Raw genomic sequence first — 227,836 nt, forward strand, 5'->3', positions numbered from 1 at the left:
TTTCCTTCCTTGCTTCTTTTCTTTCTTTTTGGGCTGGGATGTCACTCAACAAGGCCCTGAGTTCAAAGCCCAAAACTGCCAAAAAGTAACAATAAATAAATAAATAAAAGAACCAGCAATGGTCCAGGCAGTGTCTAGCTTTATGCCACAGCTGGCCTGGACACGGTCTCCTTTGTGCTTCCCCATGTAGCTGGGGATGATAGCCACACACCATAGTGCTCAGCCATTGCTAGAGATGGGGTCTCATAAACTTCCCCCCAAACCCCAGGCTGGCCTTGAAGCTCAATCTTCCCGACCTCCACCTCCCGAGTAGCTGGGATTACAGGAGTGAGCTACTGAGCTCGCCTCGATGCTGGTTCTTTCAGCTTGAACAGATCAGTGGCGGTGAAGTCACGTTCCCTACGCCATTGAGCACTAATTTTAAAATTATAGACCTTGGTTGGAGGGAAAAGCTAGGAGAGCCTAGGAGAGGTGAGGGGACCAGCCCTCATGGCCTCCACAGGACAAGGGTTGGAAATGGCGGCCACACTCACTTTCAGCACATCAAGAGATGAAAGTAGCCTGAGCCAGGTGCCGGCGGCTCACGCTTGTAATCCCAGCTACTTGGGAGGCTGAGATCAGGAGAATCATGGTTTGAGGCCAGCTCAGGCAAATAGTTCACAAGACCCCATCTCCAAAATAACCAGAGCGAAAGGAGGTGTGGCTCAAGTTACCGAGCATCTGCTTTGCTAGTGCAGAGCCCTGAGTTCAAACCTCAGTCCCACCAAATAAAAGAAAAAAGAAAAAAAAAGCAGCCTGCTCTGTAGTGACCACCTATCCCTTGAGGACACTGGGATTCCCTGGGGGACCCAACGGGTGGGACAGGGCTCTACCCACCCACCAGGCTCAGAGGGCCACCAGAGAGCAAGTCTTTTTTTCTTTCTTTCTTTCTTTTTTTGTGCCTGCTAGGCAGGTGCTCTACCACTTGGGCCACACCCCAGGCCTTTTTGCCTTAGTTATTGTTCAAATAGAGTCTTGTGCCTCAGTCAGCCTGGACCTCAGTCCTCTTATTTCCCCTGCCGTGTAGCTGGGACGGCAGGCACAAGTCATCACACACCCAGCTTTTATTGGTTGAGATGGGGTCTCGCCATTTGCCAGGACGGTTCTTGAGCCTTGATCCTCCTGATCGCCTCTGCCCAAATAGCAGGGATTACAGGCATGAGTCACCAAGCCCAGTCAGGGGCAAGTCTGTATTATGAACTCAGGATTTGTATTTAAATTGACTCCCTTTGCATCATTTTGTAGGATGTAAATATGATATGATTTTATATCAGTGTCTTTGAGGGAAAGGCAAGTCCTTACCTGTAAACAGATAGCCACAAATGTAAGGAAGAGTATCCACAATGTCCCTGTCCACTGGGAGCCACCCCACAGGAAAGAACACTCTGCATCATTAAGCACCTGACCTCTAAACCCAGCCTCCTAGGATTCAACCGACCCCCCACTGACCCCCAGGTGAGCAGGACTCTATTTTCTGTGCCTTTAGCACCTGGTCTGGGGAGACATGAGAACACCCACCTTCAGCAAGAGCTCGGAGTTAATCCTAACAGTGCTTGGTGCAGAGTACACACTACACCTGCCAGCAATGAATGGACTTCTGGGAAAACTCCTACACAGTCGTCAGAACCCAGGGCAGCCGTCCTCTCCCTGTCGTCTCAGAGACAGATAAGCGCTCTCTCCTTGCTGCTACCTCTGCACCTTGAACCAAGCTCGCTCCTCGTGGCGTCCGTGTCATCCTTCCTGGAGGGGCCACGGTCATCTGCAGACCCGGCTGGCAGGCGTCCCCCACTCGGGTTGAGGCAGAAGACAGGTTCGGATGCCTGCAGAGACACTGCCTGTGTTTTAATCACATCTCCAGTTCTCAGTCCACGCGCAAGTCACAGCCTGTGGACACGGTCCAGCTTCCCTTAGAGTCGGACATCACCCCCAGGAATCCCACCCCATCCAATAGCTGGGCCTCCCTCCCACGCCCCATCTGAGCAATCTGCGCACTTCCTCTTTCTTTTATGCGGTCACATACCACCTAATGATGCTCCAGTGCTCCCGCTGATGACAGACCCAGCCATCTATGGTCCCATAGGATGACAGTGCAACTGAAAATTCCTGCCTTGATACACAGGCAGTAACCTCTACATCTGTTCATTGTGTCTCTTTTTTCTGGTTTTTTTGTTTTTTTTTTTGGTGGCACTGGGATTTGAACTCAGGGCCTCGGCTTTCAAGCGCTCTACCACTTAAGCCACTCCACCACCCCTTGTTTGAGATGGCTTTGTTTTGTTTTGTTGAGATAAGGTCTTGCGAACTATTTGCCTGGGTTGTCTTCTAACTGCAGTCCTCCTGCATCAGCCTCCCAAGTGCTGGGATTACAGGCTTGAGCCACCACACCCGGTTTGCTGTGTCTCTTGATGTACCAAGAGGCCACAGTGGGTGGCCGTGTAAGTTCACGCTCTGCCATTCAGACAATGATGAAATCACCGATGACACATTTCTCAGAACCTGTGCCCACCATTGAACGGTGTGTGACTACTTCCAATGCCTCCTGACACAGCCCTGAGGGACGGACTCCGCTGCTTTGCACCGTTGCAGACGGCTTGCGTCTGGGACACCTTGATTTCCCCACGACTTTTATATCTCCAGGACTTGTTCACCAGGATGTCATGAACTTGTCCAGCTCCCAGGCCACACTTCCTGCCTGTTGTCCCCAACCGGTGGCTTAGTGTGGAAGTGGGCGGGCCACACTTGCTAGTCCGTTCCATGACTGTGAGATGTGGCTCGAGGACTCCCTGACGGCTGCCTGGGCCTGTCTATCGTTTTTTTTATTTGAGAACCCATTTATAAGATTTTTTTTTCTTTTTTATTAGCATACTATCGTTGTACTGGGGGTCCATGGTGACATTTACCAAAGTTCCTACAATATATCATAGCTGAATTCCCCCTCCATCATTCTCCTTTATCCCCACCCCCCATTCCTGGAACAGTTTCAACAGGTCTCATTTTTCCATTTTCATTCATGAGTGCATAATATTCCACCATATTCACCCTCCCACACCCTTTCCTTATATCCTCCCCTCCCACTGGTGCCAACCCCCACACAGGACCTGCTTTACCTTCCTGTCCTCTGTTTTTGAGAAAAAGACATTTTAGTCTATGATAGCTACACAGGAGTTTCCTTGTGGCATTTCCATGTATATATATTAGAACCCAAATTGGTTCATCCCCTCTATTTTTCTCCTTTCTACCTCAGTCCCCTTCTTATGGTGATTTCAACAGGTTTAAAAATTCCATATTCATTCTTGTATAGAAAGTCCATCAACCACATTCACCTCCTTAGCTTCCTCCGTTTTCCCTCCCTCTCTCATGTGTGGCGTCCCCTTAGTGTGACCTGTTTTCATGACATTGCTGGATTTCTATTGGGCCTGTATTCCACATAGGAGAGAACACATGCGCCCTGACTTTTGAGTCTGGCTGACTTCGCTGAACACCGTATCTTCCATTTTCCTTCAAACCACCTGCTTTCCTTCTTCCTCACGAGCCTGTCTTGGAATTCTGAGGCGTTCTCGCCATCCTCCTTCCTCCATGCTTGGCAGTGCCTTGGGCCCCTCCCAGATCAAACACCCTACAGGTCCTCCTCATCTTGGTGACACCGTCTCAATGGACCCAAGCCAACACAATGCCTTTGAACTCTTTTCATTCTCCATGCGTGGCATGACTGTCACCACCCGTGTTCACTCCCCCTCAATGGCCATTTAGACTGTCTGGGAGTTTGGGGATCTCCAGTGACACAGACGCATGTGACAGTTCTGAGTCCCAGGGGACACACAGCTTCCCCTGTGCTCTGCACCACGGTGTGTGTGTGAACAGCCCTGTGATGACCCCAGGGGCCTCAGCCTCGTACTTCTCCCCGCTGCTTCATGAAGCCTGGGAACCACATGTTCTTCTCTCTCCTAGCGGGTAATGAATGCAGGGGGCCCTTGACTGCCCATCAGGTAGCTCCCCTGAGCGAGGCCATGCTGGGAGCTGTCCTGTGGACAGGTCTGGAACCAGCCAAGGACTTAGAAGGACTTCAGCCAACAGCCAGGAAGGAGCAGTACTGCTCACAGTCTCCAGAGCGAGCTTGGGAGAGCTGGCCCTGGCTGCCCCCTGACCACAGCCTCGCTGGGAACATGGAGTCAGAGACACCAGCTACGCCAGGCCCAGATGCCTGGGTGGCAGAAACTCCCAGATAGTACCCAGGTGGGCTTCAAGCCACCAAGCTTTGGGTGAGCCGTCATGCAAAAATAGGTGACTGGTACATATCCAAATGCATCGGGAAACCCCTGTCCAATCTGCCCCCCGATCCTCGAAGTTGGATTCTGGGCTCTTGCCTGTGGCCGTCCACCCCAGGCTCACAGGATGCAGGGCCCAGGACTGTCACCAAGGTGAGCACGTCAACTCCACAATGCCTGCACACTGGTCCATTCCTTCTTTTATTCTTCACACACAGACACCAGGCACCCTCTCAGAGACTGGTGACATAGCAAGAGTCAGGATCAGAACACTAGGCTTGAGGACTAACAGGGAATGACATTGGCCTGCAGGTCCCTCGGAGGGAGATAAGCGATCAGAGACAATAAACCCAGGCACCTCAGGCAGCCTGGCAGGGGGATCCACCAAGGCACCCCAGACCTGGCCTTCAAGGTGGGAAGAGATAAGGGGTCCACCTCCCCTGTTCCACCAGCCTTGGCTCTGGAGCAGGGAGGGCTGGGTGGAGGCAGCGGGCGCTGGCCTCTGGTTCCAGGGTTGGGTCCTCCTTCAGCCAGTGCTAGGCTGGTGCCACTGTGGGCTCCATAAACCACCCACAGAGCCTCGCCCTCCTCCCGGGACACGCACAAACCCCCAAGCTGGCCACGATAGGCAGTGATATCCACCATGGGTGAGAACAGCCTACAGGGACTGGGAGCTGAGTCCTGTGGCAGGATTCGTGATGAATCTGTCCCCTCAGTCACTCTTATGGGGACATTTGAGGCAAGGGTAGAAGGAGTGAGGGAAGTGAGAACCAGACAGTGGCCTCTAAGTTACACTTAGACAGCAACACTCGGCACCGTATGGGGAAAGGGTGGGATCCAAGTCTGCATGAGGACGTTTTTAATTTTAAACAGAAACAGACATACTTAGTGACTCCATGACTTAATGTCTGGTCAAGAGGAGCTTCCTGGATAGAAAAGCTAACCCATGCTCATTGCCACAAAAACAAAGACTGACTACCCAACCACGAGTGCCATTGTTTTGCCACTTTTTAAGAAAAAAAAAAATTACCGCAGTAAACTATCCTGCATAACATAAAATTTACCACCTCAAGCGTACAGCTCAGTAGCCGTACGAAAAGTCACACTGTCAAGCAACCATCGCCACCATTGTTCTCCAGAATTTTTGTCATCCTCCCTAACTTCTGTTAAACAAAACTTTCATTCCTCCTCCCCCGGTCCCTCCCCGGCTCCCACCGCTCCGTTGTCTCTGTGAATTTGATCCTTAGGGTGCTTCATGTAACCCTGTGGCCCCCGTCCTTTTGTGACTGGCCACATGGTGTTTTGTTCTGGTGGCAAGTCTCCACCGCTTGAGTCACCGCACCAGGTCACAATGCTTTTGTAAATACCCATGAACACTGCAGAACCTTCATGGCGACGAGAATAATAATAAGTAAATAATAACAGCAAGACCTGGGAGCAGAAGGGGTCTGTCTGAGGCGGGATCAGCGCCGGGGAGGACAGGGTTTGTGGTGAAGGACAAGGACAAGAGTGCGTTGTGCGTGCTTTAGCGGACACGCTTGTGTACAACATGTGAACCTTATGTAGGGCAATGAAACCCCCCAAAGGCGGTTTGGAGAAGGGGGTTCGGGCGACATCGCAGAGGGGTGATCTCACGCCGTCCACGCCTGTGGACGTACCTCAGTGAAACCCCCCTGTACTGCGGAAGTTTGCTCATAGAAAACACACACGAACGGTTATTCTCGGAAACAGAATCACGACCAGCGCTCCTGTGGCTTTTGCACGTGGCAGGGTATCAATGTGCTTCAATTGTCACTTGAGGATCTGCACCTCATGCTCAGCGCCTGCCTGGCACTCCATCCTGCAGGACGGCCATCTATCTAAGCCATCCCTGCTGGCTGGTTTGAGTGACCTGAAGGGGGCCGTTCAGCTTCCCGATCAGGTCTTTAGGGTGGATGCCTGCAGGCACAGTTTCTAGACAAAGGATGAACTTTGAATTTTATTTTTTAATTTTTTTGGCAGTACTGGGGTTTGAACTCAGGGCCTCACACTTGCTAGGCAGGTGCTCTACCAATTAGCCACTCCACCAGCCCTTTTTGTGATAGGTTTATTTGAGATAGGGTCTCAAACTATTTATCTGGGTGGGGTTTGAACCACGATCCTCCTGATCTCTGCCTCCTGAGTAGCTTGGGATTACAGGCGTGAACCACCAGTGCCTAACTAGGTTCCTTTTCTTTAAACCTATGAATGTGTAATTGTGCTAGATACTGGGTATTTTGTATTCTTCTACTTTGTTTTGACACTTTTAAGTTATAAAGTTTGATTCCTTTCTTCTTTGATACTTTGTTACATGGGGTGAACAGGTCTGGGGTATGTAGGTGGGAGAGGTTGGGGACCCTCGGGGCCATGCTGAGGTGAGATGGTGAGATGGGGAGGGAAGAAGAAGAAGGCAGAAGAAGAAGAAGACAGAAGACGAAAGGAAAGAAGAATGAGAAGAAGAAGAAAGAAGCAGAAGACAGAATGAGAAGAAGAAGAACTCTCCTCCTCCTCCTCCTCCTCCTCCTCCTCCTTCCTCATCTCCTGCCTCCTCCTCCTCCATCTCCCCCTCCTCCTCCTCCTCCTCCTCCATCTCCTCCTCCTCCTCCTCCAGCTCCTCCTCCTCCTCCATCTCCTCCTCCTCCTCCTCCTCCTCCTCCTCCTCCTCCTCCTCCTCCTCCATCTCCTCCTCCTCCATCTCCTCCTCCTCCTCCTCCTCTTCCATCTCCTCCTCCTCCTCCATCTCCTCCTCCTCCATCTCCTCCTCCTCCATCTCCTCCTCCTCCTCCTCCTCCTCCATCTCCTCCTCCTCCATCTCCTCCTCCTCCTCCTCCATCTCCTCCTCCTCCTCCTCCTCTTCCATCTCCTCCTCCTCCTCCATCTCCTCCTCCTCCATCTCCTCCTCCTCCATCTCCTCCTCCTCCTCCTCCTCCTCCTCCTCCTCCATCTCCTCCTCCTCCTCCTCCTCTTCCATCTCCTCCTCCTCCTCCATCTCCTCCTCCTCCATCTCCTCCTCCTCCTCCTCCTCTTCCATCTCCTCCTCCTCCTTCTCCTCCTCCTCCATCTCCTCCTCCTCCTCCTCTTCCATCTCCTCCTCCTCCTTCTCCTCCTCCTCCTCCTCCATCTCCTCCTCCTCCATCTCCTCCTCCTCCTCCTCCTCTTCCATCTCCTCCTCCTCCTTCTCCTCCTCCTCCATCTCCTCCTCCTCCTCCTCTTCCATCTCCTCCTCCTCCTTCTCCTCCTCCTCCATCTCCTCCTCCTCCTCTTCCATCTCCTCCTCCTCCTCCTCCATCTCCTCCTCCTCCATCTCCTCCTCCTCCTCTTCCATCTCTTCCTCCTCCTCTATCTCCTCCTCCATCTCCTCCATCTCTTCCTCCTCCTCCATCTCCTCCTCCTGCATCTCCTCCTCCTGCATCTCCTCCTCCTCCATCTCCTCCTCCTCCATCTCCTCCTCCTCCATCTCCTCCTCCTGCATCTCTTCCTCCTCCTCCTGCATCTCCTCCTCCTCCATCTCTTCCTCCTCCTCCATTTCCTCCTCCTGCATCTCCTCCTCCTCCATCTCCTCCTCCTGCATCTCCATCTCCTCCTCCTCCATCTCCTCCTCCTCCTCCTCCATCTCTTCCTCCTCCTCCATCTCCTCCTCCTCCTCCATCTCCATCTCCTCCTCCTCCTCCATCTCCTCCTCCTCCCTCTCCATCTCCTCCTGCTGCATCTCCTCCTCTGCCTTCTCCCTCCTCCATCTCCTCCTTCTTGTCTCCTTCGCCCTCTCTCTCCCTCTCTCTTCCTTTCTTTTTTCAGTGCAAGCACTTTACCACTGAGTCACATGCACAGCAAAAGGATCACCCACTTTTTTAAACTATAATTTGGAGTGTAATTTTTGGAGTGTTTCACTGAAACATGACAAATATTGCACATTCCTGGACAAACATGAGATGCAGCACATTTGTCTGTCTTTAAATGTTTATGAAGCAATAGTGACAATATTCAGATTTAAAAACTAACTAAATCTGGCCGGGCACCCGTAGCTCACACCTGTCATCCTGGCTACTTGGGAGGCTGAGATCAGGAGGGTCACAGCCCAAGGCCAGCCCAGGGGAATAGTTCATGAGACCTCATCTCCAAATTAACCAGAGAAAATGGACTGGAGGTGCAGCTCAAGTGGTAGGTAGAGCGCATGTTTTCCTTCAAATCCAGTCCCACCAAGAAAAAAAAAGTAACCAAATGTGAATTCAAAGCAAGAAAGTGAGACATCAATAGAGATTTCTCCACCATGTTTAAGTGACTTGTTATAAAACTTTTCATTAGAATTCAGTAAAAGAGAGAAACAAAATTCAAACTGAACCTGTGAAGAGGCTCATACGGTTGGCCACCCAGTGAAGGGGACCTGGGTGCAGCTCGGTGGGATACACTCGCCAAACACAGTGCAAGGCCTGGGTCCTGTCCCCCGAAATGGGAAAGAGGGAGGGAGGAAGAAAACTTAAGAAATTAATCTTAAAGATATACTTTACTTAGGCAAATATATGCAAAATAGCATCATTTCAGAGTGGAATCGATATTTTCAAAATTACTGATATAATATTGCTGTATTTTTATTTTCATTTGAAGTCCTCCCAAAATGTGTATTTTCTCCTCATGACTTCCAGTGTTCAAAGCCACATGTGGCCAGGGGTGGCCATAGGGACAGCACAGATGTAGACTTTTTCGTGGTGTGTCCATGTGTGTGTACACAAAGAGGAAATGCTTGTTTCTTTATAATTTAGGGACTATTTTGCTCTCAGTGTTTGGGAGGACATAGACATAGACACCCACAGGCAGATACAAACAGGAAGAATTAGACATGGGATTAAAACCCGGCTGCGGCTGAGAAAGCCAGGATGGTGACCTGGGGCCCTTCCTGGCTCCCAGTGTGTCCCACAGACAGGACCTGGGGGCTGCCCACACCGCGGGGCCAGCTGTGTGGGCTCGCTTGCACCCTGTCCTGGTCACTGGTCGGCAGCACAAAAGGAAAAAGTCCTTGGACAGAGTCCAGTAGAGAAGCAGGGAGGGGACACGGCTGGGCGACAGGCTGGCAGCGCTCCTGGGGCTGCTACCCCTCCACAGGCCCTCGTCTAGTTGTGCAGGAAGCGAGGACAGTGGAACAAACAAACCCAGCAGTGAGACCATCCCCAGCCTGGCAGGGGCACCTGTGGTGAAGTGGCTGAGCAGTGGCTTCAAATCCAGCATCCAACAGGAGGGGCAAGAAGTGTCAGAGAAACTGAGCTTATTTCAGAAAGCCAGGTGAGACTTGCTGTGGGGTCAGGCGTGCTCTCCCTGTGTGTCTATGAGAGACCATCTCCGCCATCAAAACTGTTCTCCTAACTTTCTTCAGATAAGCATGATACACATTCAAGCCGGGCACCCGTGGCTCACGCCTGTAATCCCAGCTGCTCAGGAGGCAGCGATCAGGAGGATATCGACTCAAAGCAGCCCAGGGAAATAGTTCTTGAGACCCTATCTCAAAATAATCCATCACGAAAAGGGCTGGTGGAGTGGCTCTAGTGGTAGAATGCCAGCCTACCAAGCCTGAGGCTCTGAGTTCAAACCCCAGTACTGCCAAAAAGAAAAATAACAAGATTTTGTTAAAAAAAAAAAAATACAAGTACAAATAAGCCAGGTAAAAAAATCAGTCAGAATTCTATTCTGAATACACATTCTGAAGAGTTCAGTGTGTTTTTCTTCATGTATGTGCATATTTAGCTACAGATGCATAAACCCACACGTACATGCAAATCTCACACGTTATTTACTATGTCAAAAACACGAGCAAGTTTTTCAAAAAATAATGAAGACATTACTAGGCTGTTTTTCCATCGCTTAAACAAAATGCCTGAAGCTGGTTGTTCATACGGCCCAGAGGTTTACTTAGCTCTCAGTTTTGGAAGCTGAAGGTTCAAGGCCGGGTGCCGCATTGGTTCAGCCTCTGGTGAGGACTGCAGGGCAGAGGACAGCCAGCTCCTTATAAAATGCCATTGTCACAGATGAACTCGCCCCTCGAGGCCGGTAGCCATCACCTCCAACAATCCAGTCACCTTCCACCAGCCCACACCTCTTTAAGGTCCTGCCACCTCCACACCGCCACACTGGGACCAAGCTTCCGGGACACGAGCCCCTGGGAGAGACACTGACACCAGGTCCCAGCCATAGCAAGCACCATGTCTGACCTCCACCTTGGAGGGACATGGCTCAGTGGTGAGCACCTGCCTAGCAAGCACAGGTCCCGAGTTCAGTGCCGCCAAAAACAAACAACCAAAAACAAACAAAAAGCAATAAAGAAAGAAAAGCGTGGTAAGCAACCACTGAAACTGGGCACCAGTGGCTCACGCCTGTAATCCTAGCCATTTGGGAGGCTGAGATGGGGAGGAGCGAGGTTGGACACCAGCCTGGACAAGATTAGATTTTGAGACCCCATCTCCAAAATAACCACAGCAAAACGGACTGGAGGCGTGGCTCAAGTGGTAGAGCACCTGCTTTGCAATCGTGAAGCCCTGAGTTCAAATCCCAGCCCCACCAAAAAAAGAAAAAAGAAAGAAGCCATTGAACAGCTCTCTCCAGTCCCGAAGGTACCGGTCACCCCAGTTTAGTCCTCAGCTTCGTGTCAGTCCCTTGAGACTTTATTTGTGCTATGCAATCCTAAACAACGACTTCTTCTGCATATTTTGAACAATTTGTCACTCGCTTACTGCGTGCTTCCTTCTGCAAGTCTCTCGTTCTAGTCACTAGGCTTGGGGTGAGGTGTGTCCCCTGGGGTGAGGTGTGTCCCTCTGGACAAATGGAATCTGTCACGTGACTGCACCACACTCATCACCTGTGCTCCTGGGAGGTCTGGGATTTTGCTATTGCAGAGGGCGGGCTGCAAATAAAATGCTCTTTGTGTGCTTGGGTACAAGAAGGGGAGGGGACGGTCCCCGTGTGGCAGCCTCACCCCACAGGAGCCCTCTGCAGCAGTGCGGAGGACGCACACTTCCACCAGAGGGCGCTAGATCACCAGCGCCCGGTGGGACAGCCTGGGTCCCCCTCCTACGCTTCCCAGTGTGCAGTGGCGTGGTCCCTGTGCCCCCGGCTGGCACTGCTCCCAGTACTGGTGAGGTCGCCACATTTGCATCTGTTTATCGGCCAGAGTTTCTTGAATGGCCTTTTCCTACTTTTTGCATAATTTAATGGTTTGTTTAGGAAATTCGTCCCCACTGAGGGACAAGGACATTTTCTTGCAAATATTTTTAAAACGTGACTTGAGCCAAGGTACACAACAACCGATGACTGCATAGAGAAAACACACACATGCACACACACAAAGCGGAATACGACTCGGCCGTGAAGAAAAACGCAAGTGAACGGGATGCTCTCCCTCGCTTGGGACCCCAGCCCCACGAGGGCGACGCGGTGGGCTGCGAACAGGGGTCCTAAGGCTGAGGAGGCAGCACTGCCCCGGTGAGGACAGACTCACCACGGTCCGCTCCAGCCCTTCCCTTCCCTTGCAGAAATGGAGGACTGGTGGTCAGCTCGAGGAAACTGAAGAGACCAGAACGAACTTTGCACAACCAGCACCGCCCAGCTCTGCCGGACTCGGGAAGGAGGGAAAGGAAGAGAGAATGACAGAGTGACATCGTAAAGCATCGCCTCTGTGCAGGTGGAGGACACAAGGATGTGTACTGAAAGCTGCTGAAAATGGGGGTGGGAGGGAAGGGGGAAGGGAGAGCAATGGAAGGGGTTGAAGGGACCAAGGTAAAGTATATCCTATACCCACAGTGGGGATGCATCGAGAAACCCCTTGAACATCAACTTAAATATTAATAATGAAAGACAGGACTGTGAAATAGGAACAGGGTGGGGTTCTTGTGGAAGGGTGAGTGGAGGAGAGGAAGGGAACATGGTGGATGGGCTTCATATGCTAATACAAAACAGAACAAAGAAACCTCGTGCAGTTGCTTTAAGTGGGGCAGGGAGCGGGTGGAGGGCAGATGGAGGGGGCGACCCAGCAGTAGTAAGCCTGATCGGAACTGTCACAATGAATCCCTCTGTGTAACAAATGTGTCCCAGTGAAAAATAAAACCACAGTACAAAGCCACGGTTATCAAGACAGTGTGGTGTGGAGATCGATGGACAGGACTGAGAACCTACAAATCGGCCCCCATATTCACAGGCCTTTGGGTTTCCCCATGGAGCCAAGACCCCTGGTGAGAGAATGGTCTTTTTAACACTGATGGTGCCACAACTGGATATCCGTACACAAAAGAACACAGTTGAGCCGAGTGCAGTGGCTGATGCCTGTAATCCCTGCTACTCAGGACGCAGACCATGATTCAAGTCCAGCTGGGGCAAAAAGGTAGCAAGACCCCATCTCAATCAACAAGCTGGGCATGGTGGGGTGTGCCTGTGTTCTGAGCTATGTGGAGCCAGTAGGTAGGAGGATTGTGGTTTGAGGCTGGCCCCAGGCAAAAACAGAAAAAAAAAAAAAAGGCTGGGAGGCGTGGCCTGAGTGTTAGAGCGCCTGCCTGGGAAGTGTGAGGTCCTGAGTTCAAACCCAGCACCATGGGAGGAAGGAAGGAAGGAGACACAGCTCAAACCCCGGGCGAGACACCACTTTCTGCTCCCTAGGATGCCGTGTTTCCGGTGGAGAGAGTAAAGCAGAGCACCCTCCCCGCTGTGGGTGGGCTGTATCCAATCAGTTGAAGGCCAGGCTAGAACAGAAAGCCTGAGTAACGGGAAACTTCAGCATAAATGCTTGAATTGGGACATTGGTGACCATTTTCCTGCCTTGACTTGACCTGAAAATTAATCTTTTTTGGGATTTCAATTTGCCGGCTTCCTGACACAACGTGAGACTTGAGACTTCTCAGCCCCCAAAATGAGGTGAGCCAATTCTTACCGATTCTCTCTCTCTCTCTTTTTTTTTCCTGTGGTACTGGGGCTTGAACTCAGGGCCTTCACCTTGAGTCACTCCACCAGCCCTTTTGTGTGATGGGTTTTTTTGAAATAGGGTCTCTCAAGCTACTTGCCCGAGCTGGCTTCAAACCTCGATCCTCCTGATCTCTGCCTCCTGGGTAGCTGGGATTACAGGCGTGAGCCACTGGTGCTGGCCTCTGTCTCTCTGTCTCCCTCTCTCTCTATCTCTCGCCCTCTGTTTCTGTCTCTGTCTGTCTGTCTGTCCCCCATCTGAAGTGACTGATTCTGATTAATTTGACATTTACACAGACGCGACGAGACGTCAGGGAAGGGGACCCAGCTGGCACGTGAAACTCCGTGTCTCCTTGACCTGCTTGTAACAAGCTCGTGCCCGAAGCAGTTTCATGGTGGATCCCCACTTGCAGGGTCATGTGTCACCCCCGACATCTTTGGGGTGACACATGACCCATCTTTGGGGTCAAATCCGGGATGGCGGCCAGACGGTGGAGCCCTGGTCCAGTTTGTGCAAGGCCCTGTTTCCGTCCCAGCAGGGAGGGAAGCCGGCACCAGTGGCTCACTCCTGTAATCCCAGCTACTCAGGAGGCAGAGATCAGGAGGACCGTGGTTCGAAGCCAGCCTGGGCAGGAGGAGGAGGGACTGAGGGAGGGATGGCTGTCCTTAAATTCACCATTCTTCTCCTTTCTCAGCCTCCCCAGTGCTGGGATTACAGGTGTGCACCCCGAGTCCAACCTTCTTTGCATTCTCAAGAATTCTTGAGCTGGGTGCTAGGGGCCACAGCTGTAATCCTAGCCGCTTGAGAGGTTGAGATTGAGAGGATCAGGATTTAAGGCCAGCCCAAGTAAAAAGTTCACAAGACCCCATCTTCAAAATAACCTGCTTTGCAAGTGTAAAGCCCTGAGTTCAAACCCCAGCCCACCAAAAAAAAAAAAAAGAAAGAAAGAAAAAAATTTTTGAAAATTCCAAGTTCACATTTGTTTATTCAGCTAAAATTGAGAAAAATTATATTTCCTAATTCATTTTAAGACAACAATAAACCCATTACTCGTCACACAAATTGCACTTTTATGAAATCATCTGCAAATGAAACTTAACGACAAGAATGGCACTGCTTTTGCAGGGCTGTTTCCCGCCGCCCTGACAGACGGTAACCGAATGATCCCATCTGCTCTTTGCACCCCGTCTGTGGTGACAGTCATTTTGGTTGAAGCGGACGCAGAAATTCTGTGAAGTCAAGACGCAGGCTGCTGTGGAGGAAGCTGGTCAGCTGTCCTGTAATAGGACACTGTGTCCCAAAGCGGAGACACAGTGGGCGAAGGGGGAAAGTGAGAGGAAATGAGAAAAGCCCATTCCCGCAAAGGACACAGCGAGTGCAAAGGCCCTGGGGCAGGTGTGTAGACGACACTTTTAAGGAACAAAGGAGAGGCAGGATTCACACTGGCCACTTCCTCTGGCCCAGTGTGGTGACGTCCAAGTCGTCCACTGCGCACACAGCCCCCGACTCACAAATGCTTTTTTGTCTACAACTGAGTTTGAAACCGGAGTTTTGGATCCCAGGCCCAAACTCCTGGGATTCCACATGCAGGTCCGTCCACCCGCCCCTAAACACCAAATAACGAGACGTGGTGGAGGCAGAGGAAGGAGGTTTGTTACAGGGCTGGGGACATCCGTGGGAAGAGGCAGAGCGGGCACTCAGCCATCTGCAGCCATCTTTGGGGTCCAGACATGAGCTGTAGGTTTAAGTAGACAAAGAACTGGGGACGGGGACAAAGATATGCACAGTCCCAGGCACAGGTGAGGTCTGGCTGACCACTATCTCAGCCCAAGGGTCCCCAGCGGGGTTCCAGAGAAGATGTCATCGCTGTCATCCCTTGAGGGGAGCCATCTGGTTCCCGTGAGACGATCGCTCCTGCTCCAGGTGCAGCCTCATCATTGAGGTCATGGTCCTCATTTGGAGGAGTCTGTCCTGCACGTTCCACTGTTCCCTATGGGGAGTTTCCGTCCCTTGTCATAAGGTCTTATCGGTTCTGTCCTTTCTGGAATCCAAGGTGTTTGTAAAGTGACTGCAGAGAGGACGGCTCAGAGCAAAGACAGACGCAAAATGGAGGCAGGGAGGCCAGGCTTCTCCTGCTCTTAGTTAATTTGGGGCCCCAGAAGGAGTCAGCGCCGCTGGGCAAAAGCGGCTTGAGCTCCTTCCACAGGTTCTCTGGGTCCCGGACTTGCCGCCGGCAAAGCCTCCCTTCGGCTCCAAACTCCAAACCGACCTCAAGTGCGTGGGGCCCGGGGAGGGCTGGGCTGGAAGCCGGTGGCCCCACCATCAGCGCAGGGCCGAGGAGCTCAGGACTGCAAAGCTCAGATGGCGCTGCAGGTCCTCCGCGCACGACGGCCAAAGCAACCCAGTGAAAAGCAAAACGGGAGACTGAGGCAGGAGGAGCGCTGTTTGCGCAGCAGGGGGTCTGACGGCAGTGGCTGAAGTCATTTGTCCCATGGTGGAAACTGTCCCTGGGACTCGGAACTTCGATCTTTTCCCCAGCTCTCTCTGAGCTGGGCAGCAGCGTTGTTTTGGGGTGCTCTGATTTGCTTTCATGTCCCATCTTGGGTAACAAAAGACCTGGCAGTCTGTCCTGTGACACTTCTCAGTCTCAGCGAGGTAGTCAGTCAATTCCAGGAGTCAGTCAACACTTGCTGTAGCATAGGCCCCGGGTGAGGCCATCGGGCCCAGCCCTCGGCTGGCGTGTGTGGGCCAGGCCAAGATGGGACTCCACACAGGTTAGGATATTACGGGTCACTTTTTTTGATGGGGGGGAGCTTTGAACTCCGATCCTACACCTTGAGCCATTCCACCAACCCTGTTTTGTGAAGGGTTTTTTCGAGACAGGGTCTGCAGAACTATTTGTCCTGGCTGGCTTTGAACCGAGGTCCTCCTGATCTCTCCTGAGTAGCTGGGATTGCAGGTGGGAGCCACCAGCGTCCACCTTTATTCTCAACTCAAGATGCTTTAAGCTGAGGATGGGTTTGGGTCGAAACCTCACTTTCGAGGTGGAGGATCCTTGGGAACATGTCGGGGATTATAAGAGCGCTCAAGCTGCTTTTGCTGAGCAGCACTGACTCCTCACTTGGGCCCAAAATTAACTAAGAGCAGGAGAAGCCTGGCCTCCCTGCCTCCATTTTGCATCTGTCTTTGCTCTGAGCCGTCATTCTCTCTGCAGTCACCTTGGATTCCAGACACAGAACTGATAACATCTTCGTGACATGGGACAAACTACCACCAACAGCAGAGCCTCCTCAGGATGGACCACCTGCCAGGTGACAATGACTCTGGATTACAACTCCAGACCTCTCAGAAAAAGGACTGAGACAATGACCAACCAGACCTCACCTGTGACTGGGACTGTTTAACAAGTGTGCCTGTGTCCCTGTCCCCAGTTCTCTGCCTACTTAAATCCACAGCTCATGTCTGTACCCTGAAGATGGCTGAAGATGGCTGAGTGCCCGCTCTGCCTCTTCCCACGGTGTGTCCTGAGCCTCCTTTCCCTGCCTTCTCCATGCCTCTTGATTTGGTGTTTCGGGGCAGGTGGCCGGACCTGCCATATGGAATCTCAGGAGTTTGACCCTTGGATCCAAAACTTGGGTTTCAAGAGGGAGGGGAATGAAGGAGAATGGTGGGGAGGTGAATTCAGGAATGACATTTGATACATTGTAAGAACCCCCACCCAGCACAACAATAAAGGAAAAAAAAAAGAGGGGGTTAAAAAATCAGATTAAAAAAACCAACTTCAGCTTGATTTCCGGGGCTCCCTGGGCCTGTCCTGTTGGGCTTGGCCTGTGTGAATCCTGGGAAGTTTTTAAAGCTCCTGAGCCCCAGCCAGCCCTTGGGGTTCACCCCTAGCTGCGCCCTGACCTGAGCTCGGTCAGATCCTCTGTCCAGGGGGTGGTCACATCCGGCAGCCACACGGGGGACTCGAACCCGTGGCCCGCGGGGCACCCTTGACTTGACCCCCTGTCTCCGGTCTGCACGGCGGCGGCTCGTGCGACAGGACAGAGAGAAGTCGCCCCTGGAAGGCCTGGCTAGACTCGGCCCCGTGGGACCCACCCCGATGGCCGCTTCGGGGCGACCCCACGCCATGGAAAACTGCGGAGACTTCGGCGGTGACTGCGCAGTGACATGCCAGGCCAGCCCCGCCCCGGCAGGGACCGAGCTAAAATGACCTCTTAGGCTCCCTCACACCCCTAAAGTGACCGGTAGTTGCGGCTGTGTACAGACCAACATGAAGAAAAACGCAAAAGGGCAACGACAGCACTACTGCTCGGCTGAGGCACCGCTGGGATTCGAACCCAGGATCTCCTGTTTACTAGACAGGCGCTTTAACCAACTAAGCCACGGCGCCGCCCGCGTACGTGGCCTGCGAAACTCTTCCCCATCTCTAGTTAGTGCATGATGCAAACGCATGCGCGGAGCTACTCCTGTGCTTAGCAGCTAGTGCATGCGCAGTGTGGGATTTCGACTGTGCGCCGGAAGCTCGAGGGCGGGACGCAAAGACAGGAAGTCTGCTGGCACGTGATGGGCGGGGCCTGGCTTCTCCGTCACAATAGCGACTACGTCTTCCGCTAATACTGGAGCGGTTGTTCGCACAGGAAGTGACGTAGGGAGGCGCGCCGTCCGTCGGTCGTCTGGCTGCTGGGGGTACGGGCTTGGGGGAAGGAGGGGCGCGTCTGTCTGCCCAGGGGGAGAGTCAGGGGCGCCAGGTGGAGGGAGGTGTCCGTGCCGGCGTAGGACCAGGCCGTTCCCACCCGGGGTTCCCCCACTTTGCACCCCACACACACCAGGGTTCCCATACTGGCACGACAGCCACTGCGCCCCGGCGCTGCTGAGGCCTGGCCCACCGTTACTCCAGCGGGAGACCCTGCAGAAGCCAGGTCCGTGCAAAAGCAAATGCATGATTTGTGGTCGCTCCGCAGGGACACCGAGGTCACGTGTGCAGCCCAGCCGGCCTTTACGTGCACCTGTGGGGTCTCCAGGTGTGCTGAGGCCTCGGCCCCAGCTGGGAAGGCCAGGGGCAGCTTTGACGTGCATTGTGCATGAGTGGATCATGCTGAGCTGCTGCCCCCAGCATGGGATGGCGCCCAGCATGGGACCTGCACCTGCACGATCCCCAGGTGCAGCTGTGAGTGCTGCGCACGGCCCATCAGTCAACACTGCGTCAGTCAGTGCTGCAATCGGGTCTCTAAAATGATCCGCAAAGATGACGGGAGCCGCCCCAGGTGGGACAGGAGGCCCTGCGTGTTTCCCTCTCTGGATGGATGTTCTGTTGTGTGGCGCGCTGCGGAATCGGGAGGACACCTGGCTGCACACCCGCATGGGTCTTCAGGGAATTGGGTTGGGTGAAGGGACACCCTGTGATGGAAATGCCACCACCCACTTGTCAGCAGACCTTGCTCTGCTCTGACAGGTGGCCACCCAGGAGCACTAGCAGTGTTAGGGTTAGGGTTAGGGTTTGTGTTGCCGTAACAAAGTCCTTGCGGCTGGGTACTTTATCAAGGAAGGAGGTTTATTATGCTCATAGATCTGGACGCAGGGGAATTCAAGACCAGGTGGCCACATGCTATCTTAACAGGCAGGGTGCACATGTGAGAACAGCCAGCAGCAGGTAGGGAAGAAACCAAACGCCTAGGGTGGTCTTACCTTATAAGTCTGCTAACCCACTCCCAAGAGAAGGGTGGCCCCCCCATGACTTCCTCTTGCACCACGCCACCTCTCAGTGTTACACAGGGGACCAAGTTTCCAGTCCATGAACCTGGGGGACAAGCCATAGCCAAGCCATCCTTGCGCCCAGGGGAACCCCAGGCTTCTTCATAGTCATTTGGCAGACCTGTCCTTAGAAAGTGCCAGTGGCAGCCCAGGTCCTCCTCGGGCAACTCCACCGACATGGGGTGAGCAGCCAGACGCACAGCTTAAACACCTAGCAAAACGCCCGTTTTCCAGAGGAATCTGGCTTTATTCTTCATGAAAGCTAAAACTAAGCATTCACCCCGTGGGAGAGGGGCTGAGACAGCGGCACTGCGCACAGAGCCCAGCCACGGTCCAACAGGCCGTCTCACTGCAGAAGGGTCCCTGCGGGGCCCGGCGGCCATCATGCGTCCTTGCTCTCCTCTCCCGAGGACGAGGCCTCTGCCTGTTGGTTGCGCTCATCCGTCCTGCAGAACACGCATTTGGTGACTTCAGAAGGGTCATCGCCTTCATGGATGGAGAAAGGCCTGTCACATCCTTTGCACTGGTGTGAAATATCGTCATACAGCAGGTCAGAAGGATCAGATGTGAGGGTGCAGCTCCCCCTGCAGCTACCTTGGCTGGGCCCCCCTGCGCCTCTAGCCCTCCTCTGCCCGGAGCTCATGGCGGGCCCCCAACACGAGAATGAGCACGGGCTTTGCTCCCTGTCCCCTCAGACCTAAGCAGGTACTGAAGGCCGTTGTGAGGGCTGCCACTTGGTGGCAGGGAGGTCAGGAATTGATGTCCAGCCCTGTGCAGGGCAGAACCGTGCGACTGAGGAGATATGGTGGCCTCATCTAAGTCTCTCGCTCTCTTCTCTCTTTTACAAGAAGGTGATCAGATCTTTTGGCCACCTACCTCTGAGTTTCCCACCGTCCACCCCAGAGCAGCAACGCTCACAAAGGAGGCAGCTCCTGGGCCTGCCCTTTGGCAGGCAGAGGACACGGTGTGAGGACTAACAAGGTCAAGAAGGCCGGGAGGACCAGCTGGCCATGAAGCCAAGGTCCATGTGGGTCCCACCGTCCCCTCCCTGTTCTGCAGCACTGCCTAAGTTTTTGCTCCGGAAGTAGTGGCTCCCAGCCAGCCCCTCTGAGAGCTTGGTGGCCTCTGCGGCTGGCCATGCCACATGAGCCTGGAGAAATGGGCTCCTGAGCCGAAACGGCGCGGGTCCAAGCCAGGGGTGTGCGGCTGGGTGTCAGAGTCAGCCACACCTGCCACTGCTGCCTCGACCTCGTCTCCTCCACACCTCGCTCACTCCACTCCTCAGGCACCAGCAAGCTCACCTGCCTCGCCCTGCACCTGCTGTTCCTTCCCCTGGTAGGAAGTTCACCTGAGCACTGCACAGCTCCCCCTTACCTCACCGTGCCACCTCCATGACACCTATCCTGACTCACCTTGAAACTGCCATAGGGGCTGGAGTGCAGCTCAGCAGTGAGCGCCTGCCTGGCACGCACAAAGCCCTGCGATCCCTCCCAATCACCCTAAATAAATAATAAAGACCACCCCAGCACTGCCCTTTCTCTTTCCTCTGGTTTTTCTCCCAATTACTGCTCACCACGTGACTTACTACATGCTTTTTGGTTTTAATTTTGCAGTACTGGGGTTTGAACTCAGGGCCTACACCTTGAGCCGCTCCACCAGCCCTATTCGGTGGGTGTTTTTGAGACAGCGTTTCTTGAACCATTTGCCTGGGCTGGCTTCGAACCGTGATCCTCCTGATCTGTGCCTCCTGAGTAGCTGGGATTACAGGCATGAGCCACTGGTGCCAGGCTACATGCTTTTGTTTTTCTTTTCTTTTTCTTTCTTGGCAGCACTAGGGTTTGAACTCAGGACCTCACAACTTGCTAGGCAGGTGCTCTTACTGCTTGAGCCACTCCACCAGCCCAGTACGTAATGTTTCTTGCACCCTTATACCTTGCTCGTAAGGTGTCAGAATTTCATGGTGTTAGTTCACGGTTCTAAGGATAACTTAGAGGGGATTAATGAAAGTCTTCACTGGGCTTGGTGAAGACCAACCTGTTTGACCTTGAAGCCCCTGGCCTTCTTGTTCTCCTTTACCAAGGGAATTTGGTCAATTTCCTCAATGTTCCAGAGTCTCATGGTCTTGTCCTGAAGCAGGTTAAAAACAGTAAACCAAGTCACGAATGAGGCAGTGGTACAGCCTCACAGTGCGCGGTCAGACGACCAAGAGAACTGTGCTGCCTAGCCACAGAACGACACGGAGGAACCTCGAGTGCATGCTGTCGAGCAAGGGAAGCCCATCCGAAAAGGCTGCAGACAGTGCCATTCCACCTAGATGATGTTCTGGAAAAGGAAAACTAGAGACACAGTAAAAAGTCAGCCAAGTGCTGTGGCTCACGCCTGTAATCCCAGCTACTCAGGAGGCAGAGATCACAAGGGTCGCGGTTCGAAGCCAGCCCTGGCAAATAGTTCAAGAGACCCTATCTCGAAAACCAAATGGGACAGGGTGGTGCATGCCAATAATCCCAGCATCAAGGAGGCAGAGGTAGGAGGATCCAGAGCTCCAGACCAGGGCTGAGAGAGTGCCTCAAGTGGCAAAGCGCCTGCCTAGGAAGTGTGAGGTCCTGAGTTCAAGCCTCAGTACTGCCAAGAAAACCCTAAAACCTGCACCCATAGTAAGCGTATAAGTGTACTCATGCTTTTGTGGACAGGATGGTCAGTGTGGTGTCCGTCACACACGGGCTGACACGAGGGATGGGTGTGACACTGGCTTGGTAAGAGCAGAGAGGGTGTCCCAAAGGCTGCAGGTGGCTCTCAGGACTACTACCAGAATGGAAACAGAAGACCTTCCTGTGTGATGACCAGAAAGAAACATGTCCTTGGTTTTTTAAAAATTGTGATAAAAAGTATATCATGTAATTATCACTATTTTTTTTGTGCGGTACAGGGGTTTGAACTCAGGGTCTGCACTTTGAGCCACTCCACCAGCCCTGTTTTGTGATGGGTTTTTTGAGATGGGGTCTCATGAACTATTTCCCTGCACTGCCTTCGAACCTCGATCCTCCTGATCTCTGCCTCCTGAGTAGCTGGGATCACAGGTGTGAGCCACTGGCACCCAGCTTGTTTTTTGTTTTTTGGGGGGAAAGTGTCTCCCTATATAGCCCAGGCTGGTCTTGACCTCAGAATTCTTCTGCCTCAGCCTCCCCAGTGCGGGGATTACAGGCCTGCACCAACACGCCCAGCCCAGTGTTTTTAAAAAAGTTTAACATAAGTAGAATCTGTCTAATTAGTCCTACTGATCTATGTATTTCCATAACGCTACAAAATTTAGATAGACAATCTCAAGAGCTTCCTCAAGCTCCCATTCCTCCTGACCTAACCGAAGTGGGGGCGACTGGAGATGGAGAAAGGACAAAAGATAGAAACAAAGCTGGGGCCAGGTGTGCTGGGCTCGGATGGAGACGCACAGCAGCCTCCTTGCTTCTTTTCTCTGTTGACTGCTCTTTCGTTTGCTTCTTTTCTTCTCTATTCTTTAAGGCCTTACTTCCTTACTATTCCTTAAAACCTCGTTTCTTTTCTATTCTTTAAAGTCTCTTTCCTCAGACTCGCTCTGTCCCGTGTTCTCTTAGCTTTTCTAAAGCCTGTGTATAAAGTTCTCGTGCAGAAAGCTCGGGTGGAGTCACAGCAGCCAGCAGCGTCAGCGTCGGTGGCAGCCTCACCAGCAGCCCACAGCCAGCCAATCAGAATCCCAATCCTCCATCAATCCTTCAGTCAACATCCCCCGTCCTCCTCCAGCAAGTCTTTTATACCCAGTGGTAAACAAGGAGGTGGAGAAGCAGCTCTCCAGGAGGGGAGTGACATTGTGACAAGAGAAACCTGCGTTCCTGCTTCTTTCTCTGAAGGTAAACGACTTAGGAAAAGCAGTTGTGCTGCATTCTGCCTCTCGCTCTCTTCTGTGGCTGGGGCTGTGCCAGACTCAGCCTGCAGATCACTGAGCACAACCGTGCTTACGTCAGGTTCTCTAGGCTTCTTCTACTCTGCGCCCCACAGTACAACAATGCTGGGGATTGAACCCCAGGCCTCGTGCATAGTAAGCAAGTGCTCTGCCACTGAGCTACACCCCAGTCCCAACAGAGGACAGGAAGAAATATTATAAACTATTCCGATATTTTAGACATACTTATTTAAATGGCCTGCCGTAAACTATTTCCGATTGCCACTGTTGGCGAGTCTTGTTGTGGGGGTGTTTAAATTAACAGGATCCATGTGAAAGAAAGGAGAAAAATAGAGGGGATGGACCAATTCGGGTTGTAATACATATATACATGGAAATGTCACAAGGAACTCCTGTGTGGCTATCTTAAACAAATAAAAATGCCTTTTTTTCAAAAATGGAGACCAGGAAGGTAAAACAGGCCCTGTCTGGGGGTTGGCACCAGTGGGAAATGGGAGGATATAAGGAAAGTGCATAGGAAGGTGAATATGGTGGAATATTATGCACTCATGAATGAAAATGGAAAAATGAGACCTGCTGAAACTATTCCAGGAATGGGGATAAAGGAGAATGGTGGAGGGGTGAATTCAACTATGATACATTGCAAGAACTTCTGTAAATGTCACAATGCTCCCCCAGTACAGTATAATGATAATGTTTTTAAATAGCCTTCATGTAACAGAAAAGGAAAAACTACAGAATAACATATAATGTCAAATAAAGTCATTTTTTCTGTTTTTATATCAAAGCAATAACATGCAAGTGTATCATTTTTGTCACGTGTCATATCGTGGTGTCAGTCTGGTTCACCTGTACCACAGGCCGGTCTCTAAAATGCTGCTAATGTTACAAAGAGTCCCCCCAGAGTCTCTAGACCTGGGTGGGAGGCAGGCCAGGCCCCGACTTCTCTGACCCTCCCATGTGGAGGAGAGCCTAGCTATTACGCACCAACAGAACGGGAATCCCAAGATGCACTGGTGCAGACAGAGGGACACCCACCTGGACCTCTGATCTCTAATGTGCACCCCGAGCTGGCACCTGCCCCCAAGCTGTCTGCAGGGCCTCACACTTCCTAGCAGGCGCTCTCCCACTTGAGCCACGCCGCCAGCCCTGTTTTGTGTTGGGTGTTTTTGAGATGGGGTCTCAGGAACTTTTGCCCAGCTGGCTTCAAACCTCAATCCTCCTGATTGCCTCCTGAGTAGCTGGGATTACAGGCGTGAGCCACTGGCACCCAGGAATTGTTTTCTTTTTCTTTTTCTTTTTTGAGAAAAGGTCTTACTCTGTAGCCCAGGCTTGAACTTGCTATGTAGCCTAGGCTGACCTTGAACTCACCATCCTCCTACCTCAGTCTCCTGAGTTGCTAGGATTACAGGTGTGAGCCACTGGCACCCAGCAATTATTTTCTTTTTATTCTTTGAAGAAAGGTCTTGCTATGTGGCCCAAGCAGGTTTGAACTCACCCTCGTCATACCTCAGTCTCCTGATTTGCTAAGATTACAGGCATGCACTTTGATGCTCACCCTGTCTAGGAATTTTATACCTGGGAACCACACTTCTGCTGTCACCCCTTGACAAACGCAATAGACATGGGAAGTCACTCCAAGCCTGGCCACTTTTACCTTGGAAGCAGACAGGATCCATTTCTTGTTGTTGCTGATAGCAACGTCAGTCACCCAGTCATCATGACCCTGAAGGAAAATCAAATCTTAGCAAGGACCTGGAGACGATGCCTTTATAAAAACACCACCGCAGGGAGCACGGTCAGGAACGCAGTGGTGCTTACTAATTCCATGCTGATTTTGTCAACACTGGGTTAAAATACAAATTCAAGAGCCAGGTGGATCGCGTACACAGTACAGACATTATATGCTTTTTAAAAATAATACTTTGGGGGCTGGCAGAGTGGCTCAGGTGGTAGAGCGCCTGCCTAGTAAGTGTGAGGCCCTGAGTTCAAAGCCCAGTGCCACCAAAAGAAAAAAATAATACTCTGGGGTTTAGGAGGATGGAAGGAAATAGAGATCCCTTTCTCATGAGGTCCCAGGTTTTCTTTTGCACTCTGTTCTAGAAAAGGCCACTCAGGGCCCACCAGGGGATGGTGGCTTTTGTACCTTCAGGGATAGCTTCCGGTAGCCTTCTCCGACGTCCCAGATAGCCACCGTCTTGTCGAGGCCTCCAGAAATGAGAAGAGAGCCTGGGAGACAAAGTGAAAGAGTCGCCATGCTGGGGTCAGCCTCCTGGCCAGGCGGGTCCTCTGGTGTGGCCGCAGCAGGGTCAGTTGCCGTGCATTTGATCGGCTCGATCGTGGCTCACTCTGACTGTGCTGAAACCCCTTCCTGGGTGTCCAGTGACCCCAGCAATTGTCACCGAGTCTTGTCCCTCACCGTGGTTACGTTCCACAGTGTTACTGCAGCCACCCAAGCACTGCCGCTAGGAAGAGGAGGGTGAGGTTCGTGCAAACCCCTGGTCGCATTTTCACCACTTGGTCAGTGAACGTGACCTTGCTTTACCGGTGTTTTCTATCCAAAGACACCTGATTTAACGTGTACGGCTGATGGGCTGGCATTGACTGTACACCCAGGATTTTCTCCGTGAGACACACCACAGCGCTCTTATTCTTAGTGCTAAACGCTACTTCAGCACGGGGCTGGGGGAACATTTTAAGCAGCAAAGTTACCAATAAAAAGCACAAAAAAGTGACACTATCTAGATCATCACAGGACCTTAGCTGGGTGTGGTGATTCATGCCTAGAATCCCAGCTACTAGGAGGCACAGGTAAGAGGATCACAGTCCGAGGCTAGCCCTGGGCAAAGACTCAAGACCCTATCTGAAAATAGCTAAATCAAAAAGGGCTGGAGTACAGCCTAAGTGGTTGAGCTTCTGCCTGGCAGGCACAAGGCCCTGAGTTCAAACTCCAGTAGCACCCCCCAAAAAAAGTAAGGGGCAGTGAGGGGGACTGAGACAAGAAGGCAGAGCATCACCTTGTTCACACTCAGCCAGGCACGTGCACATATGCTTTGCACACATCTGCGAGTGGCCTCCAAAGGGCCGTGAGTACTGACGCTAGGGTTAGAAATAAGTTCTAGAAACAGGTGCATTTGCAGTAATCATGACGGACGGCCTGTGACCTTGATCCCAGTAAAGCCAAGGCAGGACGTCTGACTTAGACACGGGACACCTCTGCTGGGGCCGGTTGTTCAGAAACACCTCAGCAGTTCTGAAGTCAGGCCCTGTGTACCGCCTGGGCCACCCCCGCCCCTAGACACACAGGACAAGCCTCACCTCACTAGCACCTATGGGGTTGGGGGAACACATGTGGCTTCTGGATATCTGGGACTGCCCCTTCCCGCCTCATCCATGACAGCTTCCTGTCACTGTCCCCCTGCACGTCCTTACCCGTCACCTGACAACAGCCCCCAGTTTCCTAGGGGAAAACACCCCTGTCCTTCCCTCCATCCCTCTGGTTCAGACAGCACTGGCCCCAGTGTCTAGCGTGTCTAGCTCTACGGGTGGACAAGTCATCTGGGCCTGGCCAATCAGAGGCCTTCATCCCCTGCAAAATGATTGGCTCAGAAGTGGGCCTGTAGCCCAAGCTGAGCCAATGGGAGTCTTCCCTGGGATTTATGCCAGCGTGATCAGACAAAGGGTCTCTGCTCTTCCAGGATGGCCAGAGCCAGTTGGCCTGGACCTGCCAGCAGCCATCTTTGCCTCCTAGAGGGGAAGGACCAACACAAGAGAAAAGTGTGAGAGGCAGGGAAGGGCTGGGTCCCTGGCTGCCTTTGAGTCTCTGGTTCCAGCCATGCCTGACGTCACAGCTGCTGCTGCCCTTTTCCATGACAGAGTTACTTTCTTTTGTTGCTTAGGCCACGTGGAGCTGATCTTCGGCCATTTGTAAATAATTTGTGCCTGAGAAGTTCCCTCTTGGATTTTTCATCCCCATGGATTAAACCAAAACAAAACCAAAACCGATCCCACTGCTGGAATCCCGACAAACACCTCTCCATCTGTGTCAGGAAGCAGATTGGAACAGATGGCGAGGACTCCGCCCAGCAAACAGAGTCCTTCTCGCGTACTCACTGTCCCTGGAGACGTGGCAGGTGCTCACGGAGCCCGCGTGGCCCTGCACCAGAGTCACACAGGCTCCGCGGTTGCGGAGCTCCCCCGAGTGGATGTTCCATATTTTCAAGGTTTTATCCCAGGAGCTGGTACAGAGGAAGTGGCCGCTGAAGGTAAAACAGCAGTTTGAGATTGCATTGGCGTGTGCCCTGAAACACAGATGGGCGGACGCATCAGCCCTGGGTGGCTCTGGGAGGACCCAAGAGCCCACCTAGAGGGCAGGGGTACAGAGGGACACCATTCCTTTGACCACTGCCTGCCACGGCCCAGGTGTGCACTGCTCACACCGTGCCACGCCAGCTCTGGATTTATCAGCCAGCATGCTGATTTGAGCACTTTGTTCTTTGTGCTGGAGCTTTTCTTTTTGCAATACTGGGATTTAAACTCAGGGCCTTCACCTTGAGCCACTCCACCAGCCTCTGTTTTGTGTTGGGTTTTTTCGAGATAGGGTCTTGTGAACTATTTGCCTGCGCTGGCCTTGAACCACGATCCTCCTGATCGCTGCTTCCTGAGCAGCTGGGATTATAAAACATCCTTTCATACCTTCTAACCTTGGTGCTGAGATGCCTGTTTTACAATGTCATAGAATTAAATTACACAGTTTTGAAATTTAAAAAAGAAAGTCTCTTGTTCAGAAATCCCAAAGAGGCTGATGTGGTGGCACAAATCTCTAATTAGGAGGTGTAGGGCTGAGGCTGGCCCGGGCATAAATGCCAGACCCTATCTGGAAAATAACTAAAGCAGCTGGGCACTGGTGCTCACGCCTGTAATCCCCGCTACTCAGGAGGCAGAGATCAGAAGGATCTCATTTCCAGCCCAGTCCAGGCAAATAGTGCACAAGATCCTAGCTCGAAAAAACTTAACACAAAATGGGCTGGTGGAGTGGCTCAGGTGGTAAGAATACCTGTCTAGCAAGCGTGAGCTCCTGGGTTCAAACCCCAGTGCTGCCAATAAATGAGATAAACCAACAAAGGAAAAAGTGGTTCAAGTGGTTGAGGGTCTGTGGTTGAGGGTCTGCATAGCCAACAGAAGGGCCTGAGTTCAAATCCCAGTACCACCAAGCATTTTTAAAATCATAAGAATTTAAAGATGTCAACAGCAGGGCATGAAATCACACGAGGGCCTCTGTGAGTGTGGCCCCTGTCTGACCTCTGAGGTCACACACCGTGACGCCAGCCCTGTCCTGTGACTCTGAGACTCCTCATCTCTGTGTCTCTTTGCTAAAAGCCACATTTCTAAAGATCACAAATTTAAGGTAAATGAAAATGACCAATAGACATTTTTCTTTCCCGTCACAGTGCACAGTTGGGTGACTGAACAAAGTGGACACTCGCCTTCAGGTGGTGCTCTGTCCCCTCTGCTGCCCTCACCCACTCTTCCCTGCGTGGCACTCTAAGTAACAAGGCACACGCTGGTGATCCACCGTGCGGCCAGCACTGTGCACGGGACCCCCCTCCTGGGTCATCCTGCAGAGGCTCCAGGTTACCCAGGACGGAAGGCAGGCCCTCGAACACCTGGCCAGACCGCCATGGAGCTGGTCCAGGTAGGAGCTTCTGAGCAGAGTGGGCAGGGCAACAGGTGCAGGCACAGTCTGCCACCCCAACTCCAAACCCTGCTGCAGTGACGGCCTCTGGCCCGGCCACCTGCAAGGTAAGCCTCGCAGCCGTACATTGTCAGGTCTTTCCATTCGTTTTCGTCCTTTCTTTCTTTATTTTGTAGGTACTGGAGTTTGAACTCAGGGCCTACACCGTGAGCCACTCCACCAGCCCTTTTTTGTGAAGGGTTTTTTCTGAGATAGGGTCTCGTGAACTATTGCCCTGGGCTGGCTTTGAACCGTGATCCTCCTGATCTCTGCCTCCTGAGTAGCTGGGATTACAGGCGTGAGCCACCATAACACAGCAGGTCTTCCCGTTCTGGAGGAGATGCTGAAGTCGACATTTTTCCGGGTGTTCGGCACAATGGTGTCCAGTGTTGGCTCACGTGGGAACAAATGCATCTGAGACCCAGCCCTGCCCAGGGCGCGGGCCACAGTGGGTGGCTTCTCCCTGGCCTGCCTGTCCCCAGCCTCACTGCAGCAACCATGACCGCACTGGACGCCTCCACGTAGACTCTGGTTTGCACAGGGAATGGCGAGGGTGTGAAGGGAGACCTTGCCCACCTCCCCGCTGCAGGCTGCTGCCCGCCACCCAGGACGCTCCTCACTTCTTGATGCTGAGCAGAGTGGCCTGCGATGTGACATCCCAGATCTTGATACTTCCGTCCAAAGAGACTGAAGCCACCTTCTGGCTGTCGGGGTCAAAGGAGCAAGCCATGATGGATTTCCTGTGATGATCTGCACACAGATAGGGGACGGTGACTCCGAGAGCCCCACAGGAACGCACACGACTCCCCCAGCCAGGGGCATCGTGGAGATGTAATGTGATTTGTGATCACTGCACAAACATTTCCTGAGGGCCCACTGGGTGTCAGACTTTGGTGGACTCAGCTCACCTATTCCTTACCCCCAAAAAACACGTGCAAAGCTCCGCATCACGCCTGTAATCCCAGCTACTCAGGAGGCAGTGATCAGGAGGATCGCGGTTCAAAGCCGGTCTGGGCAAATAGTTGGAGAGAATCTCTCGAAAACACTCATCATAAAAAAAAAAAAAAAAAGGGCTGGTGGAGTGGTGGAGTGAGTCCAGGTGTAGGCCTGGAGTTCAAACCCCAGTATCAAAAAAACAAAAAACGAGAGAGAGAGAGAGAGAGAGAGAGAGAAATGTGAGCTATGGGGCGTCACATGTTGAAAGACCTGAGGGTGGACACACAACACAGAGTTCAGGAAGCCCTCCAGCAATGCATGGTTAACAGTAAATACCAATAAACACCTTGCCAGCTGCCAGTGGCTCTCACCTGTTATTCCATGTACTTGGAGGGTGGAGGTTCGAGTCCAGCCTGGGCAAAGAGTTTTTACAAGACCCTATCTTGAAAAACACCCTTCACAAAAAAGGGCTGGAGGTGTGGCTCAAGCGGTAGAGCACCTGCTTTGCAAGTGTGAAGCCCTGAGTTCAAACCCCAGTCCCATCAGAAAAAAAAGATAAATACCTTTGGGCTGGGGGTGGAGCTCAGAGCAGATGGACTGGTTGCCTGGTGCGCCTGAGGGGCTGAGTTCATCCCCGTTGCCCAATCCCCCAAGTAGTAATAGGAGTTACTTCTTGGGAGAAGACTAGACAGGAATAGCCACCGTCTACATTTTCCTTGACATACTGAATTTTTTTCTTTTTACAATTATGACATCTTTCTAAATTCTTTATTTTGAGATAACTGCAAACTTGCACACAAATACATTGAATAACTCTGAGAAATCCTGCAGGTCCTCCAGTGTCCCCGCCTCCTCCCCATGGTTACATCTGGCCTCATGACAGCACAGTGTCACAACCAGGACACTGACATAACATATGGTGACTATTCTTTTGCTCTTTTCAAGATGCAGGTAGAAATGTGACGAAGGCTGAGCCTCCACTCAATAAAAGCTTCGGCCTTCAGTGTCCACGACAAGTTGCAGCAGAACACTATCTCAGTTGGTGGAGTGACTCAAGGGGAGAGTGTCTGCCTAGCAAGCCTGAAGCCCTGGGTTCAAAGCCCAGTGCCACCAAAAAAAAAAAAAAAAGGAGAGGAAGAACATTTCTTCATTTGCTACAAGCACAAGACCGAAGGGAACAGCATTAACCAAAGAGGAACAGCCTTGGATTAACTCTTTGCTTTTCTCCATCAGGGTCTCAGCTCTCATGCGATTCTTACCGTGGCAGTTTCACACCACAGAGCAACTGAAAGCCCCTCCCAGTGAGGTGACACCCATGGGGGCCACCGCACGGCAGCTAGAGCGAGCAGGGAGCCCAGGCAACCTCACCTTTGACGCGGATCACAGACCTGACGTCTTTTGAGTCCATTATGCAGAGTGCACGATCCAGATCCAGGGCTAAAGCCACATATTTGCCGTCGGGGGAGAACTTGCAGGACACGATAAAAGTATTGTGCCTGACCTTCCACTGAAAGGGGGCGACAGACAAGGAGAAGTTTGTTTTCTCTGGCCTGCCGGCTACAGTGATGCAAAGGCGCCATCAAACATGGTGGCTCTGAGCCATGCATGTCCACAAACTTTGAAGGGGCTAGCCGTGTGAAGAGGGACCTGACGCGTCAAGTTAGTTTAATTTAATGAATTAAATTAAGCAAGGCAATGAATTGCCCTGTGTCCAGGACAGAGGACCACAGACAGTAAGATCGCCTAGAAAAGAGGCAGGAAGCTTGTATCAAGGGCTAACTTCATATCTGTGCAGTCAGGGAAACAAGTGTTGACTGAATGACTGCCCTGCTCATGGCACCACAGACAAGACACAAAAGCCCCTCAGTCCCCTGGGCACAAGAAGGGGACAATGCACTGCTCAACAATCTAGGAAAACAGACTCTTTCTGGATGTCACAAATGACGGTGCTGCTACTGTGACAGCTTTAAAATCTGTCCTCTTTCCAACAGGTACAGCCTCATGGATCTCCCCTGAATGTGGATGGACTTGGTGACTCACTCCTAAAATTATAAGATGGCAGAAGGGACTAGATTATAAAAGAAATCATAGAGCCAGGTGCCATGGCTCACGCCTGTAATCCCAGCTCCTCAGGATGAAATATAGACAAGGGGAGGGGGAGAGAAAGAAACATTTCCTGTTCCCCACACAGGAACTAGGAGCAAAGACTCTAAAACTTTATTATATTATTATTTTTTTTTTTTGGCAGCACTGGGGTTTGAACTCAGGGCCCCTCACTTGCTACCACTTGAGCCACTCCACCAGCCCTGGTGTGTGTTGGGTTTTTTCAAGATGGAGTCTCTGGAACTATTTCCCTGGGCTGGCTTTGAACTGCAATCCTCCAGTAGAGGTGGGGCGGGGGGTCGGGCTCAGGAAGTAAGTGCATAATGACACTATGTTTATTAATTAAACAGCCTTGCTTGCGCTCAAAGCAAACGTATGGGAAAAAAGACACCAAGTTGTCAACTTTAACCTCCGATTGGAGGGTCTCACTCTGTCGGCCCGGCCGGCCTCACCTCGCAATCCTCCTACCTCCGCTTCCAGAGTGCCAGGAGTGCAGGCTGGCACTCAGAACGGTTGGTGTTTAAGGAAAGGAAACGAGAAGAAACGAGGATGTGACAAGAGTCACGTGCCCTGCGGGGAAGTGGGCAGGGTGGGCACCGGAGGGCAGTTGGAGGCTCCTGAGTGGGGTAGAGGCTGCCGGGTGTGGCACACGAGAGGGAGGAACCCCAGACTGTCCGGATGGGAGGACAGTGGCCCCATGCAAGACAGGCAGAGAACAGACTGGGAGAGGCCCAAAGCCCTGGCCCTTTGGCCACACGGCTTTTGTCTGGTGGCCTCAGCTCTACTTCCTGACTAATTCACTCCAAACGGCCCACAGGGGAGCCCGGGATGCTATGCCCAGCCTCCCCCCAGCTTCTTCCTGTCCATCCAACCCTCCCTCCGTCTTTCCAGCAGAAGAAGCTTCCCTCACCAGAGCCGTGCTCTAAAGTACTCAGTGCCCAGTACTGCAGGGTGCTGTGTGGGCTGCAGCTTGGTCCCTGGGGACACTTTCTTTTCCTGGAAGACGGGAGCTTTTGTCATCTTCCCCAACCCAGGGTCCAGCCCAAAGCTGCCAGACCCAGTCAGGACACCGGGGCAGGGCACACCTACCAGCAGCTTGCCAGTCTCAACGTCCCAAGCCCTCACTGACTTGTCATAGGATGAAGCAACAATTCTGGAAATGAAATGACACACACTGGGTCTTAATGACAGAGACAAGTAGGCCTGCCATTCCTGTGAGGACTCTTTCTTCTTTTTTATACTTTTGGGTCAAGATGGCAAATAATATTCTTTTATTTCAAGATAAATAAAAGAATATTATCTATAAATAAATAAAAGAATATTCTTTTATTTCAAGATGCCTCATAAGCCCCACTGGAAACTGCTGGGATCCCTCTAAAAACAAAGAGCCTGAGCCAGGCGCCGGTGGCTCACGCCTGTAATCCCAGCTACTCAGGAGGCAGAGATCAGGAGGATCGTGGTTCAAAGCCAGCCCCAGGAAAATGGTTCGTTAGACCCTATCTCGAAAATCCCTTCACAAAAAAGAGTTGGTGGAGTGGCTCAAGGTGGAGGCCCTGAGTTCAAACCTCAGTACCACAAAAAAAAAAAAAAAAACCACCTGTCACTGTCATGTCTGTCCACTGGCCTCCCTGCTGACCCTCGCTTTTCCTGACCACTGTATAAAAAGAGGACCCGTCACCTTCTGCTGTCGGCCGTGACACTGCACTCTAAAACAGGAGCGCTGGGCCGTTGCTGGAAATCTCGAATCACAGATCCATCCAGAGCATCCTCAAGTCAGTGGAGAGAGAGGAGAGAGAGCGGTCACCGCCGTGTTTGCCCAGGTCACTAGCAGCCCCCTGTCCTTCAGCTCTCACGCGCTCCAAAGAGCAAAAGCGCTTTCCAGCACCAGACCCCCGCAGGACTCAGGGAACACCCCGCACACGCGGTTCCAGGCGCCAGGCCGGCCTGGCCGCCTTGAGAGCAGACAGATAATTTCCTCCCTCTGTGCTGGCCAAGGAGACTACAGAATCTAGCAATATCTCTCAAGATCTTTTCTAAAAACTCACACCCTTTCACTCAACAATTCTAGTTCAAGGGGTCCCCTCCTAAGAAAATAAACAGGATTTGTGGCCAAAGACTTATGTATTAAAAAAAAAAACAGTCCACCTGCCCAGCACTCAGGAGAGTGAAGCAGAAGGATCAGGAGTTTGAGGCCAGCCTAAGCCACACAGGGAGACCCTGTCTCAAAAAACCAAGGGCTGGGGAGATAGCTTGATGGTTGAGGGCTTGCTTAGCATGCACAAGGCCCTGGGGCCCATCCCCAGCAAAAACAAACAAAAAAATTAAAAGACTATACGTGATACGTGTAAAAATACGGACAAAAAGAAGGGGGCCAGTGGCTCACGCCTGTAATCCCAGCTATTCAGGAGGCAGAGATCAGGAGGATCAAGGTTCAAAGCCATTCGGGGGGGAAAAATGGTTTATGAGACACTATCTTGAAAATACCCATCACAAAAACAGGGCTGGTGGAGTGGCTCAAGTGGTAGAGCGCCTGCCTGGCAAGCGTGAGGCCCTGAGTTCAAACCCCAGTGCCACCAAAAAAAACAAACAAACAAAAACAGCACGTGATGAGAACAAAGCAACATATCAAAGCAAAAGTGTGTCTAAGGGGCAGAGATCAAGCAGTTTTAGTAAGAAATGTGCCCACAGCTTATCAGGACAAACAGAGGAAAGTCCCTTTTTCACAAACGTTATTGCTAGCTGGGTGCTGGTGGCTCACGCCTGTAATCCTTGCTACTGAAGAGGCTGAGATTAGAAGGATTGCAGTTTGAGGCCAGCCCAGGCAAACAGTTCTTGAGACCCTAACTCCAAAGTAACCAGAGCAAGAATGGCTCAAGCAGTAGAGCACTTGCTTCGCAAACACAAAGGCCGGAGTTCAAACCCCAATTCCTCCAAAAAAAAAAAAAAAAGGTACTGGTAAGAAAATGACCCCACTAGAAAGATTTTGCATCTCTACGTCAAGCCAGGGTGAAGCAGCCCCTCCACAGGCTCAGGTGTTGAAGGCTGGTGCTCGCTGATCACTGAGAAGTGACTGGACTACCAGGGCTGCGATCCCCTCAGTGGATTCATCCACTTGAAGGATTCACAACTGCACAGGCTGGGAACTGTAGAAGGTGGGGCCTGACTGGAGGAAGCTGCTGGGGACGGGCCTTTGAAGGGTGTATCCCTGTCCCCGTCTTCCTGCCTGCCATGAGGTGAGCAGCTCTGCTTCTCTGCCACGATGCTCTGCCTCACCTCAGGTCCTAGGCAATGGCTCCTTCAAAACCAGGAGCCAAAATAAACCTTTCCTCCCTTAGGTTTTTTTTTTTTTTTTGCAGTACTTGGACTTGAACTCAGGGCCTACACCTTAATCCACTCCACCCGCCCATTTTTGTGATGGGCTTTGTCAAGATAGGGTCTCTCAAAGGATTTGCCCAGGCTGGCTTCAAACCATAGTCCTCCTGATCTCTGCCTCCCGAGTAGCTGGGATTACAGGAGTGAGCCACTGACGCCCAGCTTCGGTTGTTTGTCATAGTGATGAAAGGCTGAGTAACACAGCGAGGATGTGGACACTGCTCAGCCTGACAACACCCCCAATATGGAAGGACCACTTTGCATTAGGAACCCAGGGCCTTCTGGGAGCAAAAGGACACTGTGCCAGGGGTCCCCCAGACCACCCTCAGCTGTGGAGCTCTTTGTAGTCATAGTCACAGCTGGGCCAAAGCTAAACCAGCAAAGGGAAAGAGGATGGCAGTGAAGTCCAGAAGAGGCCAGGCATGGAGGCTGGGCACAGGAGGCCAGGCACAGGTGTTTGGGAGTCTTATAGAGGTACTTAATTCCTCGGTAACAAATGGCAACCACACAGATGAAGTGCTGTCAGTCAGTAATATGTGCCTGGGCCTAGAAGCCCACAGGTTTGGGGAGGAGCACTGGGGGAGCCCTGTGCCTAACCGCACCCACATTTCAGGCTTCCAGAAGGAAAGTAGTTTGCACAAACACGAGGTGGGGTGAGCCACCCTGATCTCTCAGGGGATGCCTCATAGAATGGTCGGATGCTGTTTATGGGCCCAGTTCCCAGATGCACACCAAGGGCCGCCCTACTAACAGCTTCACTAAAGCCAGCAGCCCCAGACCTGCTATGTGAAGGGTTCTCTGACAGACCGGCCCCTCAGCCCGCCCCACAAGACAGGACACAGTGGGGTCACATTCAGGTAATCCCAGAAGACCCTCCTCAAAGCCCAGGGCAACTCACCAGGGGAGGACATGTCTAGGCTGGGGGCCTGGGCTGAAGCTTGGGAAGAAAGGGTGGTTCTAGTCTGCCACCAGTGGCTCATGCCTGTAATCCCAGCTACTTGAAATGCTGAGATCAAGGCCAGCCCAGAAAAATAGTTCTCAAGACCCCATCTCCAAAATAACCAGAGCAAAATGGACTGGAGGTGTGGCTTAAGCAGTAGAGCACCTGCTTTGCAAGTGTGAAGTCCTGAGTTCAAACTCCAGTGCCACCAAAAAAAGAAGAATGAATGGGTGGTTCTGACAGCCTGGTACCCAGCCGGCCTGGCTGGTGTGTTGCTCTAAGGAAATGTGTCTAACTCTGAACTAGGAAAGTGATTACCTTGGGGCCTGGGACTGAGGCCCATGGAGCCTGGGCAGGGCCCCAGGCCAGCTAAGGGCAGCACCACAGTGGACCAGTGTCCATGGGGCTGGGCAGCCTCGGCATTCAACAGTGATACCACATGGTCACAAAAGGAACAGCAGCTGTGGACAGAGCAGCCAGCTCTCTGCACTGGGCATTTGGAAGGAGCACCCACCTGTGGCCTCGGACAATATGAAGGGGGGACACTGATCAGTTTTGAATGAATGAGGAGGAAAGGGGCCCTAATAGTTAGAAAAACCTCCTATAAGGAGAAGAGCATTAGAGCAAAGAGAGGGGACTCCTGGGGGGGAGGCAGTCACTGTGGGTGCCAAGGCAGGAAGCCCAAAGGGGAACTGCCAATTTTGGAACTAGAGGTGAAGAAGTGTTGGGCCAGGCTCAGTGGTGCCTGCCTGTAATCCCAGCTACACAAGAGGCAGAGACTGGAGGACTGTGGTTCGAGGCTGGCCTGGGCAAAAGCAAGATCCTATCTGAAAAATAAACTAAAGTGAAAAGGGCTGGACAGTGGCTCCAGTGGTAGAGCACCTGCTTAGCAAGCATGAGGCCCTGAGTTCAAACCCCAAAAAGACGTGAGCAAGGCTCGGTGGGTGGGGCAGGTCTGCCTGGAGGAGGAGGCAGAGGCAAGGTCGGGGTGAGGGTGTGGACACTGAGACACATTTCCTGGGACAGGAAGAGTGGTAGCTCAGGGGAGGAAGAGAGCTTCAGAGGTAGAACTGACAGCCCTGTGGGTAAAGTGTGGGACAGGCATGGAACCAGGGCACGGAGCTGCCACGGGGAACCCGGGAGATTTCAGTGGATGGTCCCTAGTTTGGGGACAACAACCAAAGGGGAAAAGGCAGATATCCGTTTCTGGAGACGACAGCCCTTCAGCCCAAACAGCAAGCCCATGAGTCCTGCTGACTCACAGGTGAGAAGGAAGGAAGAATCCGAGGATGGTGACCTGCACAGTTACCACCCTGTCCTCTGGTCACAGGGGCAGAGAGCCCCTGAACCAGGGTTTCCAGGTCACCCCAGAGGGTTAGAAAAAGAATTAAAGGTTCCCCAGAGAAAGTGGCAGCCTTACCAACCAGGCCATCATGGGCTCTGGGACAGGGGCTGTGGGTTGGGGAACCCAGAGCCCTGGGACAGGGGAGGGGTCACAGGGGCTGCAGCAGAGGGAGGGAGTGGGCACTGCTGGGGTCTGGGCTGGGCAGCCCAAGCACACAGATGGTTCTGTGAGGCTGGAGAGGATCAGGATGCCCAGAAGGTGGCATAACCACCGGAGCCACACAGCTGGCAGGTCCTGCGCATGGGGTATGACCAACAGGGACAGCCTACAAACCCTCCTGCCCAGTCAGCATGGCCTTGGCCCCCAGATGACTGAAGATATCCTTGAGGGCATCTGTAGGGTCAGGGGATGGACTCAGTTATCTACACCAGAACCAGGAACCAGCCCTGACTCTTTCCACCCCATCCCCTTCCTGCCTCTGAAGCCAGAGGCCAGTGAAACTCAGAACTGACTGTCCTACCCAGCCACCTTCTGCCTGTCCCCACCTCCCCAACTGCCACTGCCATCCCCCAGCCCTGCTCCTCCCGCAGCCAGCGTCAGCTGGCCACATCCACAAGGCTCTGGACAGGTTCTGGTGGCTACCTGCCTGCAACCCTGTGCCTTCTTCCCCTAGTGTACTGATCCACACTCAGTACACCAGCCCCAGACAAATGACAGCTCAGCCAAGTGTGGTGGTGCACAGCTGAAATCCCAGCACTTGGGAGGTGGAGATAGGAGGATTGTGAGTTCAAAGCCAGCCTGGGCTATATAGTAAGTCTCGTAGTAAGTCTCTTCCTATGTAAACCAGCCTGCATAGAAAGTCATCTCAGAAAAGAAAGAGGGGAGGTGAGGTGAGGTGAGGCAGGGCGAGGAGAGAGCCCAGGTAGGATCCAGCCACACCAGGACCAACCTCTCCAAAGCCTGGGGCTGTCGGTCTTTTGGTCTCCGTCCCCTCCCCGCACTGCATCCAGACCCACAGACTGGCTGCTGGCCCACTGACCTCTCTCTGACGGCCTGACACTTCGGGGTGGGCGCCTCTGTCTTGGCTTTGTTCAGAGGCTTTTACAAACCTTTGGCCTCGGTACCGGGGAGCTGGCCACAGGAGGTGCCCAAGCTTGTGAGACATTTTAGCCCCAGGAGACGCCCACACAGCCACCTACCCACAGCTTCACAGTGCAGTCATAGGAACCGCTGAGGAGCTTGGTATCGTCCACGCAGAAGTGACAGGAGCTCACGGCCTGCTCGTGCCCATGCAGGGTTTTAAATGGGATCTGAAAAATAAAAGAGAAAGAAAAAAACACGTCTCACAATGATACAGGATACAAGAGTGTTGTGAAAAAGTCACTTGCAGCCGGGCACCGGTGGCTCATGCCTGGGAGGTACTTGGGAGGCTGAGATCAGGAGGACTGCAATTGGAGGCCAGCCTGAGTGAATAGGTCATGAGATCCTATCTCCAAAATAACCAGAGCAAAATGGACGGGTCAAGCAGTAGCGCTCTTGCTTTGTAAGTGTAAAGTCCTAAGATCAAACCCCAGCTCCACCAAGATGACAACAATAATAATAATGATAAATTGTATTTCTGAACACTTGCCATGAGTGATCTGAAAAAAAAATAGTAAAAACATTCCATTTTCAAAAACACGCAGGAATGAACTAAAGAAAGAACAGGTACAACTTGCATTTTGGAAATCATAAAACCCTGTTGAAAGATCTAAATAAATGGGAAGATAGCCCATGTTCATAGACAGGCAGGGGTAGTATTGTTAAAATGACAATACTCTCGGAGAGGTTCTATAGATTCAACACCAGCTCATCAGGTTCCAAGCTGAGTTCTCTGTAGGAACTCACAAGCTGACCCTAAAGCTTATAGGAAGATTGACAAGAACCCAAACAGCCATGAACAACCTTTAAAAAGAACAAAGGCAGAGGACTCACACTTCTTGACTTTGAAACTTATGACCAAGCAATTAATCAAAATTAATCAAGACGGTATACCAGCATGAAGCTAGAACAAGAAGCCAGTGAAATACAGTTGAGACTCCAGAAAGAAACATTCAAATTTGCTGGGCGCTGGTGGCGCACGCCTGTAATCCCAGCTACTCAGGAGGCTGAGATCAGGAGGATCCAGGTTTGAAGCCAGCCTGGACAAATCGTTTGTGAGACCCTATCTTGAAAAACTTATCAAAAAAAAAAAGGGGGTGGGGAGCTGGCAGAGTGGCTCAAGTAGTAAGGTTCCTGCCTAGCAAGAGTAAGGTCCTGAGTTCAAATCCCAGTACTGCCAAAAAAAAAAAAAGAAATACTCATGTTTATGTCGACTGTGGTTCATGAGATGTCAAGGCAATTATGTAGGGAGACAATAGCCTTTTTAGCAGATTGTTCTAGCTATCCACATGCCACACCCATCACATATAAAAATGAACTCAGAATAGACCTAAGGCTTCAACGTAGGCATGAAAACCATGTCATTCTGAGAGGGAAACACACATGTAAATTCAAAGCATGCCATCAAGAAGTGAAAAGAGAACGGGAAAACATTTTGTGCATCAGGTATCCAACAAGGGCCTGTGTGTAGAGTGAAGAACCCTTACATCTCAACACTGAACAGACAAGCAAGCCAGGCGCGGGTGGCTCACGCCTGTAACCCATGCGGGCAGAGATCCCATGTCACGGCATTAGGGTGGCTGTGATAAACGCCCACAAGGCTGATGGGAATGCAAAATTGTGCAGCCACTTTGGAAAAGTAATTCAGCACTTCTTCCAAAAGGTAAACATGTAAATTAAAATGTAGCCCACTAATTTCACACCCATGTGAAAAAGTTAAAATGTGTACCCCAAATCTTGTGCATACATACAGAATATTCATGGCAAGAAAACAACACAGGAGTCCATCACCCGTTGAATGACTAAGTAAAATGTGGCATAGACCATACAATGGAATGTTATTTGACAACAAAATAAGAAGTCAGTGGCTCACGCCTGTAATCTTAGCTACTGAGGAAGCAGAGATCAGGAGGATCACAGTTCGAAGCCAGCACTGGGCAAAATAGACACCATCTCGAAAATACCAATACCAATACCAATAATAATAATAATAATAATAATAATAAAAGGGCTGGTGGAGTGACTGTTGCGGTAGAGCACCTGCCTAGAAAGCACAAAGCCCTGGGTTTAAACCCTAGTACTACAAAATAAATTAATTTAAAAAAACAAAGAGTAAAGTACTGATACATAGTATCACGTGGATAAAGTTTAAAAACACTGTGGCAAGGGAAAGAAGCCAGTTAAAAAAGACCGCGCATCACTGGCCTTTGACAGGTACAGAACCAGCATTCTACTGAGGCAGAAAGTAGTCTGGTGGCCACCTAGAGTTGGGGACATGGGCTTATGGGGAGATAGGAGACTGCTAAGTGGAGTGTCTTTTTGGGGTGATGGCTGCATCAGTCTGGGAATCCTTAAAGACCGCTGACTCCTCCGTGTTGTGCACCAGAATCAGCTGCTATGTGAAAAAACGTCTCCATAGAGCTCAGAAGCAGAGGGAGCAAGCTTGCCAACGCCCTGCTGCCCAGGGCCACATGTCCTGGGGTGGGGTGCACGTGCCAGCTGGGGAAGCACTGGGGGTCGTGAACGAGGAGAGGAGGGGTTCAGGCTGGTTTCCCGCGGCGAGGGGTGCAGGTGCAGGGAGGGGTAACCAGGTGGCGCGCGGGGCGGGGGCTGCGGCCGTGACAGGTGCAGCGCCTGCGGCCAGCGCGCGGCCCCAAAGCCAAGGGCGCCCCAAGAACCGCGTGCGCCCTCCCCTGCCCTCCCCTGCCCTCCTGGGCGGTTCCGACCTTGGAGAGTTGCTGATGGTCGCCCCAGAACGTCTTCTGCGACGTGGTGTCCTGCTCCGCCCATGGCTGAGGGACTTCATCCAAGGCCAGGGGGTCGTAGGCGGCCAGCAGCTGGTCCCGGCGGATCTCGGGGAGAAATAGCTTGAAGCGGCCCAAAGCCCTCACCAGGGTGGCCCAGGGCACCTTGCGGGGCCGGTACGAGCTCCCAGAGACGGTCGGGCCCTTCCTGGACTCGCCCGAGACCCTCCTGGAGCCGGACAGGAGAGAGCCCGACCTGCCCGTGCTGGCCCAGTTGCTGGAGATGGACGAAGTCTTCCTGGACTGCGCCGAGGACTTCCTGCTGCTTGGCGGTGAGGCCATCTCGGAGCCCGACCTGCTGGTGGCCACACACACCTGGCGGGGAACGGTGGCCCCGCGAGCCCCTCCACGCCCCGCGCCCGGACCCCGTGCCGCCATGGTGGGCCACCCCGCCGCCTCTGCGCCAGCCCAACCCGGCCTGGTGATCACGCCTGCAGTCCCAGCACTCTGTCGCTGAGGCAGGGGATCGCGAGTTCCAGGCCAGCCTGGGAAACACAGTAGAACCTGTCTAGAGGAAGGTGTCCGGTGCTAAACCAGCGACCCCACCCTTGTGTTCTCCTTTTGGGTCTTCCTGGCTCTCTGTCACAGGGCAATTCCTGTGGGTTCCTTGCCTGTGTAGCTGCGCCTGGCCAACCCACTTCATGTATTGACAGAGAAATGGTCAACTTATTTATTGCATGGCCTCCACATGAAATGCCATGCAGCTGTTTAAGGTCAGGTCACATCTGATTGTCACAATGCTGATGAAAGACACAGCAAAACACACTAACAAACGCCGGATGGGATTGTTCAAAAATGCTGAGGCCTGTCATGTTTAGGTGGTGAAACCAGAAGGGATTTTCTTCCTGCTTTCTCCTGCTAAAACTGTTTCTCTCTAGGGTTTTTTTTGTTTTTGTTTTGGGGTTTTTTTTTTTTTGCAGTACTGGGGTTTGAACTCAGGGCCTACACCTTGAGCCACTCCACCAGCTCTTTTTTGGGATGGGTTTTTTTGAGATAGGGTCTCACAAACTATTTGCCTGGGCTGGCTTTGAACCATGATCCTCCTGATCTCTGCCTCCTGAGTAGCTGGGATTACAGGCGAGAGCCACCAGTGACCAGCTTAGTTTTTCTGTTTTTTTTTTAAATGTGGTGGTGGTACTGGGGAACTTTCCAGTTTCTTTCACAGGGTAAAAACCTCTGCACTTGCTACTTGCTTCCTTTGCTCCCCGCTGGGTGCTGGGGACAGAGCCCGGGGCTGACACAGACTGGGCAAGCGCTCACCGCTGAGGGGCACCCAGCCCCACACTTGCTCTCTGGGGAGGCATGAGATGCCTCGAGCAGGGGCCCAGAGTCAGGAGGCCTGGGCAGTGAGTGCACATTCTCCCACTTGGTCTCGATGTCCATGTCAGATGCCTTAGTGACACCCACCCTTGGGGTACGAGGCCCAGCCAGGGCACCCTGCTTGCTGTGCTCCTGGCCACCACCAGCAACCCAGAACGGGAGGGAGATCAGCCGTCCACACCCACGTCCTTCATTGCCCTCTCTGGACACAGAGCTCTTTACAGCAAAACCAGAGGAAAGCCTTCACCTTTCATTTCGTTTTAAATTGTCCTGGAAATTAACAAATCAAGTGGAAAAATAGAAAAACGCCTCTTTAATTAAGCCGTTCAGTCTGAATTTTCCTCTCTGACACCAACTGGAGTTAAAAATAGAAGTCAATTTCTGCAACCTTTCAAGGCAGCCTTTGAAATGCCAAGGTTTTAAAAATTATTTTACAGCAGGAATTTACATATAAATACAATCTGTACAATGCACTCAGCAATCAGTGGGCATCCATCACAGGGAGATGTGACGGGGGACAGGCCAGCGCAGAGTTCAATTACTGCCTTCTTAGTGGGAGACGCTTCAGCCTGGAAAAGAAAGCAGAACAGATGAGGTGAGTTAGATAGGAACTGAAAAGCCAAATGGCTGGGAACAGCCTGAGTCGCAGTGCGCCAAACGCAGGGGACGACCACCCGCCATGAAGCCAGGTCTAATCCTGACCTCAAAAACAGCCACATTCTGAATTAGGGTCTCTTCACTCACTGCACGACCTCTGACAACGAACTGAAACGTGTTTTTGCATGGCGCTTGTGTGTGGTTTTGCTTAACTTATGCACAAAGGCTTACAGACAGTGCAAAAAATAAATCCTCTTCAGCAACCCCGAACTCATTGTATACTATGAGTTCTGACACATACAAGAAGAAATATGGTGAGGAAAGAAAAAGGAAAACCAAAAACATGTTCACTCCAGAAAAGCTCAGGGTTGTGAGGTGACGGCCACTGTGCCCAGAGCAGAGCTGGGTCACACTGGTCCTGGGTTCGTGCTCCCCACAGAAAGCCGAATGTGTGACAATAGAATAGACAGACAGCGGTTATTTGCAGGGAGAAAGGGAAAAGCAAGATGGAACCAGCTCCTGCTGCCTAGGTGACAAGAGGAGTCACCTAAGCCAGCATAGGAGAGCCCCATCAACCACACAAGGGATTCCTTTAGGGCTGGGGCATGGCTCAGTGGTAGAGCACTTGCCTGCATGTGTGAGGCCCTGGGTTCCATCCCCAGCACCACAAAACAAAACAACTAAAGAAAACATGAGGCTGGCAGAGTGGCTCAAGCAGTAAGAGCGCCTGCATAGCAAGTGTGAGGCCCTGAGTTCAAACCCCAGTGCCAAAAAAAAAAAAAGAAAGAAAGAAAACATGATTCCTTTCAATGAAATTAAGAACTGGCAAGAGTAGCCAACAGTGATGGAGCCAGGGGAGCGGTCATCTCGGGGAGAGGGAGGTTGAGGGGGAAGCACAGGACTTTAGAGCCAGGGCCACCTTGACTGGTGCTCACTCATGGCGGTGCTCAGGCAGTGGACTGTGCACACTCTTGCATGTGTGTGCAATCAAAGCTCACCAAACCGTATGGTTCCATGTCTGTGGTCTTCCAGAACATATGTCCATAGTAAGTACAGACATAGCTCACACTGAGTGACAGGGACAAGTGAGGTCTCCTGGAGACAGGGGTGGGGACAGACTGCAAGTCCAACCAGAACACAGCCATGAAAGGAAGTGTCAGGGATGCAGAAGACAGACACGGCTGGGCAATGCACACAGGTGGGGTGAGGTGCAGTGGCTGTGATGAGGGCCCTCCAGGCTCCTCGGGGACGGCCAAGGAGGCTGAGGAAGTGTAGCTCCGGCAACCACCACGCACCACACCCCAACCCTCCCTCCCCCGCCAGGTCTTCCGCAGACAATGTGTGGTGCGAATCCCAGCCTTTTCCTGGGAAGCATCCCCAAGGTCCATGTGGTACAGGCTTGGTCCCCAGCTTGTAGCGCAATTGGTGGAAACTTCAGGAGGTGGGGTGCAGAGGGAGGGTCTTTAGGTCATGGGGTGTGTCCTCAGAGGGGATGGCAGAGCCCAGCCCCGTCTTCTTGCTGTCTTTTCACCTCCTGGTCACGAGGTGAGCAGTTTTGCTCCACCTATGCTCCTGCCATGACGTACTGCCTCCCCACAGGCCCAAGACGACAGGGCCAACTGATCATGCACTGGAACCCCAAAACTGTGAGCTAAGCAAGCCTCTTCTCTTTCTAAGTCAGTTGCCTCGCAGCTGTTACAGTGGTGGGCGCTGACCCCACAGCTCACATGAGCTTCACAGAGGGCGGAGGGAGACACTCGTTGCCCTCTAGGTAGTAAAGTGTGAAGTGCCACCCTGCGCCCTGGTGTCCTGCCCACCCTCTTGGTGGGCACTGAGGGGCCTCCCTGCGTGGCCCATGTGCAGGTGCAAGCTGTCCCTCAGGAGGTGGCCAACACTGACCGAGTGGTGACATGAGGTGTGGGAACGTTGTATGGTCTGGACAGTGACATAACCCCTGTGCCTGGCTGTCCCCATGTGTGGGGGGACAGGCTTAGACCTCACAGGTGGTGCCAGGATGAAGTGCGCTCGCACCGCGGGCGCCTCCCACCCGCCTCTGCTCACACGGGAGGCGGAGGAGGAAAGGGACAAGAGTTGCACAGTATCTTCAGGAGTAAGGGATTAATTAGAAATGCTCCTGCCCTTGGGATTTTAGAACTGTGCATTCTAAAGAAATGAAAAGGTCTCTCCAGAGGGCAATGCCGTAAGGATACAGTAATCAGAACAGGTGGACAGAAAATACAAAATGCTTAAGAAGTCATACTAGAGCATCCATAGGCCCAGGGATTCAGAACAGGACTGAATTACACTGCCTTAATGAGATATGACACCGGGTGGGGCACAGAGGCCCAGGCTCACCCCTGATGTTCCCCTCCATCCTGGGCTGCAGCTGGGCCACCCATCCCGGTTCCAGGTGACCAGGTGGCCCATACACCTGCTCTGGCCCATGATCTGTGAGAGGAAGTGATGATGGAGAGCTGCAAGCAGGCCCATAGCAGCTTTCAGTGCCGTCATCCAACCCTGCCCTCTCCTATGGAGACCGCGTGCTCAGTGGGAGCAGACGGGGATCCACAGCAACTTCCTCCATGGTGGCTCGTGGTGCTGAGCCACCACACGTGGGGTTCTTTTCAACTGCAGCTCACTGGGCTGGTGGCTCAAGAGGTACAGTGCCTGCCTAGCAAGCACAAGGCCCTGAATTCAAGTCCCACACACACACACACAAAAAGTAAAAAATTCAGTTGCAGCTAGCATACTCACTCTGACAGCACACGGGCTCAGAAAAGAAGAATGAAGAAAGGTAGATGGAGAAAAGAAGTAAGCTAGATGCTTTCCTTACTCTGTTCACACAAACAACAAAGAGAAGTTCCAAAAAGATTAAAACAAAACTATACAAGTATTAAGGTGGCATCAGGCACGGTGGCACACTCGGGAAGCCAAGCCAAGGCAGGAGGATGAGATCCAGGCCAGCCAGGGCTACAGAGTGAGACTCTGTCAATAAAAAAAAAAAAAAAAAAGAAGGAAGAGAAGAGGGGAGGGAGGAGGGGAGGGAGGAGGGGAGGGAGGAGGGGAGGGAGGAGGGGAGGGAGGAGGGGAGGGAGGAGGGGAGGGAGGAGGGGAGGGAGGAGGGGAGGGAGGAGGGGAGGCACTCTGGCAGTACTTACTCATCACAAATGTTTCTACCCCTACAAATGTACGCCATGGGATTACATTTATAACAGGAGTGTGCAGGGAAAATCGTGCGTAAGGGCATGTGTGTATGTGTGTGGTTGCACAAGTCTTGAAGGTTATGGCAAAACAAGGGCAGAGGTTACTGTGGGAGAGTGAGGTGGGGGAATTGGTCAAGGCCCCTTAAAGCTCATCTGTATGGTCTGAATTTTCGTCAGAATAATATATTCACAAATTATTTGTGGAATGAACTATTACAATTTTTTAAGGGCTTGTTAATATACAAATTTCTCATTATCATGTTTACAAATGCACCAAGTACCCATCTAGCTTTGAAAATCTTCATGGGCCAGGCACCAGTGACTCACGCCTGTAATCCTAGCAACTTGGGAGACTTAGATCAGAAGGATCAAGGTTTGAGGCCAGCCTAGGCAAATAGTTCAAGAAACGCTATCTCCAAAATAACCAGAGCAAAATGGACTGGAGGTGTATACAGCTCAAGCGGTAGAGCACCTGCTTTGCAAACAGAAAGCCCTGAGTTCAAACCCCGGTTCTATCAAAAAAAAAAAAAAAAAAAAAAGTCTCCATGGCCTACCGTTTCAGCAGCTCCTGGGGTGACAGGTCTGAGGGACCCTCCTCATCACTCTGGCTGTCACTGCTGTCAGTGCCCTCAGAACTGCTACTTTTCTCTGACTTCTTAATTTTTTGCTTGCTTTTGTGTTTGTGCTTCTTGTGTTTCTTTTTCTGGAAAAACAAGAGTGGTCACAAGTGGAAACAAGCAGGCGTCTTCCTTCCTTCCCATCTTGGCACAATGAAAAGCTAACTTGGCACTGGGAGGTAGGTCAATGGCAAAGTGGTTGCCTAGCATGCAGGAGGAGCTGGACTCCATTCCCAGCACAGGGGGTGCTGGCTGAGACTACCCCAGACACGCATTTGGTTGCTGGTGTTACCCAAAAACAAAATGAAAAATCTTTTAAAAATTAAGATAAAATGAAACAAAATCAAAGCCCTCCATTAGAGTGAGCTCTGGCTGCGCACTTCCCCCATACACCCTGACAGGGCTGAACCTCTGCCACAGCCACAGACAGGACCTGCTTGACACTCAGCCCCCACAGCAGTGAACCTGAGTGCAGCTGGGAGCAGCTCAAAGAGCAGCAGGCAAAAGAGACAAACAGCAGCACTGGTTAGGACACAGGGACTCCTTCTCAAACCTGTCTGCGCTGCACTGGCGTTTTCCATGCATGGGAACCGGAACCTTAGTCACCTTCTACCCAGGAGCCCTGTCCTGTGGTCACCGACACAGAGCCATTTCTAATCTGTTCTACTCTCTGGGTGCCTAACAGTAACAGCGACAAGGTTAGAAGTCTTAGGGACTTGGGCAGTTAGCTGAGAGGTGCCGGCAGAGCCTGCCACTGCTCCTGTGTTTCCTTGACATCACAGGGTGAGTCATCTACTGAAACCTCATTGTGACGGCAGGGCTGTGGTGCAGCTCAGAGATAGCGCTCTTGCCTAGCAAGACTCTAGGTTTCATCTCCAGTACCACAAAAAAGTACTCAAGAAGTGTTCAAAATAATACCTCCATTTAATATGGAACAATCAATGCATACTGGTTTTTGTTTTTGGCTGCACTGAGGTTTGAACTCAGGGCCTCATGTTTGCTAGGCAGCTGCTCTTACGACTTGAGCCACTCCACCAGCCTCAATGCATACTATTTGGTTATTTAATACTCAATCTTCACGCTCCCTGAAAAGCCTCTTTCCTTCTTTTTAATCTTCACCATTTTTTCCCCACTGTGCAACCCGCTTCAGTGCCAGCAGCTGATGGCAGAGGCCAGGCAGTGGTTCGGAGCCAGTCTGCTGTGGCACGGTCACTGTGAGAGGCCCAGGGGGACAGGCCTGCCATAAATCCAGACACATGCATGCATAATTACTTCTTAAAGTACAGCTCAACAAATCAACATGCGCTGCTCTGAAGGAAAAACAAAGCTTCTGAGAAACGAGCATTGGCCATGAATGCCCCACCTTAGCAGGGAGCACCTCTCCTCCACTGGCTTCACCAGTCACCCCAGGGGCTCATTTGCACCCCAGAAGCAGCATCAGACCCACCAGCCGACACCCCTCCAAGCACGCACCTTCTCTTTCTTCCGTCTGTGCTCCTTCTGGGTCTTGTGTTTGTCTTTGTTCTTTTTATGTCTCTCCTTCGGAGGGGTCTGGAGCCTCTGCCGAGCATCTGAAATGCAAATGTGATACACATGGGGCCTCCAGGGAGGACAAAGCCTGACTGTAGAACAAGTCATGCCCACGACAGCTGGGAGCATGTTAGAGCACCAGCTCCTGGCAGACAGCTCAGTACGACATGCTTCAGCACCCGCTTCAGACGTTAGGAGGAAGCTGCCAGAGGCCTCAGTGTAAGCACACGCAGCCCCACACGCTGTGCCGTCGCCAATCGGCCCGTGACGTCAGGTGAAGATGGATCAGAGCAGAAGCCCGCGAGCCCGCTGACACTAACTCCAGCTCAGACACAGGCCAGATCTCAGCTTTGGGGCCGCTCCTCTGTAAAATGGGGTGACAAGGAATCCGACTTGGGCAGGGACAGGGGGAGGAGGGCGGGGACCAGCCACAGGCCACTGCCTGGTGGAGGGGCTCAAGTGGTAGAGTACCTGCCTAGCAAGTGCAAGGCCCTGAGTTCAAACCCCAGTGCCGCAAACACAAAAGTCAGTTCTTCATGTCACTCTCTCTTTACAAAGCACATGTGCAAGAAGTTGTCTTGAAAGTGAAAATACTAAAAAACTGCCATCAAAACAACAGAATGAGCTGGGTGCCAATGGCTAACACCTGTAATCCTAGCTACTGGGAAAAGGCTGATGTTGGCAAGATTGAAGGTTGAGATCAGCCTGGGCAAATAGTTCTCTAGACCCCATCTCCAAAATAACCAGAGCACAATGGACTAGAGGTGTGGCTCAAGTGGCACAGTGCCTACATCGAAAGCATGAAGCTCTGAGTTCAAATCCCAGTCCCACCAAAAGAAAAAAAAAAAAAAAGGAATAGATTTGAGATGTCTCCAGAGTGTGGACAGTTTCCAAACACAACTAACACGTGCTTAAAATGTCTAGTATTCTAAAAATTTCAGAATTTGACCTTCCCAAACTTTTTTGTTTTGTTTTGGTGGTACTGGGACTTGAACTCAGGGCCTCATGCTTTCTAGGCAGACACTCTACCACTTGAGCCACTCTGCCAACCCTGGTTTTGTTTTGTTTTGTTTTAAGCAAGGAGCAACCGAATGATAAACACTTTTTCTCTAGTTTTTGTGGTGCTGGGGATCAAACCCAGGCCCTTCCACATGGAGGCAAGCTTTCTACCACGAACTACATCCTCAGCCTCCAGAGACTTTTACTTTCAATGCTAGCTTTTGAAAAGCCATTTTCCCTAAATGACCTGTCTACTAAACTGTTGCTATCAGGGGTACTGAGCTGAGAACCAGGAAAGGGACATAACTTGCTTAGTGATCAAGTACTGACACCAGATTTAAACTAAAAACCTCAACAGCCAAAGCAAATGCGAAATACTGCATTTGCTTTGACTCGCTGCAATCTTTCTGAGCGTTACACTTTGTGTGTGTGTGTGTGGTGGAGTTTGAACTCAGGGCCTACACCTTGAGCCACTCCACCAGCCCTTTTTTGTGATGGGTTTTTTGAGATAGCGTCTTGAGATCTAAATGCCTGGACTGGCTTTGAACCAAGATCCTCTTGACATCTGCCTCCTTAGTAGCTGGGATTACAGGTGTGAGCCACTAGCACCCAGCTAAGCTTCATACGTCTTTTCTCTGCTTTTCATCATGTCTTTGAAAGCTAGGTTAGTAACCAAACCAATATTTACATGGGTGCAATGGGATGATACGGTATTCTGTAGCTGAGCCATGTTATCAGATATTTTGTTAAGTCAGCCTTCAAAGAGATGATAAAAACTCGTCTAAATATTGTGACAGGAGATGTCAACAGAAGATGGCACTGCTCAGAGTGGCCATCAGACACTGGGGGCAGGGCAGGCTGTACGTACTTCTGAAAGAACAGTGGCCAAAGTTTAGAAGAGCCTCACACTACTCTTCTCGCTCAGTTCCCCTCCCATCTTCGTATGCCAGATTCGTACTTCTTAAGTGACAATTTTTTTTTTTTAAAGACAGGGTCTCACTCTGTAGCCCAGGCTGGCCTCAGACTCAGGATCCTCCTGCCTCCTCAGCCTCCCGAGTGCTGGGATTACAGGTGTGCGACAAAGTTTAAGATGCTAGGGTCCTACCACACACACCCAAAAGCTGGAAAGGAGAAAAAGCTGTAAAGCAGCAGCTGTTACTCAGGTATTAGGTAGAGGCAATGAGCTTCAAAATCAAACTGAGACCAGAGCAACCAGAAATAAGCCTGCAGGTGTGGGGGCCACAGGCTGGGTGTGAGGGCAGGCGTCACAGCGCAGTGAGAGCTGTCACATCTCAGCAGAGACACAAGCTGGAGCCAGCAGGTGAACTGAGGCGCTCTGGACTCACTGGGGCAGAAGACAGGTGGCAGCCGAGGGCCGAACTCTTCTCGTTCATCGATCTGCATCTTTTGTATCGGGAAGGGCAGTGGGGCGAGTTCACTGTGCTCCAGCTTGCTAGCTGAAAGACATGAGGGCGTTCACTTCATTCACTTGCCAAGATCAGAGTGTGTAACATTCAATCAATGTCTTTTGTCACTCAGGGGCTTGTCTTCTCTTTGCTCAAGTAGCTCCTCCAGGGCCGAGCACACACGAGGGAACATGGCAAGTCCACCTCTGTGCCATGGGCACCGTGACTGGGAAGTCAGCCACAGCCAAGCGCACGCAGGGCTGCCACACAGGCACACACCCCACATTGGCCAGCTGAGAACAAACAGAGATGAAGACCATGGTCTTCTGGGCACCCTACACACACCCGAAAAAACCGGGATGGTTACTTCACTAGGCTCTGGCAACTCACACACAATCCCAGCCGCTTGGGATGCAGAGACCAGGAGGGTCTTGGTTCAAAACCAGACCCTGCAAATTGAAACCCCATCTCCAAAATAACCAGAGCAGGGCTGGAGGTGTGCGCCAAGCAGTAGAGCACCTTCTTTGCAAGTGCAAAGCCCTAAGTTCAAACCCCATGACACCAAAATAATAATAATAGTAAATCAGGAAGCTATCAGGGAGCAGGCATGGTGGTGCACACCTGTAATCCCAGCTGCCACAAGACTGAGGCAGGGGGGTTGTGAGCTCCAGGCTGCCCTGGGCTACATGGGAAACCCCATCTCAAAAAACAAAACAAAACAAACAACCCCAACAACAAAAATAAATAAATAAATTATCAATGAGGGAAAAAGTGAAAATAAATCATGTTCACATTAATAATCACATTATTTAAACAAATTACCACATTTTCAAATAAAAAGATAAAAACAAAACTATGCAAAGAGTTCACAGAGGTTACTTCTAGAAAATGAGATTACAATGGACTTAAGCTTTCTGCTTTTCTATACTTTTAAAATTCAAGAATATATGACCTTGTTATAAAAAAAAACTAACAGAAAGAAAGGGTGATAATTGCAATCACCTAAAAATACATAAGAATTTATATTTCTACATAACTTTTTGATTAAAGACCCTCAAAACTATACCCAGTTCAGCACAGACTGAGAGCAGGCAGCCCACTCTAAGACACAGGAGAAATTCTGTCCACCAGCCAAGCGTCTGGAAGTCTCTGACCCCGCAGGAGCAGGCAGCCTGTCCTGTGTCTGCAGTTTCTGGTGGGAAGGAGAACATCAGGCCAGGCTGCTGAGCAGCGTGGCACCCGCGGGGATGAGCGCATACCCCCTTACCAAGGACAGCCTGTGACCACTGATGCCCACCTGCCGGGACAGCCCCTGGTGCTTCATACCCAGTGCCTTCCCACAATCCTGGCACCTCCTCCCTGCCAGCCTGAGCAAAAGCCCTCGCTCTCTCTCTCTTTTCTTTTGCGTGCACACACGCAAAGCTTTCTACGTCTATGTGATATCACACTCACTGGTTGCTAACCACCCTGATCTTAGGATCTGAGATGGAAGACTGCACCATCACCTTTCCTTTCACCCTCCAGCCCAACGTACTACCTGCCACAGCTGAGGCTCCCCCCGTGTCCGTCTCTTGGACACTTTTGAGCTCGGCCTCCTCGGCGCCCTCCTGGTCATCCTCACTGTCACCCGGCTCTTCCTCGGAGGATGAGGACTTTTCCTCTGAGGAGCTGGCAAAGATGGCTTTGAACAAGTCCATGGCTGGGCGGCCTCCTTCCTCTACCGTCTGCGAGCCCTCGGCTCTGTCTACAGCCTGTATCGACAGTGAGGTAAGAGTCAAGAGCGGACAAGGCACCCGAGGCTCTAGAACACACACACACACACACACACACGCTGAAATTCACACCTCTGTACACAGCCTCACACTGCCTAACCAAGCTGTGACTCCCACGCAGCATTTGTTTTGGGGGATTTCTCTAGAATGTTCGGATAAGGCAGGAGCTGCTTAGTGACTGGTCACTAGTCAGAACAGCAGAGGACCCAGGACAGTGAAGTAGAGCACCATGCCTCTGCCTTATCTTCAAAAGCCTGTCTCTCCAAGCCTTCAGGGCCAGCATTAAAAGTAATGAAGAGAGCTGGGTGTGTGGTGCGCACCTGTAATCCTATACTTGGAAGGCTAAGGCAGGAGGACTCAAGTTCAAGGTCAGTCTAGGCTAGTGACAGCCCATCTAAAACAACAACAAAGTAACAGAGACTGCCTGCAGGAAGTACTGAAGAAAAACCTTTGGGGCCTCACAGGGTGGAAGCCAGGAACACATGAATAAAATGGTCATAGATTCCCTCTGCAATTACACATTATCCTTCTTAAAGTTAGCCCGGGTGGTGGACAGTCAGACTGACAAAGGAAAGAGGCAGTAAGTCTGCACAAACCCAACTCAGTACACAGGGAGTGCAAGGAGCGAAGGTATGAAGACAGGGCCACTGCTGTCCATCAGCTTATCACCAGCAGGGAACGCATGGCCAACCTAAGTGTAAGCAGCGGTGACAAACAGGAGAGCTCCAGGATCTGCTCCAGGACCTGTCAGCCTTCCCTGCTACCTCTGAAGAGCCCAGGTCAGAAATGATGAGAGATGTCAGAGACGCCCTAGTGGGTGTGCAAGGCTGGGCCTGGACTCTGCTACCCAGCTTTTCTCAGTCTTGACCAGTGACCAATTTGGGCTACACAGTGACACCCTGTCTCAAAAAAACAAAAAACAAGCTGGGGATCGGTGGCTCACACCTGTAATCCTAGCTACTCAGGAGGATCACAGTTCGAAGCCAGCCCAGGTAAATAATTCTGGAGACCCTATCTCAAAAAAACCCATCACACAAAAGGCCTGATGGAGTAGCTCAAGGTGTAGGCCCTGAGTTCAAACCCCAGTACTGCCAAAACAACCAACCAACCAAAAACCCAAGGAACAAAAAGAAGTAAAAAGATGGAAAAATATATACTAGACAAACCTAACCAATGCAAAAGAACATTACCAGGGATAGAGCGTGTCGATGCGTAATGATTCACCAAAAAGATATAAGCACCCTGAGCGTGTACCCACCTAACAAGACAGCGTGAAGGTACGTGAAGCAAAAGCCACTTTGGAAGACACTTGGGCAATGTCTTACAGCTCGGTACACTCGGATGTGACCCAGAAACACCACTGCAGCTATTCACTCTAGAGAAATGAACACTAACCCTGCACCTGCACATCCATTCCCAGCAGTCTCACTGGTGAGGGCCAAAGGCTAGAGAGAACCCACACGTCCTCACTGGGTGAACGGTCAGTAAACTCTAGGCCATGGTGCCCGGGTTCAATCACCAGCACTGCAGAGATAAAGAATACGCCACGGTGGTACACCCATACGATGTGACACTGTTCAGCAAAAGTGAGGAGTGACACACAGGCACACACATGCACACATGCACACACACACAATACTGATGGTTCTCAGAGGCAGCAGCTGAGCGAAAACACTCGTCTCAAGGCTGTGTATGTACACAGCCTGATTCCTTTATAGGATGTTCTGGAAGGAGTAAAACACAGAGACAGACACATCAAAGGCTGACAGGCTGGGGTGGGAGGCTGGCACGGGGACAGCCCGAGGGGGTTTTCGGAGGTCAGGATCATCGGCAGCCTGACTGCCAGTGGCTCAGTGAATCTGAACATGTTGAAACTCTCTGAACTACACAGTGAAAAGTCAGTTTTGATGCTTGAGGCTATTATTAGAAACTAAACCGATGTTTATTAGGTTTAATTTTTAACTATTAGAGCAATAACTTAAAAAATGGATATGTTTGGTATTTCCTCCACACAAAAAGGATACTTATTATTTGGAGAATTATATTTCCAATATGTGCACAATGAATTTTGCCTCAAGGATCAATGCTAAGTGAAAGCACTCTAGGCAGAGTGACAGGAATAATGATAGAATCGTTGGGCTGTGGAACAGGCATCAGCCAACTACAGCCCAACCTACCTGCTGCCTGTCTCTGTAAATAAAGTTTTATTGGCACATGGCATCTATGCTCATCTATGTTCTTGCCTATGCTTCCCTTCCCACTGGGCAGCACGACTGAGTAGCTGTGATGGGGACTGTACAGCCCACAAAGCCTAAAGAACTTACACCCTGCCCAGCACAGAGGCTTGCTGAGCCCTGCTATCCTGCACTCAAGTGGTGAGGACCTAAGAAATGGCCAAGGCCACGGTCTACCTGCGATGACAGCCTGGAAGTCCCAAATACCTTGTCTGAAGGCGGCTCCAGCGCACGCTCCTCCTCTTTGCTTACTTGGGGACTGGCCTCTTGCTTAGGTGGACCCACTTTTGATCTAGCCAGACTTAAAAACTCGCTAATGGAATCTTCTTTCTTTTCTGGCTTAGATGTGTCCCATCGGGATGGTTTCCTGGATTCTGGAAGGTGAGAATGGACATAACAGTGTGTGTTCTTCACCTGCTCAGAGCATCAGCGCATCTTCGATGGGCCAGGCACCGGGCAAAGCTGGGGACGTGGCACGAGCAGACAGAGCCTCCCCAGGGGGTACATATCAGGACCCTTACACCCTGAACCGATCTGTGGCTCCCAGCAACTCTGAACTGAGGGAGGAGAGTCTGTGCCATGTGTATCTTCAGGACTGCACTGCCCTCTGCTTCCCAACAGATGAAGGGCTGAGACCCTGGTCAGCCCTACTCACTGTTGGATCCATGGTTCTGTGGCACTTTCTCACTCGGTGCTGGAGTTGTAGGCAAGGAGGTTGGCTCTGGGAGTGTCAGGAAGTTGAAGACTGAGTATTTGTCACGTTTCACTCTTGGTAAGCCAACTAAAGTTGAACTAGAGGTTGAAAAGAAAACAAGACATTTTTTGTTTTTGAGACAGGGTCTCACAATGTAGCCCAGGCTGGTCTCAAACTCACCATCCTCTTGCCTCAGTTCCCAAGTGCTAGAATTACGGGCATGTGTCACCATAAAAGACATTTTTTGGGGGGAGGAGGGACTGGGGTTTGAACTCAGGTCTTCACACTTGCAAAGCAGGCACCCTACTACTTGAGCCACACCTCCAGTTCATTTTGCTCTGGTTATTTTGGAGATGGGAGTCTTGAGAACTATTTGCCTGGACTGGTTTCGAACTGTGATCCTCCTGATCTCAGCCTTCCAAGTAGCCAGGATTACAGGTGTGAGCCACTGGTGCCCAGCAAAAGACACACCTTTAAGAACAACTGCTAGGATGAAATCTACTTCCTATAAAGCCTCCCATCACATTCTCCACCCACTCTCCCACCTGACTAAAGGGTCCCCTAGGGGTTCCCACTTCTCAAAGAAGTTCAGGAATTTAGAATGGCTGAGTAGGGAGCCCAGGAGTCTTTTCTTATCAGTGTAAGGGCTAGCACTTAATTTTGAAAGGCAGCTATGCTTACCACTATACCACAGTGCTCGTTTTGACAACACAGACACTAAAATTGGAATGATACAGAGATAACCACCAATACCACATGAGAGCTTAATTTCTTTATTTGTTTGGTGCTACTGAGGTTTGAATTCAGGGCCTCACACTTGCTAGGCAGGTGCTCTACCATTTGAGCCATTCCACCAGCCCTGTTTTGGGTTGGGTATTTTTGAGATAGGGTTCTCAAACGAATTGCCCAGGGCTGTCTTCCAACCACCAAAACTATCCTCCCAATCTCTGCATCCTAAGTAGCTAGGATCACAGGCGTGAGCCACTTATACCCAGCTAGAACTTAATTTTGAATCTAGATTTCTACCAAGGAAAAGTTCCATCACTAAAAAACACACCTAGACTTTCTGACAAAGTCTGATTCAACAGTATGAGATTTCTTACAGTCAAATAAGAGAGTGTTAAAAAAAAATTGGGGGTGGGGGGCAGTACTGGGGTTTGAACTCAGTGCCCCATGCTTTCTAGGCAGGCGCTCTACCACTTGAGCTACACCCCAAGTTCAGTGTTGAACTTTTATAAGAGAATTTAAAAACATAGGTAACTGGGCTGGAGGTGTAGTTTGGTGGTAGAAAGTGTGCCTAACATGTACGGGGCCCTGCCTTCCATCCCCAGCATCTCAAAAAGAAGAAAAAACACAGTAACATTTTAAATGTAAATTGTATGAGCACTGTTAAAAAGATGGCAAACAAAGGCATTTTTTGTAACTGGACATGTCTGAGTCTGATCTTTATTTATGGAATAAAATTGACTATCTGGGTATCTGTTTAGCAATTAGTTACTAGAAGCTAAAGTAAACCTGCAAAATTTGCAACTCCAAAGCGTTTCAAGTGAGTTCATGCAGGAAAAGGGACTCCAGAAGGGCGTGTAAGGGAATCTGCTCCATACTGACGCACCACGGGCTTGCACACTTACTCTGGGTAGGGGTCGGGGACATTGAACCTCTTACACAGCAGCTTGTCTGGGTGCCACTCGAACGTGTCTCGGGTGAGCTTCCCAAACATCTTCATCTTCACCGCGGACTGCTTGTCAGTGAGGTCATTCTGGAAAGAGACGCGCACTTTCGCCAAGTGGTCATGCAATGAACCTGACCACTCTTCCGTTTAAATGTCACTCCCTGGGGCCTCCCCCAAGAATAAATAAGTACATTAAAAATAATAAAAATGGCAAGCAATGGTCTGGAATTGCAAGAGCTCATGCTGTCATTTTTTGCTTACGTGCCTTGGGAGCTGACACGTCAAACTGTGTCCTGCTCTACTACGCCCTGTGTATTTTGATCTTTTCACTGAGGGGCTTAGAATACTTAGTTGTACATGTCTTCATTTTAATATTCCCCCAGAGGCTTGGGCATGCAGCCCAGTGGTTAGGGAAAGCACACAACAAGTGCCAGGCCCTGCGTTCAATTCTCAACACAGCAGAAGAGAAAGGAAAGTAAAATTCACCAGGCAGGAACATGGTGGCAACAGACCTCTTGGTCCCGAGGGACTTGCACTTGACCCGAATCGTCATCCTCTTTGGCATGGGTGAACCTGGAGGACAAGGTTGAGTGCGAAGACACATACAGCTGGGCGGCCCGAGCAAACTCTTCCCGCTCACGGCCTCGCTCCCACTCGGTCATGCTGGAATCCAGGCAACGTTCCAGAGCATCTGAGGGACGGAGACAAGACACTGTCACTCCAGGCTTAAACAAGAACAGGTGGTGGGCGCCAGTGTCGCCCCTGAATTTCAGCGCAGCAGCGCACACCCGTACCCTTGCTTTCATGGATGTGCAGCGTGCTGGCGGTACTTCCCGGTCAATAGGGCCCTCTCCTTCAATTGTGACTCTTTTATCAAACTCCGCCTGCCATGCAGGGCACAGAAAGCATTTGGAAGGCTCGTGAAAGCATTAACCAAGGCCAAACCTTCAGAAGCAAGGAGCCCGACTTCATTCCCAGGTGTCTGTAAGTTTATCCCAACTAGCCGGGCACCAGTGGCTCACGCCTGTAATCCCAGCTACTCAGGAGACAGAGATCAGGAGGATCCAGGTTCAAAGCCAGCCCTGGGTGAACAGTTCCCAAGACCCTATCTTGAAAAACCCATCACAAAAATAGGGCTCATGTAGTAGCTCAAGGTGTAGGCCCTGAGTTCAAACCCCAATACCACCAAAAAATTTTTTTGAAAAAAGTTTATCCCTAATACATTCCTCTGTCTGGGCAGACAAACATTCCCTAAACCATTCTTTAATTTCACAGTGAAATATTAGGGGGCTTGCATTCTTAGTAGACAGTGAAGGCCCAGGAAACAGACTTCACATTCCCCAAAGATCTGTTTGTGAAAAACAACCCCTCTAATTTGATAACTTCTCACAAGAGCACTGTATAACAGCCACTGCTCTCCTCATTCTTGATGTAGTAACGTCATAAGTCAGTCGTTTGTTTGCCCAAAGATGGTTCAACAGCTAGCTATCCATCCATCCTTCCTTCCTTCTACCCATCTTCCTATTTATTTTGAGTCGGGGTCTCGCTAATTAGCCTAAATTGGCCTCAAACTCTTGATCTTCCTGCCTCTTCCTCCTGAGTGCTGGGATTACAGGTGTGCACCACCACCCAGCTTGTTCTTGCTTTCTAAGCAAAAACACTGGCAAAACAGGATACTTCAAGTTCACATGGGAATGGTAAGAAAAGAGAGAGAACCCCACCCTGCCCAGGCCTAGCACCCACCTTTCTGACCCTTCCTCATATGTACTAAGAACTCTTCATATCGCTTTTGCTTTTCTGGATCTTTAGCAAAAGGTTTGAAGTTGCTGGCTCTTGGCGTGGCTGTTCCACCACCCAAGTTCATGTGCCAAGAGCAGCGTCGAGGGTCCGGGGCGGAGGGCTGGGCCCTGCTATCTGCGGCGTTCTGGGCCAGACTCCTGGCTTTGAGCTGAGCTGCTTTCAGATCAGTTGCTTGCTTCATTTCTTTGATTCTCTCTCTATCTTTCTGGGACAGAAACTCTAGCACTGAAGTAGCTGAGCCTAAATTAAAACAGTAATAAGAAGAGATGAAGAAAAAGTCATAAGCTCTCTCTGTGAATACACAGTCAATGCTACAAATTTACATAACCACAGATTAAGGTTTATTGTTTAGTGTTTCATCAATATTCATCTATACCTGTGAAGTACACAGTAAAAGAATAATCAGAGTCCTATTTTATAGATGACAAAAATGGAGATTAATAAGTAGATGATTATGGGCTTGTCTAGTATGCAAGGCCCTGGGTTCAATCCCCAGCACTGAAAAAAGAAGAAAAAAAAAAAAGCCAACAATACTTGGACCTCTGTAGGGCAGAGAGTGGTTCTAGGATGAGAAAACTGATAACCCAGGCTGTGCTGGCCACAGCTACCAGCATAGGCCCTGGTTCAAATACTCACTTAGCACCAACCCAGCACCAGGCACTGGCCCAGGGGCTGGGGGACGATGCCAGTGAGGTCCCTTCACTCACTGGTGAGGGGAGTGGGCAGGAGAAGAAGCCAGAGATCAACATCAGGGGTGTTGTAAAAAAAAAAAAAACAGTGAGTGAGGTGGTTGAGGGTGACTTAGGCAGGTCACTACCTGCCAGGTGGTAATGGGGAGTGGGGAGAGCCAGCTTACAGGTGGGCAGGCAAGGCCCGGAGGCTGTCTCTAAAGAGACAGTACCTCAGCCATGTCCTAAGTAAAAAGCCAGGAGCCTGACTTAACAAAAATATGCAGGAAGAATAAGGGCAGAGGACACCACAAATGCACAGGCCCTGTGGGGCTCCATGGCTGGAGATTCAAGGGCAGAAGGGGGAACATAAAGCTGGGTTGCAGGGGAGGTTAAGGGAAAGGGGTGAAAGAAAGGCAGCCAAGGCTGGATCGCACTGGGCTTTGTGGGGTGTCTGGATGGTTCCCTCCTTGCTGAGGCCATATTGCTCATCAGGAGAACAGACAGCAGAGGGGAGGAGGGAAAGAAGGAGACAAGAAGGGAGGCTGCTGCCACAAGCCAGGTGAGAGAAGGGGGCCAGACATGGAGATGCAGAGACGTGGACAGAGTCCCCATGCATGGGGGGGTGAGGAGGCAGAGCTGAAGAGGTTCTGCTGAGGAGGGAGGGCGAGCAAGGGGCCGAGCACCAGGATCACCACTCGGCCTGAGCAGTGGCCACTGAAAGGAATGCAGAGTTCTGCTTTGGCTCCCAGGGAAATGTGGCAGAGCACGCGCCCTGGAAGCCCCTGGCCACCTCTGTCAGTGGGTGTTGGCAGCGCGATACGGAGACTCCCCCATCATGTTCCACATTTCCAGATGCACACGCTCCTCTTAGACTTTCGGGAGTGGCACAGCCATTTCCCCAGGCTGTGCAGACCAGGCAGAGACATCACACCCCTGGTGCTCACAGTCCTTCATCAGCGTTAAATGCCTGAAAACAGCCAAGCAAAGGCTAGTGCTGTGATTTCAGCACACAACCAACCCAAACCAAAGATGGCAAGATGGGTCTTAAAAGCACAGGCTGTGTGCACTGTGACATCACCACCAACAACACACACTATCCTGCAGCTTGGGAGCACGGAACCCCAGTGGGAAAGCCACCACTCTCCACTTTGACTGTGACACGGCAAGTCCGTCTGAATGCAAAGGTTACAGTCTCCTCCACAGCACATACCTTGGACAGGCGTCTCTCCCAGCAACTCCCCCCGCTTGGAGGCATTCAGTTGGTGCCTACTGTGTGTGCCTGCATCCTCTTCTGCCTTTCCAGCTGACTCTGATAACACCTGCAGTAAGCGGGAGTTCTCAGAGGTCGCGGCTACCACAGGTCTGAAGTAATGCACTGGCCGGTAGTCTCTTGGCAACTCAGGGGGTGGGTAAATCTTAACAGAACAGAACAAAACTCAGAAGATACAGGCTGCAAGATAGTATTAGATTTAATCAGGAAAGCCCATCTCCTATGAGCGATGTTAGCACCACCCCTCCCCAGGCTGACAGATGCTCAGCAGGCCTAGCCAGGTGTCCAACCAGCATCCACTCCAGCCTGAGGGTCACCAGACCTCACTGCTCCAACAGTCACACATTACCCACTTCTACCCAGAAATGCTAATATGCATGCCTTAAGATGTGATTACAACAAGCTGTGTGCCGGTGGCCCACGCCTGTAATCCAGGCACCTGGCTGTATGTCTATTTTAATGGAAATAACCTCTCCCCTAAAGTGTGAATTTAAATGACTAGCAAACATGATTTTGAACACATGGATACTGATCAACATTTCTAGTGCAGAATGTCTTTTTCTTTCCTACTTTTTAAAAATAAAGATCCCTCTCTGTAGCCCAGGCTGGCCTCAACCTTGCAATCCTCCTGCCTCAGCCTCCCCAGAGCTGGGATAATAGGTGTGTACCACCATGCTAGGCTCAGAGTGGTTTTCTGGACAACTGCTAGTAACTAGGCCATTGCTTTTTGAAAACAGAATTTCCTTATCTTTTCAATTAATATAAAAACTCAGATTATGTAGCAGCAAATATTTTAAGACCAAACCAGTAAAAAAGAATTTTTTTCATATAAAGGTTTTCTTACTTTCTTAGAAGAGAGAGGTTTAGAAGCCAAGGAAAATCCATCCAAAATTTTGCCAATGTATCGAAGGTCTCTCTCCGGTTCTACGAAATGATGTCATCAATTAATTCCAGAAATGGAGACAATTAGAGTAAGGCAGAAGACGTGAGCATCTTGCCTCCAAGAACACAAACAGCATGTCACAGTAATGTCACACAAAGGCGCAGGAAGGGGAACACAGAACAGCAGGTGAAGCCCTCACACCTCTGTTGACAGTGGCTGGGCCCAGCCGGAACCGCCAGGCCTGATTAGCTGTTGAGACAGGAGGCCACTGCTCCCAAGACAAGTGCCTCTGTACCACCTTCAGAAGAAGACCCCGGTCCTGAGCCTAAGGGTGCCTGTGGAGCAGGTCTCAAGAAGAGCCATCAGGGGAGAAGTGTGGCAAAAATAACAAATAACTGTGAGAGACCCTTCCCAAACTCCATGAAGAACACCAATGTCCTTAGCGACCATCCAAATAAGCACAGAAGGGATCAGGTCAGCCTATAATCTAGCCAGGGCAAGGGAAATCCTGACAGCAGATAAAGACCACTAACAGGAAACTGAATGCGCAACGCTCTCTACAGGGAGCAGGGGACTGTGCTCTGGTCGTGGAGGCCCTCCCATGGACAGAGGTCCTCTGACTCTCAAGGATTTCTTAGAGTGGTAATGGCCAAAGTCAATGGACTCAACTGCACGTTCTGTTTCAAAGCGCCTCCTATAGAAGCCCTAGCGCTCTAGCCAGGGACTCAGTCCTGCAGCCCCCAACAGGCCACGCCCCTGACGGCCCCGCCCACGCCAGGCTCCTCCCCACGGAGCTGATGAGCACAGGTTCTGGCCGTGATAATGCAGCAGCACCACCTAACTACTCTCCCCACAAGATCACTTTGCACTTTAACTCGGTTGAAACTTTTCTGCCAGTGCCTACAAGTTCTTAGGATTCTAGGATTAAATTTTGTATTCTTTTAAACCCAAAAGTTTCACTTTTCTGAATTTATTCTAAGGAATTTTTTTAGGTGGATACCAGTGGCTCATGCCTGTAATCCCAGCCACTCAGGAGCAGAGATCAGGAGGATTGGGGTTCGAAGTCAGCCGGGGCAAATAGTTCACCAGACCCTATCTCAAAAAAACCCTTCACAAAAAAGAGCTGGTGGAGGGGCTCAAGGTGGAGGCACTGAGTTCAAGCTACAGCACCACACACACAAAAAAGAATTCTCTTTTCTTTTTGAGAAGAGGGTCTCCCTGTGTTGCTCAGGCTGGTCTTGAACTCCTGAGCTCAAGGGATCCTCCTGCCTTGGCCTCGCCACTGCTGGGATTATAGCCGTGCTCTACCATGCCCAGCTGTCTTCTGAAGAATTTTGAAGAAATAGCAAATGTGCATCAAGATACAGTCATAAGGGTATTCATTATACACTATCAAACACTGAAAAAGAAGTCATTAATTTAAAAATTAATAGTGGAGACTCAGGGCTGGTGGAGTGGCTCAAGTGGGAAAGCCTAGCAAGTGTGAGGCCTTGAGTTCAAACCCCAGGGCTACCAAAAAAATAAAATTAAAAAAAAAAATAGTGGAGAATGAAGAGCCCACACAGTCAAAACCATGGATGCTGTGGCCCTGGCTGTGGGAGACAAGGAGGCTCCAGAGCTCGGGTGGGGCAGGGGACACAAAGGTCGCTCTGAGGCAGGTTAAGTATGCATGCTATCACTAACTATTATGCAGCTGACATACTGATATTAATGTAGTTGATTGATGTACACTGATTATTGACGGGACATAATCAAGAACTCGTAAACACTACTAGAGACACAGAGCCTATCAAGCCCATCTCGCTGGGCCCTGGCACTTGGTCCTCCCATTGGTGAGAGCCTCTGGCATTTATTACCTTTCTGACTCTTGTACTGCCGGGGCGCTGTCCAGCCGTACAGCCCATCGCCAGGCTCCTCATCCTTCAGAACAGTGTCGTACTTGGACAGGGTTTCTGTGGCATAGATGTCATCATCTTCCTCTTCCAGGGCACCTACCCCAAAAGCCTGCAGAAGACAAAGTTCAGACTGAGCCAGGTTCAGATAGAGCCACTGTAAGGATGCAAGTGAGCGGACGACACCAGCGCGTCAGGACCACCAGGAGAGAAGCAAGTGGGAGCCCCGGGTTAGCACAGCTCCTCGGCTCTTGGAAAGCAAGGACCAGAAGTCAATGCCTCACCGCCAGTGAGGGAATCAATTTGCCCAGGGAAATCTGGGAATTGGTTTGAGAGAACAAGCAATTAATAAAAAGCTGTGCTTCTGGGTACTGCCATCCATGGTCCTGCAGGGTGGCCATGGCACCACAGCCTGCGTCCTGCAGCCACGAGGCCACCTTCAGTTGCCGCTCCAACGTGGACCTCAGCACCTAGGATTTTCTACCTCAGCAGCCCAGGCTACAAATTAAGCATCCTAGGAAGTCACTGGACGTGTGTGTGTGTGTGTGTGTGTGTGTGTGTGTGACAGTTTATGGAGTTAGAAAAACAGCAGGGTAAATCCCAGAGCTGGGAGGGGTCCCAAGAGAGTGCTCCTATCACTGGATTTTTATATTAGAGTTCTTAGAATGATGCTACTCTAAAACTTAGGTTTTCCTACTATGAAAATTTCGCTCTATTTCTTGGCTTACAAGGAAAAAAATGACATCCCCAAAGACAAAAATGCAAGAGTAGTAAAGGTACTCTCCAAAACAGCTACACTTTTTTATTTATTTTCTTATTTTTGGCAGTACTGAGGTTTGAACTCAGGGCTTTGTGCTTGCTAGGCAGACACTCTACCATTTGAGCCACTCCACCAGCCCTGTTTCATGAAGAGCTTTTTGACAGTCTTATGAACTATTTGCCTGGGCTGGCTTTGAACCACCATCCTCCTGCTCTCTGCCTCCTGAGTGGCTGGGATTACAGGCGTGAGGCACAGGTGCCACACAATTGGGACACTGAAGATAATGAGACCCAGAGTGACACAATGGTAATTCAGGCCCTTGGGATCTGGTTTCATTGCAATTGCCGCTCCTGATGTGCTCAGTGCTGGGGATTTGAAGAACTGGGAGTCAAACTTGTGAAGAAACCCAGTGATAAATGGAAGAAGGCCTGGCATTTACTCCAGATTGTGACAGCTGCTGGGCTGAAACTCTGAGTCCTGACAAAACGGTGGTCATAACTTAGCGAGCGGTACGAGATGTCAGTGAAGGTAAAGGAAGGAAAGAAGCAATGTGACTCTGTTCAGATGCCAGGAGCATCAGGGAATGACGATCACTGGCCCAGTCCAAATGACTTGTAAGTCCACTTCTCTTTCCTGCTTCACCTGGCTTTTCCCCCACCTAACTGCTCAGTCATTCTGGTATTACAGCGCCTTATCTTCTGGCCTTGAATGTTTCACAACTCTGCTTTCAGGTAATAATTACCGCAGTTCCCTTCAGAGGCTGATTTGTTGCCTTTGATCTCCCAAATGTTACCTTCTCTTCAATTCCAGTTTTGTGTCATTTTTTCTAAAATATTCAACTTTTTTGGTGAGTGTTACCTTCTGGGGTTCCAATTCCTCGGAAATAATACTTCACAATGAAAAGTAAAGAACACTGAACAAAATGAAACTTCTTATGTGCTTCAAATAGTATGAAGTGTTTATTTACAAAGGAAAAGGTACACTGGAGAGCAATTCAGAATCATGCTGACAAGGATGCTGATAGAAAAATGCATTACTTTTTCATTTACAAAAAATACTTTCAGCCAGGTGTGGTGGCTCACACCCGCAATCCTAGCTACTCAGGAGCCAGAGACAGGATCAAGGTTTGAAACCAGCCCAGGCAAATAGTTCATGAGACCCTAACTCAAAAAAACCCACCACAAAAAAAGGGCTGGCAGCGTGACTCAAGGTAAAGGTCTTGAGTTCAAGCCCCAGCACCACACCAAAAAAAAAAAAAATAATAATAATAATAATACTTTCAGCCATGTGCTGATGGCTCATGGCTGTAATCCCAGCTACTCAGGAGGCAGAGATCAGGAGGATCCTGGTTCTAAGCCAATCCAGGCAAATAGTTCAAGAGACCCTATCTGAAAAAACCCATCACAAAAGAAAGGTCTGGGGGAGTGGCTTAAGTGGTAGAGCACCTGCCTAGCAACCATGAGGCCACCAAAGATAAATAAATAAATAAATAAAAATACTTTCAAAATTCAAGGTTTAACCTCATTTATTTGGGAACGGGGAGGTGGAAGGGAGTGATATTTGCTAGGTTCCAAGACCCTTTGTATCACCTCCTACCCGTATTCCCCCATGAGAAAGGAAGCAGGCGGATGTGGCAAATCACTTTAATGAACTGAAGGAAGTAGGAGAGGTCAAGTCCTCAGCTCTGGTTACTGTTACCCTTGCACTTGCACCTGACACCACCTCCTGCACCAGTGTCCCGTCACTGAGTCTGTGCACGGTGCTCTGGACTTGGGCCTGAACCCACGGTGAGGCTGCCCTGGGACACCGGCTCCTCCTGCCTACGCGACGCTCGCATTACTCAGGAGAGGCCTCCCCACCTGCGGTCCCCACCGCCTGGCATCCTCCGTGATAAATTTCAGTGCGTGACAATGTGGCTGGATACTGGAAGTCAGCTCAGTGTCTTCCTGCTGTGACTGATACTTCATGCATTTCTAAGACTCACAGGGATTCTGACAACCTCTTAAGGCCTAGAGGATAAAAACATCCAGTCTGCGGCTGAGCTGCATTTACATTTTCTGTACTCCAGAGGAAACCTTTGGATAGGCCCCACCAACAGTTCTTACACTGCTAGAAGCACTGACATTTCCCCTTTGGATGAAATGGATTTATGTGTACAACTTATGGACTGAACTCGAATTTTAAATAATACTTAAAAAATAAATTAAATAAAAGCATGCCATCTTTCAAAACTAAAAAGCAATCTCCCAAATAAAGATATCCAGTGTGGGGCTTGGAGGTGTGCCTCAAGTGGTAGAATACCTGTGTAACAAGCAGGAGGCCCTGAGTTTAAACCCAAGTACCGCCAAAGGAAAAAAGAAAAAAAAAAAAAAAGAGCAACATAATTTAAAAAAATAAAAAACTTCCCCGTGTGTTCCCAAGTGGGAACACAGCACTAGGAAATGACCTTGGAAGTGGTGAAACTTGGACCTGAACTTGGAGCGACAGATGGCGATCACACCTCCCAAAGCAAAGGGAAGAATGGTTTGGGCTTGGTCCCCACAGGTCAGAAAGCGGCCATGGGAACACACGAACTCCACCAAGCTCATTATTAAAATCAGGATGGTGTTTTTACAAGTCTCCAGGAGTGATCCCACAGAAAGTATAACCACGTCAAAGTCTTCCTATATTCAGTGAATAATGGGCACCTAGTATGGGGCAGACCTAACACGCAAAGTGCACTTGTCAGGTTCGTGGCTCACACCTGTAATCCTAGCTAGCCAGAAAGCAGAGATCAAGAGGATCAAGGTTCGAAGACAGACCAGGCAAACAGTTCACAAGAACCTATCTTGAAAATACACAAAAAAGGGCTGGTGCAATGGCTCAAATGGTAGAGAGCCTACCTAATAAGTGTGAGATCCTGAGTTCAAACTCCAATATCACAAAAAAAACATACGCTTATTTGTCAGTGGTCCCAACTTTACAAAACAGAAGCACTTTTACCTGGCCTGAAATTCCCAACTTCCTTCCTTTATTCAGTCCAACGTCTTCAAGAAGATTGCCGGCACCATGGGCGACTCCACCAAAAAGATTAAAGTGTTCCCTCGAGGTCCCGAACAGTGCTTGGTGGGGGTCCAGACCCTGGTAAGCCAGTCCGTGCACGTTATCTTTGGGTGTAAAATCCACAGGCGTGACGTCTTTAGGTGCAAAGGTCACATTATCAGGCAAGTAGTCATCGTCTTCATCCTGTTTCCGATGTGTAAAGTGGGATTAAGGTGAGTGACATATGACACACTCTTAAAATACCGTGATTAATCCCAAACACAATTACCCAGCTTGCCCTGACGCGGCTACCGATATCTGATGACATCCCAAGGAGACCAACGCAAACAGGTTCTGTTTGAGAGTATGAACAGGGCTGGGGTGTCGCCCAGTGGCAGAGCACTTACTTAGCATGCACGAGGCCCTGGGTTCAGTCCCCAGCACCACATATCCATATAGACATGGGATCTAGGGTGCTGGCACATTGCTGAGCAGGTTGTCTGGTGTAAGTTTTAGGGTATGGATATTTCACAGCAATGAGATCAGATTTCTAAAACTGATCATGACCCTAAAATTTCATGATCAACACACAACGGGTCCTACTGAAGTGATACCTCAGATCCTTCAGAGCCTCCAGGAGGCAATGCACAGCCATAGATTTTCACTCCAGGATCTATAAAAGAGGTGTCAAAGGCATTAGTCACGAGTGACTGGACTCGCTGACACTCTGCAGAGGCACATGGCCACACCTGTAAAGGTGCTGCTGTTCTAGGGTCAGCAGTGGGTCACCAGGGGATTGCTGTACCCAGCCCTGCTCCACCCACGCTGGCAAGGCTCCAGAAACGATTCTAAGCAGAATGTAACCATTGTATTCAGTGAGTAACCTCTGCTGCCCCAGTGCCACAGAGAACTCAGAGGAAGTCACACTGCCCTCCATGAGTTCAGGAGAAAGGACAATAAATAATAACACTAAACTGTGATGCAATTTTGACACAGTCACAAAACCTGAACAAACACGCATGGCTAGTGGGAGTGTGGTGTAGTCACTGCACGTTACCAAAAAAAAGAAAAAAAAAGCCTTAAAATACACATCACTTGACCCAGCAACTCTGCCTGTAGGAACACATAGCCATCAAAAGAATTGCTGTAGCCAGGCATGGTGGGGCACTCCTGTAATCCCAGGACTTGGGAGGCTGAGGCAGGAGGATCCTGAGCTTAAGACCGGCCTGGGCTACACAGCAAGCTGCAAGTCAGCCTAGACTACACAGTAAGGCAATGTTCTTAAAAACCAAAGAAACAGCATGCTGTGAACTAATGACATCAGTAGACACACCAGGGGGACTGACTAGCAAGTGTGAGGCCCTGAGTTCAAGTCCCATTACCGCAAAAAAAAAAAAAAAAAGAAAGAAACTGACATACCAGGTTTCTGCCGGCGTGGCCTTCTCTTCACCCGAGGACCAACTCCTTGCCCTTCCTTCCAGCCCATTTTTCTTAGCAATTCAAAGCCCACAGACAACCTAGGACACGAAGGCATTGAAACTGATATTTCCAACATCAGCAACAGCAGGAAACCAGCCATTTCTGAGCTCCAGCCCAGCTCCTGTGCCTGCCTTGCCTGTGCTCATCCTCTTCCATGTTATAGCACCGTGACCCTACAGGGGTCTGGGCTTCAGGCACTACTGAGCTGAACGGTCTCAGACGTGCGCTCCCCCAGGCCCTGGGAATGGGTACCTAGGAACTCTGACTACTGCCTGTCAAACATGGGGCGAGGGAAACCAGGAAGGTCTGAGGCCAGAGCTCATGAGCCCAGGAACAAAATAAGGAGGCAAGAAGAAAGGGTAGAATGAGGTGGACAGGGGAGGGCCCACAAGACCTGTGAGGGAGGTGGGAGGGGAGTCATCCACTTCCTAATAGCCCTTCAGGCTCTGGGAACCCCAGCAGCTGGCCAATGGTTGGGGTACTAGAGCCCCCTATGCAGCAATAATGCATGACCCATTAGGCAAGATCCCCTCTTTTTTTTGACAGTACTGGAGTTTGAACTCAGGGCTTTGTATTTGCTAGGCAGGTGCTCTACCACTTGTGCCACTCCACCACCCCAGAAAACCCTCTCTTAACTCTATCCAGTTTACCAAGGCTTCACTTAGCCTGCAACCAAACTACCCTTAAGTGAGATGTCATGATGCTACAGGCAGAGCACTGATGCCAAGAGCAGAACAGGGGAGAATTCTTCTCACTTTGCTGGCGTTATAAAGTCATCGAGCAGAGTAGCTCCAGGAATAGGGGCCGTCGCAGCCACCAACTGCCGGGCCTTTTCTCGTATTCTGTCCTTGGTTTTGGAAGCAAAGTCATCTGTGGTAACAATCGCTTTGGGTGCTATCCCAAATTCACTGAGATCCTTCCAAAAAAACAAACAAACAAGATTACATTATTTGGAGAGTGATTAAGTATGATACACACATAGCTTTATTTCTTAAAAATAAATAAATAAATAAAACCATAAAACTACAAAATTTAGCTCAAGATCAGCAGAGTGACAGACTTCACAGATGGACCTGCACACCTCATCTTCATCCTGACATACAGTGACGGCTGTGACCGAGGACACAGCTTCAAGTGGCCGCTCAGTGAAGCCACAACAGCCTCTAACCAATCAAGGACAGGAAGCCAGGGCCTAGTTCTTCTGGACAGTATTTCAGAGGTGAGTGTGAAGAGGACAAAGCTTAGACTCACAGCCAGTGGGCACTTGTGAGTGCCACGTGCCAGGCCACAAGTCAGGTCCAGGGTTGGGGCAGGGTGAGCAGACAGGGGTTCACCTCTTAGCGAAGCCAGTCACTTTGGTGTCATCCCCTTTGCCAGGGTCTGCTCTAGGAGTGGGTATGTAAAACAACTTGCTCAAGCAACACCGCCTCTGATACACTGTAGGACTTATGTGAAAGGGGTTTTTGCTCTCAGAAAAAGAAACCAAGAGAAAGTTCTCCTTCTACTGGATAATGTCACACTGGATGTGCCAGCTGGAACAACTGCAACCATCTTGCAACTTCAAGGAGAGGTGGTATAAGGACAAGGTGACATGTAGAAGACAAATGACAAGTGAGCATCCGAGACCCTGCTGCATCTAGAGTTCTGCTCCAAAACAGAGATCTGTTTCCTAACAGATTACACTGCTCCAAAAAAAAAAAAAAAAGAAGCCAGGCATGGTGGTACAGGCCTATAATCCCAGCAGTCAGAGTTCAAGGCCATGCAGGGCTGCATAATCAGATCCCATCTTTTAAAATAGGAGGGCTAGTGCAGAGGCTCAAGTGGTAGAGTACCTGCTTAGCAAGCATAAAACCCTGAGTTCAAACTCCAGTACCACCTTAAAAAAAAAAAAAAAAAAAAAAGGACAACACAAAGTCAACTAGCCGGGCAGTTGTGGCTCACGCCTGTAATCCCAGATACTCAGGAGGCAGAGATCAGGAGGATCAAGGTTTGAAGCCAGCCCAGGCAAATAGGTAAATAGGGTAGGAACTGACTTCAAACCTCAGCAATGAAAAAAAAAAATACCCATCACAAAAAGGTCTGGTTCAAGGTGTAGGCCCTGAGTTCAAGCCCCAGTACCACCAAAAAAAAAAAAAAAAAATAGGAAAGAGGCCTCTCTTTCAACTTCCCTACAGCCCACAGCAAGCGCTAATCTTCCTCACGGATGAGTCCTGCCTGGGTTTCAAGGTTTACTTTCCCTCCAGCAGCTCCCTGTCCCGTCAAGTGCAGGCTCCACTCACAGAACTGTACTTTGGGGACACCTGGGGCTTTCAAGTCAATCTTCCCTTGTGCTCCTGACCCTACAAGTACTCTGATGAGGGGGAATCCATCCACTCATGGACACCTGAAAGAAAAAGCCTCAGAAACGAAAGGCAATCCCACGCCGGCTTTCCGTGCTACAAGCACCACACAGCCCCACCACCTGTCACTGGAGTTTCACACACCCACCTCCTCATCCATGAAATCCTCAGGACCAAGAACAGATTTGTCTGCCCTGCTCTGTCGTGAAGACACAAAGGTGGAGGGTGTCCATCCTAGAAAGAAAAGAGTTCAAAACTTTACAGTCCTGGAGAACATTTGGGTTTATAACTAAATAATTAAAGTAATGAGTAGGGAGTTGAGGCTCCCAGTAACACAGACTCTTGGCTACCGCTCATCATGGTGCAGATCCAGTCATGATTGCTCCACCCAGACTTCTCATCAGTCCCTACAGCCCGTCATCACAACTTAGCAGATATGCCAAGGTTCCCGTAGGAACTTGGAACCAAGACAAATAAACTACCTTGAAAGTTAAATTGTGAAAGATGCCAAGCATGGCTGTGCCCACCTGTAATCCCAGCTACTCAGGACGTTAAGGCAGGAGGGTCACCTGAGCCCTGGAGTTTAAGGCCAGCCTAGGCAACACATCTATCTCGACAGACAAACAACAAGCAAACCATGAAAGAACACAAATAGACGTAAGCAGAAAGCAGCAAGGTTGTCCTTTGAGCATGGTGGTGCACACCTGTAACTCCACCACTCAGGAGGCCAATGCAGGAGGACAGAAAGTTTGAGACCAACCTGGGCTACATGAGGACACTATCTCAAAATAAAAAACAGAAACAGGGCTGGCAGAGTGCTCAAGCAGTAAGAGCTCCTGCCTGCCTACCAAGTGTGAGGCTCTGAGTTCAAACCCCAGTGTCATTAAAAAAAAAAAATCGTAACAATAACAAAAAAATCAAGAAATAAAGGCAGGACCAATATGAGGCCAGCTACCTGCACTCACATATGAACACATCCGCCTGTGATCCCAACCACCTGGGAGGCTGAGATCAGTTCAAGCCCAGCCTGGGCAAATAGTTCACAGACCCCACCTCCAAACTAAACAGAGCAAAATGGACTGGAGGTGTGACTCAAGCAGCGGAGTGCCTGCTTGGGGTGCAAAGCCCTGAATTCAAACTCCAGTCCCACTAAGGAGAAATAGGAAAAAAGAAACATGGGCTGTGTGTAGCTCAGTGGTAGGGTGCCTGCTGAGCATGCAGGAGGATCTGGGTTCAAACCCAGCACCAAAACAAGACAGAAAAGAAACCCACAAATATTTCTGTGAACAACATGGAATCTGTTGTCCTGCGTAATGTGACAATTTAATTGTTTTTTCTCAAGAGCAGTCAGGCCACAGTCCCCAGTGTCAGGAGAGAGCAGCTGTTGGCTCCCCAGGCAGCTCTGACTCTAGCTGGCTCCTTAACCTCTCTCACCCTTGGTGGCTTCATCTGCAGAACACCTGTGACACCTGTCCTCCTCGCTCCCTAAGTTGTGTGGGGCAGTCAGTGATTAGCTGAATGAATCTGTGGGAGGGCACTTTGTGCATGACAAGGCACAATATGAAATGGAAGTCAGTGTCATGGATTCATCACCTGGTTAGAATGTATCCATTGTTTTTACAAACTTTTCTTGCAAGAAAACTTTCCCCCACAGGTTGCAATCAATGAACAATGTTTACATTAACTCTGGAAACATTTCAAGCTTCAAAGGACACAAAAAGACCACAGCACATTAGTAAGTTTTTTTAAAAAGCTGGGAGGGGTGAATCTTACCATGGCTCAGTCACTTGCTTTAGGAGTCTAACAGCTGTCAGTGGGAAAGTCCTACCTTCTTTTGAGCCGACGGTATTGAAGTACCCAGCAGAGAAACCGCCACTGAAGGCTCCATGGAATCGCTTATATCTGCCTTTTTCATCTCTGACGGTTTGATCCTGAAGAGGAATGGGTTTCTTTGGCCTTTCACCTGAAAAAAAAAAAATGTTTTCAAATGAAAAAGAGAGAGGGGGATAAGAAGTTAGAAAGAGTTTAGAGAAAATGTTATGCCTTTATCATCATAAACTGTTCCCGTCTTGTAACTTCAGTTCTACCAATTTAAATTAAGCTGCTATTTCTAGACTTTACTGGTTGAAATAGTTTATGAAACAATATATTTTACCAAGCTTATGTTAGAAAAACGTTGTAGCAAAAATGTCCTAGTTTTCTCACTAAATTCCATTACAAAAAAGCAAAAGAAAGGGCTTGGCTGAGTGGCTCAAGTGGTAGAGCTCCTGCCTAGCAAGCGTGAGGACCCAAGTTCAAACCCCAGTCCCACCACCACCAACAAAAAAAAGCAAAAGGGAACAAAACAATACTGGGGAGAAGGTTCACATACGTGGGAATGGAGTCTTTGGAAGAGAGGGAGTCAGGGTGCTGCATTGGCCCTGGAAAGCAGTGACTTATGATTTTTTTTGGGGGGGTCCGGGGGAGCACTAGAATTTGAATTCAGGACCTGTGCCCATGCTATGCATGTGCTCTACCACTAAGCTACAACTCCAGCCCTGAGAACACTTCTGGGCATCTTGTAGACAGCATCCCCACATCCAGAATGGTCCCATTGGGACCCATTTTCTAAACCTTAAGAGCTTCCTTAACTTCTGTCACACTCCATACTTGGTGTTCTTTAAACTTAGTCCTTTTCCTACCTTGTTGAAAAGGGCGGGTTGTTACATCACTCTTTCAGTTTAGCCAAAAACTCTGAGGTTTGCCAGTGCTTGTGGCTCACACCTGTAATCCTGGCTACTCAGAGATCAGGAGGATCACGGTTCAAAGCCAGCCTGGAAAAATAGTTCTTGAGACCCTATCTCAAAAATACTCAACACAAAAAAAAGGGCTGGTGGAGTGGCTCAAGTACTAGAATGCCTACCTAGCAAGTGTGAGGCCCTGAGTTCAAACCCCAGTACTGCAAAAAAAAAGAAAATCTGAGGCTTAAAGTTTCAGGTATGGCACAAAATTCCTGCCTAATTTTATCAATTCCAATTCAAATTTCTGAATTTATTTAGAGTGAAAAAAGCAAGCTCATTTCAATGGTTCAGAACAGAAAGCAGTTTCAGCAGTTAATTACCAGCATCAGGCTGAGGGTCACAGTGCTCTGTACTTTAAGGATAACTCCCTTTACTGGATTAAGCTGGACTTCGCTCAACTTAATCTCACTGTGCTTCAGTTTCCTCATTTATAACATTAATAGTAATAGCTATTGGAGTCATCATGCAAATTAAATAATGCCCGTTAAGTGCTTAGCAAGAAGAGACACAGGTCAGGCATGGTTGTGCACACCTGTAATTCCAGCCACTCCAGAGGTGGAGATAGGAGGATCACAGTTCTAGGCCAGACTGGGCAAAGTTAGAGAGACCATATCTCAAGAAAACAAGCCTAGCATGATGACTCACACCTGTGATCCTAGTCCTTGGGAGGCAGAGACAGGAGGACCCATCTGAGGCTGGACTGGGCAAAAGTGTGAGGCCTTATCAAAACAAATGAAAGGGGCTGGAGTAAAGCATCTGTCTAGCATGGGGTTCTATCCCCAGTACCGAAAAAAAAAAAAAAAACTAAAGCAAGCTAGGGGCGTGGTTCAAGTGGTATAGCATTTACCTAGAGAGTTCAATCCCCAATAATACCAAAAACAAAACAGGGGGCACAAAGAATAGTGCTAGCAGAGGCCTGTGAGAGGCTCAAGTAGTAAACAGCCTGCCTAGCAAGTCCAAGGCCCTGAGTTCAAACTCCAGTATAAACCAAGCCAGGTGCTACTTGGGAGGCTGAGATCAGGAGATAACGGTTCAAAGCCAGCCTGGGCAAATAGTTCATGGGACTCCAGCTCCAAAATAACCAGAGCAAACATGGACTAGAGGTGTGGTACATCTGCTTTGCAAGTGCAAAGCCCTGGGGTAGGGGCAGGGGGGAGAAATAACCCAAGCCTTGCATGCACATATGAATAATAAAACAATAAAAAAAAAAGATTTCAGTACCCCCAGTACAACAATAATATGATAATAAAATTATAAATAAATAAATAATAAAAAATAAATAAAAATATGTATTTATGAGAGATGTGAAAAAAAAAAGTGCAAAGCCCTAAGTTCAAACCCTAGTCCCACCAGAAAACAAAACAAAAAAATCCAGTACAAAAAAAAAAAGTCAACTGGTGGAGTGGCTCAAGTGGTACAGCACCTCCAAGGCCCTGAGTTCAAATCCCAGTACTACCCAAAAAAAAAAAACAGTACTAGCTGCTGTGAACACACTTTTGGATGTGTTCAAAAGTCCAAATACACCTGCGACCTCAATAATTAAGCCAGCTCCTGACACAAAGTAAAAGAGCATCCCACTTCCAAGTCCTAACTACAAGGACTGAAGTCTTTAGGTCATTCCTGGAATGTGACCCACAGCAGGGCACTCAAGAGCTATTTCTGAAGACCAGGAGATCAAGTTCAAGTCCTCCCACTCTACTACTTGTTATTTTTGTGATCCTGGGAAAACTTCTCTCTCTAAGGCTAAACCTCCAGAGCTGTAAGATTAGGGTAAAAAGGGAGCCCATCTATGTACGGTAGTAACGATAATTAAATGCCACTGTAGACAGTTCAGCATGGTGGCTGGCTGTAGCAACACTCAGTTAACACCACCCACAATGTCTTTTTTACTTTAAAGAACTGAATTGCTGCCGGCACCAGTGGCTTACACCTGTAATCCTAGCTACTTGGGAGGCAGAGATCAGGAGGATCATAGTTTGAGGCCAGCCAGGACAACAAAAGCAAGATCATACCTCAAAAATACCCAACACACACACACACAAAGTTTGGCAGAGTGACTAAAGCAGTAGAGCACCTGTCTAGCAAGTGTGAGCCCCCAAGTTCAAACCCCAGTGCAGCAAATAAGAGAACTGAGTTACAACCTGGGTTCTCTAACCCTGATTTCCACCATTTCTTAGAAATGCAGTACCCACTCCTGAGTGCCTGCAGGCCTGCTGGCTGAGGCAGAGTTCTCGAGTGTCCGTTGTGCGATGTCTCTGTAGGCCGGACGACGTGCAGCAGCATCGCTGGCCTAGATGCTGTAGGAGTGTTCCCCACCCCCATCCCTGCACTTCTCCCACACATCTGATAACCAAAGATGTCAGCAGACACTGTCCATTATCCACACAGAGGCTAGAGTGAGAGCAGGCTGGCCCTGCCAGTGCCCCAGAGCTGGAAGGAGATACAAGGCCTGCAGACAACTGTGGGAAGGTGGCAGTGACAACGAGGGTCAACCAGTGTGGCCAGCCAGGCCCTTGGGGCTCCCCAGGAGAGGCGCCATTTCAACCACAGGGCTGGGAAAACTCCAGGGAGGAGGAGACCATTCTAGCCAGTAATTACTGCCGCTAATAATAATTCCTATCTTATCAGGGTATGATAGGTAAGATTGCATATCATACCCTGCCCAGGACACTTATTAAGCACCTGCCCTGAGGTCCACATTTAATAAGCGCAAAGATGAACCGCATCTCAACTCCATCTCCAGGCCAGGTGTGGCACCCACTTGGACTGCCCTGGAGCCCTGGGTCTAGACCCTGGTACAGCAGGAGGCCTGCATGGAAGGCCCATGCTTCTGACAATGTGAAGGACCACAACTCAGACACCCCCAGGAAGGAGTAGAACTTCCATAGCTGTGGATAAAGACTGACTTCCAACAGACACGTTAACTCCCATCAGCAAGCAGGGTATAAAAAAGCAGTGCAGGCCTGGAGGTGTAGCTCAGTGGTACAGCACGTGCGTAACATGCACCAGACCCTGGATTCGGATTCAGTCCCCAACACCGCCAACCAAGAAGCAATTCCAGGTGCACTGAGAAAGTAGCACAGGTGTTGGATGGGAGTGGGGAAAGTGGAAGGTGGGACCGGAAGGTGGGCAGTGCTGAGGTCTCTGCGAGGCTCTGTGCCTGATGGAAGCCATGGTGGTTTCAAGTGTAAGAGTCACAGTGTCAGGGAGGAGAGTGGCCCTAAAAGTAATGTGTACAGGGTGAGATGCAGGTGCAAATTCTAGAACCAAGCACAGGTGTCTAGAAAAGACTAGGTAGGTAAGTACTGGGGCCTCTTCCTTCCCATCACTGTCAGTCACTGAGCTCCAATAAGCCCTTCTGTAGGAGCTTAGGTAAGGTTTAATTAAGGTAGAGAAGTGTCTCCTCTGCCAGTGTTGTCTACCCTGTCACTAAAACTCCAAAGCAGGAGTAAAGGTAATTATTGATCAAGTATGTTATCCTGGAAACTGTAGTCAGAGTGAATGTAAACTCTGAAGTGCTTAGAAAAAAATGAAGCAAGATTTGGGGGCTTAGATCCCTGGAAAGGAAGGCCCTATATTCAATCCAGGACAAAAATAAATGGAAGGAAGGAAGGAAGGAGAGAAGGGAAAGGGGGGAGGGGAGAGGGAGAGAGGAAGGAAAGAAGGAAGGAAGGAAGGGAGGAGGGAAGGAAGGAAGGAAGGGAAGGAGGGAAGGAATAAGGAAGGGAGGAAGGGAAAGAGGGAAAGAAGGAGGAAGGGAGGGAGAGAAGGAAGGGAGGAGGGAAGCAGGGAAGGAAGGGAGGAGGGAAGGAAGGGAGGAGGGAAGGAAGGGAGGAGGGAAGGAAGGAGGGAGGGAGGAAGGGAGGAAGGGAGGAAGGGAGGAAGGAAGTCAATGAATCAATCGTCAAAAACCTCAAGCTTGTCATGGTGCCACATGCCTTTAATCCCAGCCATGGTGAGGCAGGAGGATGCTCAATTCAACGCCAGCCTGGGCTATACAGCAAACCCTGTCTTGAATATTTAAAAAAAAAAATCCTAATACTGAGCAGTTAAAAGATGTTTCTAGGCCAGAAGAAATAAATAAATAAATGAAAGTCTACAAATGAAATGTCTTTTCCTCCCTTCAAAAAGAAAGGTTAGAGTCAGGTGTGGTGGTGTATACCTGTAATCTCAGCTACTTGGAAGACACAGGCAGGAGGCTGGTGAGTTCAGGGCCAGCCTGAGTGAACAGTTTATGAGATCCCCATCTCAACCAATAACTGGGCATGGTGGCATGCACAAGTCATCATAAAATAGGAGGCCCATGGTCCAGGCTGGCCTGCAAGGAGACAGACTCTTATCTCCACAATGACCAGAGCAAAAAGGGTGACAGAGTGGCTCAAGTGGTAGAGCGCCTGCCTAGCAAGCATGAGGCCCTGAGTTCAAGCCCCAGTACTGCCCTCCCCACTGCCAAAAAAAAAACAAAGAAAGAAAGAAACACACACACACAACACCAAACTAAAGGGTTGGGAGTGTGACAAAGTGGTAGAGCGCCTGCCTAGCATACATGAGGCCATGGGTTCAATTGGGCGAGGGAGTGTTAGACCAGGATGCTTTATTTCAGACTTTTTTGTGTACCATCAAAACAGGAAGAATTAGAAAAATATCGGTCAAGTAGTTGATGACTTGATAACATACCACTTCACAAGGAAACAACTGTGAGAGCAGAAACAGAGACAACATAAAGAGACACTTGACATGGGTGTAGTGACCTATTCATGCAAGTGGAATGAATTTTAACCAGTCTCCACAGGATCCCTCTCACCTCCTCAGCTTATATAGGGCATTTCCTGCCCACACCACATATTTCAGCACCATCAAACCTTGGCATTTTTTTTTAAATACCAGCACAGGGTTTATTGTTCAGACAGGAGCCCTGTGGAGGGGCTCCTGCAAACCTTGGCATTTTTATCTCTAGTAGATTTAACTCAAATTAAGGATCTTTACTAAACTCTTTGAGCTCATAGGGTGATATGCTTGCCAATAAAACTAACATGATCTTAGCCATCCTAAAGGAATGATCTAGAATGAGATCATATCAGCAATAGCTCTGTCCTACCCACAGTCTGGGCCACCTGGAGAAGAGCTCTGACAATCCTGGGGCGGAAGGAACTTTCAAATGAGTTTATTGCAGCACTGGGGATGGTGAAACAAAAGTCTTTAAATCATGTAAGGAGCACCTGGGAATAAAAGGAGTGTCAGTGGAAAGAGCCCAAAAGTACAACCAACCTGGCAGGAAGTAGTCAGGGAGGGAAGAGGGAAGAAATTCTTACCCACAGGAGGTAAGCAAACCACTTCTGGCCCAAGGACTCCCCCATGCTTCTGTCTTTCCCATCAACCCTTGTCAAACACCCAAAACATACTTTGCTGGACAAATCAAGTCATTAAGTGGAACGAGAACGCTTTTGCCCATCTTGCCTTTGCTCCCACATTCCACCAGCAAGTCTGGTCAGCTCTGCTTTCTAAGTAGACCCTATTTTGGGGCTGGCGGTAGAGCGCCTGCTTAGCAAGCATAAGGCCCTGAGTCCAAATCCCAGGACTACCAAAAAAGAAATACAAGTATACCCCACCCAGACCAGTCCTTACCACCACAGCTAACTCTCCAAGCCATCATCCTCTGACCAGTTTTTGGCTAATCTCCCAAGCAGACCATACTCAAAACTGAAGCGAGAGAAATACTAAAAATACACATCTGCTGGGTGCTGGTAGCTTGCACCTGTAATCCTAGCTACTTTGGAGGTTGAGATCAGGAGGATAAAGGTTCTAGGCCAGACCTGAGCAAATAGTTATCAAGATCCCCAACTCCAAAATAACCAGAGCAAAATGGACTGGAAGTGTGGCTCAAGAGGTAGAGCGCCTACTTTTCAAGAGTGAAGCCCTGAGTTCAAACCCCAGTCCCCTGCTGACAGAATGGCTCAAGCAGTAAGAGTGCCTGCCTAGCAGGTGTGAGGCCCTGAGTTCAAACCCCAGTGCTGCCAAAAAAAAAAAAAAAAAAGAAACCCCAGTCCCACCAAAAAAAAAAATATATATATATACATTTATCATAAATGTAGATACATATACCCCTCCCGTGTAACACACCCTCCCCCAATGACTCTGCTATTCTTAGTATGAGATCCATTCTCCAGCCAGGCATGGTGGTTCACCTCTGTAATCCCAGATCTCGGCAGGCTGAGGCAGGAGGATCGCTAGTTCGAAGCCAGCCTGGCTACTTAGCCAGATCCTTTCTAAAAAAAAAAAAAAAAAAAAATCCAACCCTGCCTGCCCTCTGACGTCGATCTTCCCACAGCTGCCTTCGTCCTCGATTTCAGCACAATGCCTGACCATTCCCCCTCAACCCGGGCCATCTGGGCACCTCCCATCCCTCGGGGTTGCTGTCCCCCAGAACCTGAGCGCCGGGACAGCGCAGGGCGCGCCTCCCTTGTGGTGCTCCAGCGCCAGCCCCAACTTGTGCGTTCGCGCCCAGAATCATGGACCTCCGAGATGATTTCTCCAGAAATCCTCACCTTCTTCCAGAGGCTCCAGGCCCGTCCCATAGCTGACCAAGTCCTCTTCGCTGTCACTGCCCAACGCCGCCATCCCGCTCGCTTCCGGGCCCCTCCCCCTCGCTACGGCGGCCAACGTGGGCCAAAACCTTCGCGCGTTCGCGTCCTCGGGCCGAAAGCCTTCGTTCATTTCCGTCCTCGGGCCAACATTCTTCGTGCGTTCCCTTCAGCGGGCCGAAAGTCTTCGTGCGGTCTCGTCCGCGGGCCGAAAGCCTTCGTTCATTTCCGTCATCGGGCCAACATTCTTCGTGCGTTCCTTTCAGCGGGCCGAAAGCCTTCGTGCGTTCCAGTCCGCGGGTCGAAAGCCTTCGTGCGTTCCAGTCCACGGGTCGAAAGTCTTCGTGCGGTCTCGTCCGCGGGCCGAAAGCCTTCGTGCGTTCCTATCTGCGGGCCGAAAGGAGGCTGCAGGGCTAAGCCGGCGGGCTTGGCCACCCAGAGCAGCGCTGTTTAGTCTGGTCCGGTGGAAGGCGGACCCAGGCAGGAGTTGCCTTGGGGGATTTGGCAGCCTCAACGTCCCGTCCGAACTCTGAGATATGCCTGTCTATCAGGAGGACACGCCTAGAGGGAACTGGAGGTCACCCTACTGTCCCTGTTCTGTTCAGCCCCACCCCACCCTCCAAGAAAGTATCTGTGCTCCCAGGTCCCTCCCCGACACGCACTGTGTTTATCACTCCTGTATTTGCAGAAGTGGAGCCCCCTTCCAGAGTTCTGGAGGGATTCACAGTCCCTGGGAACCTTATGCAGGGAGCTGGGGACAACATTCGATGTGAGAGAGAGAGAGGATGCGCTCCTCTCCGCTCCCACCCCCCACCCCGCCCCAGGAACAACTGACCCATCCTGACTCATCTCCCCACCTTCTTCAGGTCTCTGCTCAGAGGTCACTTTATCAGTGAAAGCCCTCTCTGACCTACTTATAAAGCAATCCTGCCCGGCGCCATGGCTCACACCTGCAATCCGAGCAACTCAGGAGGCAGAGACCAGGGGGATTGTGGTTGAAAGCCAACCTGGGCAAATAGTTCTCCAGATCTATCTCCAAAAAAAAAAAATCACAAAAAAGGGCTGGTGGAGTGACTCAAGGTGAAGGCCCTGAGTTCAAACCCCAGCACTGCAAAAAAAAAAAAAAAAAATCCACCAATCCTGCCACACATAGTGGCATACACCTGAAATCCTAGCACCCAGAAGGCTCTTTGAGGTGTGGGTGTTGGGGGAGGCAGGGATCATGGACAATTAAGCAGTGAAACCCAGTCTCAAAAAAAAAAAAAAATTAAAAGCAGTCTCTTGGACTGGAGTTTGAAGCCCAGTGGTCAGATCTTGCCTAGTTTGCAGAAGGCCGTGGAGGCGAGGGGGTGGTATTGAGGCTTGAACTCAGGGCTCAGGTCTTCGTGCTTGCGAGGCCAGCACTGTACCACTTGAGCCACACCTCCAGCCCCCTCATTCTGTATTTTTTAAAGCAGTCTCCCTTCGACCTTTGGTGACCATCATTCTAAGGCCGGCTTCTGTCTACAGCCATACCAGCCTGAATGCATCTAAGGTCAACATTGTTTTTGTTTTGTGGTATTGAGGTTTGAACTCAGGGCCTTCACCTTGAGCCATCCCACCAGCTGTTTTTTGTGATGGGTATTTTCAAGATAGGGTCTCTTTCTCTCTCTCTCTCTCTCTCTCTCTCTCTCTCTCTCTCTCTTTCCTTTTTCTTTCTTTCTCTCTCTCTTTTTTTTTTTCTTTGTTTAGGGTCTTTCAAACTATTTGATTGGGCTGGCTTGGAACTGTGGTCCTCCTTATCTCTGTCTGCTGAGTAGCTAGGATTACTGGCCAGTGATATCAACCTTTTTTTTCTTCTTTTATCAATTGTTTTTTGCAGATCAACTTTTTTTTCAAAATTTTTATCTTTTTTTTTAATTGTTGTAGTGGGGGTACATTGTGACATTTACAAAAGTGGCTACAATGTATCATAGTTGAATTCAACCACTCCATCATTCCACTTTCTCCTCCCTCCCCCCCATTCCTGGGAAATCCTGGGAACTATTTTATACTCCACATATGAGTGAGCTCATGTGGCCCTTGGCTTTCTGTGCCTGGCTAATTTCACGTAACATAATAATCTCTAGGTTTATCTGCGTTCTTCCAAATGGCAAGACTTCATTCTTATAGCTCAGTGGTACCTCATTGTGCATTCATACTGGCGTTCTTTATCCATTCATTAGTTAATGGACAATTGGGTGGTTTCCATTTCTTGTGACTAGTGCTGTGATGAAGATAGGGTGTAAACCGGTGCTGGTGTCTCACGCCTGTAATCCCAGCTCAGGAGGCAGAGATCAGGAGGATTTCAGTTCAAAGCCAGCCCAGCAAATAGTCCTTGAGACCCTATCTTGAAAAAACACTTCAGAAAAAAAGGACTGGTGAAGTGGCTCAAGCTGTAGGTCCTGAGTTCAAACCCCAGTAACAACACACAAAAAAAAGAAGAAGATGGGGTGCAGATGGCTTTTCAACACACCAATTTCATTTCCTTTGGATATATACTCAGTGGTGAGATTACTAGATCAAATGGTAGTTATTAATGGGTTTTTTCTCTTTTAAGACAGGGACTCCCGATATAGCTGAGGCTGGCCTGGAACTTGCAATCCTTCTACTCAGTCTCCCAAGGGCTGGGATTACAATGCAACACCAAACCTGGCTTTTTTTTTTTTTTTTGGCTATACGGGAGTTTGAACTCAGGGCCTCACACTTGCTAGACAGGTGCTCTATCACTCGAGTCACTCCACCAGCCCTGTTTTTAAATTTTTTGAGGGATCTCTACACTGTGCTCCATAACCGCTGTACTAATTTACATTCCCACCAACAGCGCGAGGGTTCCCTTCTCCCCACATCCTCAGGCCAACTCTCATCTTTACTCTTTTTGATAACAGCCATTCGAATAGGTGCGAGGTGATATTGCACTGTGGTTTCGGATTGCACTTATCTGATAATTGGTGACGCTGGGCATTTTCTTCAGGTACTGGTTGGCTGTTCTATGTCTTCTTTGGAAAACTGTCTATTTAAGTCTCTTGTCCCTGTTTTGTTTGAGACAAAGTCTCACTGTGTAGCCTCAAACTTTCCATCCTCCTACCTCCACCTCCGGAGGGCTGGGATTACAGGTGTGTGCCACCGTGTTCAGTTTCTTGCTTATTTTTCACTTAGGTTTTGTGTGATTTTGCTATGAGATTTTGGAGTTTCTTGTATGTTTGGAGTTCCTGGATATTAACCCCTTGTCAGATGTATAATAGCTTACTCATATTTTCTCCCGTCTGGTGGTTTCTTCTTTACTCTGTTACTTCCCTTACTGTGCAGCAGCTATTTAGTTTGGTGTAATCCCATTTGTCTAGTTTTGCTTTTGTTTCTTGTGCTTTTAAAGTCTTGTAAAAAAGAAAATCTTTGCCCATCCCAATGTCCTGAAGCTCTAAATAAATATAAATAAAGAATGAATAAGCAAACTGGTTAAATTAGTCCTGGGGAGCTGGGGCTGTATCTCAGTGGTGGAGTATTTGCCTAGCATATGCTTGGCCTGGGTTCCATCCACAGAACCATGTAAAACAAACAAACAAATAAACAGGATTTTTTTTTTTGGCAGGGTGGGGGTGGGGGAAGCCCAGCCTTTGAAACATGTCCCAAAGCTGGATGTCATGGTACGCCCTACATTCACAGCTTCTCGGGAGGGTGAAGAAGGGGGATTGCTTGAGCCCAGGAGTTGGAGGCCAGCCTGGGCAGCACAGTTACCAGTCTCAAAAATAAACAAATTAACTAGTTAAATAAAACCATGGCTCCAAAATTGTTTGACAAGTCTGGGCTCTCTGCCCTTCCCCTTGAATCTTGGCTCTGCCACTCCTTGTCCAAAAGAACCCAGGAACTGTGAGGAGAGAACGTTTTCCATATGAAAGCCTTGAGAAAACTGTGATTTCTACTTTGGGTTTCTTCACATGCTCAGTGTGGAGCCCAACCTCCACGCTGTGAGGAAGCCCAGGCCACAGGAGATGAGGCCGTGAGAAACCAGGACCTTGCACATGCTAGACAAGCACCCTGCACTGAGCTACACAGCCAGCCCCACTCGATTGCAGCTGTGGAAATCACCGATTTTAAGGGTCACTAGCTAAGCAATATATTATCAGTCTCTCCCTAGCTTTGCTACAGAAAGCCCCTCTGACTTTGGGGGTGTGGTGGAGATTGTAGCCTAAGGTTTTGCAGGAACTTGGAAACAGTCCTTGTCTGGTTCAAACTAGGTGAAGTCACTGACCCTCTCCCCAGGCCAGTGAAAGTGTCCAAGAGTAGCCTTTCAACAGGAATGGGCCAAAGCTTTAAGGGCAGGTCACACTAACACTATTTCTTGAACGCCCTTCCTCTGAAGAGCCAAGGAGTTTGATTATGCACGCTCAGAACATCAATTACTTTTTTTTCTTTTCCTCCCCCTACTTTCAATCAATCACCTTTCTCCACACTTTAGGCCACCCTGCTTCTTTCTCCCATAAATCTTTTCCTACAGGAGGCAAATCTGACTGACTCTCTTGTCTCCACCTTTAACCACCTCATGAATAAACCCTTTATTTTTTGCAAAACTTGTCACGTTGGTGATTGGCCAAAGGAGCCTGGTTTGGTAACAGAGAGGCCTTGTATGCCAGCTCATGACCCAGTTGAGGTCCCAGTTCATGATTAGCATAACAATAGCCAGATATGTGAGTAGAAAAGATTTCAAAGTGACTCCAGTTCCAGCCACCATGTGAGCAGCTGTAGAGAGATTCCCCAGCAAGACCATCCCCAGTTCTGTCACTTCCTTGGAACCATGAGAGACAAGAATAAAATGGTTGTTGTAGTTTTAAGCCATTAAGATTTGCGGTAATTCGTTGATAGTAATAAGTAGGTGTGATAACCTACAAAATATGGCTGAGCCTGATGGGTTAGGTTTGTAATCCCAGCACTCAGGAGGCTGAAACAGGAGGGCAGAAGCCAGCCTGGGCTACATAGCAAAACTCTATCTCAAAACAACAACAAAATACTTTTATGAAGCATTAAAAAAAAAAATGCTGATGGCCGGGCACCAGTGGTGCATGCCTGTAATCCCAGCTACTCATGAGTCAGAGATCAGGAGGATTGAGGTTTGAAGCCAGCCTGGACAAAGAGTTCACAAGACCCTATCTTGAAAAAACCATCAAAAAATAGGGCTGGTGGAGTGGCTCAAGCTGAGTTCAAGCCCCAGTACTGGAAAAAAAAAAAAAAAAAAAAAAAAGCTGATAGGGAAAAAATATAAAGAAAACCTAAATAAATAAATAAAAAGCCAACAAGCAAAAATACTGATGAGGAATGAACTCCCAAAGATGTTGATAAATGAGCAAAACAGACAGGCAGAACACACAAGACTCCCCACTTCGTTAAAGGGAAACACAGTAGCCAAGTTTATTGTGTCTGTTACGTCCACAATACAGACACACTACAGGTACACTCCGTCGCCACGAAGCCCCCGCTAATCAAAGGAAATCAGGGTGGGGGGGTGCATTCACAGCATCATACCATTTGAAGTTTTGTATGTTTTGTTTTTTGTGGTACTGGGGATTAAACTCAAGTGCTCTACCACTTGAGCCACACTTTCAGCTCTGAATTTTTGTTTTTAACTACATTCATAGTATGCTTTCCAAAACCTTTTTTTTTTTTTGAGGTAATAGAATTTGAACTCAAGGCTTCATGCTTGCTAGGCAGGCATTGTACTGCTTGAGCCACTCCACCAGCCAAAACATTTTTTTGTAGCAGCTTCATTTTCATTTTAAAGGATTTTTGTACACTTTAGAACTTTTCCTTTAATGTATCAAAGGGAAGACATTTTTCTGCCAGGCATGGTGGCACAAAGCCATAATCCTACTGAGGCACGAGGATCATGAGTTCAAGAACAGCCTGGGTTATAGAGCAAGATGCTATCTCAAAAATAAATAAAAATTAATTAAGTAAAATAAAAGAGGAAGGTGAAGAGGCCAGAGGACACATACACATGTTCTCTGCCTCTTGTGCTGTGATGGTCTGTGCCAGCTAGAGACTGATAGCAAGAAGCCATCACCGGATACAGTCCCCTCAACCTTGAACCAGAACTCTGAACCAAGATAAACCTCTTTCTTGTAATTTATCCTGGATGCGATATTGTGCTATTAGCAACAGAAAAGGTGACTAACACACTTCTGTTTTCACAGGATTGGGGGATTATAGGGAGGTGCTCCACAGCTGAGCTACACCCCCAACCTTACACCTTCCTCTCTTGTTCAGACATTCAAGAAGGTGAAACCCCAGGACCTTATCAGAGAACTGCAGATAAGCTGAGCTGAATCACTAGGGCAGGGAGATTTCTTCTTCAGGGTCCACACATCACTGCTGGCAGGAGGGTGGCATGCAAAGAAGCCCTCCCTGTGCTTTGGCATTGATGTCACTTGTTTGGTTTTGGTGATACTGTGAGTTGAACGAAGATGCTGCATTACTTGAGCTGCTCTGCCTGCCCAATGTACTTTTTTTCAATTGTGAAAAAAAAAATAAAGAGCACAAATTATGAGCACAAGTGGGTTCTGTCCATTTTCACAACAAGCAGATCAAGAAACAGGAAATTTCGGGCCAGGCATGGTGACACACACCTATAATCGCAGGTAATTGGGAGATAGAGATGGGGAGGATGGAGGTTCGAGGAGAGTCTGGGCAAAAAGTTTGTAAGACACCTCCACCCTCACCTCAACCAATATTTTGGAATGGTAGTGCTTGCCTGTGACCTCAGCTACTCAGGAAGCTCAAACAAAAGAATCAAGCTCTAGGATGGTGAGGGCAAAAACTTGAGACCCTATTTGAAAAATAATTAAAGCATAAAAGGGCTTGAGGTGCAACTCAAGCAGTAGAATACTTGCCCAGCAAGCACAAGACCCTGACTTCAAACACCAGTACTGCAAAAAAAGCAAATATCATAGGGCCAGGCATAGTCCATAACTACAGTCCCAGCACTCAGGAAGGTGAAACATGAGGACTGCAAGTTCAAAGCCAGTCTGTGCTATAAAAAGTCACACACACACCCCCAGCCCCAGAAATCTCTCATGTAACTTCCATGTCAGTTTTCACATCAACCGTCAGCAGCATTAATCTGAACTTTGTCGGTGGCCCCGTGTCAATCAGGATTTTATCACAGAAGCACAACCAATAGTGTTACCAGTGGAAGGTCTCAGAAGACCCCGTGAGAGAAGATCTCAGGTCTCTGGCATTCTGAAGGAAAAACCAAATGGAGCCACACAGATTACAGCAGCAAAGTTTTACTGAAAAGCAGAAAGTAGATTCCCCAAGAAACAGGGGGAGCAGGCTTCAGCGAGGCGGCTTAGGAGCAGCACCTGTACCTCCAAAGCACAGGTGCATTGGGTTGGACAGGTATTTATTTATACACTGTGGGGGTGGGGAGGGGAGGAGTTGGGCGGTCCTTAGGAGTGGCGCTTGGTGATTGACAGCACACATGAATTCACTCTTGTTAATTCTTGAGACGCAGTCCCTATTCATTAGGCTATAATTAGGGGCCCTTGTGCAACTATCCCAGTTGGGTCCAGATGAAAATGCTATTTCAGAAGGGGCGTCTTGGGGCTAGACCCCCTCTCCACCTTGAAATGATCTGAGAGGAGGCTACATGTTCACAGTGACCTGGTTTGGGTGCTTTCCTTATTACTAGGCTCCTTGATAGAAGGATGGGTGGATAGATAGATAGATGGATAGATAGATAGATAGATGGATGCAGAAAGAGGTAGAAAGATATAGATGACAGACAGACATGTAGATAGCTAGCTAGATAGCTAGCTAGATGATAGATAGATAGATTCTCTCCCTCCCCCAAGAAACTGGCTTCCATTATTGTGAGGACTGGCATGTCCAACTCCATAGAACAGACAACACCCTAGACACCCTCAGGAAGGGGCTGCACTACCTAATTAATTAATGGATTAATTAATTTCAAGGTGCTAGGGACCAAACCCTTGCACGTAATAGGTAAGTATGCCACTGAGCCACACCTCCAGCCCACAGGCAGAATTTAAACAGGATAGAAAGAAAACTTCCCAAGTGCCAGACCAGATCCACAATCCCAGAGTGGATTACCTGGTCTGTTTTGTACTTAAAAAAAAAAAATTTGGCAGCATTTGTGTTTAAAACTCAGGGCCTCATACTTGCTAGGCAGGGGCTCTTACTCCTCCAGCCCTTTTTTTTGTGTCGGGTTTTTTTGAGGTAGGGTCTCGAGAACTATTTGCCTGGGCTGGCTGCATTGTACTTTATATGAAATGTAATCAGGCAGTTTTGTGTGTCTGGCTCCCTTTTTGTGAGATTCCTTCTTGGTGTTTGGATGTGTTCATAGTAAAGCACTTCATTTTCATTGTGTGGGCGTACCATAACCTACACATCTGTTCTCCAGTGGTCTGACGTGTAGGCAGCTTCTAGTTCACAGTGATTTTGAATACTGCATCTAGAACATCCCTGTATATGTTTTACGGTGAATAGAGAAATGCCTTCCCATCGGGTATCTATCTAGAGTTGGAATTTCTAGGTCATCAGGTGTACAGTTTTTACTAGAAGATGACAAACAGGCCCATGGCACAGGGCCTCCCTTGATTCAATCTCATCACTTTATCCTGTTTGGGGATGGGGGGATAGAACAAGTGTATGTAGGTGTGTTGATTCTATGCAGTCTCAAGAGTGATGCTCAGCCTGGACAGATTCACACAGAGAGGGCTTTTTTTTCTTCTTTTTGACAGTACTGGAGTTTGAACTTAGGGGCTCATGCCTGCTGACCGCACCTGAGGACTCTGCCGGCCCTTTTTTGTGTTGAATATTTTTGAGATAGGGTCTCTTGAATTTTTTGCCTGGGCTGGCTTCAAACTGTGATCCCCCTGATCTCTGCCTCCTGAGTAGTTAGGATTACAGGTGTGAGCCACTGGTACCTGGCCATAGAGGTCCTTTACCTCTGAAGACACTTGGAAGATAGTCTTAGGGTGGGTGGTATGGTTGTGTATTTTTAACAGTGAACTTTCTTTTCTTACTCTTTCTCCTTTTTTTGTGTGTGTGTGTGGGCAATGCTGGGGATCATATCCAGGGTTTCATGTATACTAGGCAAGTGCTCTACCTTCTGAGCTACACACTTCACCCTTACTCTTTTTTTGGGGGGGGGTACTGGGATTTGAACTCAGGGCTTACACCTAGCTCTTTTTTTGTGAAGGGTTTTTCGAGATAGGGTTTCATGAACTATTTGCCCAGGCTGACTGAACCACGATCCTCCTGATCTCTGCTTCCTGAGTAGCTAGGATTATAGGCGTGAGCCACCAGTGCCTGACACTTTTTATTTTTATTTTTTTTAACAGAAGACGCAAATAGACAATGATGTCAGGCCAGAGTAAATAATCGTCTGGTTTTCATTACATTGACCTTTACGTCTCTCCCCATAGGGCAAAGTACCACTGGTTTTAAATAAAATTTGTTTAAACAAAGCGAGTAATTTTAAAGAGGACTATTAAATCAACAGTAGTATAAGTGACATGTCTGTGTGACAAACTGTAAAGGACATTTGAGCTTTAAGGTGGCAGGTAACTGGAAAACAATGAAAGTTATAGGGAAGGGACCAGTCACTGGTCACTAACTGGGAATGTGCCCTTGGCCACTTCCTTCCTTGGGCCTAGGTCTTTTCACCTGCCAAATAAAGACCTTTAGCCCTTTTCTTTGCAAAAGCCTCTTCAGAATGAAACTTAATATCTATATACCTCATCTGGTCAGAGTTGAGTTTCTATTATTGGTAAGTTTATCACACGTTAGTCACCACACCAGAAGTCTTGAGTCAAACTGGCTTGAACTCAGGGCCTTCACTTTGAGCCACTCCACCAGCTCTATTTTTGTGAAGGGTTTCTTGAGATAGGGTGGTACAGAACTATTTCCCCTGTCTGGCTTTGAACCATGATCCTCCTCATCTCTGCCTCCTGAGTAGCTAGGATTACAGGCATGAGCCACCTGCATCCAGAAAAGTGGCCTTTTTTTTTTTTTTAACCCCCAGCCCTGGGCTAGCACATTTCTAGGGCAATGGATTAAGTAGAAGGTGACAGAAGTGTCCTGAAATTGACTTTGATACTGTTTCTGACCCTAAAAGGAAAGTTTTTGTATCAGCCAATTTCCCAAACACCTGTCCTGGAGCTGAGCTGTTAAGACTACACAGGTTCTTTCTTTCCTTTTTTTCTTTCTTTCTAGGACTCTGGAGTCTTCCATCCTTCTTCCCTCACTCTCTCTTCCCTGTTTTTCTTTTGACAGGGTCTGTGAAAGTATCCCAGGTTGGCTTGGAACTTGGGATCCTCCTACCTCAGCCACTTGAGTTCTAGGTTTTACAGGTGTGCTCCACCCATCATGTCCAGAGTCTTACAACTAAAAAGCCCTTTCCTTTTCTCCTGACGTTTCACCACTCGGCAGGAAAGAGAAGGATTTTAAATATATTTTAAAAAATTTTTATTTTATTCATATGTGGATTTTAAATATTTTTTAACATTTACTTGTTTGTTGCCACTGTTCAAAGTTCTCCAGCACTTAATACACTTAAAAAAAATGAAAAACACTTAGAAAGGCACGGTAACGCTTGGCTTATTTTGGAAGCAGACTGTGTTTTACTAGCGGCTTCTGAGACCAAAATGCAACTGCGCAAAGGTGGTCCTCCAATGAGGGAGAAGGAGGTAGTGACTGCAGAACAGGTGGCGGGGAGTGGAGTGGCCTTGAGTCCTGGGGGGCTCCGGCTGCAGGATCGCAGCACCCTGTTCTGCGTGGCGTTCGCCCAGAGCCCATATATTCAGCAGTTGGGGGGTGGCTAGGAGACTGGTACCAACCCCAACCCCAGGGCACCCCTACATTTTCTCCTAATCTTAGCACGTCCCTACCCCACCACTGAGGTTTTTAACATACACTTTTGTCGCAATAGCCTCGACCAACCCGAAAGAGAATCTTGGGGTCCCATTTTGCAGTCGAGAAAACTGAGGTTTGGCGTGGTATCTGGCAAACGTCCTCAAGGACTTTGGGACATTAAAACCTCTCCCGAGGCTCCTTCGGCAGGCGGTCCCCCTCTTTCAGCGACCTCAGCGTCGCCAACTGATCCGCCTAATCTTTGCTCGATGATCGACGGGCTCCGCCTCCTAAGCACCCCGGGGTCGGCCATCCAGGGCGCTCTGTGGCACAGGTCCCGACCAAGATCCCCAACCTGGTTCCTTCTCGCGGGAGGCTTTTCCTGACTTTCCGGCCGGGGACCAGTGGCTTCAGGACTGCTCCGTGTTCCCCTGGTCGTCTGCTCTCCAGGAACAGGAGATGGCGACTTTACTGGCATTTACTCCCGGGGCTCCAGGGAAAGAAAGGGGCGAGTCCCCAAGCCTGGGGGTGGGGGAACCCCTGCCCGGTTCCTTGCGCCACCGTGGCGACCCCAACGACGCTTAGATTAGGCTCCCGAGGCTAGGAGCCGGGGAGCGACGCGCGCAGGGGCCCCCAGTCTCCAGATTGCACACGCGGGCTTGGGGGCGCAGGCTGGGACCCTGCGGACTCCGCCGGGGGGCGTGGCCGAGGCAGGCGTGGTCTGTGTAATCAGGGGGCGTGGTTCCAGGCTCGGGGGCGGGGCCAGCGCCTTCTGGAGCGCTGGGCAGCCACGGCGCCACAGTCCGTCCTCCGCGCCCGCGCCGCCAGCATGACCGACGCGCTGCTGCCCGCGGCCCCGCAGCCGCTGGAGAAGGAAGGCGACGACTACTTTCGGAAGGTTGGGCTTCTCTGGGAGGGTGGTGAGGTTTGAACTGCGAGCTCCGGACCTTCCCAGCCCCAGGTTGCGGAGGGGGCTGCGGGAGCGCGCGGCCGGGGTCGGCCAGGCCCGGAGGGGGAGGGGAAAGGGGGAGGGGGCGCTCGGGTCCGGGGCGGGCCCGGCGGAGGGGACGGAAGCGGAGGGCGCAGCGCTGTCCCCCCGAGCGCGGAGCAGGTGCCAGTCGGGTTGCGGAGAGCCAGTGCAGCGCATGGGGCCGTCCTCCCCGCGCGCAGGTGTGACCTGGGGACCCTGGAGGGGGGGAGGAGGTCTGCAGGGGGTGCTCTGGGTCGCCCTGCTGGCCATCCCGCATGGCCTCCCCACCCCCCTTGGGCAGGCATAGGACCTGTTCCAGGCCCCACCTCTCGGCATGGTGCGACCCGAGCGCGCGGCCAGGGCGCTGGGGAGAGAAGACCATCCCAGGCCAGTTGTTGTCCTTCCTTTGCTTCCAAAATGTATTCATTGTCCGCCTCCTGGGACAGAGGAGGAAGCGGCTGGTGGAAGGGGACCTCGGGCATCGCCCCCTAGGTTGTCCCTAGTCCTGGGCCGGAGCGCGGCTGTCTCGCCCCTTCTCACCGTATGGCGAAGCGGATTTATCTGTAACTGGTTGTTGGAGGGGCCAGTGCGCCTCCCCCCACCCCAACCTCGGCGAGGGGGCACTTTCGTATTCACCTGCTGCTGACTCCAACCTCGGAGTAACAGGCCCTCAAAAGCGACCCCAGCCCGACTCCGCACCCACTGAGCGCTGGAATTGCCAGCAGGTGACAAAGCCTGGGTGACCAAGACGCTTTGGAGTTGGAAGTCACGGTGGGGGAGGTCAATGCCTTCTTCCCTGAGGGTCCCTGGTTGGCCAGGGGTCACCGGGTGGATTGAGAGATTGTGGTTAATATTGGTATAACAGATGTGAATGAAGGCACAGTGCGTAATTACCAATAGGGAAGTGAAACTCCTCTAACAGGGCAATCAATTCTTAATTGTTCACAGCTTAGCCATCCAGGTCATAAATGACGGCATCCTCCTCCCCCCCCCCATGTGACCCTGACTACTTTGGGCTTTTGCTCTTTGGTGATGGCAGGATAGGAGGGAAATAGGCAAACAGGTGGAGACAGAGTGGGAAATTTTCTTTTTCGTTAAGTTGCTTTTAGCATTTTTTTTTTTTAAAGAAGTTTTGTTGAAGTATATTTAAGTTCAAAGATGTCATCATGGAATTACAGGATACAACTTCTAATTATGTGTGGCGTTTGGGACAGAGGATCACAGGCCATAGAATTGTAGAAACAGGCTTGGTCTGAGAAACCCTAGATGTCCGAGGGCCCCAGGGCCCAACTGCCACCCCCACAAAATTGCTTTGTGGCTTCCAGCAAGTTGCTGCTTCTTTCAGGGACTTCAGCTCCTCACTGGATGGCTTGTCCCTGGAACAGGTGGCTTTGTAGATCTATGGCAGCATCTGGGGGTAAAGGATGAGTGGTGGTCCTAAGCCTTCTAGAACTAGTTTCTTTCTGGAGCCCTCTGGGAGCCTTCCAGGGCTGTGAGTCCCAGGGTAGGATGGCAAAGGAGCAGAGAAAAGCTGCATGGCTTGGTATTTTTTTTGATACAGTTTCTCTGGTGGTGGATGGGTGCAAAATACGATGAATCACTACCTCACAATTAGAAGCATGTATTTTGAAAATGAGACCTTGGAACAATCGCTGTGCTTTATGAGTTAAGTCATCCAGTCCTCTTGGTATTTTTTTTTTTTTTTTTTTTTTTGCATCAAGAAGATAAAAGCTGAATCTTTCCTGATCTGTGATCTGAGCCAATTTAACCCAAGACAAATGATCACTGAGTGAAAGGCGACATTTATACAGGTGAAAGAGGGAGGGAACAGCCTCTGCAAAGGTCTGGGATTGTGGGAACACTCTGAGCTGTGGAGGTACGTGGGAAGGAGGCAGTTCAAGGTCACAATCCTATGGAACCAGGGAACTTTGGTAGTCTTTGGAAGTATTTACGACAGGCCCAGGCCTGTGAGATTTGTATCAGAGAAAGACCATTCTGACAGCTGAGTGGTCAGTGGGGTAGGGGTGGTGGAGAGGCTGCTTCAGAGCCAGGCAGGGGGCTGTAGGGAGGATAGCTGACTGTGATCACCACCTTTGGTGACTTCAGTCAGTTCAAAGTGTTGTGTCAGCCACCACCACCCATCTTTCTTACTGGCTTACACCCCAAACTCAGACCAGGGGTTCAGACTGAAGGCAGGGCCCCTGTGAGGAGGTTGGAATGATGGAGCCCTGGCAAAGGCGGTACAGCAGGGATGGGTAGAACGGTCGGGTTGAAGATGGTGGGGAATCCAAAGTGTGTGTGCGAGGGATCGGGACAGACGGATTTTCTCTGTGGAGGGAGCAGTGTGGGAGGCAGGTGGCAGACTGAGTGAAGTGACCTGGGGGAACTGAGAAGGGAGACACTGTGTGTGTGCGTGCGCGTGCTTTTTGAGACAGGGTGTTACTATGTAGCTCAGGCTGGTCTTGAATTTACTACCATTCTGCCTCAGGCCCCCAAGTGTGCTTGTATGTATATATTAAATTTGTCTATTTATCTATCTATATAATATGTATGTATACAATGTACATAATTGCAGTCCTGGGTTTGAACTCAGGGCTTCATGCTGGCACTTTACCACTTCAGCCACTCCGACAGTCCTTTTTTATGTTGGGTCTTTTTGAGATAGGGTCTCATGAACTCTTTGCACAGGCTGGCTTCAAACCTTAATCCTCCTGATCTCTGCCTCCCAAGTAGCTAGGATTACAGGTGTGAGCCACCAGTGCCAGACTTTTTTCCCCTGAGATTTAGTTATTTATTTATTTTCTTCTCCAGTTTGAATGCAGGGACTCCTGCATGCCTAGGAAACACTCCACCACTGAGCTCCACCCCCAGCTCCACACACTTGTTTTAGAATGAGGAAGCATAGAGCCTTTTTGTGGTTTGGTTTGTTTTTGTGGTGCTGGGGATGGATCCCAAGGCCTCCTGCCTGATAAGCAAGTGCTCTACAGTCTTCTAGAGCTTTTTTTTTTTTTAAAGGTGAAAGTGAAGAAATTGTGGGAAGGGGATTCTGAGAGTAGGCTCAGCAGTCAGTCAGGAGGAGACACTGCATACCAAGCAGCTGCTGTAGGTGTGGGGAGTGGGAGGACTGAGCCAACCAGGGGCAGGGAATGGGGACCCCAGGACTGACAGTGCAGTCAGGACATCACCCAGGTGCCTCCATGTCAGGCCAGGCTCTCTGCTCCTGTCCTTGGCCCTCTAGGGTTTTGCACATACTATAGGGTCGAATTCATTTCTACTGAAGGTGGAGCACTTTCATACCTTCCCTCCCCTTCCTTTTTTCTTTTTTGTGTAACGGTGCTGGAGTTTGAGCTCAGGGCCTTATGCTTGCTAGGCAGGTGCTCTACCACTTGAGCCACTCCACCAAAGAGCATTAACAGAAGGAAGCTCTGTGCCTGACTGCATCCACTGCTGGGGCACATTGGACCCTGACTTGTTTTCCTCCTCCTTCCCTGGGTGCTGGTGATTGAACCCAGTAACTTGGGCATGCTAGGCAATCTTTCTACCACTGAACTACAGCTGTAGCCTCTGACCCTGCTGTTTAGGGGGAGCCTCATCCTGGGGTTGCCAAGCAGGGCTGGGAGGTGACACTTTGTCCAACTAGCTCAGGCTGAACTTGAAAAGTTCACAGAGTGAGAAGTGGGGGCAGCTCCACAGGTGTTCGGCATCAGCTGTGTTTTGAGTGACTTGCACACAAAATGAAACGTAACTGCCCAACTATTCCTCACGGCAGTGGCCTTGGACCCTCAGTGTCCAAGGTAGTAGGAGTCCCTTTCCAAATTAGGATGGTCTTGGGGTAATATAGGACTTAGCTGGATAGAGCTGGAGGGCATGTTAGCCCCAGGTCAGACCCCCCCCCACCCCCAGTACAAACCCTGTTTTCTTGACTGGGCTGGCAACTTGGGAGGTGTCTGACATAAGAAAACTTTCTGGTTTGTTACAATATCATGTCTTTCTCTTTTCCCTGATTTCTCACTGTACTTTTGTCTTTCTCACTAAGTTGTTGTGTTTTATGAAGTACATTTCCATATGATGTGCATAGATTCCTTTCTCTAAAGGAGAGTCCATTGCAGCTCTAGTCTTGGAAGAAGGTGTGTTCTGAGCAGCAGTTAAATTGAAAGTCATAGAAGTTTCTCAGAGGCTGTGTTCTGATAGTAGGTCCCCTTCTCTGGGGGACCCCCTGGAGCTGTAGTCCTAAAACCCCCAGGAAAACCTGTTGTTGGCCTTGAGAAAACCAGCTGGGGAAAAAAAAAAAACCTAGAGAAAGCTTCCCTAGCACTGCTGAAGGGCCCTGAACAGAAGGTTGTCTTTGCACTCTGGGAAGAAACTTGTCAGTACAAAGTACAGTATTGTCACTGTTATCTCTGCCTGATCATCCTCAGGGAATAGGAATGTCCCAAAATGAATTTAGCTCCTTTGTTTTTACTCGAGCTGGGGAAGATGTTTGTTGTTCACAGAAACCCCGCAGGCTGGGAAGGGCCTGAAGGTTCACTGTGTCCTGGTTTATGGCCCCTGTTTACTCAGGGTTCCCTGGAGGCCCCAGCAGAGAAGGAAGGAGGAGAAATTTTTTCTTTTTTAAACCCAGACTCTCCTCTCTGTGCCATTCTTCTTGGGGGTCTAATTTCATGTTAGACGCTTGTGGCATTGTCCCTGTGGCTATTTGGACAGGTGCCCTTAGAGGCACAGTCCTTTCACAGGAGGGGAGGAATGGCAATCCTGTTCCCCACCCCTGATATCCCACCGTGGTCTAAGCCAGGTCAGACCTGGGCTGGCCACATATGGTCTTAATGAGGGTCCAGTGACACTAGGGCACACCGATAGCCCTGCAGGCCTGCTGACCTGCCCCATGCTTGGGATCCCAGCCAAGAGGAGTCCCCTGGCAGAAACAGAATTTTCAGGGTGACTCAGGAGAGCCAGTGTGATGAGCTGTCACACTGAAAATGTCCCTTGTTTCCTGGGGCTATTTGGACAGTTTCCAAGACACTAGCTGATGCTGCTGGGCACTGGCTTTACAGCCCATGCTCACTTCCTGCTTTGGCTCAGGCACTCCCCGCTCCAGACACAAAGGCTGCATTGGAGTTGGTCACAAAGCACAGACGGATCTGCAGGTGCACCTCAGCCAGAGGGGCCTGGGTGTCAGGCAGAGCGGGTAGCTGGGTGCCGCCTGGGAGCAAGGTCTCCCTACAGCAGCATCGGGGACACAGAGAGTGTCTCTGCCTTTCCAGGGAGGCCCACGGACTTCCCTGTGGCCACGGGTCTTTGGAGAAAGCCCAGGTTTCAGTTTGCTGGTAAGAAGACAAAGGGGCAGGTGGTCAAAGCAGCTCGGAAGTAGCTTATTTTTCTTCAGTATTGTTTGCATTGCGCAGGTAACACGAGCTGTCATAGAAAGGTAACCACAGAAGTGTATAGGCTCACATTCATGTTCAAATACCAGTCCCACCTCGTCACACACAGAAGCACTTTCTAGGTAGAGACTGTTAGTGTGGTGTGATGTTCAGTCTGTCGGACTAAGCAGGTCCGAGGTGGAGTTTGAAAATATCTTTCTGTTGTTTGTTTTTGGTGGGAGTGGGGTTTGAACTCAGCTTCATACTTTTAGGCACTCTACCAATTGAGTCACTTCCCCAGTACTTTTTTGTGTTGGTTATTTTTGAGATAGGGTCTAGAAAACCATTTGCCCGAGGCTGGCTTTGAACTTCGATCCTCTTGATTTCTGCATCCTGAGTAGCTGGGATTACAGGTGTGAGCCACCAGCGGCCCAGGCTGGAAATGTGTTCGAATGGTGGAAATTCTCATGACTTCAGAGGTAGTGGGAGGTACAGTGAAAGCTCCGTCATTTGGCATGGTGAAAAATTCCTGCGATTGTCACATAGAACTTCTTGTCATACTGACTTCTAGAACTTGCAGAAGGGAGTTAGAGATTAGGGTTGAGTACAGCTTTGTGTCTTTCTCACCCTCACTCCCATGGGAAAAGATTGGGGTGCTGGAGGGAGGCCCCTGGGCCTGCGTTGCCAGCTGTGACGCCCAGCGGAGATCTTGGAAGGGCAGGAGGCTTATTTACAATACCAAGTTCATGCTTTTAGCTTTTTAGTTCTGGATGTGGAAAAGCTGGATTCTCTCCATCACCCTGCCCCCGGATCTGCAGTGTGGGAGAAGTTAAATGGACTGTGTGTGTGGATTGCAGAGCACGGTGTGCTATTTCTGTGCTTTTTGGTGGACAACTCAGCGTGGCTCATAAACAAACAGTTCTGTTTTCCAGAGTTTGGTGGTTGAGAAAGGGATTATATAACCAGGAAGGAACGAGACAGGAGAGAAGATGTCTGTTTTTTGGTTTGTTTGTTTGTTTTAAGTACTGGGGTTTGAATTTAGGACCTCACGCTTGCTAGGCAACCACTGTATCACTTGAGCCACACCAACAGCCCTTGCTGAGAAGCAACTAAAAAACACCTGCCAGGCTGGGCATGGTGGTGCAGGCCTGTAATCCCAGCACTTGGGAGACTGAGGCAGGAGTTTGAGGCCAGCCAAGGCTACGTAATAAGACCGTGTCTCAAAAAAATAAATAAACTAATAAATAAACTAAGCTGGGCACTGGCGGCTCAGGCCTGCAATCCTAGCTACTCAGGAGGCAGAGATCAGGAGGATCGAGGTTCAAAGCCAGCCTGGGCAAATAGTTCCTTGAGACCCTATCTTGAAAAACCCTTCACAAAAAAGGGCTGGTGGAGTGGCTCAAGGTGTAGGCCCTGAGTTCAAGCCCCAGTACCACAAAAAATTAGTACACAAAATAAAATAAAAACAAGGTGGGGACCAGGATTGCAGTTTGAGGCCAGCCTGGGGAAATAGTGTGATGCTGTCTCAAAAACAAACCAGGCGTGGTGGATACATCCTATAATCCCAGTTTGCCCAGGCAAAGTTAGTATGAGACCCTTTCTGAAAATAACGTGTAACAAAAGGATTAAGGGTATAGTTCAAGTGGTAGAGCTCCTGCCTAGCAGGAGCAAGGCCCTGAGTTGAGTTCAGTCCCTAACGCTGAAAAACAAGAAGCCAGGTACTGGTGGCTCACACCTGTAACCTAGTTACTTGGGAGGCTGAGATTGGGAGGATCACAGTTCAAGACCAGCCTAGGCAAGTAGTTCGCTAGACCTCGTCTCCAAAATAACCATAGTAAAATGGACTGGCGGTGTGGTTCACATGGTAGAGCACCTGCAAATCACCTGTCCTGAAAAAAATGAAAGGCAGGAGGGAAAAATAAATCTTTTCCATTGGGTGAGTGGCAATGGTGAAAAATTTCTGTGATTCATACCTTCTGTGTGACAATAGAAGGGGGGAAGGCACAAGGAAAGAGGGAATGAGAGTGAATTATGATAAGATGTATTTTGTATCCACATAGAAAACAGAAGAGTGAAACTGTTGAAATTGTTCTAAGGAGGGGAAGAAGGAGATCAATGGAGAGGGTGCCTTTAAGAAATATTTTAAACACTTACGTAAATATAACAATGTATCCCCTGTATAACGGCAGTGCTAATAAAGGCATTTTAAAAAATTCACCTGTCCCGCAGGACTGTGTGAGGGTCACTGTCAGCCCTGCCTGTCACCTGATGCTCAGTTTTACTCTTGACTTCTACATCCCAAACTTGAACTTTGCCCAAATTTGCTGGAAGCACATCTGCGTGTGTGGGCTTTATCTTTGGCCACGTGGTTCCCAAGGCAGAAGGGAGGCAGGTGCCAGGCACTACAGAGTGGGCACCAGTGGGGCAGGAAAGACTTTGCCACCCCTGAGACTGCCTTCCGGGCGCCGGGTCAGTGTCAGTCTCTGAGGGAGTCTTCTAGGTTTTTCTAAGTTAAGCATCTCGGATTGTGCGGAACTGCTCTCTCAGATCTTTGTTTTATAGGTGAACAATCTGGTCAGCCTCTAGCACGTTGAGTGTGCACCGACATAAAAAGATCTTCCAGTGCCTGGCTCTGTGGCTCACGCCTGTAATACCAGCTACTTCGGAGGCTGAGATCAGGAGGATCGTGGTTCAAGGCCAGCCTGGGCAAATAGTTCATGAGGCCCTATCTCAAAAAAACCCAACAAAAACAGGGCTGGCGGAGTGGCTCAAGTGGTAGAGCACCCCCCCCCCAAAAAAAAAAAAAAAAGCTTTCACTCTCTGTTAGATTGTTCTAGTTAGGACTTTTCAGTTACAGGTGCCAGACTGCCAACAAGAAATGCCTCAGGCAGATAACACTGCATGGTGCACCCTTCCTCTCTCCCTTCCTCCCCTCTCTTTGTCTTTCTTTTCATCTTTCTTATCTTTCTGCCTTGGCTTGGCTTTCCCACCCTCTCTGCCTCCCGCCTCCACTCCCCACTCCTCTCTCTCGAACTCGAGCTAACTAGGCAAGTGTTCTACCGCTTGAGCTATACCTCTAACATTAAAAAAAAAAAATTTTTTTTTGAAGCAGGCTCTCGCTTTGTAGCCCAGATTGGCCTAGAACTTACCATGCACCTTCCTCAGCCCCTCAAGTGCTGGGGTGTCGGGTGTACACCACTGAACCTGCTACCCTACGGTGGAATTCTACCAAGCTATAGAAAAGGAGCAAACCACTGACGAATGCAATAACACAGATAAAACTCAAAACAGCGTATCGAGGAAAATAAGCCGGACGCAAAAGAATACACAGTCTGCTGCTGTTTATGTAGCTTTAGAGGCGGGAACTCGCCTCCCTAGGTGATGGAGGTGTTCTGTATTTAGACGAGAGGGGTGGTTCTACAGGTGGATGTGATTGTCCAAATGCATCCAACCATGTACTTAAGAGCTGTGTCTTTATTTTGTGTACGTTAAACTGCAAAAAAAAAAAAAACAGCTTAGGCAAGGAAGGGAGTGAATTTGCTCCCATAACTAAGAAGTCCAGAGGCATGACTTCAGGTCTGGCTTGATCAAGGACTGAAATGCAGTCATTAAAGCCGCTGCTTCTGGTTGTTTGCCCCTGGTTCGGTTCCCGTTTCTGGGGAGATTCTCCCCTACTGGTGGCAACATGGCTGCAGCTGTCCATCTCACACCCTCCTAGGTCGAAGGCCAGTGAGGGTGGCCTCCTCTTCCCTTTTCTTTTTTCTTTTGAGACAGGTCTTGCTATGGGTTGTCCTGGTACTTGCTATGTAGCCAAACTTGCCATCCTTCTGCCTCAGTCTCCTGAGTGCTGGGATTACAGGTGTGTCCCACCACACCCAGCTTCTTGATGAGCTCTGACTGAGCCTGATTATCTATCTCTTGTGCTCATATCATAGCCAGAGACCTGATTTTCCAGCTGGCCAGGCATGAGCCAGGTGCCCTTCCTCTTGGACAGGGAATGAGAGGACAGGGATTTACCACTTCTGACCACGATGCGCTTTGAGGTGGGGCAGCAGGCATGGTCGCTGTTCCCCAAAGGATGTTGGCAGCCTTCTGCCAGAAAGCACAGGAGAGGTGCCTGGTGTGGCCTCCATGCTCCTCTCAGAACCTCGGAAGGGAATGAGGGCTGAATCCCATCCCAGTCTCTACTGCCTCCTTCCATGGTCTCCTGTTGCTCACTCCTTGCCTCAAAACTGGGGATCCAGGGTTCTGGGCCGGCGTCCACAGTGGTACCACCCCTGGGAGGTGCCACAAAGCTTGCCGTGACATTGAGGGCTCACTCAGTACTTGCCTTGTTAGCTGTCTGACCCTCCTTTCACGGTTCCCGACTAAACACCCTAACCTAATCCTGACAAGGGAACCGAACAGACCCACTGTGGGAGAAAGACTCAATCCATTGTAAGATGTTGTCAGTGGTGACCCTGAGGCCCAATAGGTCGGCTTGGTGGCTGACCCTGGTTCCTGGGCCAAGCTGGTGTGACAGAAACTGCCCTGGTCCTTGGAGTGGCTCTGTGTTGTGTCATGTCGTGAGGTGCATGAGCTGGACTGGAAGCCAGTTGTTCAGGACTGGGGTCTCGCTGTTAGACAAGACAGGGAGGAGAAAGGTGTGGGTTCCCTCAGGAAAGGAACCCCCCTTCCTGCAGGGACTGCTGGGCGGCTCTCAGCCCAAGGGTGCCCACATTCACCTGTCCTGGAAGTTTCTAAGCAGCCCGGTGGGTGTTTCTGTCACACCCAGCAAGTCCCATCTGTCAGTTAGCTGTAATGGGGTTTTGGATCCAGCATCCAGCGACTCCCAGATCTAATCCTCAGCATTCCTGGGCCTTATCTGGAAACTTGACCCCAGGGCTGTGGGCTGTGTAAGGGCGTGGGGATTCCAGAAGTTGGTAAAGTTCTTATCTGTGTGCTGGGAAGGTACATAAAGAAGTTAGAGATTAAAGTTCCTCTGGAAAACAGACCACAGCCCCTGCAAGCTGTGAAATTCTGCCTCAGATTGAACCAGCCCTTGCTGGCAGTTGTCAGAAGGGGAGAGAAAGAAGAATGGCAGTTATTTTAGCCTTTTAACATTAAATTAGCTTAATACTGGAGACATTTTTATCTTATATCTGAAAAATGACAGTTTTCCAATTTTAAGTTTAAATCAGGGATATTTGGTTAAGTGAGTCAACCCTGTAATCCTAGCTACTCAGGAGGCAGAGATCAGGAGGATCCCAGTTCAAAGCCAGCCCAGGCCAAAAGTTTATGAGACTATCTTGAAAATACCCAATGGAAAAAGGGCTGGCAGAGTAGCTCAAGTGGTAAGAGAGCCTGTCTAGCAAGTAGGAGGCCCTGAGTTCAAACCTTACTACCACGGGAAAAAAAAAAAAGAAGTTAAAAGTGGTGACTTTATTTTTATTTTGCTAGTACTGGGGGTTGAACTCAGGGCTTTGTGCTTGCTACACAGGCACTCTTAAAACTGCTAACTTTAAGAGCCACTCCAACTTAGATTCTGAATATTCATGCAAGTTGATCTTGGAGAAAATGTCCTTCTGAGACAGCAAACCAGGTGGGGGCTGCGTAGGAAGATACGTAGTGGTGACTTTGTGGGAAGCAACAAGGAGAAGGGGTTTCTGTTTGTTTTCTGTGGTTTTGATGTTTGAGACAGGGTCTTGCTGTGTAGCCCAGGCTGGCCTTGAACTCACCATCCTCCTGCTGGGACTACGCCTGACTCAGCATGAGAACAACTCATTTCTGGCCTATTCTTCCAAAGACCACTGCCTCAGGGACCCCTGAGAAGGTCGGGCTGGGGACAAGGCACTTCTTCCTGCCATGGGCGAGGCTGGGGCTGGGGTGGGAGGCCAGGTGTGTGAGAGTGACAGGAAGGGCAGTCATGGCTTACTGCCTGCCAGACCAGGCCCCTCCCAGGGAGCCGGCCCAGCGGGCAGGGCCTCCAGAAAGGCTTGGCCCGGGAATGTGGTCCTTACATCCCAGCAGCTTCCGCCTGTGGTGGTGGGGCACTGAGATGACCAGTGCCATCAGCCTTAAAGCAAACTCGATGGTGAAAAACTTGACAGTATGAAATTCTGTAACGCCAGCATTCCTCGGAAATAATGGGTAGCGAGCACAAGCAGACAATTCAGACAGTTCGCCGAACAAGAAATCCAAGTGATGGTGTGGAACTGTTTGCCTTCACTAACAGCCATGGAAGTTGGAGCAGTGGGGTATCTTTTTTTGCAAAGGTTAAAAATAGTACATTTGGCTGAGTGTGGTGGCTCACACCCGTAGTCCTAGCTACTTGACATCTGGAGGATTGAGATTCAAGGCCAGCCCGGTCAAAATAACCAAAAATAACCAGGGCAAAATGAACAGGAGATGTGGCTTAAGTGGTGGAGCACCTGTGTTGCAAGCGCCAAGCCCTGAGTTCAAACCCCCCCCCAAAATGCAAAAAGGGCTGGCAGAGTGGTGGCTCAAGTGGTAAAGCACCCACCTGAGTGCAAATCCCCAGGACTGCCAATACTGCCAAAAAAAAATTACTTTTGGGCTCAGCAAATAAAAAAATACCCAGTTTAAAATAGGCAAAGGATCAAATCAGTAATTTCTCCAAAGAAGATCTACAATTGTTCATAAACCCATGAAAAAGCTTTTACCATTTTACCACTTGTTTGACCAGATTCCACAGTCGGGGGCCAGGAGACTGACGTGGGGCAGAATTCTTACCGGCTTAGTCAGGGTCCCAGGTCCCCAGCCAAAGCCTCTGAAATGCAGGCAGCGCAGAGGGATTTCTGTGTGTGCTGGGGATGGAGTCCAGGCCTCACGCACTCTCAGCAAGTGTTTGTCACTCAGCTGCCTCCCCAGCCCGGGCTCCTGGAAAGACACTCACCCACCAGGAGGTGCCGCACTCACTAGGGTAAGGAAAGTGCAGCTCCGCGGTGCACCTTGGCCTAGCACCTTGAGCCACTCCGCCAGCCCTTTTTTGTGTTGGGATTTTTTGAGATAGGGTCTCTCAAAACTATTTATTTGCCTGGGCTGGCTTTGAACTGCAGTCTTCCTGATCTCTGCCTCCTGAGTGGCTAGGATTGCAGGCGTGAGCCACGGTGTCCAGCTCCTCATTTACTGTCAACGGGAATATAAAATAGTTGCAGTGGCTCTAGAAAGTGGCCTGATGGATCCTCAAATGATTAAGCCTAGAATTAACCCCACAACCCAGTCAATTTAAGCCAAGAAGAGAGAAAGACATAGAACCACGTAAGACCTCATATACAAACAAGCAGCCCTTTTCATGGCAGCAAAAAGGAAAGTAAAAACACCCCAAATTCCATCAACTGATAAGAAGATAAACAAATGTAGTATATCTATGTGATTAAATAGTTTTCGGGGACGAGAAGGAATGAAGCAGTGGTACATGCTATAACACGAATGAACCTTGAAAACAGTGTTCTAGCCAGGTGTGGCAGAACGCGCCTTTAATCCCAGCATGTCTGGGTGCTGTGATAGGAAGGTGGTGAGTTCCAGGCCAGCCTAGGCAATGTGGTGAGACCCTGTCTCAAAAACAAAACAAAAACCCCAAAGAGAACTGTGTTCTTTATGAAAAAAAAAAACACGAAAGTCCACACATTGTAAGATTGTCTGATTACATTTTGAAGGGGGAGGCAGTACTGGGGCTTTTTTTTTGTGGTACTGGGGTTTGAACTCAGGACGTCACCTTGAGCCACTCCACCAGCCCTTTCTTGTGATGGGGTTTTTTGAGATAGGGTCTTGTGAACTATTTGCCTGGGCTGGCTTCGAACCGCGATCAGAAAGTAGCTGGGATTACGGACATGAGCCACCAGCACCTGGCAGCTCTGGGGTTTGAACTCAGGACCTCCGACTTGCTGGGCGGGTGCTCTACCGCTCGCCCCACCTCCGTTCTGTGATTGCGTTTGTGTGAACGTCCAGAACGAGCAGAAGTGTGCACAGTAGTTTGGGGTGAGTGGCGGGGGCAGATGCCCGCTTGCTTTCTGGGGAGATGAAGATGCTCACATAGCTCTGTGCGTGCACTAGAAACCACTGACCCGCGTACCTTATGTACTTGGGGATGGAATCCACGGCTTTGGACAAGGTAAGCACCGGTCCTGCCGCTGACCTGTGCCTCCTGCTCCTCATTGCATACATGGGTGGATTTAAAAAATAAACTGCCTTTTGTTTATTTAAACTCCACCATGTGACGTAGTGGGATTTGTATGGGTAGTAGAGTAGTTACTATGGTGAAGTCAGTCAACAAACCTGTCATTTCACTGTTTTGTTGGCTTGAGCAACTGATTCTCATTCAGTAGAAATCCCAATAGAGTACAGTTTTATTACCTGTTGTCTGTCCTGTTTTCCTTCTCTTCCCTTCCCTTCATTTCCCCCTTCCCCCTCCCTTCTCCTTCCTCTTCCCCCCTTTCTTTTCCCTTCCTTTCCTGACAGGGTCTTGCTTTGAAGCCCAAGCTGGCTTCAAACTCCAGATCCCTCTGCCTCAGCCTGCCCAGTGCTGGGATTACAGGTGTGTACCACCACACCTCTTTTTTTTTCTTTTATTCTTATGTGCATACAATGTTTGGGTCATTTCTCCCCCCCATCCCCCCACCCCCTCCCTTCCCCCCCCCCTCGCTACCCAGCAGAAACTATTTTGCCCTTATCTCTAATTTTGTTGTAGAGAGAGTATAAGCAATAATAGGAAGGAACAAGGGTTTTTGCTGGTTGAGATAAGGATAGCTATACAGGGAGTTGACTCACATTGATTTCCTGTGCGTGTGTGTTACCTTCTAGGTTAATTCTTTTTGATCTCACCTTTTCTCTAGTTCCTGGTCCCCTTTTCCTATTGGCCTCAGTTGCTTTAAGGTATCTGCTTTAGTTTCTCTGCATTAAGGGCAACAAATGCTAGCTAGTTTTTTAGGTGTCTTACCTATCCTCACCCCTCCCTTGTGTGCTCTCGCTTTTATCATGTGCTCAAAGTCCAATCCCATTGTTGTGTTTGCCCTTGATCTAATGTCCACATATGAGGGAGAACATACGATTTTTGGTTTTTTGAGCCAGGCTAACCTCACTCAGAATGATGTTCTCCAATTCCATCCATTTACCAGCGAATGATAACATTTCGTTCTTCTTCATGGCTGCATAAAATTCCATTGTGTATAGATACCACATTTTCTTAACCCATTCGTCAGTGCTGGGGCATCTTGGCTGTTTCCATAACTTGGCTATTGTGAATAGTGCCGCAATAAACATGGATGTGCAGGTGCCTCTGGAGTAACCTGCGTCACAGTCTTTTGGGTCTATCCCCAAGAGTGGTATTGCTGGATCAAATGGTAGGTCGATGTCCAGCTTTTTAAGTAGCCTCCAAATTTTTTTCCAGAGTGGTTGTACTAGTTTACACTCCCACCAACAGTGTAAGAGGGTTCCTTTTCCCCCGCATCCTCACCAACACCTGTTGTTAGTGACCACCACACCTCTTATGCATGGTTTTCATGTTACCTCTCTAGATTTGTTTCTGAGATTCTACATGTGATTGAGATGCTGCAATGTTTTTCTCTCTGGCTTATCTCACTCAGCATGAGGTCCTCCAGGTTATCCACGTGACAAGTGACAAGTGTCAGGATCTTCGTATTAAGATCTGATAACGTTCTATTGGATGTGTTACTTATGACCTGGTGTCTTCGTACTGCAAGGGTGGGCTTTACGGAGTGTGACTGTGTTTCCACAGAGCTGTAATTAAAAAGGCAAAGTAGCTTTTGCCTTATGGTGAAGGAGAGCAGCCACACATAGTGCGCGTGCCTTTCTTTCCTGGAGGCTGAGGGAGCAGGTTTGAAATGGTAACTAAAGACCCCTGTTTATAAATGAGCACCAAATTAATAACATAATAGCAGAGCAAACAATGTAACTGTCCAACATATGTAAAGAAAAGCCCAGTACTAAAAAAAGAAAAGACAAGGTAATATACAATCTCAAAATCCCAGTTTTAGGGCTGGGAGCAGAGGTTAGTGGTAGATCACACACCTAGTTCACCAGCCCCTGGGTTTTTCATCCCCAGCGCTGAAAAAAAAAAAATTTTTTTTTTAAATCCTGTTTGTATTTTGATTTGTTTTTGGTAGAACTGGGGTTTGAACTCAGGACTTTGCACTTGCAAAAACAAGTGCTCTACCACTTGAGCCACGCCTCCAGTCCATTTTGCTCTGGTTATTTTGGAGATGGGAGGTCTCTTGAACTATTTCTGGGGGCTGACCTCAAACCTCAATCCTCCCGATCTCAGCCTCCCAAGTGGCTGGGATTACAGGTTGAGCCACTGGCACCTGACATTTTTTGTTTGCTTTGTGTTTTGAGACAGTGTCTCACTGTGTAGCCAGGCTGGCCTCAAACTCAAGATCTTCTGCCTCCGTCTCCCAAGTGCCAGGGTCACAGGAGTATACGCCATGCCTGGCCCCTTAATTCTGTTCTTCAGGAACACTGTGTAATAAAGGAAGATTTCATGACAGCATGAAGTGAACCGTATGTGCATTTTGGCAGCACAGGGTTCACCCGAGGCTGCCCGCCCGGACTGTGCCTGAACTGCTGGTGGAGACTGGGGTTTACGATGAGCACTGCTTTCCTGCTGGGAGCCTGTTTTTTTCCCACCCCCCTTCCTTTCTTTTGCTGTACTGGGTTTGAACTCAGGGCCTAGGGCTTCCAGGCAGTTGCTCAGCCCCTTGAACCACACCCCCAGCTCCCCTTGCTCTAGGTTGTCAGGTAAGATCTCTTTTGTCCAGGCCAGCCTTGGACTACCATCCTCCTAACTTTGCCTCCAGAGTAGCTGGAATTACAGGTGTGTGATACCATGCCTAGTTTGTTTCTTTTTGTTGTTGTTGTTGTTGTTTTGTTTTTATTGAGGGTCTCACCTCCTACCCTGCTTTGGTCCCTAACTGACCCTCCTCCTGCCTCAACCTCTTGACTGCTGGCATTACAGGCAAATATACCACTGTGCTTGACCGAGTCTGGAATTTTGGTACGATCTAGGCAGAGGGGGCCTTTGTGGTGAGCTCCAAACTCACTAATGAGTTATCTTGGGTGGAGATTTTGCACAGTTACTGCATTTTTGACACTGGGAAAGGTGGGCTCGGGGTGTGACCGCCGCGGGTGGGAGAGCACAGGAAGGAAGCCAGCTGTGATTCCCCTGGACTCTCTTTCCTCTGATGACCCAGCTGTGTGTCCTTATTAAGCCACCATGATAAGGCATAGCCTTATGTCCCAACCTGAGAGTGGCCTTGGGGACTCCCAACACAGCCCCAGGTGTGGAAAACAACGGCATGCACACAAAATAGCCTGGAAGGAAAGAGACCAGTCCACTGTGGCTGTTTTGGAGCTGTGTTATCAGTGACTTTCATCCTCTTGATACTTTTTCATTTCCTCCCTCCCTCCCTCCCTCTCTCTCTCTCTCTGTATGAATACATATTTATATATGTATGTATATACACACACACACACAGAGACTGGGTGGGACTGGGGATTTGAACTCAGGGCTTCACACTTGCAAAGCACGCGCTCTACCACTTGAGCCACACCTCCAGTCCATTTTGCTCTGGTTATTTTTGGAATAAGGATCTCACAAACTGTTGGCCTGTATTGTCCTCAAACTGCGATCCTCCTGATCTCTGCCTCTCAAGTAGCTGGGATTATGAGCATGAGTCACCAGAACCTGGCTCATTTTCTATGTTGAGTTGACTTTTTAATTTTCCAAAAAGCTTACTTTTCCGTTAAACGCTTTTTATTAGTCATTGTCATCATTTTTAGAGTGGCTGACATCTGATAGGACGTCTCGTTTTTTTCCTTTAGGGCTGTAACCCCCTGGCACAAACTGGCCGGAGCAAACTGCAGAACCAAAGGGCCGCGTTGAACCAGCAGATCCTGAAGGCAGTGCGAATGCGGACAGGAGCCGAGAACCTTCTGAAGTAGGTGTCACTGTCACTGCCTCCTGGGAGTTTCGGCTCCCCTGAGGCCTGGCTCTTGGTTTCACCTTCGCCATCCTTCCTCATTTCTGGTACCTGGAGAAGAAATGAGGAGCTTGGCTGTGTTAAAGACAAATTTGTTTCCCCCTCTGTGTGCGTATTTGGGGAGGAGTATGGCAGGTGTGGGACATCAGCCATCTTGAGTGAAAGTCCAATTAGTGACTCAGCGTTTGTTTTCCCTACTGTCTGTGGGTTTTGTCTGCTGCCGAGCACTGTGCCTGGTGTAGAGTCACTGCCTGGAAAAGTCCACGTTATGTTCAAGGACAAGAGGGCAGAAGAGGGCATTTCTAGTGTCAGTGTGCACTCTTCTATCGAGCCAAGCGTGGTGGTTCATACCTGTAATCCCAGCTACTCGGAGGCCAAGGTGGGAGGATCGCTGGAGCCCAGGAGTCCAAGGCCAGCCTGGGTTGTGGCACAGAACTCCGAAGCCTTACCTGGGTGTAGGCAGCTGTAAATCCTCCCTGTGCCCTTAAATCAACAACGGGCAGGTGCCAGCTTCCTGTTGTTTCCTGAGAGCGTGCTTCTTCTTCAGCGTTGACCCCTTGCCACCTTTTACACAGGTGGTCAGATGGGCAGCATTCCTGCTGCCCAGGTAAGCGAGACAGGTGCTTTCTGGAGTCAGGACAAAGCAACACACTGAGAGCCAAGTGGCCTCTAGTCCACTCTGATCCCTTGTCCTGCAGGTTAGGAAATTCTGGAGCACTTGTGGGGCTGGAATCCGAAAACCTGGCCGGGAAGGGACTCACTCTGCCTGCTTGAAACAGTGGTTCCCCTGACCGTTACTCAGGACTTCTGTGAATGTGCGATTGGCACCTCTGTGTGCACCACTCCCCTGAGCACTCAGCAAAGACAGGAGGGCTCCTCCCTCCCTCCCTCCCTCCCTCCCTCCCTCCCTCCCTCCCTCCCTCCCTCTCTCCTTCCTCCTTCCTTTCTTCCTTTCTTCCTTTCTTCCTTTCTTCCTTTCTTCCTTTCTTCCTTTCTTTCCTCCACTTGGGGTAGAACCCAGGGCCTTGTGCATTCCAGGCAAGTGCTCTCCCTCTTGAGCCATGCTCCTAGCCCTTTTGTTTGCATTTTGTTTTTGAGATAGGGTCTTGTTAACTTTGCCTGGGCTGACCTCACTCCTGAGTAGCTGGGATTACTGTTGAGCACCACCACACCCAGTCGTTCCTCCCTCCCCTCCCCTCTCCTCTGCTTCCTTTCCCAGTGCAAAGATAGAATCCAGGGTCTCGTGAGTACTAGGCAAGTGCTCTGTCACTGAGCTACACCCTAGCCCCAGGAGAGTTTCTGAATTGGTCTGAAAGATCTGCGATATTAAGTAGGAGAAAGCAAGGTACAGAGTCAGCCTTCCCCATGTGTGTGTGTGTGTGTGTGTGTTTAAATTTTTTTCCAGACCAAGTCTTCTTGCGTAGCTCAGGCCGGCCTTGCAGTCATGCCTCAGCCTAGGATTAAAGGGGTGTGTGCTACATGCCTACCTGGACCTGTGTTTCATATCTGCACAAAAAGACAAAGCAACTGTCAGTACCTGGGCTGGAGTGGAGGGAGCTCTGCCTTTTCCTTTCCTCCTTGCTCTCTGCAGAGCCTGAGAGCGTTTTCCAGGTGCAGGAAGAGAAGCATCAGCACTGCCTCTTGCTCAGGAGCTACAGTGCTGTGTCCTGAGGCTTCGCTCCTCCCACAATAGAGGGGACGGTGTCTGGAAACCTCCCCTCTCCTTGTGGAGCCAAGGGGGCTGTCAGGACTGGGAAGACGTCCTAACCTGTTACCTGTAAATGTCTCATGGTGCCTTTGGCCCAGAACACCTGGAAACTGTCAGCTCTCCACAGCACAGCTAAGAGAGGCCGAGGCTGGTGTGTCTGGAGGCTGACACTTTGACAGGCCAGTTCTGTGGCCACACTGGGTTTACCTGTTCAGGTAGTGACAGGTAGGTTTGAGGTTCTGGGGACAAGGCTGCATACAGTGCAGATGAGGCCCTGACTCATGGCACCTCCTCTCTTATTGAGGGGAGCCTTTTTATTTATTTATTTATTTATTTATTTATTTATTTATTTATTTATTTATTTATTTATTGGGTGTGCTTGGGTTTGAACTCAGGGCCTACACCTTGAGCCACTCCATCAGCCCTTTTTCGTGAAGGGTTTATTTGAGATATGGTCTCGGAACTGTTTGCCTCGGGCTGGCTTCAAACCTCAATCCTCTTGATCTCTGCCCCCTGAGTAGCTTAGATTACAGGCATGAAGCCCTGAGCTCAAGCCCCAGTGCTACCAAAAAAGAAAAAAAAAAAAAAAAAAAAAAAAGGACACCACATTCAGTTTGAGCTGGTGGAATGGCTTAAGTGGTAGAGCACCTGCCTAAGCAAGCATGAGGCATGAGTTCAAATCCCAGTGCCAGCAAAAAAAAAAAAAAAAAGTATTATTTTGGCTGAGCTGAGGATCCTTGAACCCAGTCCTGTGTACACTGACCCAAACCCTGCCACAAAGGGGAAATTTGATTGCACCAGTGAACAAGTCAGATAACGGCAGGAAGTGATCTTTTTCTAGAGCAGGATGAAATGGAACTGTGACAGGTTGATCCACGTGGCACAGCCTCAGAGACCCGGGCTGCCTGGGAGGCTTCTTTTGTTATGCACTTGTCAGACAAGAATCAGGGCAGTTCTGTCTGTCTTGCTGTGTTAAGGACACCAGCAATATCTGTCAAGTTAGCCATGGTTTAACAGGCAGGTGGGGGTGGGGCAGATTTGGGCAGTGACCTACAGGTTCACTCTGGAGAGTCTCATGAGGAAACCCTGAGGTATTTATTAATCTGACTTAACTGACAACCACCAGTCTCCCAAAACAAATAGGGAGTTACGCCAGGCCTAGCACTAGTGTCCCAGTTAGGATTCTGTGGCTGACACCAAAGGCAAGGGGAAGTTTCTGTCTTATCTGGCACCAGGCTGTTCTTCTCTGTTCTGATTCCCACGGCCACCCCTAGATGAGGGTAGAGTGGCTGGGATGGGGGCAAGGGGACAATGGGGAAAATGTCCCCAGAAATACAGGATTGGAAGTGAGAGCCCCAGCCCACAGGTAGGGGACACTGCAGCTGGGCAGGTGCTGTGAGCAGCCAGGGTTCGTGCCCTTTGAGGTCTCCTTCTTTGATCCACATCAGCCAAGAGCTGTGTGCCTCCTGGGCTGTGGTTAGAAAGACAGCAGGTACTTGAAAGGGTCCTTTTAAATGGAGTGTGTGTGTGTTGAGATGGGGTCTCACTGTATAGCCCAGGCTGATTTCAAAGTCAGGATCCTCCTGTCTCGGCCTCCCAAGTGGCGGGATTATAGGTGTGTGCCACGGTACCTGATCGACATACTTGAGAATTACAACTAACTAGTTCTTTGATGAAGGACAGGTTGTTTAGCCTCTCTGGTACTGGTAGTTGTACTAGATCAGGACCATCTCACAGTGAGGCTAATGAGGTCAGGGGCACATGGGAGCGAGTGAATGGGGCTGGGATCTGTGTTGTGAGACAATAGGGAGTGGTAGGGACTGTGGGGAAGTGCACAGTGTGTGTCCTCATGGAGGGCAGAGCCAGGGTTGCCAGAGCTTCTCATATTTTCTTCCCTTTGGAGAAACTGGTGGTCTCTCTTCTCTTCTCCCCTCCCCTCTCTTCTCCTCCCCTCTCTTCTCCTCCCCTCTCTTCTCCCCTCTCTTCTCCTCCCCTCTCTTCTCTTCCCCTCTCTTCTCCTCCCCTCTCTTTTCCTCCCCTCTCTTCTCCTTCTTTTGACAGAATCTCACATGTACATCCCGTAATCTGACCCCAAACTCACCATCCTCCTGCCTCAGCCTCCTTAGAGCTGGGGTTACAGGCAAACACCACCATGCCTACCTTTTTTTTTTCTTTCTTTCTTTTTAAATCTTCTGACTTTTGAATTTTAAATATTGTCAACCAGTTCAAGGAGGAAAAAGGTAACACCCTGAAAGCCAAATGAACAAGTTGCATAGGCCTCCAGTCCAGTTTGTGACCTCTTCACCAGAGGGTCACGAAATTCTAGGCCAGGAGTAATCAGCTACTTGTGGTTACGGCTCACTCGTGTCGTCAGGTCAGAGGGGCTCGTGGGTCTGTGTGTGGACCTCTTTGCCCTTTGGGATTGGCGTCGGCCTTTGTACACTGAGAACGGGGCCCAGAGCAGATGTCCAGCCAGGCAAGGGCATGGGGCAGTCCCTGTGCCATCCTTCCCAGCAGAATGGGATGCTGAGACAGAGTGAAGACGGCGGCCAGACTGCTCCAGTACGGCCCCAGAAGCAGGTGCAAGTCACTGCATTGAAGCAGTACCTGTTCCCAGAGTGACAATTTCACTAAATGACTTGGGAGAAAAAAATCAGACTAAAACAAACAGGGCCACATGGATGGAACGTAAAGTTGACATGTACCTTTGCGGTGGACTTCCTTGCTGTGACAAGGACGTGAAGGACCAGTGGGAGGGAAGAGGGATTTATTCTGGCTTTCGGTTTCAGAGGTTTCTGTCCATGGTCACCTGCTTCCGGCGTCTCTGGGCCTGTGGTCGGAACGTGTGTGTCATGGTGGTCAGGAAGCAGGGAGAGCCAGTGATGGAGAAGAAAGGGTAAAGGACGAATGCATCCTTCACAGGCACACCCCGGTGACCTCCTTCCTTCAGCCAGGCCCCACCTCCTGACGTTTCCATTCCCTCTCAGTGGTGTCCTCCAGTTGCGAGTCATCAGCGGGTCGATGCGTTCTTGAAGCCCGAGCCCTCGGGTCCAGTCACTTCCCAAAGCCCCACCTCGGAACCCTGCTCGGGTTGGACCAAGCCTTCCATGCACGAGCGTTCTGGGGGTCGGTTCACATCCAACTCTGAACAATCTTTAAGACCAAACAGATGCTACGGGAATTGTGGCAGAGAATTGGGGAGAGAGTCCATTGTCACCTAGGGGCCTCGGAGGGAGAGCACGGACGTGGTCAGTAATTGCAGGAAATGGTTGAATGTGGACTTCCTTCTCCTGTTCCTGCTGTGACTTGCTCACTCTTGGAGCGAGTGGACACCTCGTTCCTCATTCTTGTAGTGTGTGCTCGCCCGTCACGAGAACTCAAGGGAGTGCGCCTTCCCCTGTGGGCTCAGGCCAGAGAGGCCACGGAAATCCATTGGGAGGCTGTCGAGAATCCATCATGAGAGGCCGGGTCCTGGTCAGCTTCACGTCTTTCGGCTGTAACGTAACTGTCAGCCCACACAGCTCAGAGGAGCTGCACACCCATCTGCAAAAGGCCACATGCCTCTGAAAGGTCCACGAAAGCCACCTTTTTTTTTTTTGGTGGTGATCGTGGCACTGGACTTTGAACTCAGGGTCTCAGACTTGCTGGAAGGTGCTCTACCACTCGAGCCACCCCACCAGTCTGGAAGCCACTGTTTTTATCCAGAAAGGCAGCCTGGGTACAGGCGTTGGTGTGGACAGAACCAGAGCTCTGGCCTTACTCCCGGATGTGGGCCAGCTGGTTCTGGTTTTGTCCACTGCCCGGAGACAGTGGGGCACACCTACCTTCTTGAATTGGTGCACCTTGTTCAGGAAACCTCTTTCATCTACGAATCAGGGGAAAATCTTTACCTGTTCTAGACACACAGCTCAAACCCTAGGGTTGATCTCTGAGTCGTCTTTGCACCCAAAGGTCAACATGGCAGACACCCACCCCGAGACCCTGCCTGGCTGCCATCATTTTTTCAGAGTGACTCACACAAAGAGATCCACGTGATTGGTTGCAAGTCTTAGGTGGGAAATTGTCAGCAAGCCAGGAGAGGAGACGCAGCAAATTAATATCCATATACAAGGGTGGCATTCTCCATTCTTGGCTGGGGTCTTGGGTCCCTGTAGTCTGTTTCTCTTGGGTGCAGTGTTGCTGCTGAGAATCAGAGACAGCTACCTCGGGGAGCAGGGTTCAGTTCACCATTTCTTCCAGGAAGTGAAATTTGTTGAGCCCCCTTGGTGTAGAAGGGACCAGGTGCCGGCTTTCAGGAGAAATACACAGAAGTTGGCAGAAGGCTTGTCCTCAGGGAGTCTTAGCTGTTTTCTGGCCTCCTTCCAAAATAGGTTTGAGTCACATTTACATACCTGCACAACAGGTCAGAGTAAAGCAGGGGTGGGGTGAGGACGTGAGGACAGGAAGAAGAATGAGAGACTTAGCTGGCGGTAAGGGCAGTACCTGCCACAGGTTCCTGTGTATTCTGTTAGATGTGAGCCAGGTTTGCCTCTGAGCGTCCCAGCAGGCATATGAAGAGGGGAATGGTGGATGATATTGGGGTTTGAACTCAGGACTTCATACTTGCAAGGCAGGCTCTCTACCCCTTGAGGCATACCTTCAGCCCTCTTTGCTCTGGTTATTCTGGAGATGGGGTCTCACTCTTTGCCCATGTTGGCTTGGACTGTGGTCCTCCTATTTTAAGCTTCTGTTGTCACTGAGATGACAGGTGCCTGTCACCATTCCAGTTCCAGGTGTTGGTTGAGGTGGGGTCTCGAGAACTCCCTGCCCAGGGCTGACTTTGAACCACAATCCTCCTAGCTATTTGGGATCTCAGCCTCCCAAATAGCTAGTGAGCCATGGGTACCTGGCTGGGACATGTTTTGTACCCATTAGCTATATGCCTGATAACTGAAGCCTGAGAAAGTTTTCTTCCCTGGATCCTTGTGAATAATAACTGCTAAGAAATCATTGTTCTCAGCAACACCTTTGTAATGAAGGTTTTGCAAGCTACAGATTGTGACCCATGGTGTGTAATAAAATCAATTCGGTGGGTTGCTGCGATATATTAAAAAATAAGTATTTGGACGTGGTGCTGGTAATCCTGTAATCCTAGCTACTCTGGAGGCAGAGATCAGGAGAATCATGGTTCTAGGTCAGCTGGGGCAAAAGAGTGTGAGACCCCATCTGAACAGAAAAGGCTGGGTGTGGTGGTGCATGCCTGTCATCCCAGCTACTGTAGGGAGCATAAATAGGGGGATTGCAGTCCAGGGCAGCCTGGGCAAAAAGTGAGCATCCTCCCCCCACCCCAGTCTCCAAAATAACCAGAGCAAAGAGGTCTAAAAGCATGTCATAAGCGGGAGAACACTTCTACTAAAATGAGGGAGATTTGTTATCTCGACCACACAGCGTAAATGTGGAATAGCTCTGCATTTAGCCTCTCAGCAAGGCTTCATGGCTTTCAGTGTTTAAGTCTTGCACTTTGTTTGTCATGTTTTCTTCGGAATATTTCACTATTACTTTTTTTTTTGGTGGGTCTGGGCTTTGAACTCAGGGCTTCACACTTGCAAAGCAGGTGCTCTACACTTGAGCCACACCTCCAGCCCATTTTGCTCTGGTTATTTTCGAGATAGGGTCTTGAGATCTATTTGCTTGGGCTGGCCTGGAACCATGATCCTCCCAATCTCAGCCTCCCAAGTAGCTGGGATTACAGGTGTGAGCCACTGGTGCCCGGCTCTTTTATTCTTTTTGATGCTTGTAAATGGAGTAATTTTCTCCATTTCGTTTTAGTAGATAGAAATGGAATTGATATTTGTACGTAGACTGTACCCTGTGACCTTGCTGAATTTGTTATTTCTAGCATTTGTTTTGTAGCTGCTTTGAAGTTTTCTACAGATGAGGCCATCTGTGAGAAAAGACTGGTTTGTTTCTTCCTTCTAGCCTGGATGCCTTTGGTTTCTTTTGATTTTTTTTTTTTTTTTGAGGTACTAGGGTTTGAACTCAGGACCTATATCTTGAGCCACTCCACCAGCCTTTCTTTGTGATGGGTTTTTTTGAGATAGGGTCTCAAGAACCGTTTGCTTGGGCTGACTTTGAACCGGAATCCTCTGATCTCCACGTAGCTGGGATTTATTTACAGGTGTTTATTGCCACTGGCTTGAACCTCCAGTGCACTGTTGACCAGAAGTAGTAAAACACCTCTCATCTCAGCGACAGCCGGAAGCTTAAAATGTAAGGATCACAGTCCAGGCCGGTGGGCAGAAAGTGAGACCCCCCATCTCAAAAGAGAAGAGCTGGGTTTGGTGGTGTGCTTCCTGCAAATTCAGGAAGCTTGAAATACAAGGCTTGTGATCCAAGCTGGCCTGGCTACAAAGCGAGATCCTGTCTCTAAAATAAGCTAGAGACATAGCTCAAGAGGTAGAGCATGCAGCTGGGCACGGTGGCTTCCGCCCATAATCCTGGGCTACTTGGGAGGCTGAGATTGGGAGGATCATGATACAAGGCCAGCTTGGGCAAATAGTTCATGGGACCCCATCTCCAAAATAGCCAGAGCAAAATGGAATGGAGGAGTGGCTCAAGTGGTAGAGCACCTGCTTTGCAAGTGTGAAGCCCTGAGTTCAAACCCAGTACCATCAAAAAAAGAGGGGGGAAAAAAGTGGTAGAGCACCTGTCCCGTAAATTCAAAGCCCTAAGTTCAAATCCCAGTACTGCCAAGTGGCTGGTGGGTAGAGACGTAGCAGAAGACTGGTTTGGGAGATGTAGCTCAGGGGTAGAAGCAGTTGCCTGACAGGTGCAAGGCCCTGGGTTCATCCCAGCTCTGCCAAAAACATAAAAGATAGTGAGAGTGGCCATCTTTCATTTTTGACGTTAGCTGTCAGCTTCTGTGGATGTCCTTTGTCAGGTTTTGTAATTCTCCTTTATTCCTAGGTTTTTTTTTTTTTTTTGAGATTGTGCTTGTTGCTGTAATTTTGAGATGGGGTCTCTATATAGCCCAGCTGGCCTTGAAGTCACAATCCACCTGCCTCAGCCTCCTGAGGGCTGGGATTATAGATATGCATCACCATACCCAGCTTAGTGTGGATAACTTGTATTTTGAATTTGTGTTGGATTCTGTCATGTGCTTTTTTGTGTATCCGTTGGGATTGACACTGGATCTCTGGTCCCAGGCTCATGTCTGGGCAAAGTCAGTGACTAAAGACACAGGACCAGGAGTCAAGAGTAAAGCAAGCGCAAAGTTTATTGAAAGGAAGGCAGAGCTCCCGCACGGGAGGGCCTTGGGACGCTCAGGCGCAGCACAGCTGGAGTCTAGGAGTGCCACAGGGCTCTGCCTGGCTTGGGTCCAGCTGTTACACCTTGAAACTACATTTGTGATTGGTTGACCTCTGAGTCAACTCTTCATTGATCCTGGCCACCTGTCTGTCCCCATCCTTATCGAACAGAACACTCCAGGAAAGGTTGGTCAGCCATTCTGGCCTTGGGGTCCACATCTTGCAGCTGAATTTTGTCATTTTGGTGAGAGGCCTGTTACTTCTCTGAGCAGTCACCTCTGTCATTGCTTCCCTTACAAGGTGACATGTGTTTCTGTGCTTTGTTTTATTAAATTTCTTGATTTCAGATGCTAAAGCAGCCTCGGAGTCCTGGAATAAGTCTGTCTTGACCATGGCATGTAATCGTCTTTGCGTGCTGCTGGCTGGGGTGGTTAATATTTGCCAGGTTTTTGCAGATCTGCTCGTGAAGGACTTTGATCTGCTGTCTTGTTTTCTTGTCGTAACCTTCTCTGGTTTGGGATCAGGTTATACTCGCTTACAGGATGAGTTGGGAACCATCACCTCTCCCTCCGTTTTCTCATCCTTTTCCCCTCCCCGCCCCTCTCTTTGGTGGTGTGAGTCCTGGGGATTGAACTCAGATCCCTGTGCTTACTAGGCCATGTCCCCAGCCACTTTTTTTTAAGGGGATAATTTGTTTTAGGGGTGGGACACACTAGAGTTGGAGCTCAGGACTTCACACGTGCAAAGGAGGTGATCCACCACTTGAGCCACTCATTCCTCCCGTCCATTTTGCTCTGGTTATTTTTGGAGATGTCGGGGGCGGGGGAGGGGGGGTTCCTCTAATTCTTTGCTGGGCTGGCTTTGAACTGCAGTCTTCCTGATCCCAGCCTCTGAAGTAGCTAGGATTACAGGTGTGAGTCACCGGTACCCAGCCTGGTTTTGCTTTCAAGATGGGATCCCACTGTGTTGCCAAGGCTGGTTTAGGGAGTTCCTGGGTTCATGCCATCCTCCTGCCTTAGCCTCCAGGTGACTGGGACTACAGGTGTGACCACTATGCCTGGGTTGAACAGATAATTTATGGCCTTTTCAGGGGTGGCTGGCGGCAGTCTGCTCTTTGTCTTCTCGAGGGTCATTCATTGCAGGATTGCTTAGGGTTCATGTCTGGCAGCTTGCAGTGTTGCTAGCCACGGCCCAGGTCCGCTTGTCAGCATGTGTCCCGGGGTTTCTGAGACAGCTGTGAGATCACCACAGGCGCTCATCTCCCCATGGCTGCCTGAGCCTCCTGTAGGGATGGGGCTTGGGTCTCTCACTGGCAGCTGGAATGCCCCGCTAAGGCACACCTGTCTCCCTCCTTTCCTTGCACAGAGTAGCCACGAACCAGAAGGTGCGAGAACAGGTGCGCCTGGAGCTGAGCTTCGTGAACTCTGATCTGCAGATGCTGAAGGAGGAGCTGGAGGGGCTCAACATCTCGGTGGGCGTGTACCAGGGCGCAGAGTGAGTGGACCGTGCATGTCCTATGCTCTCCGACCCGAGAGCTGCCCACTGCCTGGACACCGTGCTGGGAGGGGGCTTGTGCACCAGAGGCCTGGCAGCCCCAACCATGGGCAGTGAGCGAGTGAAGGGGTGTGGGGTGGAGCCAGGTGCTGGGGTTAAAGGGATAGACCTGCGGGGTTTGTAGGGAAATCACTGGTCTGTTGGAGACACAGGCATTTGTCTGGGTTCCCTTGGAACGTGGTTTAACGGCAGAGCTGTGGGTCTGCGTCCAGGCAGGACAGTGGCATCTCTCATCTGGGCTGGACTGGTGGCTTTGCTGTGAGGGTGCCCTGGACACCACCACATGGGGCCTGAGTTGCCCTTCCTTCCCTCTCAGCCTCTTGTCAAGCACTGGGCCTGGCTTTGGGTCTTTCTGTAGGTAGAACACACAAGAGCACATCCACCATCAGGGAACGTCTGACTTCCCCGAGGACATGGTGCAGGGAGACACCTCAGAAGTAAACCCCATAAAATGCCTGACTCAGAAGCATGCCTTCTGGGGGTGTTTGTAGGAGGTGGGAGATGGAGTTATGGCCTTCAGAAAAGCTCAGCGAGTCCCCTGGCCAAGGTGAGCCAAGAGGAAGTGACAGAGAAGCTCCAGGGAAGGGCTTGTTTGTCCTGTAGAGAAGGGAGACTTCTCAAAAGTGGCTGAGCCTGGGGAAGAAAACAGCAGGCAGAAAACAGTTCCCTGGATTAGCAGAAGGAAGTCCTTCGGGAGCCTTGAGAGTCATCTTGGAATGTGCGTTTCCTGACCCCAGCCCTCTGTGTGGCATCTGGAGGACACAAGCCCTCTGACTCTCCCTTTGTATTGCCTGTGTCCTGCTGGCTCACCTGTGATTTCCTGTGTCCCGCTGGCTTACCTGTGTCACCCTGTACATGGCTGACTACCTGTGGCTTCCTATGCCTGTCTGGCTCACCTTTGTCACCCTATGCCCGGCTCACTTACCTGTGGCTTCCTGTGCCCAGCTGGCTTACCTGTGTCGCCCTGTGTCTGGGTGCCTCCCTATGCTTGACTGGCTCACGTGTGGCTCCCTGTTTGTCTAGCTTAGTTGGGTCACCCTGCGCCTAGCCGGCTCACCTGTGGCTTCTAGGGCAGTTTCAAGAACCCAGTTAGAGCAACAGCAAATGGCAGTTGGTCCTAGGCATACTCTGGTGTTAAGTTCCTGTGTTTTGCCCCAAAGGTCAAGTTCCTGGAGGGAGCAAGACAGGGCCAAGTTTGGCTGTTGACACTCACATTTGCTGAGTTAAACAGCGGGGTGCCTGTGTGGCTGCTTCCCACACAGTTCTGCATTTAGACCCCATAGGATCACTGTGGCCTTAGGGTGGCCTCAGCCCATCCCCTGTCACTGGAAAGAGAGGCAAGCAGATTCCACGCCACACCTGGCGTCTACCCCCGCCCCTTACTTTTTTACTTTCTGTGCTGTGCTGGGTTTTAAACTGAGAGCTTCACACCCATGCTACAGATTCATAAACAGTTCTGGAGGCAGGCGGAGAAGAGGTGATCCCATTACACACAGGAGAAGACTCACAGCCAGCCACGTTAGTGCCAGGGCCCTGGCGTCTAGTCCTCAGGACACCACTTGTTGCTTGGACAGTCATGGGGAGAGCAGGCCTGGCCGCCAGTTCTGCACGGGTTGAGGGCAGGAGGGCATATGGCCCAGAAGAGCGAGGCCTGGACGGTCCCCATCTTCTACCAGGTCCAGCCTTCCTGGGGGTGGGCTTGGGGAAGCCACATAGCTGGGTTGGGTCTCGCTTGCTTTGAGCACCACTGTGCCACAGTGCAGTTTCAGCGTACAGCCATTGTCCACTCCCACTGCCCAGCATTCCTGGCCTCCTCTCTGGGCTGGGCTGAGCAGCCCACGAGGTCTCCTGTTACAGGTCAGGTTCTGAATCTCTGCTTCACTTCCTGCTGGCCCCGCCCTAGGAATGAATGTAGGCTCTGGGGCACGGCTAAAGCCAGCCGTGTGGCGTGACCTAGTGGCCCTCGTGGGACACTGTGGTGGCTAGAGTCTGGGAGCTAGGTCCATTTAGGTGTCAGATGGGGCCCCTGCCTGCAAGGCATTCCCTGTACAGATAATGGGACAACTGGTGTGACATGCCCTACAGGTGGAAGCCCCGGGTTTCCAGTGTAGGAGGTGATGGAGGACTGCTTGGAGGAGGAGGAGAGGATGTGAGGGTTGGGGATGGGAGAGGGCCCCAGTGGAGCAGAGTGTACTCAGGAAGGGAAGTAGGTCTGGCGGACGTGGGTTCTCAGCACGGGTGCTGGAATTGGGGTTGACTTTGGAGGGTTGAATCAGTGCGGGATCGTGGGGACCTGTGTGTTGGACTGTTGTGTCCAGCAGTCTTGGGTACCCGTTTTAGAGCAGAAGGAAAGATGTGACCAGAACTGTCTTTATGGATCATGAGCAGTCAGCTGGGTGTGGGCTGGACTGGCCAGGGGTGGGGTGGGGGGACCCCTGCGCTGGGCCTGGGCACAGACTGAGGGGGGTCTGGTGTCCAGCCTGGGTCAGGTGTTCATGTACCTTGCTGTGCTCCTTGCAGGGAGGCATTCACCATCCCCCTCATTCCTCTTGGCCTGAAGGAAACCAAAGATGTGGACTTCTCTGTTGTCTTCAAGGTAAATCTGTAAGCAGTGGGCCCTGGGCCTCATTAAAAGGGGAGTAAGTTGTGTGTTCCTGGGGGCCTCAGGCCAATGGCCAAGTGTCAGTTGACGTCTGCAGGGTGGCCCTGAGCCCTCCCTCGGCAGCTGCACTGAGACCTCACACATTCCTTCCTCTCAGGCCCGGCACTTATCCTTGCTGACTTTTCTTTTGTTACAGGGTCTCCCTGTGTAGCCTAGGCTGGTGTGGAACCCGGATCCTCCTGCCTCACCTCCCAAATGCTGGGATTTCAAGTGTGCACCACCATACACAGCTAGTTTCGTTTCGTTTCTTCTTTCTTTTTCGTGGCACTGGGGTTTGAACTCAAGGTCTACACCTTGAGCCACTCCATCAGCCTTTTTTTAATGATGGGTTTTTCGAGATAGGGTCTCATGAACTATTTGCCTGGGCTGGCTTTGAACTGTGATCCTCCTGATCTCTGCCTCCTGAGTAGTTAGGATTACAGGTGTGAGCCACCGGTGCTGGCTTAGATAAGTTTCCTTAAAATTTAGTTAGTGCATTTTTAAGGAGGAACTTAGGAATTTCATGGCATCTGGAAGAATTCAAATAGGTCATGTGCTGAATTGCACATTAAAGCAAGTGAAAAAAAATCCCACATCATGGACTTGGCCACTTTCTGTCTAGCTGAGGTTTCCAACCATGTCATTTTAGCCTAAAAGGGGTGCTTATGGCTGTCAGTCATCCAGAAATGAGAACGTTTGGGGGACTTTCTATTTTCTCCCTTCCATATTTCTACTTGAGGGAAATAGGTCCCACAGCGGGGGCCTGGTGGACTTGATCAGGGCAGCTCCGTTTCACATCTGACGGATGCGTCCATGGGATGTTCAAGCTCAGGAAATCTCCACGATGAGGTTTTGTTCTGTCATCCTAGCTACTCAGGAGGCAGAGATCAGGGGGATCGCGGTTCAAAGCCAGCTCCAGGTAAATAGTTGGTAAGACCCTATCTTGGAAAAACCCTTCACAAAAAAGGGTAAGTCCTGAGTTCAAGCCCTAGTACTGCAAAAAAATAAAGAAGAGGGACCTTAAATTTTTGGTCGTGCTTGGGGTACAAACATGATGTTTGTTGATCGCAAACATCACCACTTTTAAGTCATGAAACAAATCTTTTGACAGCGTCGTAAGACAGTAGAAAAGTTCTGAGCCTTTCATGGTGGTGCACGTCTGCAGTCCCAGCTTCTTGGGAGGGGGGACTGAAGCAAGAGGATTGCTTGATTACTGGAGTTCCAAACTAGTCTGGGTTGCCTATCCAAACCTGTTTTAAAACAAAAGATACAAAGATCTGAGCAGTGGTGTACTGCTGAAATCCCATCTACTTTGGAGGTTGAGATTGGGAGGATCACAGTTTCAGGCCAGCCCAGGTAAAAAGTTAGCAAGACCCTGTCTCAATAAACAAGGCAGATATGGTGGTCAGTGACTGTGATTCCAGCTCCTGGAAGGGTAGATAGGAAGATGGAAGTCTGAGGCTTGCCCTGGGCAAAAATTCTAGATCTTCCAAAACATAAGCAATAAGGGAGAAGGGAAGGAGGGGGGGAAGGGAAACAGAGAGAATAAAATCGGTGCAAAAATGGCCAAAGTACAAAATTTTAATATTACTGAAAAATTGAGGATGTGTCTGCATTTCCCTGGGCCCAGCAAGACTTCGCGTTGGGATCTGCTTGCATCGGAGGTGCGCGTGAGAGTATTTTTAATAGTAAAACCTGCAAACAGCTTTCCCGTCTTAACAAGCGGGACTTGAGAAAGTCTTGGGCTGTATTGGTGGGCACACAGCAGGGTGCTGAACGCATGAATTGTGCACCTGTCACTTTGCAGGAGTGTAGAGCCGCTGAAAGTCACATTCAAGGACGTTTTATGGCACGTGAAAACGCTTGATTCGTTGCCAGGTGTAAAAAGGCCAGGTTTATAGGTTCAGCATAAACTCGCCCGTGTGAGACCCGTGCCTTTTGTGTTTGTGCGAGGTGTCTGTGCACTGAACACACAGCAGGAAAGTGTGTAAAATTACAGCTCTCAGAGAGGCTGAGGCAGGACTTCTGTAGCCCAAGGGCAGCCTACACGGCACACTAAGACACTGTCTGAAAAAAGAAAGGGAGGGAGGGAGGGAGGAGAGAAGAGGGAGAGAAGGAAGGGAAGGGACGGGAAGAAAGTAAAAAGGAAAGAAGGAGAAAAAAAGGAAGGAAGGAAGGAAGAGGGAGAGAGGGAGGGAGGGCAGGGAAGGAAGGAATAAAAGGAAGAAAGAAAAGAGAAAGAAAGATGCGCACAGCTTCTTGGGAAAACATAATTGAACAGTCAGTCTATCTTGTCACCTTCCCTGGAGCCGGCATTAGAGAGGACCACTCTCCAGGCCCCTTACACTGCTCTCCTTTCCCCCCAATTCTGTCTCAGCAGCCCCACTCTGAACATTCGAAATACTTCACATTCCATGACCTTTTGAGCGCTGACATGACCCGACAAGTGAAAAATTCCACGCCGTGGAACTTCTATGCTCAAAATCACGAGGACATGCCGCGTCCGATCAGCCTCGGGCTGTGTGCACGGGGGACACAGGAAACACACTTGATGTTCGTGTTTAGACTTGGCTCCCACCCCAAGACATCTCATTGCCTATGCACAGGTGTCGCAAAACCTGAAAAAGTCTGAAGCCGGAGACAGGCATGGCCCACGCCTTTGCGCTCAGGGATGTCACTCAAGCTGTGTTCTGTGCGTTGCGCCCGTTACCAGGGCCTGTCTCCTCTAGTGAGAACATGGCCGCACGGGGCCTGCCACAAAGCAAGTGTCCATCAGTTTGAATCAGGACAGGTGTCAAGCACTGGGTTGTTGTGTGCCCAGCTAGGGCGTCTCACCTGGATGTTTCATTCATGCCAGAGCTGCGTTCACAGAGGTCCCCGTCACAGATCTGAGGGTGGCATCATTGCCACATCTTCAGACTCTGGTTTCTTTTGCCCAGAAAGTCTTGGGTCAAGTTCTGAGAGCAACCCAGAGGTCAAAGGTCTGAGCCTTTCAGTAGCTGTGGTTTTAATATAGAGCTCACTGAAGCGCATCACAGAATTTTTTTTTTTTTTTTTTGAGGTACTGGGGTTTGAACTCAGGGCCTTGAGCCACTCCGCCAGCCCTTTTTTGTGATGGGATTTTTCCTAGATAGGGTCTCGAGAACTGTTTGCCTGCACTGGCTTTGAACCGTGATCCTCCTGATCTCTACCTCCTGAGTAGCTAGGATTACAGGTGTGAGCCACTAATGCCTGGCACAAAGACAGTTTTAAATACGGAATAACTTCAACTTTTTCCTAAACAGCAAACACACCATCCAAAAATCTACAGAAGACTGATGGAGTGGCTCAAGTAATAGCCACTGAGTTCAAACCCCAGTACCACCCAACAAATAAAAAAAAAAAAAAACACATAAAAACACAGATAAACAAAGTTAAGAAAATAAATACCCCTCCTCAGAAATCACTGCTGTGTACAGTCTCATAAATTTTTCTCTATCCTACAGGCACATTTGACATACAGCTATTGTATAGATTTATGATTTTCAATCTTTTTTTTTTTTTTTTTGCCAGTACCAGGGTTTGAACTAGCAGTCCTTTAGCTTGCTAGGCAGGTGCTCTACCACTTGAACCACGCCCCCAGTCCTTTCTGCTTTAGCTATTTTTCCAGTAGGGTCTGGTATTTTATGTCCCCCACCTGCCTGAATCACAGTCCTCCTAGTTACACTTCCTATGTAGTTGGGATGACAGGTGTGTGCCACCACGCTCAGCTTTTATTGAGTGAAATGGGAGTCATATGAGCTTTTTGCCTGGGCTGGCCTCAAACCTCAATGCTTCTGATCCTGCCTCCTGAGTGGCTGGGATTATAGACGTATACCACTATGGTTTGTTTTTTTTTTTTTTTTTCAGCTGCATCCCCAGCCCCTGAATCATTTTATTTTTCTTCTAGGATTTTATCCTGGAGCATTACAGTGAAGACAGCTATTTATACGAAGATGAAATTGCAGATCTCATGGATCTCAGGCAGGTGAGTCGTGTGCATGGGACACCAGGATTGCAGCAGTCATTTGGTCATCAGGACCTCCTGTGACTCACACTGAGGATGACTGGAGGAGACGGCAAGGGTCTGTCGAGAGTCACCTGTTCCTCGTGCATCACAAGAAAACATAGAACCTACTGCTGTCAGACAGGAGGCTGGATCCCAAGGTTCCTGACTTCATCTCAGGCCCTGTGCACACCTCCTGGGGTCCATGGTGTGGGCAGTGGGGGCCACAGGTCACAGAAGTAGTAAGAAGCACCTGTTGCTGTACATGCACAGGCCGAGGGCTGCATCCTCCTCACCCGCTCACACCTCTGCCTTTCTTTCTCCTAGGCTTGCAGGACGCCCAGCCGGGATGAGGCCGGTGTGGAGCTGCTGATAACCTACTTCATCCAGCTGGGCTTCGTGGAGAGCAGGTTCTTCCCCCCGACCCGCCAGATGGGGCTCTTGTTTACCTGGTAGGTGCCGTTCCAGGTCCTCAACACTTGTCACCCGAGCCTGGGCTGAGCCGCAACTCCTTCTGCTGTTCCATTTATACGGCAGCCTCCAGGAGGTGGGGGTCCCACTCTGGTGTTTATTTGTGATCTCACAGGAAGGCACTATAGACTGTGGCTTTTTTTATTTTTCAGTTGTGGTGGGACTGGGGTTTGAACTCAGAGTCTACACCTTGAGCCACACTGCAAGCCCTTTTTTGTGATGGGTGTTTTCAAAATATGGTCTCAGCGACTGTTTACCTGGGGCTGGCTTCAAACTGCCGTCCTGATCTCTGCCTCCTGAGTAGCTAGGATGACAGTATGTGTCCTGCATGCTCTGACCGCTTGGGTCTCAGAAAAAGTCAGCCAAGGAGAAGAGACTTTTCCTTCCTCCCTCCCTCCCTCCTCTCTCCCTCTCTCCTTTCCTCTTCTTCCCTTTCTTGGGTCATTTTGGAATCACCGGGGCTCTGAAGAGGAACTACAGAGAAGCAGAAATGTTTTATGGCAGCCAGGGCTGTGGGATTTGAGTGGAATTGGGTTTTGTCCCAATGCCAAGGCCGACAGGCATAAATAGATTTTAAAAACTGAAGCAGAACATTTGATTCTTTTCCAGATTGAATTTGCAAAGATTGGTATAGTTTCTGTAGCCCAGCCTGGCCTCGAAATCAGGATCCTCCTGACTCACCCTCAAGTACTACAGTTACAGGCATGGTCACCACACCTAGCTCTTTATCACCACGATCAGACCTGTCATCTTGCTTGAACGCTAATTCCTCTTTTTTTTTTTTTTCTTTTTGGCGATACTGGGGTTTGGACTCAGGGCCTCAAGCTTGCTAGGCAGGCGCTCTGCTAGTCCTTTTTTGTTTTGGGTATTTTCCGAGATAGTGTCCCGAGAATTATTTGCCCAGGCTGGCTTTGAACCGTGATCCTCCCGAGTGGTTGGGATTACAGGCGTGAACTGCCAGTGCCTGGCTGCACGTGCGTCTGAATTTTTTCAAGAGAAGGATTTTGTCCATTTCATCAGAAGCAGGTTAGGTAGCAACGTTGTCTGCATCTCAACACGTGCTTCCTCCCACCAGGTACGACTCCCTCACCGGGGTCCCAGTCAGCCAGCAGAACCTGCTTCTGGAGAAGGCCAGTATTCTGTTCAACATAGGTGCTCTCTACACTCAGATTGGAACCCGCTGCAACCGGCAGACCCAAGACGGGCTGGAGAGCGCGGTGGATGCCTTCCAGAGAGCCGCAGGTGGGTGTCCTCCAGGCTGCCACCTACAGCCTCAGCCCTGACTCAGGTCCCTTCCCAGACCCCCAAGCCTGCCGGGGCCAGGCCAGCTTCCAGCACGGGCACCCGTTCTGTCAGGACGCTTGCCTGGCGGGTCGCATCGTGTTATCTCTGTCTGGGGTGCTCTTGAACACGGGGAGGCCTGTGGTTAGCGATTAAGCCTTTCCAGATGAGTGGAGGGACCCGTGACGTCATGGTTCCGGCACTCTGCCAAAGGGCAGAGCAACTTTTCCTAAAGAGTGAAAGGCAGGCGTTCTAAAATTCAGTGACCGTCTCTGTGCATGTGGTATCCCTGCTTACCCATGGCAGATCTGTTCCCAGACCCCAGTGGGTGCTCGAAACACAGATAGTCCTGAACCCCGTATGCTGTGTTTTTCCCTACACCTGCACACCTGTGGGAATGTTTAATTTATACGTGAGGCACAGCAAGAGAGTAGCATAACCGTATACCGTCATAAAATTAAACTCCATGAATTATTTATTTCGGGGATTTTCCAGGTAATATTTTCATACCACAGTTGACCAAAGACAGCTGAAACCTTGCAAAGGTTCCGTTGATGTCTATATTATACTCACTGCTAAATTGGCCAGCCTTTCGTTGGTGGTCTCAGCTCTGTCAGGTGACGTGTACCAGGGTCCCTGGCCGTTCTGTCACCTTCTGGGATTTCTAAAAGCTCCCCCTCCCATTTTTTTGGTGCTAGAGATGGAACCTTGCACATGCTAGGCAAATACTCTACCCAGGCCGGCCTTGGGCTCTCCATCCTCCTACCTCAGCCTCCTGCATGCCGGGGTGACAGGCATGTGCTACATGCCTGGCTTGATTTTCCCATTTTAACTGCAGTTCCCAGCCAGTCACCCCTGCAACACATCCTACTAGGAACCAGATTAAGGATGGAAGGGGAAAATTCCCATAGCCACAAACCCACGAGGTCACCAGAGCCAGTGCAGCAGGCAGGGCCGACACTCTGGCTTATGCATGTCCAAGGGGCCAGGTCTGTCTTCTTGTGGACAGAGTGGACACCAACCCCAGCACGGTGCAGACCACACACAGCATGCCTCTAGGGCAGCTCTGGTCTTTGCCCTCTGCGCTGATCCTCATGGGTGGCTTTGGGATGTAGTCACTCCCTTCCCCAACCTCCCCGTGCACAGGCCATCTGGATCCTGGGGCTGCCGTGCAAGCCTGTGACACCCCCAGCTTTGCCCTTGTGCTTTGGGGTGCAGCCGTACACTAAGATCCTGTGCGGTCCTCGGCTTGTTTGACTGTCAGGTGTTTCTGGACTCATATTTCTTGCAGCCACACTTTGAGGCCTGGCTCCAAGGTTTCAGAGATGCAGACTGAGCTTGGGGATAGGGAAGTGAACAGCCCAGAGCAGGTGCCATCCCCGTGTGGGGCAGTAAGCCCAGTCCATGTAGCTGGTCAGGAGGCAGGTGGCAGACTCTCTCAGCTCCAGATTGGCCTGAGCTGAAGTTTGGATGGTTACCTTTCCAGGGCTCAGTGCAGATGTGTTCATCACAGGGCTGGGGGGGGTCTCAGGAAAAGACTCGCACTTCTGAACCACCAGGTCTCCTGAGTGAGCCCTGTCCCCAGGGGCTGCTCACTCATCACCCCCACCCCATTTTTTTTTTTGGCAGTTCTGGGGTTTGAACTCAAGGCCTCACACTTGCTAGGCAGGTACCCTATCACTTGAGCCACTCCCCAGGCCTGTTTTGTGTTGGGTATTTTTAAGATAGGGTCCTGGGAACTGTTTGCCCCAGACTGACTTCGAACTGTCATCCTTCTGATCTCTGTCTTCTGAGTAGCCAGTAGTGTGAGCCACTGGCTTTCTCCTCCCTCACATGCCTAGTTGATGGAATTTCACCCATCTTAGGTGAGCACGATTGGAGGAAGTCTCTTGTTTTCTTGCCTGAAAATGTTTTGGAAGAAAATCCAATTTTTTGTTTTGGTGGCACTGGGGTTTGAATGCAGGTTCTCTACCACTAGAACCATGCCTCCATGGTTTAGTTATTTTTCCTGTAGGGCCTCATGTTTGTTCCTGGGGTCAGCCTCCTACCTCCGGTCTCTGATCTACCTACCATGACAGATGCTATTGTGCCCAGCTGTTGCTTGAGATTGGGGGCGGGGGTCCTCACTTTTTGGCCAGGCTGGCCTTGAACCTAGTTCTATCTCTGCCTCTAGAGTACCTGGGATTATAGACAGGAGCTGCCACACCTCGCCAAGACAATCCAGTTTTGCAGGGCACCCGTGTCTCACACCTGTAATCCTAGCTACTCAGGAGGCAGAGATCAGGAAGACCACGGTTCAAAGCCAGCCTGGGTAAATACCCAAACACATAAAAAAAGGGCCAGCAGAGTGGCTCAAGTAGGTAGAGCTCCTCCCTGGGAAGTATGAGGCCCTGAGTTCAAGTCCCAGTACCACAAAAAAGTCCATTTTTAAAAAATTATGATAAAACATCATAAAATGTACTGTTTCACCTACTTCCTATGGTGGTTATATGTACGTTGATAAAATGACACCATTTTAAGTGTATAGTTCAGTGGTATTAGCACATTCTTCAGTGTTGAGAAGCTACCACCGCCGTCCATCTCCAGGAACTAAAACTCTGTAGGTTTTAAAACAATAACTCCATCTTCCCTTCCTCCCACAGCTCCTAGAAACCCCTGTTCTACCTTCTGTCTCTGTGAACTTGACTGTTTCCAGGTACCTCGCTCCATGGAATCTTATATCTGTCCTTTCACGACTGGTTTATTTTACTTACCGTAATGGCTTCAAGTTGTGGCTTGTGTCCATTTTGTTGCTTTTTTCTTCCAGTGCTGGGAATGGGGTCTTGTGGATGCTAAGCCCATGTGCTGCCTCTGAGCTGCCCTCCGCCTCCCATCCTTTTTAAGGCTGGGAAATGTCCCGTTGTGTGTGTCTCTCGCTCTGCTTGCCGTTCACCTTCCCGTGGACGTCTGGGTTGTTTCCACTTTTGGCTGTTGTGACTAAGGCTGTGATGGACAGTGTCAGTAGGTCCTTGGCTTTTGCGTTTTGGGGTACATGTGTAGCAGTGGAGTGGGTGGGGAATAAGGTAACTGAGAATCAGATTTGTTTGTTTTGGTTTGGTTTTGGCTGTACTGAGGTTTGAATCCTGGCTTCCAGTTTGCTAGGCGGGTGCTCTACCGCTTGAGCCACACCTCCAGCCCTTTGGCTCTGGTTATTTTTAGGATAGGGCTTTCGCCTGGGCCAGCCTGGACCACGGTCCCTCTATTTACGGTCCCTGCCTTAGGCTGGCTGACAGGTGCATGCCACCACGCCCTGCTTTTTCTGTTGAGAAAAGTTCTCTTGAACTTTCGCCTTGGCAGTCCTGGAACTGCAGTCCTCCCTATCTCAGCCTCCCTTGCAGCTTGGGATGACAAGAGTGTGCCCAGTTATTGAGATGGGGTCTTGCAAACTTTTTGCCTGGGCTAGCTTCAAACCATGATCTTCCTGATCTCAGCCTCCCTGGTAGCTATGATTACAGATGTGAGCCACTGGCACTTGGGTGTGGCTTTTTTTTTTTTTTTTTTTTTTTTCCAGTACTGGGGTTTGAACTCAGGGCCTCATGCTTTCTAGGCAGGCACTCTTACCCCTTGGGTTACTCCACCGGCCCTTTTTTGCATTGAGTATTTTCAAGAGGGTCTCACGAAAATACTGACTTTGAACTGCAATCCTCCTGATCTCTGCCTTCTAAGTAGCTAAGATTACAGGCGTGAGCCACTGGTTCCCAGCTTGTTTTTAAGAGAGGGTCTTGCTATGCATTCCAGGCTGGCTTGGAACTCATGATCCAGGCAGGATGCCTTAGCCTCCCAAGTGCTGGGATTTTAGGCACAAGCTTGGCAGGCAAGAATCAGTGTTTTACTGATGCTTCAGGACATCAGTCTATATAATAAAGACACACATTAACGTCTGCATGTGTGAATTAAAAATACTTACGTATGTATATATTTTGCAGTGCTGGGCTTGAACTCAGAGCCTCGTGTATGCTAGGCAAGTGCTTAGTCACTGCGCTGCACCCCTGGCTCCGGTTTTGTTTTTTGTTTGTCATTCTCTGTACGTGCTGGTAAAGTGTGGTCCCCAGTTAGTGAGCAAACAATGTGTGACTGCAGGCGTTTTGAACTACCTGAAGGAGACATTCACGCACACCCCGAGTTACGACATGAGCCCTGCCATGCTCAGCGTGCTCACCAAGATGATGCTAGCCCAAGCGCAGGAGAGCGTGTTCGAGAAAGTCACCCTCCCTGGGATCCGCAATGAGTTCTTCATGCTGGTGAAGGTGGCGCAGGAGGCCGCCAAGGTAAGGCTTCCTGGTCGCCGTGACTGCCAGGGTGGGTGGGGTGCCCGGGGACCAGCTGGGGGCACAGGAGGCAGCTTGCCCCCTACCTGGGCAGCGTGCCCGCCCCGGCCAAGGCTGCTGGCTTGTGTTTTCTCGGCAAGTACCGGCGTTTCAGGTTCGGATCGCTGACTGCATCTGCAGCTCGGCATAGTGGACGCTGCCTGATCCTCTGTTCTCTCTGCCCTGGGACTTGAGGAATCTCTCGGGGTTGCCCCGCACGGCGGGGGCTGCCGTGGAAGGGAAAGGGCTCTTTTCCAGCAGCCGGGCTGGGCTCCTTTCCTCCCGATGTCCTCGTGTTTCAGGTGGGAGAGGTGTACTGGCAGCTCCACGCGGCCATGAGCCAGGCCCCCGTGAAGGAGAACATCCCCTACTCCTGGGCCCGCCTGGCCTGCGTGAAGGCCCACCACTACCAGGCCCTGGCCCACTACTTCACAGCCACCCTCCTCATGGACCACCAGCGTAAGGCTTGGGGGCTTGGTAGCCCGGGGTGGGGTCAGGGCTCTGGTCTTGCTGCTGGAGGTTCTGAGCTGAGTGGGGGCTCCCCCCCACCCAGAGATGCTCACAGCCTGATGGCAGGAGTTGGGAAGGATGGCCATCTGGACATGACCCACACGCCGGGGGATTAAGTGTCATCAACTCCTGTGAAAGGGAGGGGGCATCTCATTGTGCCTGGGATCAGTCTCCTAATAGAGGTTCCAAACTCAGTCACCAAATGAGTCACAACTGAAGGAAGTATTTTGACTGTGATGCTGGGGATCAAACCCGGGGCCTCGGCGTGGTAGGCAAGCACTCTAACCACTGAGCCACCTCCCGGCTGTCATGTACCATTTTAAATGGATCCAAGTGAGCGCAGAAAAATTCTGTGATGGAAATTTTAAGTAAAGACAGGGACACACATAACAAATGGGTGCTTAGCCGTTGGAGTCTGGTGCAAGAAAGAAATTTTGGTGTTTTGTTCACCATAGGTTTTTTTTTTCCCCCTCCGACGGCACCGGGGCTTGAACTCAGGGCCTGTGGCTTGCTAGGCAGGCGCTCTACCACTTGAGCCACTCCGCCAGCCCTGTTTTGTGTTGGGGTTTTTCAGGATAGGGGCTCATGAACTATTTGCCCAGGGCTGGCTTCAAGCCTCGATCCTCCCGATCTCTGCCTCCTGAGTAACTAGGATTATAGGCGTGAGCCACTGGTGCCCAGCTACATTTTTTTTGTTTTTTTTTTGTTTTCTTAAGACAGGGTCTTGTTCTTTAGCCCAGGCTGGCCTCCAGCTTGCAGTCCTCCTGCTGAGATTACAGGTGCAAGCCACCCTCCACATGCTCGGCTCTTTGCGTTAATTTTGACATTTTAAAAATTGCAGGGCTGGGGTGTAATTCAGTGATTTGCCTCGTATGTGCCAAAAGTTCGAGAGCCCCCCACCTCAACCAGTAGAAAACGCTGTGTGTAGTGGTATGCACCTGTCGTCCCAGCTTCATGGACTGCGTAAATAGGAGGTACCGCTGCCCAGGCTTAGAGGGCAATCCTACCCCACAAAGGGCTGGGGCAGTGGCTCAAGTGGTAAGCACCTGCCCAGCAAGTCGGGGGCCCTGAGTTCGAACCTCAGTACTGCCAAAAGAAACTAAGAAACTTTACATACCTTGTTTACTGAGTTCTTGGTACAACTTTAAGTGTCATCCCTGAGGCCTGAGCCTCTCCCTCCTTACCGTCGTGGTGGCTCTGCTCTAGCGGTCAGATGGGATTTTACCCCCTTCGTTTTATTTATTAATTATCAAAAATAAAGCTTTGAGAGAGGAGGACTCGGGGCCTTTGATGTGATTACTCCTGATCAGGATAGTCCCCAGAGTCATAAAGCCAGTAGTGTGTGGAGTCACCCACACTGCCTGGGTTCCTGTCTCAGCTCCTCCGCTAGCCAGCTGTGTGGCCTTGGCCGAACTACTTAGCTGCTCTGTGCCTCCCCTTTCTCACCTGTAACCAGGAAAAAGGAGGCGTACCCATTTCGCAGGGCTGTGGTAAAGATTATATGGCTGCGTGCAACGCTAAACCATGCTTTGTACATGGCTGGCCCTCTGAAATGTTAGCCGCCACCATTACTGTCGTAGAGTCTATTCAGGCAGGATGAGGAGTGAGTGAGGGCTTGGTGCAATCCTGGGTGGCTTCTCAGAGGTGGTGACCTTGAAGCTGGGCTTTTCCAGCTGACCATGGCGGGAGAGGAAAGCTAAGGAGCAGAGGCCCAGAGCCTGGCAGGTAGGGCGTGAGGCTCTGGGGACGCTGCGGTTGAAGCAGGGGTGGGTCAGAGGCCACAGGAGTGGTCAGGGTGGAGGAGCCCCAGAGTCGTGTCCTGAGTCACTGAGTGTGACCAGCCTGAGAGAGCAAAGGTTGGGGCCAACTGTCCAGGCCGTGTGCAGAGCCGGGAGGGGTGGGGTGCTGGGATTAAAGGAGAATCCCACAGGTCTACGCTGACCGAGCGGTTTCATCTGTGCTTTCCTTGCAGTGAAGCCGGGTGCAGACTCGGACCTCCAGGAGAAGTGCCTGTCGCAGCTGTACACCCAGATGCCCGAGGGACTGACGCCCCTGGCCACGCTGAGAAACGACCAGCAGCGCCGGCAGCTGGGTGCGTGTGGCCCTGCGGAGTCCAGCGGTCTCTGGGGGAGTAGGGTGGCTAGAGTGACCGAGATCACTCTGCATTCAGAAACCGTGAGGTACAGCCCTCACCTCGGGCTTCCAGAGCTGATCCCACAGCTCCACAAGCCCACGCTTCCCACCATGGCCTGGTCCCCATCCGAGAGCGGAAGGACCCACTGCCGACTTCTTTTTTTTGCGTGTGGTACTGGGATTTGAACTCAGGGCCTTCACCTTGAGCCACCCCACCAGCCCTTTGTGATGGATTTTTCAAGATAGGGTCTCAAGAACTATTTGTCCAGGATGGTTTTGAACCCCTATCCTCCTGATCTCTGCCTCCTGAGTAGCTGGGATTACAGGAGTGAGCCACTGGCGCCCAGCCACTGTTGACTTCTTATGCTTTCGCTAAAAGCGAGCCCAGATCTGTGACAGGTTGTCCTGGTGTGGACACTACCATGTCTCTGCCTGTCTTTCCCTTTTGACCCTGACTTCCTTCAGCACCCTGTCTGTCTCCCCCACCTGTACCCTCCCTGTGTCAGTGAGGCAGCTCCACCCGTGTGTGCTTTAGCCACAGTCTGGTCTTTTTTTTTTTTTTGGTGGGACTGGGGATTTGAACTCAGGGCTTCACTCTTGCAAAGCAGGTGCTCTACCACTTGAGCCACACTCCAGTCCATTTTGCTCTGGTTATTTATTTTTTTATTTTTGAAGTACTAGGGTTTGAACTCAGGGCCTGCACCTTGAACCACTCCAGCAGTCCTTTTTTATGAAGGGTTTTTTTTTTGAGATAGGGTCTCATGAACTGTTTGCCTGGTCTGACTTTGAACAGCTATCCTGATCTTAGTCCTCCAAGTAGCTAGGATTATAGGCGTGAACCACCAGCGCTTGGCTTTGTTTTTCTTTATCACCCACGTTTGACCCGCACATCGCAGGGCACTACCTAGAAAACATGGTTCAGATCCTACCCTTCTTACCCCCCGGTTGAGGCTGGGAGTCTACAGCGCTCAGGTGACAAGCACCGACTCCGTTAATTCCCACACTGCCTGATGAGGCGGTCTGCTGGGATCCTCCATCGAGAGGACAGAGGCCTGAGCAGAGATACAGGGGGTCTCCCCGCTTCCCTGTGTTCCCACGGAGGTGGTCACTGGAGTCTGCGGCTCCTCCCTCTCACCCCCTAGGCTCTCACTCATTTCACCCAGGACAGGAGTGAGGAGTCTTCGTCAGGCGTGATATAGCCCCTGCTCCTCTCTGACCTCATTCTCTCCCTTCTTTCCCACCCTCACCCTCTCCAGCCATTCTTGTTGTCCTCGGAAAACCTGGTCATGTTCCTGCCCCAGGGTCTTTGAACCCTGCTGCTGCTTTACTTCCTTCGGGGCACTGCTCAAAAGCTAACCAAATAAGCAAAAAACGAGAAAGCAAGAATAATCATAAAAATAAGGCCTTGAGTTCAAACCCCAGCAACACCCCTTCCCCCCCAAAAAGCTACTTTGGGCGAGTGCGGTGGTACACACTTATAATCCCTGCGCTTGAAAAACCTGGGGCCAGCTGGGCTTCCAACTTTTTTCTATGTCAGAAAGCCTTTCCTGAGAGCTGGTGGAGTGGCTCAGGTGGCAGAGCACCTGCCTAGCAAGGGTGAGGCCCTGAGTTCAAGCCCCAGGTGCCACCGTTACAGAAAGACGGCTGTCGTTCTCCATCTTCTCCGGCCACACCTGCTACCCTGCCTCATTTCCCAGAGCCGCTGCGCGTTCCCGTGCTCGTCCACTGGCCGGCTGCAGCCCGGGCCGCTTTACCAGAACGTCGCCGACTGTTTGTCGCGGGCGACCCCAGCTGCTCAGGCGGCCTTTTAGCGACAAGAGCCCTTCCGCACTGTGTGACGTACTCCTGGTCCCCTCCCCAGGAAAGTGCCACTTGCACAGAGCCGTCGCCCACCACGAGGAGTCGCTGAGGGAGGCCGGCCTGTGCAAGAAGCTCCGCGACATCCCGGTGCTGCGGGAGGTGCTGACCGCCGCGCACCAGCGCTCCCGGCTCAAGTACGCCCAGCACCAAGAGGACGGCGACCTCCTGACCCTCTCCGCTGCTCCCGACCTTGTGTGTGCGTGGCCTGGGGAGAGCCGTGCTGGGGGGGGGCGGGAAGGGTGCCTCTCGGGACCTCCTGGGACACCATGGCCAGAGACAAGCAACGCGCGGGCGGTGGCTGTGCCCCCCGCAGGCAGCGCCTGTCCCGGCCCTGTGCGCTGAGTGCTTGTAAGGAGCGCAGGGGCCCCCGGTGGCAGAGGGGAGGCCATCGCCCCGGGGATCCCAGTCACTCTTAGGGTTTCCTTTTCTACCGTCGTGCAGGCCCAGTTAGCCTCTCCTGGGCTCGCTGGCCGCTGGCGAAGGTGGCTGGGCCTGGCATGGAGGCGCTGGCGCAGCCTCATGGTGGAGAGTCACACGTCAGCAATGAGAGGCCACCTGGGACGCAGAGGACCTCCCCGAGGGGTTGATGAGCGCCTCAGGCCGTCCACGAGAAAGTCACCGAGAAAGGGGGGGGTGCCCACTCTTCCCCAAATGGGTCATGGCTCCTGGGAGGCGCCCGAATGGGGGCCATGGCCCCCCTGAGCCTTTCCACCTCTGCGTAAACCCCAGGATGGACGCACGGTTGGGAGAGAACAGGGCTCTGTTTTCTGTGGACAGAAGGCTGGAGGCTGAGTTTTCAAGGCTCATTTTCCATGACGGACGTTTATCCTTTCATTTTCCATCTTCTCTCCCAGCTAAAACTGAGCAAGAAGTTGAAATTATATTACCTCAGTTCTCCAAAGTCACAGTCGCAGACTTCTTCCACAAGCTGGTATGCTGAGCGCTTTTTTCTTTTCTTTCTTTTTTTTTTTGCTGGGACTGGGGTTTGAACTCGGGGCTTCTGCATTTGCAAAGCAGGTGCTCTACCACTTGTAACTCTCCTCCAGTCCATTTTGCTCTTGTTGTTTGGGAAATGGGGTTTTGAAAACTGTTTGCCCAGGCTGGCCTTGAACTGTGATCCTCCTGATCCCTGCCTCCCAAGTAGCTGGGATTACAGGCGTGTGCACTGGGGCCCAGCATCTGACCACGTCTTTACATAATCACGTTGGTGATTAGGTTTCAGTCGCCACGTTTTGGCAGAATGCAAACATTTAGACCATAGGTGTTTTTAGAGCCAGGCTTGGTGGCATGATCCCAGTTGTCACCAGGCTGAGGCAGGAGGAGTACAAGTTCAAGGCCAGCCTGGCCCATATAGTGAGACCCTGTTTCAAGAAATAAGCTAAAATATTTTTAGATATTTTGGCTTTATCGTATTAGAGGATTTTACTTAAAGAGAATTATTTTTACATATTATGTAGCCCAGGTTGGCCTCAAGCCCTCCGTCTTCTGTCTCGGCCTCCCAAGTGCTGGAATTTCAGGAGTGTACGCCCCTGCCTGGCATTTATGATCGTTCTGATTAAGTTGATTTCTAGGGCTGGGGATGTGACTCAGTGGTAGAGCCCTTGCCTAGCGTGAACTGGGTTCAATCCCCAGAACTGACGAAACGGAGAACTTCTAAAAGAGAACTTTATTTTAAATGTCACTCGACTACGTTAGAGGAAATGGCAGCTAACGCTGTTCTCTGGGTACCGTAGCACGTAGTGGCCCAGGTGACGTCATCCGCCTCTTGAACAAGGCCAGCGAGGTCTTGATAGATGATGGGCTGCATTCCCTTTAGCGTTCAAATGTCTGCTTCACAGCTGGGCACGGCGGTGTGCATCTGTAGTCCGTCCCAGCTACCTAAGGAGGCTGAGGTGTAGGAGGTTCCCTTGAGCTCGGGAGTTCAAGACCAGCCTGGACAATAAAGCAAGACACCTCAAAAAAAAAAAACCAAAATCTGATTCAGCCTTCAAACCTTGCACCAAACGCTTCTCTCTTTCCAAGGGCCCCTTGTCTGTGTTCTCGGCCAGCAAGCGGTGGACACCTCCTCGGAGTGTCCACTTCACCGCAGAGCAGGGGGACCTGGGTTTCACCCTGCGAGGCAGCGCCCCGGTCCAGGTCCACTTCTTGGATCCTCACTGCTCTGCTGCGGTAAGCCTGCTGCTTCCTTCTGGGGCGTGGGAGACGCCACAGGGAGCCTCCCACCAAGTCGGGCTGGGAGGACACGCAGCCAGAGGCCCAGGCGGAGCTAGCTGGGGAGTGGAGGGCTCATCTGTGTCAGGGGCCTGACCCCATGCCCTGGGGAGGGAAGAATGAAGGTTGTGGGGTTTTTTACTTTTGGCTGTACTGGGTTTTGAACTCAGAGCCTCATGCTTGCTAGGCAGGCGCTCTACCACTTGAGCCACGACTCCAGCCCTTTTTTATGTGTTGGGTATTTTTGAGAACTTTTTGCCCCCCAAAAACCTTCTGGGGTTGTCTGCTGCAGCCATGAATGTGGGGGCCGGCTCAGGGGCTGGGGTGGGGGAATGCTGACCTTTAAGGAGATCGCGTTTCTGTAGCTGGCAGGAGCCAGGGATGGGGATTACATAGTCTCCATCCAAGACGTGGATTGTAAGTGGCTGACGGTGAGCGAGGTGATGAAGCTGCTGAAGAGCCCTGACGGGGACGAGATCCACATGAAGGTTGTGAGCCTCCTGGACTCCACAGCGTCTGTGGTGAGCGGGGTACCTGGGCAGAGCACCCACGGCCACGGGCAGTGAGCCGCACGGCGAGGCACACGCGGCCCAGCTCCCGGGATGTCTTGGCCCTGGCGCAAAGAGATCATTTGAAAACTTTCCATTTTTGGTTCTGTTTTAATCCGTTGATGACTTTTCTTTGTAGTACTAGGTTTGAACTCTCACACTTGCTAGGCACAGGAGCTCCAGCACTCGAGCCACTCCACCAGCCCTTTTTGCTTTAGTTATTTTTCAGACAGGGCCTTGCATTTGTGCCTGGGTCAGCACGAATCGCTGTCCTCCTATTTACGTTTCCCATGTAGCCGGGATCACAGGTGTGTACCACCATGCCCTGCTACTGGTTGAGATGGGGTCTTGAGAACTTTTTTTTCCCTCTGTGGCCATACTGAGGTTTGAACTCAGGACCTCACAATTGCTTGGCAGGCTTTCTACTACATGAACCACTGTGCCAACCCTCAAGAACTTTTTGATCCCCCGATCTCTGCTTCCCAAGTAGCTAGGATTACAGGCGTGAGCCACCACACTTGGTTTAGTTGATTGATTATTTCTGATTAAATCCTGTTTAATTATAGAAGCAATACATACTCATGATTAAAAAATGTTCAGATGGGGCTAGGCGTGGTTGCTCATGGAGTTAATCCCAGTTACTTGGGATGCAGAGATGGGGAAGTTTGAGGTTTGAGGCCAAGACACACAAAAAGTTACTGAGACCCTGCCTCAACCAACAAGCCAAGTGCAGTAGTACATATATGTAATCCCAGCTATGTGGTAGGCATAGGTAGGAGGATCACAGACCGAGGCCAGCCCAGGTAAAAATGCAGGATGCAGAAAAAAAAAAAAATGTAAAAAGGGATAGGGGCATGGCTGAAGTGGTAGAGTGGTAGAGAAAGTACAAGACCTGAGTTCAAACCTCAGTACTGATCCCTCCAGAAATGTTCAGATGGTACAAGAGGGCTTAAGAACACACGAAAGTCCAAAAGGCCTCAGACAGGGCTAGACATTCCCTGTGGGAGCTCAGGGACTTGTTCTGCAAGTCCATGTGCAGTGCGATCTTTAATTTTCCCTCACGAGAGGGAGCACACCCACAGCTTGTTTTGTGCAGTGTTGCAGGTAACACACAGCCGCTTCCCTTCAGAACAACACTTACTCATTCACCAGTGCTAGGAGCCTCAGCTCCGTGCCTCTGTCGGTCAGTCGTTCATTACTGTAACAGGAGACCCAGGGCTACGATGCTTATTGAAGAAAAGAGGTTTATTGGGGTCACGGTTTTGGAGGCTGAAAATCCGAGATCAGTGGCCCCACTGTGATGAGGAAGGGCCTCATGGTAGATGGCGTCATGATGGAAGAAGAGATGACATCCCAGAACGGAAAGCAGGGGCCGCCCACAGTCCCACCCCAGTTGGCCTGATGACCTTCACTAGGCCTTCCTGCTCCCCTTGCCGGGCCTCGTGGCTCGTGCCTGTAATCCTCGCTACTCAGAAGGCAGAAATTAGGAGGATCACGGTTCGTGGCCAGCTGGTGTAAATAGTTCACGAGACCCTCTCTCAAAAACACTCAACACCAGAAAAGGACTGGCGGAGTGGCTCAAGTGGTAGAGCGCCTGCCTAGCCAGCGTGAGGCCCTGAGTTCAAACCCCAGTGCTGCAAAAAAGGAAAGAAGAGAAAAAAATCCATGCGGTGGGCCAGGTGGGAGCCAGAAGCAGAGCGAGCTCTCTCTGTTACAAGTTATTTTGTGAAAGACTGTGCTGACCTGTGGGAGGGGAAAGCGGTGGGGGGCGGTGATTAATGTCCATGTTTTTATCTGAGTGAGAATCATGCCAGGCTTTGTGTTCAGGATTTACAATAGTGGCCATGAGCTGTGCCGAGGAGAAGTCACACAGGCCCTGCGGAGTCCCCCGCCTCGGTGGCACTCGTGCCCAGTACTCCTTTAGGTGCTGGGGCTCCAGCTTCAAGTGGACAGAGGCATCCCCGTCCCCAGGAAGGTGGCACTTAGCAAGTGTGTGCTCGTACTTTTGATACCTGACATAAAGGAACAGGCCTCACGTGGCCGAGTGTCTGGGGGTCACTGAGGAGAGGCTCGGGGACAGGGCTGGGACCCAGGTGTGAGCGACAGAAGGATCTAAGCAGAGGCTGCGGCCTCTCCAGCCACAAGGAGAGACAGGGGCCTCTGGCTGAGCGCGGAGCTGCGGGGGGTGGGTGAGACCGGAAGGCAGTGGAGCAGCTGATGCTTTAGGAGGAGGCCGGCTCTGGGTCGTCCTAGCAGCTTAGACTGGGGCAGCCGAGGAGGAGGAGGAGGAGGAGGAGGAGGAGGAGGAGGAGGAGGGGGAGGGGGAGGGGGAGGGGGAGGGGGAGAGGTGGGCGCACCCGAGACCAGACAGGCCTTGCTGTGTAGATGGTTTGAGTAAAGGCTGGTGGTGGACGGGAGGCTGTGCTCGGTTCGGGCTGAGCCCTGCATGGGCCGCGCCCTAGGGAGGCGGAGGAGAGCGACAGGTGGCCGTCCTCAGGCAGGTGGAAAGCAGCCGTCGGCTCAGGGAGACAGTACTGTTGGGGTCATGCGCGTAGAGATGGCGTTCACAGCCACAGGACCCGGGCATTTGCGGCAGGGTTACACATGGCTTGGAAGAGCAGTGGACGCGGAGGGGATGGAGAGGCTCAGGGGGACACAGGAGGAATCGGGGTGTAGCTGACGGGTAGAACGCTCGCCTAGCATGTGCAAGGCTCTGGGTTCAATCCCCAGTACCGCACAAAAATAAATAAAAATGAAGAAGACTGTGGGTGAGGCTCAACTGGAGGAGTCCAGGAAGGTCCTGAGTTCAAACCCCAGTGCTGCCCCCACCCCACCCCACCCAAAACAAACAGATCCATGAATTGAGACTCGCAGAGCAGGTTAGGAGAAAGGGATTGTAAAGCCTGCCATTTGGGGGGTGCCGCGGTGATCCGTGGCGTTTCTGGATAAGTAGTCAAGTTCCCCTCCAGAAGCAAGCTTGTCTGAGAGGTAAGAGGAAGACCCAGCTGTGGCCTGAAGGTCACGGGGTAGGGCCCAGCTAGAGGAGCCGGACGCCTTGGACCCGGCTCTGCCTGGTAGAGGAGCCACTCAACCTGTGCACCAGGCCGGAGAGGAGTCTGAGGTGGCGGGGTTGGGGGGGGGGTGAAGTTAGGACTCGCTGGATTTGAATCCTGGCCAGAACACAGTTGTATCGCCCTCCTGGAGGTGGGGATAATAGGACCTGTGTCCTCACCCCAGGGCCCAGCACGAGATAACAGCTCTTTTCATAGTAGCTGTGACAATGACAAGATTATTCTTTCACCAGTTGAGCTCTGTTTTTTTTTTTTTTTTTACTTTTTTTTTTTTTGGCAGTACTGGGGTTTGAACTCAGGGCCTCATACTTGCTAGGCAGGCTCTCTTACCACTTGAGCCACACCTCCCCGAGCTCTGTTTTTAACTGCCTTTCCTTCAAGTAAAATCAAATGGTAAGGGCTGGGGTGGGGCTCGGCAGCGGAGTGAGCTGGAGGCCAGGGTTCTCTCTGTGCCCAGCACTGCACAAAGATCCACAAGGTGAGAAAGGCTGCAGCACGGTCTCTGCTACCTCCCCCCACCACGTACATACCTGTACCCCCTGATCACACTGGGGGACCCCCAGTGCTCTCTGGAGCCACGCCCTGTGTTTAACAAGCTCTGTGACATCAGCAGGTCAGCGCTGCCCCTGGGCCACCGTTCCCTCTTCTGTAGGACAGAGGAGGTGGACTGTGGAGCAATCCACACCATTTTGCTCTGTGAAGCCCTAAGGCTTCCAGAGAGGTACCCTGGGAAGACGGAGCGGTTTGGGGGCGCGGTGGATGGAACAGGAGGGATGTGAAAGGAAGAGGAGGGCGAGAAGGGCGGTGAAGCAGAGCAGCCCGGGGTGCTCCGGGAGGGGAGGCCGAGCGCAGTGCCGGGCGACACTCAGAGACCGCAGAGGAGGCCTGTGTGCTGAAGGGGAGGCGGCTGCCAGGCAGGATGGAGGAAGGGAAGACCCCTGGAGGGCTCGGTGTTCTGGAGAGGGGCGAATAGGGGCTGAGGCAGGCATTTAGAGGAAAGGTGACGGCCAGTAGACAGGAGTGCTGGGGAAGGGCCGCCATTCGGAAGTTCGGGGTCGCGATGAGAGTTTCAAGCCAGTCAGCTTGGGGAACATGCGGCCTGGGGAGGCAGAGGGTGGAACTGGGCTGGACCCGCCTCTTCGGGAGGCTGGGGGAGAGCCAAGGGTATTGATTTATGGGAGGGGGTGTAGCGGGGAGGTGGCGGGGGGCAACAAGGCCCTCGGATCTGCCTCTGGCAGATTTGTTTCCCTGTTGCTATGACACAGTGTGTGCCCCGCCCCACACGGCGGGGTTCATGGCTACTTTGCTTTTGTTTTTTGGTTTGGTTTTGAACTCAGAGCCTCAGGTTTGCTAGACAGGTGCTCTACCACTTGAGCCACTCCACCAGCCCTCGTGGCTACTTTTCTAGAAAAGCAGGAAGGCTCTTCATCTGGTTACCATAGTCTGAGAGGTTGGGGGACTACAGTGAGCGCCCCTCCTCGTCGCCTCCCTCAGACGCCCTGGGATTTGTGTTGGGAACAGCGTGCATTTATTTGTATGAGGGCCTGGTTTTAGTGCCTGCAACTGTTCCGTGAGCATTTGGCGAGTGAAAAACTCAACCTCGGCCCACCTTACAGGCCCAGAAAACAAGATCTTCACGTGTCCCACTTGGGTCCTGCAGTGTTTTTCATCGTGAACAGCAGGTAGGGTTGGACGGGTGCAGAGCTTTGATTTGGGAAGATAGAAAAGTTCTGGACGGCTGGGGGCGCAGCCCACGTGGTAGAGCACCTGCCTCGTAAGCGCAATGCCAGAACTGCCACACGCACAAGCTGTCTTAATCCTGTGTGACTCACCTGAATTTTAGACCTACACAAACTTGGTTTTCAAGAGGATGCCGGAGTGCAGTGGGAACCTCACACCTGACAGTGATTTGCTGGGTCTTGCCGTGCCTGACACCCTTCTCCTTCCTTTCCTTCTGTACAGCACGGCAAGTGTGCCACCTACTCCGTGGGGATGCAGAAAACGTACTCCATGATCTGCCTGTCCATCGACGACGATGACAAGAGTGACAAAACCAAGAAGATCTCTAAAAAGCTTTCCTTTCTGAGTTGGGGCACCGGTAAGAACAGGCAGAAGTCAGCCAGCACCTTGTGCCTCCCGGCCGTCGGGGTGGCCAGGCCGCAGGTGAAGAAGAAACTCCCCACGCCGTTCAGCTTGCTCAACTCGGACAGCTCCCTGTACTGACGATGGAAGGTCTTCCTTGTGGCCACCTCGATACCGTCCGACCCCATTTTCTCCCGGCCTGGACTTGTGTTTGGTGTGCTTTATGAAAGTGACAAGAAATCTCTGGAAAACACACTTATTTGAGGAGTTTCACTACATTGCTGCAACTTATTTATTCTGTAAGGATTGTAAATAGATAGTGGTGGAACTGTGGCTGGTTTTCATGATTTAATGTGCCGACTTTTAGACGCTGTCCGAGCTAAACTGAGGCTACCTGCTCTAGTACTGTCTCTAAGTGTCCAGGTTTGGGTGATGATAACATTTCTTAATCTAGAGTGACCCTCGAATTAAGACAGAGTAAGACTTGTGTTATTAAGAACTGTCCCCAAAGAGCTCCTTCCTTCTGGGAATTCATGGACTGAAAGTGACATGATTTTACTGTTATTTCTGCACCATTTTGGATTTTATTTCCAGATAAAAGTCTAGTGCCAAATTTGTCTTAATTTTTATATATTTTTTTGGCAGTGCAGGGGATTGAGCCAAAAAAATAAATTAAAAAAAAGTCTCCCGGCAGCCTTCTCTCTTGCTTGGGTGCATTTACAGATTGCCAACAGGCGGCAGTGGCGGATGGAGGTGCTGTCTACAGGGTAGGTAATACACTGTTTGATACTCAGAACAGTTTGCAGCTTGTTTAAAGTAGACGGTCCATAGCTGTGTATTTAAGAATCGGGGGAAAGAGGGTAGTTTTATATTTGATCGGGTAAGGGTGTGAACTATTCAAGTTCCCGGCTCTACTTGACTGTCTTTTAAGAACGTTCTTACCACTTTGACTTCTCTGGCTATAAACTGGGTGACGCTGTGGCTCTGCTAAGATTCACGGCTGGCACAGGACAGGCAACATAGCTGGAAACGCAGCATTGAGATCTCACTGTGAGAACTAACAAGAACTTAAATATTTTTCTATCGTGCAGTATCGTGAAGGAAGCATCCACCTTTGGAAAGGGTGCCCACTGCTCCAAGGGCCGTGTCTGTGTAAATATTTAAATAAACGCCTTCATTTCTCTGAGTTAACATGTTTTACTCTTATTTCACTTAATTCCTTCCTTCAGATCATTTGTTACTCTGGAATGCACCATGCTTTAGAGTTTTAAAATTTACTAACATCTCACAAAGCAAATAAGCTTCCAAGTACTCTTAGTGTTTTGTTTTGTTTTGTTTTTTTTAAACATAGGCCATTTTTAATTGGATGTAGGTGTTTTTTGTGGTACTGGGATTTGAACGCTTGCAAGTGCTCTACCACTCGAGCCACACCTCCAGTCCATTTTGCTCTGCCTGGTTGTTTTGAGGCCCGAGCTGGCCTCAAACTGCAATCCTCTGCTCTCAGCTTCCCAAGTAGCTATGATTACAGGCGCGAGCCACTGGCACTTGTCACTTGTCATGCATATGCTTTCTGTACCTTTTGATCCAGCGCTGGGCTCCCCTTGCTTAGATGCAGTGTGTCTGCTATTTTTTTGTCCACACATAGTAGAAAAGAACTCTTTTCTTCCTTACACATTGAGTTTTCATCTTTAAATAGGGAATTTCAGACTCCAAGCTTTCAGATTCTAGGCAAATTATATGGCTAGTCTCTCCCTCCAAAAACCCAGAAAGAGGAAAGGCAGAAAATGGAGGACAAAGAAAGCAAGGATGGACTGCTGTACACTTGTTTATTTACCTTGACAGTGGCCCTGAGCACAGGCACGAGCAGAGCGCAGAGACCTGAATGGCAAGGGGCCTGCAGTCCACAGTGCTTCACTATAGCCGTTCTCTGTGGACTGTCAGCTGACCTTGACAGCCGCTCAAGGTCAAGGCTGCTCATACAAACCAGCCCTCCCTGGCTTTTTGCTGAGGATGAGAGTCCCTTACACTCAGCAAGAACCCCACTGGCCCTTTCACCTTAGCAGAATGTGGGTGGTGACATCTGAGCCCCACTCTCCTAACACAGACCCCAAGGGAGCAGCAGGCCTCCCCTGTCCTTCACGTGGTGCTGTGGGAGGAAGGCTTTGGTTCTTGGTTTTTAAATCTGAAAACCTGCAGTTTGCGGTCTAACCCTAGGTTAGATGTGAGGCCTGCGGTCGCCTGGACTGGGTGAAGAAGTCATGAATCTGCTGTGCTGCCATGTGTCCCACCACTTGCTCAAGCTCTTGGGCAGAGGCGTTGCTCAGCTGCTGGATGCTAGAAAACTTCTGGAGGAGGAGGGGGGCCTTCACTTTTCCCACTCCTGGGATCTGCTGCACAGTTTGCACCAGGGAGGGCTCGGAGAGCGAGGCCCGCTGCTGCTTCAGGAAAGGGTTCCTCCTGGGCTCTTTGGTTTGCTCTTCAACCTGAACCACAGATTAAAGGGGAAAAGAAGCTCATGAGCCCCCTCGCCCCCGGAGGGCAGGCAGCTTTCTTAAGATTTAGTTTTTCCACTTGGTTCCAATATTTTCATCTATCATGGATGAAAGAAAGATTATTTAAAGGTGGGTCATATGACCACATAAAGGAGGAAGAGGTAAAAATGTACAAAAACTTGAGTTTTCAGAATATTTAGGATAAAACTAGTGAAAAACACAATGTGGAATTCATATATTTTCCTATGGTCCATTAAGAAATATTTCAGGCCAGGCACCAGTGGCTCACGCCTGTAATCCCAGCTACTCAGGAGGCTGAGATCAGGAGGATTGTGGTTTGAAGCCAGCCCAGGCAAATAGTTTGCAAGACCCTATCTTGAAAAAACCCATCACAAAAAAGGGCTGGTGGAGTGGCTCAAGGTGTAGGCCCAGAATTCAAACCCCAGTACTGCAAAAAAAAAAGAAAAAAAAGGAGCTGGGTGCAGTGGCTCAGGTCGGTAATTCTGGCTGCTCAGAGGTAGAAATGAGGATTTTAGTAAAAGGATGTCCCAGGCAAAAGCACAGGACCCTATCTGAAAACAAACTACAAGCAAAAGGACTGGGGTGTGGCTCAAGTGGTAGAGCACTTGCCTAGCAATCGAGGTCCTGAGTTCAATCTCTACTACCACCAAAACATACAGTGTTTCACTTGTGCAGGATTAAATATTGGCTCTACCTAACGGAAACCTGCTCCACACAGGACTGTTAAAGGAGAGCCCACACCTCAATTAGTGGCAGTCGTACCAAGGCAGATAGGGACAGTAAAGCCAGGGCAGGAATCTGTCAACCATGAAGGGCTGCATTTCTAATCTGGCTGTCAACCCTAGCTGCACACCATAGGGAGGATTTATATTTAAAACAAAACACAAAACCTGATGCCCAGGCCCTACCCTGTGTTGTGAATTTTAATTGGTCAGAGGTAAGGCTTATGTTTTTGGTTTGTTTTTTTTTTTTTTTTTTTTTTTGCAGTACTGGGATTTGAATTCAGGGTCTTCACCTTGAGCCACTCCACCAGCCCTGTTTTGTGATGGGTTTTTTTCAAGATAGGGTCTTGTAAACTATGTGCCCAGGCTGGCTTTGAACCACAATCCTCCTGATCTCTGCCTCCTGAGTAACTGGGATTATAGGTGTGAGCCACGGGCGCCAGCATAAAATAGTATCTCCCTGTTTTTTTTTTTTTTTTTTTTGTAGCACTGGAGTTTGAACTCAGGGCCTCACACTTGCTAGGCAGGTGAACTTGAGCCACTCCACCAGCCCCTTATATATCTTTTTTTCCAGTAGTAAGGATGAAACCCAAGGCCTCAAGCACTCAACCACTGAGTGATACCACCAGTCCTGTCACTAGCCTTGAACTGAAGACCTTCCTATCTCTGTCTCCCAAGGATCACAGGCTTGTGCCACCATGCCTGACTCCCATCATTTATTCTTAAAAACTCCCAGAAAAGTTCTAATGAACAACCAAGTTGACAAGTCAGTGAGGGTAAGGAAGAACCAGTTTCTTTTTTTTGAACTCAGGTCCTCACACTTACTAGGCAGGCACTCTACCACTTGAGCCATCCACCAGCACTTTCTTGTGATAGATTTTTTTGAGATGGGGTCTCTTGAACTATTTGCCTGAGCTAGCTTCAAACTGTGATCCTCCTGATCTCTGCCTCCTGAGTAGCTGGGATCATAGGTGTGAGCCACTGATGCTTGGCTGCTTGCTTTTATTTAGTCATTTTTTTTTCTTTTTTTTGGCAGTACTGGGGGTTGAACACAGGGCCTCATCTTGCTAGGCAGGTGCTCTATCACTTGAGCCATGCCTCCAGCCCTTTTTGCATTGGTTATTTTTGAGATAGGGTCCTCCTTTTACCCTGGCTGTTCTGGACTATACGATCTTATTTGTGCTTTCCTCTGTACCTGTAATAACAAGCATGCATCACCATGCCCAGCCATTGGTTGAGACAGGGTTTTGCTAATTTTCTGCTCAGGCTTGGCCTTAAACTATGATCATCTCCACCTCCTGAGTGGCTAGGATTATAGGCATGAGCCACTGTACCTAGTCTCAGTTTGCTTTCTTAAAGGAAAAAAAAAAAAACTTGCACAAAGAAGTGCTGATGCCTAACAAATGACATGAGGACATCGCAAAGTGGCTGCTAGTTGACATTTTCATCACCATAAGTGCAGGATAATGAAGAATGATGGAGTTACGGCATCCTGGGAGTTCAAAACCACACGTAGTACGCACAGCTCTCTTTGTTACACATTTGCCTAGAGAGTGCATGGCAGCCTTGGCTGGTTGCAGAGGCAGCTTCTGAACTCAAATGTCTCAAAAAGATTTAATAAACCACTACAGGGAATGACACAGATTAGATTCATGGGTTGTCATTATAGCAAGGGCAGTTGTCAGAGTAGAGGATCCACCAAAATCAGGTGAGGCCAGGCATGGTGGCTCCTACCTGTAAACCTAGCTACTCACAAGGGGGAAATCAAGATCAAGGTTCAAGGCCAGTCCAGGCAAACAGCAAGACAGACCCCATCCATCTCAATCATTAACAGCTGAGCATAGTGGGGCATGCCTGTCTTCCCAGCTACATAAATAAGGAAGCATAAATAGGAGAATTGCAGTCCAGGCTGGCCTGGGCATAAATGTGAGACCCTAATCTCAAAAGTAACCGAATCAAAACAGGCTGGGGGGCGTAGTTCAAGTGGTAGAGTGTCTGCCTAGGAAGTGCTAGGCTCGGAGTTCAAATCCCAGTACCACCAGGAAAAAAAAAAAAGCTGAGAATCTGCACGAGAACAGGTTATTAACAGCAAAGGAGGAATGGGTACTTACTAACTGGACAATGAGGCGGGCAGCTTCGATCTGATTGGCCACAGGAAGCAACACCATCCCAAGGTCCAGCACAGTGAACTTCTGGATGGCTGGGAAGTACTGCTCACTCATCTGAGTTTTTTCAACCACTACAATCCCTTGAAGCTTGCCAGACTTCAAAGGAAAAGACAATAGACCATTTTGTAACAAAATGCCTTTCAAAGTCAAGAAAGGTATCACTATGTGAGTGGAATGATTTGATACAAATTATTCCAAGGGGGTGGGAGATGGGGATACAAAATTCTTTAATTCAGTACTTACATTTCTAACTCGAACAAGTCTCTTTCTGTAGCCATTTCCTGCCACCAAATCAGCCTCAGTGATATAAAGAATGCAGGAACTGCTGGACAGGTAAAAATCTACCCATGTCAGGCCATCCTCAAAAATGAGTTTAATTTTCCCTTAAAAGAGACAACAAAATGATAATAAGGCAACAATACGTGGACTTTTTTTTTTTTTTAGTTTGTGGGGAGGAAAGGGCTTAGGGCAGAAGGCAGCTCACCGACCTTGCATCCCCTGCGCCACCAGCGACCCGCGCCATTTTTCACTGGCCACTACATGCCCAAAAGGCACGTGCACGGGTCCTGCGCCATCAGGGGGGTCCCTTTCCATCCGTGCTCTCGATCTGATTTGGGAAATGCAAGATGTCACGTGAGCAGGCTCCACCCAAAGCCGGGACCTCTTTGGCTGGATCTCTTCTGCAGAGTGGTCTTGCAAAGTCTGCATTATTTGCCTTAGTTTAAGAATGAGGAGATTCCTGTCATAGTGACTCTGATTTTCATTATCGGCACCTGATTGGCCCTTAATAGCCTGCGCTGTGGCTCTTCGGTCCGGTCCCGGACGGGGGGACGCCAAGGATAACCCCCCAACCTTCGCTCTAGTCCTCACACTCCCACGTTGCCTGCGGCCGCGCCACTTCCGGGTTCACGCCGGCTGGGTTCGCCCAGTCTTTCCATCTGCCCGCCCTCCTCCTCTCCCTGCGCTGGATAGGCTAAATGTCAGAGAGGGACATCTGAATTGGCCAATGAAAGAACCGACAGCCTACACTGCCTCCCTATTGGTGGGGATTTGAATGAGGGCCCGCTAGTTGCCAAGAGCGACGGGCGTGGAAGCAAGCTCACCTCTGATTGGTCAATTCTAAAACACAGCCAATGGCAGGCGCGGTTGTTGCAAAGTCCACTGAGAAAAAAATGCAGCTGGCTCTGGACCAGCCCCAGCCGGCTAGCTGTAGACAGTGGTCCCGGGCCGTGGGGGCTTTTGCTGGTAAATCCGGCCCCTGATCCGGCGGCTCCCCGTAGCAAGGATGCTCCTGAGCTTTCGGAGGGACCGCAAGAGCCAGTTTGTAAGTGGACTGTCGCTCGTCCTGCACTTTATGCCCGCGGGCCGGGAGTTGAGGGGTGAGAAGTTGGAACTGGTTTGGGGTTTGACCTGAGACAGAGGAAGACAGCGGTACAGGGGGACCTGGCATTCAGTTAGAGAAGCCAACTCAAGAATCCTCCATCCTTGGGTCAGACAGGAATCGGTGACCCCCTCAACCCACCCCGCCCCACGCAAACCTGATCCACCTGGACGTCCCCGAGTGGGGTCATTATGGGCTCCACAGATGGACGTGTGAGCTGTCCCCACCCCGCCCCAGCATCTGTCTACCTGGACCGCCTCCCTCCCAGACAGCGCTTCTCTAGGTTCTCTGCTTTCCCCCGTGCTCTCCCCGAGGTCTGTTCTCCACAGAGCAGCCAAGCCAAAGGGATTGTTTTTGTTTTTGTTTTTCTTGGGGGGAGGAGGTCGGTACTTGAGCTTGAACTCACGACATCAGCTTGCTAGGCAGGCACCACTCGAACCTCTCCACCAACCAAAGGGATAGTTTTAAAATGCAAATCTAAGTATGCCTTCCCTAGAACTCGGTGCCCCCCATCACCTCTCTTTCTGTCTTCCTTCTCCCCTCCTGCCACGTTTGTGCCTCCGTTCAGACTTTTTCCTTTTCTATTTATTCTGCCTGGGTTCCTTCTCTCTAAAATCTCACAGCCTACCTGCTTATCTGCCCAGTCTCGTTTTCTGGTCACCCCTGCTGTCTTTTTTGCTTCCTCTTGGATGCTGACTCCAGCAGCCCTTTGACACACCTTCCCTTACAATCTATTGATCTTACCAGTTTTGCATTTGCAAAGCAGGTGCTCTACCACTTGAGCCACACCTCTAATCCATTTTGCTCTGGTTATTTTGGAGATAGGGGTTCCTGCAAACTATTTGCCTAGGTTGGCCTGGAACCATGATCCCTCCTGATTTTGGCTTTCCAAGAAGCTAGGATTATAGGTGGCAGCTACCAGCACCTGGCTCCAAATGACCCACTGAGCCCTTGTGTCCTTATTGTACTCTTTTCCAGCTCTGAGTTCACTGGCCATCCATTGGAGTCTCTTGTGTAGAGCCCTCAACTCCCTTGATCTATTCTTCCTTTTCCATACTTTCCTGGAAAACCCCGAAACCTAGAACTTGAATTCAGTTCCCCACAACAAAATACTTTAATGCGGATAAAGCACTATGAGAAGGGCACTCCTAGACTCATTTTTTTCTTTTTTTGGTAGCACCAGGGTTTGAACTCAGCACCTCACGATTGCTAGGCAGGCGCTCTACCACTTGAGCCACTCCGCCAGCCCTAGACTCTGTTTTAAACTGAGACCAGAGAGCATGCACTTGACTTCATGTTCTTGGTTGAAATCAATTTAAAGAGGTGGACAGTGAGAAATCATGAAGGGAAGCATAGCTTTGCATTGCAGTTTTGTTAAGTCTTCATGTTGAGTTTTTATTCCAAGCAGTGAACAAAAGATTGAGTTCTGATTGTGTGTAGAAACCCACAACTGATAGACAACCTATGGCTGCACTATTTAGGGGGAAGACTAGTCCATAAATAATTCAGCCACAATGCTAAAACAAGAACTACTGCAGAGGTCAGTTCAGGGAAGGGACAGCTAAGTCAGTCTAGAGAGTCTACCTGGCCTGGGGAGGGGGAAGGAAGAGAATTCCAGGTGGAAAAGACACATATACTAAGGACTGACAATGAATGTGTGAGATGCACTCTTTCAAAGCAACCAAGGCTGGGCATGGTGGTATATACCTGTAATCCCAGCACTCCAGAGCCTGAGGCAGTAGGAGCTCAAGTTTTAGGCCAGTCTGGGCTACATAGGGAGATCCTTTCACAAAAGAAAAAAAAAAAAATGAGTCTTATTGGGGGACCTAGTGGATGCCAGCCCCTGGGGATTCAAAAGTTAAGAAGAAAACGTGTTGGGTGCCACTGACTCTCGCCTGTAATCCTAGCTACTCAGGAGGCAGAGATGAGGAGGACTGCGGTCCAAAGCAGCCCAGCCTAATAGCTTGTGAGACCCTACCTCGAAAAAACCGACTACAAAAAAATGTCTGATGAAGTGGCTCAAGGTGTAGGCCCCAAGTTCAAAACCCAGCATTGCAAAAGAAATAAAGAGAAGAGAACATGTCTTGTCCTAGGGGGTGGGGAGGTTGAGGGAGGAGGCAGACATGACAAATGCAGGATGGTAGGCACCACCCAAAGGCTATGGTGGAGGCTACTTTAGAAGGCCTGCTCCTGTGGGTAGAACCAGGAAGACCCCATCCTCACTGCTGCCCTCCCCCCAGCTCCACAGTGCCCACCACTGACCCGTAGTGGGTGCAGGGGGCACTTTGAAAGGGTCCTTGCTAGGCAATGTGAGGGTAATTCCTGCCTTCACCTCCAGCCCATTGCCCTAGCCTCTCCCTCCTAGGTGACTTCTGGGTATTGAGTGCTTAGCCCAGCACTGGAGCACTTGTTATTTGCAGGGCACTGCCATCAGCGCCCTGCTCCCTTCCCTGCTTGTGCTATGCCTCGTCCCAGAATGTTCTGCTATCACAGTACAAATGTGGGAGCCATGGCCGTCTTTGAAGGCCCCTCCTAAATGTCGCCCAGGGGAGCATTCGAGCATCCTTTGCTTCCCCGCGCCCCCAGCACACTCCAGAGCCCTGTGTTCTAACAATAACTGAGGACCAGGTGTCTTCCTTGTTGCAATGGTGTCCTGCGCCTAGTAGGCTAGTAGGTGTGAACGAATGGCAAATGCCCAGAAATGGAGACTGGGCAAGTTCCAGAAACTTCTGACGGAACCCTGGTTACCCCCAGCATGGTTCTCTCCAACTTGTGTGTAGGATCTTGTTTTCCTTTGAGATCGCCACCTCAAATCTTCACTGAGCTCCTAGCTGGTGGTCAGTGTTCTCAGGCTAGAATGGCAGGATTGGTAAACATGAGAAAGGCAGCCGGGCACCAGTGGCTCACTCCTGTAATCCTAGCTACTTGGAGGCTGAGATTGGGAGGATCACGGTTCAAGGCAGCCTGGGCAAATAGTTCATGAGACCCTATCTCCAAAATAACCAGAGCAAATTGGAGGGGTGGCTCAAGGGGTAGAACACTTGCTTCATAAATGCAAAGTTCTCAGTTCAAACCCCAGTGCCACCAAAAAGCAAAACAAAACAAAACAAAAAAGACAAGAAAGGCACCTGCTTCTCGGGTAGTCACCATGCTCTGCAGGGGGAGGCATGGGAGACACCGCTGGGGGAGGGGGCGGTGCTGTAGGACCAGTGCAGGGGCTGAGGGTGGGTGGCTCTGGGGCATGATCAGGAAAGCTGCTCTGAGGAAGGAAGTAGGAAGGGAAAAAGCTGGCCTCCTTGGTGGGCAGCTGTGATGGCATCTCTATCCCCCTGGCCAGACAGGGGAATAGGGGATGGGGGGAAGAATGGAGCTTCTGGGTTGGTGGTCTAGGAGGTGGTGGTAGTGACAAGGACCCAGGCGACCCTCCATGCCAGTGACCTCTGCTGGGTTTCGTTTGTGCAGAGACACATCATCCATGGCTTCCTGCCTGCAGCCAGCATTGCTCCAAAGCCAGCTGTGCCCCGCACACCTCCTCCCCGCAGCCCTAACCCGTCTCCAGAGAGACCAAGGTGAGTCAGAGGAGCAGCACTGAGGGGCCAGGTGCTGGAGCCCGGAACTGTTCAGATGGCTGGAAAATCACAACTGGGTGGCTGGAGCCCTGCCCTGTAAACTGCTCGCCACAGTTCCTGGTGCATAGGGCCTGGCTGCTCTGGGGTAGCGGCGTGCACGCCGGCTACCCTTTCAGATGCAAGGCATCTCACACACCATGAGGCGTGCAATCAGTAAGTTCAAAATGCAAAGCACTGAGGCCCAGGAGTTCAGCTTAGCAGGCTATTTTATGTTATGTTATTTATTTATTTCGACAGGGTCTGCACTATGTAGCCCCGGCTGGCCTCCAACTCTTGATCGTCCTGCCTCAGCCTCTCAAGTGCTGGGATTACAGGTGTGCACCACCATGCTTGGCTCTGGTACTTTATTTATATTTTATTTTGGTACTAGGGGTTGAACCAGGGCCTGAGGCATGCTAAGCACTGAACTACATGCCCAGCCAGGTTAATGGTACTTTAAAGACAGTTATAAATCATGCACATAATTTTCTTTTTAGACACAAATCTGCCTTTTGAAAGAACTGCTTTGTAAACAGAGCATGGTGGTACGTGTCTGTAATCCCAGCGCTCAAGGGACCATGGCAGAAAGGGTTCCAGGTCAGCCTTGGTGCATCTTCATCCTTATTTCCTTTCTGGGCCACCCTACAGATAGGTATGAGATGTGCCTTATTGTTTTAGCCAGGACAGCTGTGTGGAGCCTCGTGCGCATGCTTGTGTCTGTTGTTCCTTCTCTCATGGTAACTTTAGGTCTCTGCGTGCCCACGGGGCTGTTTCCTGGGTTTCCAGGATTTCCATGCTGGTGGTGTGCTCCCCCTTGTTGTTGGCACAGTGGCACTTCTTGCCCCTTGTGTTTCAGGAGTCATTCTGCCAGGCGCTCTATAAGGGAGTGTCTTGTCAGGTTTTAAGATGGCAGTCTAATGGATGTGCAGTTCTGAGGCCATAGAAAAAAATCCAACTCAGCACCAGTCAGCACACATCACTTCTACGATTCTGACAGGTGTGGCGCTTCTCCCCACCAGCAGGAGAGCCATTGATTCTGCAGTGGACACCCACTGTTAACTGAGTGTGCATGTCGTAGAATTACTCCCATCTATCACCGTTTTCAATTGGGAGAAACGTTCATTTTTACCCACAGTGCCCAATAATGGTGTTTTCCAGAGAAGCACATAACTCCTACCCCTAAAACAGCTTACTTATAAGGTTGAATGTCTTTCAAAATGTTATCCGCTGGGTGTCCACTAATCCAGTGGCGTTCTGATGCTGTCCACCTGGAGACTGTGAGGTCCGTAGCTGGAGGGCTCAGTCCTAAGACTGCACTTTCCCACTTCAGTCTGTGTGCTGCCCACGAGGGCTCATGACCCCCTCACCTCACACGACAGTCACGGGCCCAGTCTGTTTGCCTGTGTTTCTCACCTACCACCTTCAACCCAGGGCTCCCTCCACCCCCTTTTACGTTTGATTAATTTGCTAGAGGGACTCACAGATCACAGAGAAACACGACAGCTCAAAACGGCTTTTGCTGCAAAGGGAATAAGAGAGAGCCGGTTCGAGACAAATACGGGTGACCATGGGCCTGGAGCACACCTTTAGGTTACTCTGAATGACATGTTCTCCCGAGGAAGGGGTGATGTGAACTTTTATAGTCACAGTGCACAAGACAGTCAGAAATCAGCGCATCTATGTAGCACAGTGGCGGGCCATCCGGTGATGGGTCGCAGCAGAGCTGGAAGCTCCTCCGTGGGTTCAGACACTGATTTGTGACATTCTGAGCTTAAGGTTCAAGTTGAACAGTGCGTTCCAAAACTTTTACCTGACGTCAAGGGCATGGGGGTTCGGGCCAGAGGTGGGGGCCAATGGCTATGATGGGGAATGGAGATAGCCAAGGTCGTCTGGGCTCGGTCTGGAACACCCTCCTCTCCACAGTCACCAAGTTCATAGTCTGCAGACCCTTCACTCCGGATTCGGCTTCTTCAGAGAACTTCCGTTCACACGTGTTCATCAGCTTATTACAAACAATATTTTATATTTGGGTTTGCTTTGTGGCAGAGCCTTGCAGTATAGCCCAGGCTGGCATCAAACCGGTGATCCTCCTTCCTCAGCCCCCAGAGTGCTGGGATTGCAGGCGTGAGCCTCCATGCCCAGCTATAAAGGATTTTGTAAAGGGCATAGACAGCCAGGTGAAGAAATACACAGGGCAAGGCTGGAAGGGTTCTGCACTCAGGAGTCTCTGTCCCGTGGAGTTGGGGTGTACCTGGCATGTAGATATGTCCCTCACCTTCCCAGAAGCCCCCACCTATTTGACTGTCTGTAAGCTCCCTGAACCCAGTCTTTTGCGGATGTTTTGGGATTTACTTTTGTTTTTGTTTTATTTGGAGTACTGGGGTTTGAACTCAGGGCTTCATACTTGCAAAGCAGGCACTCTACCAATTGAGTCATACCTCCAGTCCTTGCGGATGTTTTGTTTTGTCTTGCAGTGCTGGGGATCAGACCCATGGCCTTGACCTGCTTAACTTTTTGGGTCTTTTTTTTTTTTTTTGACGGTACTGGGGTTTGAACTCAGGGCCTCACACTTGCTAGGCAGGCGCTCTACCACTTGAGCCTCTTTGCCAGTCCCATTTATGTGTTTTTGTATCTCATTTTTCTCCATTCTGCTCTTTCATTTTAGTAAGAATAGTTTTTCAAATAGACTTTGGAGTCTGGTTGCCTGGGTTAGATACCTGGCTCTACTTCCTGATGGCTAGGAAGTCTTTATAAGTCATTCCATTTTTATGAAAATGGGATGAGAGTAATATTGATTCATGCAGTGCATATGAGAATCAAAGGGCTGGTGGAGTGGCTCAGGTGGTAGAGCGCTGCACCTCAGGCGCTGCAGCATGAGGCCCTGAGTTCAAGCCCCATTGCCATCAAAAAAACAGCAAAAGAGACTGGAGTGTGGGTGTCTCCTGGTGCAGTAGCCTTGGGCACACAGCCAGTGGCTGTCAGTGGACACTGGCTCAGGAGGGAACCCTGGGGTCCGGCCTTCACCTTGAATGCCCCGGCTCACTGCCTCCCCGGGATGTTCTGTCCACAGGTCTGCCCTCGCCGCAGCCATTCTGTCAACTACCCTGACTGGACGGACCGTTGCCATACCCCAGCCTCGCCAGAGATCCCGGTCCGAGAGTGACATCTCCTCCGATGACAAGGCCAGCTTCATCGAGCCCTATGCCACCACCTCAGAGCTGAGGCTTCGGTAGGGACGCATTGCTGGTTGTGCTTCCTTTAGGCAGAGGAGCAGCTTGGTATGATCACCGTGTGTTCACACCAGGACACGTATTAACGATAAGGGTCAGCAGGCTCTCGTGGCTGGCCTCAAATGGACTCTGTCCAGGGCCTTCATTGCTTGCTCTTTGCTTTTTTCCATCTTCCTTCTTTTTTTCTTCTTTCTTCTGTCTTTTTTTATTTTCTTTTTTTCTGTCTTTCTCTCCTCCTGACTTCCTTTTGTCTTTCTCCCTACCTTTCTTTCTCTGTCTTTGTCTTTCCTTCTTTCTTTCATTCTTTCTATCTTTTGTCTTTCTGTCTTTCTTTGTCTCTTTCTGTCTGTCTTTCTCTTTCTGTCTTGTTTTTTCCTTGCCTTTCTGTTTTCTTTCTTTCTTTATGTTTGTCTTTCTTTCTCTCCTTCTTTCTGTATCTGTCTCGGTCTGTCTCTTTTTCTGCGCTCTACCACTTATACCATGCCCCAATTTCTGTTAATTGCTCTTGAATCAGAATTTTCTCACGAGTGGATCTTGCTTGATTTTCACTTGTAGAAGCACTGGTTGTTCATTTTCATGGAGCACAGAATCAGAGATCTTGGTGCTGTGTTTAGCCCTCAGTAGGGCTCCTGTGCACTCCTTGAGGGAGAGGGTTCTCCCGCACCAGTTCTCACGACTCTCCTCTGAGCAGTCATGCTAGCTCCCCCTTCCTTAGGACTGTGCTGGAGCCTGTTTTCTGCTGTAACAGGGTTTTCTTTATTGTGTCCGCTGGGTTTGAGCTGACATAGGACTAGAGGGTCAGGAAGGTTTCCTCCCTGGGAAGAAAGATTGGGAAGCATTTGGAATGAGTGAGTTAGCTGATAACTGGGAGCGTGGCACGTGTGAGCCCTGAAAGAAGATGAGTGTGCCTGGGACAGCTCCCACACAGTGCAGAGTGATGGGAGACGGGTGGGGTGTGAGTGGAATCCAGGCAGAGGTAGCCTTTTCATCTGCTCAGAAGTTTGGTATGTCCCCTTGGAGTGCAGGAAGACACTGACAGGTTTTTAGGGCTCATAGGGTGGGATAGTATACCAAATTTCCTTTTTTTCCCCTCCTTTTCTGAGACAGGGTCTCATCAGCCTAGGGTGGCCTCAAACTGGAAATCCTCTGCCTCGGCCTCCCAAATGCTGGGATTACAGGTGTATGCCGCCACACCTGGCTCAAATTCACCTTTCAACTGTTGTATCTATTCACTTCCTTTTTTTTTTTTTTTCACATAAAAGTCCTGGTGTGTTGTTTTATTTTATTTATTAGTTTATTTTGGTATTACTGTGGGGATTGCACTCAGGGCCTTACACCTGCTAGGCAGATGCTCTACCACTGGAACCACTCCTCCAGCTTTCTGTATTGTTCATGTAGTGAAACCTCCACGGGGCTGAAGTGTAGGTCAGTGGTGGAGTGTTCACCTAACGTGCTTGTTCATTTTACTCTTTAACACTTGATATAGGCCAAGCTGGCAGACTGAGATGGGAAAAACTTCTCTACCATCCTTTGAAACACTGGGCTTTGGTGAAGAAGAGGATACTGAAACCCAGGCGTCCAGCAGCACCAAGGAGTCAGGGGCTGGCAGCACCAGGAAAGACGAGGGAGCTTGCAGAGGCGCTATATACGCGGTGTCACACAGAAACCAGGTGATCTGCACATGTGACATTAACGTACTCTAAGGTGTACAAAGTGCATGAGCAAGTACCTCCTCTTCTCTATTCTGCACTTGATTTCTTTCAATTTAGGTTTTCTGTTTTTGATGGCACTGGGTTTTGAACTCAGGGCCTCATGCTTGCTAGGCCACTTGAATCACTCCACCAGCCCTTTTCTGTGTTGGATTTTTTTTTTTTTTCTTTTTTTGTGGTACTGGAGTTGGACTCAAGACCTTCACCCTGAGCCCCTCTACCAGTCCTTTTTTTGGGTTTTTTTTGTGAAGGGTTTTTTGAGATAGAGTCTCATGAACTATTTGCCCAAGCTGGCTTCAAACTGCGATCCTCCTGATCTCTGAACTCCTGAGTAGCTAGGATTACAGGTGTGAGCCACTGGCACCTGGCTTGTGTTAGATATTTTTGAAATAGGGTCTCTCAAACTATTTGCCCAGAGGTGATCCTCTTGATTCCTGCCTCCTAAGTAGGTAGCTAGGATTACAGGTGTGAGCCCTGGCAACTGGCAGTACTGGAGTTTGAAGTCAGGGCCTTGCATTGGTTAAGAAAGCAGTCCAGCACTTGAGTCACGCCTCCCATCCTTTTTGCTTTAGGCATTTATGCCCACGCCATTCTGGACTGCTATCCCCTTATTTATGCTTCTTGCATATTTGGGCTATCATAATACCCAGAGATGGGGCATGGTTGAGATGGGGTCTCTTTTTGCCTAGGCTGGTCTCAAACCACAGTCCTCCCAATCTCTGCCTCCTGAATATCTGGATTTCAGGCATAAGCCACCATTCCTCGCCCTTCTTTGTGGTGTTAATGTGATGTCTATGAGAAGCTAGTAATCCTGCTGTTTGACCCAGAAAGATCATTTCCTCTCTGTTTTCTGGTGCCACTCTATACATTGCACTCTTTGTTCAAATTGGTGCTGACGAGAAGAGTATGTCCTGTGTTTCTCGATAGTAGCCAACAGTGTTTGATGCTCACCCCATGTGCATTTGTCTCAGCCGATGCCCCACCGGCTCTGCAAGTTCTCGCCTCTGCCCTGGATCACCAGCTGCTGTGCTGCTCCTTATTTGTGGACTGTGCTCCCAGGGCTGTGCAAACCACATAGTGCCATGTCTTCACTGGCAAGAGGCCACACCACAATCACTTTTTCCATTCTGTTTTTCACCATCCTGTAAGTTATTCATAGCACACGGCCTTACAGCATTGAGCTACGTTTATACTGATTATATTGGTTATCCTTTTCTATGTTTTTTGTTTGTTTTTGTTCTTTTGTTTGTATTTATTTTTTGCAGGACCAGGGTTTGAACTCAGGGACTCACACTTGCTAGGCAGGTGCTCTACCACTTGAGCCACTGCCACTCTGCCAGCCCTCCTCTTCTATGTTAAAGCATATTTTTAATGGGCTAAGAAGCTTATTTGGAGGAGTTCTTTTGTGAGTTTTTGTTTTCTTTTTATTATGCAGTACTCAGGGCCTACACCTTGAGCCACTCCACCACCCCTTTTTTGTGATGGGTTTTTTCCAGATAGGGTCTCGTGAACTATTTGCCTGGGACTGGCTTCAAACCATGATCCTCCTGATCTTTGCCTCCTGAGTAGCTAGGATTACAGGCATAAGCCACCGGCGCCCGGCTCTGGGTTTCGTCTTTGAATAATCATATTACCTGTTTGTTTTGTTCTCCTTTGGGAGCCCCTGTGATGCATTTGTTGGATCTCCTTAATTCATCTTCTGTAGCTCTTTTTCTGTGCCTGGTGTCCATCCTCTTTCCGCCACTACAGTGGAATATCTGAGATAATTCACTCATGAAGAGAAAAGGGTATGCTGGGCATGGTGGCACCTACAATCCCAGTACTCAGGAGCCCAACGCTGGAGGATTGTAAATTTAAGTCCAACCTGGACTACATAGGGAGACCCCGTCTCACTCCCCAGCACCCCACAAAACAAACACAAATCAGAGAGTTTGTTTTGGTTCACAGTATCAGAGCTCCCAGTCCAAGACTGGGTGGACCCATTGCCTTGGGTCGCCTGGGGACCTGCCATGTGACAGTGACCAAGAGCATGTGGTGAGCAAAGTGCTCAAATTAGGGCTGAAAGCCAGGCGTGTGAGGGTCAGGCCAGGCCCTCACCTCCCTTGGGGACACTCCTAGTGACCTAGAAACCTGCCACAGGGCTCTGGTTCCTAAAGCTCTCCCCACCCCCAGTGGTGCCACCCTGGGGACCAGGGTCATGAGCCTCTGGGGGACGTTCAGCATCCAAACTGTAGGGCCCTCCATTTTTCCTTCCAACACCACCCTGTGTGATGCTTCTTGTGTACTCCCAGCTCTCACCATGCTTTATTTCTTCTGTTGTGGTCTTCCGCTCCCATCGGTTGTCATGTTCTATCTATGTTTTGGTTTTTGCTCTTTTACTTTTCATAGCTTGCTGCCGCTTTACTGCTTTTCTTGGCTCCAGAATCTCTTTTTGTTTGTTTGTTTGTTTTTGCTGTGCTGGAGGTGAAACTCAGGATCTCATGCTTGCTAGGCAGCTACTCTACTACTGAGCTACGTCCCTACAGCTTGCTTTGGGCCGTTTATGTCTATGTGCGTGCTGTGTTATTCTCAGAGAGGATGTCGGCTGGGCTGTGCACAGCACTTCCTGTTGGCGTCTCCCCCGTCTGCTGCTTGTGGGGTGACTGTCCTTCTCCTGGGACCCTCCACACACTTGATCTCATTGCACCTGTCAGGGAGCACTGTGGACCTTTGTGACTGTGGTGCTGGTATTTGGAGCACCTGCACTCGGCCTGAAGTCTGAGGAGTTTGGGGTTTGGGTTAGCTGGTACCTGAGATACCCTTGGCCTCCTCTTTGTGGTCTCCAGTGGTTGTGGGAGGTCCTGGTCCCCAACATAAAGGAAGAGGTATAAGTGTGAGTGTGTGAGCGTTCTTTCTCGTCAGCATTCTTCCTTTGTTCCAGATTTCATAGATTCAGTCAACACCTCATGGACTGGGATTGACCAGGCTTCCTTTCTTTTCTCCATGCCTTTGATTGACCTCAGTGGGTGTGAAGGGAGGAGAGTGTAGCATCCAGCAGCCTTTCCCCAGTAGGTATCATGGAAGCTCTTCTATTGTGTGTCCCCGCTGTTGCTGTGTTTGGATTTGCAGAGCATCTTGGCATAAGACTCCATATGTTTTTTCAGCCAGCCAGTGACAAGCTGATATTGAATATGTACCAGATTCTGAGAGATCAATCCCAGAGCAGGCAGACCGGTTCTGTCTGGAAACCGATGGTGGCCAGAGTTGGCATGGTGGTGCACACTGATGGAGTGATGCTGTTGTTACTAGTCTAAATGTTCTCCACCGTCTGTCTGTGTGAGTACACGACTGAACCTGTCCTACCAGTGGGAGAATCTCTGTATGCCAAGAATGCTGGGCGTTCTTTTCTTGCTGAGAGCAAGGATTGTCCAGAGTTTTAAATGTTCATTTTACAATTTCCTTTTCATTGCATGAGTAATTCATGATCCACACTTCTTACAAGAACTTAGATACTAGTCATAACCAGAACCCTCCGAAGAAGCCCTTCCCTTCCTCTCCTGGTCCTCTTCGCCCCAGGAGAGATCTGTGGTCAGTCTGATGCTCCCTCCTATTTTTGGCTGCAAATAATGGAGTAGACAAAAATAACAGAGTACGGCTTATATATAGACATTCACCCCTCTGGTAATAAAGCCAAGAGGTAGGAATTACGATGATTGAGCTGCTATGAAGAGGTAGGGGTTTCAGTGTTTGACCTCGGATTCCCTTGGCCTTCTCTTCATGGTCACAGTGGTTACAGGAGGTCCTGGTCCCAAAGCAGAAAGGAAGAGGTGGGGGTAGGTCTTTCTCCTTAGACTGTACTTTTTTTTTATTAGGACCATTTTTTTTTCTGGAAGCCTTTCAGCAAGAGGCTGAGTGGTCACATCCCCATCTCTTGAACACCTTTCACTAAGGGAGTCATAGCCTAGGGCTGAGACCACCAGCACCGACACTAACCAGCATCCTCTTAGGAAAGTAAAAAGGGGAAACTGGAGGCTGGGTGGGCCATGCTGTGGGTGGGCCTGCCACGTGGGCAATGGACCCTCCTGCAGTGTCCCTGTCTGCATTTACACATGTCCATCTGTGTGCAGACAGACATTTTCACTGTGTGTGCTGCGCGTGTGTGTCTGTGTGTACTCAGACACTGAGTCTGCTCTACCAGTGCCAGTGCCTCTGCATGCACTTGACCTCTCTGGTATCAGAAGGCCATGACTGCAAGTAAGGCATCGCACCCCACCAATGTGCGAGCACACCAATTTCCAGGGTCTCCTCCATGCAGCAGGTGAGGAAGCACTGAGAGTTCATCCTAAGGTGACAAGTTCAGACCCAGGAGGTCCTTGAATCTTATTCATGAAAACTGCCGTTTCAGGTTAGTCTTTGGTTCACAGCTCCTGCTCACACGTTCTCATCGGTCTTCCCCCCAAGGTAGAGGTCTTTCCACCCTCAGGCCATTCAGCCTCTAACGGCCACGTAATGCATTTTGGGTAGCTTGTTATGGTAGCATTGCTGACATGGGAGGGCGTCTGGACATGTGCTGGGGTGGCTGTGGGCTGGATTACTAAGTTGATCATGGCTGGCTCTGAGCCATCCCAGTCGTCCACTCACAAGGCTGCACACTGCAGCTTTCTTGCGATTTTGCCAGGTTTTGTGCTCTCTCTCTTTCATTCCCAAGTACAGAAGACTTCTGACCTCACAGATTAGTTTTGTACATTTTCCATCTTTATAGGTGTGAAATCATAGGCACACATTCTTGCATATGACTACTGTTAGGGATATACAGACCTAAAATCACACCTTCCTGGTAATTGTGTCACTGTGAAGTGAATGTCTTTGTCACTGAAAATGCGTCTGCCTTAATACCTGTCTTGACCAACACTTCCCATCTTCCTGTTTTCATAGTCAGTTTCTTTCCATTCTTTAATTTTAGCCTGTCTATCTTTTAAAATTTTTTGTTGTTGTTTCTTCAGCCTTTCTATATTCTTATATGTAGATGTGTCTTACAGATAGCATATCATTTTAAAAACTGTGTTTAGTGACATGTAATCTCTAGATCAAAGGATTTTCCCATTTCAATAACATATACAGTTCAATGTAGCATATAGTTTTTGTTAACCCAATTAAAAAATCTTTATCCTTCTTTCTTTTTTAGAGACAGAGTCTCACTGTGTATCACAGGCTGGTGAGGAACTCGTGGTCCTCCTGCTTCAGCCTCCTGAGTGCTGGAATTATAGGTTTCCCCCTTCCCTGTTTTTGTCTTTTAACTGGAAGATTTAGTCCTTTTAGTAGAGTTGGCTTTTTTGGTATGTGTGGAGCTAGAGATGGAACCCAGGGCCTTGCATCTGCTGGGCAAGTGCTCTACCACTGAGCTCTGTCAGCCCTTTGATTTAGTCCTTTGATATTAGTGAATATGCAGATAGATTTGAGTTTAAATTTTACATTGTATTTTCCTTTTCCTACATATTATACATTTTTTCCTTCCTTTTTCTTTTCTCCCCCCAGTATTGGGGAATGAGCTGAGGACCTCGCACTTATTAGGCAAACACTCCCCCTCCCCTCCCAGCTATGCTGGTATTGTATAGTGTCTTTTCTTCTCACCTTTCTTCTTCTGGATTGATGTTTTGTTTTCAGTTGTTCTATTTCTTTCCTTTATACTTTGGAAATTGTACTCTTTTTATTCTAGAAGCTACCCTGGAAATTATAGCATGTATATGCTTTGCTCTTTAAAGTCCAGGCTCTACCCAGGGAGGGGACAAAAGAGTGCATGACAGGTGCCACAGGCAGACAGGGAAAGGCCTACTGGCTGGCCTTTACCCCCAGCCACATGTATTAATACTAATTAATATCAAAAACTATGCCACCTAGCTGGGCATAGTGGCACGCACCCATAATCCCAGCACTTAGGAGGCTGAGGCAGGAGGACTGCATGTCTGAGGACAGCTACATCGTGAGAGTCTGTCTCAAAGAAAAAAAGTCATCTAGCCAAGTGGAGACTGCTGGCCCAGGCTGATCACAAGCAAGACTTAACTAGGAATCAGGGAAGCAGAAGGGAGCAGACCTGGGGAGCTCCAGTTCTGGTTTGCAGGATCTGCTTCGCTGCTCTGTCTTGGGCACACTTTGTCCCTGTCCCCCAGAGCCCTGCCACCAGAAATTTCTCCTCGTCAGCAGGGCCCTGCCACTGTGCATGATAACCTGCATGAATTAATAGTAACAGACAGTGGAGCAGAGGTTTCCCTCCCATCAGGAAACACGCTCACAGTGGAATTGCGCTGATGGGCAGCCCTCCTAGCTGTTGCCTGGGTGACATTCCCACAGAGAGATAGATACCACAGTGTAGACACCAGGCTGGAGTGGTATGGGGTGTTGTGCAGAGTGGGTGAGAGGCAGCCCCTTTCCCCGAGAGGGTCCCTGACAGGCATGCAGAAGGGAAGTGCCCTGGGTAGCATGAGCAGGACATGAAGCTCTCTGAGACCTAAGCTGAACTTGAATGACCTTGTCCTGGTCACCAGGCTTTTCATGAGGCCAGGAGGTTTCTTCCCCACCCTCTGGATGGAGCCTTTTAATCTCATTCTGGAAAGCAGCTTAGTTGCTGGGGGGGGGGGGTAGCGGTGGGGAAGGTGAGAGCTAAGATGTTCTACACAGGCAACACTTACCCCGTGTTTGCCTCTGTCTTTTGTAACAAAAAGGTGCTATTGTCACATGAAGAGGACAGTGAAGACGAGGAGAATGTTTCTGAGCACGATGGGCTTTCAGGCATCTCACAGCTTACCCTGCAGCATACACAACCGAAAGGTAAACGAGTACATGTATGTTAAACATAAGAGTGTTTTGTGATATAAACACTGGTCACCAGATTGGCACCATTGCACCACTGTACTGCGGCTCTGATTTTAACCAGATCTAGACTTGAACTTTATCCTCAACACAAGTCAGTTCTTCTACAGACAATTCCCAGTTGTCAGGTTGCCTTGAAAACATAGGGTGCTCTCTTTAGAACCCCTTTAGCCTGCTCTCTGGGCCATGAGAGGACATGTGGGGCAGAGAGCAGGTACTGAGGCAGTGACATCCTACACACCCTTTCCCTCTGCAATTGGAATGAGGACAAGGTCATGTCACTGGGTTGCCACACTTGTCCAGCGCCTGGAGCAGGGCCTGGCCATAGGGCCATCAGTGAAGGGCCTGTTAGATGCTTGAGTACCTTGGTGTGTTTCTGCAGGTGTGCATCACCTGTCTTTATGTGTTTTATTTGGCACAGTGAGAGAATTCGGTGCATTATAGCAAAGGTAAGAAGCAGTTTTGAGGTTCTTACAAGATGGCCTGTGTTCACAAAGTGAGGAAGAGCCTGGCATGCAGAGGGCAAGAGGAATGCTCTGTCATGACCTCAGAATTGCTTGGGCCCTGGCACACTTTCATGTCCATCCGTTTAGAAGGTCCTGATGGAATGCAGAATGCCAGGCTCTCACGATGTAGCTGTCCTCAAACATGCAGTCCTCCGGCCTCAGCCTCCTAAATGCTGGGATTATGGGCGGGTGCCACCATGCCCAGCTGGTTGACATGGTTTTGATATTAATTAGTATTAGTAAATGTAGCTGAGAGTGTAGGTCAGTGGTAGAGTATATGAGGTTCTGGGTTTAACCCCCAGCATTCCCCCAACTGAGTTCATTAATAAAAACTAGTATTAAATTCATTGTAAAAAAAAAACACTCTACGGAAATATGTAAAGCTAACCACATAAAAGTCGTACTCCATAAGTACTTTCAGCCCTTCAGAGCGTGTACATGTACAAAGTACACGCTGTTTTTTCCCTACCATTTTTATCTCACAGTTTAGTTGGATAGCTTCCCGTGTCCACGCGTGTGGTCCTCCTCCCTTTCTAACATCTGCCTTGTGGCCGGGTTTGTCACTCACCACTCAAGATTCAATCAGGAAGCAGAACCTGTGTAGTGATTTGAACAGGGGAAGATTAAAGAATGATTCATCTAATAGGGTTGCCCACCCAAGGGGTAAAGAGAACTCTCCAGAATGTAGGAATAGCAGATAGAAGGCTCAGCCATTATCTCTAGGACTGAGGCAGAGTGCAGGAGGAGGAAGAGGCTGCCTGGAGGGGCCACCCCAGAGTGGAGATCAAGGGCTTGTTTGGGGACAGTGTGGCATGGCCTGCTGATGAAGAGCTTTGCTGAGGCACTGCTCTCTGGGGCAGGCCACCAAGGGGTGTCACCAGTGGGGAGGTGCTGCATGTTGCTGGCCACCAAATGGAAAAGAAAAAAAGAAGAGAAGGAGGAAGGAAGCAGGGAGGGAAGGGAGGGTGAGAGGGAGGGAGGAAGGGGGAGGCCAAGCCCTTTCTCCTCCAGTGTCCCTTGAGACCCTGAGCTCCGTATTTCTAACCAACACCAGGGAATCCAAGGTGGTGACCCATGGCCAACAGATCAGGAACACTGGCTTCTAGTGGCTGGTTCTTGAGTCTGACGTTTCCAGGTGACAAGCAGCTTGGCTGAGTTACATGCCCTCCTCTACTCAGTCTGAGATCCTCTCTTAGAGTACCACGAGTAAAAATTAAGTCATACCTGAGCCCAGCGTTTTCCACCCAGAGTGGTAGTTTTATCGAAAACTGAAGTCCTGTCAGCCTGACATCTTGATGCACTCCAGCCAGATCCCTGCCAGGGAGACCAGACTCGCAGGTCCCTTGGTCAAGGTACCAGTTCTGTGGTCACAGCTGCGGTTGCTCCTGGGTGCTGCTCCCCTCTTGTGTTCTGGCTCCTTATCTTTGGCTCCACAGTCCCTGCCCACTGCTGCTTCTCTTTCTCCTCCATGTCCTACGGTGTCACCTGACACATCTCCCCACACTTGTCCCTTTCCTTATTGGACATGGACACGGACACAGCTGTGATTTTCTGCCTCCCTCTTAAGTGACTGGCTAGGAACTTTCCAAGGGACCACTCACATCTCATGTGTCCTCCCCTCCCTGGCTGCCCCTCATCTCCTTGACAGGCTCCTCTTTCTCTACCTGCCCCTACATGTCTCCTAGGCCCAGTCTTGGCCCTTTTCTCTACTCCCCAAGCTCTGCCCCCTGCCTTTACCCACCCTGCTTCACACACTGTTTGTTGTTTCTCCCAGCTGGTGACGGCAGGCACACACGTGCTATTATTTGAGTCTGTTCATCCCTCCACTCAACCAGCAGAGGTGGATGTATAAATGGAGGCCCAGTGTATTTTCGCATCATGATCGCAGCCAGAGCCATCTTTTTTTTTTTTTTTTTTTTTTATACTGGGCTTTGAACTCAGGCCTTTGACTTGCTAGGCAGATGCTCTACCACTCTAGCCCTCCTTTTCTGCCCTGGTGATTTTGGAGGTTGGGTCGTGGATTTTGCCCAGGCTGGCCTGGAACACGATCCTCCTATTTTTAGGCTTCCTGCTGTCACTGGGATGGACAGGTGCAAGTCACCATGTCCAGCTTCTTTCCATTGAGATGGGGTCTCAAAAACTATTGGCCTGACTGGTCTTGAACCTCCATCCTCCTGATCTCAGCCTCCCAAGTAGCTAAGATTATAGGCGTGGGCCACCTGTGCCTGACTCACAGCCATTTTTTTTTTTGCAGTACTGGGGTTGGAACTCAGGGCCTACACCTTGAGTCCACTCCACCTGCCCTTTTTGGTGATGTTGTGAAGGGTTTTTTTGGTTGAGTATTTTTAGAGATAGGGTCTCACAAACTATTTGCCAGGACTGGCTTCGAACCGTGATCCTCCTGATCTCTGCCTCCTGAGTATCTGGGATTACAGGTATGAGCCACCAGTGCCCGGCTCTTTTAAAAATATGAGCCTGGTGGTGTCTCCTCCCACCCCATGCACCCATGCCCTCTTGGCTCAGTCTTTTCTGTGCCAGGCCTGGCTCCAGCTGACCTTCTGTAGTCCCTCTGTGTTTGTTTCCTTCCTCACCTTCATGATGTCCCCACCTGCCACTGGACCTCTGTGTGTGCCATTCTCCCTCCCCACCATGTAAGCTCTCTTGTGTGGACAGGTGGAGGGCGGAGAGGGGGCTGTGTCCATTTGACTTTTACACATTCAGATACTTCCAAAAGGAAACATGCACTTGATAACCAGGTTACCTCTAGGCAGGGAAAGGCTTGTGATTGTGGCAGTACTGGGATTTGAACTCAGAGCTGTAGTGCTTGCCAGGCAGGCACTCTACCACTTGAGCCACACCTCCAGCACGGCAGAGTTTTGAGCTGTGTGTATTGTTAGAACTTTTGACAGAAGGGATGTGTTTGTGGCGTGTGAATTTTCTCTAAAGATACATCTTTAGATGCCTGGCGTGGAGCCTTCCTTGTTACTCACCCACACAAGTAGTGGAAATGAGAAAGCTGAGGGCTCTGGTGGGCTTTTTGAGAAATGTCAGGTAAGAAAACAGGAAGTGAACGTCCAGAGGGCCCAGCGTGCACGTGAAATGAAAAAGTGGCCTTGATGTGGTGAGAACGGCAGTTTAATCTTCTTCAGGCTCTTTGCTGAGATGCTGATGACCAAGAGCAGAGCAAACTGATGGTTTCTTGGGGAAATCAGTGAATCTCCCTTGAAAGCTTCCTCTGATGACACTTCTGAACATGTCCAAAAGTGGAGAGAATGCACAATGACACACTCACATCCCTGCCACCCTGCTCCATAGCTGCCAGCTCTTGCTGTTCACAAAAACTCCATCAAATACGGAGGGGATGCCAAGCCAAGGCTAATTCAAAAACTGTTATTAAGCTGGGCACTGGTGGCTTGTGCCTGCAATCCCTGCAGCTCAGGAGGCAGAGATCAGGAGGATCGAGGTCCAAAGCCAGCCTGGGCAAATAGTTCCTCGAGACCCTATCTCAAAAAACCCTTCACAAAAATAGGGCTGGGGGAATGGCCCAAGGTGAAGGCCATGAGTTCAAACCCCAGTACTGGAAAAAACAACAACAACAAAAAAAAAAGACATAAATTTTCTAAGGTATAGCTCAGTGGCACAGCACTTGCCTAGTGAATATAAGACCCTGGTTCCATCCCTAACTGCAAAACACGTATCACTTTAAACGTTTCCTCATCAGAAATTTACTCAGCACCTCCCATGTGACAGGTGACAGAGCTCTGTACCTCTACCCTCACAGTCCAGTTCTGGAAGACGAGGGACAGATTAGATTGCAGACTGCCAGCTGGGGTGTAAGGCAGGGATGAGGAGGCCCAGAGCAGGGGAGCATCCCCGGTGCCTGCCTGGTGACAAGGTGGCCTGGAGAGGAGGGTTCACAAGGCTGGACACACAGGACAGGACTGGGTTCCACCAGGTGTCAGTGCATGCAGGACGTCCAGGCTGCCCTGGGACATTTTACTGAAAGCAGTTTGGTCAACACTGTTGATCAGGATGGCTTGTTGGCTCAAAATAAGCTGTTGGGTGATTTGTTGTTCAAGTGTCAGTAATTCTAATGAGTCAGGAAGTAGATTTAGAATCTTGTCTGCGTGTTTTAAACATGCTTGTTGGGTTTCTTCATTCTGTAGGGCTTTTCAGTGTTTGCAAATTTCTTTCTTGTTATTTTCCAGCAGTTCTTTATAGTATCCAAATCAGTAGTGGACAGTTAGTTACAAGCAGCCTAGATGTCAGACTCCTCACCATGGCAGGGTCCAGGCACCTGGGCCTGGGCTCGCCTTCTTCCTGGGTGCCTCAGCTGCCAGTGGGCGGGGAATGAGACCAGCAGGGTTGGATGTCCTCTGTGTGGTCCTGAGGCAGTTAGCCCTGGGGAACAGCTGTTTTCTATTGAGTTGGATGCTAGCAGTACCCTGGGTGGACAGAGCAGTGTTCAAACCATGGCCTACGTGCGGAAGGATAGGGGAATGAGTGATTGGAGAGGTCATGAAGGGCTTTGGCCTTGGCTCTGGGATCATGGGAGCCACTGCAGGTGCTCATGGTGAGCATGAGAGAGAGATGGGGGGAGCGACTCAAGCCAGGCTCCTGCTTTGCCCTGGGACCTGCTGAGGGCTTGCCACATCTGTCCCACCAGGCCTTGTTCAGCTCATCTGTAAGGTGAGTTTCTGAGTTCCTATGATCGTATACTTCTGAGTTTGTCAAATTTCGTATCTGTTGTTAAAAGTCACTTTTTTCTTTTTCTTTCTTTTTAATCAGATGGTAAGCACTCTGTTCTGAATTTAAAGGTAAGTGCATTCTTTTTAGATCCTCTGTAAACAGAATTTGCACCACAGGTTTTAAACACTCTTGTGATCCATGTGGGCAGGGGACTCTTCCCATAAGAGTTCTTTCCTACTGAAAGTTTCATTTGAAATACTTTTGAAGCAGGACTTCCCAGAGTTTAGTACTGCATATGATGTCTTAAAAGGTTATACTTACATAATCTCTAGAGCTAATAGACCATTTAATTTTAATTTGCAAACATAGAAATAGTCCTGAAAGTTTTTACTTGGGTCACCTGGTAGGAATTTAAAAAATAAACATCCCTGTGAGCCCAGCACTTGGAGCCTGAGGCAGGAGGACTGCGAGTTCCAGGCCAGCCTGGGCTAGAGAGCCAGACCCTGTCTCAAAAAACAAACAACAACAAAAAATTAAACTGAGTAGAGTTAATTAATAACCTTACCTACTTTTTCCGCAGAAGTTGGGAGTTTAATATCACACCAATACGGAAGGGAAAATTTAACAAAAGCCTTCTCCCATCCTTTAATTAGCATATATTAATTACAAAGAAGTTTCGTTTCATCGCGGTATATATGCATATCTTGTAAATTGGTCGTATCACTTCCTCTATTACTCTTTCTTGTCCCCTCTCTTTTGGTTTTACAGATTTGATGGGGTTCACTCTTCTGCCTCCATGCATGGCTGTAATGTACTTGCGTCACGTTTGCCACCAGCTTACCCCACCCTCCCACTCGGTGCCTCTCTCCTACATTCTCCCTTTCACCATCATGTCATTTTTTTTCTTTCTTTCCTTTTTTTTGGTGGGGCTGGAGTTTGAACTCAGGGCTTCATGCTTGAAAGGCAGGCCTACTGCTTGAGCCACACCTCCAGCTTCTTGGGGCCTTTTTGTTTTTATTTTTTCTTTAGATTCTGCATTTGTCTTTCTGCATCTGACACCTTTGGCTTCCCATACCGAGGCTTCTCTTTCTTGCTTTTGGTTGAGAACTGACATCAGATGCTGCTTCTTTTCTTGGCATTCTGAAAACGTGCTTTGCTGCAGTTTCCAGGTCCTTTCTTCACACCCCAGTGTAAAAAGGCCGTTTGTGCATCTCTGCCCACTCTCGCTCTCACAGCCCTGTCACGTGCTTCGTTTAGAAAGTAAACCTTGGGCCTTGGGCCTGTCACTCACAGGACCTGCACAGGACACACCTGACACAGTCCCTGAGCTCCCAGAGCCCTCTCCTCCCTGCTTCGAGAGCCCAGCAGGGGGCGCCCTGAAGGTTTCTGATTCAGTTGTATGAAGCAGCTGAACCAAAGTGGGGACCAGTGGAGCCAACGAGCAGGGAAAAGTGTGCGTGCACACACACACCTGCGCGTACCTGGGTCCTCGCTCCGACTCTGCTCACACTTATGTCTTTCCTCCCTAGGATGAAAAAGTGCCATTGTGTGAAAAGCCTCCTCCCTCCCCAGGTACTGGCCTTTTGAGGATCATTTGATTGGCAAGTCTTTTGCTTTAGAGAGCACGCAGAATAGTCTCCTCTGAAAAGTGGAAATTAAGCTGGGTGCCGGTGGCTCACACCTGTAATCTCAGTTACTCAGGAGGCAGAGATCAGGAGGATCACAGTTCAAAGCCAGCCTGCACAAGTAGTTCATGAGACCCTACCTCAAAAAAACCCATCACAAAAAGGCTGGTATAGTGGCTGGAGGTGTAGGTCCTGAGTTCAAACCCCAGCACTGCAAAAAAAAAAAAAAAACCCAGAAATGAAGTCCTCTTTTCCTCTGCGCTGTACAGCTGCACTTCTGCCTCTGGTACTGGACCTGGTAAGAGTGTGAGCTGTTGAACTAACCAAAGAGTGGGTCCAGACTCTGGGTGGAGGCTGTATGTCTGTGTGCGTGTGAGGGTGCTGAGGTCTGGGGTGGGAGGACCTGGGTGGGGTGGACCTGGGGGATCTGCTCACGTCCTGGGGAGTTGGCATATGCAGGTGAGGGGAAATGCTTTAAAGGGTTCCCTACCTGCCCCCCAGTGCAGTTTGAGGTTCATCAGTGGCTTTCACAGTGGGTTCTGTGAACCCACAGAAGGCTGAAAGTCCTCTCTTAATTTCCTCTCCACATCAGCTTGACTGTTTCCCCCTTTCCATCTTGCTGTATTTGGTGCTGTGTTCTGAGAGAGTACTGGGACCCTAACTTCTAGCTCACAAGTTCATTCTCCATTGTAAATATCCTCCTCTTCAGCACACGGGTAGCACCTTCAGAGAATCTTACCTGTTCTCATCCCAGTCTCTTTCTTTGCAGTACTGGGGTTTGAATTCAGTGCCTTGAGCTTGCTAGGACTGGAGCCACACCCTGGCCTCATTTCTGTCTTCTAGTCTGTGCTCTGCCTCTCTTCCTCCCTCATTTGGCTTTGATGCTTCTCGTAGTCCAGGGAGTTGGTGGGATTTCTTTTATTTATTTATTGTAGTGGTACTGGGGTTTGAACTTAGGGCTTATACCTTGAGCTGCCACTCCATCAGCCCTTTTTTGTGATTTTATTTTTGAGATAGGGTCTCATGAACTATTTGCTTGGGGCTGGCTTCTATCCTCTTGATGTCTGCCTCCTGAGTAGCTAGGATTACAGGTGTGAGCCACCAGTGCCCTGCTGGTGGATTTTCTTGGTGGCATGCTCACCTTGGTCTTCGAAAGTCCCTGTGGCCTGTCTGGGATGCTGTGTCTCTTTTTTTTTTTTTTTTTTTTTCGTGGTACTGGGGTTTGAACTCAGGGACTTACCAGGCAGGTGTTCTGCCATCTGAGCCATACCCCTAGTTTCTGCTTTATGCCCAGGCCAGCCTGGACTGCAGTTCTCCTATTTGTGCTTCCCTGTGAAGTTGGTGATGTTAGGTGTGTACCACTGTACCCAGCCATTGGTTGAGATGGGGTCTCTCAAACTTTTTGCCCAGACTGGCTCAGAACCTCAGTCCTCCCAATCTCTGCCTCCCAAGTAACTAGGGTTACAGGTGTGAGCTGCAGTGCCCACCTTGGGATGCTGTGTGCCTTTACTGCAGGCTGCTGGGACAGGGAAAGTCATCCACCCTTCTCCAGTGACAGGGGACTGCAGGATATGTGGCAAGACAGGCCCTTTCCCTCCAGGGTCCACTGTACTGCTTAAGGCCTTGACCTCAAGCATGTCTTTCCATGGAACATGGTTTCCCTCTACCCTTTGTTGCTGTTCCTTCTTATAGTCCTTGTGAGCCCTGCTGTGTCCTCCCCTGGTGCCTACAGACACTCCCCAGGTGTGCAAGTCCTCTCCCTCCTCCCCCAGCTGTTAGCTGTCCTCTGACCTGTCCTCTTCATCCTTTATTCTCACCTGCTTTCTGCCCCCACCACCCACCTGGATAAAGCACACCAGGGTGGCTTTATTTGCAGTATAAGCGTCAGACAGGTGACAGACACTTGAGTCTGGGATGAGCGTCCAGTGAGCTGAGCTGAAGAGGCTGGCTTGCTAGACAGAGAAGGGCCAGGAAAGCAGAAATAAAGAACAAAACGGGGATTGGCCATTTCACAGTGCTTTCCTTGAAAGGTGGGCACCAGGAGACAGAACAATAGAAAATAAGTGATCGGCTCACAGCAGGTTACTAAAGCAGAGTGAACTTCATTATCACACCAGTTGAAACTGGCCTGCGTGGGAAATTTGTTATCTCTGTCTCTGTCCTGTCTGGGAAACTTGGTTGTTATCTCTCTCTGCTGAGGTCAGATAACAATTTAGTTGAAACTAACAGTGTAGTGATCTGGGGATTTAGTACAAGTGACTCCATTGTGATTTTTAGTTTGCTCTGTTGGGGCCTAGAACAAGAGTTTAGGCCAAAACAATGGCCTAGTGGATTTTCCTCTCCTCTGCTGCCCCCTCCCAGGCTGCCCCAACTCCAGTGCTGTCCTAGCAGCCTCTGGGCTGGGCCTCACTCCACCCCATCTTCTCTGCAGTCCTGAAGGGGCCTTCTGAGAGAAGAGTCTCTTCCTTTTCACATACACCTCTACCTCAAAGCCTTCCTGAAACCACTCTGCATCATGGAGGGCAGCCTTTCTTCCTCCCACCCACTGAAGTGACCCCAGACCACCCTCTCTTTCCAGTCCAGACACCAGGGACACAGTGCCAGGCCCGATGTGCAGTGTGCTCACATGGTTTTGGGGATAAAGTGTCATGTGCTTTTGATGTAAAATGATAAATGGCAATGTTTTAAGCGTTTTCCCTGTACCTTTCCAGATACAGCTGGTAGACTACGTCAAAGATACATAGAAATAACCAAAGAAAAGTTGGAGGAATTGAAAGAAGAAAACTTGCACCTAAACACTACAAATCAAGCCCTTACCCTTGAACTAAATGCACTAAAACAAGCCATGAAAGAGTTACAAGTGAAACTTAAGAGAACAGAAAAAGACAACGGGAGGCTGAGCCGGGCTGAGAAGACGTCCTCTCAGGAAGGTGGGGACCAGCACACGGCTCTTTTGTTGCAGTCACTCATCTTTTTGAGAGTTGATATTTTCTGTTGTACATTTATAGATGTTTATGTGAATATTTTAAGATTCTTTCACTAACGTCCTTATGCTTATTGAAATTTGATTTCATCTGCTATATCATTTTTTTTAAAAGGCATGGTCACTTCTGGTCACTTATATGTATAGTATACACACACATAGTCTATGTGTAATTCGTTACCTCCATGAGCCTAAAAGGAACAAAAGGCAGATGCTTAGCACTTCCTATGACTCCTAACAACCTTGCTGTGACTTGTCACAGTGTGACAGTAAGCGGATTTTCCCGGCAGCTGCTGCACCTGACGTCCTTCACCTGAGGAAACAAGCCCAAGAGCTGGTGGATGAAAACGACAGGCTGAAAATGCTTGTCCACCGTTTGAACGTGGAGCTGAGCCGCTATCAAACGAAGTTCAGGCGTTTGTCCGAGGAAGAGGTAACAGCTCCAGTTATGAAAAATTACCTCTTATGCCATTGACTCTGTTGCTAGTTCTTAGGGATTTGACTTATTATAATTTAGCATAAAAAAGATCTATCCCCATGGCAAAGCAGTGAACCCTTGTCAAACATTGGACAGTAGAGAAGTATCTGAAGTAATGATTGAAAGTCCATATTGCTTACGCCATTCTCAGGCCTGTCCTCAGTTACAGCTGTTACTTGTCAACACAGAAATTTTTAAAAGAGCAAGGTGCTGAGGGCTCACACCTGTAATGCTGTAATGCTAGCTACTGAGAGGCAGAGATCAGGAGGATCCCAGTTCAAAGCCAGCCTGGGCAAATAGTTCTCAAGCTCCTATTTCAAAAGATTCCATCACAAAAAAGGGCTGGTGGAGTGGCTGAAGGCCCTGAGTTCAAACTCCAGTACTGCCAAAAAAAAAAAAAAATTTTTTTTTTTTTTTTTTTGCAAAGAAAGGAGATGGAGTTTTACCTCCTAAGAGTGAGCAGAGTTCAGCTCCACGAGTTCTTACTGAGCAAGCTGCTAGAGTAGAGGCTGCGAGAGATAAGAGGGAACCCAGCAGGCCAGGTCTCTGTGCTTCCAGAACTCAGGGATGTGAGGGACACAGGAGGACACAGGAGGACACATATTGGCTGACCCACGGTGTTTTCACGTGAATTCTGGGAGTTGGGCCTTCAGGCTTCAAAGTTTCCTTTCATTTCTTTTGTTTGTTTCTTTGTTTCGTTTCCTTTATTTATTTATTTATTTATTTGTTGTTGTTGTTCTGGGTGGGGATGGAATTCTGGAACCCAGGGCCTCATGCTTGCTAGACAAACTTTTATCACTGAGTTACATTGTTCGCCCCTGGGTTTCCTTTTGAAAAGGGTTCACAGTTAACATTTTTTTTGGGGGGGGAGGTTGAGACCAGGTGTTGCTATGTAGCCCAGGTTGGCTTTGAACCCACCATTCTCTTGCCTCAGCCTCCCTAGTACTGGGATTATGGGCATGCACCACCACATCCAGCTTAATTTAAAAAAAAAAAGTAATACCTTTGATAAAGAGGTCTGTATCCCTTATGTGAAATGCTTGGGACAAGAAGTATTCCAGATTTTGAAGGTTTGGATTTAGGAATATTTACATAGACTTTACCTTTTGAGCACCCCAATGGAAATTTTTTGTTGTTGTTGTTTAGATTTTGAAGCATTTTGGATCTGGGATTGTCCAGTTAAGAAAGCTCAGGGGGTATAACTCCCCTGCTGTCCATCTCAGCCATTTAAAGTGTACACTCCAATGGGTTTTGTTTCCTGTTAGAACATTCCAGCCCATCAGGACTTTTGTACCCATTAGCAGTCACTTGCTCCTCGGCATCCACTCCCACCACCCCAACCCTAGGCAACCACCAGTTTTGTTTCTGTGGCTTTGCCTCTTCTGACGTGTCATGTAAATGGAATCATACAATGTGTATTTCTTCTTTCACTTAGCATAATACTAATTTTATTTCCATGACCTAGGGGGTCGAACCCAAGGCCTTTAACCCAGGGCCTCGTGCATGCTAAGCAAGCACTTTACCTATGAGCCATCCCCTCAGCCCCAATATTAACTTTCTAACAACAAAATTGAGTTTTAGAGGTCATACAATCCAAAACCTGTTGCCTAGGTGGGGTCCTTCTTCAGGGCTGTGGCTGGGGCAGGGCAGGCAGGCCCAGTGGCAACCTTTCTACCCACTCCTCTTTCCCCCACCTCTGCATTTTCTGTGACAGTCTTTCCTAGTCACTCTATCCAGACAGAAGTGATTTCTCTCTTAAACCCTCATACACTTTAAAATTCTGTTTGTATTGGGTTTTTTTTTTTTTTTTTTGGTGGGACTGGGGTTTGAACTCAGGGCTTCATGCTCACAAAACAGGTGCTCTACCACTTGAGCCATACCTCCAGTCCGTTTTGCTTCGCTCAGGTTCTTTTGGAGGTGGGGTGTCTCTCGCTCTCTTTTTTTTGTTACTTTTTGGTTGTTTTTAAGATGAGCTTTTATTATTATTATACTGTACTGGAGGTGCATTGTGACATTTACAGAAGTTCTTGCAATATATCATAGTTGAATTCACCCCTCCATCATTCTCCTTTATCCTCTCCCCCATTCCTGGAATAGTTTCAACAGGTCTCATTTTTCCATTTTCATACATAAGTGCATAATATTCCACCATATTCACCTCCTCACCCTTTCCTTACATCCTCTCCCCCACGCTGGAGCCAACCCCCAGACAGGACTTGTTTTATCCTCCTGTTCTCCGTTTTTGAAAAAAGACATTTTTGTTTGTTTAAGATAGCTGCACAGGGACTCTCATTATGGTATTTCCATGTATATATGTATTACAGCCTGATTTGGTTTCTTCCCCTCTATTTTTCTCCTTTCTACCTTGTTGAGATGGGGTCTCTTGAGCTATTTGCTGGGCAGCCTTGAATCAAGATGCTCCCAATCTCAGCCTCCGAAGGAGGTAGGATGTGCCAGGTGGTTTGTGCCACTTGTAAGGCACTTACAGCGTTCCACCCCGGGCAGTGTTTGTGTGTGGTGCCATTGTGTTCAGAGACTTACTTCTGTGATTAGACAAGGCTTGTGTTGCCACGTCCACCGTGACTTAGTGAATGATAGCGAGACAGGAAGTTTGTGTTAAATGGGGAATTATGCCATCAGGGCCTCAAGTTCTGTGCCAGATTTGCTATGACCAGGAGGGAGCTGGAGAGACTAGAATTTGCAGGGCAAGAATACCAGAAAGGAGGGAGCTATGGAGAGAAAGAGGTACACAGTGGCATGGGCTACTTGTGCATGCCAGTGTGCACAGGTGTAGGATGAAACTCAGAGGCTGGCAGAAGGCAAGTGCAGGGAGCTGGGGCTGATGGCTCCCAGCTCACATAGCACAGGAGGCCTCTCAGTGGAGGGGCCTCGTGTGCTATGGCTCTGAGTAAAGGGCCTGCAGGGCTGTGTCACAGTAAGCAGGGCCAAACTAGCCCTGCCTTTAATAAAGGCTACTAGAGACCCCACCATAAGCAGTAAAATGAGCCTCAAGAGCATCCAGTCGATCCAATAGAAGCACAGTGCATCCCAAAGAAGAAAAACCCACAGCACTCTAAAAACTTCAAAAAGCCTAGCACTCCAGTAAAAATTGCTAGGTGTTTCCAAGTTTAAGAATAAAAAGGCATGACAACGAAAAGGGACATGTGACCTGGGGCCAGAGAAGGACACTGGGGGACTGCAGCCTGGAGGGCAGTCTGTGTGTTTAAAGTAATATCCTATCGTGTTGATTTCCTGATTTTTATGACGGTACTGTGGTTAGGTAAATAAATGATTTTGTTTTTAGGAAATAAACATTGAAGTATTTAGTGAAGGGGCATTACCTCAAACACTTCCGAAATAATTTTTCTCATCAGTGATGTGTAGGCACACGCATGCATATATGCAGAGATGGATGATGCCTGGTCTAGATTAAGACCATCTAAGGCTAGCCGGCTGCTGATGGTTCACGCCTGTGATTCTAGCGGATTGCTGAAGGCCAGCTCTGGCAAAAAGTCAGCAAGACTGCATCGCAACAGAAAAAACTGGGTGTGGTGGCGCACGCCTGCCTGTAATCCCTGCCTAGCAAGCGCAAAGCCCTGAGTTCAAACCCAAGAACCACCAGATAGTGAGATGGATAGATAGATGGATGGATAGATAGGTAGATAGATAATAGATGGATGGATAGATAGATAGACAGACAGATAGATAGATGGATGAGTACTAAGACTTGGAATTTCAGAGGAAGTAGAGTTTATTTTGTCCTCAACCTGTTTTATTCCCAGGGTTCACATACTGAAGGCCTCCCATCAAAGGGCCCTGCACCACCGTGGTTGGTAAGTGAAAGCTATTTAATTTTAGATCCATTTTTCTAGGCTGTGTTTGCATAACTGTTAACAACCATTCCAAAGTAAGTATTTTCTTGCTTTTTAAAAAGTTTGCTGATTATAGCCAGGCATTGGTAGCTCCTGCCTGTCCTAGTTGCTCGAGGCCAGTCAGGGGAAATAGTTCATGAGACCCTATCTTGAAAATACCCAGCACAAAAAAGAGCTGGTAGGGTGGTTCAAGAGATAGAGCACTTGCCTAGCAAGCGTGAGGCTCTGAGTTCAAACCCCAGTACCGTGAAACAAATAAAAAATTTGGTGGTGTGTTTGGATGTAAGAAATCTGCTAATCATCTGTTACTGTGATCCTCAGCTGGACATAAAGTACCTCTCACCGCTGCTGCTGGCTTATGAGGACAGGATGAAAGAGAAGGACGAGCTCATTGCCACCCTTGAGGTAGGCCAGCACGTATCTCAGAGACAGATTGTGAAAAATAAGACTGTTTCAGACTTTGCAGAAGCATGTTGAAAGTAAGTATGCCTAATATGAGGTAGATAGCCCAATGTTTTAAAAGGAGGGAGGGAGGGAGGCAGTGATTGGCAGGCAGGGGTAGTGGGTAGGGCTGGAGAGGAGGGTTTAGAGGGAAGGGCTGGGGCTGCCTGCCTGGGAAGCCATGGTTTCAGGGCATGCTGTGGCCACGTGGAGTGCAGAGAAGGCCTCAGTGGGAGGCACCTCCTTCCTGGGACTCCACAGCTACAGACACCACATTCTATTAGAAGGGGCGTTTGGGCTGACCCGAAAGGCTATAGGCTAGGGGTATCTTAGGCAAATTTACATGGTTCTAAGTTCCAGGAAGAGCTGACCCCAGGAAAGTACAACAGCTGAGCTGTTGGAAGTGGTCAGGAAGTATGGTTTTACTCATTTCTGCTTTGTTCTCCTGTCTCCTGGAAATGGCTTCCAGCAGTGAACACCTTCTAACTGTGTGACTGGGTCATTCTCGCTCTTTCTGACCCACACAGGAGACCCAGCGTGTGTGTTAGAGAGCTACCGCATGCCTCTGGGGTCCTTGCTAAGTGGCATGCACACTCTGGAGTTGGAAGGACCCTGGGAGAGGTGTTGGCTTTTTGAGCTCCTAGTGGAAGGGCCCTTTAAGAGCTCGCAGCCTGGTCTTTGGTCACGCTGTCCCATGTCCCTGCCCAGCCGTGTCATGCAATTTTGAATCCTTTTTTCTCAACTTTCTGTAGGGCACTTAATTTTTTAAAGAACATGAATTAATCTTGTGCTAATTGATCAAAAATCAGTCATGTAATAAAATTATTCCTAAATCACGGTTGCCCACTTTTTCTATGAAGGGCCAGTTAATAAATATTTCAGGCTTTGTGGGCCCTGCAGTTTCTGTTCAGTTACTCAACTCCAGTGTGGTCACATGAAAACAGCCATGGACAGCGTGTCAATGGTGGGCGAGGCTGTGTTCCAACATAACTTTATTTACAAAAACGGCCACTGAGCTGCCTGCACTGGCGTGTCGGGGCAGAAGGTGAGGGAAGGGAGGTCACTGGGCGGTGCTGCTTTACTGGGAATATAGCTTAGCAAGAGAGCTCCTGCCTTGCATGCAGGAGGCCCTGGGTTCATCCCCAGCACTGCCAAAAAAAAGATAAACAGGTGCATGCATAAATGCCTGACAGCTGGGAGAGTATTTCAAAGCACCCAGAGTAAATGGTGGCACCTAAGATTCTCACGGAAGGACGGACAGCACAGGGCACTGAGGCTTGAGGCTGGCCAGATGCTGTCCAGGAAAAGCTGTGCTGAACGAGACCCAGGGGAAGTGCTGAAAACATGGAACACTAGGAGCCAAAAGCTGCCCCCCACCCCAGCTGCAGCCTGGAGAGGGAGCGGCTGCCTGTCAGTAGAGAGGCGTCTCGTGCTTGGTGTGGGGCAAGTCTGGGAGCTGCAGCCTCTGCATAAACTTTGTTCACTCACACCAGCTTTCATTAAGGATGGGAAGTGCTTCCTTTTTACAGAAAACTCTCTGAAGTCTTTCAATAAGTGGAAGAATTCCAGTATTTGTGGCATCCCCACTTTTTCTTATCCTTTTTAATTTTTCAAGTATTTGGCAGTTATAGAAAATGTTATCAAATTAAAAATTGAAGCCAGGTGTACAGGTTACATCTGTAATCCCAGCACTCAGGAGGCCAAGGCAGGAGGATCATGGGTTCAAGGCCAGCATGGACTCCATAAAGAGTTCCTGTCTCAAAAAGAAATTTTTTTTTTTTAAATTAAGAATTGAATACTTAAAACCTGGGTTCTTTGTCTCTGTGCTTGGTGACATTGCCGTCGTCTTGGGTGTTTTCTCACAAGACTGTAAGCTCCCTGAGGGCAGGCACAAGGCATGGGACCTGGAGTTTAAGGCTGGGGCTGCTGACATAGCCACAGCGGCAGCACTAGAGCTGAGAGGACGGACACGTGTGGACGTGTGCCTTACAACTTGTGTAAATTCTGTTTCAGGAGGAAATGAGGATGTTTAAGACTCGAGTCCAGGAAGTAGTGAAAGAAAACGAACAGCTGCACCACGAGTTCAACAAGAGCAGTCCTGTCACCACCGAGGAATGGCAAGTGGGGTGCCTGGGGTGCTGTGCCCTTCTGATATTGACAACTTCTGACCCAAGATCAAAGGATTAGACTTGACCAAGCGTCAAGTACCGAATCCGCTTTCCTTTTTAACTAAAGTATTTTATGGGACTTTCTAAGAAAGTGGTGAGATGTGATGAGATCCTATACTCAAGAGGCAGAGCTCAGGAGGATCGCAGTTTGAAGCCAGCCCTGGGAAAATAGTTCATGAGGCCCTATCTCAAAAAATCCCTTCACAAAAAGGACTGGTGGAGGGGCTCAAGGTGAAGGTCCTGAGTTCAAACCCCAGTACCTCAAACAAAAGAAAAACATTCTCCATATGGGGCTTGGTGGTTAGAATACTTGTTTAACAAGCACGAGGCCCCGGGTTCAATCCCCAGTCCCCCGGCAAAAAACAACAATACCCAACAGGAGTTTTATTTGCTTTCTACATTTTTCTTTTTAGTAGTTCTGTTATCTGTTGGATTAGTAAACGTTAACAGTAGGTGGGAGTTCACTGTGGCGTACAGTGTACTTGGAACAAGTTCACCCCTTCATCTTATTCCCATTGCCCTTCTCTGCTTCTCCCTTTTTTTTTTTTTTTCTTTTTTTCTTTTTGTGGTTCTAGAGTTTGAACTCAGGGTCTTAGATTTGCTAGGCAGGCACTCCACCACTTGAGCCACTCCCGGCCCCTTTTCAAACAGAGCTTGGTGGGCTTCATCTTGCTGTCTCTGGACACACAAGCAGTGTATTTATCCTTTTCCCTCCTCAGTATCCCTTCCTTCCCCCAGATCACCCTCCTTTCACACTCATGTCCTGTCAGTACTGTCATCACCATCACCACCTCCACACCATCATCATTTTAGGGTTGGGTTCCACAAATGAGTGAGAACATGCAGGGTTTGGCCTTTTCAGTTTGGTTCTCTTGCTTAGCATGGTGACTCCAGTTCCATCCATTTTCCTGCAAGCAGCATCATTTCATTCTTCTCATGGCTGAGTAATTCTCCCTGGGGTGTGTGTGTGTGTGTGTGTGATCGCCTTGGCTGACTCCACAGTTTGGCTGTTGTGAACAGAGCTGCCATAAGCATGAATGTGCAAGTTTCTCTCTTATCTGTGCTCTTTTGGATATACGCCCAAGAATGGTACAGCAGCGTCATAGGTGGGTCTGTTTTTAGTTTCTTGAGGAGTCTCCACACTGATTTCCATAGTGGTTGCACTAGTTTATGTGTCCCCCTCCCCCCGCCCCACGTCCTCACCAGCATTTGTTATTGTTTCTTTTCTTTTTTTGCGGTACTGGGGTTTGAACTCAGGGCCTTGAGCCACTCCACCAGCTCTTTTTTGTGATGGGTTTTTTTCAAGATAGGGTCTCGAGAACTATTTGCCCAGGCTGGCTTCAAACTGTGATCCTCCTGATCTCTGCCTCCTGAGTACCTAGGAGTACAGGTGTGAGCCACCAGCACCCGGCACCCGGCACCCGGCACCCGGCTTGATTGTTTCCTTCATGATTGCCATTCTGACGGTGTGAGATGGAATCTCAGAGTAGTTTTAGTTTGCATTTCCTTTATGGCTGAGGATGTCAGACATTTTCTCATGTATTTATTAGCCATTTGTACTTCTGAAAACTGTTTTTTCAGTTCATTTGCCCATTAATTGTATTGTTCATTCATTTGCTGTTTTGTGTTTTTAGCTCTGTGTATATTCTGGATAGTAATCTTTATCCATGGAATCTCAGGAGAAGATTTTCTCCCATTCTGTGGGTTGTCTCTTGATTCTGGTGACTGTTTCTTTTGATGTGCAGAAACTTTTCAGTTTGGTGCATTGTCATTTGTCAAACCTTGTTCTTATATCCTGAGCAATTAGAGTCTATTCAGAAAATCATCACCTATGCCAATATATTCCAGAGCTTTCCATATTTTTTCCTGTAGTGGTTTCACAGTTCCTGGTCTTACCTGAAGCTTTTTGATCTTTTGCATGTAGAGATCTAGTTTTCCCAGCACCACGTGGTGAAGAGGCTGTCTTTTCTTCAGTGCATGTCTTTGTTTCCTTTGTCAAGGATCAGATCAGAGATGGCTGTATCTGTGTGGTTTGTGTCTGGGTCCTCTGTTCTGCTCCATTGGTCTTCTTGTCTATTTTTGTGCCAGTACCATGCTGGTTTTGTTGCTTTGGCTCTATACTTTAATTTGAAGTCGGTCTTGTGACACACGCAGTATTGCTCTTTTTGCTCAGGATTGCTTTTCCTATCTGGGTCTTTTCTTCCTCCATGTGAATTTTAGGATTGGTTTTCTGTCTCTGCAGAGAATGGCAGTAGAGCGGTGATGGGCACTGCCTTGAATCTGTAGGTTGCTTTTGGCAGGACAGCCATTTCACACTGTTGATTCTGATAATCCAGGAGCACGGGAAGCCTTTCCTTTTTCTAGTGTCGTCTTTAAATTCTGTCTTCAAGGTTTTGTAGCTTTCATTGTAGAATTGTACAGGTCTTTCACCAAGTTGGTCAGGTTTATACCTAGAGCTTTTGGGTTTTCGAGGCTATTGTGAATGGAACTGTTCCTCAGTCTGTTCATTGTTGGTGTACAGAAAACCTACTGATTTTTGTATGTTGATTTTGTATCCTGCTACATTTCTGAAAGTGTTTTTCAGATCTGAGGTTCTTTGGTGAATCCTTTGGGTCTTTTACGTGTAGAATCATACATCACCTGTAACTAGAGCTACTTGACTTCCTCCTTCCCCATCTGAATCCATTTTCTTTCTCCTCTTGCCTTACTGCTCTGGCTAGGAATTCTGTTTTATTTTCTAAGTGGTATTTTTCTGGCACAGTGCTCTTCCTCTCCGAATGCTGCTCCCAAAAGGCTACACACAGCTGAGGTGGCCTCACACCCACGTGCCCTTCAGCCCTTCTCTCCCTGACCTCAACTGCTGCTCCCTTGTCTGTGTGTCTGCCAGAGTCCTAAACCTTTGTCCTGTCACTTACCTGCCACCCTCTACCTCCCTGTCCTGCACCCACATGGCTCCCTCTTCTCCTTTGCCCTCCTCCAGGGCAAGGGACCAGCCCTGTTCACCTGTGTGTGTGACCCCATATGACTCCACATCCTGGAAAGCAGCAGAGACCCACTGAGTGGATTATAGAAAGTAAGTATCATTGCAAGTCTAAAGGCGACATCCAGCCCAGGCTGGGGAAACAAAACCCACTGGCTTTGGATGAGTATGTTACTTTTAGTGTTCTTTAAATGTCTTACTGTCACATGACAACTCGAGGCGTTTTCTATACTCTGTGTCCACAACAGCGTTCTTACTGTTGGCTCATTTCTTCCAGATTCCTTGGTCACTAATGCGTCCGATGGGACTGGCCTGTGCAGCTACGGGGCTTGGTGCCTCATGGCTACCCTGGCTGAACTGGGACTCTGTTCTGTTGGGCTCAGCCTCAACAGTTCCTGGGAAGCAGCTGAAGGATGTTATGTCTTCTGGGCCTCCGAAGACCCTTGGGGAATCTAGGCCTCAGCTGTTTCCCAGCCTAGAGGGCAGCCCCTGCTCTCAGGTCCAGGTCCTGCCTTGATTCCCTCAGGCCATGTGCTGTGAGATTTGAGTTTTGCCCTCTGCTCTAGCTTGGTGGCCTTGTGCAGCGAGGGGGTGAGCGCAGGGCTCCTGGGCTCTGGGACCCTGTGAGACCCTTCCCCCAAGCCTCCTGCTGCTCCCTTACCTGCACAGGTGTGCAGCTGCTTGACCATGGGTAGCTCTCAGTACACAGATTTCACACATGAATAGAACTGTCTCTGCTTAGTTTCCAGTAATTTCTCTGCCAACTCCTGGGCTACAACTGACCTCTCTGTTTCTTTCCTAATTTCTCCTGACCAGCTGGGCAACCTCAGGCTCTCGAGGTCTCAGCTTCTTTACCTATAAATGAGAGGGAGTGGTAAACTATATCTGAGGCTGTCGGCCTCTCTTTAGGAATGAGGGATCCCTTACATGTAAAAAAGAAAGGAAAAAAGGGAGGGCGTTGAGAGAGGAAGGGAGGAAAGAGCAAGCAAAGGCACGAAGGACAGGCCCTATGGGGAAATCTAAAATGTAAGCCGGGCCCAAGTGGAGCTTCATGCTTGGGCCAGGTGCAGAGGCTGGTGCTGGCCAGCTTCGGCAGGGTCCTCTGGGGGAGCAAGTGGGCACACGTCCACAGCACAGGGTGCTTCTGCAGCCTCCGTGGCCTCTGTCATATCACTGTTGCAGCCTGGCTCCTTCCATCTTTCTTCTCTGTTGTCTGACCTTTTGCATATAAAGTGGGAACTTGAAGTAGCTTGCTGGTTTACAGTGTGCACGGGTGCTAAACACTTACCTGGATGGTTTCTGAGGTCCCTTCAGCTCATGGAAGGTGAGCTGGACACTGGCCTACCTTGCACTATCTGTAAGGGTAGGTTTTCTCGTGGTGAAATTAAGGCTGGGGAAAATTTATATTGTTTTAGAAGCCATTTCAAAGTCTTCCTAATAAATTTGTTTTTAGCAAAAATGCTGCTGATTACATTTATATTTTTCATTTTATCTTAATTAATTAATTATTTTCTTTTTTGAGACATGGTCTCACTGTATAGCCCAAGCTGGTCTCGAACTCACAATCCTCCTGTCTCCAAGGGTTAGGATTCCAAGTGTGTGCCACCATGCCCAGCTTTTTTTCTTTTTGGTGGGACTGGGGTTTGAACTCAGGGCTTCACCTGAGTGTTCTACCGCTTGAGCCACTCCACCAGTCCATTTTCCTCTGGTTATTTTGGAGATGGAGGTCTCACAAACTATTTGCCTGAGCTGGCCTTAAACCTTGATCCTCCCAATCTCAGTCTCCCAAGTAGCTAGGATTATAGGCGTGAGCCATCTGCACCTGGCTGGCCCAGCTTATTTTTCAATTTTTAAGAGACAGAGTCTCACTCTATCGCTTAGGCTGGCCCTGAACTGACCTCAAGTGATCCTCCTGCCTCAGCCTCCTGAGTGGCCAGGACACAGCCTGGCAGCTGCTGATTATAAATGAGTATTACTTTTTAAATTAAAATGTGGTCTTTCTAAATTCTTTAAAAATATTCCATGTGAGGGCCAAAATAATCCAGCTGGTATAGAACTGAAAGACTGTATAGACAGATAGGTTGACCTTTGTTTAACCTGGGCATCGTGTGGGTGAGAGTTTATAACTCCATTCTCTTCACTTCTGTAGATGTTTGAAAATTTGCATTTAAAACAGTTGACAGCAGCAGTCCACAACTGAGACCTCGATGGGGTCCCTTCCCCACATATGCAAGTGGCAGTATTTGCTTTGTCACTAGCATGGTGCTCGTAACATTAGAACATGTCCAGATACTCGTTTGTCTACAGATGTGCTGTGTTCATGACCGCTCAGCCCTCAAACGATAGAACTGAATTTTGTGAATCCTTATAGGCGACAGCTTCAGAAGCAAGCAGAATTGGTTTTAGAGGAAAACAAACTGTTGATAGAGCAGCTGGAGATTCAGCAAGCAAGAGCCAAGGATGCCCACCAGGAGCGGCTCCAAGAGGGTAAGCCAAGGGGGTGACCATGCCGGACGTCACTGTCCTGGAGAACGGGAAAGTTATGTTCTTCAGAAAGGAAGCTGCTTGTGACATTTTCAGCCATCACACCTGGTGCATTGACTGCTCTCCCTTGGGCTCCATTGGGCCTTTAAGTCACCCTGTGTGTTTTGTGACAGACTCAGCAGAACTGGTAAAATAGTGGCTTAGAAGTGGGAAAAATCTCTAGGCGTCAGTGGCTCACGCCTGTAATCCTAGCTACTCAGGAGGCAGAGATCAGGAGGATCGAGATTCAAAGCCAGCCCAGGCAAATAGTTCCCGAGACCCTATCTCAAAACACCCATCACAAAAAAAAAAAGGGTTTGGTGGAGTGGCTCAAGGTGAAGGCCTGAGTTCAAACCCTACTACCAAAAACAAAACAAAATATGGACAAAAGTCTAGGTGTCCCTCTGAAGGGGCCAGGGACACCAGCAGGATACTGGTAACTGCTAACAATAATATGAAGGTTAGTTAACACAGCATGTGATGAGCTGGGTGCCGTGGCACACACTTGTAATCCCAGCCACTCGGGAGGCAGAAATCAGGAGGAATGTGGTTCGAAGCCAGCCTGGGCAAGTAGTTCAAGAGACCCTATCTTGAAAATACTCATCACAAAAAAGGGCCGGTGGAGTGGCTCAGGGTGAAGGCCCTGATTCAAGCCCCAGTGCCACAAAAGAAAAAAAAAAAGAAGTGGGGAATGAAGTAGAACTGTGTTCTCTCTCTCGTTTATTTTGTGGTGCTGGGGGTCAAACCCACAGCCTTGCGCATGCTAGGCAAGTGCTCCCCCACTGTACTGCATCCCCAGCTCTGGTTTTTTGAGACAACGTCTTGCTCTGTAGCCCCGGCTGGCCCAGAACGCATGAAGCTCCTCCTCCTCAGCCTACTTAGTGCTGGGATTACAGGGAGCTCCACCACACCTGGCTGATATGCATGTTTTATTATGTCTTTTGTCCTAAGTCTTTAACCTTCACTTTTGCTTTTTAGTTTCTAAGCTGACTAAAAAACTCATGCTCCTGGAGACGAAAACACAGAGGCAGGAAGAGGAGTTGACGGACAGCAAGGGGCAGCTGGAGAGCTTGCGTGCCAAGCTGCAGGAGCTCCAGACTCACTGTGACAGCAAGGTCGCAGTGGACGTCCACACCTCCATTGTGAGCGAGTTGAAGAGGTGAGAGCCAGAGGGCCTCTGTGGTATCCTGATGATGCTGTGACAGGGGGAGGGAGAGAGGCTGCCCGGTGTTGGTACTTGTTTTGAATCAGGTCCTGCTCTGTAGCCCATGCTAGCCTCAAACTCGAGGCTCAAGCTGTTCTCCTGCCTCAGCTTCCATACCCTACTAGACTTGGTGTGTGAGAACAAGAATGACAACTATTTTACTGAAGTAGTACCTGGTGTCCTTTGGGGTGCAGTTTGCAATTTGTGTGTATTTGACTTTTTTCTACTGTTTCAGCCTTGATTAGTTTTAGAACCAAAGATAATTTAAAGTAGTAGGCCAGGCGTAGTGGTACATGTGTGTAATCCCAGCACATGGGAGGCTAAGGCAGAGGATCATGAGTTCAAGGCTAACCTGGGCTACATAGCTAGACTGTTAATATGAGCGACCCTATCTAAAGTGACTACAGCAAAAGAGGCTGGGGGCGTGGCTCAGGTGGTAGAGCGCCTGCGTAGCAAGCGAGAGGCCATGAGCGCCAACTCCAGTACCGCCAAAAATCAAAAAGTTGTTCAATCTTTAGAAAGCCCATCCCTTGAAGACTCCTGTCTTGTTAAATATCGTAGTGAGCCTAGTAGAATATTAGACCGTCCTCAGGGGAACACACACACACACACACACACACACAAGCACAAGACTCCCCCAAGCCGAGTTTACACACACACACACACACACACACACACACACACACAAGCACAAGACTCCCCCAAGCCGAGTTTACACACACACACACACACACACACACACACACAAGACTCCCCCAAGCCGAGTTTAACCCGTTCCTGGTACTACCAAAATTAAACATAAGATCCAAAGCCCACGTGTTACTGGGATGTTTGTTTCTATCGGTTTAAAGATTTCTCCTTAGTCTTCTGGCCCGCTTCTTTTCTCTTTTTTCTTTCTTTGGCAGTGGCACTTTTGGTTTTAGTTTGTTTTTTATGTAGGGCCTCCACCTAACTGCCCGGGCTGGCCTCCAACTGCAATCCTCCTACCTCCTCTCCTAAGTAGCTGGGATTGCAGGTGCGCCCATCCTGGCCCTTGGGCTTCTTTTAAGGAGTGTTCAGAAAGCTTATTAAAATGTTCCCTGGTTGATTTTTTTACTCTACTTGATGTTCATTGAGCTTCCTGGGGCTCATTCATTCATCAAATTTAGAAACACTTAACTAGGAATTCTTTAATTTTCTTTTCTGTCTTTTCCTCTCACCTCAGTCCCATGGATCTTTGTGTGTTGTTTTGTGTTGGGTTTTGGGTTTTTTTGAGATAGGGTCTCACAAAGTATTTGCCAGGCTGGCCTCGAACCAAGATTCTCCTGATCTCTGCCTCCCCACCCAGTTGCCAGGATTGCAGACGTTAGCCACCGGTGCCCAGTCTATTGTTTCTCTTGATAGCTGTCCCTCACTTCCGTGTTTCTTTCTTCAGCCCTGGGCACTGTCCTCTCACACGTGCTCAGTTCAGTACTCAGCCAAAGACGTGCACTGACCCCTGAGGATCTCCTGAGCCCCCTCTCCCTTTCTACCCTAAACTCTCCTGACTTGGCCTCCCTGATCTCTGACCTCTGATCCCTCCACCTAGGGACCCCATTTGGGATTCCCTGTGCAAGCCAGGCAGAGAGGTAGGGCCACTGTGGCCTTGTTTCCCCTTCAGGGTCACAGTCCTGTCATCCAGAGTCTAGATAAAAACTGTTATTTCTTGTGTTTTGTTAGCTGAAGGGTAAATCTGGCCTCTGTAACTCTCCTGGCTGCAAGTAGAAGCCTGTGTGTTTCCATCATTCTTCTTTAACCCTTTATCATTCATCTAATTCAGCAATTTGTCCACTAAATAATGGCCAAGTCAGTTTTCAATGGAAGAAGTACGCTCTGGGTTTTATGTGCCTGTCAGTTACAGTGGACAGTTGACTGCCTTGTTGGGGAGTTCTGCAGAGCGTGCCAAGCCCAGCTCCTCCCCACGGTGCCCTCTGAGCACACTTGATGCCACCCTGGCTGGTGTTCAACACAGGGGCCCGGTTTAGTCTTTGTGTTTCACAAAAACATTTGTCAGTCACTCCATTGTTACGAAGTGAATTTTGTTTTACCAGTAGACTTACTTTTGGTCATTATAGTTTAGATTTTTTTCAGGAAGAAACAGGATATAAACAAGTGGTATACATGGCCATGAGCAAAAACTGTGGGTGGAAAAGGGTTCCACGATCACCACCAGAGGAACGTGTTTCCAGCCACACCCTCTCCTGCTTCCCCAGGCGCTTGACCCCAGGCCCTCTAGGACCTTGGTGGGGAGGTGTGTGGTAGAGGCTGTCTGGGTGGCCCGATCACGTGTCGGGCACTGATGCCCCATGTTAGCCTCAGGCACAGGACGTGGGCCTGTTGTGTTTTTGTCCTTCAGCCAGCTGCAAAAGGAAGAAGAGAAAGAGAGTGCCGAGATGGAGGAGCTGACGGAACAGCTGGCCATCCTGCAGGTGCAGAGGAAGAGCCTGCTTCTTGAGAAGAGCGAGTGGACGGCTCGCAACCGAGCGCTGGACGCCCAGCTGGAGCGCACACAGAGAGAGAATAGGTCTGCAGAATTGTCCATTTCATTCCCTTTGTCTCTTCTTTGCCTGATAGTAGCTGTAAAATGGAAAAGAGTAACCAGTGAGTGGCTGTCAGGATGAATGTACACTGTAGCTCTCCTCTTGGCCAAATTCATTAGCATTTCTCACACACAGAGTTCAAATACCCTCCATGACCCTAAGACTCTGCAAGTTCCACCAGTTCTTTTATTTTGTAGTACTGAGGCTTGAACTCAGGGCCTATGTCTTGAGCCACTCCATCAGCCCATTTTTGTGAAGGTTTTTTCGAGATAGGGTCTGGTGAACTATTTGCTAGGGCTGGCTTATAACTGCGATCCTTCTGATCTCTGCTTCCTGAGAGCTGGGATTACAGGCAGGTGAGCCACCAGTGTCCGGCTTCCACCAGTTCTTTTCCAGCCATTTCCGAAAAGTCTCCTTTGGGATCTTTGATCCCTTTTCAAAAGTATCTTTTAGAACATGAGTCAAAAAGTTCATGAATACTATTTAAGTAGTCTGCTCATTCGTTGGCATTTTGTGAGTCCTCTTAACTTTATTTGCACACAATAATTACGCTTGATTTCAAATTAAATTTGTTTACCTCTTCTCACCTTGAAACATAATTGATTTAAGTTGCTGGATAATAGCAGTTCAGTGAACTTTTCAGCTTTTCTGCAGTTCTGGGGATGGAAGGAAAGGCCTCATGCGTGTCAGGCGCATACTCCCCAGCTCACGGAGAGCACTTAACGTCGCAGGTTTGCTGATTTATAATACAGCATTCACTATGCCCTGGCACACGGGCTAATGAGTTTTTATCCCGCCACTGGGGGAACTCTCCAGGAGATACCAGAAGAAAATCCAAGTGCTCAAGAAGCAAGTGGAAAAGGCCATAGGGAGAGAAATGTCTGCTCACCAGTACCTCGCACACCTCGTTGGCTTCACAGAGACGCTAACCCAGGAACGCGACAGTCTCAAGCAGCTGGTGAGTTCCTCAGCACCACCGGAAGTAAACTGCAAGCTGACATGCAAATATGATTTGGAGGCTGTTTTTTGTTTTGTTTTTGAGACAGGGTCGTACTTTGTTGTCAAGGCTGGTCTCAATCGCTGAATCGTCCTGCCTCAGCCTCCTGAGTGCCAGGATTACAGGCGAGTGCCTATCAAGTCATCTCTAGGTTATTCCATCCATCCATCCATCCATCCATCCATCCACTCACTCACTCATTCATTCATCTTGGTAGCACTGTGATTTGAACCCAGGGGTTTACACTCACCAGGCAAGTTCTCTGCCATTGAGCTACATCTTCAACCCAGAGTATTTTTCCATTTTAGTGGTACTGGGGTTTGAACTCAAGTCTTTGTGCTGCAAGGCAGGTGCTTTGCCATCTGTGCCATACCTCCAGCCCAAGTATTTTTTAAAAAATGACTCCAGAAAAAGCTTCATAGTTTAGAATTTCAACCACACATTTCCAGATGCTCCAAAATTTGATCCTTTAACCACAGGCAACAACTTTTATTTATTTTTTTAATTTCATAGGCAGGGTCTTACTATGTAACCCAAGCTGACCCTGAATTCATAGTCCTCCTGCCTCAGCCTCCCACATGCTGGGATTATAGGTATGCACCACCACTCCTTCAGCAAATTTTTGAAAGGCAAATAGTCCAAATGTTGAAATAATGGCAGATGTTATTTCAGAAGATAAACTAAGGGAATCAGCACATTGAAGTAAGTAGGAGCATCAGTCTGCATGTATTTGTAATACTTGCAGACGTATTGTTACATCATTTTTATAATGTTCCCATTTGTAGAGGAAATATAAGAATCATAGACACAGGCCAGGTGCAGTGGCTCATGCCTGTAATCCTAGAAACTCCAGAGGCAGAGATCAGGAAGATCACTGTTTGAGGCCAGCCTGGGCAAAAAGTTAGCAAGACCCCATGTCAATAAACAAGTCAGATGTGGAAAATCTTGTCTATAGTCCTAGTTAAAAGGGATACATAGGTAGGAGGATCTCACTCCAAGGCTGGCCCAGGCAAAGATGCAAGCCCCCCCCTATCTGAAAACTAAGGCAAAAAGGGCTGGGGGATGGCTCAGTGGTGGAGTGCCTGTGTAGCAAGTGCAAGACCTGAGCTCAAACTCCAGTACCTCCAAAAACAGGCATCATAGACACAGGGCTTGAAGTGTAGCTCAGATTAGAGTGTGAGCCTAATGTTCAAGATGCTGGATTTGACCCCCAGCACCCCTAGAAAAATCAGCTGGTGTAAGCAGAGTTCTCCCCAGAAACAGAGTCACAGCATGGATCTGTAGCCCCCATGGTATTCATCCTGCCTTGTTCCTGATAGCATCAGTCCCGAGGAGGGGAGTTAAGTCAAGCATTGGTGTCCTGGATGGTGGCACCGCACAGCCATCTGAAGTGATAGTAGGCACGAAGCTGGCATTTTGGCATTGATTTGGAAAGATGTCTACAACAGATTGTGTGGCGAGATAAGTCAGGCACCACAGATGCTGACCTCCCGACTCTGACAGTGGTCGTCTCCAGGGTGTCAGGCCTTGCTGCTCATCCACATCTCAGGTTGTTTCTGCCTTGAGCTCGTGATGCTTCTTTTTAAGCAGTCTCTGGTAGAGTAGAATTAGAGGTCATAGTTTAATGACTGCCGTGACAAGGAAACCAGCAACCATGCAAGTAACCTGGCAGTCCTTTTCTGGGTTGAATGAGGTGTGCAGTCAGCTGGGATGTGTCACAGGCTCAGCCCTGTTTCTTAGGAAAATGTCTCGGGCTTCCTCCACAGGAAGAGGGACACAGGACATGGGCTTCTTCCACAGGGAAAAGGACATGAGACATAGGCACCTCTTGGAGAATAATGCTGATCTTTATTTTTAATAAAAGAAATACTGATTCAGTTGTCTGGATACCGTTCTGCACTTAACCCTATGACACATTTTTGCGATAGAGGATGCTGGTGGCAGTGTGGTGAGTCTGGCCATATGTCATGGTGATTGCTAAGTCCTCCTGAGTCTCCTAGAAAGAACTCTGACTTTGACACTGTGCTGAACACACTCAGACCTTCTGACACATTTGTCCCCTCTTGAGAAGTTGCTGTCCTAACCAAAGTGCTGCGCTCTGACATTTTCTGTGGCAGTGCTCCATGCCCCTGTCCCCTTGTGCTGTGCCCACTGGGCTCACCCGCCCAGACAGCACAAGGGAAAGCCAAAGCTTGCTGGGCAGGACTGTCCCTGGAATGCGGGCCAGCAAACACCCCAGGCTTCCGGAACGAAGTGAAGGTCCCCCAGGGGCCCATCCCTCCTCTCTGTGGGCCAGGCATGGAGGTCCAAGTGGACACCTATGTGTTCAAGGATTTAAAGCTAGAAGCCAAGCCACAGAATGCGAAGATGTGACCTCTGCTCCTGCCTGGACCTGTATAGAGCCCGATAGCCAGGCTCTAGCTCAGGCGTTTTCATGTAGAGACCGCTCTCCACAGGGAGGTGTGCAGGGGTGCCCTGCTGCTGTCTGCCCCGACTAGGGTCTGAGCCGCGTTCTCCCACCTGGGCCCTCCTGAAAGAGACCCCATACACACATGCAGCGGTGGCTGCCTGTGGCTACAGGTGGCCTTGAAATAACTCCAAGTGCCATGTCGCCGTCTTTCACCCCTCCATTTCCGTGTGAGACAGAATAGTCTCAGACACTGGCGTCCTCATCTCCATGTGGTGTCGGGTGGGTTGTTTGTTTTCCTTTCTGGACAGACTGTGTCAGCTCCAGGATGCCTGAGCAGGAATGCTCACCTTTTCTTTCTTCAAGTGGTCCACAGTGTGTGGTAGCTCGTGTCCCATCTGGATATCTGTGGAAGTCACTCTGCTTCAAATGCTGCCCCACATGGATACGCTGTCCAACCTGCCAGCTTGGACAGCAGCACCCGGTGCGCATCCTGTTATGCTTAATTTTGCTGTAATTTATCAAATTAGTCAAGTTACAGTTTGATTCCTTTTTTCGTTCCTTCGATGTAGTTGAGGGAATTACAGGTTCCACAGGAAAGAGAGGTGTTGGGATCTTCTGTGTGTGCCCTAAAAGGACACCCAGCCTGCTGGTGCCCACTGTCCCCCTCCCCTGCCCTTGTCCCAAGCTCTGCCCACAGCCCTTGCCCAGGGAGTGCGGGAAGCCAGAGGTGGGGCACGGCCAGAAGAGCAGGACGGGGCAAAGTGGGGCCGCTTGTGAGCAGTGATTCTCTTTGCAAGAGAATTTGTGCTGGGGTTTGAACTCAGGGCCTCGAAACATGCTAGCAAGCCCCCTGCCACTTAGCTGCACCGCCGGCCCAAGCAACGGTTATTTTCTCTGTAAGACTGAGAGCCCATGTGTTTCTCTTTTCACCATTCTCCTCAGGCTAAATGTTTAGAAAATGAGAAGGATGGAGTCCTCAGCAAAATCATGAAAGGCAACATCCGTCTGGGCAAGCTTCAGGAAAAAGTCAAGGTGAGCACTTCTCACACACAGTCCCCGTCCTCCGCCTCCCGTCCCCCTCCCGGGATCACAGGCACGTGCCACCCGCACACCTGGCTCAATGGAAGGTTTTGCTGGCAGAAGTAGCCCCTCTCAATTCATTAAGTAAGCTTTGGTTCCTCTGCACAATAAAATACCATATAGCTGTTTGCTTAAGTTAAGAAAAAAAAAAAAAGGCACAGGGAGAATCTCCAGGCGTTTGCTGCTCCAGTTGCTCCTCTCTGGCCTCAGCGCTGCTGCACCCCGCCCTCTTCCTGGTCACTGGGTCCTGACTGCCAGCCTTCCAGCTTGCAGCCACCACCTCCCCAGGAAACCTGGTTTCTGCCAGGGCCAGAGGAAGCAGGAGAGACTGGCCGCCCACGTGGAGGGCGGTGAGAAGGGCTGGTGGCTACAATCACAGGGTAAGACCTAGAACCTTGAGCTCAGGTATGTGGACGATGATGATTAAATGGCCTGGCCGTGAAAAAACAGGTTGGTGGTGTTTAATACACTGGGAGCTCACATCAACAGCCGGTCCAGAGAAGACACTTGTGTGCAAGTTCCAGGTTACCAGGGAGACGCTGGGGACGGGAAGAGAAGATCAGAGGCGACAGCTCAGGAAAGGGCAGCAAAACAGGAGAGGTGATGTGAAGGGACCACCTTGGCAATAGGGGCTGTGAGGAGACTGAGACCCTCGCTGCCGACAGAGGCCCTGCGGGCCAAGCTGGGTCCAGAGGCAGAGAGGGGCTCTAAGAGGGGCGTGTGAAGCTCCAAGGGCTGCCCTGGCCACCTCCCAGAGACCTCATCTCACTCCAAAGGAAGTCAAGGCTTCTATGCAGAAATGCTTGAAGAATGCTGGATACACTGGCTCACACATGTAAGCCCAGCTCCTCTCGAGCTGGGGGTGAGGAGGATTTTGCTTGAGGCCAGCCCATCTCTACAATAAGCTGGTGTGGCACTGCCACACCCATGCTCCCAGTTTCCTAGGAGGCCGCAGGTAGGAGGATTGTGGTTTCAGCCCAGCCCATGCAAAAGCACCAGACCTTACTGGAAAAATAACTAAAGCAAAGAGGGTGGTAAGTGGCTCAAGTGATAGAGCACCTCCCTACAGTACAAGGCCTTGAGTTCAAACCTCAGTGCCACAAGAAACAAAACTGAACTGATGAAAGTTGATGGAAACTTACCAGAACAGCGTTGACCAAAGATCATAACTGCAGCTTGCACTCAAGTAAACTGCTAAGTAGGAAGACAGGAAGCTAGATAACTAGAGATAGTTGAATAGATAAAAATGAAAAAAGCAATTCAAGATAGGAAGAAAGACCACAAAGCAACAGCACAGGAGCCTGAAGGAGAGAGCCAGACGCCTGTGTGCATCTGAGCAACACGGGAAAGAAGTAGAAAAGAGAAGAAGCCATTTTGGAGAGGAAGACTAAGTTCCAAGGAGAAAGCACAATAGGGCTGTGGGTGTGGTGGCACACACCTGTAATCCCAGCACTTGGGAGGCTGGGGCAGGAGGATCGAAAGTTCAAGGCCAGCCTGTGGAAAGTTAGCAAGACCCTATCTCAAAAACAAAATAGACGGAAGAAGGGTGGGGAGAGTGGCTTAGATGGTGGAGTGCTTGCTTAGCCTGTGCAAGGCCCTGGGTTCAGTCCCCAGAACTACAAGAATACAACAGCAAAAAGATACGTGGGGGTTTTGTCTGTCTGTTTTGGTGGTACTGGGATTTGGATTCAGGGCCTCCTGCTTGCTAGGAGGCACTTTACCACTTGAGCCACTCCACCAGCCCCATACTTGGTTTTATTGTACTGCAAAAAAAACAAGAAGTAGCCCAAAAAAATTTATATATATATAAAACTTGGTTTTTTTATTGTGTCAGAAATGCTTTTATATTCTGCTTTTAGAGGTAGGATCTTGCTCCACCTCCCAAATGCTGGGATTATAGGCATGTACCACCATGTGTGGTTCCTTTCTCACTTTTACAATCCAAACTTGCCTCCCAGATGAGCCTCGGCCAGGGCTTACTCAGTTTAGTGGGCTCTGACATCACGGGGAGCTGCTGGGGCAGCCAGGACACAGCGTCCCTCACATCTCCTCACTCGCTGACCCCCACCCCCCAGGGCTACAAGAAGCAGGCCTCCCTGCAGCTGGATGACATCAGTCAGCGTCTGCTGGAGCAGCAGGAGGACTTTGCGGACAGGACAGCGCAGTACCAGCAGGAGATGCGGCACCTGCAGAGGATGCTGCATGACAAGCAGGAGGTCCTGGATGGGGCGCTGCAGCAGAAGAGGTGAGGCGGCCGCCTCCACCTGGCCGATGCCCCACACGGGCCTGGCTCGGGGTGGAAGGGCCTCTGCGCAGTCTTCTTTACTGGGTTGGTTTTGTGTGAATTCATCATTCCCTGAGGGTCTTCTTTGTTCCCTGTTTTCGTTATTCTGTCTTAAGAACCTCCATTGTTTGAGTCGACTTCCAGAACCAGTCCCGTCAGTTGGTCCTCAGCCTGCGCCTCCCTTTCCTCTACTCATTTCTGGCTCTTGGAGTTTGCTGTTTTATCTCATTTTCTTGGGAAAGTTTATTAATTTCTGACTAAATGATTCTTGCTTTTTTTTTTTTTTTTTAATGTCTGAGAACTTTAAGATCTGTGGTCATCCCTTTTTCTCATTTTAACAATATATTTTATTTAACTAGATATATTCAAATATGATTGCAACAGATAATCAGCATAAGCTATATTGAGATATTATATATATATGTATATATATGTATATATATACATATATATAGATAGATATATAATATCTATCTATATATATATGTAATTTATTTTTTTAGTGGAAGTGGGGTTTGAACTTGGGGCTTCATGCTTGCAGCAGGTGTTCTACCTCTTGAGCCACACCTCCACCCATTTTGCTCCAGTCATTTTGGAGATGGGGGTCTCATGAACTATTTCATTACTTCTAGAAAATTCTTAGTCATTATCTCTTAAAAAGCATGTGTTTTCAAGCCAGGTGTCGTAGCTCACCTCTGTAATCTCAGAACTCAGCAGACTGAGGCAGGAGGATCTCCAGGCCAAACAAAGATAGACTGGGCTACTGACTGAGAGCCTATCTCAGAAACAAAACAACCACAAAACCCGTCTTTCCACCCAGTCTCTAAATTTCCTGCTGGCACTCAGATTAAATATACCTCAGATCTTTTCACTGAATTCTGCACATGCCTTTAAAACTTCCCCCTCTTTTTTCCCTGGTCTTCATTTTAGGTAATTTCCTCTGCTCAGTATTTCTGTTTTACTGATTCTCTCTCCATCTCTGTTCAGTGTGTGTTTGACTCAGTCATCAAGGTTTTTCTTACTGCACTGCACAACTGTGTATTCATTTTCAAGCTCTACTTGGCTCTTTGGAAAATCCGCCTAGTCATTTAAACAAACCAATTCTTTGGTCTTTGCTTATTTTTAAACACATCTTTTATTTATTGTAGTATTTGATTTATAGCTATCTTATACTGTATATGTCGTCATTCCACTATCTGAAATTGGGGGGCCAGAGGGCTTCGATCTGGTTTTGTGACTCTTGCTCTATGTGACTTCTTTTTCTTTTTTTTTAAAATTTGCTGTTTTTAGTTCATACAATAATTCTATAGATTTATGGGGGACAATATGATATTTTGATGCATACGTTTTATAATATCAGACCAAGTAATTAGCTTATCCATCACCTCATTTGTCATTTCTTCTCACCTGTTGGGCAGGCTGTCCTCATCTCCCTTCCTCTGGTCACCACCGGCCTGCTCTCTATGCTGAAGTCAGATGTTTTAGCTTCCACGGGAGTGAGAGCACGTGGTTCGTGTTCTGTGCCTGGCATGTTTCACTTAGCATGATGATCTCCTATCCCTGTTGTTGCAGATGGCTGGTCTCACCTTCTTTATGTCTCTGTCGCATGTTTTCTTTATGCACAAGAGGCGAGGTTGAGTTCCTTCTTTGGCCATGAGAACAGTGATGCAGTGACAGGTAGACACCAAGGCCCGGGCTGCCAGGTCACCACCTTCCCTACAGTGTCTTCTGCTGTGAACTGTTGTTAGGTTGAGCTGAATCGGTGGAATCCTGAGGGCCTTTCTTGGGGAAGTTTTTCTTCAGAGAAGATTTGAATTTGCTTTTCTTTGGTGCCAGAAAATAATTCCAACCTGGAGCCATTTTAGTTTTATTACTGATTTTTAAAATAGGCAGCAGTAGGGGTGCCAGTGCTCACACCTGTAATCCTTGCTACTAACTGCTCAGGAGCAGAGATCAGGAGGATTGAGGTTCAGAGCCAGCCCAGGCAAATAGTCCGTGAGACCCTATCTTGAAAAAACTCATCACAAAAAAGGGCTGGTGGAGGGGGCTCAGGGTGGAGACCCTGAGTTCAAACTCGAGTACCCACCCAAAAAGAGGCAATGGTAATTCTTTAAAAAAAAAAAAAGATACAAGAGGGCTTTAAAAATATATCCTCAAAGGCATTGCTTAATATACTTTCATAATATCTTATATTTCTCCAGACTACATCCGGGGTAGTTTCTTCTGCCTGATGCTGTTAACTAATTGTCTTTTTGGCCGTGTGCAGTGTATGACTTAATTACTCACCCATTGAGCTTTCTCCCTTACTGTCTCAAATGTGTGTCTGTTCTCTTGATTCAGTACATCTGGGCCCTTGGGAGGCCTGGCACAGGCCCAGATCCCCTAGAGAACAGGCCTGTGGGCACAGCCCTCTCCAGAAGTCAGGGCTCCTTTGCAGGTCTGCAGATTTCCATCCTTTCTGTGAGGGGACCCCACTTACCTGCCTGGGGAGAAGGAGACATGGATGTCACTGAGCCTAAGTCTCGGTCACATTTGGTCTACACAGCCCCAACACTGACTCCCTTCACCACCGGGCTGGGGGTTGGGCACTGGCTTTTGTCCTCAAAGTGAAATTTCATTTGCCTGTGTCTGCATCTAGTTTGGTCTTCATTTTTTTCTCCCCTTGGAGAGTTCCTGTTTTGTCAGCTCAGTGGGACATTTAAACACGATTGCCGTAGCTCTTCAAATACATAGCAGTTTGTGCTGGAAAGCAGAAATGTTGGGATTTTAGGCCTCATTCAGTCAGATGGTGCCCCAGACTGAGTGGGCAGCATGGGCCTTGAAGGAGGCGCTGGCTCACGGGAAAGCAGCCCCTTCTCCCTCCTCCTCGGTGCCCTGCTCTTCCGACAACTATGGAGGTCTCCTCTCCAGCCCAGTGGCCGCGCGGCACTTCCCTCAACATGGAGCCTGCGCCCAGGGTGCTGGCACGGCAGGCTCTGGTTCCTGGCGTTCCCGCTCTTCCTCTGCCTTCTCGCTGCGTTTGCACGCATGGGCCTCTGTGGGCTTTTGCGTTATGTACCCTAACCTTTCCCGTGCCCCTCTTTCTTTCTCCCAGAGAAATGGAAGGTGAGCTGGAAGTCATCTGGGAGTCGACCTTCAAGGAAACCCAAAGGATGAGAGGACTCCTCCAGGCCACGCTGGAGAGGAGAGGCATGCAGGATGGGGCCAGCTGGGGCCTCTGCCCCCATGACGTCTCTCAGGGTGACCTGCTGGGCGGCTCCAGACTCAGCTGCTGACATGCAGCCTCCTGCCACCTCCACCCCCAGGGTCCGTGTGAGCCCTGGGGTTAGGCCCTCGGTCTGAGCCGTCTGCCTCAGGCAGTGGAGATGCCAGCTCCCCTCCCCAGGACGAGGGCCAGCAGTGACAAGGGACACGCAGGAGCCACTGAACGCTGCAGTGCAGGGAAGAAGTAAACTATGTCAGACAAGTAATGGGTTCTTCACTTTTCTTCCCCCTGTGATCCTGGGAGTGGAACCCAGGGCCTTGCCAGTGCTGGACAAGTGCTCTACCACCGAGCTACACCCAGCCCTTGGTTTCTTGAGACAGGGTTTGCTGTGTAGCCCAGTTTGGCCTCAAACTCATTGTCCTCCTGCCTTAGCTGCCTAGGATTGCGGGTGTGCAGCACCACACAGCTCTCCAGCTCGCTTTATTTTTACGATGTGCTGCTGGTGTATTTTTAGCCAGGTCATAGCATCTGGCCATTTTGCCATTGAGCCTGGCTCTGGGACGCCCCTTGTCTGGGGTATGGCTTGCTCCAGCCTTTTGGATTAGTCACTGCGAAAACCCTGGAAGGAGCCCAGGAGCTGGGCGAGGCTCTTTCTGCGCGTGGACAAAGCAGCTGACAGAGGTGACCACGTGGGGAGCTGGGCAGAATATTCTTTCTGCTTAGTCGAAAAGGAATGGCTTGGGTGTGGCTCAAGTGACAGAGGGCCTGCCTAGCAAGTACAAGGTCCTGAGTTCAAGCCGCAGTACCTCAAAAAAAAAAGGGTACTGTAGTCAGGTGTGGTGGGCCATACCTGTAATCTCAGCACTTAGGAGGCAGAGGGAGGAGACTCGGAAGCCCCAGGCCAGCCTGGGCTACCTAGCGGGATCCTGTCTCAAAACACAAAACAAAGCCAAGGAGCTGATCCCCAGACCCCAGCAAGCTGTAGAAGCCTTCTTTCCTGGCCCTCATCTGCCACCCGGAGACAGTGATTTATTCTGGGGCCGCACAGCTCCCCACCACGTTGAGCACCAGGTTGGGGTCCCTGCTTCTCACCGCCACTGAGGGCAGCAGGGCCCTGTCCTGTACCGCTCTGTGCAGCCTCAGGTAATTGATCCTAGCTGGAGGCCCTGCACTGGGGCTCCTGGTAGCCCTGCCAGTGGGCACAGCCACTGTCCCAGGTGTGCTGCAAGAACTTGGGGATGGCACGCCACGCAGTTCCTAAGCTGTGAGGCAGGAGGGGGGTGGGTCTTGGAACACCTACATCCTGAAGAGTTTGTGAGGAAGCAGGCCCAGTGCTGGTCCCTGGTTACAAGGGGAAGTAGACCTGTGACCTTAATTCACCGAGCTGTTCAAGAGTTGAACATTCTGATTGCGTTTTATTTTACCAAGGGCAGAGAGGCTCAGTAGGACTTCAAACTGGGCAGTACCTCCCCAGGAAATGACCTGGCAAGGAACTCTGGTGTTATGTCCGCTGACTTCTCACCAACCAACCAGGGGACATCATTGTTGTCATTGTCACCCGGAGAACCACTTGTGACGACCCTGTCTTTTTCTTTCTTTCTGAGGGAGATTTCGTTCCCTTTTGAAAGGAATGGTTTCACATCTGTCACATCTAAAATGCACTTTGCAAGCTTGGTGGCACCTGAGTGGTTTTGAGGCCTGGTGAAGGGAAGGTCTTTGTAGTCCTTAGCCTGGCCTGGCTTCCCTCTGGGTGCTGAGTGCAGGATATACAGGGGATGAAACAGCAAAGCAGAGGACAGGCTGCTGCATGGCATGGGACGCTGGGGTGCTTCACGGGCTCCTGGTGTACCTACGACCTTGCAGAAGGGACAGGGAGGGCATACAGTGTGCTTGGAAGCAGAGACATGAGCTCAGAGCTCCTTTCGGCTGGAGGTTGACAGGAGAGGAGACCAAACTGGATCAAGGGGAGCTGGAACACTGGAGGATCGCCAATCTGAGCCGGTAACCATGCTGCTCTTTCTCTAGAAAGTTCCTGACCGGGAGCTTCAGTCAGTCCTGCAGGCTTTGGCTTAATTTAAAAGCCATCTTGGGATGACTCAAAAGTTCATCAGGGCGGGGCCCAGTGGTTGGAAATAGTGGTGGAGTTCTGAGAAGAGGAAGAGCACAGGTCACACGTGCTGCTGTCTCTCCCCGTGTACCCTGCCCTGTTCCAGGACTCCACCTGCTAGCAGGAAGACATGACCAAGTGTGGTTCCTCCACCTTGCACCAAAAGCATGAGCCCAAACCAACCTCTTTCCCTTCTCACCTGCCTGGTCTGTGGTACTGTGTCATTAGCAACAGGCAAGGGATGGGTACAAGTGGCTGTCCTTCCTCTCATCCAAACTGCAGCCACTGAGGCACTTGCCCCTACCCCAAGGTCATCAGAACCAGGTGTCACTTGTTCACGAGGGTCCTGGTGACTTTGCCAAGAACGACTTTTTGAAAACAAAGTTTCCCTGTGTAGGACACGCAGCAAACCAGAATGATGGGGGAAATGGCAGAGGTACTGAAAAGAAGGGGGTTTTGTGGAAGTGGGTGCTGAGTCACTTGTGACATGTCTTGAGGAGGACAAGCCAGAGTTGCCAGATGTTGGGCACTGTCAGCCTTTCCTGAGCTTCATGCAGGATACAAAACCCTGGGGGAAGGCGTCCTCTTGGCCAACGTGGACGGGCACGTGAGCCCTCTTCCCCTGTGGCTGACAAATGTTGTTCTTTGGTGGCAGTTGTGGTGTGGATCTAAAATATCCACTAAATGCTCATATAAGGCCTGGCAGAACCTCCGGTGCCATTAGGAGGCAGTGGAACCTTCAGGAGGCAGGGCCTAGTGGAAGGAAGTGCAGTCATTGGAGTTGTGGCCTTGGAGGGGATTTGGGGACTCCAGTCCTTTTCTATCCTTTTGCTTCCTGGCCAACATGAGGCGAGCGGGTTTTCCCTGCTGTGTGTCCCTGTCATGATGTGCTGTCACCTCACAGGCCCAGAACAATAGGGCCAAGTGACCATGAGCTAAATGGGCTAAAACCATGAGCTAAAATAGGTATTTTTTCCTTACAAGTTGATTTTCTAGGGTATTTTGTCACAGCAACAGAAAGTTAGCTATCCCACAGAACCCCATGGGAAGGGGTGTTTCCCCTAAGCAGCAGATGCCTGGCAGACAAACGAGTATAGAAATGGTAGCTCTTCATTAAAAGTATCTGATTACTCAGAAGTCCTCTTCCCCTAACCTCACCAGCTAACATAACTTCTTATGAATGGCTGAGAAAGGAAGCAATGGGCCAGGCATGGTGGTACGCACCTGTAGTCCAAGCATGTGAGAGGTAGAGGCAGAAGGATCATGAGTTCAAGGCTATCCAGGGCTACATAGTAAGCTCCTGTGTCAAAAATGTGAAAGGAAGCCAGCACCAGTGGCTCACTCCTGTAATCCTAGCAGGCAGAGATCAGGAGGATCGAGGTTCGAAGCTAGCCCGGGCAAATAGTTTGAGAGACCCTACCTTGAAAAAACCCATCACAAAAAAGGGCTGGTGGAGTGGCTCAAGGTGTAGACCCTGAGTTCAAACCCCAGACCTCAAAATAAGTAAAATTTAAAAAGGAGGGGAGGGAGAGGGAGAAGGAGGGAGGGAAGGAAAGAAGGCAGGAGGGACGGGGAAGGAAGGAAGGAAGGAAAAGAAAAAGAAGGGGAGCAAGGCAGAGGCCATGTTTTGGGGTAAATGACAACGCTGGCACTGCTGCCTGTGGAGGCCACCGTGAGAACTGTTTCTTGGAACACAAGGATGATGGACACGGCTGTTGTGTGGCTGAGAGGCACAGTGAGGCCCTGGGTTCAATCCTCAGCACCCAAAGAGAGCAGAAAGACAAGACCAAGGCAGAACTGCGTGATCCTATACTTCCTGGCTATGGAGACACAGATTGTTCCCAGATAAGACTGAGATCCGCTCCCCTAGCTAATCGTTTTATGACATTGTAAGTCTTTGAGACTGCAAGACTGCACATTCCACACACACTCCCCACCAAGGGCTTCCTGGTGGAATTCAGGCAGGTGAGTGAACACCTGTCACCTGCCTTTTATACCTATGTTTTGGGTCTTCTTCAAGTCCCAAACTACTGTCAGCAGCAGCAAGACGGAATAGAAGATCCAGTAATCTTAATGATTAGAAGAAAGTCGGGCATGGTGGCTCACACCTGTAATCCCAGCTAGTTAGGAGGCAGAGATAGGAGATCTCCATTTGAGGCCAGCCCATGCAAAAAACTTAGCAAGACCCCATCTCAACATGTAAGCCCAGCATGATGGTGTACTTCTGTGGTCCCAGGTACACCAGAGGCATAGGAGGTAAACCCCCAGGCAAAAATGCAAGCCCTAATCTGCAAAAATAACTAAAAGCAAAAAGGGTGGGGGGTATGGCTCAAGTGGTAGAGCGCCTGCCTAGCAAGCACAAGGCCCTGAGTTCAAACCCCAGCACCACCCAAAGAAAAAGTCTGGAAATGGAGGCAGATCTTGCTGTGGTTTGTGTTTTTCCAAAGGCTCATGTGTTAATGGCCTGATCCTGGTCCCCAAGGTGGCTGTGTGGGGAGGAGGTGGGACCTTTAAGAAGTGGAGCCTACCAGGAGGTCCTTAGGTCAATCAAGAACACTACCCCAGTTGGCACAATTCACAGGCTTAGAACCTGAGGCTGGGGAGTCCTGAGGTCAGGCCAGTGGACTGGCCAGCCCCCCACCCCACCTGTTTTCCTGTAGGACAACTGCCCATGACCCCACTAACCAGTCAAGGTCAGAAACTTCAGGCCAGGGGGGGCCGTCCTGACCCAGGGAGTACACCCCAATGGCCAGTGCCATGCTGACTGCTGTGGTGCCAGGTATCAAGTTGCTGGGCAGGCCTTACCACTGGCCTCTGGGGGCCACACTCCAGGCAGATCCCCTCCCCCGCCCACCAGCTCAGGGCTCTGGGCAGGCATAGAGCAGACTTGGCCCTCCCAAGGGGGCAGTGACAGATTTCTAAACCAATGCCCCTGGCACAGGGACAGCTGGGGTCCCTACTCCCTGCTGCAGGCTGTAAAAGATGACCCTGCAAAATCTCCCTGGCCCCAGGTCTGCCTGCCATAAAGGGCTCCCAAAGAGACTCCAGCACTTGTCCAGCTCTGTCCCTTGCCCTTTGTTCCCAGCCCCCACAGCTGAGATGCTATTAGATCCACCCTACAACCACCCAGAGACAACAAGGCCCCTGCTGCCTTTCCTCCCATATCCAGATAAGGGACCAGAGCTGCCACCCACCCGCCCAGTCCCAAGGGCTTGGTGGGGAGGGGACAGTGTAGGGGACCCCCTTCTGAGCCCCACTGACTGGGACCTCATGCTTCTGACACCTCAGCCTCATTTTCCCCAAGTGGCAAGTGTGGAACTGATGACAGTTTTTATCTGTCCCTTTTCCACACTCCAGGCCAGTGAACAGGATCCCCTGGTCCTTAAGTAGCTCCACTGGGGAATCCGAGCCCAGGTGAGGATAGACCCAGGCCTGTGGGGGGCCTTGCCAGCTCCCCCAGCTGCCCCAGCTGCCCCAGCGCCTGCACCTGCTGGCTCTGAAGCCCTGAGTTACAGACACAGCAATTTCCTTCCATTACCTTTGGTGCTTCGAGACTTGTAAACACAGCTTAGTAAGGCCATAAAAGACAGCTTCAAGTTTATCTCCTGGGATTCCCAAAGAGAAAAGCTTGCACGATTCTGGATCTGTGCAGAGATTTCACTTCATAGGATGCAGCTGATCTGGGAGGATCTGGTTTTTTTTTTGTGTTTTTTTTTTTTTTTGGTTTTTTTTTTTTTTAGAAAAAAGATCTAAACACAGGTGGGCAAAACAAAGGCGTTTTAGGAGAGGAAGCGGCATGCCTGCCCCTTCCTTTTTTTTTTTGGTGTGGTGAATCTGAGCCTCTTCCTTAAAAGAAAAGGGCGTTTAATAATTACCTTTGTTGACCTCTGTACTCTGTGGCTTCTTCCACTCCTGGGTGCAAGAGATGGTCCTCCCTGGGATGCAAATGAGCAGACGCAGTTGGTCAGCCGGGCGGGCTGCTCCTCAAGGTCGAGGAGAAAGGTAAGGCCGCGGGGTGGTGGGGAGGCTGGACCCCGCCTGAGTGACGGAATATATTTAAGAGGGGATGCAACCATTTCCAGGTTTTGAGTCTTGACTTACTCAATGCAAAGATTCATGGTGGATTCTTATGCGGGAGGTGTCGTAAGCTTGTGAAGAAATGAAAAACAGGCCACTTAGCTTCGGACTTGGTTTTGCTATGTGTGCTAGTATACTGTTAAATATTTTTGTATGTTTGCTTGGTTTTGATGGGACTGGGATTTGAACTCAGGGCTACGCTCTTGCAAAGCAGGCACTCTACTGCTTGAGCCAGGTTGGATTTTTGTTTTGTTTTGTTTGTTTTTTGGGCTTTTTTGAGACAAGGCTCACTGCATAGTGCAGGATGGACTTGAACCCAAATCCTCCTGCCTCCACCTTCCAGGTTCTGGGATTTACAGCAGTGTGTCACTGACCAGCTAAACTGTTTCTTTTTTTTTTACTTTGGCAAACAAGCGGTGTCACAGAGGTAGAATGAGTTGCCAGTATGTCACTGCTGAGGACTGAGAGCTGGTGACATGGCGTGGGAGCAGGACGGGGAGGACACAAATCCAGCACCTGAGCTCAGTTTCCCCTCTCGGCCTGAACAGTCTTGCTGACTGGCCTTCATACTGGGGCTGAGCAAGAACCCCATGGGACTCACAACTGCGCCCCTCTAAATATGAGCCAACCCTGCGATTTCAGTCAGGTCCCGCCCCAGGTGCCTGTGCCTGGGACAGTCCTTGCTGAGGTCCCCTTGGCATCCTTTCTGCCCTCCTTGCAACCTCCAGGAAGTAGCAGGAGGGCAAGATGGAGACCAGCCTGCGCCAGCGGAGAGAGGATGAGCAGTCAATCCAGAGTAAGGAGCCCAAGACCACAAGTCTCCAGAAAGAGGTAGGGCGGAGTACCAGGTGTGACGCTGGGCACAGCCCCGGTGACCAGCCAAAGAATAGGACGGTTTGGGGTTTTCTTTTCTCTCCTCAAATCTCCTTTCCTCCCCTCCCCTCCCTTCTTTCCCTCCCTTTCCCTTTTCCCTTCCCTTCCCTCCCCTTCCCAGGGTCTGGCACTTGCTGGACAAGCACTCCACCACTTGAGCCACACGCCCAGACCTTTTGTTTTTATTTTGTGTTTGAGATAAGGTCTTGCTAACTTTCCCCAGGGCTGTCCTCAAACCCTTTATGTAGCCCAAGCCAGCCTTCCAGGAGCTGGGATTACAGGCAGGTGTCACTATGCCTGACTATGAGTTTTGATTTGCAAAGTGCATCTGAAGAGCTCTGTGGACTTACCTTTTGCCCCCCCCCCCCCCCCGTGAGCCCCACACTCTTCTGGAGTTCATACATACATCCATGAAAGTCACTTTATGCTTCCTCGTGTCAAGCAAGCATCGGGAGGGGCTTGCTCAGATCAGTGTGGTCACAGAGGACCTTCTGACACTAATAGCAGGACCTTCCCATACTAATAGCAACTTCAGCAAACACCCCATCTCACAATGGAGTCTCTGTGGGGCTGGGAACGGCAGGGCTTCTGGCCGCAGTGGTCTGTCCTGAGGAGTCTGGCTGGGACGGTGGGGTGACAGGGAGGAGCCAGCTGAATGCTCTGAGCTGGCTGTTGTGAGGAGATGCAAGGACAGGGAGCTCTGGGGTAGGAGGGAGGCAGAAAGGAGACGGACTCGGACTCTGCCCTCTGCCCGTCCCAGGTGGGTGGGAGCAGCAGGGCCAGTGTGGAGGGACAGGAGGGCTTCAAGTTCATGGGACAAGGAAAGAGGCCTCGGAGCCGTGCAGGATGGGCTCTGAGCTCCAAATGACTTCAAGGCCAGGACAAAGCGGGCCAAGGTCTTGGATGGCGGTTAGAGGAGGAAGACACTGAGGCTTTGGGGCTTGACACGGTGTGTGTGGGGCATAGTGTGCCTGACTCTGGGTTGGCCTGGGGTCTCTGTCCCCACAGTAATTCTCTGGGTAGCAACACTCACTCTCTGCCACTCTCCAGCTGATTCCTGCCATGGCCTCTCTGAACCCTGTGACCCTTTAGGCACACAGCCCAGCCCAGCAAAGCCCAGCGTGTCCCAAGCTCAATTTGACAGCTGTAGGTTGAATGGCAGTCCTTGTCCCCATCAGAACAGGACTCTGGAGGACCCCAGGCAGTGGGAAGCCCAGTGGCTGCCCTGTGGGGGGCTGAGCAGAGGAGGAAAGTCAGCTCTGAAGCTGACACTGCTCCCTGGGGGCTGAGCTCCCCTGGCGCTGCTGGATGTCTGTGGTGTGTGTCACCCTGCAAGCTCGCTGCCTCAGGTCCAGGCAGCCCCTCAGCCCTGAATTCCCACTGGGGATTCCCTTTTGCCTGGGCTTAGAGATGCCAGTTTGTAACTGCGCTCGGTTTTGTTCTTAGAAAGGACACCGCCAGTTGGTGGCTCACACCTGTAATCCCAGCTACTCAGGAGGCAGAGATCAGGAGGATTGGGGTTTGAAGCCAGCCCAGGCAAATGGTTCGAAAGACCCTATCTCGAAAAAACCCGTCACAAAAAAAAAAAAAAGGGCTGGTGGGGTGGCTCAAGGTGGAGGCCCTGAGTTCCAACTTAAAAAAGGCCCAGTCTGCAACCGGGAACCCAGGAGAGTCCCCCACGCCCAGAGTGTCTGTTCCTGGCAGGTCTCTGTCACTCATGGGAGGAGCATGGAGTTGAGCCAGACTTGCCCCTTTGGGGTCCAACCCTGGACAGGAGCATCCTGCCTGTGCCTCAGTTTCCTCCTGGGTCCACCGGACTGGGGGTGGGGGGCGGGGAGGCCGCGCGAGGATCCAGTGACTGAACACCCGCAGAGCCCCGGGAGCTGCTTGCTGCTTGCTGTGGCGCAGCGGTGGCAGCGGTGGCTGGGCATGCGGGCGGGGACCCCGCGGCCGCTGAGCCCCTTCCTTCTTCCTGCCCAGGTGGGCCTGCTGAGCGGCATCTGTATCATCGTGGGTACCATCATCGGTTCCGGCATTTTCATCTCCCCAAAGTCTGTGCTCAGCAACGCGGGAGCCGTAGGACCCTGCCTCATCGTGTGGGCCACCTGTGGGATCCTCGCGACACTGGGTAACAGAGACACCCCCCGACCTCACGTCACCCAAGGGCCACCTTCTGCCCGGCTCCTGTGTGGCCACGTAAGGCACAACAGGCTGTGACTAAATGTCCAGTGGCTCCAGGCACCAGTGGCTCACATCTGTAATCCCAGCTAGTCAGGAGGCAGAGATCAGGAGGATCGAGGTTCAAAGCCAGCTGGGAAAATAGTTCATGAGACCCTATCTCAAAACACGCGTCACGGAAAAAAAAAAGGGCTGGTGGAGTGGCTCAAGGTGTAGGCCCTGAGTTCAAGCCCCAGTCTCACCAAATAAGTAAATAAATAAATGCCTAGGGGCCAGGATTCATGACACCTGTGGGGAGAAGGGCTCATTTGGCCCAGAGCACCGTCTCACCAGGCCTGGGGCCACCTTCCTCCTCTGCATTCCAGGTGCTCTGTGCTTTGCAGAGCTTGGCACGACCATCACCAAGTCGGGGGGCGAGTACCCTTACCTGATGGAGGCCTTTGGGCCCATCCCTGCCTACCTCTTCTCCTGGACCAGCTTGGTTGTCATGAAGCCGTCCTCCTTCGCCATCATCTGCCTCAGCTTTTCTGAGTACGTGTGTGCGGCCTTCTACTCGGGCTGCCAGCCTCCCCAAGTGGTCGTGAAGTGCCTGGCTGCTGCTGCCATCTGTGAGTACACAAGTCTGGGGTCCTGGGCAGGGCTCACCAGCTGGGGACTGGAGTCTCAGTTCTGTGACACTCAGAAAGAGGCCTGGTGCCTCTGGAGGCTCTGGTGACACAGCACAGGTGCAGAGAAGCCCCCAGGCCTGCCAGGGATCACAGAGAGGGCTGTCCACAGGCCACACTGTTGGCTCAGGCCTGGCTTCCTCCCCTTTACCCTCTGATGCTGTGGGCTTCATCTCAAAAACCCCCGTCAGTGCCTTTGAAAGGGTCTTAATTTTTTTGTGTGTGGTACTGGGATTTGAACTCAGGGCCTACACCTTGAGCTACTCCACCAGCCCTTTTTTAGGGTATTTTTGAGATAGGGTCTCACTAAACTATTTGCCCAGGGCTGGCCTCGAACCTCAGTTCTCCTGATCTCTGCCTCCTGAGTAGCTGGGATTACAGATGTGAGCCACTGGTGCCCGGCTTAATTAACTCGCTTGTTTGCATTGGCCCTGTCTGCATTTAGGACGAGTGTGGTGGGAAGGGGGAGAGGGGACTTCCTGGTGTGAGAAACCAGGAACGTGGAAAGTCACCCCACTCCTGCCCTCCCAGTGCTCATCACCACAGTGAACGCACTGAGTGTGCGGCTCGGGAGCTACATCCAGAACTTCTTCACGGCGGCCAAACTAGTCATCGTGGCCATTATCATCATCAGTGGCCTCGTTCTCCTGGCCCAAGGTGACCTGTGGCAGGACGGGAGGGAGGGTGGGCAGGAGGCGTCCAGCGTGAGGCTCCTTTTCTTCTCTTTTGGGGCAGTCTGCCCAGCCAGTACGTGTCTAGGAAGAATCTGTCATTGCCTGGCTTTCCCATTTTGTTTTTGTTTTTTGAGGCAAGGTCTCACTGTGCAGCCCAGGCTGGCCTGAAACTCGTGATCTTCCTGTCTCACGTTCCTGGGTGCTGGGATTATAGGTGTGCACCACCACGCCCAGCTTCAGCTTATTTAGGTCACCAGTGCTTTGAGACCTTCCTTCTCATAGAAGAGCAAGTGGCAATCTGATCAGCTGACACCCACTCTTCACTGTCTTCCTTAATTGCAGGAAATACAAAGAATTTCGAAAATTCCTTTGCGGGCACACAAGTCTCTGTGGGCGCCATCAGCCTGGCGCTCTACAATGGGCTCTGGGCGTACGACGGGTGGTAAGGCTCCACACAGCCCCTCTGCACCTGGGTTTCTCTGGGCTTGCTTGGTTTCTCCAGCTGTGGAGGGCAGACTTCCTTCTGGGGTTCGCTGTGACCCTAAAATCCACCTTCACATTTCTGTTTTGAAGCACCAGGCCCCTGACCTTTCTACTTCTCCCCGAGATCCCCACAGACACCCAGACCCCTGTCCTCTTCCCAGCCCTGGGCAGTGCCCCGTGGGCGGCATTCGTGAGGTCCTGCAGGATCCCTGGCGGGCAAACACCTGCTCAGGTGCCCAAAGAAGCATTCAGAGCACTTCCATTCATGCCTCGGAGACACTGGGGACAAGGTGACAAGGATCTGCCTGCCTGTATCCTTTAAGGCAGAAGCATGGGCAGGCAGCTGACCTTCGCCTCCTTCAAAGCAAAGCCTTCTGTTTTTTTCTTCAAAGCACCCTGGCGACGGACGCTGCTCTCAAACATTCTTGAAACCCCATGTGATTCCCAGGCAAACGCCTGGCAAACTTACAGACAGCAAATAGGTCTCAGGCCCCTGCTGAACCACGTGGGGAAGAAATGACACTGGCTTCCTGCAGAAGGGCGCTGTCTATGGTCCAGAATCTTAAATGAGGCCGACATTGGCCATTGTGTGTTCCACAGTCTTACCCTCCAGTGACACGTCTCCTGTCACCTGTGTTATTTTCCTCTCTCTAGGAATCAGCTCAATTACATCACAGAAGAACTGAGAAACCCCTACAGGTAAGAGAGCCGGGAGACCACGGAAGCCAAGCCTGTTCTTCTTCTCCCAGGCCAACATGGAGCCAATGCCTCCTCCCTTTATCCCAGACCCCCTCCCACTCAGCGAGTGGTGGGTTTCTTGTTTGCTTTGTTTTGGGTGGAGCTGGGATCTGCAGGGCACTTGAGCCCCACCCCAGCTCTAGTGGATGCATGAGGATTGAACCCCTGTCCTGTTCATGCTGGGCAAGTGCCCTGCCAGAATGGCTTCCTCTAAGCTCATGGTTCACCCATTGGAGTTTGGTTTTGTCTGGGGCAGTGGACAGTGGCAAAGAGGAAGAACTCTGGCCCGCCCTGTCCCTGGCTTATATTGCTTTAAACCCTGGACTGTGCTGTCTGAGGTGGTGTGGGGGGCCGTCCTCGTTTGGCAGTGCCTCGCTGCCCCCCGCTGGCTCTGCAGCAGCACAGATCGTCTGCCCACTGGGTCTCAGGGAGGGCATCCATGGCCCGGTCTGTGAGCCTGGGCACCACGCGGAGCAGAGGGGCTGCCCCGGAGGAGGGAAGGGGCTGGACGGAGGCAATCCCCACGCGTCTCACGGGATGCCCTGGTCCGATCCTGAGTGCCTGTGTCACTGTCCCTCCCAGAAACCTGCCCCTGGCCATTGTCATCGGCATCCCGCTGGTGACGGTGTGCTACGTCCTCATGAACGTGTCCTACTTCACTGTGATGACCCCCACGGAAGTCCTGCAGTCCCAGGCGGTGGCAGTGGTGAGTGCTGGAGGGCGGAGGTCCCGGAAGGACTGGGGGTGGGGGCGTGGGGATTAGGGGTGGCCGACCATGGGAGTCCTGGAACTGGGAGGGGCTCTGCCTCTCAGGCCTCCAAGGTCCATGCTGCCTGGACACACAGGCCCGAAGTCTGGACCTCAGGGCGGGGCCGTGGCTAGGGGCGGGGCCGGAGGGGGTACTGGGCCGTGGCTCTGGGCGGGGCTGGAGGAGCAGGGCGGGGCCCGGGGGCGGGGAGCTCCTCGAAGGGCGGGGCTAGGGGCGGGGCCGGAGGGCTGACAGCCGGGCAGGGTCGACCGGGGGCGGGGCTAGGGACGGGGCCACGGGGCGGGGCCATGGCTAGCGGAGGAGGGCGGGCGGAGGGCGGGGCCATAACTAGGGCGGGACTGGAGGGTTGACTGCAGGGCAGGGCGTGGCTAGGGGCAGGGACAAGGCCAGGGGCGAGGTTAGAGAGAAGGGTCGAAGGGCCAGGGCAGAGCGAGAGGGGTGGAGGGCGGGACCGAAGGGCGGTGTCAGGGCAGGGCTGCAGGGCGGGGCCGTGACGAATGACGGGACGGTGGGCGGGATCAGGGCGGGGCTGTTTTGGGGGCGGGGCCAGGGGCGGGGCTAAGGTTTGACAGACAAGAGGAAGGAGCCGGAGAGGGCGCGCGGGGAGAGGAGGGAGGAGGGAGGTGATGGAGAAAATGGACGGTGGAGCTGAAGCTGCGCGTGCGAGGGGTCAAGGAAGAGAGGCCAGGGCGTGGCAGACAGCAGGGTGACCAGGGCTGGGGACTGGTCCAGGGAGGCGGGTGACCCTCCGCAGAGGGTCCCCAGGCTGTGCCCGGCGAGGGTCGTGGCCAACGCAGGATTGGTTTCGCCTGTAGACCTTCGGTGACCGCGTCCTCTACCCGGCCTCCTGGGTCGTCCCGCTTTTTGTGGCGTTTTCGACCATCGGTGCTGCGAATGGGACGTGCTTCACAGCGGGCAGGTAGGGCCCCGTCTCCCCGCGGAGCCCCGACCCCAGCGCGCCGCTCTCCAGGGGTGACAAGTGCTGACGCCAGGCCACCCGGGCTCGGTGTCACTCTGCGCAGCCCGCAGTCCCCGTCAGGGCGCTGCGGGTTCTGTGCCCCGGGTGACAGTGACAAAGGCCACACGTGAGCCGTGAAGCACGCACCGCGAGGTCACCCCTTCCGAGCCCTGTGGCCGCCCTCCGCCTTGTTCTTTTGCTGTTCTAGACTCTTCATCTTAACATGCATTTCACTCCTTAATTTCTACTTTCATTGACCAGTAATTGCCTGGGCTCGTGGCAGACAACGTGGCGTTTGACGAATGAGGTTAAAGAAGGTTCCCTCGCTGGCTAGCGCTTTCTCTGCAGTCTTGAAATCCACACCGCTACTGGCCAAGGTGGTGACCAGCATTTACTCCTCCTGACACCTTGCGCCCCTCGGGTGCCCCACCCTGGGTCGCCCCCATTGCTCTCTGCTCCTTGCAGTCTGAGGTTTAGGGTCTGCGTACAGGGGAGGCCACGGGGCTGTCCCTGTGCCTGGCTCACTTCACTTAGCTCAGTGACCTCCGGAACTGTCCGCATCCTTGCAAATGGTAGAGTCTTGCATTTTAAGGCCGAATGGCAGTCCACGGTGCTTCTGTCCACTCATCGTTGATGGTGCTCAGATTGTCTTGTGACAGTCGTGGCCCTCGGGACTCGTGCGGAAGAGAACGCGAGGTGCGGACAGCGCGCTCACACGCTGACTTTGGATGTAGACCACAGTGCGTTGCTGGAAATCACAAGACTGCTACTTTAGTTTAGTTTAGTTTTGGTACTGGGATTTGAACTCAGGGCTGTGCACTTGCTAGGCAGGCACTCCACACTCGAGCCACTCCACCAGCCCTTTTCTCCTGTGGTTATTTCTGAGATAGGGTCTTGCCTTTTTTTGCCTGGTCTAGCCTTGAACCTTGATTCTCCTGATCTCTGCCTCCAGTGTAGCTCGGATTATAGGCGTGAGCCATGGTGCCCGGCTTGATTCTTGTATGAAGGCTGACAAAGGGTCCAATTTCATTGTTCTGCACGTAGAAAGCCAGTTTTTTCCATTTCTATGTGAGCACTAGAACCAGCTTGTCAATTTCTGTACTAAAAAGCTTTGGGGATTTTGATGAGGATTGTGCTGAATCTATGGGTGAGTCACTGTCTTCTTATAATTTATCAAATCTTTCAATCCATGGGCATAGACTGTTTATTTAGGTCTTTTCCAATTTTTTTTTCTAGTTTTTAGTATACATTCCCTGCACATGTTTTGTGATATTTCGTATTTTTCATATTACTGGGGTTTGAACTCAGGGCCTGTATCTTGAGTCACTCTGCTGCTCTTTTTTTTTTTTTTTTTTTTTTGTGATGGGTTTTTTCAAGATAGGGTCTCTTGAACTATTTGCCCAGCTGGCTTTGAGCCTCAATCCTCCTGATCTCTGCCTCCTGAGTAGCTGGGATTACAGGCGTGAGCCACTGGCGCCTGACTCATGCTATTATAAATGGCACTTTTTTAAACAAGCAAGAATTTTCAGTTTCCAGTAGTTTGTGCCTAGTGCAGCTGTGTTGAGGCGAGAGTGTGAGACCTCGTCCCTGTGATTGTAGGAGTCAGTGACTTTGGTAAATTTATAAAGGTGTACCATCCTCATCCTGTCCAGTTCTAGAACAGATCCGTCACCCCAGAAAGTCCCCGCGGCCTCCCTCCAGCCCATCCTCCCTCCACTAGGCAGCCGGCTCTCCTTCCCCTTTCATCAAGCTGGTGTCACTTGCTCCTTTCGGGTGGCATAAAGGTTCTGAAGTTCGTCCATGTTGTCACACTCTGGAGATTCACCACCGCTGTTTACCCTTCACCAGCTGTGCTGGGATTGTTTCTGGTTTGGCCAGCGAACATTCCTGTATGTGCCTTTGCATCTCTCTCCAGTACATGCCTAGGATAGACTTGCTGGGCCTTAGAGTGACTTTATGACTTTCATTTACTTTGGTTAAAAGAAAACCTACAAGTTTGATACTGCAGAGCTCCCACACCCAAGTTGAATTAATTCTTCACTTTTACTTATGTGTTTGAGTGGGAAGAGAAAACCCACTTTTATTTATAATATGGCACCAGTGTGGTGGGCGAGGCTGTGCTCAGTGCACATAAAGAACCACAGGAAGCACCATCCTGCCCTTTGTAACAAGTTCCTCCTAAATGACCGGTCTTTCGGCATTTGCACTCCCTACATCTAATTTTATTGCAGCCAAGGGCTGGTGCTCACGCCTGTAATCCCAGCTATGCAGGAGGCAGAGATCAGGAGGATTGAGGTTCGAGGCCAACTTGGGGAAGCAGTTTGTGAGACCCTATCTCGAAAAAACCCAACACAAAACAGGGCTGGCAGAGTTGCTCAAGTGGTAAAGTACCTGCCTAGAAAGTGTGAGGCCCTGAGTTCAAACCCTAGCATCACAAAAAAAAAATGATTGTAGACAAAGTACGTGTCTTTGTTGGTATCAGTTCTTCAGAGGTTTTATTTTTTTTCCTCTTCAGAAGTTTTAAAACTGACTTTGGGGCTGTCTGGAATGGATTCTGAGGGTCTTGAAAACAGCATAATTGTGGACTTTTCTGTCATCAAGTCTGTGACTACTGTTGGGGTCTCCATTTCATAACTGGACTTGTCAACCTTTCCTTCTGTCTTAGACCGTTCTCTCTCTCCCTCTCTCTCCCCCTCTTCCTTTCTCCCTCCCTCCCTCTCCTCTCTCTCCCTGTCTCTCTCTCCCTCCCTTCCTCTCCCTCTCTCCCCCCTCCCTCCCTCCCTCTCTCCCTCTCCCTCTCCCTCTCCCTCTCTCCCTCTCAAGCCTTCCTGGTTTGGCCTCCAGCGATCATTAGGTTGGGCTGTTGCGGATAAGCCCACGTTTTGTTATTACTTTCAGCGTTTTCTCGGTGCCCGTGGTTGCCGCTGACCTCCGCCCGGATCTCTTTGAATAAACGCAGCAAACTGAACGTGCTTTTATGTTTGCTGCGGTGACTGATGGAGCTGAACGCGTTTCTACCATGTTTTCTCGTCTTGTCTTTAGAATAATCTGACCTCAGTTGTTGCATCCACCGAGTTTCCTTTATTCCCATTGGCCTTCTGATGTGGAAGTCCTATGTCTATTCTTTTGCTGATTACCCCCTTTTTTTTTTTTTTTGGTGGAACTGGGATTTGAACGCAGGGCTTCACACTTGCAAAGCAGATGCTCTACTGCTTGAGCCACACCTCCAGCCCAATTTGCTCTGGTTGTTTGGAGATGAGGTCTCTAAAACTATTTGTAGGGGCTGGCCTTGAACTGATCCTCTTGAGCTCAGCCTCCTCAGTAGCTAGGAATTACAGGCACGGGCCACTGTGCCCCGTCTGATTACCCCGAGTTAAACGTGAGTTCCAACAGGGTCAGCATTTCAATCCTCTTTCCTGTCTTATGAGAGCTTTTCCTTTTTCAGCTGTATCTTATTTATAACACCCCCCACCCCGCTTTTTTGGTGGCCCTGGGGTTTGAACTCAGGGTCACTTGAGCCACCCCCACCAGCCCTTTTCAGTGATGGGTGTTTTTTGAGATAAGGTCTTGCAAACTATTTGTTTAGGCTGGCTTCAAACTTTGATCCTCCTGATCTCTGCCTCCTGAGAAGCTGGGATTACAGGCATGAGCCACGGCACCCAGCATAAACCTACCCCTTATCTCCAAAAATATTTATTACTCAAAGTCAAGAATAAAATAAAATTGATACTTATACCGACGTTTTACTACTTTTTCCTTAACAGTTTCTTAAAATCAACCCTGTGCTGTGGCATCTGTGTTGTTTTGTGGGAGACGATGGCAGTGTCCAGTGAGGACTGCACAGCAAGGGGTCAGGGCTTATCTGCAGCACTTAATTTTGCTGCTTGTCTCAAATGCTGGTTAGAAACATAGAATTGCAGAGTGAAGCTCTGTTTCCCCCACGGTGCTGAGGACGCTGTCTCACGACACTGTCCTGCTGTCACTCTCATTACCTGAGTCCCGTACGTAGCCGGTTTCTCTCTCTTGAGGTACTAGGATTGAATTCAGGGTCCTGCCTTGCCAGGTGGGTGCTCAGCCATGCCTCCAGGCCCTAATTTCTTTCTTTCTTTCTTTTTCTTTTTTGTGGTACTGGGGTTGGAACTCAGGACCTACACCTTGAGCCACTCTACCAGCCTTTTTTGGTGATGGTTTTTTTTTCGAGATAGGGTCTCATGAACTATTTGCCAGGCTGGCTTTGAACTGTGATCCTCCTGATCTCTGCCTCCTGAGTAGCTGGGATTACAGGCGTGAGCACCGGTGCCTACCACCTAATAAAATTCTTCATGGCAGTGACTTCCCTTTCTGGAAGTGTTTTAAACTCTTCTTTCTTTTCCTCTGCTTAATGTTTTCAATGGGACCTTCCAGATTGCTGAGCTCTCAGGCCTTTGGGGGACTGAGTGACACTTTGTCTGCTGTTCAGGCCTCACATGGCTGTCTGCCGCCAGGCACCCAGGTACTAAGGCACCCTGCCCTGGACTGGTGTGGACATTTGCTTTTTGCATAGCTTCTAGGACTCAGGGCAAGTAGCCCCAGATCACGGCCACCCTGCCCCTGTCCCCAGTGCACTTGAAGGCCCTGGTGAAGCTCGGGGCCCCTTCCTCAGTGCCATCGCGCGGTGTCTTCCAGACTCATTTACGTCGCAGGCCGGGAAGGTCACATGCTCAAAGTGCTGTCGTACATCAGCGTCAGGCGCCTCACGCCCGCCCCGGCCCTCATCTTCTACGTAAGTATGCACGCCCGGCTCCACGGCAGCCCTCGGCGGCCCCTCAGCGCAGAAGGTGCATTCGGCCTGTCCTGCTGAGCCTTTGATGACTCACGTTTGCTCATTCCTTGTCATGAAACGCATAGGTTAAAACACCCCGCCTGCCCAGCAAGCGCAAGGCTCTGAGTTCAAACCCAGCACCACCAAATAAAAGGCAGGGCATGTTGGCTCAGGCTTGTAATCCTAGCTACTTGGGAGGATTGTGGTTTGAGGCCACTTAAGGCAAAAAAGTTTGTAAGACCCCATCTCAACAATAGCCGGGCGCAGTGGCACACACCTGTCATTCCAGCTACATAGGAGGTTGTGGGCTTCCTACCTTAACATCACAACTTGAAAGACTCAAAAATTGTTCAAGTTGTTCTTGTCAGGCTTTAAAGAGCACAGCGATCACAGCCAAAGTCGAGTCTAACCAAACCCTAACAGGATGGGACGTGAGTTTATCTGCACGGCAAGCTTCAGCGTGCTGCAAGGCAGTGAGGATGATGGCTTTTGCACAGTGACCTGACACTCCGTCCTTTCTCCATAGGGCATCATAACCACCATCTACATCATCCCTGGTGACATAAACTCCTTAGTTAATTACTTCAGTTTTGCTGCATGGCTGTTCTATGGTCTGACAATTATAGGGCTCGTTGTGATGAGGTTCAAGAGGAAAGATCTGGAAAGACCCATCAAGGTAAGTCAGCTCGCTCTGCTCCCCAGTATTACATCTGGAGGGCATGCACCCCTCAGTTCATTTACAGGAAGGCTTATCACCGTTGCCACCTCGTCATCAAGATAGTTGTGGCCTGACTGTCCAGCCAAAGCAAGAGGCCCAGATTGTAGCCAGGCAGTGGTAGCCTATCCTGTAATCCCTCAGCAATGGTGGGCCAGGCTGGCCTGGGCAAAAAGCGAGACCCTACTTGGAACACAAGCAGAGCAAAAAGGGCTGAGGGAGTGGCTCGGGCAGCAGAGCACCTGACTAGCAAGAAGGAAGCCCTGAGTTCAAAACCCAGTACCACACACACACAAAGGCCCAGTTCCGAGTGCAGGCATCTCTCACCTTTCTCTCACCTTTTGCACACTGGTGGGCGCATCTCATTCTGGCTTGGGCCCCTCCTGTCCACGTTCACAATTACTTTGTTTTGCCAATGTCAGGGGCTTTTTTTTTTAAACCCAAGGCCTCACGCTTGCTAGGCAGGAGCTCTACCACTTGAGTCACTCCGCCATCCTTTTTTTGTGTTGGATATTTTCGAGATAGGGTTTCGTGCACTACTTGCCCTATAGTCCCGGCTACTTCAGAAATCAGAATTGCAGTTGGAGGCCAACCAGGGTAAAAGGTTAGCAAGACCACACCTCAACAAACAGACTGGGTGTGGTACAGGTAGGAGGATCTTGGTCAGTCCACAAGTCTGTGACCTGAGGCTGGCCCCAGGCAAAAATGCAAAACCCTACCCAAAACATAACTAAAGCAAAAAATGGGCAGGGAGTGTGGCTTAGGTAGCCTGCCTAGCAAGTCTGAGACCCTATGTTCAATCCCCGGTACCACGAAAAAGAAAAATCAGAAAAGGTGACAGAGCAGTACGTCGATATATGCAAGAAAAAACAGAAAAGTAGCAAGCAATGAAGGACGCCAAACAAGCAGCCAGGTGAGGGTGGCATTTTTGATTAGATGCTGGGGAAAGAAAAGAATCCCGGGCTTATGACAGGCAAGACCAAAAGACCTGACGTTTAGATCCTGTCGGTTATGCTCGCTCAGCAGCTACCATTAGAACAAAAGCCCAGCTTTGGCGGAGTGGCTCAAGTAGTAGCCTAGCAAGTGTGAGGTCCTGAGTCCAAACCCTGGTACCACCAATAAATATACCACCAATAAGTAAGTAAATAAATGATGGAAGAATTAAATGAAGCCAAGAAATGTAAAATAAGAATAAGAAGGAAAAAAGAATCCTAATAAAAAAGAAGATAAACCTTAGTCCATAACAGACAGGTGACACAAACGCACAAAGTCGACGAGACGAGATGTTCAATGCAGTGTGTGGAGGGTTCTCCCCGGTGGGTTGTGTTCTGTGATTAAAGGAGCCTCAGACTTCCTACTAGACGTGGCTACCGAGGAGCTTCAGCTCTGGTTAGCCTATGTGGCAGTGGTGCTGGAGTGGCAGGGCAGGTGCCTGGTTCTGTGAAGCTTTTAAGTTTTCAGAATGACGAGGGCCTTGAGGCCTCCGGGGTGATGTGGATGCATGGGTGCTCTATTTGTTGTCGTCCTTCCTGAGGTCCGAATGTCCCATGGCTTCAAGCTGGCATCAGTGTGACTGCATGGTACAGCAGCCTCTGCTTTCCGATGTGACGCACTTGGACCCCAGCCTCTGTCCTTGTGGTGACAAGACGGCCCTTTAAGACCGCAGTCCAGGTGAAGGGGCTCGCCATTCCCTCGCTGTGTCATCGCAGGTGCCCCTGGTCATCCCCATCCTGGTGATCCTGATGTCTGTGTTTCTGATCGTGGCCCCGATCATCAGCGAGCCGGCATGGGAGTACCTCTACTGCGTGGTCTTCATTTTCAGTGGCCTCATCTTCTACTTCCTGTTCGTTCACTACAAGTTCGCCTGGGCGCAGAAAATCTCAAGTAAGTACCAGCAGGAGGGCTGCCAGCCTCGTGTGAGGGACATTCAGACAGGCCCATACGTCCTCGTCCCAGGATCCTTCCGGCCAGCAGGACACACGGCCCTCTTCCTCAGTGTAAGACCTCTGGGTCCACCCTCGGTCTCTTCCTGTCACTGCTGGACCGGGTGGGAAGGAAAGCACCGTTTTCTTTTTCAGTTCAAGCTCAAGTGCACTCATGCCACGTGTCTCCTCCAGAGCTCCATTTCCTCTGCCTGTATGTGCAGACATCGCCCAAGAGGCCCAGCAGCATCCCAAACACCCAGAATGTGGTGGCACTGGGCCCAGCCTTCCCACGCTGAGGCCATGGTCGCGCCCTCTGTTCCACTGTCACGGTCCTCAGCTATTTGGACATATTCAAAAGTTTAGCTGTGTGAAAAACCAAGCACTGTGTACGCACCTAGTTGTTTAAAGTACTGTAGTCACACTTATCAAAACCTTCAAGGCACCCACGCTTCCCTGCCAGGCACAGAGGGGTAACCTCTTCTTCCCTGTGCCCAGCTCCTTGGAGACAGGAGTTAACCCTGGATCCACAGTGCCTGGCACTCACAGTTGCTTGATGTTACCAAGAGGGATTAAGAACCCGGCTCTTAGCCAGGGGCCAGTGGCTCACGCCTGTAATCCCAGCTACTCAGGAGGCAGAGATCAGGAGGATTTTGGTTTGAAGCCAGCCCAGGCAAATAGTTCAAGAGACCCTAATCTCAAAAAAACCCATCGCAAATAAAAGGGTTGGTGGAGTGGCTCAAGGTGTAGGCCCTGAGTTCAAGCCTCAGTACCACAAAAAAAAAAAAAAAAAAAAAAAAGATCCTGGCTCTTCCCAAGTACACCAGCCCTCCAGGGTGATTTCCACATTTATATCTGTGACTCTGAGAATGCAGCCAAGGGTGGGAAGGTGACCTGGGACTTGGTGGTGGTGCCTATGAAAGCTGGTGCCACCACCACCCAGAGAGGCTATTTGCTCTTGATGAGCAACATGGAAATAAAGAAGCCATGGCTATGGGATTCCCCCAGGATCTCTCCACCCAGCATCCTTTACACTCATCTCAATCTAGGCTGGGAAAGAGACGGTGTAGGCACACACCTATGGAAAGAAAATTGCTCTTAGAAAAGCAGCTACTTTGTCCCGTGCCTCCAAAATGAACTTGGATTTGGTTACAGTGAGAGAACCTAGCCAGGATGGCTTCAGCCTAATGGCACAGAACGCCTTCCTTCTGGGCTCTCCCATATTTAACCAAGCTGCTTGCTTCAAAAACTGGTGAGATGTGGTGGTTCACGCCTATAATCCCAGCACCCAGGCGGCTGAGGCTCCAGAGGAGGGAGAGTCCCAGGCCGGCTTGGGCTGCACAGTGAGACCCTGTCTGAAAACACACACTGATGAGTTGGGAGAGGATGGTGGAAAAAAATGAACAATTTGTATTTGAAACAAATGAAGTCTTAGTGACTTCAGACTAGGCAGGGCTTGGGGGTAAGTATGTAACTGAGTCACTCAGACTTTTCCTAGCGTGTGAATCGTTTGGGGGAATACAGTATTCCCCGGGTCCCCATTTCTGTAACGGGAGACAGCTCATCTCTGAGAAGGAGTGTGGCTGCCAGGATGGTCACCGAGGCAGGACCTTGGAGGTGACATGTCATCGCTCTAACCACACTTCCCCACTGCCTCCTGCAGGGCCTGTCACCACGCACCTGCAGATGCTGCTGGAAGTGGTTCCGCCAGAGAAAGACCCCGAGTAGCCAGTCCACCAACGGGAGGAAGTTAATTTGTAAGCAACATGTGTGGTTATTACTCCCGGACCTTTTTAAGAAAAAAATGTGTTCAGATGTTTTCACAGTATTACTTTTAGACCTCTTAGTTCTCTGGGATGGGTTCCAGGTAGAAGTGACAGTGACAGGCATTTGTTGTTCAGAGGTTCTACGCAAAGGCCACCATGCTGGGGGCACTGTTTGAAAAGGACATGTCACATTTACTTAAAAGGGTGGGGCTGGGGCAGAGAGCTTTGCCTGGCACGTGCAGGGCCCTGTGTTCCACCCCCAGCGCTGGAAAACAATAAAGGGCGTCTTTAAACTTGATCAATAAGGTCTGATCTTTCATATGAAGCTAGTGATGTTTTGCTTTCATTGATACAGATTTTTAGAAAAGGATCTTATTTTTTATTTGAATAACTTATTTTTATACTAAAGTTGCTTTAAAAATTGTTTATTATACAGTACTGGAGATACATTGTGAAATTTACAAAAGTGCTTGTGTTATAGCTTAATTAATTACATCCTCCATCATCCTCCTTTATCACTTTCTTCTCCCATTCTTAGTTTCAACAGGTCTCATTTTTCCATTTTCATAAAAAAAAAAAAAAGGATTTCTTAAGCACGAATGTTTCTCTTATTCTTGTCCCATCCAAATGCACTGGGGTCCAGTATTGACCACAGCAGCTGAGCATCTGTCCAGGACCCCTGGACACTCTGATGGGCTCAGTGTCCCCTGCTTCCCACAGCATTCTGGCCACCAGAAAGTGTGGTGAATAAAATTTTATCATGCATTTGGCATGAAGGGGAAATACTGTTTAAGAGCTGTGCAAAGCCCTGTTTCTGCTCAGACGCTGAACCTTACTGATGACCCACTGGGGAAGATAGCCGCTTCAAAACTGAGTGTGTGAGCGTTTTAGAAGACGGACAAAAGCACTCTGCCTGACTTTGCAGAAGTTTACCCAGGCCTCCATCGCAGTGCAGAAAACTTGCTGCTACCTGTCTGCACAGTCGGCCCTGTGTCCTGGTCAAACACAAGACATGCGATAGACGAGACCGTGACCGACACACGCAGCCCATGCTGCCTTGCCATGCGCGAAGAGCATAGCATGGTCTTCTCTGATCCAGTTGCAATTTACCACTGTCACTCGGCTGAGCGTGACAGGCAGCCCCACCACAGGAGGGCCAAC

The 227,836-nt window shown here is 50.1% G+C and overlaps 6 protein-coding genes and 4 non-coding genes across 13 annotated transcripts; 5 read left to right on the plus strand and 5 right to left on the minus strand.

The window, feature by feature from the left end:
- Nucleotides 1–17,570: 17,570 nt before the first annotated feature.
- Trnat-agu (transfer RNA threonine (anticodon AGU)) lies at nt 17,571–17,644 on the minus strand. The gene has a single exon. It is a non-coding gene; the product is annotated as a tRNA-Thr (tRNA).
- Nucleotides 17,645–19,387: 1,743 nt separating this feature from the next.
- Nucleotides 19,388–41,596, minus strand: Wdr88 (WD repeat domain 88). Its single transcript, XM_074057084.1, has 11 exons — nt 41,236–41,596; nt 38,569–38,679; nt 33,391–33,479; nt 32,802–32,865; nt 30,978–31,116; nt 29,294–29,423; nt 27,053–27,240; nt 25,086–25,168; nt 24,597–24,665; nt 21,040–21,132; nt 19,388–19,528 (listed from the first exon to the last, which is right to left on the minus strand). The coding sequence occupies exons 1-11, from the start codon at nt 41,593–41,595 to the stop codon at nt 19,388–19,390; spliced, it is 1,467 nt and encodes a 488-aa protein (XP_073913185.1). The 5' UTR covers nt 41,596.
- Nucleotides 34,216–34,288, plus strand: Trnaa-ggc (transfer RNA alanine (anticodon GGC)). The gene has a single exon. It is a non-coding gene; the product is annotated as a tRNA-Ala (tRNA).
- Nucleotides 41,597–42,927: 1,331 nt separating the features above from the next.
- On the minus strand, nt 42,928–80,932 carry Gpatch1 (G-patch domain containing 1). 2 transcript variants are annotated; one of them, XM_074058850.1, is made up of 20 exons: nt 80,798–80,932; nt 73,301–73,435; nt 71,621–71,706; nt 69,889–70,049; nt 69,074–69,171; nt 68,269–68,327; nt 67,616–67,858; nt 63,838–63,985; nt 61,943–62,022; nt 61,039–61,243; nt 59,101–59,397; nt 57,870–58,048; nt 57,317–57,444; nt 55,647–55,783; nt 55,199–55,365; nt 52,523–52,736; nt 50,926–51,036; nt 48,524–48,621; nt 46,988–47,136; nt 42,928–43,202 (listed from the first exon to the last, which is right to left on the minus strand). In XM_074058850.1, the coding sequence occupies exons 1-20, from the start codon at nt 80,868–80,870 to the stop codon at nt 43,172–43,174; spliced, it is 2,799 nt and encodes a 932-aa protein (XP_073914951.1). In that variant the 5' UTR covers nt 80,871–80,932; the 3' UTR covers nt 42,928–43,171. The 2 variants fall into 2 exon arrangements, with proteins under 2 accessions (XP_073914951.1, XP_073914950.1); XM_074058849.1 differs by having other exon boundaries at nt 52,520–52,736.
- On the plus strand, nt 43,418–43,544 carry LOC141418378 (small nucleolar RNA SNORA40). The gene has a single exon (XR_012443028.1). It is a non-coding gene; the product is annotated as a small nucleolar RNA SNORA40 (small nucleolar RNA).
- On the minus strand, nt 48,181–48,310 carry LOC141418345 (small nucleolar RNA SNORA42/SNORA80 family). The gene has a single exon (XR_012443002.1). It is a non-coding gene; the product is annotated as a small nucleolar RNA SNORA42/SNORA80 family (small nucleolar RNA).
- An 11,550-nt stretch (nt 80,933–92,482) lies between the features above and the next one.
- Nucleotides 92,483–146,960, plus strand: Rhpn2 (rhophilin Rho GTPase binding protein 2). Of its 2 annotated transcripts, XM_020182065.2 has the most exons (15): nt 92,483–92,615; nt 109,886–110,001; nt 120,403–120,531; nt 123,112–123,187; nt 127,161–127,238; nt 127,584–127,708; nt 128,803–128,969; nt 133,128–133,315; nt 133,657–133,813; nt 135,837–135,956; nt 137,859–138,053; nt 138,712–138,788; nt 139,880–140,026; nt 140,434–140,589; nt 145,650–146,960. In XM_020182065.2, exons 1-15 carry the CDS (start codon nt 92,547–92,549, stop codon nt 145,908–145,910), a joined length of 2,061 nt encoding a protein of 686 aa, XP_020037654.1. In that variant the 5' UTR covers nt 92,483–92,546; the 3' UTR covers nt 145,911–146,960. The 2 variants fall into 2 exon arrangements, with proteins under 2 accessions (XP_020037654.1, XP_073914720.1); XM_074058619.1 differs by lacking the exon at nt 140,434–140,589.
- Nucleotides 146,961–147,578: 618 nt separating this feature from the next.
- On the minus strand, nt 147,579–152,075 carry Faap24 (FA core complex associated protein 24). Its single transcript, XM_020182066.2, has 4 exons — nt 151,661–152,075; nt 151,416–151,555; nt 151,116–151,268; nt 147,579–148,252 (listed from the first exon to the last, which is right to left on the minus strand). Exons 1-4 carry the CDS (start codon nt 151,878–151,880, stop codon nt 147,980–147,982), a joined length of 786 nt encoding a protein of 261 aa, XP_020037655.1. The 5' UTR covers nt 151,881–152,075; the 3' UTR covers nt 147,579–147,979.
- A 281-nt stretch (nt 152,076–152,356) lies between these two features.
- On the plus strand, nt 152,357–207,522 carry Cep89 (centrosomal protein 89). Of its 2 annotated transcripts, XM_020182062.2 has the most exons (19): nt 152,357–152,496; nt 156,016–156,122; nt 159,232–159,390; nt 160,878–161,061; nt 167,799–167,904; nt 173,241–173,269; nt 174,671–174,713; nt 177,478–177,696; nt 178,040–178,182; nt 182,010–182,060; nt 182,421–182,504; nt 184,554–184,657; nt 190,060–190,175; nt 191,190–191,370; nt 193,790–193,957; nt 194,790–194,931; nt 198,323–198,412; nt 200,536–200,705; nt 203,839–207,522. In XM_020182062.2, exons 1-19 carry the CDS (start codon nt 152,458–152,460, stop codon nt 204,017–204,019), a joined length of 2,316 nt encoding a protein of 771 aa, XP_020037651.2. In that variant the 5' UTR covers nt 152,357–152,457; the 3' UTR covers nt 204,020–207,522. The 2 variants fall into 2 exon arrangements, with proteins under 2 accessions (XP_020037651.2, XP_073914749.1); XM_074058648.1 differs by lacking the exons at nt 200,536–200,705; nt 203,839–207,522 and adding an exon at nt 197,744–197,861 and having other exon boundaries at nt 198,323–198,408.
- A 2,413-nt stretch (nt 207,523–209,935) lies between these two features.
- Nucleotides 209,936–226,973, plus strand: Slc7a9 (solute carrier family 7 member 9). Its single transcript, XM_020182060.2, has 13 exons — nt 209,936–210,058; nt 210,862–210,964; nt 212,987–213,134; nt 213,550–213,792; nt 214,381–214,506; nt 214,866–214,965; nt 215,661–215,705; nt 216,327–216,450; nt 217,329–217,432; nt 222,137–222,233; nt 222,799–222,948; nt 224,697–224,871; nt 226,573–226,973. The coding sequence occupies exons 2-13, from the start codon at nt 210,881–210,883 to the stop codon at nt 226,635–226,637; spliced, it is 1,461 nt and encodes a 486-aa protein (XP_020037649.1). The 5' UTR covers nt 209,936–210,058; nt 210,862–210,880; the 3' UTR covers nt 226,638–226,973.
- The last annotated feature ends 863 nt before the right edge of the window (nt 226,974–227,836 follow it).

Source organism: Castor canadensis, chromosome 16 (genome assembly GCF_047511655.1).
Source record: "Castor canadensis chromosome 16, mCasCan1.hap1v2, whole genome shotgun sequence".
NCBI lineage: Eukaryota > Metazoa > Chordata > Mammalia > Rodentia > Castoridae > Castor > Castor canadensis.

Bases quoted from the DNA above. Each gene is read 5' to 3' on its own strand.
- Wdr88 (XM_074057084.1), bottom strand. From the start codon at position 41,595: ATGGCCTCACCGCCAAGCAGCAGGAAGTCCTCGGCGCAGTCCAGGAAG. The intron at 25,169-27,052 runs GTGAGTACGCGA...TTTGTCTCCCAG, and splicing joins CTGCCACGTCTCCAGGGACA to GCTCTCTTCTCATTTCTGGA. The intron at 19,529-21,039 runs GTTGGTCTTCAC...ATTTCACACCAG, and splicing joins GGGGCTTCAAGGTCAAACAG to TGCAAAGGATGTGACAGGCC.
- Slc7a9 (XM_020182060.2), top strand. From the start codon at position 210,881: ATGGAGACCAGCCTGCGCCAGCGGAGAGAGGATGAGCAGTCAATCCAG. The intron at 214,507-214,865 runs GTGACCTGTGGC...CCTTAATTGCAG, and splicing joins CCTCGTTCTCCTGGCCCAAG to GAAATACAAAGAATTTCGAA. The intron at 222,949-224,696 runs GTAAGTCAGCTC...GTGTCATCGCAG, and splicing joins ATCTGGAAAGACCCATCAAG to GTGCCCCTGGTCATCCCCAT.
- Gpatch1 (XM_074058849.1), bottom strand. From the start codon at position 80,870: ATGGCGGCGTTGGGCAGTGACAGCGAAGAGGACTTGGTCAGCTATGGG. The intron at 70,050-71,620 runs GTGGGTGTGTGA...TTTTTTTGGAAG, and splicing joins AGGATTTCATGGATGAGGAG to GATCTCAGTGAATTTGGGAT. The intron at 55,784-57,316 runs GTAAGTGTGCAA...TTCAACCTCTAG, and splicing joins GTCCCCGACCCCTACCCAGA to TTCAACTTTAGTTGGCTTAC.
- Rhpn2 (XM_020182065.2), top strand. From the start codon at position 92,547: ATGACCGACGCGCTGCTGCCCGCGGCCCCGCAGCCGCTGGAGAAGGAA. The intron at 140,027-140,433 runs GTAAGCCTGCTG...GCGTTTCTGTAG, and splicing joins ATCCTCACTGCTCTGCTGCG to CTGGCAGGAGCCAGGGATGG. The intron at 140,590-145,649 runs GTGAGCGGGGTA...CCTTCTGTACAG, and splicing joins TGGACTCCACAGCGTCTGTG to CACGGCAAGTGTGCCACCTA.
- Faap24 (XM_020182066.2), bottom strand. From the start codon at position 151,880: ATGCAGACTTTGCAAGACCACTCTGCAGAAGAGATCCAGCCAAAGAGG. The intron at 151,269-151,415 runs GTAAGTACTGAA...TTTCCTTTGAAG, and splicing joins GACTTGTTCGAGTTAGAAAT to TCTGGCAAGCTTCAAGGGAT. The intron at 148,253-151,115 runs GTAAGTACCCAT...TCTGTGGTTCAG, and splicing joins CCCGCCTCATTGTCCAGTTA to GTTGAAGAGCAAACCAAAGA.
- Cep89 (XM_020182062.2), top strand. From the start codon at position 152,458: ATGCTCCTGAGCTTTCGGAGGGACCGCAAGAGCCAGTTT. The intron at 182,061-182,420 runs GTAAGTGAAAGC...TGTGATCCTCAG, and splicing joins GCCCTGCACCACCGTGGTTG to CTGGACATAAAGTACCTCTC. The intron at 193,958-194,789 runs GTCTGCAGAATT...GGAACTCTCCAG, and splicing joins CGCACACAGAGAGAGAATAG to GAGATACCAGAAGAAAATCC.